At 40.4% G+C, this 282414-nt stretch overlaps 10 protein-coding genes across 21 annotated transcripts in view; 6 read left to right on the top strand and 4 right to left on the bottom strand.

Annotated features, from left to right (window-relative positions):
* Positions 1-63939, bottom strand: part of LOC122869224 (A-kinase anchor protein 13) — a 106861-nt gene extending 42922 nt beyond the window's left edge. For 3 of the 9 annotated variants that reach the window (XM_044182031.1, XM_044182370.1, XM_044182458.1), the window contains exons 1-12: positions 63535-63939; positions 48882-48925; positions 39831-39984; positions 36645-36808; positions 35906-36077; positions 28965-29148; positions 27232-27427; positions 24769-26980; positions 23262-23347; positions 11612-11666; positions 2917-3062; positions 38-399 (exon numbers count right to left, since the gene is read on the bottom strand). In XM_044182031.1, coding sequence (XP_044037966.1) covers positions 38-399; positions 2917-3062; positions 11612-11666; positions 23262-23347; positions 24769-26980; positions 27232-27427; positions 28965-29148; positions 35906-36077; positions 36645-36808; positions 39831-39984; positions 48882-48920 — 3770 coding nt within the window. In that variant the 5' untranslated portion in view covers positions 48921-48925; positions 63535-63939. Of the gene's footprint in view, positions 1-37; positions 400-2916; positions 3063-11611; positions 11667-23261; positions 23348-24768; positions 26981-27231; positions 27428-28964; positions 29149-35905; positions 36078-36644; positions 36809-39830; positions 39985-48881; positions 48926-59294; positions 59412-63534 lie in introns of those variants that run through there. The other 6 variants (XM_044182283.1, XM_044182539.1, XM_044182621.1 and 3 more) reach the window with 4 other exon arrangements.
* Positions 63940-76944: 13005 nt separating this feature from the next.
* Positions 76945-95140, top strand: sv2ba (synaptic vesicle glycoprotein 2Ba). The gene is made up of 13 exons (XM_044204365.1): positions 76945-77086; positions 81254-82009; positions 86904-87084; positions 88437-88588; positions 89059-89192; positions 89802-89891; positions 90471-90584; positions 90749-90837; positions 91102-91266; positions 91352-91485; positions 91768-91968; positions 92068-92227; positions 93700-95140. The coding sequence occupies exons 2-13, from the start codon at positions 81532-81534 to the stop codon at positions 93881-93883; spliced, it is 2082 nt and encodes a 693-aa protein (XP_044060300.1). The 5' UTR covers positions 76945-77086; positions 81254-81531; the 3' UTR covers positions 93884-95140.
* Positions 95141-100804: 5664 nt separating this feature from the next.
* Positions 100805-102252, top strand: mespba (mesoderm posterior ba). Its single transcript, XM_044195496.1, has 2 exons — positions 100805-101880; positions 101995-102252. Exons 1-2 carry the CDS (start codon positions 101158-101160, stop codon positions 102046-102048), a joined length of 777 nt encoding a protein of 258 aa, XP_044051431.1. The 5' UTR covers positions 100805-101157; the 3' UTR covers positions 102049-102252.
* Positions 102253-106986: 4734 nt separating this feature from the next.
* mespaa (mesoderm posterior aa) lies at positions 106987-108915 on the top strand. Its single transcript, XM_044190153.1, has 2 exons — positions 106987-107766; positions 107916-108915. The coding sequence occupies exons 1-2, from the start codon at positions 107083-107085 to the stop codon at positions 108000-108002; spliced, it is 771 nt and encodes a 256-aa protein (XP_044046088.1). The 5' UTR covers positions 106987-107082; the 3' UTR covers positions 108003-108915.
* LOC122873439 (aminopeptidase Ey-like) lies at positions 108695-123672 on the bottom strand. Of its 2 annotated transcripts, XM_044190142.1 has the most exons (21): positions 123396-123672; positions 121077-121680; positions 120167-120309; positions 119541-119680; positions 117527-117653; positions 117186-117340; positions 116948-117061; positions 116600-116743; positions 116257-116322; positions 116002-116067; positions 113681-113853; positions 113458-113534; positions 113226-113359; positions 113058-113113; positions 112832-112979; positions 112512-112603; positions 110761-110871; positions 110304-110471; positions 109874-110014; positions 109451-109532; positions 108695-109206 (listed from the first exon to the last, which is right to left on the bottom strand). In XM_044190142.1, the coding sequence occupies exons 2-21, from the start codon at positions 121676-121678 to the stop codon at positions 109048-109050; spliced, it is 2898 nt and encodes a 965-aa protein (XP_044046077.1). In that variant the 5' UTR covers positions 121679-121680; positions 123396-123672; the 3' UTR covers positions 108695-109047. The 2 variants fall into 2 exon arrangements, with proteins under 2 accessions (XP_044046077.1, XP_044046067.1); XM_044190132.1 differs by lacking the exon at positions 123396-123672 and having other exon boundaries at positions 121077-121703.
* Positions 123673-126055: 2383 nt separating this feature from the next.
* On the bottom strand, positions 126056-148752 carry LOC122873417 (aminopeptidase N-like). 2 transcript variants are annotated; one of them, XM_044190101.1, is made up of 21 exons: positions 148327-148752; positions 137658-138391; positions 137348-137490; positions 136865-137004; positions 136515-136641; positions 133752-133906; positions 133076-133189; positions 132796-132939; positions 132232-132297; positions 131741-131806; positions 131454-131629; positions 130713-130789; positions 130434-130567; positions 130262-130317; positions 130027-130174; positions 129805-129896; positions 129505-129615; positions 129120-129287; positions 127333-127473; positions 126959-127040; positions 126056-126827 (listed from the first exon to the last, which is right to left on the bottom strand). In XM_044190101.1, the coding sequence occupies exons 2-21, from the start codon at positions 138260-138262 to the stop codon at positions 126675-126677; spliced, it is 2898 nt and encodes a 965-aa protein (XP_044046036.1). In that variant the 5' UTR covers positions 138263-138391; positions 148327-148752; the 3' UTR covers positions 126056-126674. The 2 variants fall into 2 exon arrangements, with proteins under 2 accessions (XP_044046036.1, XP_044046043.1); XM_044190108.1 differs by having other exon boundaries at positions 148332-148629.
* Positions 148753-148770: 18 nt separating this feature from the next.
* Positions 148771-160163, bottom strand: ap3s2 (adaptor related protein complex 3 subunit sigma 2). Its single transcript, XM_044190121.1, has 6 exons — positions 159956-160163; positions 158893-158984; positions 158154-158265; positions 156981-157052; positions 151605-151712; positions 148771-149869 (listed from the first exon to the last, which is right to left on the bottom strand). Exons 1-6 carry the CDS (start codon positions 160022-160024, stop codon positions 149744-149746), a joined length of 579 nt encoding a protein of 192 aa, XP_044046056.1. The 5' UTR covers positions 160025-160163; the 3' UTR covers positions 148771-149743.
* A 4997-nt stretch (positions 160164-165160) lies between these two features.
* igf1rb (insulin-like growth factor 1b receptor) lies at positions 165161-220926 on the top strand. Its single transcript, XM_044193526.1, has 21 exons — positions 165161-166081; positions 173023-173589; positions 194865-195168; positions 195568-195704; positions 197321-197465; positions 200537-200745; positions 200989-201115; positions 202068-202303; positions 204533-204700; positions 204801-205008; positions 206822-207123; positions 207225-207358; positions 208045-208204; positions 208329-208428; positions 209288-209358; positions 209472-209701; positions 209844-209951; positions 211506-211668; positions 212312-212441; positions 212586-212720; positions 214474-220926. Exons 1-21 carry the CDS (start codon positions 165991-165993, stop codon positions 214997-214999), a joined length of 4251 nt encoding a protein of 1416 aa, XP_044049461.1. The 5' UTR covers positions 165161-165990; the 3' UTR covers positions 215000-220926.
* Positions 220927-222497: 1571 nt separating this feature from the next.
* Positions 222498-228295, top strand: lrrc28 (leucine rich repeat containing 28). The gene is made up of 10 exons (XM_044201288.1): positions 222498-222680; positions 223100-223340; positions 223585-223625; positions 223956-223993; positions 224422-224559; positions 225833-226039; positions 226122-226224; positions 226473-226645; positions 226878-227037; positions 227214-228295. Exons 2-10 carry the CDS (start codon positions 223173-223175, stop codon positions 227281-227283), a joined length of 1098 nt encoding a protein of 365 aa, XP_044057223.1. The 5' UTR covers positions 222498-222680; positions 223100-223172; the 3' UTR covers positions 227284-228295.
* A 7663-nt stretch (positions 228296-235958) lies between these two features.
* LOC122877899 (synaptosomal-associated protein 25-A-like) lies at positions 235959-280769 on the top strand. 2 transcript variants are annotated; one of them, XM_044200093.1, is made up of 8 exons: positions 235959-236112; positions 253278-253384; positions 256074-256115; positions 267277-267325; positions 273801-273918; positions 276912-277031; positions 278192-278336; positions 279314-280769. In XM_044200093.1, the coding sequence occupies exons 2-8, from the start codon at positions 253313-253315 to the stop codon at positions 279380-279382; spliced, it is 615 nt and encodes a 204-aa protein (XP_044056028.1). In that variant the 5' UTR covers positions 235959-236112; positions 253278-253312; the 3' UTR covers positions 279383-280769. The 2 variants fall into 2 exon arrangements, with proteins under 2 accessions (XP_044056028.1, XP_044056036.1); XM_044200101.1 differs by lacking the exon at positions 273801-273918 and adding an exon at positions 273460-273577.
* Positions 280770-282414: the final 1645 nt, after the last annotated feature.

Genomic DNA, 282414 nt, shown 5'->3' with positions numbered 1-282414 from the left:
AGAACCTAATATTATCTAATCCCCTTCCTAGTCTCACCTCCTCTGGTTCATCTCTGCGTCTCCCCCGTTGTTCTTTCCAGGACCCCAGCTGTGGCGGCGAAGAGGTGACAGGGAGCGGATGCTGTTCCGGAGGAGACAGGAGCGCCGCGGCACCTCCGTCACTCTGTCTTTGGCTTCTTCTTCAGCTTCTCCTGCGCCTCCTCCTCCTCCAACACTTTCCAGTCCTGCAGTGACAGTAGCCACAGTCTGGATGCCCTCCTCTGGGCTCCAGCTGCATTCCAGGCCCTGGCTGCCCTCGGGACTGGAGCTGGACGGGCCGACGCTGGCAGTGTCGTCTGTGGAGGAACAGGAGACGGAAACCTCGCTTGCACTGTCTCCTCCTGTCACTGGTTCGTCGTTCTGCAGAAATACAAGAAATATATATATATATACATATACATATATACATACATAAACACACATATATATATATATATATATATATACACACACATATATACATATATACACAGCTTCATTAATAAAAAAATTAGTGAACTCAATGGAATGTTGACTGATTTATTCTAATGCTCTAATGGAATGTTGACTGATTTATTATTTAAGGGACCAGACTAAAAGTCGCCTTTTTTTCTTCTTAAGTATTCACTGCCATCCTACATTTAATCAAGGAGCGCTCCAGTGGAAAGTGACCTATAGTCCAGTGTTAGTGCCTTGCTCACAGGGCCACACAGGAAGTGGAACCTTTAACCCTGACACACGGGAATATAACTTTTCGGTCATCCAGCTGCTGTAACAGGGGAATACTTAAAATCTATAGGCCAATTTCACTATTTTATCACTTAGGATAGAGCAGAATAGAATACAATGAAACAGAACAGAACAGATGTCCTTCAAATTATTGTTAATTACCTACCCTATCACGTTGTATATCCATCAGCATTTCTTCACTGAAGCATGCGATGAATTAAGAGAATGCTGGAGAGCTATTTAACCCACAGGAATGGGATATAATGAGGACCAAATGGCAAAGCTTAGGGATAATGAGCCAGAGCCACTTTATAGCAACACTGACATTAAAACAAACACCAATAAATGATGGCAACCTTGTAAAAACAAACCTTTCCAGGAAAATGTTTCTAAGTTCTATACAGTCTTTTCAAGGTTTATCCATCATTGCTACAGGACTGTCTTAGTGATTCAAAGCCAAGACGGTTGTTAGTTAGTAGTTGACAAATATATATATATTTATATATATATATATATATAGCAAAATTGGACACATTTTCGTCCTTCTCATTAGTGATATTCTATATATATATATATAGAATATCACTAATGAGAAGGACAAAAAATGTGTCCAATTTTGCTGGGACTTAATTTTATTGTCATGGACCAGTCTAATCTAACAGCTCTGTAATATAAGCCATGAATAACGCCACTAAAACAAATAGTATTGGTAAATACTCTTTGGCCTGGGTCTGGTGGGAAGGAACTCCTGCGTGCACACACACAGGTATAAGATAGTTCATTTAGAGCTAATTTGTAGGTGTGAGCTTTAACTGGTGCTATTGTGCTGCCAGCTGCAGTGTGCGAGCCGAGCATAGAGCTGCTTCTGTTGGAGAGCTGGGAATGAAAGATCCGCTTTATGCTGCGGACAAGACTTCCTCTGGGAGTGAGAGAACGCATGCATTTCTGTGTGTGTGTGTGTGTGTGTGTGTGCATGTGTGTGTGTGTATACATTCAGGGGAGAGAGTCCATGTGACTGCAGTGTATGTTTGTGAGTTGCATGACTTTAGCTTTAGAGCTTTTAGGCATTTAGCTGATGCCATATCCCTACATACTACAATTAGTGAGCATTTAAAGTTACAATGTCTTGCTCAAGGGCACATGGACATGACACATGCTCAACTGACATGTCACTGGGATCACTGCTATGGCCTTAGAGTTATGAAACTGTTTCTCTACCCATTAATCTATCTATAGCTTTTAGAAAATGTACAGTATCGTATCTTGCAAAAGAAAGACAATTTCCCTTCAGAGAGCAGTGAAGACATTAATCCTCTCTTAGTGATGCTGAATTTAGCTGCTGTGGTCTTTGTGTGGAATCAAAGCCTGTGGACGTCATGGCACATTTTGCCCATCCTTGTCTTTCTACAGTGTCCTTACCCTCAGCCTCATACTGTATATTACCAGGCAGCTGATATTATCTGCGCTGACTTTTTCTATTGTTTACAAAAAAAAAGGACATTCGGTTCACATTACCATGAGCAAGTGCTCAACACTGCAGAAACCGAGAGATACAAGTATTTCAACTTTAACCAAAGGGCGCCTGACTTCAAACAGACTTTCAACATCAGCAGAGTGACAGCAGGGACCACAGCTTGCACTTCCCCAGCAGCAGTGTAGAGCTGCCGGCTTAAAAAGATGCTTAGTAGATGTTTGGCATCTCAGCCTCGGGGTGCTGATAAATAAAAAGCCAAGCACAGACTGACAAAATAGCTACTTCATATATATTGTATAATCCCTATAGGACTAGCTGCAGGGTCAAACACAAAATATAGTCTTGCTGTTTTGCGTGAGTGAACTGGATGTTTGGACTGTAGCCAGTAGAGGATTTGGTGAAATGAACCCTGAATTCACTGCTAAGTCAAAGTTAACGCTCATACATACAGATACACATAGTCACAAATAAGAGCTATGTTTTTTTGTTTTTATATTCAATGTTTATTTTAGATTTGTACTTCTTCCTTTCTAGTTCATATCAACATTGATTTTGAAGAAGTGGATTGTGTGATTTTCTCAGCTAGTAAATGCAATTGAACTGGCAAACTTCCAGTAACAAGTCCAGTTTGTCTGTCCTGGATGCGAAGCTTTCCCACTGAACCCCAGCTACAAAGAGACAGGAGTGAGTCTGACCTTTCTGAAGACACTGTCATATCCTGGCTCTGCGTTTAGGAAGCTTTCTATGTCGCTGCCGGAGTCTCTGTGAGCTGTGGAAGGACAGCTGGTGGCGCTGCTGGTTCTACTGGGCAAACTGGGAGACACTGAAGAGTGTGAGGATCCTGAAAGACACGGCAACAATGTGTTAACACTGAAATTTAGCAGGCTGAAAACACAGAGAAATAGAGCAATGTTAAGTATGAATGTGAAACTTAAGCTATCAGAAATATGAAGTCACCAAGAGAAATCTTGACATTTGAATCAGGAAAACATTCTGGTACAATGTGATTAAAGTTAGATTCCATGTAACTATCACTAACTTTCTCAAAGGGAGCATTCAGTTGTTAAACTGAAAAGCACCATGTTTTAATTCCCTTCTCTAAAACATAAGCACGTATGTTAGACATCAGTGAAAAGACTTCTGGGAATCTGAGAAGGTGTGAAAAGCCTGGTGGATCAATGGTCGACTGTCCTGAATAAAGCTGTCTGTGCTGAACTGTGAAGGCAAACAACTACTGTTTGTGTTTAAAAGGTCTAAGGGCAGAACTGAAGGTAAAACCTCAGAGAAAGTGACAACTGAAAAGGCTATTGATGTTCTGCAAAACAGCTTTCATGATAGAGCTGCATCATATATACCATTAGTTACCCTGGGGCCAACTGGACACTGATGTTTACAGAGACTTGCTGCTGTATTTTGCATAAACTTTAAAGTTAAAAGTAATTTTCACTTGCGTTAACAGTTGTTTTATTAGTAGCAATTAGAGATATCATGCAGACAGTTTCAAGCCCAGTGTCTGCAAACATCAGTCACATTGATGTGTACTTGAGTTAGTCACCACTTCCCAACCTGAATCATAGCCAGAAATGAACCACATTAAAAAACAACTTTAAACCATTGCTCTCACTGTAAACCCTTGGCCTAAGATCCCAGTTCAGTACTTCTTATCAAGTCCCAGTGCTCTTTAACCATAGCAGGTATTCAACAGCAATCAACCATGAGCCAATTTTGGGTTTAAACAGACTATTTGAGATGCCGCATCACTGAATAACAAGTAATCCACCCTAAAGTCTGCACACAGTACAACATTTCTTATGCACTGTGGCAGTGCAGTTTTTTGTACATGTAAGGACATGTACGGATAATATCCCAGGCCAAACTAAAAGAGGAACATTGTACCCGACTACAGATGTACAACAGTAGGCTTACTTTAGCCAGATGCCAAGAGCAACTGGATGAGATCATTCACTGAGTTTGTTATTTTGCATCATTTCTGATGTCTATTTCTGCCCAAAAAAGCAGAAGTTATTCTTTATCCCTCAGGGACATTTTCCCTGTGCTCATATGAGCAAGAGGATGTTCCTTATTTTCATGTATGTGTGTGTGCAAGTGTTCATCCCTGAAGGACTAGGATTCTGTGTGAAAATGTCTACAATTAACACCATGTATTAATAATTAATGGTGTTACAGAATGAAGGTTTGCACCAATGGCAGACACCAAATGCAGTTGATCTCTGACTATAGCAAGTGGACACTGTAGGAATCCTGAGGCTGAATATTCAGCTGCTCAGAGGAAGAGGCCATCAGGGGGTCGGGAGATGGGACAAAGGATTGCAGTGGGAGTGGTCAATGATAGAGACCGTCATTTTAGCAAGAGTCTGTTACACAGCAATAACACGAGCAAATGGGGGGCACAGTCACAGACTTCCTACAACTGATTGACTGCTTACTTTATGAACAATAATAATATATTTATTAGTTTTCAGTGGCCCACTGTTGTTCTCAATATATATGCTTCCTCTCACCCAGATCGTTCAAAACCATGGTGTTTCCCATCACTGTTATGCGGATGACACAATCTAGTTACTCCAGGAATTTAGATCATCTCCATGCCGGTCTTAGCGATATTAAATGCTGTCTCATAACTTTTTAAAACTGAATTATGACACATCTGAGGTCATAGTCTCTCGTCCAACACATTCTACCAGCCTGCTTCACAGTAAGCTTGATTCACTGACCAAAAATATTAAACAAGCAGCTAGAACTCTTGGTGTCATTTTCGATGCAGATCTCAGATGCAGTTTCGAGGGTCATGTTAAGAGCGTTGTCCAGTCTTGATTCTTTCAACATTTCCAAAATCAGATAATTTTTGTCCTCTATTGATTTACATACGGTTATCCATGCATTTATCTTTTACTGTAAGGTCATCCATGTATTTACAGTAGTCCAGACTGTAATGCACTTTATAACGGTATTAGTCAGGGCTTCCTTTACCGACTAAAACTGGTGCAGAACGCAGCTGCCCGAATTTAACAGGCACCAAAAAATACGAACACATTACTCCTGTGCTAGCCAACTTATAATGGCTGCCCGTTACATTCCATATCGATTTAAAAATTTTATTGATAACGTTTAAAGCACTAAATGGCCTTGCTCCAATTTATATCAAGGATTTATTGACTCCCTATGTGCCGGGGCGTTCCCTGAGATCAGTGGATGCGGCTCTGCTGGTTGTTCCTAGATCCCTAGATCACATTTTTTTAAACTGTATTTCCTGTGTTTTATGATCCTTCTGTTTTTATTTTTTTAACTGTTGTTTGTTGTTTTTTTAATATGTAAAGCACTTAAAAAATATATAAATAAAGTTCATTATTATTATTACTACTGACCACTCACACACATATGCAATTGCCTGAACACGTAGGTGGGTTGAAGGGGCGGTGCATCCAGACGGGTCCTCCTCAGGCCTACCCACTTAGACCTGACTTAAAGACTGCTAAGCCCAAAAAGTCAGGAAGGCCCAAGGTCTTCAGGATCACAATATCGACCAGTATAGTAGCACAGCACTCACACACACATTACACATGATAAGATCATCTAAATCAGCAGCTGTCTTCAGATCTTCTGCAGCCAAAGTTCTGTACATTTCCATATATTTTTTCAGATACTGATTTCACTAATTAACACATTCTTAACCTGAGAGGATGAACTAATGAGCAATCATTTGATGAAATGAAAACTTGCTTCTCAACACTGTTTCACAGATCTGAGAACTGGCGCTATAAAGTATCAATTCTAATGACACGGCTTGAAAGAGCTAAGAAACAGAGGTGTCAGCGGTTTAAATCTTATTTAGGAAATTAATGTCTCCTTTATTTGCATCCAACACTTTAGAGATGTGTGACTCCAGCAGCAGAGGGAGGTGGCTACAATATGACTTCTGTTTTCTTCTCTTAGGTAAAAGTATTTCTGCAGTGGAAAGGTCACAAGTTTGATTGCTGGAACTACAGTTCTACCTGTCAAATAATCACTGAGCAAATCTCTGAACTGAAATACACACAGGGCCAGGGGGATACAGGGGGATGTCACATATACGGCCACCTGATAATGTCATCAAAAGCACATTTCCTTTACAAGATGATGGACAAGATAACACTCCAAACATGAAAACTACACTGACCTTTGAACCCCAAGTGCTGCAGCAGAGCTTAACATTGACCAAGGTGGCTTTGGAAGTTGATGCAAAAACATTTTATCCTTTGTTCTTCATATTTCTAAGGTCAGAAGCCCAGCATGAATGGAGAAGCGCAAAATGTAAATGTGAAATGTTGGAGAAGTGGTAAGTGGTGGTGACAGAAGTGGATGCTGGGAGTTTTTCTCCGACTCCACCCCCTCACACCTGTCCACCAAAACTAGCAGGGGACTGTGAGCTTTGACAGCTGTCTTCCTCCCTCTCTTTCAAACAGACCCCCGCACACACACAGGAAAAGCACAGAGAACAGGTGTAAAGCTCTCTGATGAGTCAGTGGGTGGTTGAGGCTGTTGGTTGAATATGAATCAGTTCACACACTTGTAGGACTTGACTAATATGCAACATCTTTTTTTATCATTCATTTGACTTTCATTTAGAGAGACTAATGTGGTCAACATAGAAAAAGCTTCAATTTCTAGAATACTGCCAGTGCAAGCGAGCAATGTTTAAAAAGGCCACATCACCAAGACTGAGTAAATAGAGGAAATATATCATTTACTGTCATGCAAAAACACATAGGCACTTCTCACAGTTCAGTAGAAGCTACCATGCTAACGCTTTACCTACTCAGGTCAAGCAAATATTGTTTGCAATGCAAACAGTTACTCTTGTTAGGGTTTTCAATGCAGTTGAGAATGTATGACAAAAATCATAGAAAAAGGAAGCAGAAGAAAAATTGCGAAGTAGATATGATCCAAAAAAATCATCCAGTCTGAAGCAATGTATGTGGTAAGAAATAAGCAACAAGATAAAGTATCCATCGGGCCTCTCTGTCTCAAAACACTCTTCTCTGCACATTTTCGTTAGTCGAGATAAGTCGCCACTGAGGCTACCTTAAGTGTTTTCTCTAAGTGCAGATTTTATCAGCATTTACAGATAAAACTTTATTTATTTTCTTTATAGCCTTATATTTCCTTGTCCTGTATTTTTAAGGCATGTTAAATTTGTGCAACTGGGCTGACTTTTTACAGATAGAAGATTGTTCTGTGACAACAGCCTGTCAGTCACGTCACAAAGCTGAGAACCCACTGGGGGGCTGACCACACTGGATGTTGAAGACCTCAAAGCAGAACAGCCTGTTTTTACCACTATTATGAAAAAAATTTAAAATGTTTCAATGCATAATGAAACACCATCAACATCACAATTTTGTCCACAGGCTGCTGACATATAGCCTCCCACTTTTCACTGAAATAAAAAGCTGTCTCCGCTGTCTTCCTTGCACACGTTTTAGAGAGTACACTACTTAAGCAAACTGTAATTTAAACCATCACTCTGATTCATGTAAAACCGCTATTTACTCCTATACCTTTGTTTGCTCTTTTCACTGTATTATTTTTGCCTTGAACCCAAGGCACACCCAGCATGTCTCCTCCTATATAAATAAGGGTTACTGAATCGAGCTGAGCTAAACAGGACACAGCTTCACCCATGATAAATATAATATCATGCAACATTACAAACAACACTTTAAAGCAGCAGCATGACTCTCAACAGCAACTAGCAAACCACAGGCAGCCAGGCTGCAAGCTATCAACCTGTGGTCTTCCAAAAACTCATTAACCAGCTATATTATGGGATGCAGATCCAGGTCAATCATACACCACAGACAATACACAGCATGTTCTGTACACATGTGAAGAAGCTTCAGTTGTTTTACTGTTAGCTCGTCAAATGAAATGTATGTATTCCGTCACCAAACTGAGGTTTTGCACAGTACTTGCAAATCAAGTGCTCTTGAGTACCCTCTAAGCTTTGTAAATCCAAACTTTGTAAAATATATCACTTAATATTCTGTATAGCAGGGTTTGCTTTGATATTAACATATACAGATGCTAGAAGGAATTGGCCACACAATATGGTTTAACACTGACTGACACTTGTAACCCTCAAGCAGAGCATCACTGAGGTCTCAACCCTGACCTTGAACTGGGTGGTTTTGCAAGTCAATTTTCCTGAGTCGACCCATTTACACTGACCTTTGACAGTGACAAAAGAAGGTCAACCCCCCAACTTCCTACCTCACTAGTCTGGTTTACTAATCACTAGTAACATGTAGAGCTTAATTGTATCACCATCACAACACAAAGTGCAACTGAGGCTGATGGGAATGTCAGTTTTGGAGAAATTGAGAATTTGACCTGATGATGGCGCTAGATGAAACCTTAAGGTATGACCAAAGATATTAGAACCTTATGGTGACGCTAGAGAAGAAGTCAGGGGATCACCAAAGTCATCAAGATTTATCCTCTGGAGACCATTAATGTCTTTCCAGAATTTTAAGGCAATCCATCAGGTAGTTGTTGAGATATCTCAGTGTGGACCGAAATGGTGGACCGACCGACCGACCGACCGACCAACCGACCAACAGACACTGCCATCTCTAGAGCCAATACCTCTAGCATGGCTAAAAACATAAAGGGTACTCAATTGTGAACAGTAAATTGAGACACTTAAGACACATGTCGCATATGCGATGGACACAACATTTTTCTCTCTCTTGTGGGAATTTTTGAGGGCACTAATGTATAATTATGTTTTATACTTCAATCCAGACATTCAATAAAATGGTGGAAGTTTAATTAAGTAAATCAGTGACTGATTTCAGACACAACTTTAGAAATTTACCAGCCCATCAATCAGTTTCCTGCCATGGGTCGTGTTGCTACCTGCTATAGCTAAACTAACTAAATAAATAACCAGAGAAAGAGAGAAAGACGCTGAAGGAGTAGGAGGAGTTTAGTAAGGGAGAGAGAGATATTTTCACCAGAAAGGAAGTGATGTCGACTTGTCCCAGCTGCTGCAGAGGAAATCCCACCCTTCCATATTATTTCTGTTTGACACTCCTGTTTTTTCTTTCTTTATCATTCCTCTTTCCATCTTTGTGTTTCCTTTCTTTCTCTCTGTATTTCTTCATCTCATCCATTAAAACCTGTTTTCGCTCTTTCTCTATCTGACAGACTGATGTTTCATCTGTTTTCCACCACAGATAAAAGGCAGTTTGTTCTCAGCCTGATCCAGCTCATCGATCTGTTGGTCTTTTTTATTGAGACTGGTCTCTCCGCAGGCATACTCATCTTTTGGAGGTCAAAGAATCCTTTTTTCTTATCTTACTGTGGCTGTTGCCCACACATACGTATATGTCAACATCTAAACTTTTTCATATTAAGATTTCTCTTAGTCATTCCCCATATTCTGACTGAAATATATTCACAGCTGCAATGAAAACAATCAACAGTTTGCTACAGTGACATGTGAGCTAATGTTGTTTTTAGCCACACTAGCAGCGTTGGTCTAGGGATGGCAATGTCAAATGATCCGTTAGCCCACTACTTTGTTCCAGACTGAAATATCTCAATAATTATTGGATGGATTGCCAAAAGATTTTGTACATACATTCATGGTCCTCAGAGGCTGAATCCTAATACCTTTGGTGATCGCCTGACTGCTCACATAGCGTCAACTTGAGTTCAACCCTTTAATTTATCCAATACTTTGGCTTATGGCTAATACTTTCCACCATACTTGCCATTTCCATCAGCCTCAGCTGCACTTTGTGTTTTGTGCAAATGTTGTGCTAACACGCTAAACTAACATGATGACCACTGTAAATATTACCTGTTAAACATCAGCATGTTAATATTTTCACTGTCAGCATGTTAGCAAGCTTACTGGGACAGTCTTAAAAAGCTGTCTTTAAGGCTTAGTCTTGTTAACCACTGAAAGACATTTATTAATTTATTTATTAAAAACAAAACAGAAAGGGAGACAAAGAAGAACAAACTAAACATTAAATTAAACTAGGGTGAAGATACGATGCTTGCAAGACATACATAAAAACCCAAGAAAATGTCTAGACATGTTTAACTATGAGTAACCTGCTGTTAGCTTAACTAATGCTACCACTGCTGCTGAGCCAACATTACATCTCTTAACACCAGGTTTCTACAGTGTATCCTGCTGTTTCTCCACTGGCACTAACGTTAATTAGCTCTGTTACATGTACAGGGTCACTTCCAAAAAACACTGTGAGGTCAACTGGAATACAAAAGGGGTCAACTGGAATACCACCAACTGTTACCACCCTGTGCAGTTGGCAGAAATATGTATCACATCATCTCCATGCTTGTGGCGTGCATCCACATCCTTTGTTTGCATGCTGTTTGAGCATGAGATACAAACTGGGTCCCGCTCATCAAAACACTGCTCTACAGCTCCACCGATGGTCAAAAACTCCACACACAACCTGTAACACTCTAATGTTGCTTAGTATGTTTTAGCCAGCTGTCTTCTGTCTGTGTAAGGCCTTACTGATACAGTGTCGCAGATTTACCACCCAACCCACAACTCTAGACCGCATGTTGGTTAATAAAAATGTCTGAGTTATACAGGATGAACAGTTTTCACCTTTGTGTTATCCATTAACATTAGTTACCACCCACATCATGTTCACAGTATATGTCTGTGTTTTAGAGCATGATGGTTTATGTGCTGTCCAGATTTACTGCAGGGTGAAATATTGAATACTTGAAATTATTTTGCATGAAACCGGCCAAATAATCAAATATATTATGATATTAAATATCACCACAAAAATATCAGAGACTATCAGAGGCTTCACTCCAAAAATATCAGTATCTGGCTTCAAAATCTCATATTGGTCAAAGCCTTGACCTGGCATTTCAGACCAGCTAAATGATGCCTGATGGTCCCAATTTCCTCTTTTGAGTAGAAAAACATTGCGAGACATTGAGAGTTGTTTTTACGGTATTGAATCCAACAAGAAAAAGTTGTTGTCCAAATGCTCAAATGATGCAAGCGCCTTTGCTTTGTGTCAGTGACACTTCAACCAGACTGTTTGAAGATTCACCAGGCCAAACATCAATTTGATATCACAGATGGGCTTCATAGGACAAAGAATACAGCGTCTTCCAGCAAAACATTATGGCATAAATTACTGACTTCTACACATTTTTCACTGATGGGAAAGCAACCTTGCAGTGTGGCTTATAGCAACATACCTAAAGCCTTCCCTGAATTAAAAATCAAAGCACAGAAACATGCACAAAAACAGCGATTTGAATTCATGCCGCTTTCTGAACAGAAAGGTTAAATCATTAGCAGCTAAGAGTAACTCTTACCTGAGTGCTGAGTGTTACAGGGCTGATGGAACAACGCCTCTCTGTCTCGGTGGATCTATAGAGAAACAGGAAGACACTGAATCAGCCTCAGCAACATGTGATCGTCACCCACAAAGAAATAATGATGCAGACCAGCGTGGCAGTTAGGAAGTCTTGCTCAGTACACAGGATGGGAGGCAACGATAAGACACTCTTTATAACAGCAGACTTAAGAGTATTCATCGGATTTAGTAGCTACACTCCGGCACCATCTCCAAGAGGAACTGTTGGTCTGTTTTCAGCCGTCAGAACTCACAGTCACACTGACATCAACTCAAACACACTGAAACACTCTCACACACACACTGCCTGTCAGAGATCGTGGTTGGCTGTAAACACACGACGCTGAGCCTCTGCTTCCTCTGTGGTCTGAATGTCTATACAACAGCTGTGTGTGTGAGTGAGTGTGCGTGTGTGTGTTAGTGAGAGTGAGAGAGCTGGTTTTAGCTACGAAAGCCACTGGCACCCCCCTCTTCGCAGGCAACACAAAAACTCCAACAGTTTGGCCGAAGGTATGCAGATCTGACTGACAGCTCTGAATGTGAAGCTAACAGAGACTCAGAGAAGCTCATTGTGTTTTAATGAACTCCATCAATGACATGTAGATAAAGATGATGAGCTGTATTTTGAGTGTGTCCCTCATAAAGAGTGAACTAAAAACAGATTAATAATCTATTAACAAAGCCAGATTGCCAAGACCAAGGTCTTCAGCAGAGACCCTCATTACAAAAGCCTTGTTGGTTGAAAACATGGCTTTTTTAAGGGTCAAGTGATTTCTGAACTGACCTGAAGCTACTGTAATAGAGTATAGATGGTACCTACTTTAAGATTTTTATGGTCTGACCTATAGTTTGTTCCTTTCTTTCTTCCAACTGTAGCTTGATTCCTCCCCTCCTTAATTCTTCCTATTTAACTCTTAACCCCAGTAAACCCAGGTTAAGCCTGGCTCAGATCAAAAGGCTTTCGCATGGCCCTTTAAACTTGGCTGTGTAAGACTTGTACAAAGGAACCTCCAGACGTCGTATAAACAGGTCCCTAATATAAAGACCACAACCTTTAATCTGAAAGGGGAATCAGAGGAACAAACCAAAGATGCTGTTCCGCCATGGGCTGCCAAGTCAACTCTTGAGTTTCAGTCACACCAGACTGATACTGCATGCTCTCCACACATGCCACTATATGGATCCTGTAGCTTTTAACAGATCAGCGGGAGTGAACAGTCCTCTGGTTCATTAATACAATTAACCTTGTTTCCTACTCCTGGTGTGAAGTGAAGAGTTTGACTAAGATATAAATAGATATTTAGTCTTCTGACTAAATGAGAGCAGTGAGCAAAATAGCTGAGGTAAGCATTAGAGTAAGATAACGCAGCTGCAACTTATTATTTTACATGTATTGCCTTTTTTGCCGAGAGTTAGATAAGAAGATCAATACCACTCTCATGTGTGTCCATTAAATATGCAGCTACAGCAGCAGCTGATTAGCTTAGCTTAGCATAAAGACTGGAAACACTAGGAAAAAGCTAGCCTGCCACTGACCAAAGGTAACACAATCCGAATTACAAGCACGTCTAAAGCTCACTAAATAATATAAATTAATTAATTGTTTACTTCATACAAATACCAGTCTGTAAAAACAACAAATTGTAATTTTTTGGACGAATGCAGTGACTTCCTGGTCTTGTCATCACCTTAAGGTTTCGATTAATCAATTAATTTCATAGTCTATGTAAAAAAAATGTGAAAAATGCCCATCACACTTTCCCAGAGCTCAGGGTCTTTAAATTGTTTTTTTTTTCAGACCAGCAATCCAAAGTCCAAAGATATTCAATTTACAATGATATATAACACACATTTGAGAGGCTCGAACCAGCACAAATGTTTGGCATTTCTGCATGATAAATAATTTGAAAGTTTTAACCCTTAAGATTTTCTCAACTTTTCACTGTGTTTACATCACATAATTACTATATAATAGTTTTCATTGTAGGTGGTGGTGTCTGCTATTCCCACGGGGGATTCAAAATTGCCAACCTACGCATTATAAGACAATGTCACAAAAACAGAGACTGCTACAAATAAAAAGAGGAAAAGAAGTCAAAACTAAACTGGAGCACATACACTGCGGTTATGGAGAAAATGGAGAACAGAGTCAGAAACAAACAAGAGACAAACAGGAGGCTAAAAACATATCAAAAGCACAAGACAGAGGGGGATGAGTGAGTCCCAACCAGCATGGTCGACCCTCCCAGAATGCTTTGAGGGACAGGGGGCTGAGCTCAGTTTCTAAACCCTAACTAACCCTCAACTGTCCCAGAGCACACTATTGACAAACCTGCTAAGACTCAGAGAAACACTGAGCTCTGTTGTCCAGGTCTGGGAGTGGTGTGTGTGCGTGTGTCAAAGTATCCACTCTGACCATACACTTTTGCATTCCTACAAACACAGTGACAGGCACTTACATACCAACTGGCACTGTGTACATGCACCTCCATCAGGCAACAGTGTTGCATGCACACACATTACAAACACTTATGTTCCTTTTTTTCCTACTCAAGTCTCACATGCACGCAAGTCCCCCCCCCACACACACACACAGATGCATGCACAGACCGCACACACTGGCTTTTTCTTTTCTCACAGCTGTGTTCAGATATCAAACAGAGCCCGCTGAGAGAGAACAAACACGCTGACGAGGAAAGATTAGCTGGTCACAGAGGGTGCCAGTACACACACACACACACACACACACACAAATGTATGCACAGGTTCTGCTCAGAAGTTAAATAACTGCCAGTGATTGCAACAAATTACAAATGGCTACATGGCTTGACCTTACAGCAGAGCACTGACAGCAGAACTTCAAATGGAAACAAAGAATCCTGAATAAAATACAGATTAAAGCCAAAGTAAAGGAAACAGCAGCTTTAAGTGTTTTATTAGACTGTTTACACACCGTGAGCCACCAGAACTGCTTCAGTGTGTTTTGGCACTGATTATACAATGAACTGAACTCTTAGGCAAGATGGGATATGAAGTGGATACTTCTCCTGGGGAGTGGACATATGTGGAAGTACCTGTTATTAATGCAAGTTATATATTTACTCATGTCTTTCCTTTATTTTGGCAGTGTGTTGCAGTTCATATTGGTTGGTGAAATTGTGACCACATGACTGAATAATGAAAGAATACAGCTCAGTCTGGACAAAACAGAAGCTTCTCCAATTTCAATCAATGCATCAACTTCTCCTTTCAAATCATAACTCCTCATTTAGTTCAGTGATGCCAGTTACATAGCAACCCTGAATCTGCCACAAAAGTCAGTGATTTGTGACTCGACCTATCACCAAAAAGATGAAAAATAAGCTTCTTTCCACTTATGTTTTAGCCAGCATAACATCCACTGAGATCAACGGTAACCTAACCTTCAGCTTTTTGGTCACAAACATTATCAGAAACACATAAGGAGGTAAAAGATCAGAGTTCCGTGCACATTAAAAATAGGCAAAGCAAATTTTTCCTGAAAGCAATATGGATGAGGGGGAAAAGTAGGGTTGGACATGTAGTAAGATCAGTAGAGGTGAGGGGGTAAGTATGTTTTGTCCAAAAACAAACCAAGAAGCACAAGGTGACAGCCAGATAGGGAGCCAGCCATTTAACCAGTCAGCAGACCATACATTCATCAATCAAGTGTTCTAGCCAGTTAGCAGGCCTGCAAACCAGTCAGTCAGCCAGCGAGTGAAGAACTGATCCCCCCTCTGAAAGCTGGCAGCCCGGAGTCTGAACAGCCCAGTGCATATTTGTAGCGTCGGGGGAATCTAAACTGTACCCAGTAAAAACACATCTGGTTTAAAAATAAAAAGGCGGGCTGGTGTTTGTATGCCGGGGCAGGCAGGACTTGGACCACTGCCTTGTTTCTAAACAGGCAGGCGGCCAGAGAGGTTCCGCAGCATTGGAGGATGCCATGGCTGACTGAATGACTGTTTCCAGCCAGGTATGCATACACAGTTTGAGCCCTGAGGGCGGCTGGCAGCAGACCTGAGGGCAAGGCTATTCTCTGTTGCACCTTGGAAGTGCACTGAATTCAATTTACCAAACACTGAAACAGGATAAAAGCAAACCTGTCAAACAATGACCCAACTGCTTTTTATTTGAAGACCAATGATGAAGTGCTTCATTTACTGAAATCCTTTTCTCTGACCTCCCTTCACAGAGATGTCAGAGGCCACGGTCAGCTACAGAATAGTGCACAAGTAGACAAGAGTCAGAGGTTGGAACAGCTATTCCTGCAACCATAAAATGATCAAGGACGTTAGAAATGTGCTAAAGGAGGAAATAAGTGCCCAAAAAAGGAAAAGATTTGGAGATTTGTTGTATGTGCCTGTATATACACTGTAGTACTGTGTTAGTTAGTAAAAAGGCTTATTCGCAGTTACTGTACTTGGTTAAGTGGAGTGATGATGTGTTTTGTGACTCCAGGCCAGGAGATATGCTGGGATGTGAAAGGCTGGTTGGAATGAAGTCATTTGGCCAAATGCCTGTTTCCATCTGAGGCCAGAGGAAACCGTTAGCCCGGCGCTGCCTTTTTCCCACACCATCATCTCTCTCTCGATTTCCCTCTTCCTCTCTCTCTGTCGCTTTCACACACACACGCACACACACACACACTCATCCTTGCTATTTCACCCCTTGGGTGGAAAAGAGGAGCTGACATCAGGAACAAGTTTAGAAAGTGACAATAGACTAAAGAGAGGTGTTACATATACCAGAGCAATCCACTTCATAGATATTTTCCTCTCAGTACCTCCCAGTCTGCTCTGCTCTGCTTCTGGATGTCACAACCAGCAGACAGCATGATGGTCAACATGACGTACTATAGGACAACGTCTTCTGTAGTGTAGTTCATAGTTTAGCTTATGCTTGATAATTAATTTAGCTTATGCTAAATGATTAGTTCAGCCTCCATTCAATGGTTATTTGTTTATAGCTAATACTCATCAAGCAATAGGAAATTTATTCAGTTTTGAGTCATTAGCTTCGTTTGAATTAAATCAGTCCAGTCTTGTTTAGTCGATGGTTATTAGATAATATTATCTAAATTTAGTCTCGATTCTACAAATTTTGTCCCCTTTATAGTTAGTCAAGTCAATTTTATTTATGTAACCCAATATAAAAATCACAAATTTGCCTCAAGGGGCTTTACAATCTGTATAGTACAGGACATCCTTTGTCCTTAGACCTTCGATAAGGAAAAATCCCCCCCCAAAAAAAACCTTTTAACAGGGAAAAAATGAAAGAAACCTCAGGAAGAGGAAAAGAGGAGGGATCCCTCATCCAGGACAGACAGACATGCAATAGATGTAGTGTGTACAGAATAAACCAACGTAGTAAAATTACAGTATGAATAATCAAGATGACAAAATTATAGATAGATTGATAGATAGATAAACATATATGAAGAATAGGAGCAACTTCTAGGTGCTGCCAAACATATTAGTTCACATTTTTTTTAAATTGTACAGCAGTTTATTTTACTAATGTCATTACTGTACAGTTTCATTATAGTCCAATGACATTCACTCCTGTTTATTTCCAGTTTTACTTGACTTAATTGACCTTGGTTACAAACCAAAGAATTGGACAGAGTTATATTCTGATCTGGTGGTAGTGCTAAGTCAGTAGATCAAAGTTATTACAGTTCATCCTGAGGGGGCATGAATGTCTGTGCCGCATTTTATGGTAATCCATTAAATAGTTGATAATTCAGTTTAACCAAAGTGGTGGACCAACAAACCGACAAACAGGCCGACATTGCCACGCCGCTTGCATGGCTAAAAAAGTGGAGGCTGGTAATTTGATAAACAGCAGGGACAGAGCAGAGCAACAACATGAAGAAAATGATCAGAAAATAATATATAATAATAATCAGAGATGTAACACTCCTACCTAACTGTATGGGTTGTAAATTTCTAGATATTTTTCAGAGGCATCTGCTAATCAGTAGCATCTGATCCAACTATCCATTATGCTAATGAACTATACCCGCAAAAAATATAAACCTTTGTTGGAACAGGTCCATTAATATGTATTGGAAGGGAACTTCTTCTAAGTAATACCACAATACTTTTACCAACAATCAACAGGACTAACTGCTGTCCTACAGCCAAAAGAAAAATCCAAGGCGCAGTGGGAAAATGGCATGCATGGTTTCTATATATGTAGTACCATTTAGGCTAAATAGCACTTATGGGTGCAATAAAGATCCCATTGAGAAAGATTCCATAGAACACCCAGTTGAAATGGTTTGACACAGAACTGTTATGGTACAGTAACATAACCTTTGAGAGGGAAAGAAATGCCACAACTTTGCTGTGTGACAAGACATTTTAAAACATCAGTGGAATTTATATTCTGTTTTAGCTTTATAATTTTTCAGACAAGTACCCACTATCCTGACCAAATAATTTCGGAAAGACCTTAAACTGTCTGAGCCCCATTAAGTTTCATACACAGTTATTCCACAGACATGGAGAGAGTGCAGGCATCCGTCTTGGGGTCACATACAGCATGAGCATACCCATGCAGCGTACAGCCAAAAACCACACTCCACCCCAAAATAATCAGCACTTTGTGTCTGTAGGGCCCCTATCAACAACCATGCAATCATCTCCCAGGGTGCAACACAGCAAAACCCGTCCCAGCATCCCTGGCAGATGACTACAGGTTTGCCAAAACATGTTGAAGCACTTTGTTACAGTTATGATGTTTTAAGAAATTACTTTTTGTGTGATCAGTCCTTTAAAAACAATCTGTCTGAGGAGCTTAAGCTGCTAAATCACTTCATGAAACTCTCTTGGACTTAATTTCATGTAATAATGTCATTAATTATCTTCAGCCTCCCTTTTGTGGTTTACTTTTATGATTTCACTCCTGCTTTTATATTTCTTACCTTGCTTTTATTGCTTTTGCCATTATTTTTTATCTGTTTGAAGTACTTAACTGTGTTTTCAAAGCCTCTGTTCAAATGACTGTAGCAGTAGCAGTACTATGATACCAAGCAACTTTGTTTGAAAGTGCGGATAGGTAGCCTACCTTTATCAAAACCACGTCTACAGCTCTCTCTCCTTTGGCACAAAGACTGTACCTCCGCTTGTGTCGTTCGTACATTTTCCCTTAAATATCCACAGCAGATTGACTGAACAGAAGATTAAAATCCAGCAGAAACACTGTTGAGCTGAAGCTGTCTGCTGAGCTTCACATCTGGCCACAGAGGCAGCCTTCTACCAGACTCCAGCTCTACTCCCTCCCACCGTCTCTTCTTCCCTCCCTCCCTCCCTTTTCTTTTCCTCTGTCGCCTCTCAACTTCTCTCCTGACTCTGCCTGACTCGTGCCTTTGCTCTCTATCTCTCTGTATTTTCTCTCTCTCTTTCTCAATGAGGCTGTGAGTGTCTCTCTCTCTCAACCTGTAAATCAGCCAGCCAAAGTAGTACATTGTTACAGTGTGACATATGACAGTAGGGCATTATTACTTCAGTTAATGTGATTCAATCATCAGAATTTATGCTGTTGAGATTCAACACCCCCTGCTGGATGAGGACTGAGGCCACATGTGAGGCGCCTTCTGGGTGCGACTGCACCTTCCTCATATGATGGATATGGTCAGTGGCCGTGTTGAAAAATGTTGAGAGTGATATTATGGCAGTGCTGCAAACAGCAAAAAACGTTCTCACTTGTGTATTCATCCACAAGGGGCAGAGCTAGAATTGGCCAGTCACTCACCAGTGCAGATCGCACTTCAGATTTTTCCCCACATGTGATTTATTATATCTAGGCCTGGTGATATGGTTGAAATCAATATTACAATATGAATTCTTAAATAAATCCTATATGAATGTACAGTATATCCCAATGGCACATGTATGCAAAATCACACGGGAAAAAAATCTAATTGATGATAATTGCTATGAACGGTGTCCCACGGTTACACATTACATCAGACAAAACTCTTAATATATTTTAAAATACAATTTCCTTGAAATTGTTTAATTAGGCAACAGAATATTAGCGTGTCCTAAGGCTCCTTTATAAAAAATATAAAAGCAATAATTTTCATCAAAGATTATCATTATGATAAATTATGACAAATTACAAATTACAATGAATTACAATTGCCAATATCAATGATAAATTTGTGTCCCCACCACCTCCAAAATCAAACTTCTTGGGTTAAGAGACAGCTGCACACTGTGGTTGAGCACCTCCTGGATGATATATCGATCCATGTAAATGTGTGGTAGTCCCTACAGTCATGAGACATGAGAATCCAGTTTTGACCTAGGGTCCTGCCCTTAGTTGGCCAATAGCACAAAGGGGTGAATCTCAGCAGCCACAAACAAATCAAACTCTCCCCTAATGACCTTCGCCGAGAGCCAGGTGTTTCAGAGTTCAGGGGGACACTGCAATCAATCTGACTGATGAAATAAACCTCAGTGTTTGCACAGAAAATATAAACTGCTGTTTGGTGGATTTGAATACTGACAATATCTATATTGCTCTGCTATAGTTTATAGTATACAGCCAAAAAAATTAAATGAAGCCCATTAACTCTTTTCCCATTCTTATTCCATCAATGCATGTTACTAACGCGACATCTCTCTCCCGTAGTTTTGTGCTTTCTCGTCTCTCTCCTCTCTCTTTCTGTCGCTTTCAGCAGGTATTTCTGACTCTGGAGCTGCAGAGTCTGGATCTCTTGTTGTTGTTGTAACTATTATCATTATTATTGGTTTCATTATCATTATTATTAATATTATTACCACTACCATTACTGTTATTTTAAATGTCTATGTGGAACTTGCATTGTGTTACTGTATGTTTTCTTTCCTTCTGCTCTGTCTCTCTATAGTTTTTCCTTGCCTCTGTCGCCAAGTGCTTGCTCATTGTTGGGTCTCTGTAAATAATACTTACAGAAGAGAGTACGGTCTAGATCTGCTCTATAGGAAAAGTGCAATGAGATAACTTCTGTTATGAAATGGCGCTATATAAATAAAATTTAATTAAATTAAACTCTCCAAACAATTTTCCAGCTTGTATTGCTCTTTCTTTCCACATAATGATGAGGTTAAACAGCATACAAGCACACACTTACTCACACACACACCCAAACACATAAGGACTCATGTAAAAAGGCCAAAGTTAATCTTTCACATGGCCTAAACCACTGACTTAACAATACACTTAACTGTTTTCTCACTCTTCTCCTCATTGCCCTGTCTTCAACAACTAGACGGTCAATTGTCAACCGCAGTAATTAATAAGACTGGCAAATTTTTCTCATCAGTAACTGACGCTGCTTTAGAATTACACTTGACAAGGAGTGATGTCCTATTCACAAAATATTTTGTCATTAATTTTCCATAATCTCATCTATCTTGACTGGGGGGAGCTAAGGAACTAAGCAGTGAAAGTGAGGAAAGCAAGGACACCAATAGGAGAAATGAGATGCATCTAATTGAGCTAGGGGCATGGTGACATACATGAGCAAATGATATCTACAGATTATTATTCTGGGAAATAATACTGTGACATATAGGCTATATTACAGTATATTTTATTTCATACTGTTAGCGCTGCATTTTCTGGCTATAGGCTGTGAAGATCACTCACTTGATGAGCTGTTTACCTTGGAAAATGCAAAATGGCAGGTAAAATGGCATCTCCAAAGCTGCTGCCTCATTCACAGCATTGTTATAGAACAAAGCTGTGAATGCAGCTACTCCCCCACATAAATAAAACAACATTGGTGGCCAAATGTGCTTATTGAACAGGCCTTGACGCCAGCACATTTAACTTTACTGTAGTAATGAAATGTAGAAGATGTCATACTTGCTGAATCAACCAGGACTAAATTATCTGCTGTCTAAATAGCTTGCATCTGGTCAAAACATTTACATACTCTTTGTGATTTTAATTACTTCATTAACCTTACATCTCATTTCATGCAGCTAGTTGTTGTTGCTGTCAGTTAGATTCTGTTATCCAGTCAGTTTTATTATTTGCTCTTGTCTGGAGTTTTATAAGCCTCTCTATATATACACACTTTATATTGCCCACTTTTTCCCTTAGGTTTCTTTAGTTTCACTTTACAACTTATTTCACATATTTTAAGTGTAATATAAATCATGATGGTTGATGATTGTGATTGTTCTAATCATAATTATTATTCTTATTATTATACATATGTTTCACACACTTTGCGTCTAAATATTACTACTATTCAAATAGTGTAAATAGTGTAACTAAAATGCTAAAGTTCTGAGGATGCATCTCCAGGATGTGAACAGGCCATTCTTCAGCTCAACTCCTACTACAGTTTGTTCAACACCAGCATGACTCCAAATTGCCTGCTCATCATAGAAATTACAGGAGATTTCAACAGGATCAAATGGCAGGTCATTAAATTCTCTGGTCAAGAGGAAAAACTCCAATGACGCCATCAAGGATACATCGCCCTCTGCTGGCGACCCCAGCAACCTGCAGACTGTGTGCATCATGCAGTCAAACATCTGGCATTGAGAACAAGCCACTGACCTAGACCGCAACCCAGGAATAAGCAGAGCCACTCCAGTCTACGGCTGCTGAGGAATCTGTCAGTCAGCAACATTTCAGGGTAAAGCCTTGTCTACTAAAGATCGCATCCATGTGCTCAGTGGCTGAGCTGAGACAGTAAATGAACTGCATAACAATACTCCCACAAAATCAGGGAGGGAGATCCTGTTGAAATTTACAGTAAAGTAAATGTAGAGGTCATACGAGACTCCAACAGGTAATATATTTCTTGTTGAATCACTGCACTAACCAAAAATACAAAAAACAGACAAAGCTGCAAGTCTCAAATTCAAAGTTGTTACTCAGAGGGAAAAATGTCCCAGACAGCTTTATTCCTGAACTCTCTGCAAATCTCTACTTGGCACATCAAGCTGCTTGTAAGCAAATCCTGCCTTTACTTCACCCCCCAAATTTTTGGCATACTTTACGTTACTGGAGACATTTTGCAATTCCTGGCTATAATAAATACTAATAAACTTTAAATTAAAGTTTCTACACACCAAAACATATATTAGCAATTCTGGGGAAACTAGTACCAAAAGGAGCCCAGATGAATTTTATTGAACATGAATTGCATGTTTCTTTTCATCCATATTTCTCATTAAATTCTGTTTAACTTTACCTTAAATCTGCAGATGCATGGCTATTACAAGCTGTGTGTGCTGACTGGCCATGCTAACAGGATGCAGAATTATTAAATTAATATTAAACAATGGAAATCAGTCACACCTTCATCATTTGGGCACTGGATTGAACTCATGTCCAACAGATAACAATATCTGCTGTGAAAAAGGTCTACTCAACTTTAGTTCACATTTTACTCCTAGTCATGTAATAGCTCAGGAACTGAACTTGGTTGCCTGTTTGTTCACAACATCTTCATGCCAAAGGTTACTAGGGTGTTTCAAAGGTTTGGCAAATAATGACTCATCTTAGACTCATGTTAATCAAACCTACGTCTTCAACAAAGCAGAGCTTGATAGCTGATAACTACAGTAGAGACTTACCATGGAGAAGTCTGTTTCCTCTGCTGGGCCATTTTCTTCCTCCCTTGCACCAATTACACTTTCTTCAGACATGATGACTTTCACCTCTGGAGAAATACACACAACACAATCAGTGCAATGGCAAATCCTCCAAACACATCAATAACGAGTGTTTAGAGTGAAAGGAACTGAGACTTGTCTATCCACACTGCAGATACACTGAGGAGTTTGACTGTGTACAATAGTGATGTAGCAGCTTGTGTCTGTAGTTGTTATGTACTATTAAAACTTTCCTGAAAGGAAAATTTCCCATGTGGCCAATAACTATTTAAATGTAAATAAATTAATCATTCTTTGATTGTAAAAGCAGAAACCAAACGGTCCATTGATGGTAGTGTATAATTATCTGAAATGGGTTAAAGGAATCTATCTTGGTAGGCTTATGTAAGTGAACATGACTTGATGAATGCTAGAGGGAGTGGAAAAGTCTCAGACATTACTCTCCATATAAAAAGAACAACAACGTCTGACTTTCTTGTGTTTTTAAGCATCCACTAGAATCTGAATTGAATACTCATGTCTTAATTTCCAAACCATGAAACAACAGAAAGCTTGTCTCTGATCATCTATGATGTTACCTGACACTAGGCCACTGTCCGGCTGTAAATATATCCCCTCGGTCATAATGACGCCCCACTCTCTGTGTGACGCACAGCACCAACCTTGCTCCTGACCTTTCGGTATTGGACTTGGGTCCAGTACAATTATTCCTGATGAGTGAAAATTGCCAACAGAGGAGTGCTCTAAGTTCACTTAGAGAAGAGAGACTCTGTAGGTCTTATTTCCTGCTCCATACTCATATCAGCTGGCTTGTGTATGTTTGTTTTAGAGAACCCAGCCTTCTAGCTGTGCATCTGAGACTTGGTCACATGCACTGGTAATGTGACTGTGCCTGCTGACATACAGTATACTTTAGCCAGTAGTAGCCAGTAGAGTGTGCATGTGTGCATAAGACAGAGATTAACACAGAACATCAAGGGAAGCATTGCCAGACTTACATGGCCTAAGGTATCAAAAATATAAACCGGCTCAGTATTTCCTGTTATGTAACATCACAATGTCACAATGTATCCCAGTGTCCCTGCATGAAATGATGATTCTGCTAATGTCACATTTTAAGGAAAGTGTTTTAAAAAAAATCCTCTTTTCTAAAAAGCTAAATCCTAATTAGAGAGACATTTAACAACAAAAAAGCAGAAAGACTAAGCAAAGCATATCTTCACAACAGCAATATATCACAACAGGATGTCACATAAAAACCAAAAACCTCTGTGAGCACAAATATGGTGAGCTACATTGAATTTAGCTTTGCGGAGCTATTGCCATTAATCACTAAAGGAGGACTGAATCTGATTTAGCATATTTGTTTAGGAATAAGACTTTGACAAACACATTGCCCTGTGATGTATGAGTGTGTGGAACTAAAATAAACCTGAACTGGGAATGAAATAAATCAGGCTTTGCCCACCTTGAATTGCACGGTTGTAGCTTTGTGAGGCTCCATCCATTACATCAAGAGTCTTTGGATTTTCAGTCATCTCATTCTCAACATGAGGTTCACTGGATGCATCATTGTTTGGGAAAGGTGGTTCTACTTCCAAGGCATTGACATCTGCACTATCTGAAAGTGGAGTGACACCTTGTGATGACGATACATTGATTTGATTCTCTGAGTGCCTTAATCCCTCATCAGGGGACCTCTCATCTGCTGTCATCTCTGAATTATCCTGTTTGGGTTGCTGTGGCACCAATTGCTCATCTCCACTCTTTTCAACTGAGACCAATGATAAATCGGCATTGTTCTCAGCTGCCAATTTATCACTGGTCTCTGTAGACTGATATTCTCCTTCAACTGGGCCAATCACTTCACTTTCTTCTACAACAGATCGACTGGGTTCAAATAAAACCCTACTGGTGACCTCTGATGGCAAATGCTCAATCCGTGCATTCAGTTCAGAGTCATTGGCCTCTCCAGTTTCACTTTCATTGACCTTCACCGTTGGAGCGTCCCTGCTCTCTGACAACGCTGGACCTAATGACAGATCATCTTTGGAAAGCTCTGGGGCAGGTTTCTCTCCTGTCCCCTCAGGATTCAAAGACTCTATTGTCTGGAGGCTGTGTGACAGTTGTGATTCAGGCTCAGTACCAGTCTGGCTGCAGTCTGCCACTGTCAGTGCACTGACCGGCTCCAAGGGGAGCCCTGCGCCCACAGTTAGTGAGTGTTCATTGCTTTCATCAGGCTTTGAATCATTTGGTTCCTCCATCTTGAATCCGGTTGAAGACAGTTCTACTATCTTGGTTAGAAGCAAGTCCTTATCTTCCATACTAGCATTGTCCTGAGTGGGGTGGAATATTTCTGTTGTGGAGCTCCCGACTGATTGGAAACTGCCATCATCATCACTGGAAAGGCCATGGCTCATCCCTGACTCAAAATCAGCATGTCTATTAGTGGAGCTGGCCATCATTTCAGGTGATTGATCAGTCCATATATCTTCCATGGAGTTACCAGCAGTCTGACAATCAGCTGTATTGTCAGGTTCGTCCATAGGCAAACTGGTACTTACAATACTGTATCCACAAGGTTCCGCTACATCTTCACCATCTAGCTCTTTACCACTCGCTGTTTCTGTACAATTCCCAGAATGACAACCAGTTTCTGGAGCCATGCCCCACTGCTGCTCTGTAGCGTAATCCTTACCAGCTGTTTCCTGGTTTTGTTCCAGGCTGTTTATGTCTGGTGGAGGTTCCCCCTCATGGAGGCCTTCTATCAAGAGACGTGGAACAGTAGATTCAGGCTCCTTGATTACATCACCGCAATCTATCAGTGATGGGTTGGGGAGGTCCCCTAGGGTTGATACAGGGTCTGTTAACCCTTCAATCTCTGCCTTCTCCCGGTCTAAAGAGAGTCCGTCCCAGAGCTCCTGGCTAAGTTTCATCTCTTCTTTCCCAACATTCTCTCCTTCCTTTATTTCAAAATCAGAGGTGTCAAATACCTCAGAGCCCTCTGACGATGGGGACTGGCCCATGACTGAAGCTTTCGTGTCTCCACTGGGCGTTATTAGATCTGTTGACTCTGAGTTAGTCTCCTCCTCCCTCCTTCTAGCTGTGCTCTCCTCTGCTTCCTGCTCTGATCTTTCCTTTTCCTTTGTGGCCTCCTGTCCTTCCCGGATCACAGCCTCTCCTCGATCAGTTTCCTCTGCTTGTTTACCACAGCCTGCTGGTGGTAGGATTCCCACAGTGAGGCTCTTCCCTTCTGCCTCACTCTGTGCTTCTTCACTCCTGTCACACAAACTCAAACTCTGGGTGGAAACAACAGGCTGCTCCGTTCCCTCCTCCTCCGTTTGACAGTAATCTCTCCCAGTGTTTGAACTGAGACACACCCAGTCCTCTGGGGGGCCGAGGCCATGCTCCTGGGGCCGTACTTCAGATATAGGAGTACTCACAGACAAACTCCAGTCTTTCTCTGCGTTCCCAGTCTCACCATGTCCACAATCAACACTACTGCTGCTTTCCACTGAGCAGTTTTCTACCCAGCTCCCTCCTGTTGCTGTATCCTGGCACTCTAATGCTGTAGCAGGCTGCTGTAGTTGCTCCAGACAGGTTATCTCTGTTTCTACACCTTCACAACATTCAGCAGCTGTGTGTAGAGAATCAAACTGTAGCTCCAGTACAGAAACTCCCTGCAGAATATAGAAAAGGAGGAGAATAAACTTTAGAGAAACCAACAGAGCTGCTCTCTAGTTCTTATCAGTTGCCAACTCTGTGATTGCATAAGGTGTTCCACCGGTTATACAAACTAAGCTTGAAGGTTAAAAAAATGAGGGCAGTGAAAAGACAAACAATCCAACAATGTTCAACAGCAGCAGAGCTCCTGGATGAAGCCAACGTGAGTAGAGATAGTGTGCTAAAAGTGCAGGGTGGCATGACTCACCTTGGCATGAAGATGGCATATCAAGTGCCGCAGCTGCTCCACGCTCCTCTGAAGGGTCGGAGGGTCGTGGCCGGGGTGGATGCTCAGTGTCAGAGTGTGTGTGTTAAGCCTGGGAAGGTGGCAAACTACCCGGGCGTCTGTAGAGACCAGCTGGGGAGTCTTAGTCCCTTTGTCCGCCTCTGTGTCCGACTCAGCCCTGCCGTGAAATAAACACTTGGATCACCCCGTAAGGTCTGTAATGTGATTGGCTAACACAGCACAGAACTGTTTTCAAGAGAAGGTTTTAACAGTGATGTCAGCCGATCCACACTCCTCCTTTTCTTTAAATAATCCACGTGTTCTTTTTTTCTCCAGAGTGGGAAAGGCCATCAGTCAAATGCTGTGGTTGTTATGTTAGTCTATCCAGCAGTTTAGCAGGTAATCAAGCAAACTATAGAGATGATGTCAAGTAATAAAGTAGCTAGTAAATGTTGAAAAGTTCCAGACGCTGTGGCCAGTCAAACCAAAAATGTTACTTTCCTTCCCAGTAGTAAAATACACCCTGCAATACCCCACTTGAAGACCACTCCTAGGCCATAGGCCTTTTGAGAAAACTTCACTCCCCCTGCTGCATTCGCGCTATGTGTTACTAAGTTAAAAGTATGTGCAGTGTTTTGTTCATAAAGATAGTGCTGTAAAGGGGAGACACCTCCCAGTCAGGAAGATCTGTTTGCGTAATCCTGGGTGGATTGCTTTAGCTGCGAAGCCTGGAGGCTGAGGTCACCAGCCAGGCTGCAAGTGACTTCACTTTTCATGAGGGAAATGTAATTACCAACACATAAAGAGGGGGCTGTACAGTAAGTTGTAAAACAACTTCAGTGCATGCTTGGTAATGAGCGAGTTTACTAAGTAGTAGTTGTCTTTCAGCTCGTGGCATCTTCATTTTGAGTTAAGTGAAGACTATTCTGTAGAAGATAAGTAGAGTGCTTAAAAGACATAGAAAGGGTCCATTTCCACGTGTCTCAGGTCATTTACCAAAAAGCTGTTTTTCCCCCCACAGTTTAATGTTTCACTATAAAGGGATGAGAAGAATTTGACTTCACTAGTCACTCAGAACAAAGGCATTATCATGGATAATACCCAATAACTGCAAACAAAACACATACATCCTCTTGCCATTAAACTCTGTATAGACAACACTACTGTGCGTTTGGATTAAAGTAAAGTTACACATAGTGAGATGTTGTGGAGAGGTACTGCAACAGGTCAGTAGACACAGAAGTTGTAACCAAGGCTTTTGTGTTGCAAATAGTTTCCCATCTCTCTGGATTCTCTTGGAACAATACTGGCAGGCCACAACTTTTCAATTTGCTCTCAACTATCTGGCTGCAGCTCAAAGTGCTAAGCTAGGTTTCAGTGGGCTTTGTGGTGATGTTCTTTGGATACTTCTATTGTTCCATGAAGACAACAGACAAACAAGGTTGCCCTAAAGGGCCTGGAGGAACCACGCCATCTGCCCTCTGATATATTGACATGAGACTGTTTGTACAGAGAAGAGGGCAATGTTCACTGAAAATCAGAGCTAGTATTACTGTAAAACACGGTGGACACATTGTTTTTTTTTAAATAGATTTCTATTTTCTCTGTTGTATTGTTTTTTAATTATGCTGAAACTGGAAAGCACTGCATTGAAAAAACTACTGTACAATTAAAACAGCCTTTGATTGCCATTACAAGATGTGCTTAGTGCTTACTTAGTGAGGAGCTCGTGGAGGCGTTCGTGTCCTCTTAGGACTGCAATGGCAGAGGGGGTGTGGCCTTGTCTGTTGGCCAATCGCAGGGCTTCTCTCGCTCCAGGCTGCTGCAACCAGAAGTGTGTAACCTGAAAAAGACCTCGACGTGCTGAGAAATGCAGCAGAGTCTCCTGAGGATTCAGGTCTGAGGAAGAGACACAGGATGAAAAAGACAGAAATAAATACAAAAGTACAGAAAGAATCAAACAAACAAACAAAAAAGACAGAAAAAGAGAAACAGTGCAGCAATCCAGGCAGCAAATGTGCGGTGCGGTAGCCAACATACCATCACCAGGCTGCACCTTGGCAACACCAATGCCGTCTAATTAAACCAGTACAGGGTCCACAGTGACCCAGTAAACAACAGACCTTTATACATTTACAGACTGCTAAAGCCACAGCTTGTCTCTGTCTGTCTTCAACAATGGATCAACACATACTGTCATTTTTGGATTAAAGCCAACATGACAATTGACAGTATATTTAAGCTGACCATGTCTGTGCACGATATTACAGCTTTTGTGTTTCTGTAATTTCAGTCGGTGTGGAAAAGCCTCTGAAGCAGCATCTAATGTGGTAATAAAACTATCATAGCAACAACAACAATAATGATGCATGTGACTATATTAAACTACACCATTTCATTTGAGCAACACCAAGTGCAGCAGACTCCCATTTTTAATTAAAGTCCATTATTGGCCCCATATATCAATCGAACTCCTAATAACACCATTAAACATTGAAACCCTCCCCTTTACACATCCACAAAGACAATAATGGAGATTCATGGACACACACACACACACACACACACACTCACAGACCTCCATCTTTCTGCCAAAGCATCAGGTACTCAGAAAAGCTCCCTTTATCATTACAGCCAGGATGAGTGGCTGTTGGTTATTCCTCAGACTGTTGAATTTGAAGCTGAATCTGTGTAATTACACTTTACTATGTATTCACTGGGAAAATTATTAAACATTTCTGGGTCTACCGGAGTTGCCCAATCTTTTCTGTTAATAATAATATATTTTACTCCTCGACCACTGGTAAATTTAATGTCAGTTCAAAAGGGCATCCTGAGAGAAGGGGTAGGCTTGTTTAAAAATGGAAAAGTGAGTCTTGGAGTTCAATAAATAGTAATTTCTGAATTAAAGTTGGAACACACACATCATGGGAGAGAAATAAAAACCTTAATAAGTTAAAACTGGTAAGTTAAAACACTAGACAACTGTACACGTTAGGGGGTTCAACATTGTCTCCATTTTAGCATCCAGATGTCTTGTAATGCAGAGTCAGTACACTGCTGACAAAATGCTTGGGTTTATCAAACCAGCTGGTCTGTGGTTATTTATAACAGCAGAAACTACAGGAATGAGAAAGATAAAATGTCCACAGTACTGTTGAGTCCAGATTTCTCTGCAGTGTTTCTTCACTGTTATTGGAAAGGCTGTGTTTTACTCTTTAGCTTTCATTTGTCACTGCCTGTGAATAGACGACTTTCTTCCTCCAGTGTCCATACACAAAACCAAATGTTTATTTGAGCAAACAGGAAAAATAAACAAGAAAAGCAGTTCTATCTAACTCCTCTGTGATTTCTTCTAGGACTTTTTAACTGTGCCTTGTGCAGATTTTAACAGTAAGATAAAATCACTTGGAAAAGAGTGAGAAAAAACAGCTGGAAACTGATCAGATCAGTGACAGGAGCAGAAAATACATTCTACGTTCAGTTATCAGCACCGAAATAACCATTAGGCAAAGTTTACAATGCTGGTTGTGTCTGCTGATGGGGGAGGTTTCACTCCATTTACAGCGGGTGAGTCTGAACCAGCCTGCCCTGATGAATCTCGAGCTAATTGGTCAAAAATTGGTCAAATTTAATGCTCCACTTGGCTAGGCCAGACTGGAATGTGAGATGCCAAACAGCAGCAGGAAATGCTTTGCTGCTGGGTTTGATGGTGGTTCCTCAAAAGTGGCTGCCATAACATCCATGTACTATGGCATCGGGGGACGGTCAGCTGGGATATACATGTACATGTTACAGCTATTTGCTGCAATACAGGAATCACCAACATGAAGTGGCTTAACAGCATGTTGGGACACCATGAGCCACCAAAACAAGTTCACTGCTTGGCAGAGATCCTAGATAGCTGGCTACTAGTTAGCTTCACTAGCTATGCAATGATCAAATGGTTTTCTTACTTCTTGTCCAGTCAAATTACTCAACCTTGATTAACTATAACAAACTTAGGGCCGCAACAATTCTTTTTTGATTAATTAATTAATTATCTGATTTAAGAAATGTCAGAAAAAAAATCTTGTTTCCCGAGCCCAAAGTGAAGTACTTCTGTCTAACCAACTGTCCGAAACCAGTCCAAAGATATTCAGTTTAAAATGACAAACAGAGGAAAGCAGCAAATCCTCAAAGCAAGCAAAGCTTTAAACAGCAAATGTTTGGAATTTTTAGCCACACTAGCCGCATGGCTCTAGGGATGGCAAAGTCAGTCGGTCCACCACTTTGGTCCAGAAACATCTCCAAAAATATTGGATGGATTGCTGAAATCTGGTACTAACAACCATGGCACCCAGAGGATAAATGTCAATGAATTGGCAATCCCCTGACTACTCCTGTAGCACCACCATGAGGCTGACCCTTTTGGTTTTTTGTGAAATGTCTTCACAACATTTGGATGGATTGTGATGAAATTTAGTAAAGAAATTCATACATGATTCATTCAGGATGAATTGTAATAATGATGGTGATCACCTCACATTTCATCTATAGTGCATCAGGTCAAAGTCTTAATTTGTCCAATACTTTGTTTTATGACCATATACCTGCAAAAAATAAATTACATTCCCATCAGCCTCGGCTTTACTTTTTGTTTAGTGGTAATTAGCAAATGTTAGAATGCTGAGCTAGGGAACATGGTACACATTATACCTGCTAAACATCAGCATGTTAGCATTGTCATTATGAGCATGCTAGCATTTAGAACAAAGCACAGGTGTGCGAGTACAACCTCACACAGCTGCTAGCATGGCTGAAGACTCTTTTGATGAATGATGTAAACAATTAAGAGATTATCAAAAACCACCACATGTATGGTTAAAAGACCATTTTTTACTATAAAACTACTAACTAAGTGTCTTAAAAACAGTATAGGTCCTATATATAAAACTTAAAAGCTGAGTGCACTTCATATTGCAGATTTCAGGGGATTTTACCATTTGTATTTGTTAAGGCACTGAATGTTGCTAACTGTTAAATTTCACCGGTAAATTAGTTGGGTGTTGTTCACCATTTTCATGCATAGCTCTTCCAGGTGAAGTGAATTTCACAGAGGACAATAAATGGCTGGCTGTGCTGAGATCAGTGACTGCGTGTCCACAGCGTGAAGGATGACTGAGATAAACCACCGTCACCTCCACCTATAGTCTGCTGCTATCCATCATCATCTGACAGATCTGATAAATGGAGAGCAAAGTTGCACTCCTCTTCCCTCCCCGCAGTTCACCGCAGCTGAACGTCTTGTATTGAAGAGGTGACATATTGTGAAGCAGAGCCTATTAGAGCACACATCACTCACCGCAGCACGAAACCGCCTTCCACATCAACAACATGAAAACTGACTTCAATGCAAAGGAACGTGTGTGTGTGTGTGTGTGCGCGCATGTGTGTGTCCATCTGTATAAAACCGTAACACTTTTCACAACACTAACAAGTAGACCTTATCTAATCGGCATGGAGGTCATTACTGAAAATTTGATGACTTTTCTTTTCAGGCTCCAAACCAATAATATATAAAACATTTTTGTGTGTGTGGACTTTCAATCTCCACTATACACTAACTGAGTCTTCATTTTTGTCAGAAATCCTGCTGGTTCTATTGGTTTGGTCTAATATCCAACTCCAAGTTAAACTACAAGCTATTATCTTAACAATAGCCAGAGGCAGAGGCTGCGCTCTAACTACTCCCAAAAGTCTTGTTGCTGCTTCACAGACAGCAATTACCTCGCAGAGTTTATCATGCACATCAGCTCGTTTAGCTTCCTTTAACTGATTCAAGTCATCAGAGTCAATGGCTGGAGAAAATTGGCACTTTAATTTTAATAAAAATATATGTTTGTTTGCACTGACATAGCTATTTCTCACAACCCAAACTGCTGTTTGGCCCGGCTGCAGCACAGAGATACTCTGCTCTGTTTGATCATACTAATACCAGGGTCAGATGAAAGTCCATATAGAGACATGTTTTCATGTTCAAGTCTTTCAGTTAATAGAAGCTGCCAACTAAACATCACATTGACATCAGCCTTCTATTTGTAAAAGTTTGTTTTTTGGCTACTGCTCCGACAGAAGCTAAGTTTTGATTTATAGTTCTGCATTGGATTTCACAACTCTAGACGGATGTCATACGTGATTCAGCCATTTTAAAAATATTCCTCATAGTAACTGTGTTTACGGAGAGGTAGCTGTGTTGTCGGTAAGTATAGCAGCTACATGCATAAGCTCCATAGCTATGCTGTTACCCCTTAACACATAACTATAAATTCCCCTCAGGTAAGGAATTTCAAGATATCTCTTTGGCATCCGGTAGCTTGTCACAATTAAGTGATCAATCAGTTGATCAAATACATGATTGGTTATTAAAATATTGTAGAAAAAGAATCATCATCACCCTTTATTTATACTCGAGAGATCATTGAGGGGTGACCATCATTTACAATGACATCGAGTCCATTAACAAAAACAAACAAAAGAAGAAATATAATAATTAATCAAAGTTATTAAAACTTTCTGATTAGGGAAGATAAATTTGATAGATAAATTAAGGTAATGTGGAGGAGGTGCTGTAATTTGTTCCAGGAGTCAGGTGCACTGAGATCTACAGATCTGACTCGTGGAACATGAAGCAGCCAATCAGTAGAGCAAGTCTGATAAAGCCCATCTGAGTGATGAAGCAATTCTGAGAGGTAATTTGGTAATTTTCCAGTAAGGCCTTTATAGATAAAAATAAACCAGTGAGTATCACGTCTCTCTTGAAGAGAAGACCAACCAACCCTATCATGAAATACAATGATGTGTACCATAGAGATCACCGGTAATACATCTCAAGGCAGAGTGATAGACAGAGTCCAGAAGTTGAAGAGTTGAAGAGTATGAGTGCCTATAAATCACATCACTGTAGTCCAGGACTGACATGAAAACTCCCTCAACAACCCTTTCCATACAGAATGTGGGAAAGACGATTTTATTCCTGTAAAAATTGCCAACCTTTTGCCTGAGTCGGCACACAAGATTATCTATGTGAAATTTATGAAATCTATGTGAAATATTTGAATGTGAGTTTTTCATCAATCCAGGTGCTGAGATATTTATATTCTGTGACGCTCTCAATCTTAAGTCCGTTCATAGTAGAAATATTGAGATCATTATTGTGTAATGCTCTGACTCTGGAAAATACCATGAACTTCGTTTTATCAGTGTTTAGTACAAGTCTCAGGTCTTTAAGATCATCTTGTCGAATGTTAAAGGAACGCTTTAAGTTTTTGACTGCTAGATGCTAGAACCTATAGACAAATCCAGGTTGCAGGCAGCAGTAGACAAGCCGCAATTACTGTGGCGGCACCTCACTATAAATCTGCTTGTAACTAAACTAATGTGTGTGTAAAGCATTTCATTTTTAAGTGCCTTTGCAAAGAAATCTGTCCAGGAGATCCTGCAGAACCAGTTATATGTTGAAAATATAGTCATCAAATGTCATTAAAATAAAGGTTGTAATCTACAAAACTAAAATTTTTTAATGAAATTTAGTCCTCTTGTCTGGGCTGTGCTGTTATCAGCTGCTCCAACAACAAACTGAGACTTTGGGTGGAAGAAACGGAAAGTAGAAGCTACAAGCCTCTGCTCCATTAAATCCTCATGTTTCCATCGCATTCCGAGCGGCTTGCTGACAAGAGACCAACCAGGAACCACTAAAGACCGAATAATCTGCGTACTCTGGGCCAATGATGAGCCTCTTCCCAGTATCTTGCATGCGTACGTTAGCTGGCTGAAATTCCACTTTTGCAGTATGACGTGTTTTCGATTTTTATTAAATGATGCATTTCTTCTGATGAGCTAGCAAGTAATTCCTGCTGGGTTTAGTTAGCTTCTCCACACAGCACTTTCACATGTGGAGGTCAGACAGAAGCGGTACCTTAATGTTACTTTTTTTCCCCCCTGTGTCATAACACATCATCATTTCAGACTGGTGCTTTGAGACTGAATAACTTCCACATTCACAGAGACTACCTTCATCTGTCAGAAGGCGTAACTGCCGACTGTGATTAACCCAAACATCAGTGCTTCCGCTGTCAGTGTAAAATGTGTTCAGTTCCACTCTGCCACTGCAGTAGTGGCGGCGGTGCTTGAGAGCACATCACATAAATAAGCTGCCAGAGTCATCTATAAAAGGTGGAAGTTAAACAGGAGTCACTTCTATTAATTAGCAGTAGGACACACACACTGCAAAGCACACACATACACACACATAACATGGAAACAGTAAACTGTATGTTGCGTGCTAACATGCACTCCTGCACCACCAGTAACAATGTCTCGTTGTTTTGACCAGTAACTGTAGTGTCCCTCTTGGGCCTAGTAGCACTGCTTTGAAAATGCTGCAGTATAATGCTGAGAGTGATCAATCTTCTTAGTTTCATTAATATCTAGTCAACACTATGAAAGATACTGCATGTGACACATAGACAAACGTGTGTTTCATTATGTGCTGTACGACTATAATTTGTCAGTATGTTTCTGCATCAATGCAGAGACATTCTGTCTGACCCTTGGACATTTTTTTTTGTGTGAGGAAATTGCATGTTACAGACAGTCCACTGCCCTCCAGTCTCACCAGTGCTGTTGGTTAGTTTGTTCCCCAGTAAGCTCCATCCTGGAGGCAGCACGAGGTGGTGGAGGGCCAGCGCCAGGCTCTCATCCAGACGTTCACACTCCTGCAGGGGAATCTGACACTCATCCAGCAGCAGCGCCCCATCGAGGCCGTCAGCCCGGCCCGCCGTACTCACCTGTGTGGAGGGTGATTACAAAGATGAGTCAGATTTTACAGAGGAGGAGCTGAGGCTTAGTCTACTGGAAGCACTCGCTTTAAGACGCTCAGCATAAGAGCATTAACCAAATGCCTAAAACGTAAGATGTAAATGTAGGAAGACACATCCACATGCATCTATCAGTATAAGCCCAATTTGAGGCTGCACTGTCTTGACAAAAACAAATCATATTCAGATTTTAAAAAAGTGAAAAAATGTTCCATTAGAAGCTTCAAGTTTGAGTGCTACAGTTACATTATCTTGTCATCCTCCTTGGCTAAGCAAATTCTATATTACATTTCTATGGGATGATAAATTGTGCTGAAAAGAATTTATTAAATGAATACCAGGGACTGTGAGACATCAAGCCTTGTCAGGGAAGAAACAATAACATGGCAAACTTTTGTCTTACTGTCACTTTGCCCACATTGCTGTATCACTTGTAACCAATGGTAACCACTTTTCTCCTCTTCTGTGACAAGCTTCAGTTTTTATGGTGATTTTACCACTCACTTAGAAATGGAAATGACTCATCTAGTTGCTCACCAGGAACTGGGCCATGTCAAAAGCCAAATCCTGGACAAAGCTGAATCGATGCTCGGCCAATGGAGCCACACGACCCAGACGGGGCTTTAGGTCCTCGGGGACCTCGGAGACACCTCGGCTGACTGAACACAAGGTGACCAACACCACCTCGCAACAGTCATGAGCTACAAGACAATACAAGGAGAGACACAGAAAGAAAGGGTAAAAAGAGAGAAGAGAGGAGAAAGAGGAGGAGGATGCAGAAGAGGACAGAGAATATGTTTAATATACTGTAGTCTTAAAACATTTTTCACAATACAATGACAAATAAATAGGTTATATTCTATATTTTCAGTCTGTCTGTATTTAACTAAATCCCCCATGGGTTTAAAATGTGCCTTTTATAAAGCCCTGTCCCTGTATATGTCCCTGTGTTGTATGAGTATTGACCGTTTTTAGCTAGTTGCAGCTAGCAAGGTGACTAGCGACATCACATTACAGTCATAGAAAGTATAACAACAATAATGGCAAAATCAATAGTAAATAAAATAACTGTGATATTAAATGTGCAATGGTTGTGACCTGTGAAAAAATAGTCATTAGGAAGCAAAAGGGCCCGAGAAGCAAAGTAGATACTAAACAGAGTGGATGCTAGCTAGTTACGTAACATTGCTAGCAGTGCTAAATCTCACAGGATTCATCCAACAAACCTTTTTCACTTATCGTTCCCAAATGAATCAGATTCACAAACCTTTTTCATGGAACACCTTTTGACATGTAGGAAAAGCACAGTAGCAAATAATAAAATTACTGATGAAATTCCATTTAACAGCTAGCTGCTTCGGTTTCGGGGTCCTGGTATTGTGCATGCTGACTCAATGTCATGGCTTACTCGGACACTTGAATAGAACAGAGACATCGTTACTGTTATTAGTAACACCTGTGCTTTTTCTACTATGACAAGTCAAAATGTCTGCTGTTAAAAAGGCCAATAGCTCATTAAGGCAATTTGCCCAACTAAGAGGAAGATGGTCAAGCTTATATTTTTCTTCTAAAACCATCATTTGGTTCATTAATTTAATTGCATGGTTAAGTACCTATATGTTGTAAATTGCTACTTGTGTCAAATGGTCATGGAGACTAATTTGGTGACAATAATATGTTAACATCCCTCCCTCCAGGAAAAGTCTCACACCGCATCAACACAAGAAAAACTAGATGGGCTTAAGAAATGTATCTATGAGCAATTTGCTGATAAAAATCATGAATGAACAGTGACTCTGAGATGTTCTTTTAAAGACCAAATTGGTTTGCATACATTCAGTATTTTAGCCAGGTTTATCCAGCAGAGGTAATAAAATAATCACACAGCTACAACACAAAAACAGACAATTAACTAAAGACTACCAACAATATTTTTGTCATTTGACATCACAAAGTTGCACAATAAGAACCAATTACTAACAATAATGAGCTACAATACAGCGCAGACTTGAATCGTTGACTTAAATCATATTTAATTAATCCAAATAAATCAGAATATTATTTTACTTAACGAACCTTGTGTTTCAATTCATCTCGCTAATACCTATTCAGCAGTCACAAATCATACTTGACCTACCAACAAATTAACAATACAACATGTTATCAGTTAAATGAATATTTATGTTAATTAGTTTTCAGTTGTCATAAAAAAAAAGAATGAACAAAGGACTGTAGTCCACACAAATGGCAATGTCAAAGCACAACTAACAGGGAATAAAAGGCTCTGCATGGCTGCCTTGTAAATGCATGCAGTGCTGACATGCCTGCATCCAATTTACAGGGCACGGCCTTCTGCATTAATTTACTTACTCCCCAAATGCCAAGTCATACGCTGTGGATGTAGGACTCCTTGTCATTCTACTTTCTAAAAACGAAATTAACCGAAGCTGACCCTTGATAGTGCCCTCTACATCAGGAACAAGATTCCTACCATATCAGACCCATTTATTCAACACACCTTCTTTCATTGACTCTCTGTCAGTGTTGTTTTTTTTGCTACAAACATAACCAGTTGGTCACTTGGCAGGTCCACTTGAATATTGAAGTTTAAATGCCTTGCTCAAGGGTACCTCAATTCAAGCCAATTCAGTGTATCTGCAGCCATTTTCTCAGGCCACTTGGGAATGTTATCCCGCGACCATCTGCTCGGTCACAGGACAGGTCCCACGGAGCTCTGTGTGTACTGATGGAGGGAGCAGTGAAGCAGAGCGTAACACCTCCTCTGACCCCCCATCAGACGGCTGTAATTCAGCCGAGCTCTTAACAAGATGACACAGTTTAACGTGTTCTGCCTTCTTTTGTCCTGTCTGGAACGCAGACACTTGAGGAAAACAATTAGTTCAACAATATCTTTTATATTTGCCCCTTCAGCCCATATTTTATGTCTTTCCCAATATTTTGCCACCATCCATGTTTACTACAGGGTCACAAGTATTCTGTATTTTTACCACCTATTTTACCACCTTTGATCCTTGATTTTGGTGCTGCCTGCTCTTAATCATTCACCTTACAGGAAGTATCTCTGGCTATAGCAATGGCTAAAGACGTTCAATTTTGCAAGCAGAATAAATAGGAAGTGCTCCAAGAGGAGTGATGAATGAGCCAGGCTCTAGAAAAAATAAAATGAGGTGATTTCTCTCTCTCCAAATCACAACATTAGTTTAAAAACGAGGACAGAGGTGGCGGATGATTAATCATTTATTACTTCGACTTTCTTCCACAGCTATAATAACTCCTGATTTACAAATACTTTCTCTGTGAGGGCGGAGTAACACCATCCCCTTCTTAAATACAATTATTGCTTTGAAGCAGCCTGTGATATTTTGGAAGATTTGACTGTTTTCACTTTCTGTGATTATAACATTTCTATTTTATTTTAATTCTTTGACTGTATTTTGACTCTATCTGGTATGTTAGTGGCCTAAAATATATAAGTCTGCCATGATGCTACTTTCACAGAACCTTCATTTTGTTTTTATTTACCAACACTAATCTGGGTAAAGGGTATCTGCAACAAGGACCATGCTATCAGTTAAGACAAACATTGCAGCAGAATTAAAAGTAGATTTAACATGTATTTAATACTGTAGGTGGAGCTGCCTTCCCACAGGTCCATTAGCGGTAACAGGTAAGCTGCAAGGCACTGAGGGTGGGGTGGCTTACCGGGACACATCGCCTGCAAGGTGTCATTACTGCTCCTTAGGGTGCTGGTCAGGTGCCTCTGTGTGCTGCCAGCGAACAGCAGGAAGTAGTCCACACCCTCCTCATCCGCAGCCAGCTCTTCATCAGCGAGCTGCACCGTGATAACACACCGCCCCTGCAGAGAGAGAGAGAGACAGATAGGAAGGAGGAAGGAAGATAGAAATGAAAAGAACAAGAAAGATAGATTGACAAAAAATGTTTAGACAGAGATCAAAAGTAAGTCTGCCTAAATTTCATCATAAAAAAGTGGAGGAAATGACTGATTGTGGTAAATCTGAAGGTGGTGTTGCACCATATTTCTCAAAATATCTAATAGATATATCTAATACTTATTGATTTGCCAATATACTCTACAGCTACAACTAGTGGACTAAACTTTTCAATTACAATTCTCAAGCCATATTTGGTGATAGTCTGGGATGCATGTGTCAACTTAAGAGTACACAGTACAGTGGGCACGAAAATGCTCAAGAACACAAATGCATCGCTGAAATAATTTAATACAGCCTAGATCGTTTGTATACTCAACAATTATGATTTTTTTTTTTAAATTAGAAGTCTACAACTAAGGCAAAAAGTACTAAATCTAATCTAATTCCTGAACTCCCAGTGTGCATATTTATTAGTCTCACCTAGATAAAACCAACAGTTATCAGGAGAGTAAAATCCAATCACAGTTGGTCACTTTAGATGCCTTTAAGACAAATGCTGGTGCCAGATGTGAACTACAATTCTTCACTACTGGATCTAGTTGCAGACTGGATATCTGGATACCAAATCTTAACAGGGCCATAGTGTAACATTCTGTGTGGAGGCTGCCAGTCTTGTTCACAATAATTACACTAATGCATCAAAGTTAATATGGTAATGATTTACTGATGTTAAAATGCTACACATCACATCATTAACAGAAACAGGGAGGCAGCTGACAGCCCTGAAATATGGAGGAGCAGCTTGACTTTCTGCCAAACCAGTGAGCGAGCTCCAGGAGGAGAAGGAGGGCGACGAAACAGTTTTACCAAAGGAGGAGGCAACATGATTAACAGCAACGCTTGTGCTTTTTATTAACTAATCCAGCTTTTTAACCCTTATGAATCCATGGAACATTATTCAAGGTCAATGCTCTTTTCCAGAGACCTACTTCCCACTGGGAGCTTTCTTCTACTGAAGTCCACTACAGCCATATGTTCCAGCTTGGTGCAAACACCCAAACCAGTGACCTTTGTTGTGCATGGCTGTGTATTGTTTTGTCTTTCCGAATCAAAAAACAGAAGAGCAAAAGTGCAAGAAATTGATTAAACGGTGTATTTGTGTGCTCTAGCGTAAGCTGCAACCGTTAGCCCGGCTATATAACCTACTGGTAATAAACTAGCCTTATTTCCTAAGCACTACATTCTTTTTGTGACATTACAGGTTACAATTAAAAATAGTCCAGTTCACGACTAGTTCGTGCACTGTGTAGTATATCCCCACTGCGTGGAAGCCGGATCTGAAAGCTATCAGAGTGTAGGCAACGTTTGCAGCTATGTCCTGCTCTTATTGAATTTGGAGAAGTTTACGCTTCAGCAACCCCATCTAACATTACTCGAAATATACATCACTTAGTCTTCATCCTAAAAGCCTTGTCTTTTGTAACGTTAAAAGTGATACATACTGTTTGAAAATCTGAACAAGCTAAGCAGCCAGGGTTATGTTCAAATGAAATAACAGTCTGATCTTATAATTTTCCTTATCTTACTTATAGGACTAATTGGCTCTAATGTTTCTTTATTTCCATGTCTTCTAGCTACAGTACATGAATCATCAACTGATGAGGATGCTGACTGTTTTCGCCGCCTGGGACATGCAGCTTTAGCCTTTAGTCTTTTAGCACAATATCATGCATGTAGAGAAGCTAGAAATGAGACATCAGTCTCAAATGAAGGACAAATTGTTTCGAATTTTACTAAGAATTTTGAGAGGTTAATTTGCCACCTTTATCATTGTAAACTGCATATGGGCCGTGCAAGAACAGAAAACTTGTCAGGTGTAGCAATCAGTGCAGTAGTCAAGACCACCTTTGTCGAGTCTAAGACCAGGACTAGTTGAGACAGAGTAAAGAGATCTGAGTCGAGACCGAGTGCAAATGAGAAAGACAGAGACCAAAACAGAAAAAAAGAATCCTCTTCCATACCACTTACCTGTTTTTAATTTTTGCGATGCTAGAGAGACAGTATAGCTTCTATTTTAAGATGATCATTTTGCACTATTATTTGTAATGATCAAAAAGCAAGTGCAGTGTAACAACGCTTCAGGATCAAATTAGACTCAGACCCAGCGCAGAGCGAGAGAGTCTCGCATAGCCAGACCTATCTCCGCACTTTGTTTTAGCGCTGTGCCATTGCTGAAGATACATCCATGACACAGACAGAATACAGAGGAGAGGGACGGAGACAGAGATGTAAGCTGCTCGCTACGTTACGAGTCCCAACCTCACAGCCTGGCGCTGGGGGCTGCACAGCGCTGACCAAAGGTTGACGCCCAGAAAACGTCCCAAACACAACAAACTAATAAGAAACCAAGAAAATACAGGCAGAGGGCAGCGTCGCTGCAGATACAGACACTGCCACACACTTCTAGTGGGTCATAAGTGATGATTGAGAAGGATTTTTTTTTTTCAGTTTTTTTTTTTTTTTTTTTTAGGAAAATCCTACTTATTCCTTTAAGTATAGCCTTTTCACTTAAAAGTCACATAAAGTTGAAGTGCAACTTCACATGTCAAAGAAAAACAACATATATTACTGGACTCGGGTGAGACCAACTAGAACATTTAGCGAGACCAATGGCCAGGTCCGAGAGCAATTACCAACGAGTCCAAGTCAAGTCCGAGACAATAGAAAAAAATGTCTCGAGACCGGACTCAAGCACTACAGCACTGGTAGGAATAGTAACTAAGGAGATGTATAATTATTAGTGATTTTAGGAAAAAAATTCTACTTAAAATCAATTTATGTATCCATCTTTTCTCAGCTATATTGCGCTTACTAGATTTTCATGTGTCCTGCCAATGTGCTAATATTCCAATGTGAAAAAACTGTTTATTGTGCAGTCTTCTCTTTTTCTAAAGTGACAATTGGCTATGTTGTGGCTGGGGCACTGGGTGGAATGATGTGGTGTCATCTAAGGACAGACTGAGGAGGAGGAGAAGCAGCAAAAAATGGCGATATTGTTCAAAATTTGCTGTTTTCCACCGGGGGATTGCAGCTTGTTGACACCGAGGAGGGATAATGGGACATTTCATCCCACTTAATCTGACCAGTGTTGCAATGTTTTCACCAGCCCGGTCCAATATGAACAGCCCGACGCAGCGGCCAACGGCTGGTGTCGAGGAGAGCTTAACAGTCAGGGTTAAAGGTGCTTCCTCCTTCTCTTATAAAGTGGTGGCCTCAGGCCTTTGTTCCATACGGGGGGGAGGAGGGGTGATCAGCAGGTTGACAGCAGCGAGGCTAACCAGCAGCCTTGGGATTGGCAAGTCTCTGTTTGGCATGCCACTACTGCTGCTGAGCAATGTGAGGGGGAAAAATGTGCTCAAAAGGCGACCACATAGCCCTAAGGCCACAGGAAGAGAAACAGCCTGCAGTAACCTCCTGAGAGCCGGGACTAAATACACTGACTTGCAGCATGAAGGATGCAGGAGAGAGTCTCAGTTTTAACAAGCAGAGCAGAGGCACTGGCGTAAATGAGTTGTAGATGGGTGGAAGCCAGCAGGCATGACATTCTCTCCATTAAAAACTCATCTTTTATCCTGAGCCCAGATCGGAAATTAAGGTTTGGTGATACTGAACAGATTGGTACCTCAGTGGATTTGTGAGTTTGCACTCCGTGTGAAAATGAAAACGTATTAGTGTGAAATAAGTTCAACATCCTCACTATGAACAAAAGAAAAGCAAAAGGAGAAATCGTTATCTCTCTACTGCTGAAGGCGGTTGGCAAATCACCCATTAATTATGTCACAATAAAATGATTTTTGACGGCACCACAACAGTCTCTTATTTTCTCAAAATTAATATCCATCCATCATAAGGATCATAAGCTACTGTTTTTTTTAGAACTGACCTGAAAACAGATTAAATAAAGAACAAAGTCAGAAAACCATGTCTACATAATACATTTTCACTCTCCTCCTGTTACTTTTAACTTCCTCAGTTATGATTGCTTGTAATCAATCTGTGATCTATCAATTCAAACTTATTTGAGTGAAGAAAGAAAGAGTGAGACTAAAGAGTAGAATAGAATCTCAACTGAATAAGATCATTGTCAGTCCTTTTGGAGGCAAATGTGTTGGCAGGGGGTGGAGGTGGAGAAACAGAGATGTGAAACATCTGCTGGAGATGGCAGGAAGCACAGCTGCACTCAGCAACCTTTGCAAAACATGCAAACAGGCAAACACACAAACTGAAACTAACGCTACTGACAATAAGTCTAACAATAACTAAAATGCTAAATATAAAAATTCTAAGGGACTCTCATGTGTCCGGCTTAATTAAAAAAAACAAACCACCAGTTTTACAGCTGTGTGGCATGCTCGAATGGATGTCTTTCAGCCACACTGTATGATTGTGCTCTCTGCTGGTAATAAGTACTTAACAAAGTGACCTGCTGGGGTATTGACCTGCTAATCACGGAGCTTCAACGGGGAACAGGCAACATCAAAAGAACAGCGGGAGGCTATGAACCCAGCCCCCTCTTTTTAAATATGCATGTGTGAGTGTAGCCTTTTCCACACATCCTGCAACTGTACTGAGTTCAACTATCCAGGTGAGGTAGTGGTTGATTTCAGGCCTTCACACATACCGTTATGAATTCTCTCCAAAGCTGCTTTTAATGATGAATTTAAAACTTAATTTGCAGTTTAAATGAATGTTGACCCCCTTGGCTGGATTTCTGACTATAGGCAGCACAATGTGGAAGTTTGCTCCACTTCAGCACCCAAACTAATTGTCAAGACATCCCATGGCACTTCCAAGTTCTCATCTTTAATTACTGTTAATTAATGCAATAGACCTACCTTTCTACCTTTTACTCAATCCTGCTGCATGGAAACTATATAATATAATAACAATAAAAATGCATACTACGGACAACACGTCAAATTTGATGTTCCGTAAAGAGCTGGCGTGATAAAAAGTTAAAAGGTTTATGGCTACACTTGCCTGACAGTGTGATTCATCCCTACTGGCATTCACACATACTGTAAGATGTGTACTAGCAAGTGAAGCTAACTCAACGTCAGAGGGTTTTCTTGGAAGCACAATATTACAACCTTTTACGTGGTTTACCCAGAAACGTTGCGGCTTTTTGTTCCCACTAGACAATTTAAAAGACAATATATGGAAATCTTACTAGCTTGTTGGCAAGTTTCAGGAGACAGACACATTCAGTCAGCTCCTGTTCACACATGACACTGACATGTAAAATTGCCAGAGCATGTATTAATGAAACCACACACATCCTCCAATTTACAAAGGCTGCTGACATCTAGAGCAGCCTTCATCCCCGTAGCAGTGCAGTTGCAGACCATCACATGAGAGGTCACAGGTTCCATCACTACAACTGCTTCTGTGCCTGCTGTCATGTGTGCTGTGTTAGAGACTGAACCCCTACCTGCTCATTTAATTATAAGCCACATTGTCTGGAAAACATTGTCTGCTAAATACCAAGAATGTAAATAGCATGTTTACTCACAGTCAGAACAGCAGAGCTGTTATTGAAAGAAAAGTAATTTTTTAAAGAGCTTCCACAAGTCATCCTCTGCCCAACAAATCATATAACCCTTTCTACTCTTTCTACCCTTTTACCCATCACTTCCTCATTTAAATTCATTCTTTGGCCAAAGTAATATTGCAAGAACGCCAAGGCCTTGACCGTCAGCTTCCTTACCACTAGTTGTTTCTACAATTGGTGATGTAGAAATTTAGACTACGTGTCATTTTCAGTCACCCTGCATGGCAGAGTCCCCTACATGTGTACTTTTTAAAAGGTATGACTATCTCACTGAGAATGTCTGTGACTAAAATCTGCCCACCTGGTTCCACTGAAGACTCTGACTGTAAATCATAGATAGGGTTGTCTGGGTGGTTAATGTGTGAACCACTCCAGCCTTTAGAAACACACACACACACACATGCACAGACACACAAACACACACGTCTCTGCCTTAGCTCACTTCCTGCCTGCTAGTGATAGGGGACCACTGCAACCACTCAGACACTCATTCAGAAATGTGAAGACAATGGAGTAGAAGCGCTGCTAGGTGTTTACGGTGATCACATACAGGTGCTCTTTGGATACTTCAGGTGTACTGTGCTTATTCCATCTTGTGAAGGGCTCATTGCATGGGTGGAATATGCTCTCAATCAAAAATGTCAAATGCAAGTCTCCTCTCAAAAACGATCCAAAGGACACTTTAGGGTTTGTGCAAAATTAAAATGCCCTTATTAAGTATTTAAAATAAGCAATGCGGTGCGACCGGCATAGGTCTTCATCAGGGTCATTGTTAGCAGTAGCTTACACACCTATATTGTGTTACACTAATGAGTTGAATGGGAGGATGGTTCTCTATCAATGTGCAAACCTATTGGTCACAAATGAGGAAGTGATACATCATCAATAGAAGGGAGAAGGAAGGAGGAGGGAAGAGAAGGGAAGGGAGGGAAGGAGAGAGAGAGGAGATGAGGGAAGGGGTAAACCTAAATGTTAAAATAGATAGATATAATGCGGCTACCAAGTGAAGGTGGACCTAATCCTTTCCTTATATACACACATGATAAATTCCTCAATTCTAAACTGGTCCACATTTTTCAGTGCATAACTACAAGCACATACTGACTACAAAATCACCATAGCCATCAATAGTTCCATATCTTAAAATACAATCTTTTCATTAACCTGAAGTATATTCACTCAGAAATGTGCCCCCCACTCACACACACGCACGCGCACACACACACACACACACACACACACACACACACACCTCATTATATATGTATCAAAGAATGCGGGTGCAATGATGGCAAACTGAAGACATTTTAATGCTATCTGGACTTGTATTTAAGAACAATTCAAAACCTCAAAAAAATTGGTTGACAAAACCAGACTGTTTGTAATCTAACAGTAATTCTGAGTTATAAATGAGCTACAAATGGTCATTCTGAGAAAAAGGACAACAGGAAATTGCCTGCCTGTCTTGGAAAAAAGTGGCTTATTCTACCCAACTGAAGGGGGAAATCGGGCATCTTGGGGCTTTATTCCCAACTGAGGGTAAGAAGGATCATGAGATTGACCGCTTGTTAGGGGCACCGGGTGCAGAAAGCTGCACTGTATGATAACCTGCGATGACAACCAGGAATATGAGCCACAAAGCAAAGCTTTCACTTTATAAGTTGACCCTCACCTATAGTCACAAGCTTGGGTAGTGACAAAGAATAAGACGGGAGATTTAAAGCTGCTGAGATAACCCCTGCTTGCCACATTCTGCATGACAGAGTGGGCAGTTCAGCAATCTCAGAGGACCTCAGGAACAAGCTGCACCTCCTCCACCTGAACCACCTCATCTGGCTCCACTGGTGAGCAGACCACCCAGGTGCCTCCCTCCAAAGGCATTCCCAGCACAATTGACTGAGAGGACACCCTGAATTAGACTGAAGTCATTCTGGAAAAAGTTAGTCTCCCAGCTGACCAGGAGTTGGGGACAGTCGGCAGGCAAAGGATGTCGGAGATAACACACTTGCATCCCAAATCCAGGTAAGTGGTTACAACATGGATAGATTTGTAAGTGGTAGATGGTAAATCAAAAATGTATTTATTATTTTATTTTATAATTTATAAAAAAAAATCATTGAGGCTTGAGACCACCACATCCACGATGTTTCTCTTGTTACTTTATTATTCAGGAAATAAATCTTAGTTCTTCGTCAGACATCCTATAGACCAGTAGACCCTCTTCCTAGACAAAAGCAACTTTGCCGTAGGAGCATGCTCTTTACACACACACACACACACACACACACACACACACAAAGTCTGCATAATCAAAACATTATAGCTCACAGTTAACAAGAACATCCAGCAATCAAGAGGTCACGTGTCCTCTTCGCACAAGGCACCAAGCTCTTTGCTGTAATTACCTACTCGCCTATTGATATGGACAAATGGCACATGTCCAGGTAAACTAAGCCTCAATTTGTCCTTTTCTGAATAATTATTTATAGTTCCAAGGCCCCTAAGCGGATCGGTGCCTGTTCTTTGATCAAAACCGTGAGGGTTTCTATTTGCTCCTTTCACCCAAAGCGGCGACAAAGCCAATGTAGCTTTGACAAAGTAGATGTTCTTTTTAGTTTGATGGGGAAGAAAAAACCATGAATAGGCTGAGCAAGACACTGACACTTTCAGGGTTGGGGGTTTTATCCTAACCATACTAAAAATGCTCTAAAAGACTCCTCTGGATAAAAAGATGGGAGATGTGTTATGAAGAACAGCTTCATGTTGTCGTATCAGTAGTCTTGTTTTTGTCCCATGTTAGTAATTTCCTAATCAATTATCTGGGTCTATTTTCGGAATATCACCAGTCCATCAAGTGGTTCTTATTTGACTTAATTGGTAATATGTAAAACATGACAGCTAAATACAAGTGCAAACCATTATAAACATTTGCGAGCCAGTTGATTTGCATGCACACCCACGCAGTTGTTTTCAGCTACTCCAGTTAATAAGACCTGTTCTCACGTCAGGCGGACGTATTCCAGGAATTACATCATCTAACTCCATATACAGTACTAATAAGAATGATAAAGGCCTAAGTTCATCCGCCCAACAAACAAACCTTCAGGCACAGTCTGCACACACCTACACAGTCCTGAGAAGAGGTCTAATCAGGCAAATTGAAAACACCTGTGTGGACTAACGGTGTGCAGGGGCGTTAAGAGACACACTGTGTGTACTGTAAGTTCTAGTAGGAATAGTGATACTTACATACAATGGAGCTTGCTGTGGATTGAGTTTCATGTCCATGGACACTGTAAAGAGAAGAACAAATTAGAGGTTATAACTCTGAGGTATGCTAATTTACTGTCTATAATCGTGATACAAAACAAGATAATGTGTTAAAGCAGTATTAATAGATTGTTTTAGCCACTTGGGGCAGTGCATAGCTCACAGCTGTCCACCAAACATGGAGACAGGTGCTGACCCTGTGATCAGATCGTAGAAAAAACTGAAACTGACCTTAAGGTCAGTTTCACGCGAAAATAGGCAGGGTAAACAGCAGACACTCAGGAAGACTCTTCCCTGATGGCAGAGTTTAAGCAACACAGATTAGCTTAAATTTCTGAGTTCTCAGACCAAAACAGTGTCCAGATGACTACGACTGAAACCTTGAACACTCCTGGACGAATGAGGGACTACACCGCCTGTGATCAGATATTAAGTTGGGTTAAACTTCTAAAATGTCAGTGTTGTTCTCAGTGAAATGAGCCACTATAGTGTTTTGCTGGAATAAAACCCTGCAAACAAAGTGCTCTGGATAACACAATATGTGACATCACGGTTTTGTTTTGTTTTTTCACAAAATGCATGTACTGTATATCAGCTGTAGCAGCATCAGAACATTGTTGTTGACAAGGTGACAGTTAAGCTTGACCCTGGCAGTAGTCCCAATACTCTGTGGGAGGTTAATAGTGCATGAGTACAGAAGAGACACACACACAGAATCACACGCGGGAACACACACATTCATCATCAAACCAAAACTGCCAAGTCTCTATTTGTGCTTGTTTATTCAAAGACAGCCACAGCAATGACGACAAACTTTTTGTGTGCTCCTGCGTCCTCCGATCACCATTAGTTCTTCACCAAGGGAAAAATAAAAGTAGGTTCAGCACCAAAACATACTATTTTGCCTCTTCTACATCAGTTTATGCCAGGAAGATCAGTTAGCAGGATTTACCAGCTCATGTTCACATTTGATTCCCTACTCCCAGTCTGGGACACAGGCCTCAAAGCAGTTTTCTGGGCATAAGGTCAGAAGCAGTGGGTGTGTAATTACATCCAAACAAACATATTGCAGCTATAGACTTGAGGACAAATGGATTGGAAACCTTTTTGTTGAACTTTCTTTAAGAGATATTGGCCTGCTTGCATTCACCAATGAGTCAAGGGATTGGTCGGCTTTGAGAGCCTGTATTCTCCTCAGTTATTTGGAGAGACAATTTTCTTTTGTTTGCTGTTCCCTGGCACTAAAACAAGTCCTTGCTGCTGGCCTCAGTGGTCAGCAGTGCATTAATCACATGAACCCCACAGCGGGGGAGGCGGTGACAAAAGGCCAGGACCTAATGAGTTCAGCAGAAAACACCAAAAGAGTCAATGTTGGATTTGACAGAGCGCTGAAGCACGACGAGGCCAATTCATTTTTCCACTTTTCTGCTAAATAAATAGGCTCGAGCCAGAATTAGGCGGATCAGGTAAGGGGATAATCAGTAGCTCTAATAATACTCTGGAGTCTAATCCTCTTGCCTTAAGTGCACTGGGCCAGGGACCAGCTTCTTCACCACATGCATGACTTTGACTGATAAGACTCTCACATAATGTCCCCAACAGGCTCACTGGTTCTTTTATATATTCTGGCCACTTGTCATCTGCTGGTACACTCTTTACGGCTAGTCCACAGTACATGAGCAGGCATGGGTTGAGGTCTTACTCAAGGGTGCTTCAACAGGCCAGATCAACATCATTGTTGACTGTTGCAGGTGTTGGGCCTGTGACATTTCATTCACGTGACATCTCATTGACCACTAGGGGGTCTAACCCATTGCACAATAAGAAATATATGTAGGTGCTACATTCACACTTTTCACTGTTGAGGAGTTGATAACATTTATTCATCCGAAGAAAGGTATCCATGCCCTTTATCAGCTCGACCCTGCTTTACATTCTATACTACACATTCACACCTGGCAGCTGAACACAACAGCTGAGTCTGCCTGTAATGGTCACTTCTTCGCAGTTGTTAAGGCAGTGTGATACTTTGTGATAGCCTGATAAATTTTGCACCTGTATCTGAAAGTATATTAAAACTTCTAATCGTGTGTCTTCTTTGTCTGTCTTTTTTGCTGTTCTACTGTATTCTATTCTATTCATTTAAAAATGATTACATTTACAGTTTCAGCGTCATCTATCACACAATTTTGAAGAACTGGGGAGATCGAGTTCGGGGGGTTACACCAGGGTGTTGCAGGTCTGTGAGTGAACATTTCTCTGCTGTAAAACTTCATTTCAGAAATATATTTTTAAAAATTGCAATGTTGGGTCACTCAAACCTACGGTTATACAGAATAAGTGGCGTGACAGTTCATCTGGTCAAAGAGTGGTTCAGTACATTAAACAGTAGATACAGGATTTAATTATTCTTTAACAATATAACTTGCAACTGCCTGTGCCATCCGCTCTAACCACTAGGTCACCATGCGACTGTCCACCTAATTCCCTACTTTGGCCACTTCTGTTTCTGAGTTTTTTTCTGATATGATGCAGGAATGGAATATAAACATAAAGGAAGCTGATTCAGTGTACTGCATCATCACAGGATGTAATTGCTCCACCGGTTAACAATTCAAAATACATCTAAAACTGTCAAGCTAAGTGAGTTAGCCAATCTAAAGTAGCAAACATGTCCTCCCACCTGAGGAGGAAGTTGTGGGCCTGTGTAATCAAGCAACATATAATTGGAAAGGGTCCCATTGTGGTCTAAATGTGTTTTCAGAGCCGTTTCTGTTAAGAGTAAACTTCTGGGGGAAATAAACACTAAACTATTTAACACACCCCTTTTCTGAATGAACAAGGGAAATTTATAAGTTAAAGCCTTTATCTTTTTGTCTATAGTGCAATTCATAAACAGCAGGACCTACGGATGTACTGGTTGTTTGTATATAGCTAATTACACTTTCAATGATATTGGATATTTGTACCATTAGGAGGCAGAAACACAGCCCTATCAAGCTAATGTGGCTAATAAAGTAGTTAAGACTCAGCCTTAGCAGTTGTTTGAGAAAGATACCTGCATGTTTATCTTAATATTAGCTAGATGTTCGGCTTTCTTCATCAGCCCATAGTTTTTGACTCTTATTTTCCTGTTTTGTGCTAAACAGCTAGCGCGCATTCGGCTCGTCTGAGCTTGTTTGCTGGAACTGTCTGCCCACTGTTTTACAAAGGGTGTTGATGAGCGAGTTGGGATTCAACAACAGTAAATCAAACCAAACTGAAACAATGCAGAGTTGGGTGTAAATTCTCTGTGTTCATCACTACAAATGACTCTTTCACAGGGCAAGGAGTCACTTGGTTCTATGTTAACATCAAAAATATCTCTTAATGCAGGTTTGATATCTGTTCACCAGACTGCCTTGAATCTATTTCCTCCAGTTGACCCCATGGTTGTACAGTATAGTGGGTGTGACAGTTCATCAGGTCAATCAGTTCCTCTTTGGCAGCAACAATCAAGTACACAGGGGACTTCTAAAATAGCTACATCTGTAGGTCATTTCTAACTACAGTTCCTGATATGGAAACTACAGAAATGACAGGACTTAATTCAATGATTTCTGTATCACAAAAGGCTGCAGTATTTTCTCAGAGGTACACAAGTTCCAGGCAATTTATTGCAACATGATATTTTGGTGTTGTGGATAATACCTGGACTTGTAGGTCAAGTTACAGTGTACATGTCAGAAAATATCCTTTCTAATCATAAAACGTAAAAAGTTTAATGAAACGAAACCAAGGCCAATATTAACTTAGACTTTTGGTTTACTTAAGAGAGGAATGGGCCTGAGTGAAACTGACATTTTTAGAGAAACCCATTATTTTCAGACAATAATTGACTCAAAATCTGCACCAAATCATACCATCAAACATATATTTTTTATCCTCAATCCATTTTTCTTAAAACAAGATGGGTAAATAAAAACCTGTAATTCAGAAAAAGTCCAAACCAAACTTAGTTTCCTTCTCTGGTAATGGAAGAACTTTGAGAAATGGCATCTAAGCTCACCCTACGGCCACCCGACACCTGCTTATACAGATTACACAACCCATTAACTCCACCTAAAATACTGGGTGCAGCCAGCCTTCAGCCGAGCTCCTTCGAGCCTCCATTATGACAGAAACTGCCTTTGAACTGCTGTTAAAATAGAATTTTCCTTCTCTGCAGCAGGAAGGCCACAAAGAAGCAGGGCATCAGCCACGTTCAAGAGAACAGTCGTCACAAATGGACCAATAAATCAAGACACAAAAGCCCCTCAGTGCTGGGATAGGAGTGGTGATACACCGAGTCAGGGTTGTGAATGGACCTGTTATGGCTTCCACAGGTCCCCGGGCTATCAAAATAAGCCATAATAGCCATGTGACTGCAGTGTGAATGAGAGGATAAATAGGATTAGCTTCACAACTCATTAATCAGACCGTCTCCTACACCCTTCCGAATGATCAGCTGTGGATTCCTCAACACAACCACATGCACAGGACAGACTGATTACGGTGTATTACCCAATATTCAACATTTTTCATGCAGCTCTGTCTGTAAGAGACTCCCTGTAAGAACATCTGAGTCCTCCTGTCCAAAGGTCACATCTCTTTAAACTGCTAAAACAAATGCACGTGTTAGGTGTAGGTCAGGGTTCTGCAGTTGCTAGGAGACCATTGCAAACCCAAAACACTTCAGAAAATAAAAGCAGCACGGTTTCATGCATGAGTCAAAGGTGCTAACCTAACTCCACCCCACAACCTTGATCTACATGCCCATTTGCAGCATAGCATTGCCCTTTCAGTCATTTACAGGGTCTTTATCACACCGTAGTTTGGTGGATAGCTGCCTACTAATCTTATCAACAAAATGGCATCAATACTGGAAAATAAAAATCACAATGACCATGTTCAACAATGTGTCTCATTGTATTTGCTGAACTTGCCTAAAAATCTAGGCCTACATTTTGTTAATGTTTTAAATACTAAGGAATTTTAATATACTTATTTGCATCTCTTGTATGTCATGACGTGTATTCTTATCTCACTATTCTTCATAACTGCCCAAGAGTTTGCGTGAGATCATTGATTGTATGTCCTTCACAGAACAATGAACATTTTCAACCAATCCAGCTATCACGGCGGCAGCCAGGGGCAACATGCCAGTGAAAACCACACAATTCTAAATAAGATAGGAAAAAAATAACACTTTATCTCAACAATGGCCACTGAGCAATGCATATAATGTGATTGTACTGATCAACTCCTAGGTTTAAATATTGACATCTGCTGCTGAAAAAGAGCAAACCTTTCCTGGATAAATAATGCCATAAAGCAGAAAGTGGATGCTAATAGCCGCTCAGATGTACAGCGTGCAGAATCCAGTGCAGGTACTTGAAATAAAACAGGTCACATTGTTTAAACTCAACGTACATAACAGGCAATGTACAACTTCACGTCAGTGTTTTATCGCCTCAAAGCTTCATACTGCAGTCTTTCTAGGTCAAAAACCTTCCATTGGCCATTAATTAACTTGAAGAATGTCAATGCGGATCCGTGTTGTGGGGGCAACCGTTACCTGGGGCTGCTTCTTCATGAAGCTTTTTGAATTTGGCTGTGCATATAGAGAGCTGCAGTCAAGGACATGGAGACACCTGTAAAGAGGGACAGAAGCCCAATATAGACCTGAGGTGTCATCCAACACCAGGGCTCCATAATGACAACAGACACGGGACTCAAGTCTCAGAGAGGGGCAGGGCTGAGTTTGTGCCTTACATATGCAGGCATATCCCCTTTACTATAAACTAAGGACAACCTGGCCTGGATAAATTATTCTTTCTGGCTGTTTTGGTTTATTTTCTCCATAGATACATGCATAGGACAAATATACAAAACATCACCAAGAGGCACATTTGTCTTGACATAAAATCCACATACAATTCTGCTGGTTTTCCAATTGTGAGTAACGATACTATACTACGAGCCTTTGACAAACACTGCCAGGTTTATCCAAGTGGGTTTTGGTCACTCTTTCTTTGGCTGTAAGGCCTCATGGTGCAGTAAGGAGCTTTGGATAAAAGCCTCCACCAAATGGCAGATAAGAGTGCCATGGAGAGCTTTCAGGCTGATTTAAAGCCTGGTGAGAGACAGAGTTCATAAGAACTATTTAACAGTTCACTGATGATCTTTTAACTTCTCTTAACGTCCTTTCATTATTTTATTGTCCACATCATACACTTTTTATTAGATTTTGCAGTGCTGGAGCTTGGGATTGATATTAAATCTAATTTCACATTTCAAAATTGCTGTAGGAATAAAGACTGAATCAAAGTAGACATTTTTGGGCCCGAAAGGCTAATTAGTTTTTTTTTCTGTCCAAATAAAAGTTTCATTCCAAACATGAACAACGTTTGACTCATAAGGCAAGACTTCTATAACTCTTGACGACCATATCAGTTAAATTCATGAAGAATTCACTAGTACATTTTTGTCAGCAGCTAGTTTCCTGAATGAATACATAATATTTGCAATCAAAGCCTTCAAATGTGGCACACTGAGGGAGGATTAAGGCTCTGTGTGGCTCAGCTGGGTTTGATGTTTAACTCAGACGTTTGTTTAACCTCTCATGCTCTCTCCCCTGGTTAACCACTAGTTACTGGCCTACCACTACAACCTGTCGTACACTGACTGCATTCCCCTATAGCACCAAATCCCAGAGAGAGCAAAGTGCATCTGCTCTGTGCTGAACTCTTGTGTGAGTCTTTTTACAGTTCACTATCAGCTCTGCTCTTCTGGGCCACAGCTAAATTAGTCAGGGCTACGTCACCTCCTCAACAACGCCACCACAGTAACTTGGACACACCATGTTGACTACCATTTAGATAGTCACGGCTGTTTGATTTAATCAAACCTAAGCTATTGTGTCTATGGACAGATATGAGGCCATCGTGGTGACGTGACCTCACCCTGCCACACAAAAGCTGCCTCTGTGCAGAGACTGCACACAAACGCTGGCTGACAACACAAGGCTGGGGGATGAAAGGTCTCCTCAATGTTTGGTGACAGTTATTACCCTCTCCACTGAAACCAAATACCTGTGGGCCCAGATAGCATTATCTTATTGTGAGGCACACTTGGGGCCGGCCTGTAATCAGGGCCTGGCCCTTGATCATCGCTCCTCCCCAGGTTTGATGCCACCCCCTCCCCCTCTGTTTCCACACCATGAAGCCATAAGGTGCTCTGTAGACATTTTTAATGGAATAGTTCCATTTTGGGAAATCTTCTTACTCGCTTTTGCTGAGCGGTGGATTAGAAGATTGATACCACTGTCACGTCTGTACGGTAAATATGAAGCTAGCAGCTAGCTCTGTCCAAAGCACCTCTAATCTCTAAAGCTCACTAACATGTTGTATCTTCTTTTTTTAAATCCATACAAAAACCAAGTGTAGAAACGACAATTTGTAGCTAACGGGGGGTTATGTGCCAGCCTATTTCTTGGCCAGGACCAGTTAACCAGGCAAGCAGAGACTCCAGGAAGTTACTGGTCTCAGCCAAGAAAAAGTCTGATACATAACCCACCATATAACGGGGAAATGTTTTAACACTTTGGGTTTGTATCAATTAAACAAACAAGATATAAAGTGCTAATTAGTGAGCTTTAGAGGTGCTGGTAGGCGGATTTTGTTACCTTTGGGCAAAGCCAGGCTAGCTGTTTCCCCCTGTTTCCAGTCTTTATGCTAAGCTAAGCCTGCTGGCTGCTGGCGGTAGCTTCCTACTTAGCATACAGACACATGAGTAATATCGATTTTCTTATCTAACTCTCGGCAAGAAAGCGAAGAAGCATATTTCCGAAAAAGCTGAATTTTTCCTTTAAGCAAATACGAGTGCTGCTGCTACGTTTTAGGCAAGGTGACCCCTTCAGAAAGAACAGGCTTGAGCTAATATTTAGAGGGACGTTTGAAGGGTGTCATGGCTTTCTGATGAAATGTTTGTGCTGAGAAATTCAATATGGCCCAGAAACCTGCAGAGGGATATATATATGCTTTTGCTATATACCTTTGCCGAACATATTACAAAATCCACAGGGCAATTTCTGTTTCTTGAATTCACTTGGCAAGCCAATTTCTCACAAGATCCTGATGGGTGATAGCTAGGTGAGCGATGTGGATTTCAACTTATTTACAGAAGCAGACACTGGTACAAAATCTCTCAAAATGATCAATATGATATTTCAAATAAACTGACAATGAAAAAAAAAGACAAAACAGGGGTTGAGGAGCAAAGAAAACAACACAGACAGATGGGAGGCATCAGAGGTTTAGAAAAGGAAAGTGGCTGTTAGTCCCATTTGGGAGGTAAGAGGTTTAGCCCGGAGAATCCTGAGCAATGCAAACCTCTCACAGCAGGCCTGATCAGATTAATATTACCCCCACTGCAGTAATGGCTGATGTGTATTGTTAGGTTACATCATTTCAATTAACCATCCAACTTTAACTGAAACGTGTCAATGATGCAACATGTGCAGTAAAAGTATGTACGTCTCCAAAGCTTTGATAGTGACCACATAATGACTTTGTGGTTAGTTCTATCATCTCATAGCAACAAAGTCCTGGGTTTGAATCTCAGCTCTGGTTCCTTCTATGTGAAGCTGAGACATGCAAGTTTGGTCAATCAGAAACTCTAAATTATCCACAAATATGCATGTGTTTGTGTGTGTTTACCCTTTGATACACTGGTGTCGTCTCTAGGGTCTTTCCAACATGTTACACTACAACCAGATGACACATGACAACCCACTCTCTCTGTTTCATTGGAAATGGAACTAAAACCACTTTGGGGAACTGAATTGCCAGTGATGTGCATGAGTCGTTCACTTCCCCCACTGATTCCCTGTCTACGTAACAGGCATCTCAGCCCACAAGAATGCTCTATTTTTCATACAGGAAATGAATAAATGGAAGGACTTAATGAGATTTATATTTGTAATCTAAATATATGTTGAAGTAGTCCACCTCTAGAACTACCTGCTGCTTGTTCAAGAACATCAATTTATGTACTAGATTAAACCACAAAGATATTGAATAGAAGATCCTGTCTTACCGCTTAAGCATTACTGACACATGCTCCATATTTTTTAAAGGGGCACTCCACCAATTTTACACATGAAGACCAGTTTTTTCATCATGAGGAGGACTACACAGAATGTGAAAACAGTTGTATAAAGTTTTTTGTGACTCTGATGGAGCTTTCTAACGTCTGAGAAAATAACCCTGATGATGTCGTGAGGATGATGAGACCTTTTAACATAGCCGCATCACAAACTGGAGGTGTGGCGAAAGACATTAATTTACCAGGCAGGAGAGTCTAAAGTAAGATGCTATTGAGTTGCATTATGGGAAATGTAGGATCCAGCATCGACCCATACTAGGGACTAAAAGTCAGGATATCTCAGCCTCTGCTTCTTCATATTTAACCTGTTTTTTTCATCTGTTACTCGCAAGTCCCAAATGTAATGGACGTGTAATACTTATTCGTTACCCATTACAAGTAAGAATCATGTGGTCCATCAAAATATCATGTATGTATGTATCATCATACAGATTGTGATTTTACATTTTCACAAAATTTGACAATATTTAAATGTCTACATTAAATTTCTATATCCAGGGCCCTGTATTTTGTACCAAGCACACCTGTTACATAAAACCAATCACAGCCTTTGAAGGCACAACATACCACATATGACCAAAAAGTTAATGTGGAGAAGAACACAGAAAAACACAGAACACCTTCAAAAAACTTTGAACAAAGTGGAACAGAATATTGTAGAGAACATGTCTGAAGGACAAAGAAAGCTTTGATTGTCAGAGAGTGGAAATCTTCTTTGTCGTTTGGTGCAATGGAACGGAAAAGAATGTTTCTTATTAAAATTATTTGAAATTCAAATGTGTGAAGCCTCCATAGTCCATCCTTTTAGAAGCATATCAGGTCTTTCATAATAATCTAACCAGTAGTTTTATGTAGAGTAGTAGGCATTCCTTCATAGCTTTAAAAAACAACTGGCTTTCGAGGAGTGTGTGCAGAGATAAAATATGTAATTTCCGATAAGCAGAGCCCAATTACAACTTAATGTAACAGTAGACTCTTTGGTCACACGTTGTTATTAAAGCCATTAAGCATTATCACTGAGGCAGACGTTGCTAGGCACAGTAGGTGCATTACAGTCGAACTTTGCCCTGGGGAATATTATCAAAACAAAAACAAGGAAGAAGAGGGAAGGAAGAAAACCTTCAAAATCAATGTGTTACTCAATGTTTAAGCCTACATGTGCTGCTTTCTGAAGCGGCACATGTAGGCATCAATGGAAAAACGTACCCACAGTCTACCTGATGACGACGGCTGCGAGCAGACTCCTTCAGGTGCACGTTAAATTCCTTTCAAGTCCATCAGAGAGAGCAGGTGTGTTTATACTAGGCAGGTATCCTGAGCAGCGGGCATGTGAGCTCTCACCGCACTGATTACACTGAGCTAAATATGGCTTTGTGCTAACACAGACAGTAGGCAGATCAAAGCCCTGATGTCAGAGCGGAGAGGCGGAGCCTACAGGCCACAGGTCAGGTGTCTGCTGCAACTATAATGCTTTCAAAACATATCCTTATTGAAAGTGTTGCAGTTTGGAGCATGTGCAGATACACACGTTTCTTCGATCTCTTTATCAATCAATCAGACAAAATAATCAGCAGCAGTGAGAGCGTTATGCTAGGATAATACACAGAGAAGGGTTCAAGGCCGACGACAATCCAAAAATTCATGAAACAGCATGGTCAACAGCTGCTCACCCTCAACCATTTAATTATAGGGAAGCTCTGGGATACACTGAACCATCCCAATGGATTGATGATCTCAAATCCGCCCCAACTCTAGCCACTTTCTAATCTAAATAAAAACTGCTGTTTTTCTACTGCACTTCTATTTTCTTTGTTACATTTGGGGCAACTTACAATTTATTACTGCACTGTAACTTCCCTGTAACTGTCATTTGTATTTTATTTAATATTATGCATTTTATTTCATTTCTAAAAATCTGAAAATGTCTTCTAAATGGAAGTAAGAGTTGTCAATCGACCTGCTGGATTTCCTCATTTCTTTTCTCTGTTTTGCTTTAAATTTGTCTTTCACTCAAATGTCATCAATGCAAACGTTTCAAAACTACAAAAATCCTCTTCCAGTCATGCCAGGTTGACATCTGCACTCACCCTAAATAACACACGGCAGAGACACATCAGATCCTGAGTATTGGTAAGTGACACACCCAGTTTAAGCAGTACATGGCAGTACAGACACCTGAGCGATCTCAGCACTACTTTGTGGTCCATAAAAAAAGGAACAAACTTCAGTCCTGTCTCACTTAAGACAGAGGCTCAGTGTCCTTTATACGTGGTACTGCATGTACCTTGAATCCATACTGCGAGTGGCTGGATTATATTCATGGGTAGGAAACATCTATACATACTCTTGTACACATACTAAAATCTGATTTCAGTATGTGTACAAGAGAAGACTTCCTCCAGATAGCTTGAAGACAACAGTAAATACCGCACAGCATCCATCCTGACAATCCAGTTTTATCACTTTACATTGTTGTATTTGAGTCTCCCTGTCTTTTGATTGTTTTGTGTTTCCTTCCTGGCGAGTCGGCACACAAAAGGTTTATTTCTGTCCATATGGAGACTTCTAGCATTGTTGTTGTTGCAATGAAATGCAAGTCTGACCTTAATGCATTATTACAAGATCCAATCTCATCAACCAAAATGCAGATGTAAACAATAATGTGTCATGGTGAATATACAGCACAGAACTGCACATACACAGTAACTGTAACAAGCAACAAACTTCAACTGTCAGGTACTTAAAGGTGGCATCAAATGTCTGGTCAAATTTGTCTTATTGTTAAGGTATTCTTTGTTCAGAAATTTGATTTAAATCAACATTCATACACCTTTACTTGAGTAAAGTTCTTGTATGGTATTGTTTTGGTATTGCTGCCACAACTTAGGCATTATATCAGCATTATTATCCAAAAATGTCACACCATTGGTGACAGGATGGCCGTACAAACCACCATCCTATCTACCTGCGGCACATTTTCATATGAGAGATTTATAAGCAACTGACACACTTTATTTTAAGACAAACTTCTGGCTGGCAAAGTTTACATTTTTTTTTTTTTAGAGAAAGATGTGGTGGCACCACAGGCACAGTAACAATTAACAACAAAGTCTCCCCAATAAGTCCCAGGAGGAAGGAGACACTACTCCCAGGCACAAAATTTGTACAAGCTGCAGAGATGGCTGCTGTTTTGGAACAGCGAGTGCGGCTGCTGTTTGGCGTGCTGAGAGGATTCCAGCGATTCCAGTCTTAACAAAAACTAAGTCAAGGCTTTATTGTGAATATCAGCAGGGAATTCAGCCCTCCCAGGCATACAAAACCCATCCCTGAGACAGCGCTACATTATGAACTAGTACCTGTATGACTTCCTCTAATGCTTCCATTCTATACTAAATACGGTGTAATTACAAGGCTGACACTGTGTGTATCCTCCATCATCATTAAATTAGGGGGTTTGTGAAGATGAGAAATTGGCTGGGTTCAGCTTGGAGCCAGCAGAATCCTCTTGGTAATTTACAGCACTCTAAATGGGAGGCCAACTCCTCTTTCATTTGTCTCTTGTTCTGGAGCTAAATACATATTTCTGACGGGGAAGGCCTCACAAGTGAGTCTAAAGTTTGCTGATAGAGACACACAGAGAGGACACTAATATGCTTTTGTGTAATGGAGGCATTGTGTAGTCCTCTCCTGATAGCCTTGTGAATAAAAATGTGATTGTGTATGGATGTCTATGGGTTTCTGGATTGTTGGCAATCTAAGAACTCAACTGCAGCTTGGTCCGCTGCCGCTCCCTGATGCTGGTAATCAGAAGAAGTAATGTTGATATCTCATTTTGGAATGAAATTCTTACTTTCATATTTATTTGCATGTTAAGATTGTCATTAAAAACTTACATATACAGTGATTCAAAAATGACACCTACACTGAAAACACGATGGCCCTGACATTTAAGACATTTGAAGACTAATTGGGTTACTTTAAAAGGAATGATAACAACTGTGTCCAGTCTTTGTAATCCATACTCTCTGACATTTAAGATTAAACATTAGCATCCAAGCATCCAATATTATTATTGTGGGTGTTAGTGCTCGTATTAAGACAGCATGAAGCATACGATCACTTGTCAGATTAGTGTCAATTTTGTGGCAAAAGATCATTCTGAAAGACACTGGAAAGATGCAACCTGATGGATTTTACAGTCAGAACTCCAGTTTCCTTCCAGCTTCTGACTGTCTTTAAATGAACCAGCTTTTCAGTTTAAACTGGCTACTGAGCACCTTCACTGGAGCAGTTTGCACACAAGTTCTGACTGAGTGGGATTTGGTCCAAGTAACCCTGGCAGGGAAGAAGATGTGTTCCATGATAAGAGTTCTCAGCAAACCTATGGGTGTGTTACAACATGGGAAACCAGAGGCGGCCATGTTTATGCGCCTGGTCCTTTGAACAGTGTTTAAGTGGCTGAGGTCAAGCGAGTGTAAATGAATTAGTAGGCCACTGTTTTCCTTTACATGTGTGCAGATCCTCCCACTAGCATGAAAAATAAAGGTTGTGCAATTCAACTTCCTTGATGGAAAAAAAAATTGCCCCATAGATTTGAAGTGTGTCTGTGCTGCCAAACAGTGACTTTGCAATGATCTTATTGTGCTTAATGGAAGGTTTGGTCTGAGGTCTGAGATATTGTCAATGTATTCCAATATGGACAGATAAAGCTGGGTGATATATCAGTATTTATCATTTTTCTATCACTATAGTTATAAAAAGAGATGTTATATCATAGATTGGAGCTGTGTAATTTTGTTCTGATTAATCATGCAAAGCAATTAATACCGCATATTCCTCCAAGAATAACTTCTGAAATACTAGAATGACAGCTTAAAATTAGAATTTGACTTTATCACCATGCAAACATCACATGCCATTTTTCCAAACATGTACTATAGCCTAAGGATATATCAACATTAAGGTCTTCTGCTCGTAATATTAATTATTTGTCCATATATTTACCATATTTTTTCATTTAATCATGCTAAGTGCTTTTTTAAATCTCCTAAAGAATATGCCTTAACGGCATGAATGTCTTTAGTGCTAACTAGAGCGTCTCTTGTACAGTTAGCATACTTTGCACAGTATTTTTTGTATCTCCTGTAGTTTGAATATTGCGTATATTATACTTTCGCTGCTTTTGTATAGTATCATTTTACATTTCTATGGGACAACTGAGTTCTTCCTCGCTGTCGCTGAGTTCACAGAAACGTGAGAAGTTCCCACATTGGCCCTACAGGCTCTGAATGAGGATGTCACGGCTACAAAGCAACAAGTTAAAACCCAGCGTCCAGCAGCCATTAAAAAAATGTAAAACACCACTGAGAGACAGAAAGTAACGCCAGAGTCTATTCATATCAGTCTACAGTTAACAACGGGCTACATTGTAAATGACTCCTCTTACCTCAAGCAGATGAAGCTCAGTGTGAAGAAGCAGCAGCTTTTGGACGCATAATAATCCTCCCAGTGGATGGACTTGCAGTGTTTGGAGCTGGGCCGAATTGTCCTTTTAAAAGGTTTGTACTGTAGAAAAGGATGAGCGGCGGTGCGGGTCTTCCACCAAAGTCTCCCCGGTCAGAAACAGGAGGACTGACTGCACTTTCTTACAGTTGTTAGTGTTTCCCAGGACAACTCAGTGGGAGGAGTCTGCAGGAGGGCCCTATTTGCATTGGGTTTCTTCTAGGACTTCACTTTCAGACTGGAAGAAGTACATTTTCACTCGCGACGTAGGCCAAAGTAATTTAAGTGATTTTTAACAAATTTTATAGGCAACTTGAGGTAAAGTATTATAACTGTGACTGTAACAGACAAGGAGAACGTCTCGCGTCCGCTTTTCAGTGGCAAGATAAAGCTGGCAAAAATATATTATCATCCTGTGTGTGTTTTTCACAATAAAAGGAGTAACTTCAAATAGGTTTTACATGCCTCATGAAGCTGATGAAGGATATTTGGTTAAATGTTATCGTCGAACTAATAAAAGGAGGGGGAATTATTATAAGAAATATGTTATCGAACCTTCTTTGTTCTGACTTCTTGACTGTTGACTAATTCTTGTGTAGTATGCCATGATAATCCTGTAACAAAATTAGAATTGAGTGGGTGGGATACACTTGGTTTCCTTTTTACTCTGTGTTGATTCTGCATTTTATTGCAGTGGGAAGTACTAAAATTGCACCAAACCAATATAAGAAATGTCGTTTTATGGCATGGATTTAGCTTATTTGTTTTTTGTTTGTTTGTTTGTTGTTGTTGTGTGTGTGTGCTCACTGTAAGGCCCTGTTTACACCTGGCATTAACATGCGTATTGGATGATCCAATCACAAGTGGACAGCTCTAAGTACAGCTGTGAATGCACCCAAGACGCATTGAGGATGCATTGAGATCTGATCGCTCAGACCACATTTGGAGGTGGCCTGGGCCTCGGCCGCATATGGCCACATTCTTTTAGCAGTGTGTACGTGAATGTGTCCTGGCCCACATTGAAGGACTGCCTACTCAACTGACATCCCCTGCGTAAGTGGAAGTATGTACAAATTCACACACCGACAACACCATATTAAAGTGCGAAACGAGAAGACGCCACAACAGGCAAAATTGATTCTTGTGGATGGAGAACAAATGAATCACGCTGCCTGATGTCCTCCAGCTGCTTTGCCTCAACTCTCAGTGATTTACAGAGTTCCCTGATGGACAGATAGCTTTACTTGTTGCTAAAGTAACCGCTAACTGCTGCTAACTGTAGCTGCCGTTACCTAGTCAGCTCAGTTAGCCGTGCAGCTAGCTGTCATATTAACGCTAGCTGACTCTGAGCTTGGAGCACCGGGGGAGTGTTGGTGTTTACACCGCTAGTACGGTAGCTTTGGACCGCTGGGAGGAGGAGGTTTAATAAAGCTAATAAAGCTTTAACCCTCCTATTTAAAGATAGAGCGCGGGACTTTTACATATAAATGAACGTCTGTTACATTCAAGCCCTTGCCAAACGAGTTCACACAATGCTGATTAAGCCTATCACTGCCAGGTAAATCTCTCTGTATTTTGCAGAGTTATTAAATCTGGTGTCAAGTTACTACTCTTGGACAGGTTGGTAAAATATTTGGAGTAGGCTATGTAGCTATTACATTTACTCAATCTAAATAATGGATTGTTGTCTTGGATCTGCAGAAATTTCTCTGTATTTTTTACTTCTGAACACGAGTCTGGGGCGAGCTCACTGTAGGCATAGTCAAATGCACGCATTGACAGTGTTTGTGTAATTAGGGGGAGACAACAGTTCTGCACTCTAACTTTAAGCTTTAAAGCTAATAAATAAATCAGTTGAGGCAGACCAGCCGGAGGACATCAGAGGGAAAACCAGAAAATATTTTTTCCATAAAATTTGATCCAGTTTCACCAAAATCAATAAATAAAGTTATGAAGTTGTGTTTTTGTACAGTAATCAGTAAGGCCCGGCCACCAGAAACACTACGCTCCAGCAGCGTCTATCATTTCTCCAACCTAATTCTTGTCTCATTTGTGGTCTGATAAACAATAATTTCATCAAATTAAGGTTAAAAACAACAACGCATTTTGTCTTTGCAACTGGAAATGATGTACGTGTTTATTTGCATATAGTGAGGAAGCTTTTATTTTGAAGGCAAAAGTCACAAAAGATCTAGCTACCAACTGCTGTACAATTGATCTTACCATGTTTCCAATAATAAATAAGGAAGACAGAAGTATGAATAAAGTATTAATGCACAATATGTTCACTTTTAACTGTAGTTTTATTGAACTATAGTCATCAATGGACAATAAACTGGACTGGGCTAAGAACACTCAACACAGGAAGGGCCAGAGCCGCCTCTATTTTCTGAGGAGGCTGAGGTCCTTCAACATCTGCCGGGCAATGCTGAGGATGTTTTATGAGTCTGTGGTGGCCAGTGCTATCCTGTTTGCTGTTGCATGCTGGGGCAGCAGGTTGAGGGTAGCGGATGCTAACAGGCTCAACAAACTGATCCGTAAAGCCAGTGACACTGTGGGGGTGGAGCTGGACTCTCTGTCGGTGGTGTCAGAGAGGAAGATGCTGGCCAAACTACATGAAATATTGTGCAATATTCTCTGTTTAATACTTCTGTGCAATATACTCTGTTTTCAGTTTAATATTCCCTATTTATTGATATTTATTTATACTTCTATTACTGTTATGCAATATCCACCCTCTCATAATCATCTTAATAAGCTACACTTAACTTGACAGTACTCATTATTGCACTATTACTTATTACTTATATTATTACATTGTATTATACTGTACATACTATCAACCTCTAAATCCACTTTGGTACTTTACACTTATTTTAGCTTTTATACTTTATATCCACTTTGTACTTAATTTATCTTACCTGTATTATAGCATATTATATTTTGATTTGCTTAGTACTTCTATTCCTGCGTGCATTGACGTGATAGTGAGCAGCTGTAACGAAAGAGTTTCCCCTCGGGGATCAATAAAGTATTTCTGATTCTGATTCGGATTCTGATCACCATGATGTGCTGACTCATTCTGGCATCACTTTAATGTTGCCAGACAGAACTGTTTCCACCAGGTCTGTACTTTCTCCATCACTTTAACTGCTAATTACTATTCTGAAAGAGCAACTATATATCACATCCTGTAGGAATGTTAGGATATAGTACTACTATATAAGGATTAAAATGTATTAACTTGTAAGGTCACTAAATTCAAAATTCTGTAGATACTGTGTCTGAATATCATATAAAATTCTATAGTGACTGCATGCCATACGGTATGATCGGCATTATCTGAATATGTAGTCTTTTCTTCCTTCCTTTCTTTTTCATGGTTAACTAACCTTTTTCAGATTAGTAATTTATTGAGTAGTGGTCCATGTTTTGTAATACTCAATAGGGAGGTTTCATGGCTGTCTCATTGTGACTGCACCTTTTACGCACTGGGAAAAAAAACTCTTGTGGTTTGAACTGCCCTCTGCTGGTTTAGAAGGCCTTCTGCAATGATATCTGAAAGCAGGGACACACATTCCGGGGATGTGGTTTGAAGTAAAGGCACCCAAACTCTCTTGAGCCATTTCCAGCCATGATAATAAACTTTTAATAATAAAGTTTATTTATACAGCACTTTTCTTAACAATGTTACAAAGTGCTTTACAAACAGAAATAAAACCAGACAAGGCAGATCAAATGAGAATGAGGCCGAAGAACATGAGCAAAGAGGAAGTAAAGACAATAAAATGAATGGTACAATAGTTTGTTCAAATGAATAGGAACTAAAACAGTAAAAACAATAAAAAAGATATATCAAACATTTCCAAAAGCTTTCACAAAGAGAAGCGATTTAAAACAAGCTAGAGACTTAGTGTGTCTGAGTTCAGGAGGCAGAGAGTTCCACAGTGTGGGGGCTCTAATAGCAAAAGCCCAATCACCCTTTGTCACAGACTAAGATCTGGCAGTAACCAGCAGGGCTCCATCCGTGGATCTCAATGGTCGAGGGGGCACATACCATGTCAATAAATCTGAGATGTATTTAGGAGCAAGGCCGTTTAAGGCCTTAAAAGTGAGCAATAAAATTTCCAAATCTAACAGAGAGCCAGTGTAGGGAGGCAAGCACAGGGGTGATGCCATCATGTCTCTGGAGCCATTAGCCACATGTTTTTGTTAAATAGTACTGAACTGATGCAAGGTGTAATGGCTCTTCTAACAAAATTCTTTTGCTCTAAAATGCTGTATGTTTGCCTCGTAAGAATCCCCAACTGGAGGTTATAGTTTATACTCCTTTTTACTTATCCCACAAAACCATAAAAACCCATAAAACGTCGGGAAAGCACACTCTGCTTTGCTGTTTTACCTCACAACAAAACAACTCATGCAGTATGTGTACTTGTCTGAAATGGTTTCCTTATATTCAGAAATTGTTCCCCACATTTGATAAGCTCTGTTTAGCATTCAAATGCCTCTAATCCTCAGCAGCCCACAAGTGTGAAATGTGTTCTACTCAACATGTGTCAACCCTCCACAGAAATAAATTGTACAATGACTAGACGCAGGTTTAGAATAACCTTACCTTTCATCAGGTTTCTATACATAAGGGTATATGTATGAGTGCAAAGCAGCGCGGCGCTGAAAAGGAGCATTCATTCCTTGGTTTTAGTTGAACCAAACAAAGCTGTGTTGTTTATACATTTCATTGTTTTCCTTCAGAAATCAACAAAATTCATTAGAGCTTGTAAATAACATGGATAACACATAAGACAAGGATGTGTTTAAAATCATTCCTTTCCAGGGCACAGATTCACCTGACTGGCATCTTTGGAGTGACATGAATTGAACACAGCTTTTATTATGTGGTTATGAAAATAAAAACATCCAGTGGTTTTCAGCTGAGCCTGGCGAGCATGTGAGCCCACACTTTGAGATGAAATCACTGTTAATAATGTCAGAATGTCCCGTGGGGTGGGAGAGAGGGAGTTGTTTATGAAACGTAGAGGGAGTCGTGATGACTGCACATCCTAAACGATTTTGATAATTTTATGAGCCAACTAGGAATCCACATTGATGGCTGGTCACCTGTAAGAGCAGACTGACCCATCAGAGTCAGACAAATATTTCTGAGTATTAGTTCCCAACTCAGAATCTAGAATTGAGTCTGTCTCACTCCGCTCTCAGCATAGCTTATCTGCCGTTATGGATCATAACTGTGACGAAAGCATTACTAATGAATCACACAACAGTTTGCTGGCTTTTCCAAATAAATGCTTGTTGCCAGAGAGAGAAAAACACAATAATGGTGTGCCTTCAGCTGCAGCAGACAGAACAGAGAGACGTACATTAAGCCTGGTGGATAGATGAGTATAAAATGAATATTAGAATTTTTTATATACTAAAATGAAATTTCTGCACATTTGAGGAACAGTGATTATTAATTGCTGATGATTTTGAACAGAATAAAAGTTGTTATGTCATTGGTTGACTAAATTACACATGTTGGAACCTAGAAATTGTACAAATATTTAATGCTAAACCTGAATTGATCTTTTGCGTTTTCCAAAGTGATATCGTGATTTTGACTGGAACTCTCCTCACACCCTATAAGAGCTAAAGCTACAAAGATGTACTATAAAGCAAACTGTATTGCTGTCTTTAAAGCTCAACTTTCTGCAAAACAAGCTGGTATCTGGCACCTCATCAAACACATGCACACAGTGTTACAAACACACCAGGTATACGGTTTCCATCAGTGTATGAGAAATTGAACCACAGAAAGGGTGTTTCGGAGCCCCAGCAGGCAGCCGGGCCTTCCTTCCATCACAAGCATCTAAGCGCGGAGCTTTGTGTTTCTCCTCCACCTGTAACCAGCCGAGGGTTAGATAAATGGCAGGTGGTATTGAAAAGAGCCCCCATTCACCGCCATGCTGAGCTGCACTTAGACACATTATTGCAGTCTGGAGGAGGAGTGGAGGGACGTGGGGGGAATGCTGAAGCAGGGCGGTCTGCAGACTGCCAGAACATGAGCGAGACGGGGGAAACAAGCATGACACAAAGAAGTACATAGCCGCCTTTGTGCCGCGATAAAAGGAGGTTTTGTAAGTTTGAGGACTTGGATGGAAGAGGATGGAAGAGATAGTGCTGAAAAAACCCCCAGCCAGAGTAAACACTTGGATAGAGAGACAAAAACACACTAACTGCAAGAGGAGGGAGGAGGGAGCGAGAGGCATATCATTTGGCTGAAGTGCCTTCAGAGTGCCGCATACGCTGTCTCAGTTCAGTGGAAAGCTTCTTACACTCAGCAGCGCTGTCCACATTTCTTCTCACTCAGTCTGGGTCGTGAGGATTTTGTTGTTTTTCTTCAGTTAAGGCTGCGCTGGGAAACATTTGCAGCCTAAAATGGCAGCAAGTGGGAAATGCTTGAAAGTGTTTGAACTTCAATAACCAAATTATGTAACATTTGTCAATAAACTGCAGGATAAGTTGCCCATACGCAACATCCTGGCCAGTCTGCAAACACTTGTGTTTTAAGTGTGCTGTTTAAATTTGGATTGTAATCTCACCTCAAGGTCCATTTAGTAGCTATTCTGGTGCTTTTGATCATATAGCATGATCTCCTTCAGATCTCTTGATTGTTTCATACCACCTTCATTTAAAACAGCACTAACTGATTTTTTTGGCCACGTGGGAGCAGCACAACAAGGTGAAAACACAAACATTTAGTAGCACCGTATAAGGGTTTTTGTGGCAAAAATGCAAATAAACAGCCAGCAGACAGAGCAACATTAGCATTCATTCAGAGTTGCCAAGTCCGCTTAGAATACGCGACTTTGGGCTTTTTCTTTTTGTGAAGTCGCTTGAAAAATATCGCGTTTTTTTGGGGGGGGGGGCTTGTTTTACAAAATACGGTTGCTTGTTAGGAAAATCTGACAAGCGACTTCATTTTTTTTACATTTATGGTCGCTATTTTCCCCAATGCGGTGATTGACACTGTCTGCTCACAGCCTCACAAATGATATCCGTGCTGCAGTGTAATTCGCCCTCTCACAAATCCCCATGTGGACCTATCCCGCCCCCTCTTCCCTCTCACTGGAGAAAAATCAATGTCATGTCAATCATGTTGTAGCCTAACCGATCGTTACTGCCTAGTTAGGAGTCAGATTCATACACTGTATGGTCAGATTTCATAGGTTTATAGTTTTATTTTTAGAGTGCACCATTCTTATGAATTTTGACATTGTTCTCAGAAATATGTAGGCTACCCTTTGTGATTAAACAATATGATAATACAGTAGTTTAGAGGTTGGTTTTGTCCCCAATTAAATGGAAACACATTACACTTTCATTTTAGAATGAAGGCATTTTCCTAGCCATTATCGGTGGTGATTTTTACATTTAATTTGTGCCAAATCATATTGACTACTCTGATTTATTCTTTTTTTATAGATAGTAAGTCCAATACTCACTTATCTCTGCTGAGGGAAATACCTCACCCTTTAGCTTCTGAATGCTTGACTGTGTTCACCATCTGGTCGCTAACTTTGTCAGTCTTTGCCATTTAATGCTGGACAGGTTTCACATGTTGCCTCATCAGATTCGTTCTGTTGAGCTGAGGGAAACTGCAAAGTCGGGTGATAATTCTCTGTGGGTTCATCACTATGAGCGACCCCTCTCACATTACAAACAGTCATTTCATCCATTGTTAATATAAAAATATTGATTAGTGCAGCTTTAAGTTGACTGAAACCATCTATTTGAGAAATGTATCAAGGCAAAAGTTAAAAATCTGTCTGTATGTAAATATTTGACTTGTATCCAACAAAACACAAGACTCCCTGACTGTTTTGCTTTAAAGTATCTGATCATTGTTACTTTGGCAAAGTTGACACATGTTCAGCACAAAAAGTTCTGACACCATGAAGATCAAAAAGATCTCTGAAAGCTTTCTCTGGGTTGAAGCCGTCTGTTTTCTTGGCAACACAGTTCATTCAACTGCCACCCACCATTTGTTTTAGCAGAGCTTTTTACATACTAACCCTACAGGTATAACAATTCTCAGAGCATTTCATACAAATTCTCGGTAACTGTCAGCTTTAAATTGACTTTGGATGTGTGATTTTCCAGCAGTTCCGGCTCATTTTTTTCATCTCAGCTTGTAAAACTGTCTCAGAGCATCAGGGTGTGGTATAATTGCACAGATAACAGTATACCAGTCATGCTGTTGTCATTCAGCTGGTTGGATTGGGTAACATCCAACACTGCCATCCCACAGCCAATGCGTGTGCTTCTGTTAAAGGATCAATCTGCTGAAATTCTATGCTTCTTTTTAATTGCTAAAAAATCCCATAAAAAACACCAAAACCAACAATGAATGGATCCTACTGCCATTGTTGTCTATAATAATTAAAAACACAGTGAGCCATACTGTTGCACTAGGTGACATGTTCCTTGATTATAATAAAAACAAACACTTAATTCTGAGGCAATCCCACATGCACCATGCTGGTGCTGCAAATACTCCCTGGAGCACCAAATGTGTATTAATCCGCTGCTGAAAATAGTGCCCAGCAAATACACAATTTACCCCTGTTTGAGTAAGATTTGTTAAAAACTACAGTGCCCGGCTGTTTTAGGAAATTACTTAGCCGTTAAAAAAAAATGAAACAACACATTTGTGATTTACGTCTTCAGTACAAACCAGCGGGCTTGTGCGCCACAGACAAGGTAGGGAAGTCGTAAAGTATCAAGAGACATCGTTGGTTTTGGTCTTTTTATGGGATTTGTTGACAGTAGAAAAAATGCAGGAGAACATTATCCTTATCCTTAAGACTGATCTCTAACCCTTTTAACTCATGACCGCTTATTAAATGCATGTAACCATGATAATAAACCACAAACTGGCTGAGTATTAGAATTTCTCTGTGCTCAAAACATTGTTTTTGGCACTAATGTGTGTATCAAGGTGAGGTATGGTGCAGCTTTAAGCTTTTATTACCCAGCTGTTTGCTGAAAACTGTGATATATTAAACAACTAAAAACAGTTATTATAATGTTGACAGTTACAATTGCTACTTAAACATAAAGTAAAAACACTTTCAGGAAGAGACAGAGAGAAAGCAATCAGTGGTCAGATCTCTATGAGATAAATCAATCATGTTTTTGTAATTACCAGCATTTATGAATAATTTCAGTCCCTGTCATGTCCACAAGATGTCAGTGCCTGCAGTGCTGCAGGTCAGTAAGTCCAGTTGATCCCATCAGCTGGGATTTACTGTCTTTGTGGAGTCCAAACACACCACAATACAAATCACTGTCACATAAAATGCGTGTGTGTATGTTCCACCAATCATCCTGAATGGTAAAATAACATTTTCAGACCTAAGAATGGTGTGTTCAATTGATTTTCAATGTAGTAAAATTATGATTGTGTCCTCACAGTCGGCCTTTTGCCTGACTTTAGGTCAAAGTTTACCAACCTGTGTCTTTGTCTAAGTCTTCATATGCATGTATGTGTTCACGCATGCAGTCCTGGATGCACGCCAGAGACCAGGTCAGGTGACTTAAGCCGAGCTGGCGTGTCCAATCAAATGAGAGAGATGTGGGGAGGTCGGACCCACGCTGCCTCCCACCCACCTCCACATCCCACCTCCATTCACCAAAGCCCAGCAGATTAACTCCCTCAGATCTCTCCTCTTTAATTAGGAGCAAACAGGAGGAGTGAAGGTACAGAGACCTCAGAAAGAAAATTCTAAAAGAGGCACAGATGGGGAAATAAACAGAGAGGGCCAGACTTATTGTTGCTGACACATAATCTCAAATTTCATCTCTGTCAATATTTTTATGTATGATGTCAGTCTAGTGGTTTTAAATATACTGTATAAAACAATGTTTACCCAGTGTGGGAGAGGAAAATAATACATTTCATATATTACCATCTCTACAATGTCATAAAGTTAATCACTTACTCTATAAAGTACCATCCTTTGCATTATCAATCACATCAGAGACGGTGACAGATTTTATCACCAAATGTTATTTTTAACTCTTTACCCTGTGCACATCAGACAGATAAACAAGAGATAGAGGGGAAATGAGCCACAAGAAAATGTCTAGGATGGTTCTAGGACTTGCCCTAGCCCTGAGATCCACCAAGATGCTCCAAAACTGCTTTTAAAAAAACACCCACCCTATAAAATGTGACTGACTCCATTAAGGCCCAGTCACAGTCTGAAGGAGAAAAAATTGAACAAAACTATGTAGCAGTAATTGTGCCAGCAGGGTTTTGCTCGCTGTCTCTCCTCTGCCTTGTTATCTTAAAGTTATTTTGTGCCCACATACAGAAGATGAGGCACTTAAAAAAAAAAGGAAAGGGAACTGAAACTTGAGTAGGCGATACACAAACCCTGAGGGGCTTATAAACAATTCAGATTTATCTGCTTTCAGTCAGATAGATCTGACTGAAAGCAAACAACACCAACATTTATCAAGTGTTCATGTTAGACAAGAAAAGAAGAGAAAGTAAATCATTTCAAGTCAGTACGACCCAAACTATCTTTTAAATTCCGTGCATTTCAATGACTGCAGAATAAGCTTTAAATCCCTGATCATCAACAAGCAGCTAATTGCAATGATGTCAGGAGCCAGAGGAAACAAACATCTATGTGACCCTGGACTCGTCATGGAGTTCACTGGAGGAAAATAATAAAGTTAAGCAGCATGCAGAGGTTTCAAGCTAGACCAGTAAGAAAAGGGACACAGGGAGTAGGTTTATCACTTTTTCCCAGAATCCTCCCCCTGGAAGCTATTCATTTCCTTGATGTTTGCATGAGACGCCTCTGCGATGCAGCCTGCTCGCCGTTGCAGGGATTGTGGCGGCTGGGCCCCTCCTCCTGAGGCAGGCCTATCAGGCACCATCAACTGTAATCCCAATGTGTTCACCAGAGGACAAAGCTCTGCAGATGAAGGGCAGAGGCATCAGGGAGAATAGCATTTTAGCAGCCAAACACTAACTTTCCCTCTCAGGGTAACTCACAACTGCGTGATCACATCAAAATGGTCTCCCAGTGACGTGATTTCACTTTTTATCATTAATGTTTACAGGATGCAGGACATGACTGTTGGGCCTAGATACTGGATTATTCAGTTTGAGAGGTCCAAAGCGTGTGATTGGTGGACAGCGTGCCTGGATGGATGGGTGAAGGGAGCCAAGGGTGGGGCTTGGAGGAGGGGTTAAATGGAGACTGGTGAAAACAGAGAGTATTGGGGCTAAATTTAGCCAATGGCTCTGCTGGGGTGGAGCTAATCCTCTTTGCACTCGAATTATCTGGCCTTCGGATTAGACAGCTTTGCCTCTATGCAAGACATCTACTCTCTATAATGATGTCCCATGGCAGGCCGTACCATGTCCCATGGTGGGGGTGGATGAGTTGGCAGACTGGCCGCAGTAATGAATGAAGAACTTATTTAATGGGTCAAAATCATTCACTATTTGCTACATAGCACCATTTTATAGTGCTGTCCATATAATGACAATTATCATATTTTACTGTATATAGTGGACTAAAATTATCCCATAATGCAACACACAGTGTAATGTAATGATCAAGCAATTGTAATAGATTGCACATGACATAATGGCATGAAATGTTGTTTCTGGACAACTGCCACACTATGTAGTCTTCTACATAGAATTCCATATATTAGAAATGTTTAATAGTGACGTTTTAAACATGTATTGATGGAAACTAATCTGCAGGGTCACAAGATGATAACCAGAATAGGAAAGCAGAAAATACATACTTGTGCTACATCAAATTATGTTTATTTTGTCAGACTTTCCTCTAATCTTATTTGTATTATACAGAAAAAAAAAACACTCTTTGGTTAAAGTGGTCACAACTGGTGGACACTTGCAACCAGTGCAGAGGGGTCACAAGTACACATCTCCTCATTTTAAGGGGTCACAAGCCAAAAAGGTTGGGAACCACTGCTGAAGAGGATGCAAAAGGCTCTTTCCATGCTGCAGTTGTATACATTCGGTTATTGCATGGTGCATCAGATGATGATGTCCACCACCAGTATCAAATGAGAGAATTATTTCAACTTTTAAGTAAAAGTAGAAATACCACAATGTAAAAAAATACACAGCTCTGCATTAAAAAAATACTTCACTAAAAGTACAAAAGAATAAGCAAGACAAGTGCCTGAGAAAATTACAGTATTTGAGTAAATATACTTAATTACATTCCACCCATGTATTGTCCACCACACAGCATACACTCTTTCACTCATTCACTTTCACATTACAGGAGGACAGTGTAAACACCTCCAGTAAAAACAAACTACATAAAGATGTTTTGGCCGAGTGAGACAGAAACGGAGGCCTCTTGAGGCCTAAGTAATACATCCATATATTAAGAGCTTTTTATATTACATAATATACTATAATTTGGGAAGACCCTGGCATCAATCCACCATATCATCCAACTGTAACTGCTGTTCTCTCTGTGGCGTCAGTCCTCTCTACTCTCACAGTCCGTATATTTTCAACCACAGGAATGATATGTGGTGTAGGAGAGCTATGATTATCCATCTCCGGCAGTGGGGGCCACTCAGACACATCCATAATCACCTCTGCACTCATCCACACCCAACAAAATGAACCACCAGGCCTTCCTTCCTGCTTCAAGGGAAGACGAATATTTTAGCCATTTTTGCCGATATGCTTATCTGGAGTGACTCGGGATGGATGAGCAGCTACAGTAGCGAGTCGATGTCTCCCTCAGGGACATGCTCACTCAAGGATGTCTCACTCAGGACGCTCAGACAAAAGGTCTCATCCCAGCTGCTGTAAAGACAGACAACCATTATCCAAATATGCCATCACACACTGGTAGTTAAAACGTGCACACACTCTTGGAGATCTCTTGACAATGATTGCAGACCACTGAAGGCCCAGATTCAAGTCTCCATGACAACAAAGATCTGCCCTGCTGAAGTGTCCTTGAGCAAAAAAATACAGAATCTCTATCAGCTCCGGGGCTGCTGTTCTGGCTGCTGACAATGACCTCTGACCTCTCTGTAGAAGAGTGTTTGTAGAGATCAAGAGTATCACACAAAATCCTGTGGAGTGTCTCCACAGTTTGCAGTCACTGTCAGTAGAGCCTGTTGCTATTTACACTCGAAGGACTGTACCATTGGGTCCCAGAGGTGGGGGGGTTGGTTCCGGGGGAGTTTCCTGTGGGGATGAGCCCTGGAAAGGGATGGGTGGTGGGGGTGGGGGTGGGGGGGATCGGGAGGTTGGATCCTAATCCCTCAGCCTCAGCTGCAGCACGGCCTTAGGATAAACTGACATGTAGGCTTTGGACATATGAAAATGCTACTTGGACTTTACCTATTTTTTATTTATGTTTGATTTGTTCAGAAGTCATTTTTATAGTAAGGGAATGCGAAAAGTGGTAAGACAACTTTTTTTTCCTTAAATGTTTGCTGCATTGTGCTATATAATTTCTTCTTTTGTCAGAAAAATCTGTGAGGAATTGAGAAATAATGTAGACTGAAAAAATACCTGTGGCGCCATGATTTATTTTCAGGTTTTATCTGTTGCAACAACATCAAAATGTAGCAACAGTTATTTTTCAGCCATCAACATTACCATGTATATAACAAAATTCATACATCTAATGAGGGACATCCAATCCATGAATAAATTCTCACTTCGTCAACCTTCAGTCACCCTCTTTAGATGTTTTGCTGCACATTGGACCATTTGTCAAATGCTTCAGCATTTGATTTTGATGTGTAGAGAGATGTGTAGGAAAACGATTACTCTCATATTGGTTTGAATGTCTTACGTGGCATGCAGGAGGAATCTACTGTCGCTGTAATCGGGATCTATTCAACGTAGCATTTTTTGGAGCGAAGGTATGGGCATGAAAATATCATAAGTGACATATTTGAGAAGGCCCAGAATGGCAATTCATGCAAACATGTTCCTAATAAATGTATCTGACAGGTCAGCAGACAGGTCGTCCCCAGAAATCACGGAGGATTGTCCTTTGACCTCTCGAGGTCGCAGAGGAGCTGAGATTAAAATGAACTCACTGCTTTGACAGTTGAGTTATTCCACCAACAGATACAACACATGTAGTAGATGTGGTCTAATAGATGCTTTTTTTTTTTTTTTTAAACCCAGTACATTTGAAATATCTCAGTGGCACTCAAACCTCTCACCCGGTTGCTTAGTGGAGCCCTGGTGGTGCAAACTGGTAGAAAAGGTCAGTAGGTTTTGCAACTGGACAAGCAATATTTATTGAGAAAATCAGGCTATACAGGTATGCTAATGACACCATATGCAATTTTGGTAATTTTCAAGCAAAAAATGCATGTTTTTATCCCCCAAAAAACTATTGGGGTGTTGGGTGCAAACACTGAATTATTTACCCATGTATGATAAAGCAAATCAGTTGTCAGGTTCAGATCAAACATCTGGATTGTAGTTGTAGGGAGGCCTTTTTCTTTCAGTCAGTTCTAAGAGAGAGAGAAACTAATAGTGCAGGTGTAATGGAGTCACCCAGAGGTACTGAAACGTCCTCAAAAAAAAAAAAAAAAAAAAAAACAAATACAAAAGAAACAAAGAAAAAGGATAAAATGCAAAATTCATTCATTACAATGGACACATCTGAGTTTAAAAAATGAATTATAACCCTTACTGTGGCAGATAATTGATAACATATTCTGCAAACAACTGTGGGTTGTAGAGTTAATAATGATTTTGTCCACACAATGAGGCTATACCTGGAAAAAAGTCTTCAACTGCTGGCCCCAGAGCAGCTCAACTGTACTGTGTGTCTGCATACAGCTATTCCTCCAAAGTCTGTTACCACAGCATTATTATGTAACTCCACAAGTGTGTATGGTTCCGTTTCTCTCTGTAGAACAAGCTACAGAAACTGATGAAGCAAAGATGACAGAGTTTGGCTCAGCTGAACTAATAAATGATCTGAGCGGTAAAAGGTCACTTGTGAAATTGAGATAGCTTTTTGTAAATTATGTTGTGACCTCTCTGCTTCCTGTTAAACCTCAGACTCGCATCGATTTTCATGATGCAAAGGGGCTCTTTGACTTTTCAACACCGGGGACGCTCTCAGAGGAAGGCAGATCATGACCTATTCAAACTCTGCACAGGCATAAATGCTGATTCGACATCTGAATTAGTGTGTGTGTGTGTGTGTGTGTGTGTGTTAGGGGTAAGGGGGGTCAAGTTGATACATTAATAAACACAAACACAGATCAATGAGTTTGAAGAGAAGGGAGAGGGAGGGAGACAGAGGGGAAAAGAGTGAGTACAGGCAGCCTTAGTGTTATGTAAGCGCCAGCTGTGTGAGTAAAGCCGCTGCAGCAGGATGATGAAAGCAACACCGCTTTCCTCAACCAGAGTGAGCATCCACCCTCTCACTTTCTCTTCTGGATTGTTCATGTATTATTCACGTTACTGAAGGAAAGAGCAAAAAAACCCAGCATGAGACGCTCAGCTGACCGTGATCACATCATGGTGCTGCAATTCCACTCATTCACTTCTGGCAACAAAAATGATTAATGCATACATTTTAAAACTACATATCCAAGAGCAGGAAATACATTTCAGTACTTCAATCCAGACCCCATAATCCACTGCTGCTATCATCCACCTCTATGACTTTCGTGATGAAACAATAATGTGAGGCAACAAGGGCAAAATGAAAAAAATCTTAATCTGGATTAAATTCGTCATCCTGGCTCCAAACCAGAACAGACCAACCCAAACCAAACCAACCATCCACTTGTCAGATGATAAAACTACAATTGTTTCTGGATGGAGCAAGTAACAGCCATTTGAAGAAAGTGACGCCCCAAAAATTTCTGGGGGAAAAAAATGTAATGGCACAAAATGCCATTAATTTTAAAAATATCTGTACTATTGACAAATAGAATGTTTTAACATTATTATGTAACTTGAGTCCTTGACAGATAAAATGTTAATATTTGCAAAGATTTCAGTCTTTTAGAGATATTCTGGAATGATGCTACACTAAAAGAGCAAGCGTTTTGAAATAGTGGTAATCAGTAGTGTGTCAAAAGTAAGAGAAACATGTCCCGTTCTTATAGCGAGACAATGTAACTTTTGAAAGAAGGAATAACACTTTTTTTCTAACAGATGAAAACTTGAATTCTTTAGCTATAAAACACACCCTTGGTCATCATAATACATTCTGGGGTTTTGCTGCTACGGCCTTACTTGGTCTGGTATGATCAGTAGCGTATGGCGGTTAATGTTAGTTAATATTAGCAAACGTTTGGATAGATATTGTTGTGTAACTGACATTATGAGTCAGTTTACTCACTTTATGACTCTCTCTACTTGTGCAATTATTGCAACTACATTTTAGCATTTACCATTATTAGCATTTTTTAGCTTTTACCATTGTTCTGTAATTTCCACTGTTAAAGTTACATGGCTAGCATTAAAGGTAATACTGTCAAAGTGCCCTTGAGCAAGGCTCTGAAGACTAGTTGTCCTGTGAACCTCCCAGTGTGAATGTAGCAGCAGAGAGAAGTAAAAACTACAAAAGCATCTCTGAGTGCACAGTTGGACCAGACTGGGCGCAGGAAGGTTAAATCAAGGTTTGTTTTATTTTACTGTTTAACAATTTGAGTCAGCTTCTCATGAATTGTGTGCTGTATTTGGCATTCAGCTATGCAGCTTGGTTGTCTGTCCCAAAATGTTTCTACAAAACGTCATCATTTGTTATCTCTAAATTCAATCAGAGGATCCAGCCATAGGCAAACAATTGCTTGATTTTGTAGGAATATGTGCCTGACTTCACTGAGCAAGTCATTTAATCATGTCAGTAATGCATGTGACAGCCAGCAAACTTCCTAAAATGGAATGTAATTTGTGTTATTGTCTTCCTATTGGTGCCTCTAGCCTCTGGTCACTATAAAAATCAAGATAGATCTGAATGTGTCATCGTTGTGGCAGTGCTATGTGATGGATCAAAATGGCGTCAGAGCATTTGAGCAGGGAGACGATGAGATTATCTGGTTGTGTGGAAGGACACGCAACCTACAAGGGAGACTGGGAGTTCTGAACCGCTCTTTCCTGCCTAATGACACTTTTCATTTCTGACAAGAATAATCCCCTGCATTTATTTACGACTTAAAGTCCATTACAAGTGGTAATAAATAACAGAAAACTGATTAGAATGACAGGAAAGGGAACTAACGCAAAGTAACAAAAAGCTAGACAAGACAGTGAACATAAACTGTGCAAGTGGAATTATAAACAATAAAGAAATGTCTTTTATAATTACATAACATATTGTAGGCAAATCACATACTTCTAGATTTTCTCTAGGTTTTCTAGGACTTTGTCCTTGGTTGAGGTTCAAAGGTCATGATGTGTCCTTAATGTTTTTATAATATGAATGAAGCCCTTTGAGGCTGTAATTGTGACTTGACTTGGCAGATCACAAGCTGTCCCAAAGGGGACTGTTGCATAGCAATGTCTCTGCCCTACAAGTGCATTCTTCTTTGCTGTTATGCTGACAGACTATTTGTGATGTGTTGTGTGCATTGTGTTTTAGGTTCGGCATGCAGCACTGTGCAAATCAAGAAAGGTAATAGTCTTTCAATGCAGCCGTTGAGGCCCTAAATTTGAGACCTAGACTCCTCAGAAGATTGAGCCACAGAATACCTGCAGTTTCCTTTTGACACCTTGAATCCAGGAGACTGCAGCAACACTGAGAGCAACTCACGGCTCCTTGGGAGGATTATGCCATTATAACTGACAACTTGAGCTTCCTCAGAGTACAACGGCTACAAGGCAACGTCAGTCCTGCTCCGCTTACACCCAGCAGGAACCATGGATGACCCCTATCACAACAACGTGAACCAGCAGGTGACAGAGGGTGGAGAATACACCTACACCCAGGATGGAGGAGGTCAGGACGGCTACCCTTACCAGACAAGCTATCCTCCACAGGATGAGGATGCAGCTAGCGATGCCACCGAGGGCGCAGACGATGATGAGCAGATGTATGAGGGGGAGTACCAGGGCATCCCCCATCCCGACGAGATCAAGGAGGCGCGGCGAGCGGCTCGGTTGGAGGCCAGGAGGAAAGCCCGTCAGACTGGGCAGCAGGAAGAGGAGGAGGAAAACCTGCCGGAGCAGTACGAGGCCATCATGGAGGACTGCGGCCATGGACGCTTCCAGTGGATGCTGTTCTTCGTGCTGGGCCTGGCGCTAATGGCTGACGGCGTGGACGGCTTCGTGGTGGGCTTCGTCATGCCCAGTGCTGAGAAGGACATGTGCATATCCAACTCTGACAAAGGATTGCTGGGTAAGTGACAGCAAAGGGAGGGAAGACCACCTTTAGAAAAAAAACTTTTAATTTCAATCAATTTTGTTACTGTGGATAAAATAGTTAAATAATAGTAAAATAATATTTAATAGTTAAACAAGACTAAGAGTTGACAACCACACTAGCGGCTCTCTGAAGCTGTACGAAGCACAACGGTTCTCTGAGCTAAATGCTAACGTAAGCATGCTCACATTGACAATGCTAACATGCGGATGTTTAGCAGGTATAATGTTTACAATGTCATCTTAGTTTAGTTTGTTAGCATGTTAATGTTTGCTAATTGGAACCAAACACAAAGTACACCTGAAGATGATGGGAATGTCATTAACTATGCAGGTATTTAATTAGAAACCAAAGTATTGGACAAATTAAAATTTTGACCTGAAAAATGGCGCTAGCATAAAAGTCATGGGATCACCAGAGTTATTACAATTCATCCTAAGGTGAACATGAATGTCTGTACCAGATTTCATGGCAATCCACCCAAAAGTTGTCAAAGTCATTCAAAAGTCACAAATTTCAACCTCATGGTGAAATTTAAACCTCATATCAGGGGATCACCAAAGTCAATAGAATTCATCCTCTTTGTACCATGAATGCCTGTACAAAATTCCACAGCAATCCATTCAAAAATAAAAAATTGCTGAGATATTTCAAGCTGGAACAAAGTGGTGAACCGACCAACAGCCTGACATTGCCATCCCTTGGACTATGCAGCTAGCATCGCTGAAAACTGATTTAGCAAACACATTTCTCCCAAACAGACAGCCTTTTGGAAACCTAAAAGACTAGCTAATTACAATCATCGGTCAAAAAGTTCCAATCTTTACCCTGAGAAGAGGAACTCATCAGTGAAATTATCTGCTGTTGTGCTTGGCTAAAAAGAAAATCCTGCATGTTTGGCTCTTGATGGCAGATGGTTGCAGACCACTGCACCAGACAGAAATATCAGCCAGCCACTGGGACAAATTAGGGAAAAAGGCTTGGATCGTTCTAGGCAAATGCAAAAATTAAGAACATAACCAACATTGTGTGTCCTAATAGAGTATGGGTCCATTGTGAGCCACCTGACTGAGTCACCAGATAGTGAACCTTGGCATTGGTACTACAAGTGTCTGGAAGTTGACTTGAGGGAGACTGCACCACATGTCAGTTGTTTAATTATGTTCGATACCAGTTGGAGAAATAAGAATGTTGAGCATTGGATATACTGTGTATTACGGATGGTGTGTCCTTTATTTCAGTTGCATGCTAGCTTCAATTGTTCCCAAATATTGTACCACAACAGTAAACATGGCAAAAAATGATACTGAAATTTGTATGCAGCATAGACCCAACTTACTGGGAAATGTACCTTGAAAATGTCTGTTCCTCACTTTCTGTGCAGGCAACTAAACTGCAAATTAAAGCCCCTCACCTTATTTCCCAGGCCTCGTGTGTAGCCAGGCGATGTGGCAGATTGCACATCGCTCATTTCATCTTAACAACAGGCTCCTGGGATGAGGCATTGCGAGAGATTGATGAGGAACCCTGTGGTGATTGTATTCAGTGTGTGTTCCCAGGCTAATATGGAGCATGTTGCTGCAGTCAGAGAGCCTGGCGGCCTGCAGCGCCTGGTGCAGAGCTGTCAGACACGCTTCAGGCCGCTGACAGGCTGTGGTAGCAGGAGGAAGGCCTGGCGAAAATGAAATCACAGCGTCTGTGCAGAGCGGAAGGGGAGCACTGATCATTGACTGAGAATATGAAGTAGATCTGCGGAATGATCCTATCTGATTCACGCTCATGCTCTGTTCACCAGACTCACGGGAGCGGAAATGTGTTTAATCTTAACCTTAGTCTTGGATAGCAGAATTGCTCCCAACGCTTTTGTTAAAAACAAGAGGGTTGATGCACTTACCTTTAATGGTGCATTTGTTTAATCTATAGAGTGAAAATACAAGGTGTAGGAGGTGTATTGTGGGAGACAGCAGTGCTAGAGACAAAGAAGACAACATTCTGGTTTTAAATCCCAGGCTTGATGTGGCTGCAGAGATTGAACCAACTATCTCAAGGAAATTGCTAAACTTGCAATGCGACTAATGCATTTATGGAATAAAACTGGAATTGCAATTAAATGCATAAATTATGAGGTGGTTTTATGATGCTTCCCTGCTGCTATTTAAGGGCTAATCTAGAATATCTTTGGTGCTTAGCATTCATTGCTGCAGTGTATTTTCACTGTACACCCCCAGAAACCACATGTCAATCAAGCAAGATCCTTTTGATTGACTTTTTGCAGGTTTCTAGAGATTTTCTTTTTCGCCACTGCTCATGCAAATTATCCAGCTTTTCCTCTATTTACTCCAAACAAACCAGAAGACTTGGTCCTCTGGATTGGTTTGCACCAGCTTGACATAATTAATTGTGTGTAAAGTTCTTTGAAACTACTAACTAGTTTCAATCGGTTGATTTACTAAATTGGGTTATACCATTGAAACTTCAGGAATGTCTTAGCTAGTAAGACTTACACAAGATTTACACATTATGTCAGTAATGTGTGAATCGGTTGCTATGAAACATCTGTGGCGCTGTCTAATGAAAAGCAATGAACAATGTTAACAGGAAGCACTTTAGTATCCCAGGCTGTAACTTCCAAAAACAACAGTTTTAGGAGGCCTAGCGACATATTAAAACTTAGCGACAAGCTAGTTTAGAGTGAGTGGGTAATATCTGATTATGCTAACGTAATCAAAGTCATTTGATAATTTAGTCTGATGATATTGGCATAATATTTTGTAATATGAGATATAGGCTGCTGTTTTATTTTTGTTGATTATAAATTAATGTCTTTCGAGTTTACATCATCATAAAACACACTTTTGTCTGACAAGTGTCAGGTCAGATGTGTTGACCATATCCCATTAATTTACCTCTCTCTCCACCTCTTTACTTTTACTCTGTTAAATCTAAACAAGTAAAATATTAGCAAGCTAACCGTTAGCTTGTAATATATCAGCTGCTAACATTAGTTTTGTCAGTTGGTTCAGTTAGTGCATCCTATTTTAAATTAGTGATGCATAAAATGTCCACTTGGTAAACACGTTACGTTATAACTCGGCTAAGTCTGAACTCATGAACAACTGGTGCAACCGGCTCCAGGCCACAACTTTCCTTCACTGGCTACAAATTCAGTCAGTGCTGTTTTAGTCAATCTGAGATAGAGAATATCAGAACTGACATAATAGGAAAATGGAGCAGATTATTACTTTAAAGCTTTTCACTGTTAAACCATTTTGGAAAAACGCTGCCAGGTGTCCATTGTTCAGTATTCATAAAACTCACATGTTATATTCACATGTTACCCTGTTGTTTAAGTAAAGAAATGTAGTGGTGAGCTTAATTTCTTGTATCTGGTGACAGTCATCTACACATACAGAAAAGCCTCACATCTGTTATAATTATGTACACAGGGTTAGTGTTTCTTTAGACAGTACATATTGTTTGTTGTGAATCGATTCATTGTCACTTCATCTTGGTGTGCTAAATGCACTAACAGTGCTTTCAATTTTAAGTCTACAATAAAAAAAAAAAGATTTCTTTCCCCTCCAGGGATTCAGTGTCTTCACTGTGCTCAAGGACACTTTAACAGGCAGATAGCTTGTTGCTGCAGGGGTTGATCCTGGGCCTTGATCTGAAGGACAGGCTTTCTAATCACAAGGCCACCCTGTCAACCTGTCCATGTACATATCAAAGGCATATACGTGGCCTTAGGCAACAACATGGCCAAGATATTAGGTGACATGTTAGCCTTCACTCTTTGTCTCCCGGTGCCCTGGGGAGTCTCTTGTTGAATGAGTTAGGGATGTGCAGCTTGGCGTGTGGAGCGCCGGAGCATTTGTATAGTCTAGTAATCCACAGGGAAGGTGCACACTATGGCTCCACGTGCTGTTAAGCTGCTTAGTCGCACTGTAATTAGGGCTGTGTGTAGTAAAAACAGAGCACGCAGGAGGTATGGGTCTAAAAGTTTAAACAACACTGTGAAGAGGATGGCCGAAGTTGTAGGTTTGAGTCCTGACACCGACAGCATGGGAGAGCATATTACTCTCCCCAGAGACATAAAACAGAAGTACATAATCATTATTATCTTCTTGTTGCAGTAATGGGCAGCATAGTTGGTCCCTCTTAAGGAGTGTTGCCTTACGATGAAAACAAAGGGCAGAGTAGACCTCCTGCCTAGTGAATGCTGGGATAGGCTAGACATGCTGTGACATGAGTAGGAATCTGCAGGTAAAATGGGAGAAAATTATTTTTGCATGTAATCAAAGTAACAATAAAATGTCAAGAAAGAAAGCTCTGACAAGACAACTGGAGCAACACGTATCGCATGTGAGCAAAGCTGAAAGCAGATTTAAAAACATGGAAGGTGAATATTGTGGAAGTGAAGCAATCTAAGACGCCTCAAAATCAGTATGACCATTATTTCTCAGTCAGCTTTCTGGGAATGCTATTATCATCCTAAATATATTTTCTCGGTACGTCATTATGAATATTTGGAAATGTTGATCAGGGCACGCATGTAAGGATGCGTCACACTGAATTACAGAACAAAGTGTGATGATTTCTCTCTTCCTCTATTCTCTATTCCTGTGTTCATACAAGGGTAAAGGAAGCCCCCTTGTGGAAATCCGGACACTTCAATTACAGCTCCACTATAGTTATTCCTTCCAATGATGTTTGTGTGTATGTGTATGCATGCAAATAGTATCTGTAGAGTCTACACTGTGTGTTTCAATGAGGTCAAGTGCGCATTATGGGAGTAAAACATGTAACTTGACTAAGTGTAAAGGTCAAATGCCTCCAAATGAGGTTTGTGTTTGTGTGTGTGTATTTGCAGGTCTGCTGGTGTATGTAGCCATGATGGTGGGGGCGTTGGTGTGGGGGGGTCTGTGTGATAAGATGGGGAGGAGGAAGTGTCTGATCTACGTCTTGACCATCGACCTGGTCTTCTCCTTCCTGTCCTGCTTCGCTCAGGGCTATGGCTTCTTCCTCTTCTTCAGGTTCTGCTCCGGCTTTGGGTGAGACACATTTATGTTCACATGTACATCCACAGGCCTCGCTCATCGACAGGCTTTTATTATGACTGACCTTTTCCATAGATAATCCTTTTAGTGGAAGCGAGCGCGTCTCTAACATTTAGGGGAAAATGCACATCCCTATATGTGTATTGGAAGATATGTCCAAAATAAGATACATGACATTTAAGTAAGATGAGTAATGGGTAGCACTTCCATTAAAAGTGTGGATCTTTAGGAACAGCTTGAGGTATAGGCATTTCTTTATTATACCACTTAAAACAAGTGAATAACACTCTTTCCTTGTTTTTAATTTGAGTTTTATTGCTGATTTCCTGCTGTCGCCAGCACTTTTGTGCTGTGCACAAATTGATTTTGCAACTTTCAAAGACACATTTCTTTTGACAATGATTGCAGCCTGAGTGTACCCAGACCTGCAATATTGATGTTTGAGCTTTTTTCTAAGCCAAAAAATACAAGGTCACCAAAATAAAACGTTCAGCTGTTGCCGATTCACTGTGATAATGAGCCCCATGTTAGTCATTAACACTCACATCTGCAGAAGATCTGTGCCCATTTTGCTGGCTTCACAAAACATAAAGAGCAGGCAGACTGCACACCCCCGTATAAGGTTTCTCATCATAACAAAAACATAGGGAAACTTCTAAAATGCCAATGATTGTCTCGATGTTAAGCGTACTGTAGTGGTATTGCTAAGAGTTTTGCTGACCTTCATGTAATGTGACTTCTCTGCTGCACATATATGGTTATTTTCTCACTGTTTTTTTTTTAAGTCTGTTTAAACAAGTTTAAGTTGGCTATTTATTTGGTCTGAAAGAGTCAGTTTACCCAAGTTACAAAAAGGTGCTGTCATCAGTTTTCATAGGAACTATTTCTTCAGTAGAAAGTAGTTCCAAGGAAAACTGTTCACAGCAAGGTCTGTATCCGGGGAATTGCGTCTAAAGACGCATTGTTGTTGAGTCTTTTATATGTTATATTTAATGTTTTGAGCACTGCAAATTATTTCCATGCACCTCCAATGTGTTGGGGTGGAGGCAGAGACAGACATACAAATGAAACCACAAGTATCGGCATAGCTAGATATCAGTAGTAAGTGAGAATGTACATTTTTGTGTCATTTGGGTGAACCAACCTTTTAAAAAAAGATACTTCCAGTAAAGTCATCAGAGTAATGAGCTTACAATCCTACATCACTAACATTAACCAATAGTTAACATGTCAAAGACCAGATATCACAGCAGAAGATCCTCTAAATCCTCAGAGGATGATGGACAAAATAAAAGTCTCTATAAATATTTTAAAAAGATGGATTCGTCTTGCGATTCCTTCCCCAGAATTGGCGGCTCCATCCCGATAGTTTATACCTACTTCACCGAGTTCCTGCAGATGGATAAACGTGGAGAACACCTGAGCTGGCTCTGCATGTTCTGGATGCTGGGAGGCCTGTACGCCTCCTTCACCGCCTGGGGAATCATCCCTCACTATGGTATAACGCTGACTCGCATAACCAGACACACACATGTACAGTATGTAGACACACATGAGGGCACACAAACATACTGTGAATAAATTCAGAAGACAGAGATAATATACTTATTATTTCACTCTTATCGAATTTTAATTCACTGCATTTTGTTGTTTGATATGTGGGACTTTTTTCTTCTCAGTCTGCATGAACAGCAGGATCTGGCTAAATGGATTTCTTAACTCCCTTTTATGCTTGCTAATATGCCTCATTGTGAGAAGCTTTCCCAGCAATTAAATATGAATAATTCACATTAACATAAGTAAACATTTTGCCACCATCAGGAATTGAAAAATAATTTAGAAAATGACTCATGCAAAAATAGACACATTGGTGCATAAAATAAGTTTTGCAACAGTAAAGTCGTGTGTTTTGTTGCACTACAGTAATGTATGAAATATTAACATGCTCTTTACCGCATGGTTTTCCAGGCTGGGGCTTCGCCATCGGTACAGAGTTCCAGATCCACAGTTGGAGATTATTTATTCTCGTGTGTCTCTTCCCGGCGCTGGCTGCACTTGTCGGAGTCATCTTCATGCCGGAGAGCCCTCGTTTCCTCCTGGAGGTCAGATCCAATGTCGCCAGATTAAAACACACAAGATTAAAATATGTTAGGTTTTATTGTCTTCTTCAACTGCAAAACATAAAAACACATTTATCTCTACTGCTAATACAGGATAGATTAAGAATAACCACAAAAATATTGAGACATACACTCCCTATCCTAATATGCATCATGTCAGTGTATTGTAGTAAACATGAAGCTGTGATTGGTTAAAAATGTCGAGTCATCAGCTACCACAGCAACATCCCACTGCTGTGCAAAGGTAGCGAAAGGCTGCTAAGGCGCCACCAGAACACCACCCACCCCTGTTTCTTATCCAGGACATTGTCAGACCTTTAACCACATGTGGTATTGTATTTGTATGTTACAGCAGGGCTGCTCCAACATGTTCATATCACACCCCCGAACTATCACACATTTCCCCACCTGATAAGAGGCAGACCTCATGGGAACATTGTCACTCAACTGTATCTGACTACACTGTATGTGGGAAATAAATGTGCTACAAACCCCGAGAGGTTTCACAGAACACTCTTGAAATTGGTTATGCAGACATTCATAGATAATAGCTTGTATGTATGTGGGTTGGGGTTTTTTTTTTTTTTTCAGAATGCCCGACATGATGAGGCGTGGATGATCCTGCGACAAGTTCACGACACCAACTGGAAGGCCAAGGGGGAGCCAGAGAGAGTCTTCACTGTAAGCCTATATTTATAACAACACTGCTGTTTTGCCCAATCACTCACCATCAATTATCTAATTTAGCAGTTCATTAACTAAACAAATGTGACTAGAGGCTGTTACATCTGGTCCTCAGCTGTCACAAATAACATAAACTATTGCAATGTTCCATTCAACTGTAAGCCATGATAGCAGGCCAGTATGCACAATTTTGACATGCCCTAGCAGGAAAAGCACAAGTGTAATTAATACCATTACGGCTGCAGTGCATTTAGGTGGCCAGGGCACTGCTGTTGTGCAATGACAATAAACTCAACTTTTTGAACATTATTAGGTGGCCTTATGAGCACCACATGTTTAAATATCAGTGTAAATGTTACACAGACGCCCTGAGAAAGACAGCTTGCAATTTGAATTATTTAAAGTATGTAGTATGTAGTTTTCTTTCCTAAATATAATTTTTCAGGTTTTCATTAAACCCTGTTTAAAAATCTTTCAATGAACTAATATGTTCCGAATGTCTCTTGAAACAGTCATGCAATGAAGGGTAATTGTAAGTTATTGTTTGTATGTCTAAACTCCTCTCTCTTTGTGAAGGCGACCAACATCAAGACTCCACAAACTCAGGAGGACGAGTTCATAGAGATCCAGAGTGACACTGGAACCGCCTTCCAGCGCTGGACCGTCAGACACATGACCATGCTGCAACAGGTCTGCAGATCACTCCTACACTACACTAAAACAGAATAGAAAATTAACTTTGCGTTTGTCTTACTTAAGCTGAATGTGTTTTCATCCCCTTTTTCCTGCAGACCTTGCATGTCTATCTTAATTGTCTGTCTGTCTGTCTGTCTGTCTGTCTGTCCCTCTTTCAGGTGATGGCTAACATAATGTCACTCTCAGCTCCAGAGCTCAGACTGCAAGGCCTCTTCCTGGTTATTGTCTGGTTCTGCTTGGCCTTCAGGTAGCAACAATGCTATTCAGCTTGAGATTTGAGGCAAAAACATCCTAGTAGAATACACTTATATCCTTACTGGAAGATTTGCAATCAAATCATGCATTTTTAGAATATTTTGAAAGTGGATATTTGTTAGTCACTGGTAATGTTAAAGGCCCAAATCACAAAAATACAACAACACATTTTATCACGTACCCCTGTGATAGTATCTAGCTATGCAGATCATTTTGCTTTCATGTGCTCAGGTTTGTATGTTTCTATGTGTATCAGTTACCACGGACTGGGAGTGTGGTTCCCCGATATGATCAAATACATGCAGTATGAGGAGTACGAGTCCAAGGTCCGAGTGTTCCACCGAGAACGGGTCGAACGTTTTCACTTCAACTTCTCTCTGGTCAACCAGATCCACCGCGAGGGAGAGTACATCCATGACAAGTACGTTTCCTCAACACCGCTCCTCTATTATATTTGTATTCACTTTTATACTACTGCTTGATGAGATTTCTTTCCTTTCATTTAGGTTTGAAAACATTGAGATTAGGTCTGTGAAGTTTGAGGACTCTCTGTTTGAAAACTGCTACTTTGAGGATGTCAAGTCAACCAACACATTCTTTGAGAATTGCACCATCAAAAACACTGTCTTCTATAACACAGGTAAATTAGTATGAATGATTGTAATAAAATTGTTATAGCGCTTTTACACTGCTGGTTCCTTAAAGTCTGGGGCTCAATAAACTCAACTAATTAATGGCATAAAATATATATTAAAACATTAATGCTGCCCTAAAATAGTCATCTTAGTCAAAAGCATTAACACTTTACATCATGTTAGTCCTTCAGCACTAAGAGGAGAAATCTTCTGTTTACAGCCTAGTGTAAAATATAAACCAAAAACTGTTAGCATCGCCTCCTTTTATATCCCTCTGTTCTCTCCAGACCTCTGGCAGGAAAAGTTCAAAGACTGTCGAATGGAGAACACCACCTTCCTCCACCCGAAGAAAGGCTGCCATCTGAACTTCCAGGATGAGAACGACATCGTCATCTATCTGGTCAGCTTCCTGGGAAGTTTGGCTGTGCTGCCGGGCAACATCGTCTCAGCATTGTTCATGGACAAGATAGGAAGGATCAGAATAATAGGTGAGATCAGCAGAAAATGTACATGCAGTATAAGTACAGTAACCCTGGAGAGGTGGGTCTTTTGTGTAGTTTTTGCCAAACCTGTTTCTCTCTTTCTAGGTGGTTCTATGTTGGTGTCGTCTGCCTGTACTTTTCTGTTGCTGCTAAGTTTCAGTCAAGGAGCTGTAATATGTTGGCAGTGTCTCTTCTATGGCGCCAGCGTGGCAGCCTGGAACGGACTAGAGGTCATTTCTGTGGAACTCTATCCCTCCTCTAAAAGGTACAGTTGGAGCACCTTGGTAGCCAAACGGTTACAGCGCATGCCACGTGGCCACACTGTCGCAACTGTCGACCTTTGTTGCATGTCATTCCCCTCCCCTTGTTTCCTGTCTCTGTCTCTATCCAATAAAGGCAACAACAACAAAAAAGCCTCCCAAAAATATGTTTCGAAAACATAAATAAATAAAGGGTACAGTCCAACTCCATCCCACTGGTAAAAGGTCCAGTTCATCTCTACCTCTTCCCTGTAAGGTTTGTTCCAATTAACCATTCGCTAAACCCCTCACCCAAACAGCAAATGTCCAATCATAGCTTAGCAACTGTAACTAAGCACCGCAGGCTTGCCAAGCTTTGAATTTCTACACATTTAGAAGTGGTGTGCATGAGGAAGTGGTAAGAGAGATAATCTGTATCTAAAGCATCTGACGGGGGGTGTCTTTCTTACCTTTCCAAACCATAAACACAAGAGAAGAATTAAACAGTGTGTTTATCTGTGTTTATCTTACTACCTACAGTAGCAATATAGGGTAGTGCTACTTCCAAAGCCAAGCAGCATGTCATTTGCTAACCACGTTATTTTGTGGGGTTGCGTTTGAAAAAGCCCTATTCAGGACTGAAACATCCACTGTGTGAGAGCCTAGATGCCACTATATCAGAGTTTATTAGTTTAACATTAGTAGCTCTGTCCTGCTCTTTATTTGGTTTGGAGAGGTTTACACTCTCAGCGACTCAAGCCGAACGCATTAACCAAGATGGAGGTAACGTTTGTCAAACTCGTCAGTTAGTTCATCCTCAAAACCCTTTCTCTCGTGAAAGTGAAACATACTGTTTCAATATATGAACAGTAATACATCTAACCTGTCTGTCCAAGCATGTTTTTCTACAGTAAGCAAACAGGGTTATGTTATGTCTATCTTCTGCTGCACTATAAATAAAGGCAAAAAGCCAATAATAATAACAATAATAAAACAAATAGTATAACATCAAATCACAAAAGTCGTGGTGACGGAGTTTCAACCAACACACAGAGTTAGCATTAACTAATTAATTAGCTAGGTTATTAATTACAACAGAACAGTAAGCTTGACAAGCATAGCAACAGTAACTAAGGGGGGTGGGACTTTGTGAACAGTCAATTTAACACCTCTGTTAAAAGCTGCATGCCAATTTAACCTCTGCCCTAAAAGGTATGCTCTACTCCACACTACTCACTACAGGACAGTTCTGCCTCTCAGCTAAGAATTTAAAAGGAAATCTCATTCAACTGGACAGAGACAATAAGTCATCTGATATGATGATTTCTTTTTTGCTGGCACACTTGCAACTTTTGCATTTTCACAATTTTTTTTATTTTTTATTCTTGAGTCAGATAGCAATTCACTCTCACCAAGAAAAAAAATGACCTATTCAATTCATCAATCGGTCATGTAAAGTTGCGCATCTAATTTTTCTCTGTCTTTTTTACTTTTGCAGAGGGACAGCGTTCGGTATCCTGAATGGGATTTGTAAGTTTGCGGCCATCATTGCCAGCTTCATCTTTGCAGCCTTCATCGGCATCACTAAGATCATCCCCATCTTCCTGGCCTTCGCCGCCCTCGTCTGCGGAGGGCTGGTAGCTCTCAAGCTGCCCGAAACCCGGGAGAAAATCCTCTCTTGAAAAGCCAAACTCCTGCAGCCTCCAGGCCTCAACCACAGTATAGCGTTTTGGGAAAGTATCTGCTTAAACTGAAATGGAAAGACAAGGAAGAAAGGCCATGCTGTGTTAGCTGTGTGTATGAGTCTGCCATGGTTATATGGTTAAAAATGAAAAACCTGTCTGGTTGCCTATGTGAACCTGTGGTTGCTTTTTATTCTCTCTGTAAGCTCCTCAGTCTGCCCAGCATTTCTGTCACATTGTATAAAACTTGTTTGTCATCTACTGCCCATCCTCTATTCACAAACACACACACACACACACACAGTGTAGCAACATTTGTTTTAAGGTTTGTGTAAAAGAAAGATTAATATGAGATGAAATTGTGTCTGTACTTGAAAGGTGATGTAGTTCATGTTACCATGTTGTGCTTTGATTTCATTCCCTGTTGGAAAAAAAGGAAAGAAAGAGGACTAGTCATAACTTGAATTGGATTTGAATCCTGTTGTATTCACTGCCGAGGCTCAGCAGCGATTTTACTGCTGGTGTTGTTATTCAGAGAAAATGCCTCTTTCGTTCACCCATTCTTTATTTATTCTGCACTGTCCTGTGGTGTATACTGTATAGTCTTCTTTAGTTCACATGTTGTTGCTTGGTTTGTTCTCTCTAGACATAAACATGGATTTTATTATATGTTGGAGTTTTTTATTATTTTATTGAATCCACAGCTGTTTGTTTCTCCCAGCTGATCCAAATCCAACCTGAACAGCCGACCGGATTCAACCCCCCGTTTGTCGTCTTGTCCTCGACTGAGACGTTGTGTCTGTTCCTAACTGTAGCGCTGTGTTCTGTAGATGGTGATAATGTAGAATCAGAGTCTTATCTGTCACATCCTGCCATGACAAAGTGTAAGGAATTGTTCTGTTTGTTAATGAATTTATTTTTTCGTCTTTTTTCTAAAAAAAGAGAACGATTCAAAACTGTTTTGATATGCTCTCATTTTAACGTTCTGAAGAAGAACAGTTTTACAGAACCTGCTGCATTTCTGACAACACGTGTCAAGATTTCTAAGGAGCATGTTACTTTTTTGGCATGACTGAGCTGTGTGTGTGTTTGTGTGTGTGTGTGTGTGTGTGGTTGTTATCCACGTCTGTGAATTTACTGAAACTCAATAGTCTGACTACCAATACTATATTTGTTGTTGTACATACTGTAGACCTGTGTATATTAGTTGTATAATAGTAGCTCCGTCATGACTTGAATAAAGCTGAGGGCTTATGATCCAGTTTCCTTATTAATAATATGCAGAATGTGCAATGAACATTTGAAATGAGTTATAAACGTTGAATGTTAGAGAATGTCAGATTTGACTTTAAGAAATACTTTGACATTCTGGGAAATATGGGAGGTTAAAGGAGAAGATTAATAACACCCTCATATCTGTACATTAAGTATAGAGCTAGAACCAGAAGCTTAGCTTAGCATAAAGACTGGGAAAAAGGTAAACAGCTAACCTGGCTTTGTCCAAAGGAAAATTTGCCTAAAATCTGCACCTGTGACTGTGTTCAGACAGCATGCGAAGCAAATTTTAGAGGCAGGGGGATTGCATACAAAGTCAATGGAAAGACATGAATTCACCAATTGGCGCGAAGATGCATGCGCACAAATTGAAAATGTTTCAGTTTGAGTAAAATAACAGAAAGAACTTGGCTGGTGAGTTCTGAGTTTAGTCAGAGCCTGACGTGAACACAAACACACACAAAGCCACACTCCCACAGACATGGTGTGTGTGTGTTTGCTAGCCAGCTTATAGCTAACTGTGTACAGGTGGTACATTGGCTGTTTGGGGCGAATAAACGCAAACTTTGCGCAACTGACGCTTCATTTTCTGTCTGAACACACAAATCTCACTAACACGTTATATTTCATTTGATTAATCCGTACCGAAACCGTAAAAATGACAGTGGGTCTGAGTCATGTGCCGGACTATTTCCTGGCTGGGCACAGTTAACTTGTTTTTAACTTTTGGACAGAGCAAGGCTAGCTGTTTCGCCCTGTTACCCGTCTTTATGCTAGGCTAAACGGCTGCTGGCTTATAGCTTTATATTTACTGTACAAACATGAGAAGTGGTATTGATCTTCTCATCTTTTTCTTGGCAAGAAAGCGAAAAATGCGTATTTCTTCCTATTCCTTGACCTGACCTGACACCTTTAAATACATGTAATGTATAAAATGAAATCACAGAGGATGTCATTATGAATTTTCACTGTTGTCCTCATGTAAAGATGGCAGTGGGTCTGAGTCAGGGCTAACAGAAAACATTCAAATTCAATCAGCGTCATTCTTGCTCTGAAACAGTCTTGACCTCAGATTGCTTTCTAGAAACATGCTATATTTCAGGCATGATAGCAGTGAGTGGGAGCTGAATATAACTGTTCCCATGTCAGTGGCAGCTGTGTGTGTGTGTGTGTGTGGGGGCTGTAAAAACATGGCAGCATGCAAGTGTGAGCAAGTGCCGGTAGTAGGAGGATGTGTTTACTCTGGCTGAGGTGTGAAAGACACTCTGCTGAACTGTCCACCAGGTTAATCTGGATGTCAAAGTAGAGGGCAGCTAACAGAAGACACACATATTGTCTCTGGAACTAATGCTTTAATATGATCCACTTTGGCTTGAGTGAGATTTGGCCGATGAATAACTTAGATTGACAATGGATAGGTTTTTTTTTAGGGGTCTGGAATAATAGAATATTATCAAGATTCCCACCAGGTCAACAGTCAGTTCCTGTTCCCTACTTCCTGTTTCAACAATTTAACTGAATTCAATTAATTCTCTTAAGTTGTTCTGTTGAATTTTGTTACGTTCTGGGAATGTCAGTCTCTTACAATTAGATGAAATTTACTGTCCACCTCCAGCTGACCCCTCCAGTTCCAGCTATGTTTCACACCTAGGGTGCAGAATGTATCCCCTCACCTGCCACCTCACTCACTGGCATGCATACACACACACACACACACACACACACACACACACACACACACACACACACACAGAAGCTTTCAACATACCTAATATTTCCACACACATTTCTGACAAACCTAAAGTGATACTGTATTTACAACTTACATTTTATTTTTATTTGACCAGGACTTAATGTGAAGCCGTCCGAGACTCACCAAGAGTAAAATGTAGCAGTGGTCCCGGCAGCAGAAAAAAAAACACTTTTACCAACCTCAGTGCCCACTCAGCAGAGGTTCCATCAGAGGTTTAGGCAAGAAACCACAGATCACTGACTCTTGTGGTCATTTGTGATGGAACTGGGAAAGGTTTGTGACATCTTCATGTTCATGATGCCTCATCTTTGTTCGTGTGCAGTGGTGAACTAACTACTGCAGTGTGCACAGATATAAACGGGTGACAAATGAAAAGAAACAGCAACATAGTGTCTTAAATGCTGCTTGGCAAAGATTCAACTGGAACTCTACTGGAGAGGTGAAACAGCATTCTTGCAAAAGAAATTCCCTCATTTGGTGTTTTGATGATGGTGGTGGAGAGCGCTGACTAACATGTCGCTCCAAAATAGATGCTCAGTTGGGCTGCGATCTGGTGACTGTGAAGACCATAGCATACAAACATACACCATATGCATCAAAATCATTCAGTGAGCCCTCGTGTCCTGTATGGAAGCATTTGCATTTGTTGTTTCTCCACTCCTTTATTCATTTTTTTTCTTTAATTAGCCTGATTATAAAGACTGAAACCATCTTGTGCTATGGTTATGAGCAAATGCTTCAGTGTAGAGGAACCAGTAACCGTGAAGGTTTTTCCTTCCGCAGGGGCCAGAAGTCACGGTGATTTAACAACATTTTTCTCTGTCAGAACGCCAAGTGTGCTCAGCAGACAGAAACTATTTTCAGAGTTCAATTTCAATAAGCTATTGGTTATTTCATTATGAATGAAAAAGAAGAGCAAAGCTTCCCCAGAGAGAACTCAGTTCTCTTCTTTTCCTTCCATAGAAAAGAGAAAGAGCCAAAATGAGTTGGTAGCAGTACAACTACTAGCAGCTACAGTACTTGTTATAGTTTCCCAGAGAGGCCACACTGAGGTACAAACAACAGCTTTTTTGTTACTGTTGTAGCTGAAATGGGTTCCCAATAGAAGAGCTAAAAAGGCAAAGACAGAAATAAAGTAGATCATTTAAATATTATAATTGCATTGTTCCTCAATTTCCCTTATACTGATATCTACTGATTTACTTTTTATATATAATCATTTTTGTATACTGTATATTTAAATGCGTAAATTAAATATATATAAATGTTACTACTACTCACTACTTTGACAAGATCTTTGACCTTTTATGATCTTTAACTTTGTCGTCGACTGTTTCAATTCTTTCCTCCGATTTTTTTTTTCTTTGCTGTGTCACTATTTGCCATGACCCGACATCCCCACAGGAGGATTGAAAATTGAAATTATGTTTGATTTTATTCCAAGCAGAGGGAGCACACTGGAGGTCGCGGTGGGGTTGATGGACTCTGGAGGCCCAGACAGGTGGCAGGCAGCCCAGTTTCAGAGCTTGCTGTGGGTGTGTGTCCACCCAGAGGTGCCAAACTCCCAGCCAGGCTCCCACAGCCTCACCTTGGTCAGGGTAACTGGCAGGGTCGCACTGCGGGTTCAACCCCAGTTCACCCTGCCCTCAGCCTGACACAGCACGCATCTTACCATTAGGCTTTGTTTATGGTGTCATGTGTTTTATGTTAAGTTGATTCATATTATACACCTTGTACACCTCACCACCTCTCACTATTCAACCTATTTTTCATTATTTAGGTTCCCTGGAGCTGGCAGGGCTTCAGTGTTCTGGTCAAAGGGGCCCCAAGCTGAAGAACACCCTCTATAAACTCCAGACCAACGTTTTAGACAGCTTTGTTTGTTTCACTGAGTTTTTTTTTTTTTTCCCATTATCTGATTTGCTGCAAGCCAGTTGTCTATTAGGGACGATAAAACTTTGACAGAAAAATCCCCTGTGTTGAATAGGGATGGGGTTGATGACAGGTTTGATGTCGAGATGATTTAATAAACAACATTGACTCGAAGGAAAACAAAACATGATGAATAAGAGAACAGACAGATTGAATAGTTAAAAATATTGGCTGCGTGCAATCAGACTGAATGGGGAAAACAGTGAAAAGCATAGATTTGCTGACTCTGCATTCACCCAGACATAACACTCCATAAATATTTAACTTGAGAAGGTAAGTTTTGTGAGAAGAATGAATCCCCAATAAACAATGGATGAATTTTACGGGAAAATATCTGTATTTAAGAATTTATTTTCTCAAAAATTCAAAATATCCCATCTCTAAAGTGTTCTAATTTGACCAACCAAACACCTAAGCTCAATACAGTCCATGTCAAAGTATCATAATGTGCTTCAGTACTGTGCCAAAAATCTCTGAAAATGACTTAAAGACTAAATAGAAGATCTGATGTTGAAACCAAACATTTTCTGCTGTTCTACACATAGAGAGGCCGAGGGTTGAGAAACACAGGTACAGAGAGAGGTTAGCAGCCACGCTATTTTCCAGCATTCCTGGTTCTCACAGCTGAGGTGTGAAGTGACGCCTCCAGACTCATCAGTTCTCATCAGTGTGAAACCATCACACCTCCGCTTTAACCGGATAATGCAGGTCATTATGCTTCATTAAATGTATTTACATTTACTACATTTACATTTTAGCCACGTAGGACATCGGTACCTATCCAGAAGCACATACAACAGGAGCAGCAGTAGAAGAAGCTTCCCCTCCAAGATAAAGATAAAGAAAGTGAAGAGTCAGAGATCACAGCTCACGCCTGACTTGCTGAAACTATAAAAAGATCGTGTTGGTGAGAAGTGGTGGGATATAAAGTGGAGGAGATCAAGAGAAGGGCAGAACGCACTGATGTCAGGTTCAAGGTTGGAGCGAGGTGAGGAGGAAGAAGCAAGAGAAGGGAGTTTCAATCAGGACAGGATCATCTCTGCTCGCCTAATAAGAAGAAATCTCCTGACTTTACCTGTTTACGCACATCTAAGAATCATTGATAATGTTTCTCAGGCACAAACCGGGCAGTCTGCGGTCCCCATTTTTGTTTTACTAGATGTTCTGCACTGGGCCCAGAATTGAGTAGAATCATGAATAGTCACTGACACGCAATCCAAAATCTAAACTCCAACTTTCAGGTAGCCAGCTAAATTGACACTCAAATAAACTCCCTCACCCAGTCGTCATGTCTCCAACACCCACAAATCATTTAATCAGCCACACACCGGCCAAAACATGAGGAGTCGAGGTGTGATTTCATGCAGCACCACTCATGTTCATGTAGTTTGGTGTATGCTGGCAGCGCAGATCCAGAATCATTCATCTCTCCAGAGATGAGAATTGTGAGAAATTAAATTCGTTCAGAGGGAGACATACTACATACCTACAGTAAGCTTTAATGAAATTGTTAACATTACAGCATCTGGATTCATCCATTGAATCTGGAATATATAATGCAACATAACTGCATTTTATTGTACAGGCTTGTTCCCCATATTTAGACCCTGAGGTTATGTGCTTGTACCTTGGATTTTTATGCATTGCTTCTACAGATTGTATTTGGTGGTAATCAATCTCAGTTTCATGTTTCTTTTCCTAAATTTAAAAAACTTTCAACTAATTGTGAATGTCTATGATTATTGGTGGTAGGATTGTATTTTAGACACATCTGTGCAGAATCAAGTTTATAAAGTTTATATTTGGTCACAAGTTGGAAACAATACTGAAACATGTGCTTAATAAAGATTATAGGAGTATTAACTCACAGTTTCCCATTATATTGTCCAGTTGGCTGACCAGTGTCTTTGGCTTTAGTGTTAAAAAGTGAATGCGAGAGAAATCAGATCATTCAAAACAAACCCTGTCCCTTAAACATGTGCAAAATGCATCTGGGTTGCTTGCAGGGGCACAACCCCAAAAAGCAAAAACTGTTTATTGTTTTGAGCAGGAGTCAAAATTCACACTCCTGTAGCTGAACTTTCCCAGACACAGAGGAGAGGGAGAGGTACAAGGTCCCAGTGAAGGAGTGTGTGTGTGTGTGTGTGTGTGTGTTCAGGGGCCTCTGCCTTAGTGATGGTTTGTGAGAATCTGCGGAGGTGTCACTTCACACCTCTGTGGCCTGGCCTGGACTTATAAACCAGTGCAACAGAGCTGAGCAGCACTCACAGCCTCCCAGTCTCTCCAGTCAGACCACCGAGACCCTCCACACAACATGGATACCTCTGTCCCTCTGCTCGACTACGACCTGCAGTACCAGTGGTGCTCCGACTCGGACCTCTCTAGCATCTCCTCACTAGAAACCCTCTCCCCTGTGCCGTCTATGGACTCCAGCCTCTCTCCGTCCTACCAGCAGCTGCCACAGTCCACTCCTAAGGCAGCTAAGACTGGATATTCCCAGACCCTCAAATCCTTGCCCTGCTCCCTGTCTGGACGTGGCCGGAAGACGGGCCGAGCCGCCCGGATCCGCAGCAAGCAGAGGGAGAGCGCCAGCGAGAAGGAAAAGCTGAGGATGAGGGATCTGACCAAGGCTCTGCATCACCTCAGGTCCTACCTCCCGCCCTCGGTGGCCCCCGCCGGACAGACTCTGACAAAGATAGAGACTCTCCGCCTCACCATCCGCTACATCTCCTACCTGTCGGCCCAGCTGGGCCTCAGCGAGGAGGTGCTGTTTCAGAGGAGGGAACAAGGAGACACCTCGGCCAGTGACACCTCCTCACCTGACATCCTCAGCTACTTCCAACACGGCCCCATGGGAGGACAGGAGGCCCAGCTGCAGAACCAGAGCCTGTACACAGCTCAGTGTCACAGCCAGAACACCATGCTGCATTCTGGGAGCTGCGGTTTTGGAATGGATCGGTACATTGAAGAACCTCAGAGAGACATGAGCATGGATACCATCCTGCAGTCACCTCCAGCAACACAGCCCTCCTGTCAGGTATGTGAACATTTACTCATTATCAATGACTCTCTGAATTCACACATTTTGCATCTTTTTGAAACAAAATTTCAAAATGCTAATAAAATTTCCTGTTGATTTTTTTTAATACAGATGTGTGGCAAAGACTTCTGCATGCCGTTGGTTCCCAGAGAGTACTGGGGTTAAACACTCCAACACTGCGCCATCATCATCCAACAACAGACACAAACTACTTCTCTGTTTTTACTGACTCACTGTGAAACGAGTAATTTATTTGAAATATATATGCTATTCTACATTTTATTTATTTTGTCCTGTGAAATGTTCCATGTAAATATCGATATGTCTAACAACTATTTTTATATTTCTTTATACCACTATTTATAATAAAATTTTAAACTGTCTCATCTTTTCTCATCATTCGAAGCTTTGTTCCCATGATGCAGTTCAGTTTCTCTTATTCACCATTCAGACAGGTGATTATTATGTGTGTTCTTTAGGTTTGGAAACTGCGGCTGAAAGTTGAGAATAAGGGGGATTGTAAAAACGACGGTTGCCGGTTCAAATCCCCAAACTGACACAAAATGTGGTCCTGTGAAATAAAGGGTTAATTCCCTACACTTGTAATATACTCTTGAGCAAGGCACTTTACCTTGTGGTTGTACTAGTTAGCTCCCAGTGTGTATGTGAATGTACTGGATGGAGCTGGTGCTCAGGGGAAAATGCTACAGAGCGCTATCTGCTGGTCATAAAGGCACACTGGCACCCCACAAGATCAGCAGTGGCTTCTGATGTGGATGAAAACTTCACTGTTTTTAGTGCTGGGTCTCAGTGAAGCATAAAAATACACAAATACTATCAAATGCCAAACCTCCCTGTCAGCTGTTTGTTTGTTTGTTTTATTTATATTATGTTGTAATCGGCACTACAAAGAGTACAAAATGAGGTGAAGTTCATATAAAGTTTTTTGTATTAAACGTATAGGTTTTAAAGCAGTTATTATTGATTTTTGCTATAACAATGTATCAAATGAGAAAGTCTCTGGTAGTGATGAACCTACAGAGAACCATCACCGAATCGAAGTTCGTACCAGCCATACCAACTTAAAAGATGATGATATGTCAGTGTTGTGTTCACAACTCCCTTCTGCTGTCAGTTATCAGTTATTGTAGGTTTAAAGATTGTTCAAGTTGTTATCTTTTGCACTTGCAGACCAGATCAGAGATGGTTAATATATATATTTTTTATAATACAAGGTAACACTATTGAGAGATTATAATTTAGCGCGTTCAGTTAGGGAGCGTTCAATTGCAATTCTAAAACTCCTACTGAAAAAAACAACACAACCCACAATTGCAAAACTGTCAGATGGAGACTGCAACTCCTTAACATACACCTCCCCCTTTTGCTGCGCCTTAAGTAGCTTTAAGATTGTTAAAGGATAGGTTAAAAAAAATTTCAAGTATGTCCTAAAACAATAGTCAGATGTCCATATGAACACTGAAACAGGTTTTGCTTGCTGTAATCATTCCTCCTGTTCGTACAGGTGATTAAAAGATCCCTTACTAACATGCTTCCACTGTAAGTGATGGGAGGTAAAATCCACAGTCCACTACAGATGAACTCAGACTGCTGCAGCCTTATATTATCTTCAGATAAACCTTTGAATACATTTTACACAAAACGAGGACTGTGGATTTTGCCTCCCATCACTTACATTGAAAGCGCTTTAGGGAGGGGGATCTTTTAATGGCCAGTTCGAACAGAAGGAATGATTACAGCAAGCAAGACCTGTTTCAGTGTTCATATGGGCACCTGACCATTGTTTTAAGACAAACTTGTGAATCAATACTTCTGTTAATCACTTTGTCTGAATGTATCATATACATCATATCATATATTTTCTGTATCAGCTTGTTACAGTACAACTCTTCATTGAAACTAGAGTATATGATGTTTACACTGAGTGACATATTCAAACCCAAAATAATGCCTGCACCATTCAATCACATGGAAATATTCTAGGGGCGTCCTGGTGGCCTGACAGTTGAGACACGTACCATGTAGCTGCAATGTCCTCAGTAAGCCACGACAGTGTGAGAGTGAACCTGCATGCACAATAGCAGGACGCTGAAACTGAAGCAGCTAAATGGAATTCAGACCTGTATTATTTACAACAAGGGCTTTCCCCACTGTGACATGTCAGCATGTCTCCTGTGAAATAGGCCTATTGCAAGGACTATTATAACTTCTGGCTGCACGGTTTAAATTTGAAAAGACTTTGCAATAAAATTAAATTTGTTGCAACACATAAAAACAATAAATACTTTGTATTCTAGGAAAAACAATCCATAAAAGATCCTATGATGCAACAGGTTGAAAATATATTATTTAACACATTCATGTTTAGTATGCTCCAACACAATAAAAAACAACAACTGAAAACTACAATAATTCTACAGCAGATAATGCATGCTATAAATGTCACAGGCAGGAAAATATGCCATAAAGAAGCTATACATAATCCTATGTGAATATTACTGGAATGCCATATTGGGGAACATAAATACCTTAAACGTGGGATGAAGTAACATTATTGGAGGCCACAGAGACATAAGCCTTTCCAGAAACATTCTAGTAATTTCCTCTCTTATTCTGAAGCATGTGAGAAGTGAGTAGTCTGAGGTTTGTTCCACAGCAGACCAGAGATCAAGCTCTGCCACAGGTTATCTAGTTTATTTAGTGTATCTTTGTTAATGGGGCTCTGCAAACACAGAGAGGTCCTTGGCACCGCTAAGTCTAGACTAAGATATAAGATTCTCTCTACTCTTCCCCTCTTTATCTCACCTACAGGCCTAATTACCTGCCAGAGCCAACAGAGAGGCCTTTAATATTCATAGAGAAGTGTGGATCTGCATAGCAGGCAGGAGAGTTAGGCCTGAGTGTTTAGTTTGCCACATACATGCAGTTCATTTGATATGCAAGCAGCAAACCTAACACAAAGCTTAATATACTCACTTAGGTCTTTCATCACAGAAAAGCTAATAAACTCTCCGGGGCTAAAAGGGTTTGGGATGAAAGGGTTAGCACTGCTGTGCTGATTATTCACTCATTACATGTGAGTAAACACCGCAAGAGCTAATGTGGATTAAGATCCTCTCTATCATCAGCCTGGGAGGGAAAGAAGAAGTTGACAGCTGGGGCAACTCTGCAGAAGGTTTATAATGGAAAATAATAATCAGTAAATAGTTTATCATTTGAAACAAATGAAAGGAAAGAGGTTCTTTACCCCAAATACACACACAAATAAAATTAACTATAAATATTTATGCCGAAAAATAAATATTCCTCAGTTTGTGTGATGTAAAACTGAAAGGACCCCATCTGTTAAAGCTCCAAACTTTGATCGAGTGCTAGAATAAGTTGTAATACAGCCTATCAGTCATTTTATTAGTGTTTAGTATCAGTCATTTTATTAGTGTCGCTCTTTATCAAATGATAGATACTTCATCTTTGAGTGCTTGTATTAGAAGAGTAACCTGTATGTTGCAGAGCAAGCGGTCAATAGAAGGAACGGGGGGGGTCATTGGGTCAGCTGTCAAGTCTGGTGTCACCTCACACACTTTCCAAGACAAGACAAATATAAAAAACTAAACCAGCTTCAGCAAAATCAGTTTTAATGGCATTTTGATTTTCAAATGTTTTAATGTCCTAAGAAGATTCCCATCCTTGCTTTGGATATTTTTCCTAATTCAGATGTCTGTTTTTCTTGCATAAGGGGTGGGGTGGTGGAGAGCTGTGCGAGACTGGTTCACACGTGCTACTCATAGGTTTCACCTCTGCTACAGAGCAGGAGTCAAATGTGACGCGGTGGTTTGTGGGAACGCTGCGCGGGACTCAGATCCACGGTCAGCACCTGACAGTCACATCCACAGAAATGTCAGAGAGAATCCAGTGATCTGTTGATACCTTCAAATGATGAAACTGATTCCACGATGGCTCTGTAAAATAACACCATCAACTTTCGGTCAACATTAAAAACATTTAACCACCGCACAAAATATTGCATGTTGTGTAGTGTATTAAATTCATTCTGTTGTTTCAAATCAAACAATCTGAAATTAAATGTACATGCAGAAAACTATGCACCATTATTTAGCCTATAACTTGAGATGACATACATATATATTCGCATGCAGTAGTTTGTGAACCAGGAACAATATTTAAAAGATCTGTGGTAAGAGAAACCGCATGGTAATAACATTTTTTGACAAAAAAAGGTATAAAAAGAAAAAAAAAAAGGAGTTGAGGAAAGAATTAAAAGAATCAACTTTGAGCAAAACGTCTGCAAAGGCATCTGATAGCGTTAATAGAAAGTAATTATTAATAATTATTAAACCTAATAAAAGACACAGTTCAATTCCTCAAATATAAAACATGTTAGTAGTTCTGCACATTCTTTCTGTGCGGATCAGGGTTCCCAGGCCAGTGAGGCCTACTGCTGTCCAAACAGGAAGAGGTGTGAACTCCTCACGCCTCACAGCTGCCCCGGCACACTTCTCCAGCCTGACCTTGTAGGGGATACCAGGGACGAAGGAAAGAGCAGCACTAATGAGATGCAGAACTGCCAAATTAACTTCAGTGTCTCACTAAACAACTGTTACTGTATATGGATGATGATAGGACATAGCATTGACTACTGTGCCTCACTGAACCTGAGAACTTACAGTTACAGGGCTTATCATTTCATTCAATCAGCCATTCCTAAAAAGTCGGATTGGATTCTTGGATATTTTTGGTAACAGATCGTTTAGCTGCTTGCAGACTCTATAGATTTCTAATAAAAATGTCCTCAGGTTCAGAGACAGACCAGTGACCCAGGTACTATGGCAGGGTCATCTTCCCAGGCTGCAGGAGCGTATAGTGTGAATTTGTCTACTTTATGATGACCGTGTGAGCTGCCAGGTCACACCTTGTTCTGGAGCAGGCCCATTTCCCATGAGACCCCCTGGCATAGGTGTCAGCCCCGCTCCCAGAGCTACTCAGGACCTGAGGTGGCTGCCGGAGGTGCAACTTCGCACCTCCCACCACATATATGGAGCAACCTCCCTGGTCCTTCTCACTATCCTCTGGCTGCCTTACCAGCAACACACTGACAACTCACTGCTCAGGGAAGAGCTTTCAACCACAGCAACTACAACTACGACTACAACAGCAGCTATGGAGGTGTCTTACTGCTCTCCTCTCCAGCTCCAGGAGAACTCTTTCCTGTTTGACTGCGAGTCCCTGCTGGACAAATCTTATGATCCTCTGGCCTATGATCCAACCTCGGACCCCGGCTACTTCAGCGCTGGTAGCAGCCTGTCTCCCACCTCTTCTGTGGACTCCTTCTGCTTCTCCCCGACCTCCCTGCAGGCTGCCGCAAACGAACAAGACGTTTTGGACTGTTTCATCTTCAACAACCCGGCAGCGCCTCCTCTTACCCACGAGACACAGACTCTGCCCTGCTCCAGGTCCTCCACAACCACCTTCACCACTAAGAAATCCAGGTCCAGGTATCCAGGGAAGAAGCGCCAGACAGCCAGCGAGAGGGAGAAGCTGAGGATGAGGGATCTGACCAAGGCCATGCATCACCTCAGGACATACCTGCCACCCTCTGTGGCACCAGCTGGACAGACCCTGACCAAGATCGAGACGCTGCGCCTCACCATCCGCTACATCTCCTACCTGTCGGCTCAGCTGGGCCTCAGCGACGAGGCGCTGGAGCAGAGGAGGTCCTCAGGCTTTGTGGAGCAGCCCCAAACCCTCAGCCAGTTCCTGGGTCAGCCAACAGCCAGCTACAGCCCACAAGAATCAGACTGTAACACCACGAGCACAGCCCAGCTGTCCCAGCCCGCATATCAGGTATGTTCACATCATGGTCACAAAAGTCCATCAATTTCAGTAGTTTTTGAACTAAAGAGAATTTGCTCTACAACCTTTTCATTTACAGTGGTTTTCCAGAGTGTTACAGTTGAATGAGTTCATAACCAAAATCTGTTTTCTGTTGTCAGGTTTCTAGTGGAGTTTGCTTCTCCAGCGAGCAGTACTGGATGCCACAGCAGCAGCTACAAAATATCACCTTCTCTGGACAGTGCTGAGAGATGTGACGATCAATCCACTCCACTATTTTCATTGCAACAATGACCTCTGACACTGATTTATGGACAAAACTTCTCATTTTTGTTATTTTGAACAAAATATATTTCTGCGATTTTTTGTTGTTGATGTGTTTTTGTATATAGAACTGTATATTTATTGAGCTTTCACAATGTGAACAGAATAAACATTATTTATCCAAATAACCCTTGAGTGTGTTGCATTCATCCAAATGGGTTTGTTGTTGGTTTTCTATTTCTGTTATCATTTGTACAAACTAAACAAGTGAAATCATACAGACTTGGTGCTTGGCCTCCACTTCCTTACACAAACAGCTGTCAGCAGGACAATGAGGTGCTAAACAGGGAGCACATCCCCTCTAAAGTCCTTAAGGAAAGATCCCCACTGAGAGAAGTGGCAGCTGAACTAGGACCAGTTAATTGGCACCTTTTCTATCCTGTGTAAACATGGCTGGTGGTTGAGACCCTGAAAAAAACCGCATGATAAATAACTGGCCCTGGATTAAGTTCAGAAAGTTGGCCAATAATGCTGTTGAATTGTTTTTATTTCACTCCTGTTGGAAGGTGTTTCTCTGCAGTGTCCATATATATAACACAGAACTTAATATGGGCCAACATTCAGTGTATTATGTCTTAACTCATTCACTCATTCATACTCATGGAAGTACAAAATGTCACAAAATGGCTTTTATTTCATAGAATGGCATCCACAGAAGATGTAAAAAAAATATGGGGATGCAGCCAGGTGAGCATAGAATATCACACATTTGTGTTGTGACAATTATTTAAAATCTTGAAACTCCTCTAATGTCTTTCAAACATTGGCAGTACATACAGTATTAAAACATGTTTTCCACATGCGAAACCAGATTTTGGTATCAAATAGTCTTTATTTGAAAAAAGGCTTAATCAAAACTATATATTTTTAAAAGTGTCAGCACATTCAGAACATTTATAATAATAAATTTGGTTCCAGCCAGATTAAAAGTCAGTAGAACAATCTAGTCCAACAACATAATGGAGAGTGTTATAGTGGAGAAGAAGCTTCGCTGGTGAACCATTTATGCACCTGTTCCTTGTTCATGGCCACCCAGTTCATGTTGGTCTTGGTTGTCTCAAGTGCCTGCTCAAGAGACGAGGTGGCCGAGCCGAACTGTCCTGCATTGTCTTCTTTAAACTGCAGCAGCTGGGAGAGAGGGGGTTCAATTCTGTATCTAGAGTACATCACTAAAAAGTATGTCAGCATAAACAGGTACATACAAAACATAGGATTAGGATTGAAGAACATTTTCTTCACCATCATACTTGAATAACAACGCTTTAGTACACATTAGTCTAATTATTAATACAAATTTACTCACAAATTGTCGACGTGAAAGGAAACATTGGGTCATTACAGAAAACAACAACAAATACTAGAGAAACTGTACCTGCTTGTAGTCAAACTCAGTGGAGAATCGTTTGGTCACTCCATAAATTAGTCTTCCAAAGGAAAATGATCCACCACCATAGCTGAAGAAAAGGCAAAAACAAGAAAGGCTTTGATCGTTTTGCAAACAACTACAAGATGTTTGGTTGGACACTTGAGGAACAGTCGGAGGATTTCCAAAATCATCAGGATTCATCCTCAAGGCACCATGGATATCTGTACCAAACTTCATGGCAATCCATCCATCAACATAGCAGTTGAGATATCTCAGTTTGGACCAAAGTGGTGGACCAAAACCACCAGACTAAAAATCCTCCTTACAGCACCATGAATACATACATTTGTAACATGTTTTGCCATGTTTGAGTTTACTGTAACAGCACCATTTGATGGCATATACGCATGTGCATCAGGGAAAACTCACTCATTGAATATATGGTTCCAGTTGGCTCTGACAAAGTCCCAAGCCAGAGGCTGACCGATGGGGTTACTAGCAATGTAAACGATGGTGAAGGTGGCATCCTGCTTACGGATCTTCTCTGGGTCCAGACAATACTGCAGATACCTGAAACACACTCACAGTGAGGACAAAACCCTAATGTGTAGAATTTACTGTTTGCTGCTGCGACGACAGTGGTTGACGTAAGGCCGTGAAAATCCTGCAGTGACCTTTCTCTGTCAGCACGGGTTAGTTATAATGATGAAAGTTTGATTTTTAAAAACTAAGTGCAGAAGGTCTTTGTTTATTCATCATGCACTCAGAGCATGCTGCAGAGTGCCAAATGACCCTAAGAAGAGTAAACACTAACAATGAGAGAACAAACATTATCCAGCATGATGTCAGTGCTACTGACCTGTTCAGCAGCCATGGCTGTTTGGTGCAGGACAGTGCATACATGAGTTTATCAGCTTCTGAAGCGATGGTGGCATTCTTGTACATGGACCAAGCAAAGTCCCACTCCTCCACTCCTCCTGCTGCAATTGCACTGCAGTACACTGTGGACTTCAGGTTGGGACTAATGCTGGAACAATTGACAAAGATGACAAAGAGTCAAACAGCAGTGGCTAGGGTAAATAATCAGGGAGGTCAAGTGGGAAATGGTTGATAAGGGTCCGAAGGGATGGAAGGCAAAGAAAATACTTGAATTAAAATAAAACTACTGCTTTTAACGAGTTTAGGAAAATTTGACAAAATAATACCTGCGAAAATGAGGAGCACAGGAAGAAGGATATGTACTAAGTACAGTGAAATGAAGAGAGCATGGAAAAGAAATGGAAAGTGTGAAAGGAAAGTGTGGAGTGTGAACATACTTGTTTTTAGCTGGGTTTTTCATCCACTCTCTGAACCAGCCAGTGGTCAGCTCCTGACAGCCTTCCACTCCAGTGCTGCAGGCCAAGGAGATTGCATTCACCTGGTTGTACCTGGACAGGGACGTAACACGATACGGTCAGAAGAGTGTTCGAGAAAGGTCCAACTGCGGACCTCTGGGACCTCACATCTGGGGACCCCAGGTCTGCGAGCCGAGGGGAAGAAAGTATGATCCCCATACGTGAGCTGGGTCACTTCCTTTAGCAGTCTTTTTTTTTTTAAACTTTATTTTACCAGATTTGAAAATGGTCACGTTTCTCTGCTCAAGACTTTAAGTAGTATTAACGTCATGTTTTTTATCAGGTAAAAAAATAGCTACATATTATTTCTTGCTCTGTGTTAGGTAGGACAGAAATACTATGCTAAATTACCTAAAAAAATACAACCTGGTTAATGTTACATAAAGTGTTGGAGAACAGGCTAACGTCATTTATGTTAGCCCTTTAAAACCACGTGAGACATAATTAGAATTTATCCTCTGGAATCAACCTGAAAACATAAAGCTCTCTTGTGTCGTCACTGTCAGTGTTTGATTTTAGTGAATTTTGTGTCATACTGCCTTCTAAACGTATAAAAAACATTTTCCCTACTCTATTTTTTCCACGCCCTGCTAAATGTTAAAATGCAAACGTCAGGCTGGAGATAAAGTTATATCTGGCCAGTAATACCTGAACACTTCACTCTTTGTGTGGCTTTCTTGGATTTGTATTTCACTTACAGCAGATTTTTGAATTTCTGAATGAAAATTAGTTAAATTAACCATAAACATAGTAGCCTATTTTGATTTTAGCTTTTATACTATTGTGGCAGAAAATGAAGTAACCCGTCTCACATGAGGTCAGCAGTTGGACCCTCTTGGAATGTTCACACTAATGAAGTGTTGACTCATGTGATGAGGTGAACAATGTCAAACTGGCTTGACATCAAGTAAAACCCAAAATGCAGGTTTTTAGTAGAACTGCAGTGAAGTTTTCCGGTAGCGAGAATGTAAGTGAAGAAGTAAATATAAACTCAGGAGATAGAATATCTCTCTATCAAGATAAGAGTATATTGGAGCGAACACATTAAAGAGATACTGGAGACAGGGACACAGTGTGGAGAAGGTTATGTGAGGTACAGCTTGGAAAGATTCTGAGTTTTATGAGAGAGGATGGGTAGAAACTTTGGGAATTATCTAGTTTTCCCATGGGGATTAAAGTTTCATCTAATCTACATTGCATTAATTCACAGGGATATGGTTTACTGTGGCTCAGCACAATGTAATATGCCAATCAAAAAAAAAAAGAAGTAGATTTTAATTTGACTTTTTGTGAATCTTGTGCTTGTCGAAGTGCCCCTTTAGGATACCCCAGATGAAGGTATCATCCTATAAATACTGTTCGACTCAGCTCTTGGGGGTTTGTGGGACTAACATCAGTCTAGTCATGATACCATCATGGTTTATCATAACAATAAATACTACAATATAATGCAGTTTTAATATGATTCCAAAGTCTACACTTCTACTTGTCATTTTATCATCCAATCACACAAATTGGTGTCTGATCTTAAAGTGATCATTGTAACATTGTGACAGGACGCTCATGTACCAACTTAATCCTGCTGCACTGATTGTACCAAAGGTATACTATAGCACATACGTGTGCAAAAGAGTGAAGCAGACAATTAAAACAAACAGTGTTAATAGTCTTACTGGTCGGTGTGCTTTTCTGGGATCTTTGTCCAGTTGAGAGTGAGACCTTTGAAGTGGTTAAACAGAGGAGTGACCTGTTTCTTTATGTAAGCCTGAGGGATGAAGATGTACACGTTTTATTAATTTGTATTTCTGTGTGAAAAGAGCAATGTGTCATCCAGAAATCAGTTTGCATTGCATATGATTTCCATGTATATTGTTCCATTATTCATGATTCATGATGCATTCCTTCATAAACACCTTTACTGGGTTTGTTAGGATCATTCATTGGAATTCATTTATTGAAGAAGTATAACAAATGTTCACCATTCATCACAAACCTGCATGGGTCCATATACTTCACTGCGGTCAAACATGAGGAAGAAGTAGTCCAAGTTGCGCCTGGTTGTCTGCCAGGGCATGTATTCAACTTCTTTATCCAGGAACTTGGTAGTCCTCAGAGCCAGAGTTGTGTTCACCATCTGTGCCCTGAAAATGGCACATACAATTGCTCAGCTCTCTCTTTCAATTTTTGAGACACACTGCTTTGTAAAAACATGGCCTCACCTTGCGAGGTTAAATGCATCATCGATAATTTGAGCTCGGTTGATCACTGGAATATCCTGAAAAGTGAACAAGGAAATGGCATGAGGAAATTGAGTTTGGGAGTTTGGATAGTCATTTAGAAACACTGCAGAAGTAATGCAGCATCATTTCCAGCTGGAGGTGTTGTACCTGATGTTTGGCGCTCAGCTTGGTGAGGAGACGCTCCCAGTTTTCAGAGTCATAGTTGACTCTGTAGAAGCCCTTCATATTTATGTTGGCCACCAGCCACTCGTCAGTAGCAAGAGTCATGTCTGTGTTTGTAGCTGTTTGGATGGAGATAAAAAAAAAAAACATTGCATCTATTTGTATTGTGTTCATCATCCTTGCAATGCTCTGAATGTACACCTGAAAGAAACCTTACCTTCTTTGTTAAGAAGCCAGTACTGCTGTTCAGCTCCACCAGTCTTAATCCATGTAATAGGGACAAACCACTCATAACTAGAGCCGCATCCATCCAGCCATACATATGAACGTAAAAACAGAGTATACAGAGAGAGCAGGTGAGTTTCTTATGACAGGGTTCACTATGACCTCATACAGTATACTCAGCATATTCACATGAAACATTAAAAATGTTTTCCTACTTAAACTCTGAAGGGATGTCCACAACAGAGTCTGGGTCCAACAAGAAGTGTTTCTGTGTGATTTTTCCAGTCTGGGTGTTGATGGTGACCACTGGGAACCCCATCTGTAGGATCCAGCGGTTCATGATAACCTCCACCGAGTGGGGCAGCTTAATGCCGACTTCATCCACTGCCTGGTAACAGGAACATTCAAATATTAGTAATAGTATGACTCTTCCTTGCTCCATGCAAAGGAATTCTTTTACTTTCGACAAACAGTTCAGGGGGCAGCTGTAACAACAATGCATATTTTGACACGTTTTGATACTGTGTATATTTCTTCAATATTTCTTCAAGGTGCCATGACTTCTAACCTTTTACCTACATATCTTTTGTTGAACAGCGGAGAGCGTGGTCACAAGTGGCAATTACAGTGTAATGCTGAATGCTAAATGCTAAAGAGTAGAAGAAAAGCAGAAAAGAGCCATAAAGTCTGACTGGTAATGTCAGTCACACAGCAATACCTACCTAAAGTTTGCTGACATTTGCCAACATAAGCTACTGGTCATACCAAAACAGGTTGTACTGTAGCACCAAGTGGACTGAACTAAGCAAGGGTGTGTTCTATTTCTTATTCATTAAATTTTCAATTTGTAAGAGGAAGTGTGTTATTTTTTCTTTCTGAAGTTACATATCGCTACAGCTGCACTCGTCAATATTTTTACTTAAAAAATGGATCAAAATACACATTAGTGAAATGTTGCGCTGCCCCTTAGTGGCCAAAAAAAACTATGGCTACTGCTTTAAAGTTGTCATATTATGATCATTTTCAGGTTCCTAATTTTATTTGGGAGTTGCACATGTGCAGAACCCAGGTATGGACTACTAGCCAATCAGAAGCAGAGTAGGGCGGGTCCTGATGAGCAAGATAGTGTGATCCAAAACAAAGCCGCTTCAGCCAGTAACTACGGCTTCGGTTCAGCCGTCCATGTTCCAACAACCGGTTGTGAACCAGCTTCACAACCGAGACTGGAGCAAGAGTTTCAGAGTGGTTATTAATTTGTAACTAATTTATCTTTCATAGGTAACTTTTAACTGTGCACTCTACATCACAGTAACAACTTTATACTGCCTGGAGGGTATTTAACGTTATTTTAATTTCATATTTAGGTGTACTTGAGGAAACGGTTCAATTCGTGCATTATGACATGTGTTACATAGTGATGTAGATATATTACAGAAGATTAGGCTGGATTACAATCGAGCTGTTTTCAAACAGTTCAGGTGCAATGTTTTCTGTGGGAGAGAGGAACTCCCTTTGGGGTGGACTTTGGGCGTTTTCACTTTTCAAACCTATTACAAAAAAGATAAATAACACAATAAAGGAAAGGGGGAAAGCCAAAAAGCATAATATGACCACTTTAATATAAATTTATACTGTATTGTCTATACTGCACCAAAAGAATAGTATTTAAATGAGGGGTATGCAATTCTGGAGAAATCCAATACCATGACAAATACCATGATATAGAGTGAGCAACGACACAGCAAGTAACATAACTAACATTAGCTAGGCTATGGGTTAGCAAACTGCCCCTACAGTTGCTGCTGTGAAGCTTACAGCCAGAGAGGACGAGATGGTTTCCCAGAGCCAGCAAACCAGCTCCAGACAGCGATACTCACAACTGTCCTGCTACTATAGCTAACATCACAACAGCAGCATATCTTGGCAGACTTTCCCGCGGACATTCAGCTTACTTTCTATTTCATTTAACATTACCTGACACACAAATCATGGCTGGAATAGTGTTGTGTGGCCCAGTCCGAGCCACTTTGTTTGTTTCCCATTTACAGAGCCAGGGCTCACTGAAAGGACAGCTAGCGGGCCGTGAGGAGATATTCGTATTTGACAAAAAGACATGTATTGCATTAGAATCTCATACCCAACCTTTAATATTCTTCTATATGAAGCTTTATTATATTCATCTTTATGGTGGAGTACACTGATACACTAAAATTAGCCCATTTACTGTAGTTGGATACACTACAAACTACTAGAGCTACTGAGAAGTGTTAACTGGGTTTTACAAGTCACATCTGTCAAGTTTTGTCACTTCAGTAAATAACATATTCACGTTCATTACAGTACACACTATTCCTGAGACATGGCCATGTTTAGAGTCTGATATGATGAACATGCTGCATACATCACAAGGTTTGCATATTCTTTTAGCTTAGCAGCCAATGGGTTATTTTTGCAGTAAATTAATTATTTTGAATAAAGGTTTTGAGGGCATTTGTTCTGTAGAAAGAAAGCAGTTGTGATGATGGTGCTGTCTTACCATTTGCAGGTGCTTCCAGAGGTCTGTGTAGACTGTGTTCTTATACTTGAACTCCTCTAAGTATGTCTGCAGACAGATAATAACCTATTGGTTATACTCTAGTTGTGCTTTTGTGGTGAACAAAATATATTAGATGCAGGTCAATAAAATGGTGAAATGACAATATTAACAACATAAAAGACTTTTTGCTGACTTCTGGACAGTTTCACTACACATACAGATTACATGCTCATCAGTTTAATCAGCTGTACTCACATGGAGTCCTTTGGAAAAGACAGTTTCAGTGATAAACTCTGAGAGCATCCTGAGGACTGCAGCTCCCTGTAAGGAGGATATAAGCAGTGTTTGTGGGTGAGATATCAGATGGGACAGAATTACAGCAATCTGTTAATGAGGATCAGTGAATCAATAATTCATTAGTAATTTAATTCTGTAGTTGTGTCAAAAGTCTTTGATGAGGGTCACCCAGGGAAAAAAGAACAGTTTAATTCATTCTTTTTTTGTTTAGTGGAGGTCAACGTCTTGTCTAGTGGGGCTTGAAGAGAACAATACATTGGTGTAAGGAAGCTGTGATGCGTTGCCCTCAATTATACTGCACCTTGCTGTATGTGATGGAGTCAAACAGTTGACTGATGTGCTCTGGCTTCAGGATGTCCTCCTCTTTGGATGAGAGGGGGTGGGAGGAGGCCAGGGCATCCACTGCCATCACACCAATGATCTCATTCAGAACTATTAAATCTTTCTGGAAAATACACAGAGAATTCTTTGTATTTAGCATTGTTTCCAAAAAAAATGTTAAATTCATTTCTACATCCACATTGTCAGGACTTGGCTCACACTGGAGCAACTTAAAAAGACGCTCATTTAGTATACTCAGCAGGGAAATTCTCAACTTGGATATATTTCAACAAGAGGCAAGAGGTGTCCACCAGAGAACAAAACTTACCATATTCCACGTTGGTTCAGCATAGTTGGCTCCAAGATAAGAGACATAGGTGGCAAACCCCTCGTTGAGCCACAAGTCATTCCACCACCTCATGGTCACCAAGTTCCCAAACCACTGAGAGGACAGAGCTTCATTTTATTGGCAGGTTTTAAAACACATTTCAAAGCTAAACACAAATACTGTCAAAGATAAGATTTTTGGTGGGCAGAACACCATTGAATGTACATTAGTGTGATACCATATGAGCGAGTTCATGCGAGATGACTGTTGCCACCCACTCCTTGTCTCCATTGGATGACACGGCAGGATTATATAAGAGGGCAGTTTCTCTGTAAGTGATCAGGCCCCAGTTCTCCATGGCTCCAGCACTGAAGTCGGGAAGAGCGATCTGGTCTAAAACCAATTAGAGAGGTCACTTTTGGCTGACTACTGGCTATACACTTTCAAAAAAATTTAAAGCAAAATAAGCAGTTACTTTATATACGCAATTTGCACACAAAGTAATATTGGTACTATTACAGTAGTATAAATGTATTTGATGTCCTTGTGTTGGTCTGTGGGTGTGTGCATGGTTCCTACCTGACTTGCTCAGGGGGTAAGAAGAGTTGTAGTAGTCCTCAAAGAATGCCAGTATGGGTCCAGTCTTCTCCAGGGCATAATTTCCCTGGCCCTCCTCTATAGCCTTCTTGCGAGCCCAGATCCTGATCTGGACACAAACAGTGCTTTATTAACTAGACAGAAAAAATGGTAGAATATAGCCGCAAGCAGCAATTCCGGGTTTAAGCCAACACAGATGGTTAGAAGTTTAAATCTTTTGGTCTGGACCTGGTCAAATGTGGCTTAAACGTGAACAATCGGTGAAATCTCCTTTTTTTTCATTTTCATTTTAGAATGAAGAAAACAAACAATTTCTGATTTATAGTCTGATTTGTGTCATGCCACAACCAGTTTTTTGTATTCGTAGCGCCCCCCTAGCAGTCGATTTGAAGGAAACTTTCAGGGTATGTTTTAGGTACTTATGTGGACATATCCTGTAAGGTTTGTGATGATTGGCCCAGTTCATTGGTCAACACATTGAAAACTAAAAAGATACCAACAAGCTTTATACAACTTTTGATAAGCTTCGTCCAATTACGATCCACTGAAAATTTGGCAGCAATCGGACCTACGGTTTAGGAGGAGATGTCAAAACTGCGGATCTGGAAATCTAGGTAGACGGACTTTAGTGGTCCAAGAGGCTTTTTTGTAGAGCACATTGAGCTGGACTTGTGAGAGAAATTTCAAGTCATTCTGACTTACGGTGCGAGGGGCGTGGCCTGTTCAAAATTGCATATTTGGGTCTTAATTACAGCGCCACCATGTGGCCGACTGGGCTCATATTTCTGTGGAACCACATGCACATCATTTCCAGTTATTGGGCCAAGTTTCGTGTTTCCAGCTCACAGCAATTTGAGGCGAAGTAGCAGACAACAAATAATAATAATAATAATAATAATAAACTGGCATAAACATAAAAGATGTTGCCCTGAAGGAGCTGAAACCCCTAATAATAATAATAAATAATAATAAACCGGCATAAACATAAAAGGGTTTCAACCCCTAACCAGAGTCCTGAGCTGAGCTTTGAGTCCAGCAGAGGGCAGCATAGAAACACTCCGACCAACAGGACAAAGCCGCAAACTGCAGACGAGCCAACATCTGTTGTTTGTATTGGTAGCATAGATACACAATGACTAAAATGAAACCACTGTACGAGCCAGTTAACACCTGGTACACAGCTAGTTTCCTGTAATAGTATGGTTCATCATGTTTAGGGGGATAATATCAAGGATCCAAGTTCACAGCAGGCCTATTACAATAAATGAGCCGTGAATAGCTCCTGGCAGGAGGAGGAAGAGCACCTCGGTCAAACAATGTGGTCCTACTTGAGCTGTGATTATTTTTTGCTCTGAGGTCATGCTGACATAAAATTACTTCAAATAAGTTGAGCTCATTTTAAATTTAAAGCATTTCTTTCTTAAATTAATTCAGCAATACTTCCTAAAACAGCTGATATGGCTCCAATTTCCCTCGATATGCCATGATTTTATACTTTCAAACTGGTTCAACCCCATTCAGAGCAGACACATTGTGCACATTTAAAAATGGATTCTCGTGCGACTTGTGTTCTCTCACTAAAGTGCAGACTCTGTTGGACTCACATGATCTTAACAGTGGTACTGTATTGTAGCAACAGCAGATAGCAGAAGTAGTGGCAACAAATGCAGTATTAGAAGTAGTAGAAGTGGTATTGGGGCAAAGAGTGGTTCTCAAAGCTGATTATTACGTTACAGGTTGTTGTTCACTAACAAAATCCTCTTTTTCCTTGTTCCACTCTACAGGGAGGTCAAGGGTCAGCATCTGTATCAACACAGCAGCTCACAATATTACAGAGGTAATTAATTACTAAAAAATAATAAAAATGACAAACCACATGCAGTGCAAAATAATAGTAACACTAGAAGTGTTCAACGACCTATAAATGTAAATGATGTAGATATTTTACACCCATTTCCATTTGTATGGTTGACTGTAAGAAGTAATAAATAATTACCAAAATGTCTGCACCCGGTTTCGTCTCATTGAATGTAAAATCACACACAACAAAAGCCAGCAAGTAGGTTGACATAATCTCTGTGGGTTCAAAGCTTGTCTGGATTAAATTCTGGCCATCCACAGTGATGCTAACAGGGTCTGTGTGGGGAAGAAGACAGTAGGTTTATTATAAATGAAGAAATGAGGAGTAATGAGCTCATTGTATGACTACAGCACAATACAGCAGAGAATTTTATGTTTGCAGCTGCAATATTAAGAGTCTGTCATATTTGATGTCCCTGTTATTATTTTAACAATGTAAATGAAATTTGGAGAGCAAGTTTGTCACTGTCTGCGACATTACAAAATGTTTGATCACCGCTTCATAAAAAAAAAAAAAAAAAAACTTAAATGTTGATTGGCGGTTACTGCTTCTAACTGAAAAATTGATTTTCTTATATATGATACACATGAAGCGGTCTCTTTAAAAATGAGATGTCTGCTATCTGATTCTAATTGGCACCTATCAAAATGTAATTGAGGTAAGGTAGCCTACATCACGCTTAAAGAGGAGTTAGTAGGAAACTTTACACACGGACAGTTCACATTTCAAATGTTGCACTGGACACTGAAGCGAGAACTTGCCGTAGTTCATGCCGTTGGACAGAGCCACAGTCTCAGGGGGGTGCACGAGAGTCATGTGGAAGACAGCTTTCATAGCGGGCTCATCGAAGCAGGGGAAGGCTTTCCTGGCATCCGTTGGCTGCATTTGAGTCGTGGCCACAACTCTGACAATAGCAGATATGAAAACTCAATAATTAACACCCACATCAAATGTTAAAGGAGCCCTCCACCCATAAATACTCTCGTACTTAGATATAATCCGTGTTCAGTGTCTTCTAGGAGTTATTTTGTATTAACTCACTTTCCCTAAACCTGGGAAGGGGGGGCACTGGAAGAGGGATTTTAGATAAGACAGTAGAAGATTTGTGAAATGATTATGTAACAAAGGGCTTAAGAAATAACCACTAGGAGTCACCAAAGTGACTGTAAATATAGCACACGGAGTTTTTGATGAACTTCAGTCCAGGATTCATCCACATGGCCATGAGATGTATCAAGTGGAGAATAGCTATTTATCTACATTATTAGTTTAGGGGAATAAAACATTTTATTCATTTAGAGGTGCTGGTAAGCGGATTTTGTTACCTTTGGACAGAGTCAGGCTAGCTGTTTCCCCTTTTTCTAATCTTTGTGATAAGCTAAGCTAGCTGGCTGTTGGCTGTAGCTTCATATTTAACGGACAAACACAAGTATAACTTCTTCTTGTCATCTAACTCTCGGCATTTCCCAAAACGCTGAACTATGTCTTTAACGTGAAGGTCTGGTTTAAGCGCATGGTTTGCAATGCCTGTGAAGTTGTTAAGGTGTTTAAACCCTGCATTACTGCATATTAATATTTACACTTTGTTTAAATCCTCACAATGACAAAAAGAAAAAAAACAAATACAATAAAATAAAAAAGTCAAATTAAGATTAAAAAGAACATACATACTTTTTTACCCCATCTTCCATGTATTCACTCCTGTAGAATCCTCCCAGGTCGTCGGCCAGCTCTCCAACAAAGTTGGTGAAGAGCTCGTACATGCCGCCGGCCTGCAGCGGGCTGTTGAGCTGCACCACCAGGTACTGGGTGGGGACCTCCAGCCAGGTGTTTTTCAGGCTGGGTGCAGTGTCTCCGTTGAGGCCCCTCAGCTTGGCAAAGTGTCCGTCGAATGTGGTGAGTTTCAGCTTGTTGGAGTGGATGATGATGAGGTCAGTCTCCTTCACACATCTGAAGACCACCGTGGAGTTCCCTGTGAAGATGTACAGGCCATCTGCGTTGGGCTCCAGCCGTGGCCACAGGGTCACATTGTAGGAGACAGGAGCGAGGGAGTCTGGAAGTCTGTAGCGCTGCCAGGGCTCCTTCGGGGTGGAGGGCGTGGTGGGGATGGGGGTGGTGGTACTGGGGCCAGTAGTGGATGGAAGTGTCGCTTCATTCTTTGCCTTCTCCTGTGTGTAAACCACAGACAGGGCTATGATGGTGGCCACAGCACCAATGGCAGTTACCACACAGGTGACTGCTACCGCTTTGGTGATGTAGATGCCTTTCCTCATGTCTCCACCAGAGAAAAAGAAGACAGAAGGGGGACAGTGATTGCTATTTATGCTCTTCCCTTGTTAGATTCAGCCCAAAGTTCATGGTTGATCTCTGGGGTGGTAAAAACAGCTGAAGTCCAAAACATTGAGTTGTAAAAGGTTTTTGAGATAAGAGAGAGTCGTGCCTCATCTGTGAAGTTTATATACCTGCATAATGGCTCTGAATAAGCCTGTGTTGTCTCTGTTTATTCAGTACTGTAAATTGTGTGGTAGTGGAAATACAGTAGAACTCTGTGTGTATGTTTGTGTGTGTGTGTGTGTGTGTGTGCGTGCATGTGTGTGTGCATGTGTGTGTGTGCGTGCGTGTGTGTGTGTACAATATCCAAATGTCAACTGTATACAGATCTAACTATCCGATAGTGAAGAAGCCAGAGTTGTATAATGAAATGGGCTAAAGAGGGGTTTATAAAACTGCATACACTTTCATTTAGCCTCAAATGTTGTGCAAACTCTAAATTTGATTTGGTTGACCAAAACAGAAGAAAGAGGAGACATTTCAATGGTTAAACTGAAAACATATGCTTGGGCACCCCTCCCAACACAACTTGCACAGACATGTCTTCCCATGAAATTTGTATTTTGGTTTGCAAACAGAATAAGAAATAAAAATATTTTTAAAAAAGTAGATTGCATAATTAATCAACCCTTGCCCAGTAACATGAAGTAAAACAGAAGCATCAGCATTCAACTGAGCAGACTGAAAGGATGATGAATCTGACAGTCAATCCCCTCTTATTACCAGAACCATAAGTGTGAAAACATCATTATTTCCAAAGGGATGACAGAAAATGACTTATCGAGGATTTTGTTGCGCTGTCATCTAGATGAGTCAGATACTAACGCAGTGTCTACACAGGCTGTGCAGTGGAAGCAGCACATCGGCAGCGGCAGCATCAGTCCTCCGTCAGGGTCAATACAGGATGCGTTCAGGCACAGTAATGCTGTGTGGTAAGCCACGTTTTGGCAGTGCTCAGAGCCCAATATACAATCACTGTATTTTAGAACGTAAAATGGAAGAATATAAACCTGACGCGTTGGGTCACATTTATGTGCATAAAGTGCTCGTGAAACGCAAGCTGTTATGTGGCCTTGGGTAGACAGCAGTACTGATTAAAATTGTTCTATCAGCCACGCGTATGTAAAATACAGCTGAAATACCTCTAGTGTAGGCAAGCAGTAATCATGCTGAAAAATGCTTCTCCGGGCTGCATGCACATAGACGAACACGCACAGTGGTCTTTCAGAGATGTGTGCATGGTTTTCTTTTTTATACCAGTAGATATAACTTGATAGCATTTACGTTTTTACGTCCTCGAACTTTTCTGCGCAGGTTCATTTATGTATGTCCTCTCATTAAGCATAATTCTATCTTAAGGCTGTGTTAAAATCTACATCAGCACTGCATGAAAAAAGCCCCCATATTCATTTCAATGGGGCCGCTGTGTCTAATAAGCCTAAACTGGCTTTTCTGGTCTTACTGATACCTGAAGCAACACAACCCTTGCATATTTTTTTAACACAGGTCTGTTTTCAGTCTTAACACCCGACAAAAGCCAAAAAAAATAGCCATACCACTTAAAGAGCCACATCACATGCAGACGGACATACAAACACCAAACTACAGTGTGATGCAATGACAGCAAACCATTTTCTTTTCCACAATACATTTTCATACCTTGTATTTAGCCTTTTTCAACTGTTGATTGTGGAATCAGATTTTAAAGCAGAGTTGTCTGTCACGCTGCACTCACTTTTAGCACGTCAGCTGCTTGTCCACTTGCGCCAAGAAATGCGCCAGATCTCTCATATGAAGATGTGTCCTGAAGAGCTTCAGTTTGTTGCCAAAGGGGAATACTTTTTATACAAGATCAGGCAGAATCTGTAACTTCCCAAGTAGATCCAGGATTAGTCTGTCCAAATGATGCATGAGACATCATACAGGATATTGCACAATCTTCAAACACAGAATATACAATTATTGCCATTGGCAACTGGTCTTGAACTTGTTGAGTCATGTCTTGACAGTTAATCTTAAAATCAGAATACAACTGTGTTCCAATAGTACTGCACGATGGCAAGTCAAGTCAGTTTATTTATTTATACAGCACAGTTTAAAAACAACCCACGGTTGACCAAAGTGCTTTACACAGTAAAAAGGAAAAAAGTAGAGAAATTGACAAAATGACACAAGATCACCATGATACTTAAAATACATAAGAAAGCCGGAGAAAACAAGTTGGTTTTTAGCCTGAATTTGAAACATTAGATGGTCGGGGCTGATCGAACATGTAGAGGGAGGCAGTTCCACAATTCGGGCCCGGCTACAGAAAAAGCATGGTCACCTTCACGCCTTGAATGACTATCTAGGATGGAAAGCAGCAGCTTTATCAGATGACCTCAGTGTTCTAGGAGAACAGTGGGGATGTAAAAGGTCACTGAGACGTGCTGGAACTAGCACGTTCAAAGCTTTAAAAAAATCTTGTCGTCATCTCTAAATTTCACTGGTAACCTGTGCATGGCACGATTTTTTTTAGATTTTGTTAGCAGACGTGCGGCCACATTTTGCACCAGCTGAAGACGTGACAAAAAACTCTGACTGACTCAGAGTCAAGTGCGTTGCAATAATCCAGGCTGGAAGAAATAAAAGCATGGATTATTGTCTATAAATCGCAGGTCTACAGTGTCGAAGGCGGCACTGAGATCTAACAACATATTGCACAGTCTTTAGCATGTACAGATAGCAGCATTAGTGTAGACTGTGGTTTGCACGGAAACCAGATTGAAAAATACCAAAGATGTCATTTTCAGTTAAAAAGGACGCAAGTTGCTGGAAGAAAACATTTTCAAGTATCTTAGAAAGGAACAGAAGTTTTGAAATTGGTCTATAGTTGTTTGGATCTGTTTGGTCAAGGTGAGGGTTTTTGATGAGTGGCTGCACGATTGCATGTTGCTGGTACTTGGCCAATGTGCGATATTCTGTCAACAGTGTTGGACACGGAATATTGAGCTAAAGGTCTAATACCATTCTTTTCACTGTTTCTGGAGAAAGGATAACATTACAGAGGAACTTTTTTACAAATTCATCTTTGTTGTATGGATTTTAGCATGCAAAATGTTCCATGCTAGCTGATATGATGCAGGATCAAGAATGCTTGGTAAATATTTGGAACAACTGGATATGCTTTTCTGACTGACGTTGTGTGGCTTCTGCTTGTAAAGCTCAGTGGCTTTGGGGACCTCCTATTCCACATTAGCATTAGCAAGTGAAGTGGCGCTGGACATTAGAAACCTTAAAATGCAACAGCGAAGTGTGGCACATCAGGCAGAAAGCTTACCATTAGGTTGAACAAAATAGGTTCTCCCACTTTGTTGAAAATGTTCTATGCTTGTCTTTATATTTGCACTTGGCTGTACAGTTGCCTGCTATGATGTTAAAATGATTCCTGACAATTACTAAAATTATGAAGGGAAGGTACAATGCAAAATACCATGGCCACAAACTCCAGAAGGCTCCCAAAACACTGGACGCTTCCAAACGTGATAGCACGTGTCGTTAGACCGTCCCTGCCCGGTTAACACACACACATATTTCATACTCGATGCCCGCTTCCTGTTTAAAATTTGTATTCTTCAAGCTAAACCTAGATACCTGGGTGATGTCACAGTAATCTTCTCAAAAGCCACAGAAGCAATACAACTGTTTTCACAGGCTGTGTACTCTTTGTAGATTAACTTTGACATGTAAAATCTGTGGAGAACCCCTTTAACCTTTTCACTGTTTTCAGCTTTAGACAGGTCGTTAGAAGGCAGTAAAACCTCTTATCAGCTCATGTTACTACTTATATTATTACATTGTATTATTATACCATACATACTTATCATGAACCGGTAAATCCACTTTGTACTTTACACTTATTTAAATGTTATACTCATATCCACTTTGTACTCAATTTATCTTGCCTGTATTATAGTGTATTATATTCTGATTTGCTTAGAACTTCTATTCCTGTGTGCACTGACGTTTTAGTGAGCAGCTGTAACAAAAGAGTTTCCCCTCAGGGATCAATAAAGTATTTCTGATTCTGATGTTGTCACCTTGAACTGTCAGTGTCACAGCATTTGTTTCAAACTGGCTGAAACGAGAGACATTTCTCCTCTGTGCTAATCTTACTCCTCCATCATTGTACAATGATAGTATATCAATGTTAAGTGAGTACAAAATCTACAGCGCATGTAGGCTTTTGTATAGACTTGGCAGACAATTAGTACATCATGTTGTACAATGAGTTATGATCTAATAGTCAAGTTTAAAAGGACAAACTACAAGAAGCCTAATAAAAATCAAATCAGGCTCATTTATTCAGTAAGATCGCTTTTTACAATATCTTTCTCTCCTACCAGTGAAGGGCAGATTGATTCTCAATGTAAAGATATCCAGTATTGAGAATGACTTAACATGGAAGAAGTTAATTTAGTTGTTAAAAACTCTAAGTCCCATCCCATCATAATTAGGGTCACTAATGACAGTCACAGGTTTCAGTCCCTTGTACAATCAATATCAGTGAACACCGATGCTGCTCTGGTGTTCTACAAGTGGCTCAGTGCCTCATGTTTATGATATAAATGCATTGTATACATCATAGTAAGCATGACGAAAAGGAACAACATGAATGAATGCCTTTCTGAGAGCAAAAATAAATGTTATGTGAGTAAAACAATCTTTTGTTACAATGGTTTTCTCTATGACAATCACAGACTAGAGGTGAGAGTTCAACTTCTTTATTTACCGCTACATCTCTGATATATAGTGATACATGTGGTCCACTAATCATCATGTCTGGTCCTTTGCTCGGAAGATGATGATCAGTTATCTTTGCGCAACTGTTACCAAAAAATGACATATCCCTGACAGTACAAAAAAAGAGAGTTTGTCATTTTGACTGCCTAAGTGTTCTCATGTGGACTGTTCAGTAAACCACTTCAGCACATGGGCTTTGTTCTCTGTCACCCATTTGATGTTGGCTGTGGTTTTCTCTATAGCCTGCTCCATGGCCAAGGTGGCTGAGCCAAAACCAACATGGAGGTTGTCTTCTTTGAATTTCTTCAGCTGGTGAGAGACACAAAAAACAAAGAAAGAAAAACTGAATTTCTGCATTTGTTGTCTTTCTTTCCCCCTAAATACCCTCAGGGAAATATAGTGTGTATTTCAGTGTGGTTGTGGCTGTGTGGGCTGCATACCTCCTGCAACTCAAACTCTGTAGAGAATCTCTTTGTGATTCCATTGATGAGATTAGAAAAGGCAAATGATCCTCTTCCATACCTAAAAAAAAAAAGATGCTGTTCACTTTAAAGATGTAGTGATACGTAAAGGCTCAAAAAACAGTTGCAACATAATCAGCACTTAATATATGGTTAGTCATGCTTCATTGTCAAAGACTCTTGACTATTTTTCAAGCCATGTGCACTTGGAGAAAAAATATTTCTTCCTAGAAATCCTTTTACACTCAGTTGAGAGCTGCTGTGGATTCTGTGTACTAAATATTCTTCCATCCTTAATTCATTCCTTGTGAGTGCTGACTGTTTTTCCAACAAACCCTCCTGTGAGCTCTTACTGCTGGAAAATGTAGCTCCATCTTGCTCTGACAAAGTTCCAGGCCAGCGGCATCCCCACAGCGTTTCGGGCGACATACTGGATGGTAGAGGTGGCGTCTTGCTTGCGCATCTTAGTTGGGTCTAGGGTGTACTCCAGATACCTGGTTTAACCAAAACTTTTTATTACGAATAAATAATTTCCGAAACACTATTTTAATAAATTTATTTCAGAAGAATAATTAGCTGAAGATCATTAAATATTTTAAACATATGAAGCATGTAAAAAGGGTGACACGTTTGTTACGTTTGTGTTAGGGTTTCCTACTATCCTAAAATAGTAAAGTCAGTTGAGCTCTAAAGGTGTGTTCAGACAGAATGCACATCAAATTTTAGACATGGCACATTTGCATGAAAGTCAACAGAAAGATGCAAGAGGGTGTGACCAGATGCAAATTCGCTCTAGGTGGCACGGATTAAGGTGAAGATTGTTCCGGAAAATATTATAACTGGCGAGTTGTGAGATCAGTCAAAGTCTGAGCTGTCAAACAAACACATGCAGTTGGTGTGTATTTAGATTGATCAAATTAAGGAGACCTTTCCCTGGGTCAGTATTTTGAAATCACCCATCTACAGCTTATAGCCTATGTTATACTCCTTGAAACCTTTGCCCTCAAATTTGCAGGCAAGAAATTTTTCTTGACTTTAGACAATGATATCTCCTTTGCCATGTTGCCAGCATGATAACTCCTGCTACAGCCTTTTTTTGGTCCAGTATGACCACTAGCTTATGGTGGCTAATGTTAGCCAATGCTAGCAAGTATAAAGTAGATATTGCTGTGCAACCGACATTACTGAGTCAGTTCGCTGACCCTATAACTCATTGCTTCTTGTGCCACTGTTACACTTTAGCATGTTACAGATACAAAGTTTAATGTTTTTTATGCGTCATTGTCCTGTGTTTGTTACTTGTGGCCAAGGTGGATGGTGTTCAGCAAAATGTACAGGCTCACTTTAAATCATTCTACATGAAAACTCCAAGTGAAACCTTTGCCAGATGGTGGCTATCTTGTTTTTGAACAAAATGTCAGATCAATGTTCAAGTATCCGACGCAATTGTGAAGTGAATTTAATTCTTATTAATCAACCAAGTTAGTGTCTTTGACAGCACAGAAAACATAAAAAATCTACAGTCTTAAATAAATGTAAGTGTTCTAGTGTTGTACAATGGTAGAGAACATGCATGGATGAATATCCTGTCAGTCTATATGACCCTAAGTCACTAAACTATACATTGGATCATTAACATCACTGCTATACTTGCAATATTGTGCAATATTCTCTGTTTAATACTCTGGTGCAATATACTCTGTTTTCAGATTAAAATTCCCTATTTATTTATATTTAGTCATACTTCTATTACTGCTGTGCAATATCCACCGTCTCATAATCATTAATAAGCTACACTTAACTTGACAATACTCATTATTGCACTATTACTTATTACTTATATTATTACATTGTATTATTCTGTACATACTTATCAACCTCTAAATCCACTTTGGTACTTACACTTATTTTAGCTTTTATACTTCATATCCACTTTGTATTTAATTTTTCTTACCTGTATTATAGCGTATTATATTTTGATTTGCTTAGTACTTCTATTCCTGTGTGCATTGAAGTGATAGTGAGCAGCTGTAACGAAAGAGTTTCCCCTCGGGGATCAATAAAGTATTTCTGATTCTGATTCTGATTCACAGAACATCTTGAACGAAGATACTCCCACAAATCTGGATGTTGCATGTACCTGTTCAAAAGCCAAGGTTCTTTGGTGCAGGCCATGGCCGACCTGAGCCTGGCAGCTTCGGATGCCAGAGTGACGTTCTTGAACATTCTCCAGGCAAAGTCCCACTCCTTCACACCACCAAAAGCTATGGCACTGCAGTAAACTGTGCTTTTCAAGTTAGGATGGATCCTGGTCAACATTAAGGTAAACATACAGTAGATTAGACAATGAATACCAATCACACAGGCTCACACCACACACACACAGTTGGTGTGTACATTGCTAGCTAGCTACAGCTAACGTTTGTACAGTCGTTTCACTGGCTGTATGGGGCTAATTAACACAGACTGTACAAACAACCCAGTCCAAAACACAAAATAACTGACTTAAACTGCTCCGTACTCACGGGTTGTTATGTGGATTTTCCATCCACTGTCTGTACCAGCTTTTGATCAGCTCCCTGCAACTCTCCACACCCATACTGCATGCTATTCCAATAGCATTGATCTGATTATACCTGAGAAGGGAGATGTTTGAGAAAGTTGGGAAAAACTGCAATATAGTATGACAATATCCAATATGTGTGAGGCTTGTGGAAAAGGTAACAATCCAAATTAAATATTGCATTGAATTAAATCATGTCACCTAATGGTAAGTCACTTGCTTTTTGCTTTAAAAATACATCTTCTGGTGTAAGAATTCTTACTGGTCAGTGTGTCCTGTCGGTACTTTGGTCCAGTTAGCTGTAATCGTCTTGAAGTGCTCAAAAAGTGGTTGGATTTGTTTCTTAAGGTATGCCTAAAATAAAAATATATCAGCAAGAGCTTTTATGTCCAATCGTTTTACACTTTCCCATTATACTATATATTAGTTCTCCTGTTAGTATCAGAATGAGCAGTATTAGTATTAGTAGTAAAGCAGTATTAACCTGTAAAGCTCCATAGACCTCAGTGCGGTCAAACATGAGGATGTAGAAGTCGAGGTTTCTCAGAGCTGATTCCCAGGGGATGTAGTCTCTTTCCTTGGACAGGTATTTGGTAGTTCTCAGGGCCAAAGTTGTATTGATTATTTTGGCTCTACACAAAGGGAACAAATCTTTCGTATTCTTTGTAAACATACAAATTGTGAAGGATTTAATACTTTAAATACTTGTTTTTCTTTACCTTGCTAGGTTGAACGTATCATCTATGATCTGTGCTCTGTTGAGGATTGGTAAAGCCTGAAATAAATGACACACACAAACATGTTACATCTTGTGTTTATCTAAAAGTGGACATCCAGCACAAACAAAATCGTCAGTACAACTTTTGACAGGTGAATGGGCATGTGACTCACCTGATGGTTGGTGTTGAGCAGGGAGAGGAGACGATCCCAGTTGTCAAGATCATAGTTCACCCTAAAGTATCCAGATACCTTGGTGTTCGCCAGCACCCAGTCCTCTCCTGAAACTCTCATCAGACTGTGGGTGTCTGATGAAAAACATTACAGAAAGATGTGCAAAATATTCAGTTAATGCTACTGCCCCGTGGTTGAGTCCACTAAGCTGGTAGGAAGTATTTTCTTCTCTAGTATGCAGATGCGGATGCAGGGCAGTGGGTGTTACTATGACCATACCTGTCTTTTGAAGGAGCCAGTACTGTTGCTGCTCCACACCTGTCTTCATCCATTTAATCGGGACAAACCACGTGTAACTGGACAGAAATAGAGATAAAGATGGTGGAACAATATTGGTTTTTAGCCATGCTAGCGGCATGGCTCTAAGAATGGCAGGCTGGCAGGCTGTTAGTCAGTCTTTCTGTCGGACTTCTGGATGGACTGCCATTAAATGTAGTACATACATTCATGTCATCATCAGGATGAATTGTGATAACTTTGGTGATCCTCTTGCTTTTCATCTAGCGCAACCATCAGGTCAAATTTTGAATTTTTCCAATACTTGGGTTTATTACATGCAAAACTAATGACATTCCCATAAGCCTCAGCTATACTTTTTGTTTAGTGCTAAGTAGCAAATGATAGCATGCTAACACACTAAACTAAGATGGTGTACATGAGAAACATTACACCTGCTTAACAGCAGCATGTTAACATTGTCATTTTGAAAATGTTAGCATGCCCATGTAAGCAATTAGCTTGAAGCACTGCTGTGCCTAAGTAGAGAACTTTTGTTGCGAGCTACAATATTTACAATATTATGACTCCAAGACTTATAGCTATTTCGTTTGTGCTTCAGCCAGTACTAATTGTTTTATCAAGGTAGACATTCATCCAAATAGCAGATGTTGCATTAAGGAATACATTTTTTAATTTATTGTCTACATGGAACTTACAGGACAAGGTAAAACTGATTCCTACTTGAACTGAGAGGGCCTGTCCACTACAGAGTCTGGATCCAACAGGAAGTGTTTCTGGGTGATACTTCCTGTCCGGGTGTCAATAGTGACCACTGGGAAGCCCATCTGAAGAGTCCAATGGTTCATGATGTTGTGGACAGTGTCAGGAATATGCATACCTGGTGTGTTTTCAACTGCCTGCCAACAAAGAGAGGGTATCAGGAATGTAAAAAGAAACACACACACCCACGGACACATTGCCAGGTGAAATCACACATTTGTGACTGTAAAGATTTTAACCGTACCGACCTGTTGGAGGTGGTCCCACAAGTCTGTATACACCGTGTTGCCGAAGGCGAATGTGTTCAGGTAAGACTGAGAAGAGAAAGCAGTTATGAACAGCAGCTCAAGCATCAGTAACTGTCAAAACATTGCCTTAGGTTAAAGTTAAAGTTAAAGCTGCGTATGAAGGCATTAGCCTAATGCCTTCATACGTAATAATGCCATTAGGCAACATGTTCATGTGTGTTATCGGTCACAACCTTTCCCAACAGAAACCACTACAGACGGGAAGTAACAACTCATAAATTAAAAGCAAATGATCTTGAGTAATCTTGTGGTTTACTCACACACACCAGTTTGACTAACAAATGGATGAATTTGGTTTGATTCGTCATACCCACAGACGTGTCACTACCAGTACACACACACACACACACACACACACACACACACACACACAGATGCACATTGGCAGCAGTAATTATGTGATGAGGCCTTATAACAAAGTAACTACTCACACTGAGTCCTTTGGCAAACACAGGCTCAGTGAGAAACTCTGAGAGCATCCTGAGCACTGCAGCTCCCTGAAAACAACAAACACAGACACCACCAGATTTTGGTTGGCTTGAACTTCTCATAACAACAAAGGGTTTTGCATTCAATCCAACAGAAATATTAAAACAAGATGTTTCCCTGATGGTGCAATATGGCTCCTCAGATAGATATGACAGCACTCAGGGCTGGGTGAATGAAAAAAAGACTCAAAACTGAGAGTCATACTGAATATTTTCTGATACAAAGGTGTTCTAGTTTTCTTGGGTGTCCTGGAAATTTAAAAAAAAACAAACAAATTATATCCGGTAAAACTGCCTAAAAGTGGACTATACAAACTAAAAATTGGCTTTAAATTATATCAATGTCATAGGTATTGCCTCATTTTTGAGCATTTTATTGTATCATAGGGGCTCATTACTCATAAAAATAAATGAACAGATTGAGCTATATTGTCAATACTTTTGAGAAAAATGTGAAATGGCAAAATTGTAATAAATACTGTATACAATTCTGTCAGAGGACCAGACCTTGCTGTAGGAGATGGTGTTGAACATCTCGCTGATCTGAGCAGGTTCATTGACCTCCTCTTCTCGGCGGGACAGCGGGTGGGAGGAAGCCAGAGCATCCACAGCAAACACCTTGTGCACATCAGACAGTACAATCTGGTCTTTCTGTAGCCAAGCAGAGAGATGAATTAGGACAGGTTTTCTACCTGTATCTCTGAGAGGTCATTGATCCGTGAAATGTAACAGCACTTCTCTACTTGTCAAAGCTCACTGTCTTTGAAGGTACAAGCATGGCTCTTACAATGTTCCAGGTGGGCTCAGCAGAGTCAGCTCCAAGGTACTCCACGTATGATGCAAACCCCTCGTTCAACCACAGGTCATTCCACCATTGCAGAGTCACCAGGTTGCCAAACCACTAAAAAAAAACCAACACATGAAGAGTACAGAGATAAAGAGTTCTGCCACAGTGAGTTAAGATTTTGGGCAACATACCAATGAAGTTCACCTCCAAAAACTGACTAAGCAGGGGCTTAAGAAGTCACCAGGTTGCCAAACCACTAAAAAAACACAACACATGAAGAGTACAGAGATAAAGAGTTCTGCCACAGTGAGTTAAGATTTTGGGAAACATACCACTGAAGTTCAACTCCAAAAACTGACTAGGCAGGGGCTTAAGAAAATTCCCAACCACAGATTTTCACATCACTTATGATGTCAGGTTTTAAATACATCTAAAAGGGAGCAGGGTTAACTTATCCCCAGGTGATTATCTGTCATCTGCTTTTGCAATGGGGGGTTGAGTACTCTGGCTAAATGTATGTTTACAACATTACTGTGTTCTTTACAAGAGTGGACTTAGCTGAGATTGAGTTTGCACCAAATGAACGTCCTGATTATAATCCCCTATTTTAAGTCACTATAAGACTAAAGTGGAACTGATGTGATGACAGCAACTTGGCTGAAATATTATGGCCTACCATGTGTGCAAGTTCATGGGAGATTACAGTTGTAACTCTCTCTTTGTTTCCAGTGGAGGATATGATGGGGTCAAAGAGCAGGGCCGTCTCCCTGTATGTGACCAGACCCCAGTTCTCCATTGCCCCAGCATGGAAGTCAGGCAGAGCTATCTGATCTGGGGAGGAAAAGGACATCAGAAATGCATTAGAAATCTGAAATGAAATCTTAATTAAAAATGGACCACCAGTGTGCACTTAGCCTTAATATGATCCATTACCTTTTGAATGGCAACGATGTCTCATTAAGCAATAAAAAACATTCAGTATTTTAATATTACCTTGCATATCTGACATCATCGTGACATTTTTCACATAATAAGGATCTGCTGGTAAATAAATTAGCATATACCTGATCCACCAATTAGTGCTTGTTTCACTAAAATTCCAGTTGTTTGGTTGTATTTGTCAGAAGAAGTTGGTGAAAAAAGAAGAAAAGTGAGATTGAAATACATGCAGTTTGGTGGATTATGACTTTATTGATGAACTGATTGATTCATCAAATTGACCTTTTGAGGGCATTGAGTTTATGTTGTCTATGAGGTATATGTTTGCTCATAACTGAGGTTTTGAAATGGAGCTTGGCACAATAGAGACAATAGAGCATATTTGGGATAACATTAATGTTGTGTTGTCTTGTCTGGTTTTTGCTTATTAGCCACGCTAGCGGCATGGCTCTATGGCAATGTCGGTCTGTCACTCAGTCGGTTGGTCGGTCTGTCCACCACGTTGGTCCAGACTGAAATATCTCAACAACTGTTAGATAGAGTGCCATGAAATTTTGACACTCATTGCACCCAGAGGATGAATCCAAAGTAATTTTGGTTTTAATTTTTCATCTAGTACAACCGGCAGGTCCAAATTTTCACTTCATCTCAATATCTACTTGATGGATTGGAACTAAATCATGGTTCCCAGATGATTAATCTTAATCGCTTTTCCTCTGACACCAACATGAGGTTGACATTTGTGGTTGTGAGTGAAATGTCTCAACACCTATTGGATGGATTGTCTTGAAATCTGGTGTATTCATGTCCCCTCAGGATGAATGGTGATGGTAACTTTTGCAATCCCTTAACTTTGCATATAGTGCCATCGTTAGATCAAATTCTTACTTTGGTTTCTGACCATATACTTACCATCATTACATATACCATCAGCCTAAGTTGTACTTTGTGTTTAGTGCTAATTAGCAAATGTTAGCATGCTAACACGCTAAACTAAGATGGTAAACATGAAACATTATACCTACTAAATATCAGCATGTTAGCATTGTCATTATGAGCATGTTAGCATACTGAGGTTAGCATTTACCTCAAAGCACCTATGAACAGAAGTACTGCCTCACAGAGCCGCTTGCATGGCTGTAGACTCTTAGTTGATTCACTACTACTGGTTCCTTGTAATGTTGTTGATCTAAAAAGTTAAACTCTTTCTACTTATTGGAAATCCTTCTAAATACAAGTAAAAATGTCCAACAGCAAATGTGCAAAGCTTGCACATAATGAACAAAATGTTTTTCTTTCTAACTGGAAAGACCGAATGCTGTCCTAAGTGAGATAAAGGAAATGAGATTAATATATATATATACATATATATAGGACGGTGTAGTCCCTCATTCGTCCAGGAGTGTTCTATCGTAGAAAAGGTTTCAGTCGTAGTCATCTGGACACTGTTTTCAGAATCAAGACGTTTGGCTCCCATCCGGAAGTCATTCTCAATTGTGTGAAAAATTGGACGGGAACTGGAAATTTAAACTACTCTGAGTTACATAAGCCCTGCCCTCAGGAAGGAATCTGCCTGAGTATCTGTAAATAGCTAGTTTCACCTGAAACTGACCTAATAGTTTCAAGATGGCCCAGTAATCAGTAATCAGGCCTATTGTTCTCTGGCTGCATCTACTTCATCACTGCTAAGTGCCTGATTAGCATGTGATAGGCGTGACCAAGGTGATAATACACTCTGATAGACTTTGGGCAGATTAAATCTCAGACCACCATTTCTGTTCAAAGAGGGGTTCTCTTTCTTCACAAAAATGGCTTCCTTGACGCCCCGTTCAGTGAGGAAAACTGCAAAGAACGGTACATAGGCGAAACCAAACAGCCACTTCACAAAAGACTTTATCAGCACAGACGACACGCTAACTCAGGATTACAGAGCGCCGTGCATTTGCATTTAAAAGCTACAAACCACACATTTGAAGACAGCGAGGTGAAGATTCTTAGTAGAGAGAAGAGTTGGTTTGAACGGGCGTCAAGGAAGCCATTTTTGTGAAGAAAGAGAACCCTCTTTGAACAGAAATGGTGGTCTGAGATTTAATCTGCCCAAAGTCTATCAGAGTGTATTATCACCTTGGTCACGCCTATCACATGCTAATCAGGCACTTAGCAGTGATGAAGTAGATGCAGCCAGAGAACAATAGGCCTGATTACTGATTACTGGGCCATCTTGAAACTATTAGGTCAGTTTCAGGTGAAACTAGCTATTTACAGATACTCAGGCAGATTCCTTCCTGAGGGCAGGGCTTATGTAACTCAGAGTAGTTTAAATTTCCAGTTCCCGTCCAATTTTTTTTGAGAATGACTTCCGGATGGGAGCCGAAACGTCTTGATTCTGAAAACAGTGTCCAGATGACTACGACTGAAACCTTTTCTACGATACATATATATATATATATCTTTCACAGGAAAATGTTTGCCTAAGCATGTTAATGCAGATTTGACTTACCTGACTTGGAGAGCGGATACGTTGCATTGTAGTAGTGCTCATAGAACTGAAAGATCGGCCCTGTAATGTTGAGAGCGTAGTCACCCTGCCTGTCATTTATGGCTTTTCTTCGAGCCCAGATTCGAACCTGCAAAGAATTTGACAGCTTTCAGTCCACAATAACGAATTTTAAAAAATAATTTCTTTGTCCTAAGATTTTTATTGCATTCAGGGTTCACAGGAATATAATCTATATAATGTGACCTCATGACCCTTGTCATAGTGAACTACTTTTGGTTAATGATCCAAATTCATTTGTATGCTGACCACACTAGTAATGTAAGTAGATACAGCAAACAAAAACTTCTTACCAATAAACTGTTGCTTTGGGTTGATTGAATGTTAACAAAGTCACTGACAATAAATGCCAGCAGATATGTGGACATTCTTTCTGTGGGCTCAAATGTAGTCACTTTGACAGGCACACCATCAATGACAGAGTCTGCAATGTCTGTTCAGAGAGGGAAAGAGTTAGACTCTGACACTCTGTTAGCATTACAGCATCTAGTTTCTAACATGTCCAAGCTATTATTTACAACGAAACTGTCTCACACATAACACATGTTTATGTTTCTGTCATTTGCTCTGAAAATCGCTTTTATTACAAACCTGTTAAATATCTTGTACCAACCATTTGGGTTCTTTGTATTGCAATTAATTGAAATACAGTTTTATTTTCAATATGTTTTTCTATTCTTATTTGATTTTACAATTTGTACTGACCCAGTTTCCACAGAGAATTCAGATGTAACAAAAATTTGAAAGGAGAGAATGTTTGTGTTTCTAAAACGAACCAATTTCCCTGCCGTTAGACAGGGCCACAGTGTCTCGGTCATGGATGATGGTGATATTGAAGACGGCTTTCATGGCTGGCTCGTCAAAGCAAGGGAACGTTTTCCTGGCATACGTCGCTTGCATCTGCGAGGTAGCGACAACTCTGCAAAATGTTCCAGTTAAACATTAACATAATATAGACATCTACCCAGCGAAAGATACTCCAAAGTCCCACCAAGAGAAACATTGGAATGAAAAAATGAAAATTAACTCTCACTGTCAAGAGCACAATAACAGTGCACCATTATGCTATGCTACGTCATTTCTTACTTTTTCACACCATCATCAGTGTATTCACTCCTGTAGAAGCCTTCCAGGTCATCTGCCAGCTCCCCCTTAAATTCAATGTAAAGTACATATGACGCTCCAACAGCTAGTCTGCTGCGTAGCTGAAGAACCAGATACTGCGTCTTCACAACAAGCCAAGACTTTTGTATAGCAGGCACAGTGGCTTCACCCAGGCCACTCAGCTGAGCAAGGTGCCCATAGGAGGTGGTGAGGTTCAGCTTATTGGAGTGGATGATGATGAGGTCTGTTTCCTTCACACATCTTAAGATCACTGCTGAATGTCCAGTGAAGATGTACAAGCCGTCTGCGTTAGGCACCAGCCGGGGCCAAAGGGTCACATTGTAGGAGACAGGAACGAGGGAGTCCGGAAGTCTGTAGTAGTCCCAGGGCTCTTTCGGGGTGAAGGAGGTGGTGGGGGGTGTAGGCATGCTGGTGCTGTCTGTTGCTTCATCTCCAGGCTTGTCTTGATTCTTGGTCCTTTCCTTGTCATAGGCAATGGACAGAGCTATAATCGTAGCCAGAGCACTGGCCGCCAGTACAAGCATCCCAAGGCCCACATTTTTATTGACATGGTAGACTTTCCCCATGTCTGACTCAGGAGGTCAGAGAAGAACTCTGAGGGGTCTCAGTCTGTGTTTGTCCAGCACAGCACGTCTCTTCCCTCCTCAGTTAATGGTTGAGCTATTAACATGGCAAAAAGGACATTTTCATAACACCTAAGGAGAAATGGAAAGACCTTGGTTATTTAGTCTGCAACTCAGCAGCTCTTAGATTTGTATTTGTCAAGTAATGGTGCACAATCAATGTTGTTCAGAACTGGCATTGTAACTTTATTGTTACTACTGTACTGTACTGTACTCTTGTATAATAACATGCATAGCAAAGTCTTCCACGCAGGGAAGCTCATGGAAACGTTCTCAGTGATCAGTGGTGTAGAGTAAGGTTGCCAGTTGTTACCATCCTATATACATTGGACAACATGGGAGCAAAAAGATGACTTATCTTTCCTGCCAAATGTCACCATATGATTCAAGAGAAAATATCACTGCATGCAACTTCAGCAATCAGAATTGTGATGAAGATCAATTCTAACAACAAATCAATAAAGATCAATAGAACCAAAACCGTATGTGGAAGAACATTCAGCAGCATGAGAAAAATCATCAGATAATGCTATACAATGAGAATTTTTTAAATTTAAATTTAGAAATGTTACTGAACAAATATAGTGACAAACTCAGCAAATTGACGTTTGTCAATTATTGCTGTATAGATATGCGGATAGATGCTAAACAATATCTATCTAAAGTTTGTTAACATTACCTAGCATTAACACACCATAAGCTACTGGTCATACCATACTGTAACAAGGAAGGCTCTAACTGCAAAACCCTTAGGTGTATTTAATTTAGCAAGAGTGTATTTTGTTGTTTATCAATTCAATATAAACACTTCATCCACAAGAGGGATATTATGATATTTCTACTTTCAAAAATGACAGTCTTGCTTTAAAGGAATAGTTTAATATAATATAACATTTTGGGTATTAAGTTTATTCGCTTTCTTTGTGAGAGTTGAAAAAGATTGATATCATTCTCATGGCTATACGGCAAATGAAGCTACGCCAACAGCCTGGCTCCTATAATGTACCCTTTGAGAATAGGCTGCCAAAAGCATCCCATTCATGAGCTACTCTATGTTGATGTAAAATGAAACAAAAACAAACAAAAGCAAAACATGATTGTTGTCAAAAGCTTATCACAAAGACTAGAGGGGGAAACAGTTAGCTTGGCTCTGTCCAACAGTAACAAAATCTGCCTACCAGCACCGCTAAAGCTCACTAAATAACAAATATTTAATTTGTTTAATCCATACAAAACAAGCATGTAAGTGTAAAAACGTAATTTTGGACAGAACCAGGATGTTGTGTGACTCCTGTCCATCATGTGGTGCATTCAGTGCAGCGGCCCAGGCCCACGCCAGAACTGAGAACTCGCGAGGCAGACAGCCAATGGCGTGAACGCAGCCCCCCTTGTCTGTTGATATACACTACCGTGGTATTGTCCGTTCTGACCAGAACATGCTGCCCTCTCAGAAAGGGCAGAAAATGTTTCAGTTCTAGTGAGACAGCCTGGAGATCTAAGCAGTTCATGTGAACCAAATGCATCTGTGATCTCTATGTGCCATTTACTGTCCTGCCTTCTTGGCTCCCCAGCCCGCTAGAAAGGCATCTGTTGTGATAACTTTCCTTGACAGGATCTTTCCGACGTGCTTTGAACACAATTGAATTTAGAGACAGGCCTATGAATGTAATGTTTTGAGTTGGGATCAAAACACTTTTCCCAGTGTATTGTGAAATCCAGGGCCGCCAGATGTGATGTGAGCAGACTGGTGTGTGCCTGAATTTGCTGGATCGACTGTGCCGCCAGAAGCCAGTCGTCTATGTGCATCGGTGCATTTCACAAACACCCGTGGACTTAATGAAAGGCTGAACGGGAGCAACAGATATTTGTATATCAGTATGTAATGGCTACAATGCAGTGTGTTTTTTAGTCATCAAATAAATGTATTCATTCATTCATTTGTTATGCCCTGGAAGGCAAATCTGAGATATTTTTTGTGAGGGGGGTAAATAGGGAAGTGAAAATAATAGTCCTTAAGGTCTATGGATGTAAACCAGTCGCCTGGATGCACAAAGCGTATCAGAGCTGTGTGTGTCAACATTCTGAACTTATTCCCACCCTTCTTTGGGACTAGAAAATACCTGGACTGCTCTAGCAGTACCATCCAAATAGCTCCCTTGTTTTGCAGAAAAGGGATTTTCTCCTGCAAAATATGAGCTTTCTCTCCCTGAGTTTGTGACTGCAATATCCCGTTGAATCAGGGTGGAGTGGTGCAAAGTTACAGGCTCCAGCCTGTAACCCCTGGTTACAGTCCTTATGACACACAATTCGTCCCACAGGGCTGGGGTGGGTGAGGTCGACATGTCATCCTCAGCCAACAGAGGTTCAACCCAGAGGCATGTCTTCCATGTCGACCCAGTCTAACATCGACCCTTCCTGGATGGGGTTCTTGGCGGAGAGTGGATTGCTCCATGACCAAGTCGCCTCCTTCATGGACTCAGGAAAAACCAGCAGTAGCTGTCTGGTAGAGGATTTGACTTTAGGTAGCCTTTTTCCCTCGTAGCGATACATGGTGGCCTTAGTGAGGACTTCAGGCCATGCAATGCCAGGCTTTGCAGCTGCTCTCTTGCAGGCCTCGTGCAGGTCTATGCTGGCAGTCTGGTTTGGAGATCCGCTGCACATACCACCCATGGCCATCGGCTTTGCAGCTGGTGGGAAGATAAAGGGCTCACATGATTTACATCCCAAGAGTTTTGTCTCTCTGCTGAGCTGTCTAGCTGTCTTAAATCAAAGAGATATCACAGACCATCTGCTTATGAACAGCTGTATCTTTGATATATCACACGAAAATCACAGTGGAATGTGTGCGTACCGGCCTGCTAGCCACCAGCCTGTACTTCGGTCTACTAGCTCCTGACTTGGCTAACAGCTAATGGAACTAACAGCTAACTTCCACTCTAGAAAAGCCTCCCCAGAGTTTTTGTGAACATCCAACAACCGGTTTAATATTATTATGCCCTGCAAGGACTACCTAAATGTAAAAAGTGGCTCAGATACCATCCTCTGGGACCCATCATCTCGTTGCCGGCCCTCCTCCTGTTCCAATCCTAGCTCACAGGCTACCTGGTTGGAGGTGGTAGTCAGACATGGCAAGACGGGAAGACTCAGAGCTGCCTCACTTCTGTCCATAAACCTCTTAAATTGCTTTGCCATGCTACCAGCTGATGCCATGGGTCACCCTACTGATGTCCCCGTGGCCAATGCTGTTCCCATGGCTGATGCTGCTCCTTCCCATGTGGAACTGGACCTTGCTCCAGCTGGGACTACTCCTGCTGCAACGGCTTTCCCGGCTGCTGTGGTGGCTGACCCACCTCCCACTGCCGCTGCCACCGCAGGTCCTAATGGAGTTATCCAACGGGGAAACAGTTCTGTGGCGCTGGGTATAATGGATCCTTTCCCCTCCTCAGATGACCAGGTGCTCTGTGCTGAACCAGCACGGCTGCCCACCCTTTCAGACAGAGCCGCTGCATCGGAATCTGTTCCGGTGTAGCGGATTACTCAGGCAGGTTAATCACTCCAGTCCAAATGCCACTTCCTCAGGCCAACAACATTCATCCCTTCTAAAGACTGTCAGTCACCCATTCTTCTCTTCCCCCCACTACTTGTAAATGCAGTCAAGTGCTGTTTTCCTGGAGCTACTACTCCTGACATCCGGGAGAATTCCTAAGTATCCTGGATTCATTCTCGACAATTATGAAACTAATAGTACACATCGGCACCAATGACACTGCCCGTCAGCAGTCAGAGCTGACAAAAGGCAATTTTATCCGTCTTTGACCTGTTCTGTGAGCTCTCCTCTCTGTATAGAAGAGACTGTCTTCACCTGAACACGCAAGGTAGTCGCATGCTTGCTGCTAATTTGCAGCACGCTGTTCTGTCTTCCACATGTGATTGACTATTTACATTACACACATGCCTATCTAAACCCTCTTCCCCCCCTATGTCCACAACAAAGACTGTCGAACCCTTCACTCACACCAGCTCCCCCTTGTGGAATGATTACACCACTCCTTGACCTCTATTCTTGTCCATATTACCAACAGACACAATTGCCCTAACCCGCTAAATCAAGTGTTTTGAGCAGTGGAGTAAATGTTGCAAATCTCAAATGTTGCAAATTTTTTAAAAACTTTTTATTCGTAACTGACACTTGGCTTACCGCTGGTGATCTCACCACACTTGGTAATCCCTGTCTTCACCACCAAGGGAATAGGTTTTCATAAGGAATAGGTTTTCATAATTCTTTCCTCCCAATATTTTGGGAGGAAAGAATTGTCCCCACCAATATTTGAGTGAAGTCATATTAGATCATTCCGATGTGTCTTCCCAGAGGCTACGTCAAATTATTGGCCTAGATAGCCTACAGGTTGCAGTGTTTAATTTGTAAATCAGGAGAGGGTGCTGTTCTGGCAGGTCAGGGGGAAAGAAAAAGTCACAGTGCCTGGAGCACATCACAAACAAAGCATTATTTATTTACATTTATTAATCAGAGCTTCCACAATAATCACTCAAAATCAGCACGGGGAGACGCAGAGAAACAGCTGTTTCTCTCTCTCGCACGCTCTCTCTCGTTGACTGTCCCTTCACCTCCCTGTCGTTTCCCTTCTGTCTGTGGATGAACTTTGCTGCTAGCCCATTAGCCACACCTGCCATCTAAGAGGTTGCTTCTGGGAGAAGAGGTTTAAGACTGAAGGGAGAATGTTACATCAGGCTATTATAGCAGAAGGAAATCCCTCCTCCCTCCTCCACGTCTGTCTGCCAGTCAAGACTGGCATAGTGTAAAATAGCTTCTGGGGGATAGCGCAGGGAGCATATCCCATAGTGAGATACCAAAATGAATGTTGAAAGAGAACAATTTGATTAGAACAAAGATCACAGTGTGACATTATCGAACAGACTTGATAAGCAAAATTTACAACTGATGTAGGAAACATTTACAACTGAATAGTAAAGAGTGTCAGGGAATAGGAAAGCACGATATAGATTTTTTTCAGCCGATACGATAACCGATGATTACCTGCTTCTCATGGCCTATACCAATGCAATAACAATAATTTCATTTTTGTATTTTAAAAAGAAGTTCATAACCTGTAGTTTATGCTGAGGGTAAACAATCTTGATGGCTGAATGGCAGACGCAGACATAAAATATAATGCTGTCAAAATGTACACACTCATTGAGGAAAATAAGATAACTACTTCAACTTAGGTTACATCTAAAACATATCATATTTATTTTTATATAACATTTTCAAACAAATTCATCCTACTTTAACAGGCTTGGATGAGGCGTCTACAGTTTCGGGGAATGGTGGCTTCTAATAATCTATATAGTCACAGTTTCTGTGCATTATGCAGCATGCAAATATCCTAAAGGTTAAGAAAAACATGCTGTGGAGTAGACCTAGGCTTTACTAACTTGTGATGCTGTCTCACTCGTGTATGCCTGTTCCGAGTCAACATTCTACTCGATCATTTCTTCATACATGTCCAGCAGTGTTCCAGTTCGGGTCTTCTTGGTGGGTGGTCCTCCGTAGCCTACTGGCATCTCCGTGCTGACCATCACCACAGACCGTTTCCTTCACAACTTTCAGTAGCAAATTGTGTGCTCCCTCGTTCTCAAAATACAAATCTTTATAGTGAGCGTTGAGCAATTATTGCAAATAGCAACTATGATATCTCTTGCGGACATAGACAACTTTCACACCGCAGAAAGATATCTTTCCCTGACACTCTTTACTATTCCCAGCAGTCTAACATTTTTATGTAGTCCTAACTCATACACTTTAGACCATAAATGCTCATCATGATGTAGAAAAGGTAACAGTTTCAATGGAAAGTCATTAAAATTATATTTATTAATTCTATAACGGATAACCTGTAGTACCTCCATTTAGTTTGTATCCAGGAAGCCTGGAGTTTATTAAGGATGAAAGAAACTGTACACTGATGTAAGAATGACAAGTTAAATGCTTATTTTCACCTCCCCATCAATAAAAATCAATGAAAGGTTATAGAAAATGTCATGGTAAACTGATGGCTCAGACTTACAAACAGTTTAACCAACAAAGTCTTCCCAACGTAGCTAAAACTTTCTCAGATAATTACACCACAAGTTTTCCAGTGACATAATTCTGCTGGCTTTAGTGGGAGATCAGCAGTTTTCTCCTCATCTACTGTATATCAAAATCACTTGACATCATCAGTAACTGCAAAGGGATCAGCTGTAGTAATATCTGCAGGTACAGAGCATACTGACATACATGATAGAACATAACGCAAACTCAAAGCATACTTTGCCACTTGTTACTTCCACCATTTGAAGTACAAAATTCTGATGCAATTTGTCCTAGTGTAACATCCCTCCTTTCCTTCCTATCTGATAGCGGATGTACAGATGTTTCCTCTGATCATCATACTGTACATGTGGGAGTAAATGAGAAACACATGTCGACAGATCTGTCAGCTGTTCATAAGCAGATGGTTGTCTTGGTTAATAAAATACATTTTTTCCCCATGAGTATTTCATTTGTCATAACTTTTATATATTTTATGATATTCTTTATAAAAACAGTTTGATAATAATATTCTTTTAGTGTACAGAAGTATCTATTAAATATTTGTTACCACTTTCTAATAGGGCATATTTAATAGGGGGATTGTAATTGAAACTTAATGTACTAATTTTGTTGTGGAAAAACTTGTGTCCAAGTTAATTTTTGACCTTGGCCCATGACTGAAGTTGTATACTCTTCACATGATGACAGCAGCCATCTCCATGACAACTGAGCAAACTTTATCTGCTGATATAGACTATGAGTTGCTGTTGTTGAAAGTCCCCAACTCACATTCCTATTAATGATTTAATAATATTTACAATTGCAGACCTAATGTGTGAAACACTTGACCTTTTAGTAATGACTTACTTTCTAATAAGCTATTACACCTGCAGTCATAAATGCTAGTTAATGATTAATGGCTCATGGCTTTCTGACTTCCTAATAAATCATCAGTACTGCAGTTGTAAACAGTTAATAAGTTGCTAATAAATAGATTTTGGTCAGGATGCGCTGCAACTCCTTTGTAGAATGTAACCGGTCTTTGTGATGATATGAAGAGCTAAAAACAATGTATGTTTGGCTGGAGGAACATATATACCAGCCAAATTGATTATTTACAGTATGTCAATCCAAACATTGCAATATTAATGGCTTACTATGTATTAACCTAACATTAATAAAGGCTTTAGCTACAACTTAAAAATCCCTTATAATGTATGCCTTATTACAAAGAGGTAATTCTTTGGTAAACAGAGAAAACACACAGTCTTCCCTTCACACACGTGTGTGTAATAAACTACGATTAGGAATAACTAAATTGATGGTTAATCTACAACTAATGGTACACTGGAATAGTAATCTATAACACTTTTATGATAGTGAGAGGCTGCAGATAAACATAAGATGCCCTTTGTTACAGGAATCTATATTTTTACCTTAGCTGACTGAAGCTACACCCAGTCTATGCCAATCTTGTGTGTAGGCATCTGTTTTTAGACTTTACATGCATACAGATAATTCTCCATTGGCTTATTATGATGGTAACAGATATCCCTTGTGGTAAAGGTACAAAGCTTTTAATGAAAAGGTAAGATTTTGATTATGGAAATTTGAATTCCTATTATTTCTAACCTGTCTTGGTATTTCAGCCTATTACTTTCTGTAGATAAGGCAGCAATAAATGAGATGATCAAATATCAACATCTGCCAACTTGTTTAATCGACCAGGTAAGGTGCAGCAATGATAAGGCACACTTTATCAGGGTTATCTACCATTTAATTAAGAAAGACAGGCTGAAAAGATGAGTCCTTGAGGCACCAAAAAAAACCAAACAATCCTCCTATGTGAACTCAACACCCAAAAGGTACAGAACATCTGGAAATGATGGATCTGCAGACCAAGACCACACAAACATGGACATTCTAGGATCTCTCTATAATTACGATACATGCTCTCAGCCATCTGTGCGTCTGCCAAGCATTGCCTGAAGTGATAACGCTGTAGTAATCCCCTGTGTACACAAAAAAAACTATTTACCAATTACTTTTTAAAACATTTCTTGTAATTAGTTACTATACTGCCCTACAAATGTAGAGAGCAGTAACTATAGAAGCAGTGAAGTTGAGAAAAAAGGGTTTAGAAAATGTTTAAAAAGTTTTCAGGCTGGACGGCAAACCAATAGAAAGGTTGTGATGCCTTCATTTTATGCCTTTTTAGGCCGATTATTTGACCCCAAAAAGTCATTGCCATAGAACCTACATAATACCGGTAAAAATGTAAAGATTCTGCCCTCTGAATAATCCTCACTGAATGTAAGGGGAAAACTATAAGTATATAAGTATCTACAATCAAAATGTGTTCTTTCAGCTCTCTTGTCCATTTTAAATACATTGATTTATATATCTTCTTAACTCAGTTCTGATCAAATATGTAGTTACTGCGAGTTACTTTTGCAAATGACATGTATGTACTTTTATTATATACTGTATATATACTATATTAAATCTTAACCTAACAGACCAGAAGGATTCTGTTCCAGGTGCAGTGTGTGCTAAAAGTCAAAAATGATTATGTTATTGTTTTTCAGGGTGAAGCACAATCTGTTTGTGAAATCGGTAAACAGGGGTTCACAAGGAAGTAGTGAAAATGAAACAGCCTTTTGTTTGATAAATGCCTCTAATGTCCCGATTTTCCCTTTTGGCCAAGTTAGGAGGCAATAAAGCCAAACAAACCACAAGCACTTTCCCCCGGCCAGCAGAAAGCAGGATAATCTTGAGAGTGGGAATGTTTATATTGGGCGCACACAGTCACATATTTTTATTGAGTAAAAAAATTACAACAAAAGAGCCATGTGACCACCTCTGTACAATATGCCCTGTGCACATGCATATGTGTTTCTTGTGCATTGTTTTTGTAAATCAAAATAGGAGTAGGCATAGTTAGCAATAGATGTATTCTGCTTTTTGCACAGGACTGTAAATTACTGGTGACACCTGGGAAGGACTAAAATTGGACACATGCCTTCTTACTGTAAATCTTAGTTTGGCTAGTATGGAGAAATATATCACCAGCATGACACACACTAATTTTGTTTGCATCATTTATCTGTTCTCTCACACTTTGTACTTTGCCATTACAGCCAGATTTCCTGCACGGAATCAATAAAACTCATCTTATCTCAAGAATGTGGAGGTAAAATACCTTTTAGTACCCTCACACACACGCTTTTGCATTATCATTCTAGCTGCACATGAACCTGTGACCTACACTACCAGATCTGTGTGGTCTAAGCTCCACACTGTACAGATAAGCTTCAGCCAGCTGTAGGAGCTGTATAGTTTACATCCAGTACAGGCCACGCTGGATGTTAACAGACAACCAATTAATCCACAGCAAAGCCAACAAGTCAAACTGGGATTTACAGAGTACATGATGAATTACCTCCAAGTTAAAGCAACAAGCATTTCACAACTGCATACCACTGAAATAGTGGTTACTAGCCTTGTTATATGGAGATCTTTCATTTGAACTGAAACCAGTGAAATCAAATGAGAGAGAAAGACAAGCAACAAAGACTCTGGCTGCTCTGTACTAACTTTAGAGGCCAAAGATCTTTATTGAGCGTTGATTTTTATAAACATAATTTCACAGCGGATATATTCTGTCTATCCTGTATTCATGCGCCATTTGTGAACAGTCAAGAATGCAGATGTAGATCAAATCTGAGAAACCTTTGCTGTAAAAGAAGCAGCGCAACATGGCACCAGATGCCAAAAGCTGTGAAGTAATACACAGGCTATTTCAGAACCGCTGCTGTGAAGGAAAACATAACTTGCAACAAAAGGAGTGACTTGGCATGCAGCATGTTGGATAAATTAACATGCCAAACATGGGGAAAACAATACATACCTAACCTTGTGTAGCTGAATGTCCACTGCAAACCCTGATTTAAGTCTTCATGAGATGCCGAAGTTGAGGTGGAATGATCCTGTCTGATGTTAAACACTCACAGTCTGCATCTGGTGGGAGGTGGTGAGAGTTACCACAGGTTTTTCTAGGGATGTAGGGAGGGAGCTCAATTCCAAAAAAACAAAAAACAATCCCTAAATTAGTGGGAAGGGGGGCTAAAAGAATGCAGCTGTATCAACAAGACTGCAAACTCATTGTGGTTGAGCAGAAAGAAGTCACTGCATATGATCCACAGAGGTACAGTGTTCTGACCATTTTGAGTTTGAAGTTTCACATGATGCCAGTTGACCATAGCCTGGTGACTCAGCTTACCTGCTGACACATGAGGAAAAACTCCAGGTTGTTGTGAAGGAGTTGGTGCACAACAGAGCACAGCCACAGGGATTTGCATTTTAATTTATTTAATTTATCTTGGCATGGAATGTCATTGACACAGACACATTCGCCTTCCTTGACAGGACTTAATGGTAAAACTCTAGCAGATATCTTAAACGACAGTCTGAAGCTGATTCTATGTGACCACTAAGTACAGCCAATAAGACACAAACACACTTTATACAAACGCTTAGAACCAAGAAAGGTCAAAGTTAGTCTGTTGCCTCTCTGAACAGATGTTGGCAAGATAGTCACAGCACATTCAAACTTGGCTAGAACTAAACATCATTTACGTTTGCCGTGCTGAACACACTGTGCACCCAGGAGAACAATAATATTATTCACAAATCACAAGGATGTCAGAGATACTATATATTACCGAGAAGGAAAAATAAACTGTGACAAGAGCCAAACAGGGGAGTCTAATCCAAGTCCACATGAACACACACTTGGAACAGGAGATAAAGATGTGTTTGAGTAATTATAGCCCAATGCAAGAGCCAAAGGATCTTATTACTGTGAACTGTGCCGAGTCCAAAAGCTCACTCTAGACTGGGAACGTTAGACAGGACAACCGGTGATGAATGTCAGAGATTTAGAAGAGTTGTGCAGGAAAATACGCACTGGACCAACAGAGTTCATTTTTCTTTTGGAAAGAGTAGGAAATCAACAGGATAAATAAAAAACAAAAAGAACAGCAGAAAATACATAGACATTAATATCACTCTTGATGCTTTATAGAATCAAACTTTACATTATTGTGCAAATCCTGGCGTTATCTGTAAATTGTATATAGTAGAACTCAAAAATAACTTACAGCTTATCTCCCATCCATGTGAAAAGAATGAGGGGGAGAATAAACTGCCGTGGTTCCATAATACATAATATATAAAATAGTTTTCCCTGTATTAACAACAGAACTGGGTGGAGGGGAACTGCATCAGTAGTACATCAGCCCTGTAGAGCTCAGCTGGAATGCTGTTCAGAACGGGGAGAGGCTCGGCACTTTGATATTGATGTCTCCGATGTTGATGTTTCGGGGAATCTCGGGCAGGTTCATGTTCTTCACAGCAGAGACGGCGCGAGCGGGGGCCGCCGATAGACCTCCCTGTCAAAATAAAACAACATGGAAAACACCTTTTAAAGCCACTGTGTGAGGAATGCTTATGTGATTATAGCATCTTTAAAATTATTGGCATAATGCGAACTCCTGTATGACTACTATCATTATTTTATGAAAGTAACCATTCTGTACCAGTGGTTTTGCATGGTTTAGTCCACTTACAACATACTGAGCATACTTTACTGCCAAACATTTTTAAAGCATGACCAACATTGTGTTAATTAGTGAGCTTTAGAGTTGCTGGTAGGTGGATTTTGTTACCTTTGGACAGAGCCAGGTTAGCTGTTTCCCCCTTTCCAGTCTTTATGCTAAGCTTTTGACAACATTTATGTTTTGTTTGTTTTCAGAGTTTCATTTTCAATCAACATACGAATGTGATGCTTTTTGGCAGCCAATTCTCAAATTTCAGGTACATTGTAGGAGTCTCTGAAAAGCACTTGAATGCAACAAAAAGGAAAACAGCCCCTGCCCTCAATTGCATTACCAAACGACAAAATTAAAAGGATATGGAGATTAAAGCAACAGTGAGTTAGCCTGACTGAATTGCCATTTCATTCATTCAGTCTGACATTGTGTTCATGTTGAGGGGGTTTAATTTGTTTTGCCCTTATCAATCAATCAGTATCGAGTGACATATGCGTCCTGCAATCGTCATTTTTAGTTGACTTGGAAGCTGCGGGAGCAGTTGCTTAGATCAGTTAACTTAATGTTTTTCACAGGAATACGTTGATTTAAAGGGGAACTCCACTGATTTTACACATCAAAGTCTGTTTACAGGTCTTGGGGAATACTGCTGCATATGTGAAAAAGGTGTCTTTAGCCTTTTGCGGCTCCAGAGGGAGCTGAGTAAAGTTTGATAAATTGACTCGAGTGATGTCACATGAGTCAGCGTTGGTTGGGGCTGAAGACTACAAGTCAGAATATTTGTGAAGTTTAAAAGAAGTGAGCTTATCAGACCTCTGAAGCCCGCTCCAAATCTCTGGTTAGCGGCTTGAGGCAACATTAACAGCTACTAGCATAACGCATCTGAATCTCTGATGGAACTGTCAGTGGTCGAGTTGCATTGTGGGTAATGCACCAAGTTTTGACAAGGAAGAAGAATTGCATGGATTCTCTGGTCCCGCTGCATCAATTCCTTTTTAAAAAACTATCAATCATAAGTCCGACAGTGATATAGGACTGCAATGCTAAATCAATGGAGCACTCTTTTAAGTGTTATTTCTATAAGTTGACTTGAAAGAACTTTTCCAGCTGTGTCAGTCTCATTAACTCTTATCTTTATTTATTTTTTTGTTATTTTTTATTGAATCTAGCTAGCTATGTAGGAAGCTGACGTCCCCATTCTTAGCTACTAAGCCTACTAAGCTCTGATTGGTCAGTTGTTTCTTTAACCACAGGAAACAGGCATCAATGGGCACCAGACATTTTAGCTATACGAATAGCTATACGAATCCAAGATGTGGGCAGCAATTCAGAGGTCTTGAAACAGGCTGACAGTGCCAGTGATGGATGACTCTCTAAGTCTGATTTTAATAGTAAAGTGAATGGTAGCCAGTGTGGCTGCCTGGGAAGCAAAAGTAACACATTCATCTATCTAAAAACCTATGATACGCATTAAAAAATTGTCAGCACTAATGGGATGTTTAAAACAAGTTGTAGTCTATGGCCTAAAACATGAAAAACCCCTGGCATGGTCCTTTAATGTGGCTAACAGACTGACCTCTGACTTTTCCATGCGGTTCTGCACTTCGACTTGGGCTACGATTTCATTCATGTTGGTCTCCAGCACCATGCCTCCCATCACCACCTCCTGCAAGATATAATGGACCTGCAGACAGACGTAGCACAGCAGTTGATACACAGCGACAGCCTGTACACCACTGCACATGTCAATTCAGTCATTAAAACCGGTCTCTTTGCACACTTGCTGTGACTCAACATTTAGGATACATTGCCAAATCCAACAGATAGAAAATTCAATACTAAAAACAGGATCCACAATGCAGACAGATGCAACAGTATGAAGCGGTGTGAACTTTACAATCCTGTCTTGTTTTGCAACTCAGCTCATCTCTGTGTCTTTATACCAAATGATACAGAAGGGATGAGAGAGGTGCAAAATCTAATACTGAAGAGTTCAGTCCTCTCTGGAACGCAGCTCTCACTCACAGCTCACTAGGAGACAGCTGCAATTTCTCTCTTAAGTTTAGCTTTGTGAATTCCTGTGGGCAGAAAATATTTCAGGGAACATTAACTGTCTTCTATTGCAGACCTACTTTGAGGTTAAGGATGATCAACTGGAAACAATCATGCCTGGAACATCTTAGAAATCAGTAAGGTATAGTTTTCCATAAAACTGTATTCCCAAATGTTCTCCTTGCAAAACAATTGGACTATATCAGAAACTGCTGCATGAAGTGACATGAGGGGAAGATATTAAAACTGGTGAAGCACCATAAATCTGTAATGTGTTAATCTGCATATGACCATGGCAGACTAGGTTTGTTTTAAAATCCTGCATATGTGTAAAAATTACAATGCTATGCTGGTCGATGTTGTCCAGCTAGGAGAGCCTTCTGAAAGGAAAAGGTTTTCTTTATAGTAGAAATATTTCCAAGCTTCATCTTGAAACATTCCTCAGGCCAAACCCCACTGCACCACATGACATCAATTTCCTGCTGGGAAGATTCAATCTATGGCCATAGATGTGTCTGATCAGTTTCCACTAACACTTCTAGCTTAGCTCCAGGAGAGAAAATAAGGTCTTGTTGTAGCCTGAACAATACAGAACTTCATTCTAACAGGAGCCTGCAATATTTTTAAAATCCCTCATCTGAAAAAAAACTTTACAAGAAAAAACCTTGAACGGCCTTGGTCCCTCCAGCCAGGGGGGGCCGCACCGCTGGATCCACTGAGCACGACCGCTGCTAGCCTGGTTAGCGCCGTGAGCCAGCTTCCACCAAAACATGCCGTCTACAACAGCTGTGTGGTAAGCAGCAATCCGGAAATTTTTGATAGTAGGTGATTCTGTTGTTAGGCATTTAACTATCCCTGGTGCTATCACCTAATGTCTCTCCGGAGGCAAGGTAGTCAACCTAACTGAACTCATTCCAACTCACATTGACCTGCATCCAACTGTCAATATTGTTCTAATGCACATGGGGACGAATGACTTCATGGCTACAAATTCCAGTAAATTACAAACAGACCATGAGTCTCTGTGCTACACAACTGAGTGTCTGAGAAGATGTGTCTTATGTCTGGCCCTATTCCAACTCTTCAGCTCTGAACGTTTTAGTCGACTCTTCAGTCTCCACAACTGGTTAAAAAACTTCTGTTCTGCTGCAGGATATGACTTCATCTCAAACTTTGATTACTTTTCGACTAATTCAAGCCTGTACAGAGCAGATGGTGTGCACCCTAATAGAAAGGGAACAAAGCAGTTAACTACTAATTTTATCCAGTTTATAGCATTTATCTCATTCTGATATGAACCACGGCAAGACTCAATCGAGACCTTTGTGCCTCCCACTGTTACACCCAGTTCTAACAGTGTGAGTCCTGCCACTGTGTGCTCTGACTCTCAAACAAAAAACTCTAGCCATCCTAGGCCTGACTGCCACCGTTGACAATTCTGCTTATTCTGCAAGCTCCTTAAAGGTGGCTCTCCTCAATGTCAGATCCCTCACTAAAAAAAACTAAATATATGATCTTATAGGCTTGATTGTATTCTCCTTACTGAGAGTTGGCTTGATGAAACTGGTAGGAAAGAACTGATTGAAGTTTCACCATCTAATTTTTCATTTTCACACTGTACCAGGTCTAACAAGAAGGGTGGTGGTGCTGCAGCTGTTTTTTCATATATTTTATCATGTAAAAACGTCTCATTGGGTTCCTACTCTACTTTTGAGTATTTAGCTCTGGTAATCAGATCTGTACATCCCTGTCTGGTGCTCACAGTTTCCCACCCTCCAAGGCTAAAAAAAAAAGGCTTTTAATCTGAATTTGGTGAGCTTTTATCGAAAATTACTGTTGAATATGACTCAGTCCTTATCTCTGGTGATTTTAACATTCATACTGATAATGCCACAGACTGTTTTGCTAATCTTTTTACTGACACATTATGAACCTTTGGGTTTATACAGCACACTGCCGGTCCTACTCATAATCAGCGTCACACTCTTGACCTGGTTATTGCTAAAGGCCTTGACATAACCCCAAGGTGCACGCTAGATGTTGGGATTTCAGATCACTTTTGTCTTTATTTCAATGTTGCTTGGATGACCAAACATGTACCTGGTTTAAAATTTGTCAAAAAACGCTCAATTTGTGCAGACACATCTGACAGGTTTATTGCTACATATACTAACTCTGTTAGGTCTACCTCGTCTCTGTGTGACAATTTGGTGATAATTTTAACTTTTCTGTGACACAAATTATGGATGTAACTGCGCCTATGAAAACAAGTGGCGTAAGATCAAATTACAGGTTGATTATAATATCTATAAGGACCTGCTCAGTAAATATACCAAAGCAATTAAGACATCTAGAAAGTATTGCTTTTCTTAAATGATTACTGAAAATAATCATTCTTAATTCTAAGTTTCTGTTTAGCAAAATTGATAAACTGGTTAATCCTCTTAGACCAATACCTGCTGAGCTCCACTCTTCAGAGAAATGTAATGAATTTGCCTCATTCTTTAAATATAAAATTTCCAATATTGGGAATAATATTGTGGCTTCCTGTGCTGCTGGGTGTGATCACTCTTCTTCCACTCAGTGCCATGTTGCCATGTTGCCAGCACTCTGTCCAACTTCCCCCTTATTCAATGTAGTGAACTACAAAAAGTGGTGCAGCAGTTAAGTTCTGTAACATGTGCTCTTGACCCACATGTCTCAAACATGCTATTTATAACACCACTGCTGAGAAAGATTCATCTTGATCCATTTGTTTTTGAGCACAATAGACCAATCTCAAACCTTCCATTCCTGGGAAAAAAATCTTGAAAAGGTTGTTTACCAACATTTACACATCTGTCATATAACAATTTTTTTTGCTGGACTGACAAAGCAGATGTTAAATAAACTCCACCTTATTCAGAATGCTGCAGCCAGAGTATTAACTAAAACACATCACTCCTATTTTAACTTCTCTTCACTGGCTCCCAGTAAAACAAAGAATTGATTTTAAAATACTTCTTATTGCTTTTAAATTGATGAATGGCTTAGCTCCTTCCTACATCGTTGACATGCTCACTGAATACACACCGGACAGACTCCTTAGATCATCAAGTAAAGGTCTCCTCACTATACCTAGGATCAATTCTAAAATCAGCTTATGGTGCCTTCAGTCATTACGCTCTTACTCTCTGGAATTCTTTACCACATGAACTAAGGTCAGTGTCTTCTTTTAAAAGCAGACTAAAAACATGTCTTTTTTCGCAAGCTTTTAGTTAGATGTTTAACAGGCGAAGTTTTTATCATACAATCAGTATTATTATAATTATTATTCCCCTTTTAATAATAATGATAATACCTTTTTAATCTTATCTTATATGTTTCCATATGTGTAATACCTCCTTATCTTATATGTTATCATATATGTTTTTGTCATGCATGATTTTTGCCTTTTTTGTTCTTGCTTGCTTTTATTTTGAAGCACACTGAGTCGTATGAAATGTGTTATATACATACACTTGACTTGACTCAGGCACTGGCGATTCTCTCACTTCCAAGGTGAAAATGTTAAGAGGAGGAGGAATTTTAGAGCTGCAGAATTATTCTTTCAATATCTGCTGTATAATGTCAGGAGCCCAGTTTGATATACAATATTAGGGCCCACAAACCAAAAACAACTGGATCCATTACAGCAGTGCAGCTGTTCCTGAAAAGCAGCTGGCTTTATAGGAAAGACAAAAACACATGACTACACTGCGCATTACTTCGGGGTCATGTCTCTCTACAGCTCATTCATAAATACAAAAAACCCCTCATCTGAGCCTTTTATTGAATATGAAAAACAAAACCATTTATAACAAACTGCTGTTTTGGAGTTGGCACGCGTACAGTAAACATAATGGAGTAAACATGCGGTTACTTTCGACATTTTTTAATGAAAATATCAGACTTGGTGTGCAAAGGTCTAAATGTTCCCATAGCCTTACAGATGCTGGTTACCTCAGGCTACATGTTTCATGGTACAAACACTGTACACAAGCGTTTTTGCCTGTGAATTTGGCCAACTACATACACATGTGTGTAAATGTGTTATATACAGATAGTGGCAAAGAAAATGTTCTAATCATGGTTCCCACACCTTCTTAAACATCAAATTCTTCATCAACAAGGACTTTCCAGGTCCAATTCCCTCAAATTCAAGGACCCAACACGGCATAGTCTGAGACACGGATCAAGGTTAATTACTGTTACAACACTGAGAACTTTTCTAATGAGAACAAGCAGGCTTTACAGAAGCTCAACAATTAGAAAGAGAGAGAGGCTAGAATGTGTGAACACTTCTCAACCTGTGCTGCCGTGTTACAAATGTTGTTGTAAAAAACAAATATCAAAATATTAAATTTCTATTCTTGCACAAATTATATTGCATGCACTTTCAATGACCCATGTCTATATATGTCTATTTCCAAAACCTTTGAAGGCCTTCATCCCCCCCCCCTAGTTCCTGTCCCCCAGTTCCTGTCCCTGTCTAATGTAGAAGTTGACCATCTACCGGCAATCACTAGCAGTAAATGAGTAACCTCATGAGTAACCTCTTTTACTGCAGCTGCTACACAGTTCAAGGAGAATTTTCTTGTAATACTTTTATTGTGAAGTCTACATTGACAGCAAATTAGCATCACATGCAAGAGTTGTTGGAGAGTTGTTGTCTCACTGGTTAAAAACAACAATGCAGGTTGTTCTGACACTTGGAAAGGGGCATAATTCAGCAGGTCGTACTGTGCGGCTAATCCATGTCTAAGTCAAAGCTACTTGCATGCTTCTGAGCTCAACACTGAGGCCCAAACAGTAGCAACGTGCAGAAGAAACACTTGAAGATGACCATGATAGAAAAGGCTCCCCCCCGTTCCCCACTCACCTTGTCCATGTGGAATATGAGGTCCAGTTCACAGACGTTTTCAAAGCATTTATCCAGCGTTTCCACAAACACCTACAATGAAGAGGATGTGGACTGTCAAACATTTCCCTTCTCAAATAAAACACCTGTTTGTAGAGAAGAGTGAACCCATTCAAATGTTGGTCATGGTCCAAACCTGCAGGATGTCAGTGGTTGGTGCAATGACTTATGCCTCTTACTAAAAATGTCTAAACCTACAGAGGTGGTGACTGATTTTAAATATAATATCAATATCAATGGCAGTTAAGAGTGAGACTGTGTAGGTGGATCAATAAAACATTTGGGTCTAAGCTGTGGGATCAGTCATCAAAAACTGTAAGCTGAGCACCTTTAAGGATTCCGCAAACATGATACTTTTACGGGTTATTCCTACTTTTGTGTTGGTTTGGTCAATGTAATACTGACGAACAAGAGTGTAGAGGAGAAAGCTGTCACCCCTATTCTGTGAATTTCAATCTTTACCATCCAGCAGGTGCTTTTTGTCTTTTATTCCACATGCCATAATTCTCCTTTATTGATGTCAGTGATTAGCGGGAGGGCTGAGAAGGTTGACTCACTTACTCCCAGGCCTAATACCGATGTTGCTTAACTTTGTAGGGCACTAACTGTTTTATGTGTGGATGAGTTATGTCTCTTTGTGCTGCCACAAGTACAACAACATTTCCCCACAGGTATAACAAAGATGTGAAACCAGATTTCAGCTCTGATAAAAAAAGGACTGGATCAGCACTTCTCGTGATAACTTAGACTGAGTTGTCTGTACAGCCTGTATGTGTGATATCAGTGTTTCCTCATTTGCATTTTGTTAGTACATGACTGGTCTTATCCAGAAAGATTTCCATTGAGATCAACAGTAAAGTTTAATTTCCTAGATCACCAGCTTTAAAGGCAACAAGTAAGGAGGTAAAGGGTCAAAATGTATCCCTGTTTCCTAAAAATGAATCAAATACAGCATAATGTAATGGAAAGGAGCTTGTTAAGCAGCTCAAGGGAGAGGCCGAGTGTCTTCTTTTCAAGCTTGGACCACTGTATGAGCAAACAGAGGGTGATGTGGAAAAATGGGAGATGTGATTTTACTTCAAAAACCACACATTAAATATGTCTAGGAAGCAAGTGAATAAAGTAGAAGCTGACCTGGATCAGGTCCAGAATGCCGAGCTCACTCTCAGACGAGTCCACACAGAAGACAAAGTAGAGGGTTGCGTAGTGCCGGTAAATCAGCTTGTAGTCGGAGCCACCGATGAGACTGCAACAAGTTAAAAATGTGATTTCACAAGGAAATTCAGGTCTAGCTTTATGTGTGTAATTGTGACAGCTGGAATGAAACTTGGTCATACAAATAAATGTACGCTATAAAATTAATAGTTGGAGTTAGGTATGTAAATGAGTTGATTAGAGAAATGAAAAGAAGTGACTGAGACCAAGTCTACTGTTGTGGGTTTGCCTCCATCTAATGGTTAAAGTCATGCTACTGCATCTGCAGTCAGCTGCTCAACAACGGCTCATCTTTGCTGCCGAGTGAAGTCAGCCTCTGTAACAACATCAAACCAAATTGAGGAAGCCCACAAACGTGGCCCAGGGTTTACAGTAGTCAGTCTTTAAAGTTTTGTCATAATGTCATAACACATCGTAACTCAAATTACAGGTCTGCCTTTCAGCCTCTGCCAACATAAACTTAAAAGTCTCCAAATGTACGTAATCTCGTGTTCAGCTGTCACACTAAGTTGGTCTTTCCATTAAAAAAAAAAATCACGACAAACGTTTCAGTTGCAGCAGCTTTTCTGATTGTAGCGCATCGTATGAATACATGCTTAGTTATTCACTTGTCAAAATATGATTTTCGTGCAGAATCATAGCAAACAGCAATACTTGCCTTCCACCCTCCAAGAAGTTGCAGACATTGTCGTCTCTTTTAGACACCAAATGGAAAGTCTCCCGAATTATCTGCTGCTGCATGTCCTCCGCCTGCAAGGAAACATGTTACACACTGCCAGCCATTCTAGGAAATGAAGTCTGTGTTTGGTTAATAAATTCCCTCCACCCTTCATTTTGAGTTATTTTTTAACATTTAGGTGGCTGATAGAGTAGAAGGCCTTTCATGCATTCTGAAATCCCCACTCATAGATAACAGGTACAAATATATTATTACATCATAGAAAAGGGCTGATGTTTAAGATGAGATCCTTGATAGCCACCGTATCTGGTTACTTGTGAATCTCCCAACAAATCAGTTCTGTCACATCACAAAGTACAGTGATCCAAATGCCTCTGTCATGTTGAAGTGTGACCGCTGACTTATTTCATTACCATAACCATCACGCAAACCTGTAACAGTATCTACCTAAGCAACACTTACTGGGGCGGACTTATTATTAATGATCCCTAATGTTCACATTCGCTTCATTGTTCTTTGTGAAAGACGTAGGCCAATTTTTACCTGCAGCTATAAGCTAGGACGTGAAGGGAACAGAACAGGTCGTCAATCGTCTAGTCAGTGATTACTAGCTAAGTAGGCCAATAAGCAAGTAGTTACAATGTATTTGTACAAAGCATAAAAGGTTACGCGTTTTATCTCTGCGAAATCATACCTACGACTAAATTCCACCCGTACTGCTAAGGGAGGTGTACATTCTTAAAATATGCTATAAAGAGAAGTTTGCCTGAATAGGAGGGAACTGAAACTGAAAAGTGGCTGGATAAGCTATGTGGTTTGTTGCTTTGCTCCCCCCATGCTACACCATTGCAAGCTAGCATCAGCTAACGCCATTTGTAAGTTGTAACTTGGTTATTGACCAACATTTTAGACAACACACACCGATCGAGACCTTGGTATTTGTGGTGCGGATGATTATGTTTTTATTAAGTTGACCAAAGCTAATCCGACACAGCGGTAGAAAAATGCTAATGTTTTGAACAGCAACCCCAAAAATACTTACAAAATACTGATAGAATCTGATCAGCCGCGGTTTCCCGTGGTTGTTAAATATCAAGATGGCTTTAATCATATCTGTTCTTTGGAGTTATCAAATCACAATATGAAGTGATTATTAAAATGTTAAGATTTTGACTGTTTAGATGACGTTAGCTAGAGGGCTTCACGTCCTCTCAGCTAGGCTCAGCTGCCGGATGACTTAATTGGTTACATCCGGTTGCGTCTCCACATTCAGCAGTCGGCCTCTAACAAACACCTCCAGTCTTTTGTTCCGGGCAGGTCATTGAGTGCGTTTCATTGACAGTCTATAATGCGTTTAGATGCGCACTAGTATCCTGGTTATGATCAGGTTTTTGGAGTGTCCGGGTTATGTCTTGCGCATGTAAACATCATATCCAGGTTTCTGAAACCTGTATAAGCCCTTATCTCTGTTTTGAGAAACCTGGATATGCTACCTGGAGTACTCCAATAGAAACAAGGATATAAACGTGGCATGCCAGATTCAATATCCAAGTTTCTGAACATTCTTTGTTGGTGTAGAACATAGTGACTGAGATAATGATGGTGTTCCATGTAAACATAATTTCCCAAATAAGATCAAAACCAGGATAAGGCTCAAAATTGGGATACTAATGCACTCATTGAAACGTGAGCCTTGATTCTTTCATCAAAATGTTGTCAATATCTCTTGTGTAGCCTATGTGAGGTGAAATGTGTATTATGTTATGCAATATACACAACCTCAGTCAGAAACACCCTAAAAACTCTGAGAAAATCACAGTTCAGACATGATGTGTTGGACAAAATGTGGCTGGATAAATGTAGAGATACCTGAATTGACAGCATATGTTGTGGCTTAAATTCAATCAAATTATCATCACGGAGCACATATCAAGATGGCTTTAATCATATCTATTCTTTGGAGTTATCAAATCACAATATGAAGTAATTATTAAAATATTAAAATGCAGTATATGAACTGTTTTGTGTCCCTGCTTTGTATAAACATTAGTAGAATTGTTCTTTGTATGTCCACTATTCTCAAAACACACTGACATGACACGTGCTTAGACTTTAGATGCCATAAAATATAAAACAGGAGCCCTGTAGTATAGCAGTTTAGTGAAGCTCATAATTATTTAGTCTTTGTTGAGACAGTTTTTGAGGCTGTGTGTAGCGTCGTAAAGTCAGTGTCTGATGAAGTGTCAACATTGATGAGGGCTTACACTCTCTTTCTCTCTCTTCTCTCGCTTTCTCTTTTTCTGTGTTTTGCATGTTTCATCAGAAGTTCGCTGAGACTTTTTCCCATCACATTACATAATGTTGCAGTCTTTGTGACTAATGCACCAGCAACTGAGGCACCACGTAATTACTGGACCCTTTGTACCTTTGTCGGCTGCTTCACGCTGCCTTGAAATCTCAAAGCAGTGATGTCACACCAGCCGCACCTTTCGTTGTTGTGATCTACAGTAGTTGGAGAATCTGATCAAAACCAAAATGACGTAACGTAGCAGCAAAAGGTCTCAAAAATCAATATACATGTGAAAAATTGTATTCGGCAAAAGGAACAACGGTTATAAATAGACCCCCATCCCCCTTGAAGGAGTTCTTTCTCAACCGCATTACAAACCATGGCCTCCTAACTGGTTGAATTAACACTTCTGACAGTGTCCACAAATAACAAACATCATGAACTTCTTCACCAAAGTAAAATCATTGTATTGGCAAGCGTTTTTGTCCATCCTCTGCATGCAAGCAAGGGTGAAAATCTTTTCTTACCTGTATAATAAGTGTCACTGTTACCATCAGTGAAAGGCAGAATTCTCATATGGCTCATCTCAGCCTGTTGCTGTTCTAACAAATATATCAATTAACTGATAATGCAATATAATCATTGATTTAACAATCACATATTGTCAAGTTTAAATTTACAGTATTCTGTGAAAATGGATTGTAGTTGATGATACTATAATGAAGGAAATAAGAATGTATGATTCCTCCATAATTAATCATGGTCATGGGGGAGCTGGGCAGGGAAACAGTAGTGCGTTTTACCTGTTCTATCTACAGACTGTTTAGATTCTCCAGTCCACCTCACTTGTATCGGACCAGAGACAACATTTACCTCCTGGACCTTGGTGTGAGGGAACGGTGCTAATCTTCTGCCCTGTGAAACAAAAACATCACATACAATTTTATCATGCATCTAAAGGCAAATAGGTCTTTTTTTTAATGAAGACAATTTGACACGTCACGGCAGGAAAAGCACCGGTGGAAATGATCAAATGAATGATGGCTGAAGTGAGCGTAGCTGCTTCATTTTGACAGAGTCATCATTAATGTCATTATGACACCTGTGTTTTTCCTACTATGACAAGTTAAATAGGGGTGGTTGTGGCTCAGGAGGTAGAGCTGGTTGTCCAATGATCACAGGGCTGGCGGTGTGAGCACCACCTCTTCCTGTCCTGTCGAAGTGTCCTTGGGAAAGACACTGAACCCTAAATTGATCCTGGTGGTTTGCCGGCGCCCTGCGTGGTAGCTTGCTGCCATCAGTAAATGGCTGAATGAGCGGAAAAAACCTTGCAAAGCGCTTAAAAAATAAACGTACAAATAAGAGTTCATATTTATTTAGCATTAACTGTTTGGGTGTGCAGAATTTTGAGAGTATATGCTGTATGCTGTAGTGGTGGTTCCCAAAGTTTATGTGTGTGTTTATACATTTTCATGTGTGCTATAGAACAGTAAAAATCTATTTATAGAAGCAAACTATTTCTTAACACAATGATAATGTGCCTTTCTGTGAATGGCAGACGATACGAAAGGACTTTTCTGAGGATTGATTGCTGTGTCATCAATATAGACCATAGACTGTATATAGGATCTACAGTTTATGGGGAAGACAAGTATCTAATTCTACACAGTATCATACCTTACCTGATGGGGGTTCATCAGACAAAGCTTATTGGTCTGTGGTCTAATGCCAGTCTATTCTTAAGCCACAACTACACCACTAACCAGGTCAGCCGACATTCTGTATTTCTGTGTGATCCGACCCAGCAACATCAAAATGTCAGCCCACATTTCCTGTTTTGATTTCATATCCATTAATTCTCTGTTCTACATTTTTCATCATTAGTGCTGCAAAGCCACCTGGGCTGTTGTCTGCATATCATCTATTATTTCCTCTCTAAATTCCCTTCCTCCTGCATGAACACAGTGGAAAACAAACAGACGCTCATTAGCATGTGTGACCCGTTGGTGGTAAACAGGCTTATTTCCACATGAGTGCAGTGCGAGAATGGATTCCACCGGGACAGTCGAGGTAGGTGGGCCCGCCGGCTGCCTTCATGGGGACTTTAATAGGGACTTAACAAATGCAAGTGGACAGGCACAACATTCTCTGGCACAGGGAGGTCATGTTGGTACAGTGAGCACTTGTTAGAGGGTGACTCACTCTATTTGGACTCTTGGGTGGCCACTGATATTCACTTCATTTTTAATGTGCATTTTTTTTCTCTCAGTGCTAATTGTTGGATTGTGACGGATGCCGAGTGCTGACTGCCAGAGCTGAGGTAATGTGTGGCGTTCAAATAATGCCTCTGTGCTCTGCTCTGTGAAGTGATGAAAGCGGCCTGTAATTACAGGGATAATCAAAACTGTCAGGGGCCCTTCTATGGACGGTTTTGTTTACTGTCTGCTTCTCTCACAACATCACATGCTGCTGGCCCTCCACTTCTTCAGCCTGGGCCTCAGACATCGAAAGATCATTGCAACTGTACCTGTCTGGGTCTCAAACAAAGTAAAAGTCAGTGTGATGAGCAGACTTGTTTTAAAATCCCCATATGAGGGGCGCAACTTTAACTGCTGTGTCTCCCTATATATTCAGCTCACACGGCTATATTATGACTTTATTTCACCTGTTAGTTTTATGGCTTTTTTTGAAGCTCAATGGTACAAAAATGAATACATTCATATTTTCATAGTTTTCTTTAGCAAATTAGTAGTTTGAAGTTTTACCCCTCCCTCTTGTTATTATTTTACTGTAGATAAGAAGTCTGCAGTTAGTTCCGCTCCCCTCAAGATGGCAGCATTTCGGTGTTTCAGAGGAAACCCAGAGCCCAATGTTGTTGCGTGAGTTGCTACCAAGCTCCACAAGACATGACTACATGATGAGATGTATTTGAGGGGCTCATTTTTCAAATTGTTCGATGTTTATTCTGTAAAAATCATCCATATATTCCGTATACCTAAAGGGGTTTCATTTGAGTAAACACAATTTAGATTTTTTTTGTGTGATTTTGTATATGAATTCTATTACGGTACATTAAACAAAGTTAAATAGCATAATGTAAAAACAACTTGATCACATATTCTTATTTATGTCTAGATAGCAATAAGACAGATATAATACAGACACTTGTAGGTTAATAAATATTGGCAATGACATATAAAGACGCGAGTGATATTTGCACATGTATGAATGACAGGCTTATAACACTATATACATATAAAGACACACCTGTGCCTATAACACTATATACATATAAAGACACACCTGTGCCTGCGTAGATTGGTTAAGACTGTAATTACAGGTTGTGCAGACAGACACGATCTTTGTACAGGCAGCCCTCCGCTGTGTATTTGTGAGCAGCAAAACAAGCCTGATCCTGGATCCAAATCCCGAATTTCCTTCACACCGCGTCGTAAACGGAGCCGCTACGGCGGTGACCAGAGAGGAGAAGTAAGCACGAGGTCTCACTCTGTCTACATTTTTGATTTGTTGTGGTGATGATGTGGACCTTGACGAAGAAGTGCACAAATTAATGCTTTCGTCAAATTGGAGGAACACTTTTGTTTATGAGCTACTGGTAGAGTAATGACGGTTCACTTTATAACCCCCGCCTCGGTGGCTGGTGTGAATGTAGAAGGAAAAGATGGCGTAGTGAAATGGCCCACAGATGATAATGATAAAGTAATGAGATGCGGTGTCCTTGTCGTTTACAGTTTATTCTGTCAACGAAACTGTTAAGACACAGAGATAAAACTGACCTTCTTGTGATGAGTACCAGACCAGTCACTATGGTAACTGCTCTCCTATGGTGGCCAAACTGCAGTAAGAGCGACGCCCACTTTCACATACTGGAAGGCGGAGCAGAAGCTCGAGTGATTCATCTTTTCAAACAGAGACGATCTCTGCGCACGGCGCCGTGTTTATAGTGAACACGGCAGACTGCAGACTGATCGAAGGAGACCGTGTATGAACCTGTACATTAATCTGTCTAACTACGCTACCTGTTCAGCTAGCTGTCGACGGAGGGCATTGGATAACCAACGGAATTGACCAAACCCGGAGCAATAAGGTCAAATACTCCATTTTCCGTTGATATGACGGTGAATTACAGCTACCACAACAACGCGGTGTGTGTGTGCATGATGAGCCGCTGAGGAGGAGGAGGAGGAGGAGAAGAAGGAGGCTGCGGTCTTAAACCAGATTTTATCCTGGATATTTCGAAACCAACGTCGTGTCGTTCACACACGGGGGCTGTGTATCGATTTAGTAAATTATTGTATGCCCTAGACCGCCTCTTTCCATCCCAATTTTAAGGGGGTTTGGTCCGTTTTCTGCCTCCCGAGGATCCTCGAGCAGCGCGACGTTGAACGTTTTTCCTCCAGATATGGAGCGTGAAGATGCGGATTACAGAGGAATCCCCACCGCTAGTTTAGCCGCATTGGTTTCATTGTACACATCAACGCGGTGTTGTTTTTGGCAGGAATAAACAGAACTATGAATACATATTTTCTGGCGAGAGGAATAAATCGGTGATTTTTGGAGCACGACTGGACTCCCGTTAGGAAACGTGAGAAAGCTATCCTGCTAGCCTGTATGTAGTAGCTATTAGCTCCATTAGCCGGCTAACAGCTAAAAGGTGCTGGCTGGATATTAAAAAAGCTTTTTAACAATTCTGGCCAGGTTTTGCCCACGTTTCCTCCCCGAAACATATTTATTTACAGCAGTTGGGAGGATTTACTCATCCAGGAATGAGGTCTCGAATGGAAAGGAGCCGCTTGACCTTGTTTTGGGGTCTGATGCTGGGTCTGTCGTCCTGCCTCCGGCCCGTCACCGCAGAGAGTAAGTAATGCTACTCCACACTACTACACACGGGAAACATTGTTTTTTTCTATGCTCCAATACTATTCCAATATGGGAAATAAGGTGAGCTTTACATTTCTGCATTTAAGGTGAACATATCAGAAAGATAAGTGATTCGTTTATAGAGAAGAAGAAATATGGTGTATCAGAATGTAGTTATGTGGCTATGGGATAATAGAAGATTTGAATTTACATTAAGCCTACTGTATGGGAATCGTGTGTTACACGGTGTAGTACTTTATGTTTATGGAGGAAATATAATTTCATGTTAGTGGGAAAACCATTTAATATGTTATGCTGTTATGTTAGTAGTGCTAATACATGTAGTTGGTTTTGGTTAATACTATGATATATATTGTAGAAAGTCTGGTTGTAATTTGGTTTTAAAACACACCAGAAAAAAATAGTCAGTTTAAGTGTGTTTGTAAATACATTACCATGACTCAGCCAATGGAGAAAGTCAGTCAGCTATATATCCACCACACTGTCAACTCTGAGTCACAGTGTGGTGAATTAGAATCAACATAAAGTGTGAGTGTATCTGTGATCTCAACAGAAAACTGCAAACACAAATAGGATTTGAGAATTAAAAAGGTAGGTCATTGAGTTTAGGTGGGCTGGATTTCCTCTTCATCCAAAAATGTGATATTTTATTAGAAGTGAGAAAAAGTTCTGCAAACTGTGTGCAAACATAAGTCAGTTGTCACTGCTTGTTCCTTGGCAAATTCAGCATTGTATAAAAGATTAGACATTTCAGCACAAAATAAACAAGCACACATCAACACGCACAATAGTTAATTTTTAATTGTTGTAGGTCACAGGAAGTGTTTGTCAGTGAAGTGAAGATGTGATGGTTTTACAGCCTGGTCCTTTCAGTCATATTTTATTAACTTTCCAAGGTTTCTGATGAGACAATGTAGACCTAATCTGGGTGAAGATACCACAGTCTTCACTGTCACTGTGTTCAAAAGGCTGTCCATTTATAATAACACTTCCAGTTAAGATTGACTGACTGAAACCACAGCATTTAACTATATTTGTCTAAAAGTGTCACTGTGCTCTTCTTTGGCTGTACACATTTTATGTCATTTATTCTCCTTTACTTAACAAACCTGGGGATACCTTGACCTTGGAAATATTTTCATGAATACCAGCCAGGTGCAGCTGCGATGATCAGGCGCTGCAACATCCTCCCAGGCAAATGATGGGAACCACAGAAGGGCTGAGGTTATAGATTGTAGTCCAACGATAATCCATTGAAGTAAACTATACTTCTTTTGAAACATTTAACAGAACTTTGAGAAGCACCAATTGGATGACAGATGGCTTAGTGCAAGGAATGGGACTTTCTAGTGACTAACTACTGTATGGCAGCATATTGAAGCCCACAGCTTCTGTCAGCTTGTAAACCTTCAAATGTAACAAATTTAAAGCTTCTATATTTATTCAAATTTTCTTTTTATGTGTTGCCACCTGAAATTTTTCCATGTCTCCAGACTCCAGCTATACTGTAAACTAGGCTTCCTGATTCATCCCATTCATCATGACATGTTGGGGAGGGGTGGGTTGGGGGCTTGAACCAGGGTCTGGGTTTTAAAATAGAACAAGCCAAAGTACATTCGCAAGCAAAACAGACTAAGTTCTGTTGATTGGAAAGAGTGAGGAGTTTGTGAACTGTGTGTCATGGGGTTTACTGTTAGCCCCAGTGGTCACAGGACAAACCTGGGAGCAGCAGAGAGGTTCTCCCATCGAAATCCTACATTTATTCTCACTCCGGTGTGGAGCTGTCTAAAGGTTCCTTGTGTGGCTAAACTCTAAGCATTCCTGCTGGTTTGCTGTATCAGTTGGGACTAAAGGGCAGCTGGTAAACTTGAGTTAACCAGGTTCAGCTGCTTGTTGCTGTTGCTGCAAACACAGCCACTCAGGTGAACCAAACAAGTTTTATCTGTCAAGAATGATTTTTTGCTAAAGCTTCCCAGCGCATTTCCTCTCACCTTGCCTGTTTTGTGCAAAAGTATTTATGAATACGCCCCCCCCCCCCTCGGCCAGTCATTAACAGGATGGAAGTGGGGAGTAAACAGACTTGCTGTAGTCTAGTGGCAGTGTATGAAGCACCAGCTTAGAGGGCGTATTGCTTCCTATTTCTTGTCTTATGGGGCTTTTAGAGGATTTCCTCTGATTGTCTGCAGATAGTCTGGTTGCTGCAGCCAGCTGGGAAAAGGTTATCAAAAGTAAATATGTGATCTGGAGGTTCATCAAAGCTGCAGAGAAAGGCTTGTGTACTCAGCTGTTTAAAATGTGTCAGTGTAGGAGGAGAGGGAGTGGGCGTTATTAAGCTGCTGCACCTGCTATCGGTATTTTCACTTCGCTGGCGCACGAGATGTAAATTTTTATCCGAAATTTTAGTTTAGCATCTTCACGAGCGTGGTCAGGAGCAGTTCCCGTGAAAGATGGCCATGCTGGCGATGCAGTGAGGCCACAGAGCGTGAAGCGTCAAGGCTGTGGTGATGTAACGTCACTCGGCGGTGTGTCTTTTTACAGGCCTGGGGGTTGGGATTGTATTAACAGGTATGCAGCTCGCTGAGGGCTGTTGACAGTGTGCACTGACAAGTAGATTACAGAGAAAGACATAACCACCATACCAGCACACTGCCTGCCTTAAATCAAACCAAAGGCATTTTATAATGGCTCACCAAAGGCTCTCACGTCCTCTCTAGAGAAGACTTAAATTCTCAGCACAATTGGTCAAAAAGCTGAAAGTTTTTAACCCTGTATTTTATACGAGAACCAAATGATCCCCAATTAAAATTCCAAATGGAAAGAGAGGCCACAGTTCCAGTGTGCTTTGAAACTTACGTCACAAGCTGGGTTGAAAGAGGTCAACCTTGGGAAAGTTTTTACATTGGATATATTTGTTGTCTGTAGAGTTTACTGTGGTAAAACATGCTATTTGGGGGAAGAATTATAGGACAATCATAAACTTGTTTTAGCCAGTTTACTCACTTAATTTGCACAAATGGGCCCAACATTCTTTTGTGTTTTTCAGTAGAGAGATGTATGTCTATCTGTCCTTTTTTTGTTGGTGTCTGTTGCTACTTTCTATAGATATTTAAACGTTTCTTCAAAAGTGTACCAGTTGGTGCAGAGCGGTAGATATGTGAGGTGGCATTGAACTGGATAATATGTATAATATAATGTAGGGATGGCACCTTTTTCTCCTCTCTTTATGATCTGGTACCACAGCTTGTTTTCAAATTCCTAAACACATTGGGTCTAAAATGTAACATTGACTGTAAGGAGTGCTTACTGTCAGTTTTAATTTGAAGGTATTTGCATCCACATCAGATTAAGAGTGAATGAACCGTATATCTTTTTATACACAGTCCCCCATTTCTAGTTAACATAAACTCAGATGAAACCCGCATATTTAATAGTTGGTTGGTAAGTCATTTGTAGTTATTAGCTGAAGACTTTGAAGTTCATAGACATCAGCGGGTCACTTGGTGTCTTCCATAGTAATGACCTGCCAGGCCTGTAGTGCAGCCATCTTCACTTGTTGCTTCATGTTCTGTATGCAGTTTTAAAAACCAAGATGTTAAATAAGAATTATTGATAAATCCCCCCCACGATTACAATCTAAAAGATGGGGAAATGGAATGTGCTTCCCTTTCTCTGAGCTACACTTTAGGACTGCTGTGACATCAGAAATTGTTCATATCCATTTCATACAAGAGATGCTGGTTTGACCTGCGCCATTGTGTTAGTGTGAAATGGGTATAGGAATGTTGCTGTCTTTTGTGAACTTCGCCACAGCTGAGCTTGGTTTTAACACATCTTTATGTTTTTCTTTATGTTTGAGAGTTGGTGACTCACTGGTACAGAAACACTTCTTGCAATATATTTCTGAAAAATAGCTGAACATTTCCTTTACTTCCCCAAATGGGAAAAGTACACACAAAGTTTCTGAAAGTTAGTAGGAATATTACCTCCCTCATCAACAAGTGACTGATCACTATTGAGGGGATTGAGGGGGTGTTTTATTTGTTTTATCACTTACCTGCAGTTTGCATTATGGCAGTGGCATACAATCATAGCACCTCTCTTTCTGTGTCTAACTGACTCCAGAGCTGCTCTTTAGTGGTTTTGAGTTGAGAGCCACTGAGCTGCATGACCTAAAAGATGATTTGTTTGATATCATGTTCACAAACATGAGTTTGTTGACCATTTTTAACAGCAAAAAAAAATTACATTTAAATGAATCTTTTAATGTTCTGATCCAACAGTAAATTATTACTGATTGTTAAAGCTAAAATCAGAACCCTATATATTTTGAGAATATAAAATGGTGATAGCTGTGTGTAGCTAGTTATACTTATATACTACCTTTTCCAATATTGCGATGTGTCATGTTGTGCTACACTGTCAAACCACGTTGAGAGGTTTGGGAAAACTTTCCATTGCCAGCAGAAAGGTTCAGGGTGTTCTTTTGAAAATTAAACTTTGCTCCACCTCGGTAGCAGCGTGGTTTCTGAAGAAACACCACATTTTTTGGGGAACTACAGATTTTGGTATCAGCAGTACTGTCTGTAACTGATCTTATAATATTCTGCATTGAGACATTTATTAGTCTTACATATTCACATTTAACATCAGTATGCATAAAGCATACTTCATCGCCTTATTGTAGTTTGTTAGAAAATGGTAGGGAGATTAAAAACAAAACAGTGCATTTATGACAAGTTTATTACATATTACACTATTACTTATTTTCTTTACATTTATTATTATATAGTGATGTGTACAGCCCTGGGGCGTGACATGTAGTGTAGGAATACGTATAGCCGGTGGCACATTGCTCTAGCTCCAGGTTTTGCTTTTTAGGGCAATTCCTTAATAAAAAAAAAGACATTAATTTACACTCAATAAACCTGCAATGTTTAATTATAAAATGTTGCAATTAAGAAAACAACTAAGTGTCTTTCCCAAACCTCTCTGAGTCACATTTATACAGTAAAACTTTATAGACCAGCATTAAAGTAGTAGTGTGACAAACTGTTAGCTGGTCGGTGTGAGTTTTCCATGACTCACTGCCCTCCAGCTTTTGAAGTCTAAATCCTCCTCACAGTGATGTGCGATAATGGCCTCCATGTTTCTGTGGGTGCTGCTGTGGCTTCAGGCTAAGTATTGTTTAGAGGCATAGCACACAGGTGGGAGTAAAAGTTGGAAAGGCAAACCGGGTGGAGTGTTTGCCATCCCCGATCATCACCATCATGCCTTACCAAAGTTTTCCTGATGCGGGTTCGGATTATTCAGAGGCCACACAGAATTCAAAGCAGTGCCCTTTTTTTAACTTTTTCTTTGTAGTTGTTTTGGTTCCGTGTATTTCTTTGTCTAAATCATAGACTGTATATAAGGATGGACGACGTGTCTCCACTTCCTCCCACTATAAAAAAAATTAAGCCAAAATATCCCAGATACAGGCGCAGCCATCTTGCGCTGGTTACGTCATTTGGAGCCAGCATCTGCGCAGTAGCGATCAGGGCTGGAGCTGCGGTATCGAGGTCCCGCCCATACACCCGGCCGACTCAATCGCGAGCCAGCCTCAGTTGTCAATCATGACGTGAAACCCTTTTTTTATAGCATCAAATAACTAATTAGAACCAAACCTATAAGAAAAATTAACACTTGAACACACATCAGCGGAATGAGAACTACCTAAAATGACAGAAACCATCTTTGGGAAAAACATTTTTGACGTATACTTTGAGTTTTTAGTTTGGCTCATGTCCCATCTGCTAACATGGAGGGGGTGTGGTTTATGACCTGCACTGCATCCAGCCACCAGGGGGCGATCAATATGTTCTGGCTTCACTTTTGGGGAGCTGTCATGTTGTCCATCATGAGACTTTTCCAGGAGGGGGTGCTACACTGCAGTTACAGCTGCTGTTTTTATCCATGTTATTTTCATGGCTCTATGGATGGCAATGTCTGTCTGTCTAAATTTAAATACCAAAACAACTATTGGATAGATGGCCATGACATTTTACACAGACATTCATGGTTCATGGACTTAAAAGCTGAAAAAAAAATCACATTCCCACCAGCTTCAGCTCTACTTTGGGTTTAGTGCTAATAAGCAAATGTTAGCATGCTAAAAAGCTAAAATAAGATAGGGAACATGGTAAACATTAAACCTGCTAAACATTAGTATGTTAGCATATTCATTATGTGAAAGTCACACGTTTTATGGATGATGTCTTTCATAGTTGAATAGTTTCTATGCCTTTGATGTCGTTGTATTATGAAAGCTTGATAAGAGCAGACGGTGAAAAGAAAAACTGGGGTCATGTTCGATGGACACAAGAGCAACAATAGCCTGAAGGCAGAGCAATTTAAACTTTATTGCGCTGTTAACCTAAGCTTGAATAGAACCTGACTCAAGTAGTATTTACTTTGTCACACCATGTTAAGTTGGCATTAAAAATGAGAACTGCAAGGCAAACATGTTCTGTCAACAACAGCATAGCCTAAGTGTACTGTCAATATTTAAAATATGTATTGGATAAACATCTCTTTATAAATATCCCTATTTCAGGAATGGAGGGCATTATTTCATATATTGTTACATTTAACAGCTATTTATTGCAAAGAGGGTGTAAATAAATGATGAAATCTCCAGATCATTTGATCACTTGTAGTTGTTTTCCTGCTTAGCTTTACAAGAACAGGCAGGGCTGTTTGATTTAGCCAAGACCTCATATTGTGGTGATGAAACTGTTATGATGCCTGTGGAGAGTGTCAAATAAAAGGATACAGCAAAGAAATAAATAAGAATTGAGCAAATGAGGTGATATTTACGTTACTGTTGAATTTAATGGATTATGACCCCTCACCCTCTCCTTTCGTTTCCCCCCCTGCAGTCTGTGGTCCCAGCATCGACATTGGCAACGACATCAGTGAATTCAGGCGTCTAGAGAACTGCACAGTGGTGGAGGGCTACTTGCAGATCCTCCTCATCGGTGACAAAAACAACAACAACATCAACCAGGAAGTCTTCCGCTCCCTCAGCTTCCCCAAGCTGACCACGATCACAGACTACCTGCTGCTATTCCGGGTATCCGGCCTGGACAGTCTGAGCACGCTCTTTCCCAACCTCACCGTTATACGCGGACGAAACCTCTTTTACAACTATGCCCTTGTGATCTTCGAGATGACCAGCCTGAAGGACATTGGCCTGTACAACCTGAGGAACATCACCCGCGGCGCTATCCGCATTGAGAAGAACCCCGAGCTCTGCTACTTGGACTCCATAGACTGGTCCCTCATCCTGGACGCAGAGTTCAACAATTATATCGCTGGGAACAAGCAGTCCAAGGAGTGCAGTGATGTGTGTCCAGGCATCATGGAGAACAACCCTCAGTGCAGAAAGACCATGTTCAACAACAACTACAACTACCGCTGCTGGAATTCCAATCACTGCCAGAAAGGTAAGCTGACTGTCACACATGATTGCTCATGAGGGATTTGAATTGCAAATAGATCATGCAGACAGTCTAGCCTTTGGCCTGACTTGTGTAGATTTGGGAGTGTAATGAATGGTGCTGTGCCTACAGCTGTGGCCTGCTACCTGTCACTTTAACTGTTTTAGCTGTTGTGTTTTGGCTGGGGGGAAGGAGGAAAGCAAGGGGATGTTGTTATGCATGATTGACTTGTCTGCAGATCTCAGGTGTTTATCCAAGTTAAGGAAACATGAAGAATGAGCTAAGTAGAGGCATCAGTTAAGACGTCAATTTTGCCTCAGCCCATGTCGCTGTTGAGCAAGGTTTTCTGAATGTGAGCAACTACTAGCTGTCAAATGTCAACCTCTGTTTACTTATATACAAAAAAACCTTGTATTTTAGGGCGGTTCGCAGTCTACTGCATTTCTCTCAAAAGAGGCAGCAGCTCATGTGTCTTGTGGCGCTTATTTGGTGCCATGAAAGTTCAATTCAAATGTTCTCATCTGCCTAAACAAACTGAATTAGAGGAGTAAATGCTCCAGAGATTAATTAAACTACTCCAAGCACAATGGGTGTGAACTCACCCTTTTGTGTTTATGACTGCAGCGTTTTAGATGACTTGTTTTGCTGGTGTGTTTCACACGATGTGTTTTGGCTGACTGAGTGTGTGTGTGTGTGTGTTTGAGTCTGGCTGAATTGTTTCCCTGGTGACTGGCGCCTTGCTGCAGACTCAGCATGTTGATGTTTTCAGTCTTGTGACATGGAACTGTCGCAAGACTGGCCTGGATTGCATGCATGTACATACACACTGTCAGTGTCTCCATCATCAAACACACTGGAAGTGCAGACAAAGATGCAGGCATGCACAAATGTAAACAGACTTATTACAGGGATGTAAATATGTGTGACATATGCACAAGCCTGGCCTGCTTTGTGGGTTGTTGGAGTGGCAGAGTGTGGGCATGCTGGAAAAGAAGCCAGGAGGTGGAATATGTTAGAGGAAGACATGTTGGATGGATGGAGGGGGTGTCAGGTGGAGGAGCAGAACTCTGTGCTGTTTATCATTTCTCTCGTCAGCAAGAAAACACTATAGAGATCAACAATAAAATCTAGACCCCTCCTCTCCTCTTTGTCTGTGTTTGTGCCCATGGGCATTAGACTCATGTAAAAAAAAAAAAAAAAAAAAAAAAAAAAAAAAAAAGATGTTTCTCATCCAATAAGACACAATATCTATCCAGATAATTTAACCAGTCAATATATGGATGGTGAATCCACCATACTCCCTATCTAAAGTTGTGTCTTCACATGTGCGAAGGCCATCCATCTTCCATCAACTCAACAACAACCGACAGCTGTGTTGCTTTGACAAAGAATTCTACAATTTAATAGGACATTTAAATTTTGGTAATTTATGCTACCACTATCTCTAAGTGTCCATTTGTATCATCAATCAAATAGCTGCCTCGTTAACATTACAGGCAGCTACAACTTGGAGATAAAGTTCCTCGATATCATATTTAGGCTATATTGTGTGAGACTAGGCATTGTTTGGGATTTTGGTCATCTTGATATTGTAGCTTGAAGGTTGTCACTTCCTGGATTTGAGGCCACAATAGAATACAGCTGTACAGTTTGTGAAGTTATCTGACTGTTATGATGATAACATTAAGGAATTTTGTCTATATATAGGCTACCAGTTCTACAAGCAGCCACGGAGGTCAAATGTAACAGCGCTGTACAGAAACAGTACAGTTTCTCCTGATAAAAGGCCATCTTTCTGTCTCCACTCTGTTGAGACTAGACTAAAACATGTTGTTTTTCAGAGGGCGCTGGCTGTGAAGGGCAGGAAATAGATTTGGATATTATTTTTACTAAATGCCTTTTGGCTAGTAATACGTCTATTGCTAGTGCAACAGCTGCTGCTACTACTGTTTCTCTAACTACTGCTTCAACTGCTAAGCCATCTGCTGCTGCTAGTAATAACAACTATAACTGCTACTCCCACTAAGAATACAACAGTTACCATTGATACTGCTGCTACTAAAACCACTGTTAATACTACTGCAAATATAAGTGCTGGGGCCATATTCTTCTTCGTTAACTGGTGGCAGTTAAAGGTGGGGTATGCGATTCTAATCCTTGCGGTCCGCTAGCTATCCGCTCTGTATGTGCGCTGGAAAAAAAAAAATCTGGCGTTTGTACAGAGCCCTGGCTCTGTAAATGGGGAAACAAACAAAGTGGCTCAGATCGAGCCGCACAACACTCTTCCAGCCATGATTTGTGTGTCAGGTAATGTTCAATGACTTGCCCATGGACATTCAGCTTACTTTCTAGTTTGCCAAGATATGCTGTTGTTGTGATGTTAGCTATAGTAGCAGGAGAGTTGTGAGTATCACTGTCTGGAGCTGGTTTGCTGGCTCTGGGAAACCGTCTTATCCTGGATCTGCATGTTAGCTTCGCAGCAGCAACTGTAGCGACAGTTTGCTAACCAACAACCTAGCCAACATTAGTTGTATTATTTGCTGTGTCGTTGTTCGCTCTATGTCATGGTATTGGATTTCTCTAGAATCGCATACCCCACCTTTTTTAAAGTGGTGTCTGTGTGTCTTTTAACTTGAAGAAGAAATTGTATTCTGTAAACTCAGAACTCTCAGCAGAATCAATGTAGGTTCTTCTCCACTGTCCTAAGACATGGGGGTCCAGATAACATCACCACACTTGCCCCAAAGCCTCATGTTTGCAGTTTGTTCCCGGCCATATCTCATGACCTGACTAACTGGACAGACAATTTTAGCCATGACTAATGTGTTTGTGTTCAGTTGGCATCTTCCTTTCCAAAAGGTCGACATGTTTTATTAAGTCAGTTTAAGTAGACTAAATATAGAAGAAGTGGAGAATGACCATGTGAAGATGCATAAGCCGTCAACTGGGCTCCAGAGGGAGTGTGTCAGCCAGGGCAAATGGGCCATCATCTGCCAATGCCTTAAAACAGAATTGATCTCAAACAACATGAGCACTACTGCTCTCACTGCAGAGACTGCATTGTTGTGCTGTTTAGTAAGTAGTTAATTGGAGAAGTCTGCAGGTAGTAATGCCGGGCTTCATTAAAGTGAGGAAGGCCGATAGCTGGAGTAGTTGAATTGGTTGACCAAACAGTGTTCATTCCCTCAAGTTGTCTGGCGGCTCCAGTCTGCAGATCAGAGGCTGTTTATATGTATGCTATACGATCCTGTGTGTTAGTAGTATGTAAGCAATACAAATAGTAAAGCCTGATGCTGCTATACTTATAATCATGTCTGTTTTTTGATTTACCCGTAGCATTAAACACTCTGTCCACAGAGGACCAGCTTGTGATGGTTTTCATTTGTCTCTTCTGATAACGCCCTGTATCAAGCTTCAGTAATCTTATGTGGGATCTACTATTTGAATGTGTGCCTTGCTCACAGGTCGTCTGCTGTGCTGGCATGAGAGTCAACTTTTGTATTCAGAGGCTTTTTATTTCCAGACCCGGCCATTCATCAGATCAATAAATGACGGATGCAAAAAGTGCTAGCCCTATTTTCATTGAGTTAATGTAAAGGACATGCTTTCAGCCCTGAACTCATTCATAAAACTGTTAGAGGGAAAAGAGGGTTCAAAGCCTGTTTCCTTCTCTGGGAAAGTGGAGTGTTTTTCAGTCGTGGTGGTGGGGGTTACATTCTCCCATGTTTACTTCCCTCATTTGTTTTTTGGAATCTGGTTTGGGTGTTTTTGTCTCGTTCATAACTCATGGGCTTCTTCTAAAGAAGAGCCATGTTTGTGCGTGCTGGGAAGCAAACACACTGTCTCACTCTCTCTCTCAAACAAACCCGCACACACGCTCACACATTGAACAGCATGGGGGATGTTTTTCCGGTGCTTTGTATGGTCTGAGGAGATGAAAGCACATCATTAAAGTACAAAGTAGGTCTTCAGGGATTTACTGGAAGGAATTTTTGTCTTTTGTTAACCCCTGGTTGAAGGGATTACACATGAAACTAAAAGTATTGTCTTCAGGGTTGTTGCTCAGCCTGCCACTAAATGAATTTACTATACTTGACATGTCAGTGTTTGCTCATTTAGATTTATAGTCATTTAGCTGACATGTTATCCTTTTGAGACAGTTACCCTCATGAATTAATATATTTTTTTTCTCTAGAAGTTAAAAGACAAAGGTAATGTGCATGTGTACAAACGATGTATATGTTCATGTTTAAATGATCTGTTTTTGTGTCCTTGTAAAACGATATCTGTGGTTCAGTCAGCTCAAATACAGTATGGGACAAAGTAGTTAGTTTTGTCATTTTATTGTGAATGGTGGCGTTGCAGGTCAAGACAAGAATCAAGTATGAAAACAAACTTAATGCCTTTTTTATGTGTAGGATTTGAGTGCTTCTGACTGTAGCAACTTCTAGTGGCAGTATCAAAAAAGACACTAGCCGACAGCAGTGCACATGGCTACCCCCTTACTCCCACCACCATAACAACTATTCTTCTGCATAAAATGTAACTTTAAAAAAAAGGCTTTAGGTGAGTGGGTAAGGGCTGGAATAGGGCCTCTAAAAAAAGTGTTGTCTGCCTGAAAAGTTCTGCCGCATGATTTTGTTTTGAAAAATATAAAACTTTTAGCTGGAATCGGTAGAGGGCATAAATCATGTTACTTGCTAGAGTTTAACTTGGATGTAAAATCAGTGATCTGTGCTGACTGTTCTTGATCACAATGAATGGTACAATAGATAGAATAGATATATTTCTACATCACTAACATGACAGAAAGCCCACTTAGGTACGCTGCTTCACTGTAAATCACAGAAGTGACCAGGTTATTGCTTAATCTCTTTTAATCAACATACAAGAAAATAAACAATATTGTTTCTGTTAAAAATCTGCTGTCTTTTTGAACAACAACTAACCGACGAATCAGCTGGGTCAATTGTATCGGCCAATATTAGCTCATTGCAGATATATCTGTATGGTGTATATGTTGCCGATAAATAACAAGAAATTGCAATACACATGTACCAAAGATATGTTTAACAGTTAAGAAACCGTGTCACCAAAACATAGTTTACATATATTTTCTTAATGTTCACTAGCCTGTTTTCAGTTTCTACTTCACTGATGTTTTTGGGGTTTTCTGCTGTACTTGACCTTGAAAGTGTCTGCTCTCTCCCAGCATGTTTGATATTTAGGTGTTGAATTGGGCTATAAAGTTTTGGGTTGTGTTTAGAGTTTGGGACTGAGACACAAAGCTCCATTGATGAACTTGTTGCAATTTTGTTTCCCGAGCCAGACAAATAAAAACCCGGTTGCTTCATTGATCCTCCTTTCAACGTCACTTTCTCCCTGCACTTTTTAAATACAACTAAAAGTCAGCTACTGTATATATTCTCACACATCATTTTTCTGTTTTTCCTCTGTGAGGGTGATTCAGCTGTAGTGGGAGTCAGATATCAACTTCAGGTGTAGCGCACAGTGAACACAACATTAGAGCAAAGAGGTGGAAAGCACGTCAGCTTTGAATATGCTGCTTCCATACCAAAAAAAAAACGTAATCTTTGCTCATAAACTTACAGGTTGTGCCTGGTACTTGAAGGATGTTGGATTGTGAGTAGGATGCAGCCATATTGGCTAGGTGTATATGGAGTTAACGAGCCTAAGTTCACTACACTAAATATTTTAATTTGACACATACTATAGTGGGCTTTTTGTTACTTGCGCCACTGCCAGAGATGAAATCGATTGAACTGCTTGAGAGATAACAGCCTCTGGACCTTTTGAGATGCCCAAAGCAGCCGATTAGGGGACACTGAAGAATGCTATGCTAATCTGATGAGGTGATGAGGGTTATTTTTAGATATTCATCTAGAGATACATAGAATGAACTAATAAACTACAGCCTGTCTCCAAGTGTTGTCATGGCACTGAAGTTTCAAAATTTAATACAATACTTTGATATAGTTTTGAACAGGGGGAGCACGCCTGCTGTTGTGCTCAACCAACACCATTCACGAAGGCTCTGTGGTAGTTCTTTAGCAAGCTATTCTAAAAAAACAGTACCATGAGTGAGGAGAGAAGGGAACTACTGCTACATATGGTAAGCACTGTGTGTGTGTGTGTGTGTATGTCATAAATGAGTTTTGATATATTTTTTGACACCAGTAACTACAGAGGATAGTGAGAGAACACTGTTGTTTCCAGCAACTGTAGTACGTATAACTGCAAGCCATGATATATTAAACAGAATTGCAAAGTGTGTTGGGAAGGTCACTTATACTATTAAACCAACAAAACTGACCAGGCGTCTATTTGCAGAGTGATTTGGATGTGAAACATTCACAACATTCAGATTCTGCTACAAGCAGTCTTAACAGCGATGTGGTTTCCACAGTAGTGGTGTGCTATTTAGAAATGACTGATTTCGGATGGAATAAGTAGAATTTTAAAGGATGGAGTAAGGCAGTAAAGGAGGGGAAAGGAGAGAGTGAGGAAAGGAATGGATGATATTGTGATTTACTGAGGCAGTTAGTGTTGATCGATAGATAAATAGCAGAATGGTGCTAAAGCTTTGTTGTTCCACAAGGTTGAAGCCATCAGACTGTTCAGATGACAAAAGTGTTTCAATAAGTTGAGATATTGTTTCTCGGTATGTGTGTTTAAAGTGATGGGGCTTGTGCAGCGCAGGATTTGGTCTATAAAACTAATGTGCGGCTTTAGCTCCTCATACGTATATTACATGACAACAGGACCTGTAACATACAATAGAATAGTACAGTACATACTGACACACATACAGAACAACCACATAAAGGAACAGCCCAGGTAACACCATTGACACTGTGTGGTGTATATGTTATGTAAGGCAGCAAGGAAGAGGGTGGAAGTGTTTTTCATAGGAGTAAGTCAAAGTCAGAGGAGCCCAGCTCTAGCAGAAAGGTCGTGTTATCCAGACAGTCTGACTTGTGTGACCCAGTGCTTAGGGCTTAAGGAAGCCCAGTGACTACTAGTTCCTGCTGATGTCTGTCTAATCTCAGCTATGATTAGCTCTATACCATCATGTACTGATTACAGACACCCACTCTCTCACTTGATACCCACACACTAGTCTAGAAATAGATGAAGCTGGTTTGGCACAATGTGGTTGCCTGTTTGAATCTCTGGTCTGAAAGTGATTGAGATTGTGACTGAGAAATGCTCTCCCTTCCCTTAGCTTCTACTGCAGAGATGTCACTGAGGAGCAATGTTAGAGACATTTAAATCAGTTTGTGCTTTTGGCAAATCAACTTAAAATGCAATACATTCAGTAAACACATACCTGCCTTAATTTTTGCCAGAAAACACCTACGTTACCTACATCAGGTTACTGTCTTATGCTTGTGGGAGTGTCCTTTCCATTCACAATATAGCGTTTGATACCTTTACAGCCACTCAAATACAGGAGCTAAAGCTGTATTTAACAGACAATAGCGTATAAAATGCTAGCATGCATCTTGGGCCCTTGACGTATCTTAGGACTGCTGCACGTGATAGCATGCTAAGAGCTAAAGGAACTAACAAAGAATTTCAAACTACTTTTTCTCATGAAATTCTCATCCATATTTAAATGAATCACAATTTTGAATGGTTACTGTGAAAGCCAGTGTATAGGAGTGTGATTTTGAGTGGTCACATTTTGAGCCACTGCTTCTCATCTAGTTTTGCAACCACAATGGTGGGACTGAAGATGCAACAGGTATAGGGTTTCATTAATGTTGTAAGGTCAGATGAGTAAGTTATGATTAAAAACAACTGTGATGTCCTCTCTTTGTTGGAGGTTTCACCAGATGTGTGAAACATATGTTAAAATCGCTATTTACCAACTAACAATTTTTTTCATCAACGATCACGGCGTGTCTACACAGAAAACATTTCACCATTTTTCAGTCATCCGTCTCTGAAGGGTATTTTGATGCTTCAAGTCTATTTGCTTCCATTTTACGTGTGTAAGTACAGTGATTGTGTGTGAAAATGACTTTTAATCAAACAATTAATCAAGTAGTTGTTTGTCTGTTGATTAATCAATTAATCTACTAATTGAAGCAGCCCTTCTTAGCCCATCTTGCTCTGTGACCACTCTGGGAGGTATGCAGGGGAGTGTCACCAGTGCACAATTTATAAGAAAAAGGACGCAGCAGCCATTTGTAATGTAATATAACAAGAAGTGATGAATCATTAAGTAAAAGAAGCAAAACTATGTTTGTAATTGTAATTTCACCTCGAGCCTTAAATGATTTTTCTTTCCATTTTGATATTGAATTTGTCTGCTTGGTACAAACAAAACTTTGTCCTACATTTATCAAAATAAACATGAATCGCCCAGGCATGACTTTCTCGTGTCTGGTCCTGTTTTTAGATGCAACAGCAATACACAGTATATAGGTCAGTATGTTGGCTATACAATAACTAACATCAGGCTTGATACATTCATACACAGATATAAATTTACTGAATTGTTATTTATTATTAAAATAACAATTGTGCACAAATCTTCAATATTAACAGGAATTAAAATTCAAGTGTAAACCTTTTTAAATGCAGCAGCAAATTGGTGAGGAATAAAAATTCCAGAAAAAAAACAATACAACTAAATTGAATGAGAGCAAAATATAAGCCAGGGAGCCTTGGAGTTGTGGCTTGTGATGTTTAAGTTTCTGTTTGAATATTACTGTGTTGTTAATAAAGTTTAACAAAGGAAGACGAGAGGGCAGAAGCAGCGCGACCAGAAATGACAGCAAAACGTGTCGCTGCTGCCGCCTTGTTACATATTGTAGCATCGGCGCACATTTCCCATAATGCAGTGCTGAACTGAGTAGTTTTATGTTCCAAAATGCAAATGTTACTTTTTGTAATTGTTTATAATGTGTCTGTACAGAACATGGTGGTTTATGATGTAATTTTTGTGCTGGTTTATAGTTTTAACCAGTGAATCATAATCGCTGCTGACGCATGACGTGTTAAGCGCACGTAGGCGTAAACGTAGAATTGAATTGGAAAGATTGGCACCATTGTCACCGATATCCGATCCAGCTGTTTGAGCCAGTATCGGACCAATATCCGATATCGAATTGATGCATCCCAACGGCAGACATTCTAAAAGCAGTTATTGATCGTCAAAACTAAAATCACAACATATGACGATCCACATCGAGTCATGCACCCCTCACCCTGACCCAGAACCCGAAGGCCGTCAGGGCTGGTAATTATAGGGACTACTTTGTAAACCAGGCACATCCATGACTACTTTTAGTGAACAGTCACACCCATCCCTGGAATTCCTGGAAGAGAACATTACTGGTTTGGCTGTGTTGAAGTGCCTTCTGTAATTATGTGGCCTTTAATTGTGCTCTGTTAACACCGTCAGATTGGGATGAGCAGTGACCAGGGACTGGGATGAGTCTCTTGTTTGTGGATTTGAGGCTGGTTGGAATAGTTTGTTTTGTTATAAAGGCACTCTGCCGTGATCACAGTAGAATTACAATGAAAGAGAGGAGAAAAAGGCAAAATTCTTTGGCCCTGTCGGAGGTTTTCTGTGCTCTAGCTTATGACTAGAGTTTTGCGTTATGTTTATGTGTAATTGGTTAACCAATTGTCAGGGAATAAGCTTCATATAATAGCAAAAATAGCAAAAACATAAATAGTTGGTACATTTTATCGAATTTTATTCATTGATGATTTTGTTCTTTTTCTTGTGTCTCACCCACTATGGAGCAGTGTTAAGCGGGTTAAAAGTACGATGGGCTGGGAGGCTGTACTGCCACTTTGTGAGCGCACACACACATACACACACATACACAACAGAAAGCAGGTGAAATGCAGGCTACTGATGTGAAGTTTTGTTCTAGTAACGTGGCAGTGAACCCTTGGTCATTAGCACAGCCAACCATGCCAGGCTGCCTCAAGGTGAATGGGAATCTTATACTCTACCTCCTTCACCCTTTCCATCAAATTTCAGTGATATTTCTGTCTTCCCGCGCCAAACAAACACAAAACAAAGACTCAGGAATGTAGACAACCTCTTCTGATGCAGCCTGTGTGTGCGCGTGCACCCTCTTATGTGTAGGAGTTAGGAATCATCAAGATTTACATTTCAGACTTTTAGACTGTGGACTGATATAGGTTAAATCAGCCTGTGTTTGACACCGACTCTGTTGATCCACTCTGTAGGTTTGGGAAATAAATCTGCTGTACAAAATTTGCCATTTTATACGTCTAAAAACTAGTAAAGGATGTGGCCAGTCATGTGAATGACACCAACTGTAATAGTATCAAAACATCTGTAATTTTACGAGGGCAGAGCAGAATAAATAAAATAAACTAGCGACAGTAAGGTTGAGGATTGGGTTTATGGTGTCTGTTTATATGGAAACCCTGGGCTCAATACCATGTCCTTTTCTCCTTAACAGAAACAATGTGGTATTTCATCAGAATTGCTATAACACATGGAGTTCCAATTCTTGCATCATTACATTAACAACAAAGGCTTCAACCACTTAAGGATATGTTGTTTTAGAAATTTTGGTTTGGAAGATTATTATTTTCCAACCATAGTTCTTAGCCCTACAGAAGAGCTGCTGCTCCTGCTTTTAGTATGAATGTAAAATATGTTGAAATTAGTTGTGATTTTGACATTTTCTCACAATAAGTCGTATTGTTTGGAGGATAAACCATAAGAGTAAATGTTGTGGGGCCTCATATGGCGTGGCTTGTAGTGTGTGGGGGTTCATGGCCACAGACTGTCAGAATTTCAACATGTTGACTTTTGTTCACCATTATAACGAGCCAAATACATGTCTTTAAATGTTGCACCATGGCTCAATTTTTTTTTTAGCAGCCAGCTAGTCACTCATCAGTTTTTGAACTACCAGCAAGTCATAGAAGAGATGGGGCAGGGCCAAAGCTGTGTCTGATCATCTAAAACACGCAGATATGCAGTGTCTTTTGAGCTCAGTCCTCTTCCTCTGTTCCCTTCAATGCTGCCGTAGCTCAAAACTGAGCTCAACATGTGTTGCTTGCATGTTACATTACAGCAACTTATGTTCATCTTTTAATTTTTGTACAATTTGGTCAATTTGTGTGCATTAAAAGTGGCAATAAATTCTTTTTTTTCTAGCAAGATTCTTCCAATTTTCTTCCAATAATGTTATTGTATAACACACACTCAAATACACACATGCAAACGCACAAATCATCCAAATCAAGAGTTGTCTTCATGCTTCTGTCTATATTGTATTTACAGTGAAAGTTTTGGGGTTTAGTGAACTGTCTTTTGAATTATAAAATCAGGATGTGTGTGATTTCTTGTCATAATGTGTGTGTGTGAGCGCTTACCTTTGTCCCATTACATACATGCACTGGACAGCACATAGACTATTTGATAAGGTCAGACCTTCATCATTGGGTAAGATTTCAAACCTTGTTGTTTGACCTAGACATAACTCTTGTTGTGTGACATTCTCTTATTGTGGCCATTGCTATTTCTGCAACTCTCTTTGTCCTTCTGGAACTATAGCCATATGTGATATCTGTCCTAATCTTATCATGGAGCTGTAGGTATCAGGAAACAGCCAATGTGATAGCTCCTTGTCAACCTCATCCACCCTGTTATTGTCTGGCTTCTGTGGAGGCTCTGGTGACCAACGTATTTAATTTGCCTTGTCTTTTCCAGGTCAGTCAGCAGGGGGATGCCAGGAATTCCTTTTGTCTGTAATTATCCTGTAGTGTCAGCTGATCTGACAGATGTTTGATTAGTTCCACAAGGTTAACTGTTGGCTCTGTTTAGACCAGCTTAAACAGAGTATTTTTCTGATTTAGTTTCATGTGCTTTGACTATATGGTAATTACAAGGTCTATGATTTGCCTAGCTGTTCTGACAGCAAACTGTGTTGTTTAATGGCTGACATGTTTTTTCGTTCTTGTTTTGTTGTCGATGAGGAGACTTGATAGAATGACTGGAGAAAAGTAGCTGTTAAAGTTGTATGTAGAAAGATTGCTGATAGATGTGAAAGAGCTTATTTAAATATCTACCATATTTAGCCATTTTAGCCTTGTAGTAGTAGGCCTTAACATAGTCTCTCTAGGTAGAATTACAAATGGATTTCACTTATCACGTGACGAGAGTAAGGAGAGTTGACCGACAAGACGATGTCAGAGGATTTGGTGTCAAAGTGAAAAGCAAAAGTTTCGGATTTAAACCCAATGCTAACGTTAATAAGGCAATCTGTAAACTTGAAGGTTCAGATGAAGGTGGCTGCATCTGCAGGAAACACCTTCTAATGCAGCGCAGTGAGGATAAAGACATTTCATAGAGGAGACGAGCGTATATAACTTGGATCTAGCTGTCTGTCTGTCACTGTCAACAGAGACTCCAGTCTGCAGTGTAGTTTATCCACTTCACTGACAAACCACAGAATTGTAGAGTTACATTAGGCTTCATGATCAAAGAAAGTTTTTATATCACGTCAACACTTCTGTCCATATTCGCAAGCTCCCTCTCTCTCACTCGTCCACATGAGCTCTTTCAATTCAATTCAGTGGGGCTTTATTGGCATAGGATACAGACGTTAACATTGCCAAAGCATGTGTGAAATAAAAACATGTACATAAACAGAAAAAATGTGCTATTAAAATATATACAGAAGATAATAATAATGATGATAATAATAAAACATTGTAGACTTGCAGTTAAATATACAAATAAGTTAAAACTACATAAACACTGCAAAAAATGTTATGTGTGTGCCTGCCTCCTTCTCCTAGGAGTATTTTTAATTTTGAGAGGTCATTTTGCGCTTTGAAGATTACAGAATTACTATTTCAACTGTTTATCCATCTATCTACTTTAAGCATTTATTCATTGCTTTTAGCTAACTATTTAAACTGTTCATCTGGTAGTTTTAGTTAACTATTTCAACCATTTATCTGTTAATTTTAGCTATCTACTTTAACCATTTATTCATTACTTTTATCTAACTATTTCAACCACTTATCTATTATTTTTTGCTATCTACTTTAAGCATTTATTTATTGCTTTTAGCTAACTATTTAAACTATTCATCTATTAGTTTAAGCTAACTATTTAAACTATTTATCTATTAATTTTAATCTTGTTTAACCATTTATTCATTACTTTTGGCTAACCATTTAAACTGTTTATCCATTAATATTAACTATCTACTTTAACCATTTATTTATTACTTTTAGCTAACTATTTAAACTGTTTATCTATTCATTTAAGCTACCTACTTTAACCATTTATTTATTACTTTTAGCTAACTATTTAAACTGTTCATCTGTTACTTTTAGCTAACTATTTAAACTGTTTATCTATTCATTTTAGTTACCTACTGCAACCATTTATTCAATACTTTTAGCTAACTATATATCTATTCATTTTAGCTATCTACTTTAACCATTTATTTATTACTTTTAGCTAACAATGTTTATCTATTACTTTTAGATAACTGTTTCAGCTGTTTATCCATTCATTTTAACGATCTACTTTAACCAGTTATTCGTTGCTTTTAGCTAACTATTTAAACTGTTTATTTATTACTTTTAGCTAAGTATGTCAACCATTTACATTTATTTACTGTAACTTTTTCAACTTTGCTTGCTTGCAAACACTTTCAACAGGTGGTGTTCAGGTGTTACAGTGGAATCGATACATGGATATATTTTTTTTATTCAAATCATAGTCTCTATTTTATCAAATTAATCAAGCTACCCTACGGTCCTGGGTTATTGGTTTGCTGGTTGGGAATCATTACTCTAGACCATTGCATGCTATAGGTATTGACCTGTATTTGTGCTGTCACATGACTTAGCAATGAGATTTGATCCACAGTCTTCAGATCCCTGTGTGAATCCCCTCTGAGCCAGAAAAGACATGTCCAGCAGCTTTTCATCGCACAACTGGAATGATGTTCTGAGAGTGCTTCACCTCTGTTAATGTTTTTCCCTTTGAACAGGCTGTAATTATCAACAGGAAGCTTCAGACCACACATCTCCTGTGGGACGTCTCCTCACACTGGGAGGAGCAGAGAAGGAGGAGGAGGAAATCCAGCATTACTTTTGATATTCCTGTCAGCAACACTGTGCAAACTACAGCTCTTTACCTGTACTATACAGCTGGTGCTTAACAGGAATAGTGCCTGTACTTGTTCAAGTGTTTGCCTTAGTGTCAAAATAAACTAGATGTCTGATTTCACTTAAAAGTGTAATAATGCCTTTTGGGATGGGAAAACCCTTTTGTATATGATTAATTTATTAATTTAATCAGGACTGTTTCTATGAGTCATCTATTTGGAATCCAAAAACTTTGCACCAGCCAATGAAAACCATACCTCCTCTGTCCTGTTTCCAATAATTGCTTCCATCCAAACGGTGCACAGGTTTTAAGCAAATTTCCAAATATTCCACCAAATAAAATGTGAAACAGTGATGCATTTTCATCAGTGAGTGTTGTGAGAATGTTCTCAAGAGGGCTCAACAAGATTACATAACTAAAAGAAGTCCAGTAACTCTGGTACTCTTTGTTATTATGTTTATAGCGATTTTGATTGTTCATAGTTTTTGGCAGCCCAAACACAAACATGGCTGTTAGGGTTGATGGTATGCTCACTCTTTGTTGTTGCCTCTATTGCTCAAAGCACTTTGTGAGCAGCCTGTTTGTCAGGCTGGACTGACCGGCAGGTTGTCATGTCTGTGGATGTCTAATGCATTTGACCAGACTGGCTGGTTGTGATGTCTGGTATCTATTTGGAGGCTCAAGAGGTGAACAGGACAGTCCAGGTCAGCCATGTAGAGCTGTGAATGGGCTGACTGAACTTGTTACTGATGCAAATCAGCCTGTAGACGACGCACACACTACTGACTGACTGGTTTTATGAATGACTGATTCACTGACTGAACCTACACACTGACAGACTGTCTGGCTGTAACAGAACATGCTTTGTATGAGACTGGAAACAGCAATATTGTTGTGTTTTCTGTCCATCATCAACGTCTTGTTCAGTCTGAGGAGACTGCACTGGTGCTGTTTATTTCCCAATTCCGCTTGAGTATGGGAACACTAGACAGTTAACAGGAGAATCAACAGGGACTACACCAAGATATCTGCTGCACAGTACTTCTATCTGGCTGTTCTTGGGGCCTTCTGGTTTTGGTGGTCACTGTCTAACTCCTCCATATTGCTTAATTCCTGCAATGGCAGACCAGTCTGACACATCATGATTTATCACAATTGTTCAATTACTACATATGAATGGTTGTATATAGAGATGTTTGTTTCTGCATTCACAAATCATACAATATGGACATTCTGACATTACTGAAACATTTAATTTAGAACAAATCCTGTTGTTGGCATTAGCATTACTTACATTGTCATTTTAGACATAGTGGTACAGCCCTGGCATATTGGGATTGGTAATTACAAACCAAGTCATACAGGAAGTTGAGGGAGCCCCAGGGGCCCGGTCCTGGCAGTCTTTATCACCAGGGCAACACAATTAATGGGGGAGGGGGAGACACAATCCCAATATTGACTACAGCCATTTCCATCTAACTTCCTAATCAAGTCATTTATAAAGCCCCAAACCACAAGTTTGAACTTGAAGATTTTTTGACCTTGTAAAACCACAATGGAATACAAAAAAAAGAAGAAAGTGAAAATCATTTTGTTTCTGTATTATTTTTATTTCAGTATATAGTATTTGTCTCATCCCCCTCCTCTCGACTACTAAGCAACTCTCGACTTTGTTTTTTTGTTAAAATCATGGATCGTGTAAAATAGTTAAGTGATTCAAAAGTACTAGGCTATCTGCCAAGTCTTAGTAGAGATCTTAGATGCGGTTTCAAATGCACGTCAGTGGACAATTTGTGGATGTATTTAGTTGTCTTTGACATGGCAAAGACTGGGGTTATGAATCAAATTAAAAAGCTGCCAAATGTACTGTTAAGACTCATTTGTCATAACATAACTTGTGGTTTGACCCTACACTTCTGAAATATTAACTGATGGATTTCTGGTCAGTGCTGTTGGAATCAAAGCCAATACAGATCTCTATCTGTGTTTTTGAATTAATTCTGCTGTCATCAGTCTAGACATCTGCCGTTGCCTGTTATTGTTGTGCTGTGCTGCTGAGTAGTATACACAGCTAAAGCCTGGAGCGTCATCACAGCAACTGTGTGTCTGTGTGGGACATCCTGTTCCTATCACCATGAGGATGGGGGCTGAAAACAAGGATTAACAATTAGAAAGGCTTTTAATTCTTAGTTGATCAGCTGATCGAGAGAGAGAGAGAGAGCAAGAGAAAAACACGAATCCACCTTCCATTTTCATTGTTTAACCAGCCAGCAAGATATTTAGAATCATATGACTCTGAAGTCTTATTTGATTCAACGTAGCCGCTATAATTAATTAGTTTAGAAGCAACCACCAAGGCATTTTCCCTCCGTTTGGATGGTGACTGGTGTGAGTTTCCCAGCCTAACTTCCTGCTGGGCTGGTATTTCTATTCCTCTGGAAGCCCTGTATTGGCTTTTTGACCCACAGCAGAGATCTGTATCCCACAGCCAGAGTGCTGCGTAATGACAGAATGGAAAAGGTGAACTGTTTTAATGCGTGGACACTAGCAACTCCGTAACTACTTACCTACAGTAACTTTCTACAACCCACCCCTTCATTTTCTAATACACCTTTCAGACTGAAGCAAGGACACAGGAAGTAATAACCTATGTAGATTGGTGTGTTAATAAAATGACAAAAATAACAAAACACAATCATATTTTCCTTGTGGATTAGCATTGTCAGTGATACCCTCAAATACCAGTGTGATACCCTACACTTCACCACACACCAGACAGTCCAAATGATTGGTTACCCGACACTGTCACCACCACTAAATATTTAGGATAGAATATGGTGCACATTGTCACACCCCTGATCTTAACAGTATAAAATTATGTATATTATGTACCCTAGATTACCTAGAGTTTTTTCCGATGTGCACGATGTGTAGTGTAAAGAAAAAACACCAACATTCACTTTTTTGCAATGAAGAGAAATGGAGTAGCGCAGCTTAAATAATGTGATTTGAACTAGCTATCCTTTCACCAAGCTCAGTGTCTTTGGTCATTACTGTGTGTAAAGTCCTCAGGGTTTTATGTATGTCTTATTACTTTGAACAGCTATAAAATGTCTTGTCCTTAAGAAGACCTCATGTTTTATAATAGAATGAGCTCAATTAGTACATGTATTTGTAAATTATACACTTCTGTTCACCACCAGCTTAATTCTGTTTGTGTTAGTTTGTGTTGTCTGTCTCCCTCAGCTGGCAGCCCTGCCAACTGTGTGTATGTGTATGTTGCTTTCAAAAAGACGTGAGATTTTTGGTGTTTTTAGTTTCCACCCCCTTATCTCTGTCTCCCTTCTCCACCTACCTCCTCCATGTCCTCTTCCCCTCCTCTTCTTCCACATCCCCCCCTTCTGTAGTTCATTCTCTTCCTCATCCATCCTCCACACTTCCTCCTTCTCATTCTCCGCCTCTACCCCTTCATCCTACGTCCTACTTCTCCACCTCCTCCCCTTGTGCTGCAGCTCTGCATTAACCTGGGATAGGTAGGTTGCAGATGTACTGGTCAGCCAGTGAGTTGTGTTTAGGAGGCTACCGACTAACAGCTCCAGCCTGAGCCAAACTCCAGGCACACATTATCTCCTTCCTCTCCCTCAGCTTCCTCTCTCTACTAGCCTGAGGCTGTACATTATCGCATTGCAAAATTACACCTTTCCAACACAGCCCCCATCACAGGGGTCAGAGGGCGAGATGGAGTTGAGAAAGAACATTCTGTGCCAGATAAATGCAGCACTGGTTCCCTCCTGCTGAGCACAAACAGCCTGCTGGATGGTTGGTGGGACCACACAATCTGAAGGTTCTGATTGGCTTCTGTGTCAGTCAGGAGGCGGGCTGGAAGGTCATCTCATGGGCACTGCCTGATGATTTTTTTTATTTTTATTTTTTTGTCATATGGGAAGGACAGTAGATTTATCCAACATCCGGAATTCACATGTCACTCAGAAGGAAATTACTTTTGTAAATGGAAAAATGAAAGTGTGGCCTGACCGCTGTGCAGCATGAGACTCTCTGTAGTAGTAGCCTCTGCAACTCTGTAGTACTGTAGTTCAGTGTGATGAAAAACAATAAAAATCTACCACAAAACCGAAAAATTGATCACTGACAGCTTTTTGGGATTGTAGCATAAAATGGCTATTTTCCCCTCTGTATTTCTGTCTTGGTGGCTTGTAAAACATAAATATATTGGTATTCATTGTATTAAACAATCATGTCCATGAACACAAAGTGTTAATGCGCATTGTTCTAAGCATGGAAATGCTAGTAATTTCACAGTTAATAAATGCATTGCAATGCCTTAAAATGCTATACAAATAAACTTAATGATAATGTGTTGGAGCTGCAACAATTAGTCAAATAATTGTTGATTTAATTGATTAGATCAACAGAAAATTAATCGGCAACTATTTTGATTCATCATTTAAGTAATTTTTAAGAAAAAATGCCAAATGTTCTTAAATGTGAATATTGGCTGGATCTTCTAAGACATCGTATATTTCACACTTTTCAGTGTGCAGGGATTGTTCGTAAATTGTATGAATGTGTTAACCCCTTAGTTGTAAACCAAAGGTGCCTGATGGATGTCCATCCAGTTGTGCTTTTTATGGCAGCCATTTTTCCCAAAAGCACAATTCCTTAAGCGTTGAGCTGCAAGTTGGAAAAGTAAAAGATCAAGCAGATGGTTGGAACATTTCTGTTGTGTTTCAAGCCCCGGGAATGACTTCCTATTCCAATTTGACATCTGTTTTTTGGAGGTTTTTCTTCAAAGCCTCCAGATCTTTCAGCATCAGTTTACTCACTTTGAACAGTAATACAACACGTACAAGCAAATATCCTGACTAAAACATAGATTCTGGAGTCATGATGGATAATCACATCTAGTAGGCACCATCATGGCCTGATGTCTTCAGTTTGTTTAACAGACGGCAGAAGCAACATGTTGAAACGTGTTTGTGTTTTTTCACTCACCATCCTATAAACACATCATTTCCCATAACTTCACTTTGTTTGGTTTCTGTTTAAACACAGCCCCTGGCTAACCTAAGTGGATGACATAATCAAAATTACAGTTTTTTTTGTTTATCTAGTTGCTTCTGGTTCAGACATCCCTGTCCTTTTCTTTATGCCGTACAGGAGACATACTCACCAACACACACAAATAATTTCAAGCAGTGGTTTAAAATGTTTCCATAGCAATTAGTGTTTGTGTCTGTGGCAGATAGTCTAGATGCTTTGAAGGTCTTGAACATTTCTCTATGTAGAGTTTGAACCAATCAGCTTCTGTCTCTGTTTGTACTGTCATGTTGGACCAATGATCTACTGTCGGTAAAGCTGGGTTAAAAGTTAATGCTTAATTTAATGGTGATGATGAAGGTGTGAGTCAACTAGTGAAATGAGCTGCTTTAGTATTTGGTTGCTCTCTACCTCCATCATGCTTGATTTGAATTCCCCTGCCGTAGTGACAAAGGCCACCATGAGGTGTGGCACCGCTCTATACTGCACCTAGGTCAGTCCAGTGTTTTCCCTGTCATCAGTTACAATATCCTCTTATTTAGAGGGACACCACAGCAACTGGAGGAGTTATTTGTAGCAGTGCTCGGTGGAAAACCCGGAGTAGATAGTCTTTTGTCACTGTGGATCTGGGATGAACTCCACACAGCACTACTGGGCTCAACACCAGCCTGCCCAGCAAACAGCTGTGTTAGACAAAAACTCTGACAGGTTGTTCATTGGATATGGTTTTGTTAGCTGCATGGATAGACAACAGAATCATACAAACAAAGTTGTTGTTTGGATTTGAAGCAGCCTGCACGCCTTCCTCATGGGTGACTGTTTTAATGTGTGCTGTCAGTCTCCCTCTACTAAATGCAAATCATTTGTTCAGGACTGGAGCCAATAGTGTCATGCCAGAGGCTAATTCAGGCTGAGGACTGACTGGTTGTGTTTATGTGTTACGCGCTGACTTTTGCTGAAGTAGGGAGATGCCCCTTTACTGTGGGGGGAAATTGTGTTTGTTGGTTGCTAGATGTGGATTTGGAGTCACAAGAACAGGGGCATTCAGGCTGGTATTGTTCATGATACCTTAAAGCTGAAATCAGGTTGTGGCCGATCAAGGCCTTTTTTTTTAATGTGCAGTTGTTGATGATCCAGTTCCAAATCTTTTGTATTATAACCCACCATTCTCTAAGTACGACAGCAATTCTAATTAAAAAAGTATTCCTTTTAAAGGTTTCGTAGAATGTTTTGTATGCAAGAAAGCCAATGAGCATATTTCCCACAATGTCGTATCTTGTTTGTTCAATCCGTCCAAAAAACGAAGTGCACAAATATCATGTTGTGGTTTTACAGGGAGTTATGTGCCTGACTATTTCTTGGCCAGGTGCAGTCATTTCCTGGAGTCTCCACTGGTTGCCCGGCAACCTCAGGGTGAAGCCGTGACTCCAGTAAATGACTGGTCCCGGGCAAGAAATAATCCAGCACATAACCCCCCCTAAAACAACATGGTGCCTTTTTTATACTTTATACAAAGGTGTAATTTTTATACTTGGTTTCTTGTACGGATTAAACAAACGAGATAAATTAGTGAGCTTTAGAGGTGCTGGTAGATATATTTTGTTTCCTTTGGACAGAGCCAGGTCCAGGCTAGCTGTTTCCCCCTGCACTAAGCTAGGCTAAATGGCTGCTGGCTGTAGCTTCATATTTTCCATGCAGACAGTGGTATCAATCTCCCCATCTAAATCTCTGCAAAAAAAACAAATTAGTGTATCTCCCAAAATAGCAGACTATTTCTTTAAAGAAATGCTCTGGTCTAGAATATATTTCCTTTTAATGGAGAGCGTTTCAGCTATCAGATTGCTTTGCTGATTTTGCACCGTGTAGCTATAATATGTAAATACAAATATCAGACTGGAATTAGGGGCAAAAAAAAGAGACATCTCTAGTATGATTAATATAATATAGTATTGGATGGATGTCCTAATCTGACAATAAAAAATAAAAGTAACATCCTTGGAAAAATGTGTTTTTATTCATCTGCAAAGGTATCATACATCCCCTCTCTCTCTCTCCCCACCAGAGTGCCCAGAGAAGTGTGTACAGCGAGCGTGCACAGCGGACGGCGAGTGCTGCCACCCTCAGTGTCTGGGCAGCTGCACAGTCCCTGGTAGTGACACAGCATGTGCGGCATGTGTGCATTACTACCACCAAGGACGCTGCGTGGCTGACTGCCCTCCCGGCACCTACAAGTTCGAGGGCTGGCGCTGCATCAGTGCCGAGCTTTGCTCCAAAGTCCACCTCCCCGACTTCGACAGCTTCATCATCCACGGTGGAGAGTGCATGTCTGAATGCCCACCTGGGTATATGCGCACCGCTCCCAACAGGTGAGCTGCAATCCCTGCTGATGAAGGCTGACATGGAGCCACTGGGTGAACTTATTGTTGGCCTGGCATTAGTACCAATTCCACACTATTAGTTTCCATTCTAACATTTGATCAGGGCAAAAACTGAATATAATACAACAGCTACAATAAAGGGCAGTTAGTTTAGAGGCAACCATAGTCGTATTATAAACCTGTTGTTGTTTGGTAAAATAATGAAAGCTTTTAGCTAAATCTCGGAATCTCTCCTAGACATCATTTAGCCTGTACTGTCAAACCTTGATGTAAAATTTTTCAGGGACGGCAATAGAGAGATTAAAGGTCAGAGTTTAGGGAATGAATGTACGTCAGTAAAATAACACTGTGCATTTACCGTCTCCTGTCCCTCTCTATCTCTCTCAGTATGTTCTGTACAGCCTGTGATGGTCTGTGTGATAAAGTATGTGAGGAGAAGGTCATCGACTCCATGGATGCCGCTCAGTCTCTCAAAGGCTGCACTGTTATCAAAGGCAACCTGCATATCAACATCCGCAGAGGCCGTAAGTACTGCAGCGTATCACAGCAACACTACAGTTAATACTAACATTTCTACGCTACCCAGAGCGTGCAAATGTTAGTATTAACTGTTAAGTACTTTGGGCTGCATCTTTGCATGATAGGTGCTATACAAATAAAGTTATTATTATTATTATTATTATTATTATTATCATCATCATCATCATTATTATTACCTCTGCTACCACCATTCTACAGTTTCTCAGCTGGTTAGGAAATTTAAAGAGGTTTGTTGGTTACAGACTGTTAAACCATGACTGATGACACCAGTAGCCTCATAATCCATTAGTCCCAAATTTCATAGTCTGGAAAAGTCAACGGTTTCTTGGGTTTTCAAAACACTAAAGACCAAAGCAGTCCTGTGTTTCCCTGAAAAGTTCTTCTAACATAAATTGTTCTACAAAGTAGAAGTGATGATTAGTCTAGACCAGGGCTTTTAAAAAGTTCTGGAAAGTCTGGTAAGTGTATAATTTCCAGGTGTTGAAAAAAATCATGAATACACAAAGTAGGATGAGGAAGAGGGCCCAAAAGGAGGGGAGTGAGTAGGGATAGGAGGGAGAAGGATTCATTCAAGGGAATGAAATGAGAAATAGAAAAGGGCATTTAGGTACATAGCTGTTTGTTTATGATTTAATTAAGTGATTTTCAGCAAAATGCATACAAAAACAAAGATGATAGGGAGTTCCACAAGTTATAGATAGTATGAAATATAAAAGCAAGATTTATAATTCCAGAAGTTCAACCATGAGCGTAGTTAAGTGAAAAATAAAACAGAAGGTATAAATACATAAATAGACTAATAAGACTGGTGGCGAAAAAATAGGTAATAACTAGGGGTGCCCCAATCACGTTTTTTGCCGCCAATACCAATTGCCGATCATCTACGAGCCATATCGGCTGATACACAGCCCCCCTTTTTTTTTTTTTAACAAAGTGCTTAAAAGTCCTTGAAATTTAAATGAACCCCATAACACTGTCTTATATTGACCAAAGTTTTGTTCATCAAGTCATTATAATTAAATTGCTCAGAATCAGAAATCGCTCACCTTTTTATTTTTCTGACTCATCACCGGCTCTTCCTCTCCTTTGTTCCTCACCTTGATGAACCTGTTACCGAACACTAAATATGCCAGGGAAGTGTAAATTGAATCCAGCATGGCTGAAAATTGATCTTTATATCGATTTGCTTTTGACTGCTCTCTTTTATACCGACTGCTGACTCCTCACTACTCCTAACCGGCTGGTAGGGGCCGCAAGCAATCAACAACTGCTAGGATAAAAGCTAGGCTTACCTAGTCTGTTGTAGGCCACATTTTGTCATGGCTTAAAAACTGACATCCATAGAAACAAATGGTCTCAACTTGAACCAGAGCATTTGCAGATTAATTCCATATATATTGGAGAGGTCAAGATCTGCTAGTAAATAAATACAATGTGCGTCCTCGATTGGTTTTCACAATGGGCGACTAGAAAGCATTAATTCCGGTCTGCCGATTGCATATTTTTACTGAATATCGACTGATACGATAGGCATCTGATCAATCAGGGCATCCCTAGTAATAACAGTAGTATATCTGTGGGTGTCTTTGTGTGTGTTTAGACAACATGGTGGCAGAGCTGGAGAGTTTCACAGGTTTGATCCAGAGGGTGACCGGTTATGTGCGGATCAGACATTCACACACTCTGAGCTCCCTGGCCTTCCTCCGCAGCCTCAGATACATCGACGGAGAAGACCTTCTGGACGAGTAGGACCACACACAAATACACACAAATTTAACTGCAAGTGCATATACGTACACAAAATCCCAGTTTTAGCCCCAACAGCTCACAGTTGACTGATGTTGGTTCACACTCTGAGTTCAGTTCTGCTTTTGTGTTCTCTTGAAATATCTTTTACTATAGAGCTGAGGTTTTCAAAATGAGAGGTGGGGCTCCAAACAGTTTCAGGGGAGGCTCAGTGAATGGAAGTGAAAAAATATATTAGTTATCAAATTGAGATCACATATCATAGACTAAATGTGTGTGATTTGATTAAAGAGATAGTACAGAGATCAGTAGTTATGGGAAAAACAGTAAAATTCCCCAAGTTTCCCAGAGTCAGAAACTATTAAATGCCTTAGGACAGACCTTTTTTACAGTATGTATATGGTGTAGTCTGAAGTTATGTCAAACAGCAATATTAGGCTCAATTGTTGAGTGTCTATTGGATCAGATAACATAATCATGATCCCATAGGCATCCAGGAATTGAGCGAAACTAAGCAAGTAAACTAAGGGGGGTGAGGGGGGGAGCTTTGTTCCAAGCATTGTCTGAGTGGAAGCCCACAGTCTCAGATTTTGAAAACCCCTGCTATACAGGATTCTGTTGAATAGTAATTTATTGTAGTGAATAGTACTCAGCTCCTTAGTCAATAGACTGGACAAAATACTGACTTGTTGTCTGATTTGTTGCTACGCTCTAATGTGAGGACAACACTTGTCACTTTTTATTCCCGTTTTGCCCGTTGCTGTGAGAGTTGTCGTAGAAACCAAGCGATTGTGCAGCGTCGGTGTTCTAATGTGGCTAGTCAAGGTCATCACTGAAATGTGTGAGAAAAGGAAAGGATGTTTTGACTGTGAGGGTGCAGACTGGAAAGTATTTTATGTAGGACAGACCTACTTGTGGGTTGGTGACTATAATATCATGACTAAAATAAAATAAACACTTCAGTCTCTTTAACTGGGAAAAGTAAATATACTGACTGAAGCTAACGGCAGCCTTTTTTTTTTTTTTTTTATAAGACCTTGAATGCAGCATAACTTCCAAAGTCCAAGGAAGGGTTCTCTCAGGGTCATAGAGAGGCCTTCACTCCCTCCTCTGTCTGTTTCTCCTTGAGTTCACAGGAATCTTGCTGTCCCAAGGCCCACATTACAGTCATTCCTGAATGTCTGGGTGTTACCCAATGACTCATAAAAATCTGCTCTCCTTATCCATCTATGTCCCCCTACTGTCTGTTACAGACCCCTTTAAATTTTTCACTCTGTTTCATTGCAGCCATTTGCTAAAATCAAAAAAGTTCATTTTATTTCTCATAAATGTACACTCAGCACCCCATCTTGACAGAAAAAAAACTGAAATGTAGAAGTTTATGCAAATTTATTAAAAAAGAAAAACTGAAATATCACATGGTCATAAGTATTCAGACCTTTTGCTCAGTATTGAGTAGAAGCACCCTTTTGAGCTAGCACAGCCATGAGTCTTCTTGGGAATGATGCAACAAGTTTTTCACACCTGGATTTGGGGATCCTCTGCCATTCTTCCTTGCAGATCCTTTCCAGTTCCGTCAGGTTGGATGGTGAATGTTGGTGGACAGCCATTTTCAGGTCTCTCCAGAGATGCTCAATTGGGTTTAGGTCAGGGCTCTGGCTGGGCCAGTCAAGAATGGTCACAGAGTTGTTCCGAAGCCACTCCTTTGTTATTTTAGCTGTGTGCTTAGGGTCATTGTCTTGTTGGAAGGTGAACCTTCGGCCCAATTTGAGGTCCTGAGCACTCTGGAAGAGGTTTTCTTCCAGGATATCTCTGTACTTGGCCGCCTTCATTTGCAACCAGTCGTCCTGTCCCTGCAGCTGAAAAACACCCCCATAGCATGATGCTGCCAACACCATGTTTCACTGTTGGGATTGTATTGGGCAGGTGATGAGCAGTGCCTGGTTTTCTCCACACATACCGCATAGAATTAATGCCAAAAAGTTCAATCTTGGTCTCATCAGACCAGAGGATCTTATTTCTCATAGTCTGAGAGTCCTTCATGTGTTTTTTTGCATACTCTATGCAGGCTTTCATATGTCTTGCACTGAGGAGAGGCTTCCGTCGGGCCACTCTGCCATAAAGCCCCGACTGGTGGAGGGCTGCAGGGATAGTTGACTTTCTGGAACTTTCTCCCATCTCCCTACTGCATCTCTGGAGCTCAGCCACAGTGATCTTTGGGTTCTTCTTTACCTCTCTCACACAGGCTCTTCTCCCACGATTGCTCAGTTTGGCTGGACGGCCAGGTCTAGGAAGAGTTCTGGTCGTCCCAAACTTCTTCCATTTAAGGATTATGGAGGCCACTGTGCTCTTAGGAACCTTGAGTGCTGCAGAAATTCTTTTGTAACCTTGGCCAGATCCATGCCTTGCCACAACTCTGTCTCTGAGCTCCGTGGGCAGTTCCTTCGACCTCATGATTCTCATTTTCTCTGACATGCACTGTAAGCTGTAAGGTCTTATATAGACAGGTGTGTGCCTTTCCTAATCAAGTCCAATCAGTTTAATTAAACACAGCTGGACTCCAATGAAGGAGTAGAGCCATCTCAATGAGGTTCAGAAGAAATGGACAGCAAGTGAGTTAAATATGAGTGTCACAGCAAAGGGTCTGAATACTTATGACCATGTGATATTTCAGTTTTTCTTTTTTAATAAATTTAATTTAAGTTTTTTTCTGTCAAGATGGGGTGCTGAGTGTACATTAATGATAAATAAAATGAACTTTTTTGATTTTAGCAAATGGCTGCAATGAAACAAAGAGTGAAAAATTTAAAGGGGTCTGAATACTTTCCGTACCCACTGTATGTAGAAGTTTTCGCTTCTATATTCCCTCTGTCTTTGATTCCTCATTGTGCAGTTCTCCATTATGCACTGAAAATATGGTATTGTCCTTGATGGGAAAGTTGGCCTTCAGCTTGGCATGAATCACAATACACAGAATAACCCAAGACAGAAACATTATACAATGAATGTAGACTCAAGAAGCACATTGTTGACAATCATTCATTCATCCTCTCTTCTTTCTGCCCTTAAGCATGTATGCCTTCTCGGCATTTGACAACCAGCAGCTCCAGTATCTTTGGGACTGGAAGCAGCACAACCTCACTATCAAAGCAGGAAAGCTGTTCTTCAGAGCCAACCCAAAGCTCTGCACATCCGAGATCCGCAAGATGTGGGAAAAGACGGGCATCCTGGGCCGCTTTGATGAGAGCGATTTCCGAAACAACGGCGACAGAGCCAGCTGTAAGGGTCTCATGAGATTCAGTCTGATAACCACAAAAATTTAAATGCCTGTAGTCCAGTACATGTACAGGAGTTACTCTAGTTTACTAACAGTTTGCAAATACCTCCTCTGAGCCTGATGTTTTTCTGCACCACATGTCAGTATTTACTGCACTACTTTGTCAACAAGACTAATTGCTGCACATTTTAACAGAAACATATTGAAGTACTTAGATTTTAACTCTGCTCTCTGCTTTTCCGTAGGTGAAAGTACTATCCTGAAGTTTAAGTCCAACAGCACCAGCAGTACAAGGATCAAACTGACTTGGCAACGCTACCGCCCCCCGGACTACAGAGACCTCATCAGCTTTATTGTCTACTACAAGGAGGCGTACGTTTTTCAGATTCACCCCAGTTATTAGCTGCTTCCCCTCCTTAGGCTGAGTACTACAGATTGTAGCGGTGATAAGAGCTAGAACTTGATTCCCCCAGCTTATCAATCTACTTGTTTATAGGCAAAAATCAGGCATCTATTGAAACCTAACTATCAGATTAATTAACAGGACTTTAAATACACTGAAAAACGAATAAATCGAACTAATTAATAGCTAATTTTCCATCTAAATTTGGTACAAATTTCCAGAAAATCTGCAGAAGAAAATGCTAAATAATGTGCATTTCCATTCGCTACTGTTATGCGAATATTAGGAGTTGAGCTTATTGAGATGAACAATTGGTGGCGCTAATTCTCCGGTCAGGTGCCATTAAACCATTGCAGAAGAAGAGGGCGCAATTAGATGACATAATTAAAAGAGCACCAGTCAAAGCTCAAATGAACAAAAATTATGTGGAACATGTGATGGAAAGATGGCATTTATGTTTGTCTCATGTATTCATTTGAAAAACATTACAGTCTGCGCTACTTTTCTATTTCTCATTTAAGTCACATGCTTCATGTATGTCATGATTTATCTGCCAAGTCGGTTTTCCGTTGCATTTTATCACCTCCGCAAAGCATAAAAACTTAATTGCGTTATTTCGACTCCCCCCGCGCATTTTGAGCTTTTCCACTGAGGTCTTTTTCTGCGCAAATTGAAAATGTGAATAAAAGCTGGTGGATGAAGACACTTGGGGTTTTCAAATGCTGTTCAGAATTTCAGTGATATATGTGAACACAAGAATAAAACAGGTGTATATCAATTATGAATACTTGAGAAACACACAACATTTAGATTTTTCAAAGTCAGTTTCTTCAATATTATAAGTGAATATAACTGTAATTAACGTAGCCAAAAAGTTAATGATTAATTATTAACCTCTGATTTTAACTGTTTTACTTCCAGGCCATACCAGAACATCACAGAATTTGAGGGGCAGGATGGCTGTGGCTCCAACAGCTGGAATATGGTGGATGTGGAGCTCAGGCCGGACAAGGACTCGGACCCCGGGGTTCTGCTGTCCAGCCTGAAGCCCTGGACGCAGTACGCTGTATTCGTTAAGGCCATCACACTCATGGTGGAGGACAAACATATGCCGAGTGCCAAGAGCATGGTGGTCTACATCCGCACCAGCCCTTCAGGTAAATATAATTTAATAGGTCACCAAGGTTACAAGCAACCAGTTGTTGCAGTTGCATTGTCACAGAAGATATTACAAACATTACTGTGACCCAAGAATGATTGCAAATAACAGAGGTGCTAAAAGAGTCAGATTGAAATTTATCGAAGCCTATAATAGCCAGTAATGAAAGGGTGTCTTGAAGCGATACATTGTCATCTTACATACAGTAAGTGACGGTGGTATGTAGGTCAGAATCCATTCCTTAATTCAGGTGGACAGTAAAGGAAGAGCAGTCAATAGTGGTTGTAGTAGTGCTGGATTGGAAAGTCATTAAGGTTTCAATTCACTTGTTTCACTATGATATTAACATTCAATCTCACCAGAGCACACTTTGTAGCCGTGTTTCCAACAATGCATTTTTATGTGCATTTTGATTTATCGCATTAGAAAAGGTTGATGGAAACTGCAAAATTCGAAAAAGAGTTAAAGCGCTTAATGGGAGATGGAAACACCTTTTCCGAATAAGTTCTGACGTAGCAAATATTTAACTCACGACTGATCAGCTGTCTCTCTCCATCTCCATTTTTCTCTAGTAGATGGCGAAGGCAACTGGTTTTGTTTCTTCTTCTCTGAGGTTTATTGGTGGTTGGCAAACAACTGGTTTTGTTGATTCGCAACCTCTCTTCTACTCTATTTATTATAGCCATGCGTATAGTAGCCTATACCGCCAACTTCTGACTAAATTACCCTTTGCATAGCCTAGTTAATGGCCTCAAACCTGTTAATCGAAACTCACCTAAATCGCATTTTCTTTTTTCTTTTTTTTTTCTTTTTTGCAACATTTCAAAAGTTTGCTTCGAATTTGCTTGACAATTAGATGGAAATATGACTGCTGACCGGAAAATGTTATGTTCTTATTAGGGTTTGGCCAACGTAAACATTTTCAAACCGGTTTGATATTAAGCAAAAGACCAGACCGGTATTCCGAATTTTACCACTAGGTGTTGCACGTGACTCAGCCACTCCCGAGTAAAACATAATAAGAGCCCATAAATGAAAGTGGAGTTGCGAGTCATTGAGATTTCCACATCACACATTCCTGCAAATGTTTCACAATAAAGGCCTTTTTAAGAAATTAAGGGTTTCTGTCCACTGAAACGCAAAATGGCTTTTAATTTGAAATGGATACAGGATGTGTTGAGTTTGTATTAACAGCGTAATGCAGTAACTTTAAGAGGGCAAACGGGAGCGGATTAAAACGAGGCTTCGTAGTTACCTTTCAATCTACTACGTTACTGACTGTAATGACAAACTGTAGCTGGCTAGCTACCTCGCTAACATAGCAAACAGATGTGACAAGGAAGTTGTCAGGGACAGGGTTATATTAGAGTTAAATTAAAAAGGGGAAATGATGGGGTCATTGTTTATTAACTTTCCAGCAATGTATTTTACAAACCAGTTAGTAACTTACCATGAAGACACTGCTTGACTTTGCACCACCGTCTGCTCAGCTGTGATACATACATGTGCTGCAGACAACGCTGAGAGAGCGAAGGCCCACATTTCCTGTCATGCAATGCTGGACTGAGTAGTTTAAGTTTGCTGTTTTGTGTTCCCAAATGCAAATGTTACTTTTTGTTAGTGTTAGTGTAATGTGTCTGTTTAGAACATGGTGGCTTATGTTATGTTGGTAATTGTCATTATTGTGCTGGTCTATTAGTGAGGTGGCTGTTACATTTCTTGAGCCCAGCTGTAGAATGTCATTAAAGAGTTGACATTGTTGAGAGCTGCTTCTTGTCTGTTTTTAGTTGCCCAGAACGTCTCATAATGACAAATGCTGGTTCAGTCAGTTTGCATAAAATCAAACTGGTTTAAGCTCGTACACCGGACCGACCCGACCCGACCCTAGTTCTTATTGCTGCTTGTTTTTCAAATAGTGTGATAGCATTTTTGGATGTAATCCAATGATTGTGTAAGGAGATGGAGAAGAAGACTGTTTTAGTAAACACAGCTGCAACTCAAAGAGATGGAGAAAAACTGATTTACAAATACTAAAATATAATTAGATGAACTTGAAGACTTCTTTAAATAAATCCAGCTGCACTGTAAAGCCGTAGCAGCCTCATGATGTCAGAGAATCACATCTGCACTGGCAGACTGTACATCCCAGCCTGAAGGAGAAAAGCATTTCCAAGCAGCTCCAGAGTGACACTGAGATCAGAATAATTTAGTTTTTTGTCTCTTTCAGCGCCCTCCATGCCTCAGGATGTGCGAGCATACTCTAACTCATCTACACAGTTGGTGGTACGTTGGTCACCCCCTGTCTCACCAAATGGAAACCAAACCTACTACCTGGTCAGATGGCAGCAACAAGCCGAAGACCGAGAGCTGTATCAGCACAACTACTGCTCTAAAGGTACAAACACACACACAAGCACAGTTCATACACTGTATTGATAGTTGTGGAGTTACAAAGTACACCTGTCATGAAACCCATCCTCTGCTTCCTCCTCCAGAGCTGAAGATCCCCATAAGGATCGCTGCCACTGGTGTGGGAGACCAGGAAGAGGACACCAAGCCCACTAAGCCAGATCCGGATGGGGCAGACAAAGGCCCCTGTTGCCCCTGCCCCAAATCAGTTGAGGACCTGGAGGCCGAAGCTGCTGACGCCTCCTACCGAAAAGTCTTTGAAAACTTCCTGCACAACTCCATTTTTACACCAAGGTAATCATCGTCATCATTGCTTTATTGTATGGCACAGGTGTGCATTGCAATGCCATGACAGCATTTAACTTCATATGTAACCCTTGTTTTGTCTAAACCAAAAGAAAAGAAAACACTCTTTTACTGCTGTTAAAGGTGGGCTATGATATTCTAATTCAACACATGTCTTTTTGTCAAATTCAGTGAATATCTCCTCACGGTACACTAGCTGTCTGTTCTATGTGTGTGCTGGGAAAAAAATCTGGTGTTTGTACACAAACAAAGTGGCTCGGACCAAGTCACACAACACTATTCCAGCCATTCCAGCCATGATTTTGTGTCAGATAACGTTAAATGACTTGCCCACGAACATTCAGCTTACTTTCTAGTTTGCCAAGATATGCTGCTGTTGTGATGTTAGCTATAGTAGCAGGAGTTGTGAGTATCGCTGTCTGGAGCTGGTTTGCTGGCTCTGGGAAACCGTCTCGTCCTCTCTGCATGTTAGTTTCGCAGGAGCAACTGTAGGGACAGTTTGCTAACCCATAGCCTAGCTAACATAAGTTACATTGCTTGTTGTGGCGTTGTTCGCTCTATTTCATGGTATTTGTCAGGGTATTTATATACACATGAGGAGGTCTTTTAGCCAATTGTCTAAATTATGTTTTGGCTTCTGTTGGCTTTAGGGAGTCAGCCTGCTGCCTCACACTACAGACATCTGCATTATCTCTTTGTCTCTATACACACACACACACACACACACACACACACATGCAGAGCTTGGTCCAGTTGATAGTTCTCAGTATGTTTTGCAGATGCAGAAGAAAGGGATGGATATATTTACTTCTAAAGATAAACAGGTATCATCACATTTCCTGTATTCCCTTTCAGCTTACCTCAGACCTCGATGGTGTGTGAACCAACATTCATGTCATCTTGTAAACTGGACTGTATCTTTAAACTCTGCTTATGTGAGTGTTACATACATACCAGAGGCTTGTCCACATTTTGTCTGAAACGGTTAGAGAAGGAAACTATTGCTCATTTGCCCTGAAAAGAGAAATGTAATTTAAGGTGAATAGGTAAAGCCCTTAAAAGGTTTGACATCTGGCTCCAGATGAAACAAAACCTGGTACACATGGCAATCCTGTCTTTTTCTTTTCTTTTCTTTTCACGGATGTAAAAAAAATAGTAACTTCTCTCCCATTCAAACAAATGTCATGAAATTGAATACACATGCTTAAGGAACAACTTGGTAACTTGGTTGCACTGTGGTCCAATGTGGTAGTGGCAGGTGTGGTATGTCACATACTGGCATATAACTGCTTGTCAAAGTTCAATTCCTACAAAATCCACCGAGCTGTTGAGTAGTTCTATTTAGAATTTGCCTACCAAGTTTCATCCCAGCTGCTTAAATTTAAGGCCAAATGGAAATGAAAACAACCAAATCACTCATAGACTCAAGGTTGAGGGAGGAAGGATTTCCAGTATCTCTGGGATCATCATCAGTATGCTGAAACACGACCTCCTTGTGACAGTCATATCTTGAGCTTCATCAACTTCTGTACACAAAACTCTTCTCACCTGCAATATGTCTTTTTGTTAATGTTACATTTTCATTTTACTTTTGTCAGTTTTGTTCCTTCTAGCATTTAGGGGAGGATAAAGAACTCCTAGCAATTGCCAGTATTTTTATTGCACTGTAGAATTGTGATGTTTCCATACTCATCTTAAACCTGTCCTCTGTCTTCTCTCTCCCAACTATTTTCTTCCATCCCTCCCTCCCTCCTACCCCTCTTGTATCTCCACTCTACCATTCTGTTCTTCTCACCTCCAGGCCACCAGATCGTCGCCGTAGAGATCTCTTTGGTGTAGCCAACTCCACTCACTCCCGCCGCAACCGGCTGCACACCAACAGCACAGTTCCTCCTCTCCAAGCCGCTGGTAACAGCAGCACCGCGGACGTGGAGCCGGCGGACAGAGAGTTTGAGTTTGTGGAGCAATCGGTGACGGAGCGTGAGCTGCAGATCTCTGGCCTGCAGCCGTTCACAGTTTACCGCATCGACATTCATGCCTGCAATCGACAGGTCCAGCGTTGCAGCGCCGCAGAGTTTGTCTTCTCCAGAACCAAGCCTGCAGGTTAGAGGAGAAATGATGTGTTTAAAAATATAGTACATGGCTAATCAAACCTCTGACCTCTACATTCACCATGGTAACCTATTCTCCCTGCGGTTCTCCAGAAAAGGCTGACGACATACCCGGCCCAGTGACCTGGGAGGGCCACGAGGACTGGGTGTTTCTGCGCTGGCCAGAGCCACCTCACCCCAACGGACTCATCCTTATGTATGAGATCAAGTTTAAACTGGCTACTGAGGTAAGACAACATCTGTACATCTATCTGCCACCTCACTGAGGACCTGCTGTTTTTGACAATGAATTAAAAAGTCATGTTTATTCAGAATTTATTAATTAGCACTGTCCACATCAGAGCAAAATGCTGGTTGACTGCCTCTGTCTGACCAGTCATTTAGTTGGAGGAAACTCAATTCATCAATCAACCCCTTTAATGCATACCATACATTTCTTTTGCTTGATAGACTAAATTAGTCTGTTGCCCCCTTGTTTGTAGGTTGTAAGAATCAAAATTGACTCCTTGATCTCTGATTTTGCTCTTGATAACGAACTATTTTTCGTTTATATTTTTTGTATGTTTCATTATGTCCATCTGATGAGTACTCCATACTACGTGATGAAAATGTCTTGTTGTTGAGGCCATACTTATTATTAAGTACATTATAGCGGTCTGACAATGTACATACATTTTCAGCCTTCACTTCAGACTAATATATCTAATTAATGGTTGCAACATTAAAGTGTAACCTAATGGTCTGACGGTAGTGCGAGGTAGATCCTGAAACACAAAATGTAAAGTAGAAATAGACGATTCACACAGAATAGATTAACCCAGCGGGTCTTGGATTTTCTTTTGGATTCAGATTTTTACATTTCTGTCTATAATACGCTTTCTTTTTTGTGTGTGTGTGTGTGTGTGTGTGTCAGGCCGAGAAGCACGAATGTGTCTCTGGTCAGATGTATCAGGCCCAGCGTGGCGTTCGGCTGTCCAACCTCAGTCCAGGAAACTACTCAGTCAGAGTGAGAGCCACATCACTGGCTGGCAACGGCTCCTGGACGCACACTCTGGATCTCTACGTGGCTGAACGTAAGGCACACACTGTCATGCATCATCAAACTGCATCCCTCCTTTGTATCTGTACACATATATTCTAACAGCACAGAAATGTTAACTGTAATAATTCAAGTAATCAAAGTGTTTGACCCAACAGGTTATGAAAACGTCCTCTACGCTGTGATCTTTGTTCCTATCGCCATCATTCTCTTCATCTGCCTTTTGGCCGCAATGCTGGTGGTCCTCAACAGGAAAAGGTGTGTGTTTCTGTGTACTGTAGTTATGTGTAGAGCACAGCACTTGTTTCATTACAGTATGCAATTGCATAAAACAAATAGAAACAAAGCAAAACATAAGATGCAGAACATCATGTAGCAGAAATAAAAAAATAAGTCTACCCAACCTGAGTAGCCTAGCCAAGCCAAACCAGCACAACAGACCGCCATAGACCTTCAGAGAAAACCAGGAAACCATATTAGGAAAATGCATAGAGGACACCTGGTGAGGATGGCTGAACATTTTCTTCTTTTTCTCCTCCTAGAATAAATGTTTCAACCAGTTGCTAATGGTTGGTGTGGTCACATTAGGATCCATGTTCAATCACAAACCACTCAAGCCAACACAAAAACCAAAGCAAAATGTTTCTACCAATTATATCCCATAAAACTAAATGGCAAATGAAGCTAGAATTTGCACTGTTTTGTGATTGGCACCTACTTGTATTTGTAGTTGTACCATGTAACATTAGGTAATGGTGTTTGTGTCAAAATATTAACCTTGAAGAAAACAAGATGACAAAAAAAGTCTTGTTTTTCTATGTGTTTTGAACACTGGGAGACAATGTGGTGATATAAAGAAATTAATTTATGCAGGACATTAACAACTCCTGCCATGCTGAAATAGTTCTTTAAGGAATAGTTATCTGCAAAAAGATTTTATCTTCAGGAGGCTTTCAAATAGAAATGTTTCAGTACTGCATTCCAATATTCTTTGGAAGCTAAAACTGTGATATGTATGATTATACACCATGCAGATCACAAAAGTATGCACGCATGTTGTGTGTGCGTGCAGATGTGTTTGTGTGTCTGTAAACACTTTTGTTTTTGTTTCGGTCAGGAACAGTGACCGGCTTGGAAATGGAGTCCTATACGCCTCAGTCAACCCAGAGTACTTCAGCGCTGCAGAAAGTGAGTGTAGAAGTGTGTATGTGAGAAATGCAGTGCACAGTTTTCTTGTTGTTGTCAGAATAAGTGAAAACATCCATGCAGGGTCTTTAGTAACACATATTTATTCTTTGCAGTGTATGTACCAGATGAGTGGGAGGTGGCACGGGAGAAGATCACCCTGAGTCGTGAGCTCGGCCAGGGGTCCTTTGGCATGGTGTACGAGGGCTTGGCAAAGGGCGTGGTCAAAGATGAACCAGAGACCCGTGTCGCCATTAAGACTGTCAACGAGTCGGCCAGCATGAGGGAGAGAATAGAGTTTCTCAATGAAGCCTCTGTCATGAAGGAGTTCAACTGTCACCACGTGGTATGCACACACATAAACACACACATTAAGATCACACAGAGCAGCGGTGGGTTGCACTTTATACGCATGCTTCATAAAACAAAGACAAGGGTGTTAGTCAATTCTTGTGTCATGGTGATGTGGCGTGCTGTGTTTGGTGCAGGTCCGTCTCCTGGGCGTGGTTTCTCAGGGCCAGCCCACCCTGGTCATCATGGAGCTGATGACACGAGGAGACCTGAAGAGTTACTTGCGCTCCCTCCGACCTAAAGAGGTACTGTCTGACTTATAACCTGCATCGGCTCCTTCCCACCAGGTTCCTGCTGTTTGCACGTGGATAACTGAGTTGGCTTGATTTGATTGTTGATGATCTGACACAAGTCTGTATTTTTCAGTTCTTCGAAGCCGACTTGAAATTTACCTCCAGCTGTTATCTGAGCAACAAGTCCTAAAGCCCAAACCTGCACATGTGCAGATTTGTAAGCTGGATCATGACTAAGGTTGCAAAATTCCAGGAATATTGAAGGTGGAAACTTTCCATGGGACTTAATTATTATTAACAGGAAATAACAGAAATAAAATGGAAATATAATAATAATAATAACTAGCTAACAAAAACTAGCAGAAGGTGTTAACAAGTTATAAACTGTGCTTTAGGCCACTATCTGCTGGTTAACTGAAATATCCTAAAAAATCTTTAATATATTCACTCTAGTAAAATAATGAAAATCTACCGGAAAGCATGTAGTGCTTTGGCTCAGACAGTGCAGTAGTGTTGGCAGTAGTGTGGGCTGCACATGTTTTGGGAGAATGCACTGTGCATGCAGAGGTACTGAATTCTTATTTAATGGGATGCAGGCAAATTATCTGTACATGTAATGGAAGAGTGCGCTGCTGAATGCTGCACTGCATTTCAATTAAATGGGCATACTTTTTAACCAAAACATGCCACAAGACCTAATATTGCTTTTTGTGTGTGCAAAATGTCCAATTTCCTGAGCTTAACTTCCCTTGTTTTTTTGGAAATTTACCGACCCTTTGCAACCCTAATCATGTCCAAGAGATTCTAGGGTGAATCTCCATTTATGAACCCATCAGATACAAAACACCCATTTTCAGTCTTAAGCGTTAAATATCTATATATGATACACAAAAAAAAATAACCGACCCTAAAAAGGAAACGCATAAACTCATTTAATACTTTGTGACTGCTAAAAGGCAGAAGGAGCCAGAGAACATGGTATTTAACTATGCTATGATGATGGGGATTTATCATTTGAACACCCGTAACAATGCAGGAACACAAATAAAATCAGGCTCGTCTCCATCAAACTCTTGCTCCAGCGCATGCTGGGAGGCTTCTCAACATGCCTACCTCATTTCACTGCAATCAGCACTCAGCTAATCATATGGGTGAAGATCATTGTTTCAACTCTTTACTCATGTTGCCTATATTTCAAAATAAGAGCACACTGTTGTTCAAGATAACTTCATCTAAGATTAACTAATCTTCTATCTGCATTTGAAGAACCAAATAAGCTGTAGTTAAGCCACTTCTTGAAGCACAGGCCCTGGTCACCAATCTGTGAAGACAGACATACTGATGCTAGCTTTGAATCAATGTGTGAAAACAATGTCCAGTCAGTCATGCCTTTTATGATAGGAGTGATAGATGCAACAAGAATCAGCTGTCTGTTTTCTTTTTTTATTCTTTATAGAATGCTCTATTATGTGGTCAAGAAAAGGATTTTTTTTAAATACAGTATATATTCTAAGGGACCTTGTTCTTCTTCTGAGAACTTACTCTCTCCCATCTGTCTGTCTCCAGCAACAGTGGTCGAGCCTGTCTCTCCCTCCTTTGAAGAAGATGCTTCAGATGGCCGGGCAGATCGCTGACGGCATGGCATACCTCAATGCCAACAAGTTTGTCCACAGAGATCTGGCAGCCAGGAACTGCATGGTGGCCGAGGACTTCATTGTTAAGATAGGAGGTAAAGGGCTGTAGGGAGGTCAGAGGTCACTGTCAGCTATGGAGTAGAAGTGGGAGGGAGTTGAGAGCATGCTCATTAAGTGAAAATATCTAATTATCAAGTTACTGGAAGACCAAATCATCAGGGTAACCTTAATCCCAGGAAAGGGAACCCTCTATGGGGCAGCGGTGTAGCTCTGTCAACATGTTTTCATCCCCAGATCCAGAGCTGAGTGTGAATGTGATGCAAGTTAACATCTCGTTACCAGATTTCTTTCCTATCAGACAATAGGATCTAACCCATTTTGAATGTGTAACCTTGTTGAGTGTGAAAAGGTCTAGACCATCATCTAGACAATTATGGTAACAGCATCATTTTTAAAGGTCTGTAACCACGTATGGAGTAATCGCTAAGGGATTATGGTTACTGTAGTAACACGTCTAGGCCTATAATGTCAGTAAGGAGCGCCCTCCTGTGGAATTTAGGCCCACACAACACGACAAGTACAACAACAAAAAGTAATTTACCCCTACCTTTGGTGAAGCTTTTTAAAACAGTTAGAATCATCTTTATCAAATGTTGTGGAGTTTGTTTGTTTTTTTTTTTTAATAGATGTCAGTGCTTCACTTTCTCCCTGTGTGTGCCTATGTTTGTGTGTCTGTAGATTTTGGCATGACCAGAGACATCTATGAGACGGACTACTACCGCAAAGGTGGTAAGGGTTTGCTCCCTGTCCGCTGGATGTCACCAGAGTCTCTGAAGGACGGAGTCTTCACCACCAACTCTGATGTCTGGTAAGCAGACGCACACAAACACAAACAAACACACATGGTGGCCTCATTTTCTGTGTTTACTGCTTCCAAAAAGTATGTTCGGAGTATGGTAGTGATAATGGAAGATGCACTGATTTAACCCCTTATCTCTCTTCCTCTGTGTAGGTCGTTCGGGGTTGTATTGTGGGAGATTGCCACTCTGGCAGAACAGCCCTACCAAGGTCTGTCCAATGAGCAGGTGCTCCGCTTTGTCATGGAGGGAGGGCTGCTGGAGAAACCACAGAACTGTCCTGACATGCTGTAAGACACCAACACACATCCAATCTGCAGATTTCACACATCAACAAGCCAGTGTCTTCCTGTCTGCCATGTTTTCCTCTACTTTGCTAGTTAAATCGTAAGTGACTACTTTTTATTCAAACAAACAGTGAAGCAGCACTGCTGCCCTTCAGTCCGCGGCCATTAGGATTTCCATACCACAGTGCTGATTGTGTTCACGGCCCTTCTGTTTGACACTGTGTGCTCTTGTGTTCTCCATGATGTGTTTGTTCTTAATATGAAACAGCCCAAGTATAAATCCACATCAAAAGGGTTGTGAGCGTGGCACACAAATTTGGCCACCGACCACAAAACATTGTGGAAGCATCATATGGTGAAGTCATGAGGAGAACAAATGTGAAGGCCCAGGGTTCTCTTAACAGCAATCATTTTAAAATATGGTGTCCATAAACATGTTCTTAAACATATACATAAAAACACTTTCAGAATAATTGCAGTATGTTATTGTACAATATTTTAAAGTGTCATGTCACCTCAACTCCAATAGCATACACAGTATCTATTATAAGCAATTTATTCAGCCTTAAAGGAATAGTTTGACATTTTGGGAACTATGCTTATTCACTTTCATGCCAAGAGTCAGATGGGAAGATTGATACCACTCTCACGTAAACTTTGTAGCCACAGCCAGCAGTCAGTTAGCTTAGCTTAGCTTAGCACAAAGACTGGAAACGGGGGTAAACAGCTAGCCTGGCTCTGTCCAAAGGTAACATAATCTACCTGCCAGCATCTCTAAAGCTCACTAATTAACATGTTATATCTTGTTTGTTTAATCTGTACAAAACTGAAATGTAAAAATGTTTTAGGAGTTGCCTGTACCTTTGGACACAGCCCGGCTAGCTGTTTCCGCTAATTATTTAGCTAATCAGTACACATTATTATACAAGTGCATTCAAGTAAGGCTTTAATCACAGATGAAATGTTGTGTCACAGAAGACAACATTTGGTTTAGATCACATACTGTTGTTATGTCTTAGCCAAAAATGCTGCAGTTTCTTTCATTTAAAATTAGGGCTGCATGATATGGTAAAAAAAAAAATCATATTGCGATATTAGGATTGCGATATGATTCACGATTAGTGGGAATGATAATTTTTGCATCACAATTTCCATTTTCACTGAAAAAACTATTAAAATCACGATGATGTGACATTTGTTGGGGTCTCCTACATCTGGAGAATAAGATTTGTAGGCCAGGGCATCTCTGCAGCACTACAGTGCTTCATTATAATTATTTTGTTGTTGTTTTGTCACACATTTTACCTTTTATCAAAAATTGCAGCTTATGCGATTTGGGTATTGCACTTGGTCATATTGTGATTTCAATTAATGGTACAGCACTATTTGAAATGACTGAATTGTCAAAGAAAGCATTTGAGACATTTAATGCAACATAAAGGTTGCCATCTTGGTGTGTCAGGCTTGTCATATCCAGGCTTGATGTAGAGCTTGCTGTACAGCTGCTGGACCCTGGTGAAAGCAGCATCAGCTCTGTGCTTCATAAACAAGAAGTAGAAGGGCTACCTACAGCCGTTTTAGCAACAGAAAGCAAACATTTGGCAAAAGTAAATATTGGCTTGTCGGTAGGAAGGCACAGTTCCTCAGGAGAAAGTCATTACTACAGGAGGACATGTTGTTGATGCAGACTGAGCTAACCTGTGTGTGTGTGTGTGTGTGTGTGTGTGTGTGTGTGTGTGTGTGTGTGTGTGTGTAGGTTCGAGCTGATGCGAATGTGCTGGCAGTATAATCCTAAGATGCGTCCAGCCTTTGTGGAGATCATCAGCAGCATAAAGGATGAGCTGGACCCGTCTTTCAGAGAGGCTAGTTTCTTCTACAGCGCCGATAACAAGCCAGCTGACTCTCCGCAGCTCCACCTGGAAAAGATGGATAACATGGATGACGTTCCTCTGGACCCCCCTTCTTCCACACAGCCACAGCAAACCCCAGTCCCCCAACAGACCCCACCCTCCCCGAGCTCAGAGGCTCCACCCGCCCCCTCATTAGCCCCCAGCTCCCCCTCCTCTCCCTGTACGTCGACCGCTGCCATGGACAAGCAGGCCTCTGGCCAGCAGGCAGCCAATGGGCTGTCGGGGACGGGCCTTGCAGCAGGGTCAGGGCTCGGGACAGGCTCAGGTGTCACGATGCAGCCGTCTCTGGACGAACTGCCGCCATACACGCACATGAACGGAGGACGCAAAAATGAACGCACCATGCCTCTCCCGCAGTCCTCTGCCTGCTGATTGGACAGAGACACCCACCAGACTGCAAACCCTGCCACCTGCTGCTCTGCAGAACCTGATGTCTGAAGTTTTGTTTTTGTTTTTTGTTTTTTTTAAATCATATACAACAAATCCATGTCCGCCAGCTGGGTGTGGCTACTCAGAGACTCACAAGAAGGTGGAGAGAACTGTCACAAAGTCCATGTTCTGCTGTACCCCCACACACTTTTTTCATATTATTCTAGTTTTGGTTTCTACCAGCTGGCTGTCAGACGTTGCTGCTGAGTGGGAAGACCAAAAAAACAGTAAAAGGAAGAAAAAGATAAAAATCATTTGGGGAGTTCTCTCTCTCTTTATGGCTGAACTTATTTTATAAATTGTTGTTTGTTACTTTTTTATATGAATTTCCAAATGGGAAAACAAAATGTGTAGGCCTTTATAAATGTCCGGCGTTTTGGTCGCTTTTGGGTGGGCATTATGGTGAAACTGTTAAGCATATCTAATGAAAAAGCACTTCAGAGAGGTCAGGGTCTCCGTCGGCCGTTGAGTAGTCTTGTTGCTCTGCAGGCTGGGTGTCAGCGTAATGCTGGGTCAACAGCCAGAGGGAGAAAGGTCAAATCTGCCAAATTTGTTGCCAAAATTGTACTTTTTGTCAAATTCTCTCTTCTGCAGTCTTGCCCTGTAGTTCTCAAAGACGCCGGATTGGAAATGGAAGCAAAAAAAGCACTTTGATCTGCTACCACACACACTTAAAATCTGTGATCAAAGACAATTTACCTTCCCTCTACAGTCCTACACTACTCCTCTGTTGCTGTTTGATATCTACAGCTACTGTACTCAGTACTGTACTACTATCAAATTGACGTTGTGGACCTTGGTTACATCAGTTTATCAGAAATTGAGCCACATCCTCTCACAAAGTGCTGTTCTGTTACGGTTTAAACGCCAAATCCAGTCAGTAAAGAAGCAAAAAAAAAATCCTTGAGGAGGGAAGAGTATAAAGAGGAAAATAAATATGAACACTATAACGTCTCTCAATCGGGGTTTGCTTTGTGTTCAGAGCAATTTCCTTGTTGTATACAAACAGGTATTTTTTTAGACTTGTCATTAGACTCCAACATTTACAACATCTCTACGTGGGCAGAGCATTTATGTACGCACCAGTTGTTTGTGTCACTTTTCTAACTTTTATACGGTTGGAGACATTCATCATGTACAGAAAGAAGCTGCTATTCCTTATTTCTCTTGTGGTTGTAATATAGTTAATATCTATATATAAAAAGAGAAAAAACTCCTTCAGGTTGGATCTACGAACGTTTCCACTACAGTCCATTTTTTTAATGCTTGTAATTGTGTAAAGTGTATCTGAGCTGGTTTCGTTTCTGTGTTCGCGTAAAGGTACGACAGTTTGCCTTGTGTCTTGAAACACCGGTAACTTCCCCTCCCATCTGACTAGAGGACAGTGATGATACCAGTGACCATCGATGTTCTCTCAGGACGCCTCGACCTCTGTCCCCTCGGGTATACACTCATACTCAGAGGTCAGAGGCCAGGCATCACTGCTGAGTAACAACTAAATCTCAGGTCAAAGAGAAAAGATAAATCCTTTTCTACTTTCCTTTTCTTTATTTTTCTTTTTTTTCTTTTTTTTTACCTTTTTTGTGCTGTCATACCTTGAGACATCCAGCCTGTGTGTGTGTGTGTGTGTGTGTGTGTGTGTGTGTGTGTGTGTGTGTGTTAACCTTTGTCTGATTTGATGTCCCTCTGACACTGTTACTTCATTTTCTTTGATCATTAGACAAGAGCAGTGTTTCTAACAACAGTCTGAAACCAGAAGGGGGGTTTCCAATTTTGAATGGGTCCTTGCACTTATTGTATTGAGCCCCAACACTGACAAAATGTAATAAAAGGTTATCAGACAAGTCCAAATATAACTAAATACATCAATAAATTAGTTAGCGTAAAAGAAATATAAAGCTTTATACTTCTCCTTTTACCTGCAATCAGTTAGTGTAAAAAGAAAAAATGCTTTTTATTTTTTTCCTCTGAATTTAAATGAATTAAAACTTTATTTATTTTACTCTTCTGCTTATATTCCACTAGCTCATTTTATTTTTATTTTTCCTTTTTTGGGTCTCGGCACACATTTGTCTGTTCCCTATTTCCCCCATTTGTTTGGGGCCTCTTTAGCTAGCTACCTAGCTGAAGCTAGCTTTTATCATAAAAGCACACCAGCAAGTGCACATGATGTTAATCATTCCTATATTGTACTGCACACTGCTGTAGTATCAGTGTATAAACTCTTGTAACAGTAGCTAAAGCATTTTAATCAGCAAGCAAATGCTAACAAAGTTAGCTAGCTAATGCTACTTAGAGCTTTTTAGTTTGTTTATTATGAGAAGAGAGTAATTAAATTACATGCTACTGCAAAAAGTCCAAAACTTATTTCCATTCTAGTCCTTGATGAAGACAAGAGATGTGCACTTGAAGATGAAGATAAAAGCATGGTGTCTGTGGACTTCCAAGTAGCGTTAAACAGCTACCTTTGTTAGCATAGTTTTATGACGAAAGTTAGCTGCAGCCTGGTAGCTAGCAGAAAAGGCTTGTTTTTCATGTCTTTAGCTATCAGTTTTTCCGGTAAGTGAGCTAGCCAGACAGTCTCAGTTGCCCCATTGATGTTACACACACATACAAACCTTGGACCAATGGTTTGCCTAATTACACATGGATATGGCAATATCGTTATCATACAAGCATTAGGAAAATAGGAAGGAAAATGGGAAATTAGTGGGCAAAGTAGAGAGCAGATAAATTATTAAAAATGTGCCAAGAGCACAAGGAAAGGAGGATTTGAAAAATAAAATTAGCTAGTGAAAGAATAGAGGAGTAAAATAAATTAAGTTTTAGGAAGGATATGTATAAAGCCTTATTTCTTTTAACTCTCCATTACTTATTGATGATTTCAGTTCTATTTTTGACTTGTCTGATAACTTATTACATTTAGTCAGTTTCCCACATGTTTGTGCTGTGTAATAACACTGGGTTCAAGGTATAAAGTAAATGCAAAATGGAATTTATTTAATGTAGCAGTGAGCCTTAACTTATTTTTCTGAAGGCAAGTGCAGAAACCTGTCTGTAGGACAATTTCACTTTCCGCTAATCAACTTCTCTCTTGCATCAAGGGTGGTTTTCTGTATGCTGCTGGAGTAATCCACATTATTTATCTTTTTTCGACATATTAACATGTTTTTAGAAGATTGCTGAAGTTAAATTGGATTGAGAAATAAGTGGAATTATTTTACAGCACTGAGAGATTTGTTGAATGCTTTTAGGAAAAATAAGATTTCAAAACTGAGGATGACACTAAAAAGGAGTCATAACAAGGACAAATGCTCATAAGGCTCTTCTCTTCTCCTGAATGTGATCTTTTATTAAAATACTAACTCTAAATTCAGAAAGACACCGTTGATCAGAGAACTAGCTGTAACCGGAGGTCCCTGCGCGGAACATATGAGCATTATTGGGGTTTATGAAAGAACACTAAAATATGAAGACAAGTACGATCAGAGAGGACCACATGGAATAGATATTAAAGGCTCATTCACGTCAAAACGTTTGAAATCCCAGCCCAGATGTTCCTTGGTTATTTATGTTACTTTTGTGTAAATCACTGTACAAATTCCCCACAAGTTTCTTTCTTTTTTTTCTTTTTTTTTTCCTCTGATATTTTGATGTTCTTTTGCTCTTTTGGGGGAAGGTTGTTGTTTTTTTTTTAATTCCTTCAACCATCCATCTACCTCACTTCTTTTTTCCAATCAATTTACATGTACAGAAAAACAAAACATCTCATCTCTGTTGTCCGGCTGTAATGACGATCTTACTGAGTGCTGTTAATATGGTCAAATTCAAACCACAAACCAAACCATCCTGGAGGGGGGGCACAGAAACAAGATGGCCAATAGGGAAAACCAGGTCAATGCTGGTAAATATTTCTCTCTGCTCTGCAGATAATCAACAAGTCAGTCAAACTCCTTGTAGATTATAACAGCAGCTGGTGAAATTTGGGACAAATTGGTCATATAAAGAAAACTAATAAGTCTTAGTAACTGTGATGATGACTTTTTTTTTTTTTGCTTGGAGTCTGGAAGACTTGAAGGCTGGATTATTTCTCAGATGCTCTGCTGTGAGAGGAGCTGTTAGTAACGTGGAAGAAGGAATGAAGTGCAGCCCTGCTGTGAGAGGCTGTGGTGTGTTCCTCCCCTGTTGTTAAAACCTCCTGACCTCTTCTCCACACTCCCCTCTCCCCCGCCTCCTCCTACTGTCCCTGTGTACTGCTCTGTTTTCAAACCCACAGCCTGAAGTCCAGCCCCAGTTTGTGCCTCTAATGTATCGCCATTACATTCGAGTCACATCGATATCCATTTTTATTTTGTTTTTGTTTTTTCAAAACTTAGTAATATTTGAAAAACCCAAATGGTCATTTAACAACACTTGCTGCTGTTCTGAAGGTATTTCCAGAATCCTCAAAGACTCTTCTAACCACTTGGATGGAAAACAAAAAGCAGCAAATTTTTTTTAGCCTGTTTTCCAAGTTGGGACTATATTGTCCTGTCCAGGTAGATGGGAATGACAAATCTCCTTGCTTTGTTTGTACTACAGAAAAATAAATGTATTATTCTGTATGAAAATATAAAATAATAAAATGTTACATAAATATAGGCTATAACTGATCATAAAACCTTTTGTAATTTTTGGTTAACATTGTACAGAAATTGCATATAGAGACTTATGGCATTTCTGGCTGCCATCTTTGTTTGGATTAGGAATAAGAGTGACAACTTGAGAAACAGGTTAAAAATCTCTTTGGAGAATCTTTTTGTGCTGCAGACAGAATCTTTTTTTCATCCAGATGGTTAGAAAAGTCTTTGAGGGATTCTGGAAATACCTTCAGAACAGCAGTAAGTGTTATTAAACAATCTTTAAAAATCGGATGCTTAGCTGTGTGGCTTGAATGTAATGGTAATACATGAGAGGCGCAAACTGGGGCTAACAGAAGGTGTCGGGTGGGAAAGAAAATACGGTCTTTTAAAATCCATGTATGACTTGTTACATTGTGGTTTTCTATCATTCGAAGAACCATGCTTCTTTAAGCAGGAAGTGAGTTACTAACTGAAAAATGTTAGACATTGAGTCTTTATTTCTGGTTTAGGTATGTGTCTGAAAAAATCTGCACTTGTTGCTAACACATCTGGTAACCGAGGAGCTAGTTAATGATGTTTTGTATATTACTTCCTCTTCATGCGTTGGTTGACAGAATACTCTTCAGGTTCTTTACTGCCATTACGGGACTTTGGCATTGTTCCTTGTGTCTAGACTTGTTGCCATGGTGATCAGAATCCCAGTAAAAAGCATCCTTACTCTTCTCATTTTTCGTGCGTCGTCTTCCTCTCCTAACAAGGCAGGTTTGTAGTTTCAGGCTGGGAGTATCTGTGATTTGGGTTGTGGTTAAGAGTCCGGCCACATCAGTGTGGCGGTCTTGTGCCAGTTTTGTACTGATGATGAGATCAGGATGGGTATTCCAGTGTTTGTGGTCTGATTTTTGCCTCACTTTTACCGCTGGAACCTCACAGAGCGGACATAAAATCGAACAAATTTCTCTTTTTTCCCCTTACCTTTTTTGTTACATGGCCAATTTGTTACCAAGATTCTGATGTGTGTAAATTATTCATAGCCTTCCAACTCTTGCGTTTCTATTAAAATGATCTGTTAGACTGAGGTTTCATTTTGGTTTTCTTTTGTACATGCTGTTGTAAGAATTTTTCCTGTTATCAATATATTCTGAGTACTGGGGAAAATGATTGGCTGAAGGAAAAGAGAATGTCTGTTTCTCTGATTCTTTTTTTTTTCTACACAAGATTTAAGATGAATAAAAATGTATGCAAACTGTTTCACTCTGCGTGTCTTTGTTGGGAAGTGTGTATCATTTGTGCTCACAGTGCTACTGCCACGTTTCCACACACATTTTGTCTGGTTCAGAGGTAATGCAGCACGTTAGCTATTCCACATTTGCATGTCGTTACCTGAACGGCTTGAAAATCAAGGCCTTCCAACGTTTCTCATCCGAAAATTGCTGAATTCACTTTTTTAAATAAATTGTTTCACGGGTGTTGGGGTGTGTGTGGGTACAATAAGAAATTTAAAACTGTAAAATGTGATTAAATATAAAACTGGATCCACAACAGAATGGTGTAATGATGGAGAACTGGTCCTGGCTACTGAAGAGATACAGTAGGATATCCCTGCAGTCCAAGAAGATAAATGCCCTTTTACTCCCCTATGGCTGCAGTTACAAGTTACTACTTTGCAGAGTAAGATAAGGCCTATACAAACTAAATATAAAGCAATCACAAAAAATAGGATAAATTAACTTTCCAGCTGTTTGTCGGACCACCAACAATAATATATTTCTTACAAATTAATGCATATCTTTAAAAGAATTTTAACTTTTTTGGTATCTAAATGCAACTTACTGCTCATACTACCGTACTATATCTGAATGCAGGAGTTATGTTTTTATCATAATGCTTTCCCATCACAGTTTTATTAGATGATTTAAGTGCTCTCTTCGCCACTGGGAGGAACATATTCAGTGAGTAGATTTGGGTTATTATCTGTGCAGGTGATGGAGCTCTCAGGAGAAACTAAAATATACAATAGTTTTGGGGTTTTTTTTGTTTTATTTCTATCGGCTAGCCAAAAAGTCAAATAATCCCTGTGTTGTTACAATAGTTGACACAAGAGAAAAAGGATATGACTTGAAGGCAGTGGTTGGACGAAGCATTAAGATCTTTTACTTACAGTAAGCAAAGGTGGCAGTAACTATACTAATAAAAAATACTCCATTACAAGCATAGACTGTATATAAAGATCTTAATATACAGTCTATGATTACAAGTAAAAGTCCTGCAATCAAACTTTTGCTTGAGGGCAGGTACAGAAGTATTATTAGCAAAATGTCCTTAAAGTATCAAAAGCGAAAGTACTCCTATGTCCCCTTTCAGTGTTATATTATTAGAATATAATTACTGATGCATTAACATGTAAGCAGCATTTTAATGTGGTAGCTGGTTGAGGCCGAGCTAATTTTAACTGCTTTATACAGTGTTGCATAGTTTGATCTTTAACAACACATATTTTATAAAATGATCATATATACTGTATTTAAAATCTTAATCTGAAAAGTAACCGGCAATGATAGCTGTTGAATAAATGTAGTGGAGAAAAGCTAAATATTTCCCTCTAAAATGTAGTGGAGTAGAAGTATGAAGTAGTAAACTTCAAATACTTCAAAATTTAATGTAGAGTACGTCTCTACTTAAGTACACGACTACATGCAGGATGTCATTTATGATGCAGTTTAACGATATAACAGCAGGTGGCAGCAGCAATACAGCAGCAGTGTCCTGTCTGCAGTGAATTCAGAAGGAGAAGAAGAAGATGAGCGTGGGTATGACTGTCAGTGACCTTTGCCTGAGACGGGACAGTGACGTCTTACGTTGTTTACGACAGAACACTGTTGCTGTTCAAAAAACCTCTTTCTTAGTGTTAGCTTGTGTGCTTTCACAAACATACATTTAACATTAGGCGGGCCATGAGCATATGTGGGACATAAAGTACGATAAAATGGTCCTGCACAATTAAGGTAAATAACTGCGTACTGTGCTCATTGTTATCGTCAGTAATGCCCTAATAGCAACCACTGAGCTAGCATGCTAATGGTGCTAAGAATGACAGGCGAGCATCATGTTAGCTAGTTAACTGAGGTTAGTTTGCTCTAACATAACGCTAGGCACAGGCTGCAGTGTATTTTTGCAGTATGTCGCGTCTGTAACACAGCAGCTTACCCAGCGCAGGGCAGTCAGTGTCAAAACCACCGGATAATTTAGGGTTACTAGCGGTAATTTAGCCATGGGTTGCCTGTTAAAGCGGCCATTGCCTTCTACAGCAACATACATTTGTCAATTAAGCATGAAGAATCAGACACTTCTAGATTTAGCACGTCACGCTCCTGTGTGTCTCCATTTTTTTGGTAAAACTTTTGTTCATTTGTTTTTCTTTCAGCAAACAGTAATGCCTTAGAGGGAGAAAACACTTTCAAGTCTCCTCCACTTGGGGAGGAGAGGTCTCCTCAGAAATGGCAACTGAACTCCATGAGACTATTTTCATGGCCAAGCAGGAGCGCCACAAAAACCTGTTTCTTAACTACAGAAACCTGAATAATTTCCCCGTAGAACTGCTGAAGGATGAAGGCCTGCAGTTTCTGGAGAGACTGTACATGAAGAGGAACTCACTCACTACACTGGTATTCACATAGTACACGCTGATTTCTGCTGTGTCAGACATCACTGATACAGTTAATGGTTGTCTTGTGTAAACATAAATACCTAACAGAACATGACTCAATGACTTTTACAATGTTAGAAAGTCTGTTGGTTCTACAAAAACTGGCAACAGTGAGTAGGTAAATTACATAAGTTTATTTCCTGTGAAATTTACTATTGTTTCTGCTTTCTCTCTCTCTCTCTCTCTCTCTCTCTCTCTATCAGCCTGACAATCTTGCTCAGAAGCTCCCAAATCTAATTGAACTGTGAGTATTCAGCCAAGTTATGTTTTTTTTGTACAAATAATCATAACAATTGTTATTTGACAGCAAAGAGTTGCCACGTTCCGTGACATTATGCTAGTCTGTTTTGTGGCTGATATAATAGGAAAGGTGGCTGGTGAATTTTACTGGTCCACTAGATGCTGTGGCTGTGAACTGTGAAAACACTGAATAAGGCTGTTTGCTGCATTCGTAAATTGTAACTCTAACAGACTATTACACTTGATCAACACTGTTTTAGAACATTAACCATCAAGATATGAAATAGTTTGGTTTATTCCAATTGTAACATAAATTTTTATTCTTCCATTTAAGGTATTTGCACTCAAACAACATTGTCCTTATTCCTGAAGGTAAGTCCTCTGTTATGTCAGTGTCTACACTGATTTTTTTGTCACTTTGCTTTCATTTAACAGCATCTGAATCCATTGCTGCCCCACTTTGAGAACGTCTTCATGGTCAAGACATATTGTTTTCAGTTTATGTTGTCTACACAAGACTAAAACACAGATTCAAAGTGATTCAGTGATATTAAATATGGCAAGAAATAGTTGTTTCAGGTGAGATTGAACAAGGACGGCTACAAACCTCTCAAAATTTAGTAAGTACCTTTAGTAAGACCTATAATAGAAAGCAGAATAATTTAAACAAGAGAAATCTGGAGATGAAGTCAGTCTAAAGATTATTTTTAAACTGCAAAGCCTTTATCTGTGCTGGTTAGGCCAGCTGTGTTAAGTTTGTCTTTTGACCATAATTAGGCCAACTGTGGTTTGATCCCCAGCTATTGGAAACCTGGCCAGACTCCAGTCACTGGACCTGAGTAATAACGCCCTCCAGCTCCTCTGTCCAGAGATTGGCCGACTGAGGTCTCTACGGCACCTGAGACTGTCCAATAACCAGCTGAAATGCCTTCCTCCAGGTAAAACACAGCAGCTGTCTGTCTTGTCATTATTGTGCCACAATGCTCTTTGTGTTTATGTTAATTTTGTCACTCCAACTATTAAGAAATAGCTGAACAGTTGAAATAAAATACTGGTTCTTCAGCACCACTGTATAAAAGTTTCAGCCATATCATAAATCCACTGAGACAAAAACATCTAAAGTGTATGGGTGCATCAAAGCCTGAGTGCAATAAAAGATCAGAGTATAGAGTCAACAGCTCACCTGCATGAGTGTCTAAACATATTTATACTTTTCAAAGAATAAAGTCATGCAAATTTAATTAACAATTTAAATGTAATTACATTTCCCTCTGTGGGGTCTTTCTTGGCATGTTTGCCAGTGACTGTCAATTTGCAGTCGTGAGAATACCAAATTGAATTGTAAGTATTTTATTTGCCAGCAGAGGGCAACAGAGTTACTCAAATAAACTGACACCAAAGGAGAAAGAAAACAGCTTCTCCATATTGCAGAACAAGGCACTGACAGGATTATTTCCTGTGTGTTATCAACACAGTGGGGGGAAAAAACCTGGTGTTATACAGTAGCCAAAGCTAAAATCCAGCTTTTTGTTTATTTTAATTTTATTCTGGATGTTTAATAAACACAATTATTGTTCAACTTAATATTTTCATCATTTTGTAAATAATTTGAAAACATTGGTGACATTTCAGCATTATACTATTAGTTGTGAAAAACAAAAATGTAAGATGTTAGTCTGTTTGTCTACCCATGACTATGACTATGACTCAAATGCGGAAAGGCACGTTTGACCGTCGTGTTGTATTCTAGCATCTTAACACACTCTCAGTCAGACAGAGATCTGTTTGCCTACTGAAAATCTTTTGCACTTTGTTATCTTTTGTCATGGTTCTTGATGCCAAGAAAGCTAAAGCCCAGTTTATAAATTTTCAAAGTGGTAATTTTGTTAAAAATACTGTCTGACAACAAAAGGTCACAGGTACGACCACACCAACAGCCTGTCTGACTTAAAGGTGGGCTAGCCGATGTGATTCTAATCCAGTACACGTCTTTTTGTCAAATTCAGCGAATATCTCCTCACAGTCCGCTAGCTGTCAACTAAAACTGTAAAGTTCCATATTATCCCATTAAAAAAAACCCAGCTTCCACTTGGTTAACTTTTGTGCTGTTTTATTTTGCGATATGTTGTTTATTTGTTTTTGAAATGGCAAAGATCTGATTTGGAAAGACTGGTTCAGGCTCTCTCTCTCATGTCTGTCTGACACCTTCAGCGATCGGTGATCTACAGGAACTGGAGACTCTGGACGTGTCCATGAACCAGCTGATGTCTCTGCCAGACCAGCTGCACCGCTGTGTTTCTCTGCAGAATCTGACCGCCGACCACAACCTGTTGAGCCACGTTCCCCGGCAGCTCTGCTTGCTCCACCGCCTCAACCAGCTCTCCATGGCCGCCAACCGGCTGACCTTTCTACCACTCGGTCAGTATACCCCCTTATCTGTGCGTTGTCATAGCAATATAGATATAGTGAGCAAGACGATGTTAATATCTGTGTGTTTCAGATCTGGGGAGGTCACGGGAGCTGCAGTTTGTGTTTGTGGACAACAATGTGGACCTAAAAGGCCTTCCCTCCTACTTGTATAACAAGGTCATCGGCTGCAGCGGGTAATACACATTACCAAACAGCTAATGTTGATATAGTTTAAGATAGTTGAAGTTATATTCATTTCATTTGACTTGAATCAGTTCAACTCAATTTGATATAGAGCAGTATGAGATAGCTTAGCCATGCATGGATTGAATAATGGAACAAAATAATGAAAACAACATAAAATAAATACACTTACATAATGCTGCATATGTTATTAAAAATAAGAAATTGAGGACTGTGTGTGTGTGTTTCTCCCGTACAGGTGCAGCGTGGCAGCCCAGGTGTCGGAGGGGGACCTGGGTGAGGCGCTGAGTGAGGCTCTGGTCGGGCTTCCAGGTGAAGTGAAGGTGGTGGGCTCAGAGACGGATAACGTGGTTCCCCTGGAGGAGCTCGTCATGAGAACCCTGCACCGCATCTACTGCCACCGCCCAACAGGTGAGGAGTTATACACCCCGTATACCTGTATGTATATATGTGGCCAGCTGTGCCTCTCTAAGACATAACCTACACTTTTCCCCCCTATTTTATTTATTTTTTTGTTATTTGTTTATACTGAGCAGCTCCCAGTGTCTATTGCTGGAGATGGAAAAAGCATTTCTAAGCAACTTACTGAAAATTACTTTGTTACTTAGTTTTACGAACACTTCCTGTACTGTTGTGTTTTTAGACCTCAGCTTGCTGCCACCCATCACCCTCCCGAGGAGCCTGCTGGACCTGCTGCAGTTCCCCCTGGGACACTGCCACCGTTGCAGTCAAGCCATGTTCACCATCATCTACCCCAAACTCTTCCCCCTCCGTGACACCGCTTTGGCAGGAGTGCACCGCAGGTCAGAACAAACACGCCTCCGTTCCCTTCCAGGATTGCCTACATAGCAACTACAGACTAGTGACAACTGCTCACAGATAACTACAAATCTTGTTTCATATTTGCAAGTGAATTGTTCTCAGCTAAATATGCATGCTCATCTTTCCAACACTTTCTCCTCACTTCTTTCCTCTGAAGGACGACTGTGAGTTTTGTGGCGTATTGCTGCTCCAGTCACTGCCTCCGGACCTTTGACCTCCAGGGATGACGTCATTTTCTTCGCCCTGTAACACATTCGCTCAGGAGCTTTTGAGTGGTTTCCAGAAGGTGACAAATAACGGCTCGTGATTTGTGTGGCGCGAAGGTCTGTGTGTGTGTCAGTGCAGGAGCTCTGTGCTTGATTGACAAGACTAAGAACTACAGAGAAGCAGAGTGTGTGGATGCTTGGTGGGTCAGATGATGGACTCACAGCTCGTTCAGCAATGTTTTAACACACTGAAGTCAAAGACTCTAACCTACATGATATTCCTGAGTTCTACCAACTGGGAGGATTGTATTCCTGTGTGTGTGGTGGGGGGTCAAAATAATAACTACCATGTGTAAACAGTGCACCTATGTGCTCATTCAACTAGCTTTGTCTAGAAACCGACAGTATTAAACCTAAAATAACTACTCACAAACGGCACTTTTAAGAACAAGCACTGTTAGATTTTTGTGAAATCAGTAATTTTTCACACAGCAGCAGACACATCCCATTGATTGCGGAGTCATATTTGAGGTATTAATATTTGTAGTGCAGTTGGTTTTACTGATTACTGAAGACAATTTGAAGGGTTATAATTTAAAAGAATGTGTATCTGTTTGATATGTGTCATTTTTAGCAGAACTGAACAGCAGACTCTAACAGACTTGTTAGAGAAGGCCCTGCCACATTAACTCTTCAACAGTAGCCATGTGTCTTTGAACAAGACACTTGACTTACTAATGTAAGTTTATATAATGAAACAAACTAATATTTTTATCATTACATAAACTTAAATGCACTGTGTAAAATTAGCAGGAACTCAAATTGTTGCAATAACCTTGTAGAGGTTTAACATCTGCAGACTCATTTCAGTTTGAAGCCAAAGGTTTCTGTCGTCATCTGAAGGAAATAAGGTTTGTACACCTCAGAGGCACAGTGTGATTCTCTTGTTGAACTGACGTTTGTGTGTTAAATTCTAATTTATCATTTGTTTTGATTGTGTTGTGTTTGGCAGTAAATGTTGACTGATGTTTGACTTTCAGTGAATTTGTATCTTTTTTACATCAAAGAGAGTTTGTCAGAGTGGATGCATGGAAAGGTGTTACAGTGACAGTTGGAAATGTGCATGTTAAACACTGAACTGAAGAACACTTAAATGTTATGAGATGTTCATATAAATTCCTAACACAGCTCACAACAGCTTACGTTTTCTGTCCTAAACCCCTCAAATTCTCTTGGTTTCTTTCCGTGTCCTTTCTGTCCGTTTCACAGCAAAGAATGTATGAATGTATATATGTTTGGAGTAATAGTACAGTTTCTTAGCTAACATCACTGTCAATCAGTGACATGCAGTTGTTAGTGTTAGTAGGTCAGGACAGTCAAGCTCTTTGGCTTCCCTGGCAACAGGAAGAAGTTGTGCCAAATAGCCCTGAGCTAAGCTTGCCAGGGGAGCTTTGCTTAACTTCGGAGTCAGTCTATTCCTCTGCCATACCAGCTATCTTCTTCGTTACACGCACTACACTGCTGTTTAGTCTTAACCTACATTCCCTCCCTGCCTCATATTTTGTTAATCATCGTCAGCAATTCTTTGAGATACAGGATGCGTTGTTCAAAGATATAAGAATGATGCAGCTATTGCTTGGGCACTGTTGAACTGTTGGCATATCAGTCTGGAAAAGCACATCAACTGAGAATCAAATGTACAACGGATGCAAAGTCCAAAAACAAAGAAGGTAATCTTGCGGAGACATTTTGTAAGGCTTATTTAAAGTTGTTACATTTAGCATTTAAACACTAGTGCAGTCATTTTCCAAGCAGCTGTTGTATTAAATGGTAAAACTATAAACAAAAAAGGTTTTACTTGGATTAAAAGTCAAATTTCTGGCATGGTGACATACACAGGTTTCCAGTGTTCAGCAGTATAAGGGAATTCTTGTTAAATGTGTATCAACGCATCTTTTATTGAGGCTAGTCAACTCAGAGCTAGCTGTGACTTGTTGGTCATTGAAGGTGCTCTGAAAAAGAATGACCACTTGAAGCCTAAATACTGTAAAACTAAATACTGAGAGTTGAGCAGAAAGCACAGCAGCTCCATTACCGGGATCGATGGCGTGTTCAGACGGGTGTGAGACCATGATCCTCTTTGGCTGGTGCTTCAGCTCTCTGCCTTCCTTCTGGGACTCTCACATATCTGCTGACTGCACATATGAAATAACATGCATGCTGCATATTCATATAAAAACATGACAAAAGTTATAAACACATAAGATCTGCCCCCCAACATGAGGACAGGACAGATCAAAAAAGCACACACACACACACACACACACACACACACACCAACCAGTCATAACAACAGCTGATGTCATCCAGGACTATATCATCAGTTATTGTTCAGCAGGAAGCAATATAAGCTGACTATGAAGGGACATCAGCGCTACCCGATTATGTGAGAGCAGGTGAAACATTTGATTCTTTCTTGATTTCTGTTAAATCTATTGCAATCATGAAGGAAACATGAAGTTAAAAGAGGAGCGATAAATGTTTTTTAAGACTTGGAATGAATGAGTTTTATGTTTTTGTACTCTGCACCTCTTCAGGTCAAGTTTATTTTGCAGTGTAAGAAATAGGTTTATCATACGATATATTAGAGCAGTGCTTCCCCTTCATCAACACTACTCGTCATGTTCCAGATGTATTCATTTGAATTGATTTTGAGCTGGATGTTATTTAACTTAAATATACAATAGTGGATATTGTTATAATAATGTTTTCACACAATTGAACTGTTAATGTTGGGTGGGTTTGGTCAACCATTTATCCATTACTTAGCTAAGTTATCTATTTCAACCATTTACTGTTTCTATTACTTTTAGCTCTATCAACCATTTTACTTTTAGCTAAATTCATTATTTCAATGGTTTATCCATTACTTTTGCTATCAATTTCAAACTCTTATCCATTACATTTGGCTAACTATTTCAACTGTTTAACTGCTTTTAGCTTTTTCACCATGTATCCATTACTTCTTTATCCATTAGGCTACCTTTAGCTATCTGTTTCAAGCATTTCTTTATTAATTCTAACTCTTTCAACTGTTAACTTTTAGGTAACTATTTTAACTGTTAATCCCATACTTGTAAGTATTTCATCTGTTTATCCATCACGTTTAGCTATCTACTTCAATCATCTAGCGAATGGTTTACATCTCTGTGCTTGCTTGCGAAATAGTAGTTACCTGGATGTAACTCCATTTCTATGAGTACATGCAGAGCCCTCTAACGAGCTTCGCTATTGGTTTACCCTCCGAGGCACCCTGAAAAAAGATCTTTCCACTCACCGCCCAATCGGGGGGGCTAACAGTGCTAACTTCAGGGTCGACAGAGTCCACGGGGAGTGTAGTAGTGTGAGTAATGTTCACGCAGGGGGAATTGGACCCAATCCCTTGACCTAGTCTGGTCAAGCATGCTCACATCTGAAACAGCCTGTGTGTCAGAAGGTGTAGTGGCAGAAAAAAGACGCTCAGAGGCCAAGTAAAGTTTACGACCTTTATTGGCAAACTGATTAGCGTAAAGATGAAGTACTGCCTCTGGCTGGGAGCCCCCCCCCCATGGACCTGAGCGCCATGGGGAGGCACGGGGGCAGAGGTGGAGGTGGCGGTGTTGAGGCACTGTTCTCGGTCCTTGAGAGAGGCCGAGCCAGAGGGCCCTCTGCCCCACCTGAGTGGCACAGCGAGCGCCTGGGCCATCCGGAGGAAAGCGGCGGCCGAGGTCTGGATCTCCACTTTCGAGAGCTTGGCCCTCTTGTGGGTGAGCTTGTCGAGGGAGCTCACCAGGAAAGCCATGTTACTAGTGAGTGCCACACCCTGAGTAGCACCAGCGTAACACCCATCATGTAGGCTAGCCCTTAGCTTGTCTCTCTCAGACGATAGCGGCGGCTTCGCTCCCAACCAGGGGGAGCTCAGCGGGAGGAGACAGATCCTGACTGACGGCAGACCCCTGTCCCATTCCCGGCATAAGCCGTTGCCTGAGGTTTGGCGGCTAGCGGTGCGGCCCACTCATGTTGGGCAAAAGCAAAAACTGGCGCCATTTTGGGGCACACAACGTGTCTGTGGTGAAACCCTCGTCTGGGGCCCGGAGGAGGGGGAAGGTTGGGTGGCAAGGGGATGCCCATCCTCCCAGCAGCCGAGGTATATCATCCTGGGAGAAGTGGTGGGCTGCCTGTGGCTCCTCCTCCCTGAAGAGACTTGCTGGGTCCTCAGAGTCATAGACCCTGCGGTTATCCTCCTCGTCGTAGTCTGCCCAGGACTTCAGGGGGACCTTCTCCACCTCTGCCACTGGTGCCGGGCCAGCTGCAAGGTGGGGAGCGAGAGACAGTCGGCACAGGAGTCAGCTTCCATCCAGGTGACGACGGCCAAGGCAGAGGAAGCACGACTCGTGGCCATCTGAGAGGGGCATGAACGCGGCACAGGTGAGGCACAGCTTGGCGCCGGCCATGGTGCTGAAGAAAAACTAGCAAAGAAGATGGTGGGAAGAAAAAATCCGTGACACCAACAGGGAGGGGTACAAAAACTCGCGGAAGATCCGTACACAAGGTGGCTGAATGAAAAAGGGAGACAAGCTGCGCTGGTGCAGTAGTTATATGGGGGAAGGGCACTGGGTGCCTACTACCCCCCGAATGGGCGGTGCCTCGGAGGGTAAACCAATAGCAGAGCTCGTCAGAGGGCGAAGCACTTACGAAATAGAATTAGTTTTCACGCACTCTCTATCGCAACACTTACAGTGGAGCAGTATGTGGATATATACTGTATATATTTTAATCAAATTGTTTTTCTTTTTTTCAAAGTAGTTGAGTTATTCTACCCTCTGTGGCACAAGTAAACAGTTGGAGGCCATATTATGAGACACTGTGGCATTTGGATACTGCAACACCACAGTAATTTCCTGTGGTGAGTCAGGCAGGGCTGAGTGTGAAGGGGAGAAGGGGGGGATTAATAGATTAAGCAACAGCTGACTCAAGTGTTGTTCAGTCTGCTGTAGATAACATGGACTGTGAAATGTCACATCATGAATACAAAATTATGATTTTGGGGGAGGGTCTATATTTCGATCACCTGTTTCAATCTCCTAGCCTAAAGCCCTGTTCTCTGAAAAATGTTTGTGAGTTGTATTCCTCTGTGCTGAAAATGTACAGTTCATCTATCACTGACCTCTGCCAACAGTCTTATCATCTGTAACACACACTCGGAAACCGCTCTCAAATTAATGTCTTTTTTTTTAATGGATGTACTGTGTTGTGCATAAATTTTAGTGATTTTGAAAGAATAACACCCAAGGAGAGAAATTAGTCCTGCTTCAATCAATAGGAATACAGTGAAATTCATTGTGCTCAGACTGATCGCTGTTGGATCATCAATGTTCTTTCTAGGGAGGGAGGGATTTAATGGTTTCTTCAATGGGCTGATAATGATCTGAACCACATGGGGAAAGGGCCGATCCATCTCCTGTAAAGATCAGATCCGCTGTTGATCCTGAAGGGTTAACTGGATGTTCTGCTGTTGAAGAAAACGTCTGTAAAATGTTGGTTTTCTAAGGAACAGGTGATGGAGAAGACTGGAGATAGGTAAGTAGAAAGACGAAAAAGAGCAGCCATCTCACCCTGCACCAGTGATGAGCATTTTGCAGTCAAATACGTTAACTGACAGGCGGTGGTGAGGTGAGCAACAGCCGCAGATAGACAGAGCGGAGGAGGAAAACGATAATATCAACTCCCCCCGATCTTCATCCTTTTTTTCTTTTCCCAGCATGTCTCTCTCAGTCTTACATGACCTCTCTGACATGATCTTTCAAATAATTAAGACATTGTGTCTCTGACCTTTGACCTCCTTAGTACAGGCTGATTTAATTAACCCTCTGGCTAAAATTTCATACCAAAAAGACAAGAAAGACAACAGATTAACATGTTGATGGTTCCAGATAACTGGCCAATAAGATACTCTAAGGAACGGATTTTATGAAAATTATTCTGCCAAGCTTCAAGTCCAAAAGGCTGTGGTTGTAGTGATTTTCCCCAAAGGTTTGATCATATTCAGTTCATTGTGCATTGAATCTCCCTGGACACACCTGCACTGAATAAATTATTTAAAATTATTTTAAAACACTGACATAATATTAAAGTTGATATGGTTTAAGCGATGAGAGCCTGACAAAAGCACACGGTTGATGTGAGTACCCTGCGCCATGTCTTTCTTTTTTAGCTTGGTTTCTTTCTGTGCGGTTTTGGCAGTATTCAGTATGCACATCTCGTGCCTTGTGGCATTGCAAAAAAAAAAAGTATCATGTATTTGATTTTATGTAAAGTCAAGGACTTCAGGGGCAAACATCTTTATGCACTGAGGATAATCTCAAAGAGCCTTTCTGTCAGGGAACTGTGCATTCTCATGTACATGTTCGGTATGTGCACATATGCCTGCACACACTGAGATGGATATTAGTATGCTATATTAGCATGCAGTATTTGCAGTGCTGTGAGCTGAGCATGGACCGTGGGACCATGTGGTGCATTTAAGGTAACTGGGTAACAGGAGATTATTACTGCTCTAATACAAACCTTGTTTGTCCCCTGTTTTTCTTATTTTTTATTAGGGTGTTAGGGGTTTACTGTTTATGCAGCATTCATGCTAATAAAGAATGTATTGAACTGAAGTGAATTCAAATGTGGTGAATTAAAAGGGAAGACATATACGGTAGCACAACCACACATCTTTTAAAATGCCATCAGCCATCAGTGTCTCAGTCCTGGAAATGAGAACTAAGTGATGGTGGTGTGTTTGCATGTGTGTGTTATGTGTGTGTGCGTGAGGATGTACGTGCACATGTGTCAGCTCAAGAAGACATCAGTGTATGTCGGATGGTACCTGCAGAACTCGTCCCCTTTGAAGGGTCCCAACAGGTTCACTTCTGCGCGGAAAGAAGAAGGTCAGATGTGTACACACTGCACACACCTGTTAGAATTGTTCATTTTACTTCCTAACATGAGTCATTTATTTAATTGTATCAGTATTTGTGGCAGTCGTGCCCTCTGTTGTATTGTAATGAACTAATGCCATGTTCTACAGATGCCTGTTTGAACCTTTGTATTCAATAAAATGAAATGAAAAAAACAAAAACAAAAACAAAACCTTGTATCCACTCCCTCTGACGTCAGAGGGCGCGGCCATTTTGTGAGCACCATCAAATTCAACGCAATGAGGCAGGAAGTTCGGCGACTTAACCATCAAATTAAAAGCCAGCAAAAGATGTAAATGACACAAATGTGAATGAACAAATGTTTAAAATAGACATAAAATGGTGTCATTACATTTTAAATAGAAATCAAACACGAACTTTTAAGAATAATAATAACAGAAATAATAATACAAAAAATGATTTGATTGCATATAGCCTATTAGCCCACAGTGAGGGCTTGAAGTGGTACAACTATAATGTGAAACTATTAATTTGCAATAATAGGTCAAATTTTCTTTATTATTAAAATTCTAAATAGATTATCACATAAATCCATTTGGGCCTAAATTCCTATTCATTGTTAATTAATCATCACCTGGACTGATCCTGGCGGAACTGTTGTTTGGGGGGGGCTATTGTTGTTGAGGGACAGTGGATGTTTGAGAGCTCTTGTTTTCGTTAAGTCTTAGTTTTAAATGTCTTTAGATGTTCAAAAGTGTTGGTTTGCTATTAAAGAATATTTCCAAGTAGCAGGAAATGCTGCTGTTAAGGGGCACCATGCAGCCAAACCACTGTTTTCCTATGGAACGTGCGCTGCTCTCTGCGCCGCGCTTCACGTTTTTCTGGAGAGTATTCTCAACTTTTCAGCTGAAGGCGCGGAGTCGCACCGCTTCTCAATGTCAAACTTGCAGCCAATCAAATCAAGCAAGAGGCGGGCTTAACTACTTTACCACTTTCATCCTGTTGCATGAGCAGCCAGGTGAATCTCTCTGGTGAATATAATGCCGTTTATATGCCGATAAATGGACTGCGAGAGAGCTACGGAGCAGGGGAGCACGCAGCCCCGCTCCTCAGGCGCACCAGCTGGTTTGGCTTTTGAAGGGCTGCGGCGCGTCTCTGTGCGATTGCCCCATTAGAAATAAAGCTGGTGAGGGCTTAAAGAAACTGGAGGCATCGGTCGCCACAATATCCCATGGTACACTTTCTGTCATGCTGCTGTGGTGACCAAAACTCCCTTAAAGGTCCAGGGTGTAGGATTTAGTGACATCTAGCGGTGAAATTTGCAGATTGCAACCATTTGAATACCTGATTTGCATCACCCTTTCCTTCTAAGTGTGTAGGAGAAACTACGGTGGGCTCGAAAAACGCGAACCACCCTATTTAGAGCAAGTGATTGGTTTGTCCGTTCTGGGCTACTGTAGAAACATGGCAGTGCAACATGGCGACCTCCATGGAAGGGGACCCGCTCCCTCTGTAGATATAAACGGCTTATTCTAAGGTAATGAAAACACAACGATTCTTATTTTCAGGCGATTATACACTAAAGAAAACATACTTGTAAATATTATATTCCATTTCTGCCGATAGATCCCCCTAAATGGTACACACTGGACTTTTTAAATGTTTAAAAAAGGTTGCTCTACAAAGGTTTTATTTTGTAAAACATTGACAGGAAGTGTTTGATTTCTCAGTCCGGCACGCTTTACAGTTGGAGTGGAGGAGGGCGGTGTGTTTCCACCGGGGACAGTCCCGTTGAGTGGAGCCACAGCACGGACGGACATTTTCATCCTGTAGCGAAACAAATAAAGCCAAATAAAAAGAAGAAGAGCAGAAGAAAGTTAACGAGGTAGGTTTGACTAGTTTTTTTTTTTTGTGTTTTGTTTTAGGATGCGCAGTCGGGTCCACTGTTAAAAAACAACAACAACTGAACAACAAAAATTAAAGTTTGAATTATTCCTCAGATATGCGGCTCTAAAGTTAGGCTGTTACAGCTGATCTATCCCAGGAGGATGTGTCTGCTGCCTTGTTAAAGCTCGCTCCAGCCACTGTAATACTGTCTGGTGTTTGCTATAGATAGTGTCGTCCTGATTTTTAGAACACTGAAAAGTTTAACAAAGCACGTGAAGTCATATCTGAAGGGGGGAAAGCAGTATAAATGTTGCTGTAGTGTCTCTCTACCGATTTATGTGCTGAAGCCATCGAAGTTTGTGGCGTTTCTGCGTCCTCTGATCCCAGACCAGTGTTTGGAGCTTCCGCCTTAAACACATTACAAGATTTAAGTAGTTGTTTGTTGTAAGGATTAAATTAAAGGATGAGGCAGCCTCTGGGAAGTTGTTTCTCGCGCTTCTAAAGGCTTGCAGTGAGGCGGAGGTTTTAAAGCCTTTTGCAGAGTGCATGGCGTTCAGCACCGCGGACAGCTCCGGAGCTCTCACAGATACACTCGAGCGGGCAAGGACTCTGAAACCTGGCACATCTGTAGCTGTAATGTTCAAATATATCTCAGAGTCTTCATCGAGTCTTCATCGGAGGGCGGCACTCGGTGCTTGTCTAGAAGTTGATCTGGTTGTGAGGCCAGGCAGAATGAGGCAGGTCACTTCATGGGCGTCAAGAAAATGGGGCGGCAGTCATAGAAACACTTCACACGAGTTGATCTGCATTGGAAACAAGTGGAATGATTTCCTCTGCGTTGTCACATTTTGCTAGGCTTCATTTGGATGAAAATTCAGATGGAAGTTGTTTTGCATGGTCTAATTAATTGGTTTTGTCCAGAGGAGTAGGCCTCCTACTCATGGTGTTGTGATGGAGGAGGCTGTTTCTGGCTGAGATGTGGTGATTTCCAGAGGGCTGACCCCTCGCCTCCCTTTGACTTGATGTTTCCTACGTGATCAGAGCCAGAGCTCACTTATAAAACACTGGGAGTTATCAATGAGGGGAGAGGTGCGTACTTTGTGGCGGAAAGCACTCGAAAGCGCCAAAGCGCTGTTGTTGTTTGGCAAACCAAGAGTTTGGCAACAGTTTTGTTCCTGTGTCCCCATGTGGGGATACAGGAACAAAAAGTCACAGCTCTGACTCAGTGAGGCGCAGCATTTCTCCTTAAAAAGATTGATAAAGGCTAATTTCACAAAACATTCTTAGCGCGTGAAACCAGAAAATAAAGCCTTTCTTGTGACTGCATCATCATGTGGGAACTAATAATGTTATGAAGCTGTGAGGTGAGCCTTGTTAAAAGATGTATAAGTATGAGAAACGGTTGAAAATAGGTGAAGAATAGCCTTTTGTTTATTATTCAAGGCAGGACCCTGTTGTGGAACTGAAAAGTCAAGTCAATTTATTAATAACCGTTTTATTCTAGAAATGAACGGCACCTCCATTCCAGGAAAAAAGAGCATCATACAATCTTTTGGCCCTCCCTGCTTCCCGTCCTGCCACTGTACCTGCGTTAATGTCAGCGAGGACAAAGAGCTCAGGCCGGCTCTTAAGCAGATCAGCACACGTGTGTTGTCTTTGTTTGGCAGCCTGGTGTTATTTGTAAGCAGGAGTAAACAGACAGGCGGGAAATGACCACGAAGCACCACGCTGACATCACATTTTCATGCTTTTTTTCTTGCTAATATATGTTATGAGTTTTTATTTTTTTGCCCAGTGAGACAATATAGCAATACATTTCAGAAATGTCTGCTCCAGTTTAATAGAAAGTATTTTAAGACCACAAATATCAATTAAATCAGCATTTAACTGGGTGTGTAGCAGAGCACGCTTCAGAGAGTACAATGTGAAGAGCATTGAATTATGTGAACTCTGGCTGCAGCTGGTGAGTTATTCTACTCCTGTGTCAGGCATTTTAAACATCTGCAGGTGAGACGGGTGTTTTTTTTGCTGATCGTCTGTGTAGTAAAACAGCCGAAATGGTATGGTGAACATGAACCCCGGGTGCACAAATAATCAGTTCCCTGGTGAGAAATTGGTTCCTGCCTCGACTGTCACAACCCCCCCCCCTCCCGCAGCACCCATCACTCTCACCAATCCATCACCCTGCCCACAGAAAGGTGAGAAATTGCCACCAGCCTCCAGCCTGCTACATCTGTTGAAAACACACAGGCATACACACACACGCACACACACACGCGCGCAGTAAGACTTTCTCTTGTTACAGTCACAGTTTAATTTATTCCCTCTGTTATTTATTCATCTTGTTCTTTTTGTGCCACACTCCTTGTTGAATTTCAATGTAATCGGCTACAGAAATGCCAGATAATATCCAAGAATGCACTGTGATCACAATCTTCTTTTTCAGTGCACATTGCTCACTTATTAGGTCTCAGCAATAAAGTGAGCAGGGAGAACATATTTGCAGTCTGTTCTCGGCAACTGCTGCCTTTTGTTACCCTGTGAGATTTTTATATACAGATTTGTTTTGGACTCTTGAAACCTGTTAATGTTTGGATGGCACATCATTTATCAAAATAGACTCGTTGTAAATAGCACAGTTTGTCATCTTTAGTTAATTCCATTCTTTCTGGGAGGAGGCAGATGTTTTTAGAAGCCCTGCAGGATGTTTTGGACTCACCCACACAGTGTATATTTCGAGTTAAATCATTTGTGCTACTTAGAGACGTGTGAACTTGAGTCACATGACAGGACTTGACTTCACAAAAACAAAAAAGTGACTTTAATACCAATGACTCGTGACTTTAGACCTCTATCTAAAAACTATCCTCCCCAAGCGTGAAGATAAAAAAATGATGTTAGAAAAAAGTGAGCAGTGAATCAGTTCTCCATTTTCCGTTTTTGTCACGTTGAACGAGTCTGAGGGAAAGTTGCAATTTGGCAGTGTAGGCCAGCAGACTGACGTATTCTCATTGTTTAGGACTTGAAACACAAAATTTAGGATTTGGGAACTCAGGCCTTCATAGCCAAGACTTGAGACTTTGTTGTTACTTGCAAAACAATGACTTGAGCCCTTTTTTAAACAGAGATCCCTCAATTCTGCCGTAAAGAAGACCCGTCATTATGCCGGCTTTGCCTTTTTACTCTGAACCAAACAAACAATGCCGGCATAATGCTGCCCCAGTGTGTGATTTTACATCGCATGCTGGTGTTACGGAAGCAAAAGAGGCTTGACGTGTAACACAGCAGCGTTGGCGTCTAGTGTGTGCCGTCCTGCTGGCTCCCTCATTTTACACAGATGTCGATTCGGCTCTGTCACTACCTCCCCTGCTGGCTTAATGGCGGAACAACGATGCCCCCCCAATCCGTGTTCGTACGTTTTATACAGAACAGCGAGGCAGAATAATGGTGCAACATTCCCGCCTTGAACAGGCTGTATAAAAGGGGCTTCTGTCTAATCTCTGGCAACTTAACTCACTTAAAGGTACCCCGCGGAGTATTTGACCACTAGTAGTGCTATGGAGCAATGCTCTTACAAGTGGGTCTCCGTTTTGTTTGACACGCTAGCACGTTCCTGCCGTTGGTTTCACTCTATTCCGCTGATCTACAAGTAGTGGTAACGTGCCACAAACGTAGCAATGCGCCAGTAAAGGCAGTGAAGAAGAAGACCATTTGCAAGTAACCGTGGATGTAAACAATGCACAATTTAAAATATTTTTAAAAATCAGCGTTGCTAATGTTTTATCAGGACGGATATGCATTCAGCAGACCTCAAGGATACACACCATGCGTTTTGGTGTTTCTTGTTTGTTTACAAGAAAACTCCACAGGGCACCTTTAACACTTGTACTCTGTCAGCTTAAAAGGCAGCAAGCCATCATTTAGAGGGATGTGAATATTCTTGCGCTGAACAACCCGTCTTTCCCTTCACAGAAACAGAGACAGACAGACACACACACACAAACACACATCTCTGTATTCTGATCCTGATACTCCATCGACGAAACAGATCATTTCAGACGGTTGAACTTGTGATATGTTCTCTTCTTATTGATCAGGATGACATGGCGGATCTGTAGTTACCTGATTCCACTGGCACAGTAGCTACACTCTGTAGGGATGCTCATCAGCCCCCTCTCTTGCCCTTAAGGAGAGGTTAAAGTTTTTTTGTTGTTGTTCAAGTCTGAATAAGACTTTGAAGTGGTAATGAATTTATGAATCTTTGTTTGCAACATTAAAATCCATCAAAATTTCAAATGAACAAATAGTTTGTCTTATGGAAAGATCTGCTTAAGGTCCCTGGCAGCCATTTATGTGCTTGTTATTTGTGTGTGTGTGTGTGTGTGTGTGTGCTGTGTACACTGTGTCTGTATTTGTGCATATGCAGTATCATGTTCAGATGTGTGCAATAAGCAATACTTTTTTTACACGCCTTTGTTCATCCTGCATGTCCTATGAATGTATCGCCTGCAGCGTGTGCACCTATAGCTGTTTGAATATGTACTGTGCTATAGGTGCCACTATGTATGTGTGTGTGTGTGTCTATAAAGGCACAGCATGTACAGAGCAGCATGTTGACAGGTGTCCATGTGAATGTGTGCAAGCAGGAGGAGAGAGGAGAAGAAACCATGGAAAGAAGGGGGTGGTGTGTGTGTGTGTGTGTGTGTGTGTGTGTGCACTCTAGGTTTTGTGTGTGTTAGTGGGAGCAATAGTGAGAGAGAGAGACTGTGAATGCCAAAGTGACAGAAAAGGGAAAGCATGTATGAGGGAGGGAAAGTAAAAGAGAGCGAGAGGAAGAGTAGTCCGTGAGTTATGTAAGTGCTGTGAGGCATCTCTCTCTCTCTCTCTCTCTCTCTCTGTGTGTGTGTGTGTGTGTGTGTGTGTATTCTGTAGGCCTACAGATTAATCCAGTGGGTTTTATCCTCAGTGAATGGGACAGTGGGGCTTTGCTGTGATTATCCCTGCAGGCCACAGATGATTGCTTTGAATCTCCTGTATGTCTCACACCACCGTGTTTCCCTGCCTGCATATCTGTGTGCCTGCACATCATTCTGTCTGCCTAATTTATTGTGAACATGTTGACAGTAAAGTTCAGTAAAAGTTGACAGATCATAGAATTTGAGAAGATTTCTCTGGTTAATCACATATTCTTCAATCCCAGCCCGCCTACCAGAGCTTTCTGTCTGCCTGTCCTCCTTTGGATTATATAACGAGGAAATGTCAGAAAACGCAATCTGCTCCATCATCCCTGCTCAGCTGAGACAAAAATGCTGGGAACCATTTGTCATGTGGGTCTCGTAATCCTCCGTCACAGCGAAGGTGTTAAAATCAGAGCTGGGCATCTTAAATGGTAAATTTTTACACTCGCTGCCAGGTGGTCAGGCTGTGACCTTGTACCTCTTACCGCTCAGTCACTGAGTGGCAGCTGCATGCAATTACTCTGTGGAATAACAGTGTTATAAAAATGAGCCCCCAGGGTCTGTGATTATGAAAAATAAAGGAAGTGCAAAGTTTTGGCAAATTATAGGCTTAGTGTTTTGGGATTAATAACATCTAACATTTTGGTGGCATTTCACAAAAATGACATTTTCAGGCTTGATTTCCTTAGTGATTTTACACAGCAGATTCCTCTCTGTGTGTCCTTCCTGTCTCTCCATAGGGAATGTTTTAATTGGGTGACGCCATATTGTCACAGCAGGTGTTTCTGTGGGCAGAAAACCAGCGCTGTATGAGCTTTTCTACCTTGTTCCATTCACATTCAACCACTGTGGTCAACCTGGATGGAAATCGGGAGGCTTGATTATAAAGCTGCAATCTGAAAAATCTGAGATCCATCATCCTGCATTTTTGAGTACATTGAATTTGAAAGTACTTATACCTTTTTAAATTCAAAGCTAGTTTTAGCTTTTTGATGTGTCACTGAATACTAGAGGAATTGAATGTGAAATAATGAAATAACTCATAGCTCTGGCTAAATTGTGTTTGATTTAGTTTCAAATTTAGTTTTCAGAAAAGATCTTTACATGAAAAAGTTTTTACAATGTGGTAATATCTAGTTAAATCCATCTTATACTTTAACATACATAGAATGCTTCTCTTGAAAATACAGTATCTTAAAGATGAGTCTGTCTATCCAGTTATCTTCAGATTAGCCTATTTGAAGTTATTTTAAAAACTGGTCTTCTTGTGACTGATTGCATCTAGACTACAAAGAATTCATCATGATATAGGCCTTATCAATTCACTGTCTGGTTTTGAAGTTAAATGTGATAAAGAATGTGATAAAGAATGTGAGCAAATTGTGTTTTTATGCATCCAGAATTGTTCTTTAACGCATTCAAGATAATGGCAGAAATTTTTAATGATAATAATTTTATGTCAACGCAGAGACTGTTTTGCTATTACTGTCTAATTTTCATTCTAATATTATATTTACTTGCATTTATAACCAAGTTGTTTGTGTGTGTGTGTGTGTGTGTGTGTGTGTGTGAGACTGGTAAAGCATGTTAGTCCATGCAGGTATGTGTGTAAATAATCTTTGGTACATGTTTTAGCAGTCAGGCATGAAGTGGTGGGTGTACTGTCTGAATAGTGTAGCCCTCAGGCTCCCATCATGCACTGTGGCCCGGTCATGTCTTGGCATATGTGTTTACTGCTTATAGGTGAGCATGGAGGTACAGTATGTATGCACTGGTGGCTTGTGTGTGACTGTGAAAAACTGCACTAAACAAAAACTATTTTATCTACTTGTAATGGAAATAAAATATGACTGAATCATTTTTTTTTGGTTGTCACTAGACTAATAATAAATGTTCTATTTCATTAATAGACTAATTCATCGACAATCGTTTCTGCATAAGCTTCAAGTGCTTGATCAGTGACACAACAAACAACCAGCAGTAGTAGCAGTGTAAAGGTCACAGTGCTCCAGCCTCATTTGGTCCACGTCATACCCGTAGTGTATGGAAAACTACTTTTGTTTGCCTTGCAGTCAAATGTGCTGTTTAAATAAAGTTTTGCTTGCTTTCTAGAAGATGGATGGAAACGGTGCCAATCTCAAAAGGTGACTAAACAAACAAAGTATATATCCTCTGGTATCATGAGCAGAGATGTACATCAAACAACACTGTCTCCTATAAATTATGTTTCTCTACAACTCATTTGCAACAGCAATTATGTTTTCCAGGAAAAGCAATGAATGCTGACCAGATTAGGTTTTCTATTAACATAAAGAGGAAGACACAATGTGTTTATTACTATTTAACCGAAGCCATCTTTTTCTAACCTTAACCTTTTCTGTTGCCTAAACCGAACCACAGATGGAACTGAGGATGCGAACCCTGGACTCTGGCGTCAAAGTGTGTGCCCACCATCCACCCTAACTATCTCCCTGCAACTCCAGCGTGGTACATAAATGTAATGCTTCATTCATTTAAAAAAAACGTTGCCTCGGAACATAATTCAGACAGTGATTACGTTGTCACCACACCACAATGTAACTGGGAAAACAATTTAGTACTATATAAACCTAATTTCTAGGAAACAGGGTTGAAGTCAGATGTGGTCACCGTGTGAATAAAGTGAATAGATGGAACAGTTCATCTTAGACCCTGAAATGATTCAGTAAGAGAGACGCAACAGGAAATGAAGACAAACAAAGAAACAGGAGCTACAGGAAGTGAAACACTGCAAAAATCCTGAACCTTCACTGCTGTGTGCATGTACCTAATATAATATGAAGGTTGTCTCAGAATGGATGATGTTATATATGAAGTGTCAGCAGGTACTTTACCCTCCTGAGTCTATATGACAAGGTTGATTATATATATCACTCTGCTTGGTCCTGAGCAGGCAGGTTAAAATCGACTGACAGACTGACCAGGCATCAGTGAGTATAGCCGAGTGCATGGAAGAGCCTGTTTGTTTGAAGGGTATCAGCCTCTCCATCTTAACAAAAGTGTTTTTTCCAGGGTAAGAGTAGGATCTGCAGGGTTACACAACTGCATGTGTGTGTGTGTGTGTGTGTGTGTGTGTGTGTGTGTGTGTGTGTGTGTGTGTGTGTGTGAGATCTGTTAAATATTATTATTATTAGTATATTGACTGCAAAAAAGTAAAATATATTCTAGAATCTCTATTGCAGGCAAATGTAGTGTTGATATTGCGCTTCCGTTTCTGAGTTGCGTCTGGGACTTGGAACCCGGTATACCTGCTCGCAGGTCTAGTTATGTTTAGGACAACATCATCAGTTCAAGTGAGGACCGATCCAACTCAGTGATAACATGGACGTAAAGTGCTCCAGGCAGTCAGAATTGCCACGCTAAAAATTTGATGCTAAAGAATAGATTAAGCACCAGAAGACCTACAAATCCAAATGTGCCTCACATCCATGTGAACACAGTTATTTACATCACAAACAACTTTGCAACTACAATCTCCAGTGGTATTATGTAAGCATACATCTTTGGAACCATTTGGCTTCATTACTATGAATTTTTTTTAAGGTGCACTTCTTCTGTTAAAATAGGCTGGGACCCCAGATGGTCACAGTCATATTTTTAGATACATTAAATTAGGAAAATCTATGAAAATAAATAATGTAATCTGGCACACACTGAGACCAACTGTTGCAATAATAATGGAGAGCTGGAAATTGTAGAAAAACCCAAGACCACACATACTGTACACACACCTGCATGTGAACAGCCATGTGCATGTGACGTGTGTGCGTGTGTGTGTGTTCTGTGAGGGTTAACACTTCTCTACACTCGAAAATTGAAAACATCAGAGAGGGAGAACTGGTTCAAGGACGAGAAGGAGAGCAGCAGCAGGGCAGACAACGGTGTGAGTTTGTGCGTGGGTGCGTGTGTGTAGGTTTGGGTATAGGTGTGTGCGTGTGTGTGTGTGTGTGTGGGAGTGTGGGAGGGTCCAACATCTTGCCACATCAAAGCAGAACCACGTTTCATTATTCACTGGATAGAGCCAGGTCAACATTATTAATGCAACTGCCGTGTGTGCGTGTGTGTGTGTGTGTGTGACAGCCTGAGTACATACAGCACATACAGCGTGCGTGTTTACAAGTGCATGTGTTCACACACACACACACACACACACACACACAGTTGTTTATAGTGTGACATGGTGGGTCTGCAGTCTCCTTCACTTTCAGTTTAAACTGACAGAAGAGAGAAAGCAAGCATTGGTGGCATGTCTGTGTAATAATTACAGAGATTATTATAAAGCCATTATTATAAAATTTTAAGCTGCATTCTGGTTTACCTACTGTTATACTAATTTTCAAGAGGAACTCAGGAGGAAAGATAGCATAGATGGAAGGCAGGAGGTCAAGTCTGGTACAAATAGAAGAAGGAGAGAGGGAATAAGAGGATGTTAAATATTCCTCAAAGACATTTCTGCCCAGTCTTTGTCATGCACGTTCTTCCTGTAAGGTTGAATTGCTGCTCCTCCAGAAACCCACTGGCTGCCCAGGGTTCACTTTTCTGCCTTTCAGTTCCACACAACCGGCTGTGCTCGCAATTGTGCAAAGAAAAGGAGCATTACAGAAACAGCAATGCTAATTTTCAGTCACACTGTGCCCACCGTCTCATTTCCCACCGCCTCTCTTACTAATCCGCAAAAACAAATGCATGAAAGAAAGAGAGAAAAGTGCACCAGATATCCTAAAAATCCTCCAGATTTAGGTTAGTGCTTCTGTAAACCCGTGAGAAACATACAACTGACAAGCTGACCTGGTTTTCCTGACTGTGAATTTCAGTGCAACCCGATGTCCTATTTCCTTCACAAACAGCTGCTTATCTCAACTGAACACGGCGCTTGATTGATAGCAGTCTTTTCGGTTCACAGTCGAGTCTTCATAGTTTTTTTCTTTAGGTTGATGTTAACAGAACCCTACAGAAATACTTTCTATAGTAGATGCTTTATGTAAATTTAGAAAATGTGTGTAGTCTGTCTGCTTAGTAATATTGATGGAGGCCCCTTACAGTCATCTATATACCCACAAGGGAGACAGAAGTGCGTTCTTGTGAACTATCTTTGGCTGCATGTGTTGAGATGAAGGGTGGCCGGTATTTATTTCCACTTATGGAAATAAAGTCTATGCTGCAATATCCGTCATTCTGAAGTGCTCCTGCTTTCTTTGCAACTTATTATACTTACATTTTTTACCTAAAGTATTTCTTATACCTTTTAATATGGACATGGACTCTCATCATATTAATATAATAATCTCAACAAATATTATTCAACATTATACGTATTGACAACAGTACATACATTTTGTATTTCATGATAGTAGTTCATTATGTTAAAAAAATCAGTTAGCAATATTACCCTTACCATAAATGGACATGTCAACTGGTTGGTAGAGCATGTTTAAAAATAAATAAATTACAAAGTTGTTAGACTGTTTGAGGGGTATTTATTTACATCACTCTGTTCTCGTAAACTCTCTAGATGTAGAAGTAGATGTAAACAAAAACTCATAAGCAGTCCCACCATCTGCCCCTCCTATCAAATCATTTATTTAAGCAGGAAATAAATCGCATTTAAAATGTCAAATGAAATGCACTTCAGTAATCATTACATATTACCAGTAGGTACAATACAATCACTGCATGCCAAGTACTGATGCATTAATACACATGTGAAGACACATACAGTACTGTCGATCCTATATGAATGTGACTGAAATCTCCAGCGTTGTGTCTTACATCAGTATGTAATAAATAGTTTTGCATAATAATATACAAATTGCAACCAACAGTTGAAATTGTTTCAAAGTAAAAACACTGTCTTCCCAACAATGCTCCTCCATCACTGACAGTGTTTGGTTCATACAAAGGCATGCTGTGTTTGTGGTTTTCAAGAGTGGAATTTTCCATTTGTATGCTTTGACAGGATTTTTCTTTGTTGCCTGAAATAGCTTGTCGTTGGATTCTTCCACGATTGGGGCTGTGTAGCTTTGTGTTAATCATGTCAGCCTACGACAGTGCTAATCCAGTCGCCCTCCGGAGCTCTGTGCCAAAACTGTTTGCTGCTCTGTCCTACTACGCCCTATTCATAAACACGCCATTAAAAACAAACTTACCTAGTTCCAATGACATCCACAACATGACATGAGCTGGTAGCCTGTCTGCTGTGCTGGTACTAGATGGCTTTGTAGGAAGGAAAAGATGTGATGATGGATGTGGCAGACAAGGTGGGAGGCAAACAGAGAGAGACAAGAACATCCATGGAAACGAATTCAGGACTTTTTAACAAAAGAAATGCAGAATGAATGACAGACGTAGTTCACATATAAGCAGCTGGACTTTTCACTGTTCAATGAGACAGATGGGGATTTGGTCCAATTATAAAACACCTTTTTGTCACAATAAATGGTGAATATGCCGCTGTGTTCAGGTTCTTACCTGTTTTGTTCATTAAGATCATGTCCTGGCTCTTTCCAAACCTCCTGTCATCCTGTTTCCGCGTCTCCCTCTAACAGCTTTTAGGATTAATGCTATTAATATTCTGATCAATAATTCATTGGTGCCCTTTTAATGTCTCCATTTAAGTCAATGTTGTCCTATCACGCTTAAATTTGTTGCTCATTTGTCTTTGATGAGCTCATTGCTGTGGTGTTTTTGATCCACACTTCTAGACATCACTTTCTTTTGTCCTTTGCCCTTATCCTGTAGATGGAATGATAGTTTCTGTAGGTGGCAAGATTTCAGCCATAATGGCTTCTAATGCTGACTATCCAGCCCTAAATTCAGTGCTGGAAAATGTACCACCTCCTGTAAGCCAGATGATTTAACCTGGGAAAGTCCCAATTGACACCAGCTGTCAATACTCAGCTGCAAACTGAGTCATTGCAGTGCTATATCAGTCAGCTACAGATGAGGCATTTATTTATAGGTAAATGGTATACATTATTACCTACATCTTATGTAATGTTTGCTCTCTCATTCTTTTGCTTGAACATACACTGTATACATTCATAGACAGAGTGAGTGGAAAGGGGATGAAGTGAAAGAAAGAAAGCAAGAGAGAGGAGATATAGTTAGAGGAGAGAGTGTGTGAGAGAGAGAGGAGAGAAAACAGTGGAGAGTAAATCCTCTTTCCCTGCTGACTTTAATCTCTCCACGGGCTGAGCCTGGCAGTTCAGGCTTTACAGCAACCGTCAGTCGAGACGAGTGACAGCCAGCAGGGCCGCAGGTGGGGGATGGGGACGGTCGGACCTTGTGTTATGTCCGCTCGCCTGTAGTGTGTCTGTCTGTCTGTCTGTCTGTCAGAGGAAGCGACTCTCAGAGTGGGATGGATGGACAGGGCAGGGCAGGAGGAGAGAAAGTGAAGAGATGAATTTTTTGATTGACAGTGTGATGTGAAACATTCAACAAACCAGCTGGAAAAAGTGAGATACCTGAAAAAGGTAGAATGTTCTTGTGGATCTATATTAAGTGATGCTACAAGTAAAAATCAATAGGTTTCTCGAGGTTTCTTGAGGTTTACTGAGACACTCTAGTGTTGTGTGTCTTTACTCCAAAGCCCAGTTGTAGTTGAGAGGAGCTAGCTGAGCTAACATAAGCACACCATTGGTTATTTGTTTTGTTTGGCTCTAAAACTACAAAGGATCTTTAGACAGCACGATTTTCCTGTTTTCTTTAAACTAGGCAACACTTTAAGACAGAAACTCGTTCACCCTAAGGACAAGATGCCCACACAAAAACAGAGCAATGTAGTTTACTCCATTCAATGCAGTGAGGAAAACTGCAAAGAACGGTACATAGGTGAGACCAAACAGCCACTTCACAAAAGACTTTATCAGCACAGACGACATGTTAACTCAGGATTGCAGAGTGCCATGCATTTGCATCTAAAAGCTACAAACCACACATTTGAAGACAGTGAGGTGAAGATTCTAAGTAGAGAGAAGAGTTGGTTTGAACGGGGTATCAAGGAAGCCATTTTTGTGAAAAAAGAAAACCCCTCTTTGAACAGAAATGGTGGTCTGAGATTCAATCTGCCCAAAGTCTACCACAGCGTATTAGCACCTTGGTCACGCCAATCATATGCTAATCAGGTACTTAACAGTGATGAGGGAGGTGCAGCCAGAAAACAATAGGCCTGATTACTGATTACTGGGCCATCATGGAAACAATTAGGTCAGTTTCAGGTGAAACTAGCTAATCAATAGATACTCAGGTAGACTCCTTCCTGAGGGCAGGGCTTATGTAACACAGAGTAGCTTAAATTTCTAGTTCCTGTCAAATTTTTTCACAATTGAGAATGACTTCCGGATGGGAGCCGAAATGTCTTGATTCTGAAAACAGTTTCCAGATGACTACGACTGAAACCTTTTCTACGATAGAACACTCCTGGACGAATGAGGGACTACACCGTCTTTGGCTCCAAAAATATTTATATAGCACCATTATCAACATTTTGCCATTATCAAAACTATTGTCAAAATAATTTTTTTTCCAAATACCTGCAACACTTATGACATTCAGCCTCACCTGTACGCTGTGTTTAGTGATAGTTAGCAAATTTTAGCATGCTTAACTAAGATAGCGAGCATGGTAAACATTATACCTACTAAACATTTGTATGTTAGCATTGTCAGTTTTGAGCATGTTAGCACGCTGACGTTAGCATTTAGCTCAAAGCACTGTTGTGCCTCAGTATAGCCTCACGGAGCCGCTAGCATGGCCGTAGACTCTTATGAGAGAATAGTGTCCATCAACAGCGCCCTCAAAAGTCAAGGGTTTTTTAGTATGCAGACTGTTTTGAATATACTTACTTTTGTCACTTTTCCAATGTGAACACACTCAAAACCTGATTAGATTTCGTATATAGTATGGATTTGGGGCCAAGCTTATGTCTTGTTATAACAGCAAATGATCAGATGCATATCAGTCCAACAAGCATGGAATGTGTGCTAAACTGCAACTAAACTGGTGTTAAATGGATGTCCAGTGGGGTAACTCTGTGGTTTACCAGCCAAAACTTAACTGTGTTATAGGAAATAGTGACAGAGATGGAGGAAGTGTATGAGGGAGGAGCAGAGAGATGCAGTGATTATACACAACATTGATGGGTGAGAGCAGATGTTTTAAGGTCACAGGTGACCAATAATTATCCAATCAGGGACAAGTGGTGGGAGCACGCAATTCCTATACTTAGCATACAAGCAAATACAGAGTTAACTGCATCATGAAGACTAAATAGCATCACCACCAACACCCAGAACAGATGTTGTGTATGGTAAATGCTTAATTGAATAGAAGATATATGTTCAGAACATTTAATTGTTAATACAAATACAGATTGGATAAAAGATAAGTTGGAATGCTGATCATAATTTTGACTGGGAAGATGAATGTGGTGAGGAGCAAAAGAAACAGCATGTGACAGCACAGGTCTGAATGTTATTGACTGACTGAGATGCCACAGTATTTAGTTGGTTTTAAAGGTTTGTAAATGTACTGTGACATGTTTCATTTCAGTACATGACAAGTACAGAGTTTTCTTTTTTATGGAACGTGCATCTCTGGAACATCAGTACTGTTGCCCTTGACAACACAACCCTGGCAAGGCTGTCATCAAGTGGGCATGAAGTAAGCATGGTAATGGATGTGATCAGTCTTGGTTTGTTGCCATTTTGAAACTTCATATCCATTTTCTAAAATGGAGCAGAGAGATACAATAATAACCTGAATAAGTCAACGCACTTCTTCAATTTAATTGAACCTGTGTTCAGACTCCATTATAATTATTATATGTCTCTTGTCCCACCTAAAACATGGTGGATTTCTGTTCAGTTCATCTGCGTTTTTTCCTTCCCAGCTCTTCTCTTTTATAATGTGAAGCCTTGTCTCCTGTGTATGGTTCACCTGTAATGTGGCTGATCTATGAACTGAGGTTTATTCTGCTGTTGCACTCATTGTAAGGAGCTCTGGATGCCAAATGCCAAATGGCTAGAATGTAAAATGTAAAGTGCAACTGTGTACCAGGCATAACAGACAAACACACACACACACACACAACACACACACACACACAGAAAGAGAGGGCATGAAAGAAGGAGAGTAGCACTTTGAAAAGGCTGTCCCCCCAACCCCTCTCCTCCATCTCTTTTCCCGGCACATGTTCAATTATTAACCGCCCTGACGACTCCACTGGGATGGAGGCAGAAACAGACAGACAGAAGGCGGGGCAGAACAAGGAGATACTTTATCAAACATCCAGCTGTGACTCTTACTGACCTTGTGTCTATTCACCTCAGAGATCTTCTGACAGAGACTGATTGATGGATGCCTCGGGCTCGAGCAGAAAACTTTTTAGGTCCCAAAATCCCCAGCTGTTTTTGCTATTTTACCAGAAAAATAGAGTTGGATGGTTCTATAGGAAGCCCAAGTGATCATTAATGGCTTAAACCCTTGTATAGCCCGAAATATACCATATCGATATCATAGCAACTTAAAATAAGCCTAGAAAAATTATGTTTTCATAGCATAGAAATGTTCCACTTTTATCCATGAAAACCTGGATTTGGAAATGTTGCTGTGGCAGATTAATAAAACTGTCAGTGTCCTCTTGCAGCCACAGCGCCTGATTGATTCCAAAAGTCAGCGGTCCCTTGGTCCCATCGCTGCACTGTATATTTCAGTAGATTAGATTACATTAAGCTTTAATGATCCCGAGCTGAAAGCTGCTGGGTGGTTCATTTATATCAGCGACAAGCCACATTACAACAAAAACTCCTCAATATGATTTGTGCAATAGAAACAAAAACGCATTAGACGCATAAATGAGATCTGATTGGACCACATCAGATTATTTGCCTCATTAAAGTCTTAATTCTTCAGCAGATGGAGGGAGAGAAGGAACGAAGGGAACAAAGGGACTGAGCTGGTTTCCTTCGTCCCGACCGGCATCAGCATGTAGCTCTGTCAGCCTGCAGAGTTACAGCCACATACATTTTTCATGGACCATACCAGCTCTACTGTGTGTGGCTGTATGAAATACTGTCTGGCAGAGGAACAAAAATAGACCCTTGTCTCTGTCCTGATACTTTTTCTTCAAACCATTAGAGCGATGGAGCTCCTCCCTCGTTCATCTCGATTCACTGCTGATCCCTGAGGAGGAAATTCAGGGTCAGCAGGGTGGAGGTTTGAGCTCAGGGTGTGTGCAGAAGCAATATTTCTCCGATGGAGAGTGTGTTTGTGGTTGTACATGCACACGGTTTGTTGCACCTGTGACTGAGGCTATAAACAAAATCAGAACCTATTTACCCACAGCATTTTAAACACTAAATTATGCATCACTTGTGCTGATGAGGTAAGAATTGTGCCTTTCAGTCAACAACTCTGGTGCCCGTTTTTTTTTATCTCAAAATCTGAAAACATTGTTTCATCTCTTGTGTTGATGGTCTTTTTCTGTGCCGTTAACAGTGACTGAGCAGGTCAGCTCTGACCGCAGGAACTTTTCCAGGAACCTTTAAAGGAACTCAGAGAACTTTACGTGCATTAAGCCGTAATTTCCTGCCTCCCAAAAAGTAGTTCTAGTTAGTGTAAAATGATGCTTTGACAAGTGTGGTTCAGAAAGGGGTCAAGTCTGGTGTTAAAAGCCCTTCACTGTTTTGCTGAAGGACACTTTGACAATAGCTGCTACTCTGAACCGTTGACCCCTGCTGTTATAGAACAACCTCTCCAACCTCGAGATGAATCTGACAACAGACGGGGACAGAAAAAGACACGAACCTCAAAGATAATTATGAATGTTCATTCATTTGTTTGACAACTGAGCTTGACTCGACCTCAACAGTTCAGTGACCTCTCAGGTCATCACAAGCAGCCAGTATAAAGAAGGATCAGAGCTGTGCTGCCTTTAAGATACATTAATGATGTGTAAATGTACTGTTTCGAGTTGATGTGGTGTATCTTTGGTGTTGTTGTTTATGAATGCCAGCTAATGCTCCGAAATCTTTTCTAGCTTATTCTATCGATTCTAGCTTACACTCCAGGTCACAAGCTGTACAAAGCAACAGCTATCATACAGCTTATTATGTACTTGTTGGTTACTAACACCCTCCCCCACCCCCACCCCCCTTCTCCCTCCCAGTCTTTCTTGTTTTAGGTCAAAGTTCAACAGTCAACATGGCGGACGAATCAGACATGCGCAATGAGCTGGCCGACCTGCAGACACGCGCAGACCAGATAGCCGATGAGGTACAGTAGAAGACACACATACATGATGTTATCTGCTCTGGTATCGAAAAGAAAGATAACTCATCACATTATATTTTTTTAAGTAAATGCAATTTACAGTACAGAATTTCCTTCCTTGCTTCCACAAATTGACCAGCATTTATTTGTTGTCTAGTTTGTAATTGTGCACCTTGATAACGTTTATTTCATTTAACAAAACCTATTCTAATATCCTCAAATATTGCTTGTTATACATTCATTATTAATCTCAGTGAGAAAAAGTGTTGCATTTATCATAATTTGGGACACATAATCAACTGTATTTTCATTTCTTTTCAACTCTTTTTGGGGGGGGGGTTAATAAGGGTTTTATAAATACAAACTATCTTCCCATAGAAAGTATATCATACAACTACAATCTACACATACACACTGAACATTTTGAATTATGATTTGCCAACCCATATTTTATTTTGGAATTCCAGAAAGCAGGCTGTAACCCAGGAAGTTAGTCCTACTTTTGTCAAAAGAGAATTAAAGAGAAGAATGTAACTCAGTGTGCACTTGTAGGTGAAGTAAGAAGCACAACAGAAAGCAGAAAACAGAGAGATTTTATTTTGCAAAACTTGGTCTACAGTCCAAACTTATTTTGACCTCTGACATGACAATAACAATGTGACATTTCAAAATGACCTGTTCTCAAAAGGACACAAATGTATCTCCAAAGCCTCCAAAGGCTGAAAGATACAGCTGCTTTAATGTGACCCTGCCTTGTTTTAGCAATCTGTTCTCTAAGTCTCGTTCATCAAGACTGTGCTTTTTTAGGGGAAGGGAGAACTTTGGCCTTTTTAATGAGTTGAGAGGAGCTCAGGAAAGAGCAGATAATTCTGTGCAGCAGAATAATGGAGCAGCTCAAATGGCCTTATTAAACATTCATGAGAAGATAATGCAAGGCCAAGAGGCTCCACTGATGTGACGGGAGGGAAGGAAGGGAGAAATAAGGAAGGCAGGGATGGATAGAGCAACAGAGGGGAGAAGGAGAAGCAGGGGGTGAGGAGATAACAAAGGGGAAAGAGTGAAATGAGGATTAAGAATGAAAAAGTATTTGGTTTAAGAGATGGGTGAGATTTGGAGGGATCCTGCAGAGGGTAGAAATCAGATAATTATTCCTGGGATCAGAGGAGAGAAGAAGAATAATCAAGGCTAATTATATGACTGTGTGTCATTAATTTAAAAAAGTTTTTTAGACTCTTAATATTCCATCTTAACACGCTGAGATGTCTTTCTTATACTCCTTGTAATGATGTCAGAATCAGAATCAGAAATACTTTATTGATCCCAGAGGGGAAACTCTTTTGTTACAGCTGCTCACTATCACGTCAGTGCACACAGGAATAGAAGTACTAATAGAATAGAATAGAAATAATAATAAAATAAGTTCGCAATGAGACAATTATTTCTTGTAAGAAATAAGAGATTTGCAAATCAAAATATAATACTAATAATAAGATAAATTAAGTACAAAAGTGGATATAAAGTATAAAAGCTAAAATAAGTGTAAGTACCAAAGTGGATTTAGAGGTTGATAGTATGCACAGTATAATACAATGTAAAAATATAAGTAATAAGTAATAGTGCAATAATGAGTACTGTCAAGTTAAGTGTAGCTTATTAAGATAATTATGAGACGGTGGATATTGCACAGCAGTAATATAAGTATGAATAAATATCAATAAATTAAACTGAAAACAGAGTATATTGCACCGGAGTATTAAACAGAGAATATTGCACAATATTTCAAGTATTGCAGTGATGTTAGAGGGAGGAGTTAAAGAGTTTGGGGCCACAGGCAGGAATGACTTCCTGTGGCGCTCTGTGGTGAATTTTGGGTGGATGAGTCTTTCGCTGAAGGTGCTCCTTTGTTTGACCAGCACGTCATGGAGTGGGTGGGAGACACTGTCCAAGATGGCATGAAGTTTGGCCAGCATCCTCCTCTCTGACACCACCGACAGAGAGTCCAGCTCCACCCCCACAGTGTCACTGGCCTTACGGATCAGTTTGTTGAGCCTGTTAGCATCCGCTACCCTCAGCCTGCTGCCCCAGCATGCAACAGCATACAGGATAGCACTGGCCACCACAGACTCATAAAACATCCTCAGCATTGTCCGGCAGATGTTGAAGGACCTCAACCTCCTCAGAAAATAGAGGCGGCTCTGGCCCTTCCTGTAAAGTGCTTGAGTGTTCTTAGCCCAGTCCAGTTTATTGTCCATGTGTACTCCCAGGTACTGTAATCCTCTACAATGTCCACACTGACCCCCCTGGATGGAAACTGGGGTCACTGGTGCCTTGGCCCTTCGTAGATCTACAACCAACTCCTTAGACTTTGTCGCATTGAGCTGCAGATGGTTCCACTCACACCATGAGACAAAGTGCTTGTCTCATGGTGCCCAAACGCCATAGGGGCCTGCAGCCTTGTTTGAGTGGAGTTTCATCAGCTGTCGTCTCACCTGGTCAGCAGTCAGGCACACAGCAGAGGTTACAGACGGGGGAGGAGGGGGGGTCGTCAGTCTGGAGAAGGCCGTTAGGCTGAGAGCCAGTTGAGGGGGAGTGGTACTCTCCTAGGAAGATGGAGGAGGGGGTGCTGTATGTCTGTATGCGCTCTCTTGTGGACTCCCAGCTAATCATTTGCTCTCTCTTTCTCTCCCTGCAGTCTCTGGAGAGCACTCGGCGTATGCTGGCTCTGGTCGAGGAGGTGAGTCCAGAGATCCAGTGACACACATCACATGACCAGCCACAACAGAGAGGGAATAGGCCTGCTCATGCGATTACACAAATAACGATTTGTTGACATTTACCAATACCTGTCTCGGGCTAAAAAATAAAGATGGAGCCCAGGCTGGCTGTAGACAATATAGAGAGAGGGGTTTTTTTTCTCAGTACATGGTCTAACTTCACCCCTCAACTTTACTTCAACTTTATGTTTGAGGTACATTTTTGGTTCCACTTGGATTCACCTGGTCACTCAGCTCATGGATCAATTCTTTAGCACTCTGTATATTAAACTATCAGTCTGCATCTTCAACCTCAACACTATCAAAGAGGAGGGACTTAATTGAGCGAACAGTCTCCGTTGATTCCGTAACAATTATCTGAAAGGTGAAATACAAACTTTAATCAGCAGGGAAACGTGTGAATGAACGAAGGTTTATTGTGCTTCATCCTACCCAAACAACTCTCAGAGTAGACTAAGATCAGCAAACTGTCGGAAGCACATTGAACTTGAGTTAACATATCAACAAATATGGGTCTTCAAACAGTAATGGCACCAACAGGGGAATGTTAAACACGTCCTCAATCCCATGAAGCAAACATTTCACAGGCAGGGGAACAGGCCTATAAGATGGCAGCACACATGGCTACACATGGAGTGGGCAGTCTGGATAAAATCTTACATCGCAGTGTATGACATTTGACATCAATATATTTCATTTGCTTGAAATTCACTTAAAAAAACTATCCAGCTAGGGAATTCGCACTGAGTTATACTGACAAACTCAAATATTATGATATTTTAAAACAAATAATGTACCTATATATTGATAAACAGTGATATCATATGGGGGCAGCACTACTGGTGCCTTAGGAAACACTGCTGAGATCATTTCTAATGTGAATATGTTAACCAAACAACTAGTTGGGCCTGGTCATTTTATTGAACTGTACTGTAACCCAGCCTTAGAGACCTGGAAAAGGATATATGTTTATATCATGATAATCAAATCCCAGATGATATTGAATTATATATCATTATATTGCTATTATATTAATTTATTGCATAACAAGAAATGTTGAACATGTATTTAACATAATGTTTACATTGTTATGGTTTAAATCTTTAAGTCCAAAAAGCTGAAGCATGGATCCAGTACACCTTTTTTTCCATTGTAACCTGTTAAAAAAGTTTCCTCCCTATATTGTTATATTGTATAACTTTGCCACTTAAAAAGATGTTCTGAATTGGGGAAGAACTCTGCAGAGACGTGGTGAAGAGTTCATGTGCTCTGTTTTATAAAAGAGGACCTTGCTCCATGTGATGCTCTCCTATAGGCCAAGAGGTTCTTCATATCTTTTGCCTTCAAAATCAGTGCCTGTTTCATTGGTTCGTGTGGATCCAGAGACAGCAGTTTTGACTGCCACCGTGTCTGGAGACAACTTGCTTCTTCCAGGCTCACATGCAGGGCTGCTGAACTGTAGCTTGTTTCTTACCCTTAGTTGGTCAGGTATGTGAGGCAGGACACTGTATCAGCATGACAGGAAAAGCTAGCGTTAAGTTAGTTTTAAGTAGACGGTGTAGTCCCTCATTCGTCCAGGAGTGTTCTATCGTAGAAAAGGTTTCAGTCGTAGTCATCTGGACACTGTTTTTAGAATCAAGACGTTTCGGCTCCCATCCGGAGGTCATTCTCAATTGTGAATGACTTCCGGATGGGAGCCGAAACTGAAACCTTTTCTACGTTAGTTTTAAGTATTTCCAAGCTGATTTAGCTTTTTTTTTTTTTTTTACTGGCATTAGATTGCCGTGAGCATGTGTGGGGCCTCTAGTTGCTGCTACTGGCTTCAGAGACATGGCCCTGCTCAAACCCCTGGACCAGTCACCATGTCTTAATGAGACAAAGCCATGAGGGACAGCGCGAGACCTGAGGCTGACCTAAACAGTGACCTGCTCGACAGACAAGCATTTTCACTGGCAGTAGCTGAATATTTGACCTTATTTGAAGATAATGCCAAGGGAATGCAATTTGTTCGTTTCAACTGTTAGTCTCTGATTTGAAAATGCCCTGTGGTTTGTTAGTACTGAGCGTGTTTCCTTGTGATGCTTCCAGACGGCGGTTCCTGAGTTGAAACCAGTGAAAGACACAGAGACAAACAGCGACTGTCATGTTTTGGCTTTTCTTTTCCTCTCTGGCTGAGAACATGCTCTTTATCCATCTCTTCAGAGAAATAGACTCAATATAGACTGCAATGTAGCAATAAGGCAGCATGGATTATGGATACCACTCAACGTGCGTCTTCATATAATAATACAGTAGCTATTATAAAACTGTCTCTCGGTTTATTTGAGTTATATTCTTTCCACTTGATTTTTAGCATTCTAATGAAGGTCAAAGCTAATCATGTGGCAAAGTGGCTTTTATTTATTAGTTTTTATTACTCCATATGTTGCCAGTAGGGGACCTGCATGCAGAATGGCAACAAAACAGAGAGGTCGTAATGCCTTTGCGTTCCTAGAAATTCGAAGAGAGAACAGTCTTGTCTATAGTTGTCCTAATTTACTGACTCTCTGTCTGTAATTTAAACATTTTTTAATATTATTTGGTGATGAACAGGATTCTGCTTCTGACCATACAGTGCACCTTTTGTTCCAGTACACTGTGAGCACGTGCTAATACTCCATGCCCTCTGTGTTAAAAGGGCTTTCAGTGTGCTTACACTAATTGAATAAGTGGAGAGCAGTCAGAGCAGGGAGCACACTCGTCTGGTGATCTCTCTGAGATCTGTGCAGTGATACCTGCTTGTTTAGGCCTGTCCCGATCTGATAGTGTACTAAAAATATGAAAGGACAGTGATGGCATTTAGTTTAAGCTGTCCTGTGCTTCTTCTGTGAAGCTGAAGCAATACCCTGATTATTACCTTTACCGCTTATTACTCATTCCTGATTAAAGGAAGGCTATGAGAGAAAACCCAAACACAAACTAGATGGTTTGATACCTCTGTAACTTGGGTGTAGAAACTCAGGGCAGCTGTTTGATGTCAATTTGGTAACTTGTAGCAAAGCTCAAGATGATTATTTAAGCATTTGTCTCCATATTTTCAACCACAGAAAGTAATTGGGTCATTGGGTTTTTTGTGCCTTTTCCTTGCTTTCAACAATGTTTGCTTGAACAACTTCATCAAATTCCTCTGCATGGTGTTTCTCCAAGTTGAGGTAATCACTTTCACTCTTACCACACACTTGGGATTATGTTGTTTTGCTTTCTACCCTCATTTAGCATAAAACACCTCCAGACAGCTGACATGGCAGGCAGCTGCAGTGGCGACTGTGACGTGTAATCTTTACAGCAGGTCACAAGTAATTACATGATTTTTCAGTGTAAATTGCTGATGGTGCCCAGTGTTTTTAGCTAGTCTGACCATTAACTGTAAATAATAATATCAATAACATTAGGATTGACGGATCCTTAAATGAAACCAAGTGGGGGGAAAAGGCCTGGCTGTAAATGAGTGTCACATTTACAATAACAGAAGAGCTTAAACTGACTAACCCTGTGGCGACTGTCTGGTTTTTGTCCTGTTGTTTTGGTGGCACACTGAGACTATAAAAAATGAATTAAGGTTAATGGCACAGCTACACTTTATCAGTAATGTGTTTATGTTGTGAAAAAAAAAATCCATCGTGAGTGCTACACAAGGATAATTCTACATCCATAACATAACAGTGTTTTAATCACGAGAAAAAGTAAAAGATGGTTAAAGTAGCCTTAATCCAACCCTTCCCTCTTTAAGCCTTCTCTCCTCTTCTAGAACTTTTCTCTTACATGATCCTTTAAGGATCACACCCACACTGTTACTGCACTGCAGCTCTGACTCTTACTCTCTTTACTCTCTGATCCAGAAATTATAACTTATTCTACTTTTGTACTCAGTAAGTTGCTCTGGTTGAACTCATCAGCTTAATAGACAAAATGTAATTGTAAAATCCGTGCAGAACATGAATCATAATATCATTATGCATGGACTCTCATTTTAATGCATGAACTTACGTTAGAGTGCAACACAGTGAAATCAGTTTATATGAAATGCAAATGTGAAAATTGGAAAACACTATCATAACAAACATTAAAAAGATATTTATTTTTTTAGTTTAGTGGTGATAGTGATACTGGCACTGTCGTTCTACTGTATGAATATTATAATACAATATAATTGTTGTTTTTATTATAATATTTTAAAATCCACCTCTGAGTGTGTCTCCTTATGTACATTTCCTTGGATATACGTACAGTACACATGTATTACTGTAAAAACTGATGTATAAAAGCCATAAAACACTCGAGAACATTCTTTTTATCGTGTGTGTCTAACAGAATCTTCAGATTTTATCCAATAAAGGAATAGTATGATATTTTGGGAAATATACTTTCTTGCAGAGTTAGATGAGAAGATTGATACCACTCATGTTTGCACGCTAAATACAGTTGTATGCAAAAGTTTAGGAACCCCTGACAATTTCCATGATTTTCATTTATAAATATTTGGGTCTTTGGATCAGCAATTTCATTTTGATCTATCAAATAACTGAAGGACACAGTAATATTTCAGTAGTGAAATGAGATTTATTGGATTAACAGAAAATGTGCAATATGCATCAAAACAAAATTAGACAGGTGCATAAATTTGGGCACCCCAACAGAAAAATCACATCAATATTTAGTAGAGCCTCCTTTAGCAGAAATAACAGCCTCTAGATGCTTCCTATAGCCTGTAATGAGTGTCTGGATTCTGGATGAATGTATTTTGGACCATTCCTCCTTACAAAACATCTCCAGTTCAGTTAGGTTTGATGGTTGCCGAGCATGGACAGCCCGCTTCAAATCACCCCACAGATGTTCAATGATATTCAGGTCTGGGGACTGGGATGGCCATTCCAGAACATTGTACTTGTTCCTCTGCATAAAGGCCAGAGTAGATTTTGAGCAGTGTTTTGGGTCGTTGTCTTGTTGAAATATCCAGCCCCGGCGTAACTTCAACTTTGTGACTGATTCCTCAACATTATTCTCAAGAATCTGCTGATATTGAGTGGAATCCATGCGACCCTCAACTTTAACCAGATTCCCAGTACCGGCACTGGCCACACAACCCCACAGCATGATGGAACCTCCACCAAATTTTACTGTGGGTAGCAAGTGTTTTTCTTGGAACGTTGTGTTCTTTTGCCGCCATGCATAACGCCCCTTGTTATGACCAAATAACTCAATCTTTGTTTCATCAGTCCACAGCACCTTATTCCAAAATGAAGCTGGCTTGTCCAAATGTGTGTTTGCATACCTCAAGCGACTCCGTTTGTGGCGTGTGTGCAGAAAAGGCTTCTTTCGCATCACTCTCCCATACAGCTTCTCCTTGTGCAAAGTGCGCTGAATTGTTGAACGATGCACAGTGACACCATCTGCAGCAAGTTGATGTTGTAGGTCTTTGGAGGTGGTCTGTGGGCTGTTTTTGACCGTTCTCACCATCCTTCGCCTTTGCCTCTCCAATATTTTATGTGGCCTGCCACTTCTGGCCTTAACAAGAACTGTGCCTGTGGTCCTCCATTTCCTTGCTATGTTCCTCACAGTGGACACTGACAGCTTATATTTCTGCGATAACTTTTTGTAGCCTCCCCCTAAACCATAATGTAGAACAATCTTTTTTTTCAGGTCGTTTGAGAGTTGTTTTGAGGCCCCCATGTTGCCACTCTTCAGAGGAGAGTCAAAGAGAACAACAACTTTCAATTGGCCACCTTAAATACCTTTTCTCATGATTGGATGCACCTGTCTATGAAGTTCAAGGCTTAATGAGCTCACCAAACCAATTGTGTGTTCCAATTAATCAGTGCTAAGTAGTTACAGGTATTCAAATCAACAAAATGACAAGGGTGCCCAAATTTATGCACCTGTCTAATTTCGTTTTGATGCATATTGCACATTTTCTGTTAATCCAATAAATCTCATTTCACTACTGAAATATTACTGTGTCTTTCAGTTATTTGATAGATCAAAATGAGATTGCTGATCCAAACACCCAAATATTTATAAATGAAAATCATGGAAATTGTCAGGGGTTCCTAAACTTTTGCATACAACAGTATTTACTGTAGCTTGAGCCAGCAGACAGTTAGCTTAATTTAACAGCTAGCCTGGCTCTGTACGATTGTAACAAAATCCATCTACCAGCACGTCTAAAGCTCACAAATTAACATGTTATATCTTATTTATTTAATCTGATGACAAAACTCCACAAAATTACCTCATAGACTTGCTGGTAGCCAGATTTTGTTACCTTGACAGAGCCAGGCTAGCATTTTCCCCCTATTTCCAGTTTTTATGCTGAGCTAAGCCAACCAGCTTCTGGCTGTAGCTTCATATTACCAGAGTGGTATTGAACTTCTCATCAAACTCTTACCAAGAAAGCGAATAAGCGTATTTCCCAAAATATCTATCTATTCTTTGAAGTATTAGTAAGTATTTAAAGAGCCAATTATCTTTCAAAATAATTTGTTCTAAATATATGCTATCAATTTGAATTCATCACATTTTTAAATGGCATATAAATAACTGAAAAGTACTGTATATATTTTGCACTAGCTGCCTTAAGCTGGTCAGGCACGGTTACCATTTCTAGTATTAAAACCTACATTTTCATTGATTTTTTTTATTTACTGATGAACTATTTACATTAAAAAACAGCAAACAGTTTTAGTCATACATGCAAAATCAATGGATAAGCAGCATAATTCCCATGTACAGTACCTAAAGTGTACCGGCAATGGAGAGATGTGGTGTAGTGAATTGTCTTATTGAAAATGAATGAACTTTGTTGTGGAACACATTTGATTCATTTTTCTGAAAAGGGTTTATCAAGAAAGATCCAGAGATAGTGAAGTTCTTATGAAAACTGTTATCTTCACACCAGGCCTGCAGGGAACAGAAATGAGAAACTACTTGGTGGCTCAGAATGAAATGTGAAGAAAGCGGGTGAGAGAGATGGAAATGAAAAAAAGAAAGTAAGACAGAGGTGAACATAAGAGGGACGAGGAATGCGATGAGGAGAGAGTGAAAGATAAACAGAGAGGTAGAGAGTCTGTGAAGGAATGAAAGTCCAAATCCAACGCCTCTGGAGCAGAGAAACAGAAGATGTGGTTTGATGAGCAGCGTCAGGCCTGAAGTCAAAGAATACATTACACAAGATGGATGTCATGTTACATTCATGCAGGCTGTTATATGACTAGACACCACTACACTGTTGCCTCTGTGAGAAAAATATAGACCTTTGTAAGTCATTTAAACCACCATTTGAGTCTTAAAACAGAAAAATCATACGGTATTGTGGATTTGCACTTGTTTTTCAGCTGTTTTTTAGACAGCTGAGATTTAGACTGGGAGACTTTTAATGACAGATATTTTGTTGTTGTATAGTGCTACTCTAGACCCAAGGCAACTGCTTATTCTCTGTGAGAAGAAATCACTAGATCCTTTCATTTTGGGAAATACGCTTATTTGCTGTCTTGCTGAGAATTAGATGAGAAGATTGATACCACTCTCATGTGCAAGAAAGCAAATAAGCGTAGGAAAACTATTTTGACATTTTAAGCTAATAAAAACTAATGAAGCTAATTACCTTTCAAGCTAATGAAAATAAATTAACCATAAATGCATAATATGCGTAAATGTTTATCTGGGTTTCTAGTATGTGAACTGATACTGTGTTATTGACTTTGTTGTTGTCAAATGTTTTTTATTTGAGCATGTTGACATATACAGTATACATATACATGAGCACATATATCCATACAAATTTACATGCAATTAGATTGCAATACGCTCTTTTTCATTTTCTTTGAACATATATATATAAAGTAATAACTAAAAATATAAAAAACAACATATATATATACATATATATACATATATACATATATATACATATATACATATATATATACATATATACATATATACATATATACATATATATACATATATACATATATATATACATATATACATATATACATATATATACATATATATACATATATATATGTATATATATAAATATATATATTGTTTTATATATATATATATATATAAAACAAAGAATAAAATACAAAAGAAAAATAATAAATAAAACACCCTCTCCTAACCCATCATCTAGTGACATTAAAATGCTCAAAATGCTTCATAAAATATTTCTAGAGACAGTGCATTTTGGATAGCCTAATGAAGAAAAATTGACCAACTGAAATAAACATCACCTTGCATTGCCATTATCTGCTGTGTTTAAACAGTTTGCCAGAAATTGCATAATGTACATGGACATCTTTAATCAGTCAACCAGTCCAGTAGATTTGTGTGAACCTGATATGACCTCAGGTACTGGTTGACCAGTAGCAGGGCAGAAGGTGGCCATGTGGGTCACTCTGGTGCAGTCGTCTCCACAGTGACTGAATTGGAAGAGATTCGAGGAGACAGCAGGGTGGATATCTCACTAAAAAATCTATATCAGGCTCTGTCTTAATGTCAACAGACCTCTTGCTGTCTTTATTTGTCTTGCTCTCTTTTTTCTTACTCCGTTGTTCTTTCTATCTCCTGCCTGTATTGCCTTTAACTTTTCTTAATGTCATTGCAGGGCAAGTGACAATGATTGTGTTTACTTTAAGGATTGTAACTGATACAGACACCACCTTCAGTCTTTAAGACAATGTAGGTTTTGGGGCAGAACACAATTGAAGAAAAACATTAAAGACAACATTGCATCCTATCATATTAGTCAACTAAATGTGCTTTAAAACATTTTTAAAAAGGACTGCTTTACACTAGTACTGCTGCTAACCACAGAAATGAAAAACAAAGAAAGAAAGATGAGTAAAATCTCTATTAATCTCGTGAAAAGTTGTCACCATCTTCCATGTTCAGTTCCTGGGCAGAAAATTATTTTGGGAGAAACTGCTAAAAATTCATCAGGTTCTAACTGGAGACTGTGTGACTCACTGTGTCACAGCAAAGTGTTAATAAAGACCTGATAATCTGTGTGCATGTGTGTGCGCATTTTACTAGCCATACAGAAAGATGTGATGTCATCACATCAGACTGTGCCAGTTGGCGTGGTCAGATATCCTGTCCTGTAGTTCAGGAGCCACGACTTCCCTCCCATGTCTGCGATTTCCCATGGTTCCTAGTAGGTAAACAAGCAGTTCTTCAACTGGGTTTAAGCACATGTATCTGCAAACATTAGCTCTGCTGAAGTTTCCGTGCTGAGGATTATTTAATTATCGTTTATTTGTCTACAACGCTTATGGAAATAAATCGCTTTTGACCCTCTAACTCGATTTTTAGCTTTTTTAAACTTTCTGAAGGCTCATTGATCAACAACAATTTAACTTCACGCTGATATAGATCCATGACCACTGGCAGATCTCTTTCGCCGTCGGTTTGATTGATACTAATATCAGTGGCATGTCTAACTAGCCTCCAGCACTGGTCTCTATTTATCACGGCTCCAAGAAGGTCAGAGCACACTTTGATCCAAAATAGCTGATGCATGAACTGAACAGCCTTTGGTCTTTAATATCTGTCAGAGGAAGCCTCTGGCTCATGGAGAGCACAAAGCTGTTGTTTTGTTGTGTGCACGGCAGTTAATGTGGTTATTGTGTGCTCACTGAAGTGTGTTATTATGTGATGAAACCCAGCGCATGCATGCACAGAGAAATAACAGCGTATGAGTCCGCATGAATGTTCATATTTTGTGTGTGCTTGTGTGTTTGAGAGTGTGCCAACTCTGTAAGCCAAATCAGAATGTTACATTACTGGAGCTTTGTCAACAAATCTCTGGTACCAGCCCAGTGAACATAACAGATATAGCACATGCCATTTGGTGGACGAGTTTATCCCAGGAATCTGTGCAGAATCATCCATGAATATATTTGTGGCATTTTGAGTTTTTCTTATCTTCTCTAAGGTTTTAGGAGGTTTGCAATTTTCTTTTATGCCATGTTGATAAATTGGATGTAAGTCTCTCTCTATATGAGACATGCATCTGTAGAAATAAACTTGACGGGCAGTCTTAAAGGGTCTCCTGACCCTGGCCCCATCTGGTTTACCCACCCTTCATATACCACTGACACTGTGCAGATCGTGGTTGTGTTTTTTGGTTTTTACGTTTCATTGATTTTCACACTTTAACTTATTGTGAGCAAGTAAAGCTCCTAATGTAGGTTACTTAGGACACAAAAGTGGCATATGGTATGTGGCCATTCTCCATCTAAATATATTTTTGCGATAAGATTATCATGATGAGCAGTGTTTATTTCCTCTGTAGTGTTTTATGTCCATGACTTTGCTCCACTTTCGTGGATCACATATAATAAATGAAATCCTCCCATTTCTTTGTTGACTGTTTTGGATTAAAGGAATAGTTTGAGTTGCTGGAAAATTTGCATTTCATTAAATATGGAGCTAGAGCCAGCTGGTGGTTAGCTTAGCTTAGCATAAAGACTGGAAACAGGGGTAAACACACTTTTACTGTTTGCTCCTTCCAACAGTAAAAAAAAAAAAATATCTGCAAACCAGTACCTTGATAGTTCACGAATTAACACGATCTCTCTCTCTCTCTCACTCTTTTTCATCCATACAAAAAACCAAAGCCCGAAAAAGGGCAAGTTGCCATTTTACATTTTAACTTTAGAGGTGCTGGTGGGTGGATTTTGTTACCTTTGGACAGAGCCAAGCTACCTGATCCCCCCGTTTCCAGTCTTTATGCTAACCTAAACTAACGGCCCCCTTGCTCAAACTGCATATTTAGCACACTGATATGAGAGCAGTATCATTCTTGTGTCCAATGTTTGGAAAGAATGTGAAAAAGTGTATTTCCCAAAATATATTACAAAAATATTCCTTTTAAAGTCAAGCCAGTTGTGCCAGACAAGATCAGTCACAGTAAAAAAAAGTGATTTCAAATTGTAATTTGACCCACCTCTGCTGTTCTTTTAGCTCTGCTCTGTTCTACTCTGTTGACCTTCACTGATCTGTCACATTCCACTTTCTCCCAACTTCTCTTCTTCTCTTTCTTTTTTCGTCTCTCTCTCTCTGTCTGTCTGTTAGAGTAAAGATGCTGGCATCAGGACTCTGGTCATGTTGGATGAGCAGGGAGGTAAGTCAATAGGGAGAGAACACTAAACACTATCTCTCTTACACCTGTCTTTACCTTTAATCTGCTCTACCGATTCTGTCTTGCAGCTAATTCATGCTGTATAACGGCAGAGTCGTCATCAGCAGTACGTCCAGTATAACACTGTAGTATGAAGGGCCGTACAAGCCACAATTTCACTCTCATATTTATATATTTTCACTCACACATTCATACATTTGCTCCCATGCACATGCAGTCAATGTATACATTTTATATTATATATAATATATGTATGTAAGAAGAAAATGTATGCATGTGTGAGAGAGAGTATAGTGGAAACGGAAAGAGGAGTGGAAATGGATGGCAGCTCATTTATCGCGCTGTGATTGGCTGAGAAGCTCAAGGTCGATAAATGAGCTGCCTTCCGTTTCCACTGTACTCTCTCTCACACATGCATACATTCTTCTCTTACTTGCATATATTTTCTTCAGACATTAATAAATTAATGTGAGAGTGAAAATATATGTTTATGAAATGAGAATGTATGTATGCAAGAGGTCCAGAATGTATTATGGCATGTACGGCGCCTCAGAGTCCCAATCAAATTTACATCCCAGAGGAAAATGACCTTTATGGTTTTATAATTACTAAAGCAGAAGCACAGTTTATTTATTTCTGAGCTTCTGCCAAGTCCTTCAAAGTCACCTGAGCTGAAGTTGCTAAAATGATTGTACTGGATGTGACTGTTGAGCTAGCCTTCTGCTTTGCCTCCCTATTACTACGCATCTGTGCATACTGTATTTGTCAGACAAATCTGTGTACATTTAGTTAATCTAACTGATTTTATTTTAGCTATATGTTAAGTACTTTTAAGCAGTAGAACAAGGACATATACCACTTTAAAACAAATGCATAAGATGCAAATTTTCTATTATGGCGAGGGCATGACCCGCCCTACTCTGCCTTTGATTGGCATAGTGTGACGACGACATTTCTCTTTGCAGCCGTTGCTGAAAGAACTGGAAGTTTTTGCTGTTCTGCTGTCTTTTGTTGCTTGAAATTGTTAAGCCGTAATAATTTCTTCTAAATGCAGTCCATTTGTTCACAGAATAGGTAGCAACCTAGTTGCGGAGGGTGAGAAAAAACATTAACCTGAAGTTTTTTATTAGCTTGAAATTGTTAAGATCCAGTGAAAGTTTAGGCCACTGAGATGCGCCAGCCACTTTGGTGGATGAAAGAGATGGGAAGGCAGCTATCAATCCAATCACAGTGTCACCCTTGCTGTAATTTAATGCCTTGCCTTGAATAGAATAAACAGTGTTTATTCAGTGAAATAGTAGTAAGCCATGGATCAACATAACAATAACACTAGCGCTCCCCTTTCAAGGATCAAGGACTGCTATTGATTCATCAGACCTTGCTAATGTTCAGTCAAATGAACCAGACGGACGCTTATGGTTATGAACATACAAAAATATTTATTCATGAATGAGTGAGTGCATAGCATGAGCCGTATAAACAACACAAAACAGGCAGTTAACAATTAGAACCTACAATAATGCACAAGTTAAAATAAATATGCATTAAAGTCCATAAAAACCCTGACACCCCTTCCAGTACAAAAACACCAACATTAAAAACATTGCTTGTTTAAATACAACAGGTTACAACAGATTCAATAGAAAACATGCACCAACCACAAGGAGGATGCAGAATTAACTGGCATGAATCAAAAAGGATAAAAAATAGTACAGACAAAGAATATATCATACCATATGACTGATCTATTAAGTTCCCCTCGAAAAACATTTAAAGTGTGACAAAATACTCTGCTATGATTAATATTTTGTTTAACATGGTTATCCCACATAAAAAGTAAAAAACTCTGGAAGGGACTCTACTCCACTGCTGTGTGTTAGGTTGACCGGTGTTAGGTTGACCAGTGCAGGTGAGAGCATGGATGTGGGTGAGAGACATACATCCATGGTGAGAGAGCGGTGCGTGTCAAGATGGCTAGAGGAAACATCGGAGAGATTCAGCCATAGATGTTTGAGCCTCAGTCAGACCCAGATGAGGAGTCTGTTGTGCACCAAAATCAGCAACTAGCAGACGTATCAGGATTGTAAGTGTAGTTAGCATCTTTTATTTGTTTATGCTGTTTGTTAGCTTGTTAGCTTGTAACTGCCAGTGGCTGACACAGCGTTAGTGGTTGTGAAACATACAATAATATCTGCTACAATGTTACAGTGTGTTGACATTGTTATTATGTATTGTTAGTAGATAGTTGAAGGAAGCTCTACTATGTTTGCTGTCAAAACTTTACACCATGCTAACTTAGCGCAAACTCTCCCACTCTGTACTGACAAGTCCGTTCTGCGCTGGAGGTTTCAGGCTTCTTTGCCGGTGGCATTGCGATTGGGTTTTGAATTTGTGACGTCCCAAATCTAGCTTGCCTGGAGTCCGTTTGAATCTCAGATTATAGGAAAGTGTACAGACATCTTCCCCGTCAGTAGAGGAATGTGAAAACACTTCTCTAGTGACAAACTTTGCACAGATACAAGACAGTAAAGTCAGAACACATTTTTGAGTGGAGGGGTACTAACTAATAAAAACACTACAGTTAGTGTGTTCTCCCCTTTGCAGTGGCCTACACTGGATCATGTTACTGTTACAATTTTGAGCTAATAATAATAAACTTTTAGAAGAAATTATTACAGCTTAACAATTTCAAACTAATTTGCCAAAGACAACAGAACAGCAAAACTTTCTGTTCTTTCAGCAAGGGCTATGTGAGAAACATCATCAGGCTAAGCCAATCAGAGGCAGCGGAGGGTGGGTCATGACTTCGCCATAGTAGGATTCGCAAATTCACTTCCAGGACCCCGGACTGACTGACTGACAGGTCAGAGGTCAGCTGGTAATAGATACACTTGACCATTATCCTTTCTCTGAGGGGAAAGAATGATCAGTTTCAGTGGTAAAGACAAACACATACACTATCTTTCTCTTATTACACGGCTTTGTTGAATACTCGATTCTGATTGGTCAATTACAGCATTCTACAGTCTGTTATTTCTCAAGAGCAGACCGCTGCTATGAATAACAGACTGTTGCTATGGATGCAGTTCTGATCATAGACTCTGGAGTCCAATCATATCAATTTGCAGAAAGAAAAAATCGTTTTAAAATCATTTTTAAATCAATGAAATCAATATTTGGTGTCAAATTATTGATTTCTTTAGTAAGTATCCATGTAATAAGCAGGATAATGTACAGCGGGCCAGTCATTATTGCGAAATTAACCCCTTCAGGTTGATTCTAGACCCCTCTGCTTCGAGTCCTGCATCACCCTGTCGGGGTTAATTTCACAATAATGACCGGCTCGCTGTACATTATCCCTTACATATTCCTCCACATCCTCTTCAGTTCTGCCCAAATTCTAACTTGATCCACCATTAAGAATTCACCATTAGTGAATACAGTAGTGAGTGTTTTAAATCAGTAAAAAAACAGTAAAATTACATTTATGATACAAAGAAAAGAAAAATAGGGTATGATCTTATGGGCTCCTTATGGGGCCCCTTGGTGTGTGTGGGCCCTGGGTCGGCAACCCCCCCCCCATAAAACCTGCGATTAGTTTGCGCTCAGCTCCATGCGTGAAAGAGCAGCCTAATTGGCCTGTCAAAGGAACAGATAGCCTGTTTCCCCTCTCTCTGTCTTCTTCTCTCCAGAGTAACGGCTGCCACAGTGCACAGCTCACTGCTGTTAGCACAGGACAGCAATCAATTCACAGATTTAAATTACCTCTGCCTCTCAGCTAATGTCCTCTTAACCTGATCCCTGTTCTGTCTGTCTCTCTTTCTGTCTTCCTCTTCTTCTCTTCTTTTCTCTGTTTCATGCTCCTTCTCTTCTTTCCCACCAGCCTCTGCTCTCATTCCCTTCACTTTTCTCTCCTGACCTCTACGTTTTTCTTCAGCTGTTCCTTTGCCTGGAGATCACTTTGCAATAATGATGACGCTTTTTCTTGTCTTCATTCGTTCTACTCCTCCTTCTCGTTTACAATGACTACTGAACTACACAAGCCTCAGCTGTTGGAGGCTCTGACATATTTGCCATGTTATTTACATCAAGAATTCCCTCTTATATTGCCATGAAAGAAAAAAAAGACTAGTAAGTAATAGCTTGTCATGCCTGTAGTAATTAACACAGTCTTGAGCTGTAAACTGGGGTGTAACTAATCCTCCGCCCTTTACACACATGCACGCACACACACACACAATCGTAGGTCATATATAGGAGGAGATTTGTCATTTCTTGCCATGATGTGGCGGAGGTCTCACTGCAGCTAATGAGTCCCTCCCTGCTTGGCTGTTACATGCATGTTGACCTGTATTACGCCTCAGTCAGGGCTGATGAATTGCAGCTCAGCCTCAGTGAGCCCACGCCAGAAGCAACTCGCAACATTTTAGCTCCGAGCACAAAACATTGGTTTGATTGTAGCTCCTACAGGTTGAAAATGTAGTGTGGCTGAATTTTTCGTAATGATAAATGTTAATCGCCTTAAAATGATAACTGGAGATTGCAATTTTTCCATTTTTAATGGTTTAACGATTTTAATTCATCCAGAATTGACCCAGAATTTAAAACTGAATTGATTTAAGCTGCAGGTTGTGTTTTCAGTTTTCTCAATACTGTCATCTTTAGCTTTCTCCCACCTTTAGGGACAGCAGGTTCCTTCATTTCACTGATTTTTATCACCTGTGTGTTTAAAAAATGGAAATATAAAAATAATATGACATAGACATTTTGACATGTCACTGTAAGAAAATCACAGGTGTAAATAATAAAATCAATAAATTCCATTTAGCTGCTTCAGTTTCGGAGTCGTGATATTGTGCCTGTCACACTGTCATGGCTTACTGGGACACGTGAATAGAACAGAGCCATCATTAATGTTTATAGTAACACCTGTGCTTATCCTACTACGACAAGTCAAAATGTCTGCTGTGAAAAGGACTTACTTACTTATTTCTCATTGATTTATATCATTCTGCTTTCCAATTGGTTAAAGCTGTGACTGACTATGGGAGGGGAGGAGAGGCCTTCACACTATAATCCTCAGATGAGGGGAGGAGGCAGGTTGTTAAGTCTGGCTTGGCTGAGGAGATAAAAACAATACCTCTCTCTCTCTCTCTCTCTCATGTTCCTCCTCTACTCAATCCCTCACTTTGCCTGGGAATACTGTTGGAGGCCATTTAGTTGCCGTGTGTAGCAATTTGTTGGTAAACTCCACTTACACATAGTAGATTTCTACCTTACAGTTAGCTGCAAATTCATCTTGAAATTTCTCCTGATCCTCTCTCCTTAGCTTTTAATATCCGTCTCTTCTTCTTTTTGAAAAGTTTGTTCCATTTAGCACTCGTTTCTATAGATCTTGAGATCTTGTTATATGATCATATGTGTCCTCTGCACTACAATGTGACTACTCAAACCTAAGGAGTTGTTCCTCATAGACAAAATACCCCCTTTCCACTGAGGCTACTGCTATCCTGTCGTAAAACCATTAACCAGCCATAGAGAGGAACCGACCTTGAATCAGTGCTTTTTATAGCTCTGTGACCATCTGAGTAAGGAAGCATTGGCGACTTCATGTGCCTGAATGATGTTTTTCATCACATTCATTTCATGATTTGTTAATTGATTTGTTGCTCATTCATTCATTTGCTTTTAAGTACTCTGCCAATCACATTTTCCTATCAGTCTCTTTCACTCTGTCTCTCTGTCGTCTACCCCTGCTCCCATTAACGTGCAGTAGTTCAGACAGTCAAAGTGTGCAGAATAAACATCTTCATATGCAGCTTTGGATGAAGCATACTGCTACTGATGCAGGTTATTGCCACTGCCACTCAGATGAAATACTTACTGGATGGAGGTAGGAAACAACGGCTGTTGGAACCGTGTAGAGTCCAAGGAAAAAAATCTATGTCCCTGTGTCAAAAAGAAATACCCAGCAACTCTTAATGCTTGTTGCCTGCTTTGCCTTCTGCATCTAGCCAAAACATTTTGCCTCTTGCACTGTAGCGTAGAGCGCCAACCCCTCGAAAAACAAACCAGTCAAATTTATTTCACTACTCTCGTGCCTTTGTCCTCACCAGAACAACTTGATCGTGTGGAAGAGGGCATGAACAAGGTGAACGCAGACCTGAAGGAGGCGGAGAAAGATTTAAAAGATATAGGACAATGCTGTGGTCTGATATGCCCATGTATTAAAAAGTAGGTACCAGCCAGGAGCCCTGAGCTCTTGCCTGTCCAGTGCTGGTGGTGGTGATGTCTGATGTCTCTCTTGTCACAGTCAATGTCTTTTTTTGTCTCTTCTCCTTTGTTTCTCCTCTCTACTCCCCTCCCTTCCTTCCACCCGCGACTTCTTCCTCCCCTCTTCTCTTCTCATGTGCTTTCGTTCTTTTGCTGGGGAAAATTACAATGTGTTGGTAATCAGAACAACTGGAGCGCATCGAGGAGGGGATGGACCAAATCAATAAGGACATGAAGGATGCAGAAAAGAATTTGAACAATCTAGGACAGTTCTGTGGTCTTTGTTCATGTCCCTGTAACAAGTAGGTGCTGCCTGTGTTGCCTGACTACATGTGTTTCAGTGCCTGCCTTCCTGCCTCTCTATCCATCTGCCTGCTTCTGGTGTATAGAGCATGGTGAACTGTGGTGTGACCAGTTAGGCCCATAGCCACAACAACACACCCTCTGAACAGGCACCAGCACTGCATGCATGTGTGGGTGTGTTTGCTTATTAAGACTGAGATAAAGTGAACGATTGTGTGCATGCATGAACAACACACACATCTGCACAACAGGTCGGATGCCACTTTATTCGCTCTCCAGCCTCCGTGGCTGTTGTCCTCAAAAGCCCTTCATTCCACATCGGATGAGAGATTCTCTTCCAGCAGGTAGCAGCATCAACAGGGATCTGGGCTAAGGCACCCAACACCCCCCTAAACCCCACCCAAGACCCCACCCTAACACCCTGCAGCATGGTGCATCATGGTGTGTACAAAGTCCAACCAAAGAATAAATCAACTAGTTGCCTTCTCTACTAAATTACTAATTTGAATTGTATCCATTTTTCTGCCATTTTGGAAAACTATTAATGTTGGTGTTTCACATGTTTTTGCATGAATTAATTGAGTACACGGGGCTCTTGAATACATTAAAAGAAATGACAACTTTCATACAAGACTGTATCATAGTTTTCACCTGATATATTTTCAGAAAAAACTGTCATCATAATCATAATCAACTACAAGACATTGCAGTACAGTATATTGCACAGCTGATACTTGCAGCTAAACAATCTGATGAGTCAGTCAGGTCAGAAACCTACCATAAAAGAATAGTTTGACACAAAGAGTTCTTAGATGCGATGATCAACTTATTTATCCTTGAGTGTATGCTATATCAATATTAAAATGTCTAACTTTGGCATATGACCCTCAGCTTACAAGTTGTACCTATAGGATGCCTCTATTGGCCCCTGCCTCTCTTCCCTCAGGACAATCCTACATAATGAAATATCATACAAGAGTGAGGCTAACTTGTTTTCTGAGCACACTGAACATCGGGTGCTATCATTTTAATATTAAAGCTCTTAAATCCTATGTTTGTACTTTGATTGCTTTGATATGAAGGTGGATGGATTCCCAATGTCAGTTTTGCCAAACTCCTGTGTGATCTGTTCTCTGGCCCTCAACAGCCAAACTATAGCCACCGAGTCATGTCTGAGCATACTATACTCTGGGACCAATACATGTACTGTATACAGTTGTCTATCTCAGAGCTATAGAAAACACAAGTGGCTGACAAATATTAAATGTCTATATTGGTTATTTTGTGTTGGGTTTGCAGCAAGATGTTTCTCAGATATTCTTCTGGGAATGAATTAAGTGATACCTTGATGATTTACCAAATGCAGTACATGTAATACACTTTATCTCAAGTCAGGTATTAGTGTAGAAATGTTTTTTGTCTTCTTGAGGAAAGGCTTTAGCAGAACCAAAAAACCTTGATTTTCTGCATTAGATCTGACCTAGAACGATAAACTTTACTATTTATTTTTCTTTGCCTTCAGTGTGTACTACCACGATTTTTATATATCCATTCTGGAGATTTAATACATCAGTAGACATTTTAACAACAGACGATTCTTTTCTCCAAAACAGGGCTGAACAGGATCTTGACACTAGCACATGTAACTAATCTGCTTTATTTGCATCACAGCCATAATTTTGTAGGAGTTTCTGTCAGTTTTTATTTTTATTTATTTTTAAATAGTCACTATGTGATTTAGGATTGAACTTCTTGTTTTCTGTATGAAGGTATATTAGGAGTTTGCTGCCTTCATTTGGTCCATTTTGGTCATGCTTCCATGTGTGATTGTTTTGGGTTCAGATCTTGTCTATTCTATAGCTCTTTGGTCCTCCCTATCATGAACCACTTGTTATGTAATCCTGTGGTTATGTCATGTGTATCATCTGATCTAGACTCTTTATATGGGAGCCCGGGGTCAAATAGCATAAGAAAAAATAATTCTTGCTTGTTGTTATAAACTGTCTGGAGCACCTGACGGGCTTGGTTTGCCACCTCAAGACAAGAATGGTGCTTACAGTAGTTGTCTTTCACTGAAAAGTGAACAAATAAAACTTTTAAATAGCCTAAACTGTGTTCATTGTGCTGTCCTCAGTGGTGACCTCCACTCAGCAGGTGCTCTAAGCATAATAAAACAAATGCTAAGAATTACATTTGCCTATTTGGCTGTATACAGTGTATCATCCTACAGATTTATCCATCCAGATGAAATGAAGGGCTGATCACAGCTGCTGTATCGCTTAGTCTCACTTTCAAAATGATCACTGTTCACTTGTTTTTTTGATTGGTTTTCCACAACGGATCTAACTGTTCAACTTTTTTTTTTTTAATAGATCCTGTTCCTCTTTTCGTGTTTTCCCTTCCCACGTCAAACATTGTGTACTATGTTTCTGCCTTGCATGTCCTCTCAATCTGCACGTTTAAATGTTTGTGTGTGTTTGTTTCTCCTCTGTCTGGTTATGATGTTCTGTGTTTGTGCTCTTCTGTATGTGCTTGTGGGAGATGGTTTTCTGAGTCTTTAAAAGGACCTTTATTACTTTCTAACACAAGCCACATGCGAGCTAATTGTGCTCAGATTGTGCTCAATTGATCGGCACGATCAATTATTCACTAACAGATTGCAAATGCATGTATGTAAGTTTATCATACGTGGCTGGCATGTTGCTTTTAGTAGGCTAATTGGCTTGACACCATATCACACAATGCATTCTAAACATTTATTCATGTATACATTTTAATAGTAAACTGCTAGAAAACATGCACTTACATAGATACACACATATACACGTTCACACTCACATCCACAGTACGCCTGGTCTTGATTACATTCACAAACAAGTGCATACACATAAATATACACATACAAATACATCTATACAGACACACACACACACACACACAAGCACACACTACAACAGTTACACTGGCTCTGACTGAAATGTGTGTGTGGTAGGATTAAGGGCGGGGGCCAGGCCTGGGGAGGGAACCAGGATGGAGTGGTGAACAGCCAGCCGGGGGCTCGAGTGGTGGACGAACGTGAACAGATGGCCATCAGTGGGGGCTTCATCCGCAGGTAAGTGTGTGCGCGTATGTGTGTGTGTGTGTGTGTGTGTGTGTGTAGGTGTTGGTCTGCGTGTGCCCCTCTGTGTGTGTAGCTGGCATGCTTGCTTGTTTCTGTGTGTCTGCATAAGTGCTTGTGTATGGTTGTGTGTGTGTGTGTGTGTGTGTGTGTGTGTGTGTGTGTGTTTGCACATATATACTGTTTACATCCATAATTATAAAAAAATATGTAAGACTTATCCTGGTATAGGCTGCCCATTTTCAATGAAATTTTATCTCAATTTACTGTGATGTTTAGAGGCTTAGAGATTGAAGGGCTGTGCAGAAGAACCAGGACACATTCTGTTCAGTCTGCAGCAATAAGTAGTCAGGGCAATATATTCGTTTCATATTTAGAAAAACATAACCACAATTGGAGCAACAAATTTGGACACAAATCGCTTGTGACCCCTTAAAATGAAGCAGTGACGCCATCACTGGTGTCAGAAGTCTACAAGGTGAAAGTTTTCACCTCTAAACTGTGTCATTAGAATAAATGTTAACCTGAACCTGTTATAACCTGAAGAGGTAAAACTATCCACCAAAAAAAAAAAAGCAGCGATTAGAGGCAACAAAAATGAATTCAAATTTGTGTAGCAGAGCTTCGTTTTAATCCTCTTGCGACACAGATCTATCTTGTGACCCACTGGAGGGGTCCCGACCCTCTGGTTGGGAATCACTGAGTAATACTATGACCTATGATTCAAGCCTCATGGATCCTAGTGAATTATCAGGGTTTCTTCGTCCTGCTGAGGTTTTTCAGTTCCTTGAAAAACGGGACTCTCACAGATTGATGTAAAGTGCTGTCCATGGTACTGAATCTTCAGACAGCCCATAGCATGTATGAGATAAAGCAGGCCATGTGGTAGATAGATACATTTAAACCAGTAACCAGTGCGCCTTGTTATTTTATCCTTAAATGTCCTAATATTTGAATTCCAAGGACATTGTGATTTATTTGTTCATGAATTCATTTAAAACATATTGTATCTACTCGTAGTGTGCTGTACTGTACCCCACCATACCGTTTTGTGAGGCTTGTGCTTTCCAGCACAATGTAATAGATCACAACAGTAGCTACCACATAATCTTTGGCCAATAACTAGCCCCACTTCCTCCTCCTGTGTGTTCCAGGGTAACAGATGATGCCAGAGAGAATGAGATGGATGAGAACCTGGAGCAGGTGGGAGGGATCATTGGCAATCTGCGTCACATGGCCCTGGACATGGGCCAGGAGATCGACACCCAGAACCGCCAGGTCGATAGGATCATGGAGAAGGTACTGTACAATGAGCACTGCCATGGAGAATATCGGATTGTAATTGGTGGGGGAGGGTGCGTTATTTCTAGAGAATTGCATGACTTTGATGTAGCTGCCTCTTCACCATTCTAAATGGAAACAAGTCAGTTTCACTTGTTACTAATCAGTTGTTAGTTGTTATAGGCCTATTTGTATTAATGCTGGGGGAAGGTATGGAAAGCTATGGGGGCAACCAGAACATGGTTAGATTTATACACTTAAAGAAATTTGGAGTTTAACAATGTAATGTCAGAACTGTGGGTAAAGTAAGTACTTGAAAGGAAACAAATGCAGAAAAAAATGGTAGCTAATCTATAGAGTATTTAGCTAATATTTAGCATGGATTACATGCTCAGCATTAGGCTGTGTAACAGCGGATGCAGCTGTGCTGATTTTGAGCAGATTTAGGTTTGACACAGTAGCCTAATGGAGGAAATCTGATTCACATGGACAAAATCTGGGTGAAAATCTGGGTGTGAAACATCCCAATTGTGCACTTTGTCCATTAGTTCAGTACGTGTGTCTTCATAAAAAGGATAATTCCGGTTTATTTCAACCTGGCGTATTTCCCATAAATGTGCTAACAGATTCGGGAAACAAGGACTCGCACAAAACAACATACATGTATATGGGGGCAAAGCTGCGCAAGCCTCCTACAGCCTTCCGAATAAACATGATTTTTACATGCATCATTTTATACACTTGTCTCTGAGTCTGACTGTGAGTAAACGCGGAAAGAAGCCACCTGAAACAGCCATTATGGCTGACTGCATAGGGATCTACATTTGGGTCAACTCGCCGGCTGACATAATCACCCTGCATATAATACACAAGGTTGAAATAAACCAAGATTTTCCTTTAAAGTAACGCATCCCCACCCTTTACCGTTGGTTTTACCACACTTTCTAACCGACTGCTAGCTGAGCTGTGTAACAGCCAGTGCTTTTCTCTTTCAGGCTGATTCCAACAAGACCAGGATTGACGAGGCCAACCAGCGTGCTACAAAGATGTTGGGCAGTGGCTAAACTGCAGCGAAAAGTGCTTTCATCCCTGTGTAACCCCAATCACCCTAAACACCAACCAAACCCAGCCCCCAACACCAACGCCCAGCGCCCACTTCCTATGCTCAACAGCAGGCGCTGCAAAATCATGCTTTTACTGTGATACTTGTAGAGGTTTGCACACATACACATAACATACATTCCTCTGCCCCCCTCTCAATCATGCCCATCCCTTCCCTCCCCTTATTGTCAATGTTGTCCTGTGTTGTCGTTTTTTTGATTTTGTTAAGAAATAATAGTTCTGTTACACATCGCCCACTCAAACTCTCTCCACACTGTACATAGTGCTTCTTAAATGGCTTCATTGATTTAGATCATTTGTCCTGTTTTCTTCATCACACTTTTTTTTTTTTTTTTTAAGTCTGTGTGTAATATAAACTGTATGTACACCTTGCTCCAAGATGTCCTTCCCTCATGTCAGTATTCTGGTGTTGTCCATGTAAGACACTTTGTATTTAACAGTTAAGATGTTGTGATGCTACATGATAAGGCCACAGTGATTTGCCGTGAATATATTGAACATACAGCCCTCACAGCTTGTAACCAAGGCCACTGTTTAAATACAAAGTCATTTAATGTAGATGTGGAGCCACTCAGATCTTAATAACACAGCAGACAACGGATACTCATTTAAGTATTTGAGCCATTTGGATGAAAACACAGCTTTTTGTTCCTGACTGTTAGTGCAACAGTATTTTACCAACTCTATTGATGGAGCTGTGTTAACGCTAATTTGATGCTATTGATTGTATAGTGTATAACTTTTCCTCAGGGAGCTAAATCTGACCTTTCAAAAGCAAGGGTTGACTATTCAATTGGTTTGTCATAATAAATAAAAACTGTATCATAAGGCTCAGCGTATATGCAAATATTTGCATTTGTTTGTGGTCTGAACAGCACTGTTGATGGGACTCTTTTTTTCACCATCAGAAAAATATTGGGCATTAACCATAATAGGTAACATTGTGACTGATAATGAAAGGAGATGGAGCTTTGCTAGAGGTTAAGAGTTCAACAGCAATCAGTTCAGCTGTTATCAACCTCTTCACATACCAGGCTAGACTGCTTTACCCATGATTCAACCCTAGCAACATCAAGTAGCGCATTAAGTGTGTTATGCATGTCCATACGCTGCTAGAAGACACTGAATAATTCATTTATCCAGGGAAAAATATCTTAACATGGCAACCGCATGCTACATATGTAGGCGACACAGAGGAGAGGGCCATATTTATCTGCAATAGTGCCACTCTTTTTGTTTCATGCCTCTTTACCTTTCCAGACTGCGACCATCACTGTAAATGAATACCTTGGAAAATGCCAATAAAACCATCATAACTGTAGAACCAAACTGAGCTTCCTTTCTATTTTTATGACTTTCAATACTGGTTTGAGTCAATATAACATTCTGTGTAACTCACCACATTGAGCGTCAGAACCAAGACAAGCTTGGTTTAGACACACTTTGGTCACCCACACCAAAAACAGAGGAAATTAGGGAGAAAAACTGGACTGAATGTAGTTTTTGTATAAGAAGGTTCACCATACGACATGCATAAGCTTATATTAAGGCAATGCAGACACAAGCAGAGTTATTCTATTTTGAACGGCAATGAGAATTCAAGTCTTTAAACTTAAAAGGTGAGTTGTTTTTTTATGTACTCAGTAACATCCTAAGGTTAGTCACACTTGTGATAGTTTGAGCATTTAGCTGATGTTGTTATCCAAAATGATTTAGCTTCAAATCCCTAAAAAAAACACAAGCAACTAATGATAAATGCAAGAACCAGAATCTTGACTATAGATGTCACAACTATCCTCGAGTCCTTGGTGCTCATTGTACACATGTAATATGGTGACCAGAATGAGAGTTTTTCACTTCTAGCACATTAATCAGGTGAAAAGAAGATAAACACCCCTTTTTTTTTATTATGTGAGTAAAATCTTCCTAGACAAAATAAATAATAATAGAAATGCAGAGGTTTTACAGTGCAGAAAATCACTTCTGTACTCCAATATCACCCTCTTTCTACTCATGTTGAATTTTCTCATTTCAAGGAGACTGATTTCTCAACACAGTAATTTCCTTCACTGACACATAGTTGTTAGGGGACTCCACACTGTCACGTGACCTAGATTTTTATAAGAAAATACAATGTCAACACAGATATTTAAAGCACTAGTGTGTAGCATGGAAGGAAAATAAAAGGCACGACAGAGAAAGAGACAGAGAAGGAAAGATGTGCAGCAGCACATTACACTAATGGACATCTACTGTGGTGCCCTGGGCTTAAGGCGGATTAGAGTTTACCACGTCACTAAGAACACTGACACACACACACACACACACACACACACACACACACACACACACACACAAACAAACAGATACACACAACAGGGTAATCCGCTATACCTTGGTTACATCCATTACACAGCGCCTGTACATACATGTCATGTGTTTGCATACACACATAGTAAAATAAAATGGATATATGGTATCATCCATGTTATCAACATAAAACATTCCTACATATATGACCATTTGCGGTTTATTAAATACAACATGATTTTTCCCATAATAATGTCAGTGCTTCAGCTCCTCACATGCACTTATAGGCCTGAAGGATATTTGCTGCTGGACCAGTAAATGAAACGAACTTGCACTGTTGCACACCAAGGGCTCAAGAGTGTATTTTTAAACCAAGAGCTCCCTCTGCTGGTATTATACGCCTATGTACTGCATTTTCTTGTTTTATCTGGGCAGTGATGTTAAAGGGGCACTCCACCAATTTTACACACGAAGTTCAGTTTTCTCACCATGAGGAGTACTGTACAGCCTGTGAAAACAGTTGTAGGATGTCTTTTGTGCGGCTCTGGAGGAGCTTTGTAAAGTCTGAGAAAATGATGATGTCATCTCAGTTTCGTCTTGCGGGTTCAAATTTTGTAACAGAAAGCGCGTGTTACAAACTGGGCGTGTTGAGTTTGAAAGATGT

The sequence above is a fragment of the Siniperca chuatsi genome, linkage group LG1 (assembly GCF_020085105.1).
Source record: "Siniperca chuatsi isolate FFG_IHB_CAS linkage group LG1, ASM2008510v1, whole genome shotgun sequence".
NCBI classification, from domain to species: Eukaryota; Metazoa; Chordata; class Actinopteri; order Centrarchiformes; family Sinipercidae; genus Siniperca; species Siniperca chuatsi.
This window is presented reverse-complemented; position numbering and strand designations above follow the sequence as displayed.

What these genes read in the sequence shown, in the direction of transcription:
- sv2ba (XM_044204365.1), top strand. Translation starts at nt 81,532, where the DNA reads ATGGATGACCCCTATCACAACAACGTGAACCAGCAGGTGACAGAGGGT. An exon ending in CTCTGACAAAGGATTGCTGG is followed by an intron (nt 82,010 to 86,903) that starts GTAAGTGACAGC and finishes GTGTATTTGCAG; the next exon opens with GTCTGCTGGTGTATGTAGCC. An exon ending in ACATGACCATGCTGCAACAG is followed by an intron (nt 90,585 to 90,748) that starts GTCTGCAGATCA and finishes TCCCTCTTTCAG; the next exon opens with GTGATGGCTAACATAATGTC.
- mespba (XM_044195496.1), top strand. Translation starts at nt 101,158, where the DNA reads ATGGATACCTCTGTCCCTCTGCTCGACTACGACCTGCAGTACCAGTGG. An exon ending in CAACACAGCCCTCCTGTCAG is followed by an intron (nt 101,881 to 101,994) that starts GTATGTGAACAT and finishes TTTTTAATACAG; the next exon opens with ATGTGTGGCAAAGACTTCTG.
- mespaa (XM_044190153.1), top strand. Translation starts at nt 107,083, where the DNA reads ATGGAGGTGTCTTACTGCTCTCCTCTCCAGCTCCAGGAGAACTCTTTC. An exon ending in TGTCCCAGCCCGCATATCAG is followed by an intron (nt 107,767 to 107,915) that starts GTATGTTCACAT and finishes TTCTGTTGTCAG; the next exon opens with GTTTCTAGTGGAGTTTGCTT.
- LOC122873439 (XM_044190142.1), bottom strand. Translation starts at nt 121,678, where the DNA reads ATGAGGAAAGGCATCTACATCACCAAAGCGGTAGCAGTCACCTGTGTG. An exon ending in ATGGAAGATGGGGTAAAAAA is followed by an intron (nt 120,310 to 121,076) that starts GTATGTATGTTC and finishes TGCTATTGTCAG; the next exon opens with AGTTGTGGCCACGACTCAAA. An exon ending in TCTGGAAGCACCTGCAAATG is followed by an intron (nt 113,854 to 116,001) that starts GTAAGACAGCAC and finishes TCCTGTTACCAG; the next exon opens with GCAGTGGATGAAGTCGGCAT.
- LOC122873417 (XM_044190101.1), bottom strand. Translation starts at nt 138,262, where the DNA reads ATGGGGAAAGTCTACCATGTCAATAAAAATGTGGGCCTTGGGATGCTT. An exon ending in CCCAAAGCAACAGTTTATTG is followed by an intron (nt 136,642 to 136,864) that starts GTAAGAAGTTTT and finishes AATTCTTTGCAG; the next exon opens with GTTCGAATCTGGGCTCGAAG. An exon ending in GAACCTTGGCTTTTGAACAG is followed by an intron (nt 127,474 to 129,119) that starts GTACATGCAACA and finishes TGGTTAAACCAG; the next exon opens with GTATCTGGAGTACACCCTAG.
- ap3s2 (XM_044190121.1), bottom strand. Translation starts at nt 160,024, where the DNA reads ATGATTAAAGCCATCTTGATATTTAACAACCACGGGAAACCGCGGCTG. An exon ending in TCAGATTCTATCAGTATTTT is followed by an intron (nt 158,985 to 159,955) that starts GTAAGTATTTTT and finishes GTTTCCTTGCAG; the next exon opens with GCGGAGGACATGCAGCAGCA. An exon ending in TCATATTCCACATGGACAAG is followed by an intron (nt 151,713 to 156,980) that starts GTGAGTGGGGAA and finishes GTCTGTCTGCAG; the next exon opens with GTCCATTATATCTTGCAGGA.
- igf1rb (XM_044193526.1), top strand. Translation starts at nt 165,991, where the DNA reads ATGAGGTCTCGAATGGAAAGGAGCCGCTTGACCTTGTTTTGGGGTCTG. An exon ending in CATCCGCACCAGCCCTTCAG is followed by an intron (nt 202,304 to 204,532) that starts GTAAATATAATT and finishes TGTCTCTTTCAG; the next exon opens with CGCCCTCCATGCCTCAGGAT. An exon ending in CAGAACTGTCCTGACATGCT is followed by an intron (nt 212,721 to 214,473) that starts GTAAGACACCAA and finishes GTGTGTGTGTAG; the next exon opens with GTTCGAGCTGATGCGAATGT.
- lrrc28 (XM_044201288.1), top strand. Translation starts at nt 223,173, where the DNA reads ATGGCAACTGAACTCCATGAGACTATTTTCATGGCCAAGCAGGAGCGC. An exon ending in CATTGTCCTTATTCCTGAAG is followed by an intron (nt 223,994 to 224,421) that starts GTAAGTCCTCTG and finishes TTTGATCCCCAG; the next exon opens with CTATTGGAAACCTGGCCAGA. An exon ending in CTACTGCCACCGCCCAACAG is followed by an intron (nt 226,646 to 226,877) that starts GTGAGGAGTTAT and finishes TTGTGTTTTTAG; the next exon opens with ACCTCAGCTTGCTGCCACCC.
- LOC122877899 (XM_044200093.1), top strand. Translation starts at nt 253,313, where the DNA reads ATGGCGGACGAATCAGACATGCGCAATGAGCTGGCCGACCTGCAGACA. An exon ending in TGCTGGCTCTGGTCGAGGAG is followed by an intron (nt 256,116 to 267,276) that starts GTGAGTCCAGAG and finishes TCTGTCTGTTAG; the next exon opens with AGTAAAGATGCTGGCATCAG. An exon ending in TCGATAGGATCATGGAGAAG is followed by an intron (nt 278,337 to 279,313) that starts GTACTGTACAAT and finishes TTTCTCTTTCAG; the next exon opens with GCTGATTCCAACAAGACCAG.